Consider the following 217,238-nt stretch of genomic DNA (forward strand, 5'->3'; position numbering starts at 1 on the left):
TTTTCAAAAATTGTACAATACATTGTACAAAATTTATTGGTATAAAACAAGGAAACGTTCTCCTCACAGGGTGACCTAGAGGGCCGAGCTTTCCGTGCGACGAGGCGTAAGAATATTTGTTAAGCTAATATAATGTTTTGGATTGTTACAGTTCGCCCACGAATCTGTGACTTTGGGGAGAGAAATCTAATAAGGCGCTCTGATAGTGACACCAGCGCCGCCTTCTCCTTGCAAGCCTCCAATAAGCACACCCGATATCAGCTACACCGAAACTGTCATAACAGCTTGCAAAACAGCAATTAACAAGCTCTAAAATCGCTGGTAGCAACGCAGAGCTCAGCCCGCCTATTTAGCATGGACGTTTTTATTCTTGGTATCCTCTTAACAGATATGACATATACCCCCACAGGAAAGTCGGCCATGGAGTGTTGTGCAGAGAGATTTTTTTTTAGACGCATATTAACATTTGTGTGTCTCTCTCTCTCTCGCCTGAGTCTCTCATGAGGCGTCTCCATAGCCTGAGTTGCTTTGGGACGTTAAACCCCACAAACCAAACCAAACCAAACCAAACATTTGTGCACAGCCGACGCAGCCTTTCGAACGTCGTCGTCCTCTGTTCGCGCCTGCGAAACACACGAGAGTGGAGCGCAAATCCGGTAGGCGCGGAAGGCTGCTGTGAGAGACGCCAGTGGCACCGCGTCGTTCCATCGCTCAATTTCGTATCGAGGGGCTTATGGCTCCAGCGAGGGAAGACGAAGGGAAAGGGAGAAAGGTAGCAAAGGGTGGGCCATGATTTGGGACAGAGTCAACGTCGCCGTCCTTTGTTTTTGAAACATAGTGGCGCGCTTGGAACGCGACGCTCGTGTTTGTCGATCAGAGCTGCGGCACTGGGTACGCAATTGATTGCGGATGGGCCATGGGGGGCTCACAGCCCATCGAACCATTCCGTTCTAGGGACTAGAAGATGCGGGCAATAACAGACTGTGGATCTTCAGTGACTCGGTTGCAGCACCTCTGCGCGACATGGACAAGAATTGCAGCCTCTAAAGGCCGACTATACGTAGAGTTATGTCGGTGTTCAGTCCGCGCTCAGACGAATTAGACGATGATGGCAGTCTCGTAGGAGTAAAACTTAAAATGAAAAACTTAATAGCACATTTTTTTGTCTCAACGAATTCCGGGAATTGAGCGTACCCTTTTCGAAATTTCGCTGAACATTTACGATGTTGATTGGGCCTCACCTGAAACCTTCAGGTGTGTTTGAATATAGTGTTGTTGCGGCTCTAATCACGCTGAAAGAGGGAACTTAGATTTTATTGTAAAACAACCGACAGCTGCTTGAATTGCTGTAATCCCAGTGGTTATCGGCTCTCTTTAACGTTATGTAGCTCCCAGCTATCATTGCAAAAAATAAAAAATCATGCAAATGTTTTGGAAACTCCAAAAGTCGACGTATCTACACTTTCATGGTAGAAAAATATCTTCTTGCCACGTGCTTACGGAGGGACAAAGAAGTTCAGTTAGGTGAAGTAGAAACCTATACCGCGGTAATGCTTACTGTGTATGTATCCCTGAAATTGTGGAGCAAATTAAACCAAGAAATGAATGAGAAAGAAGGTAAATGAAAAATTAATGTATGCAGCCTTGCTGAAAACCCACAGACCAGCGATATCCTTTCCAGCCGCCTATTGTTGCGAGCATGTATACAGCATCTCCAACCCCGAGTAACAATGCCGTGTGCTGCGTTGCTTCTTTTTAGCGTAGTGAATTCAACAGATAGTTTTTATAGCACAATAAAAAACGAAAGAAGGCATGAAGAAAGACTAACCAGCCAAGAAGGCGCGCACAGGAAAAAAACAGAGACGCAGAAGAAAGAGGCCTCTTTCTTTCTGTGTGTCTGTTTTTTCCTGTGCGCGTCTTCTTGGCTGGTTAGTCCTTCCTCATTGCAATGTAACAACTATCCGAACAACGTATTTTACTGGTTTAGGCCTAGATGTATTGCAAGCAATGCCTGCGGGATATTTCTTCGCATTTATTTCTTTTTTCTTTTATGACAGCCTACGTTGCTTTATGAAAAATGCTTCGGATATTCTCTTTTTCGCACACTTTGCTTGCTGGATCCCAATGGAATGCGACAGCGGAAGCTTTGCGCGCGCAAGAGAAGTTCACAAGCAAACCCGACGTCAGTAATGCGCGCATTTCCGTTTCAATCGCTCAGATGCTTTTTGATATTCTCTGCTTTAAGCATACATGAAATTGTTTATTTTTCCTCACGTCATACTTCGAGTGCATTTCATTCCAAGTGCCGATTACTCTAACACGGTTATGTGCACATGTTTACACGCGGTGTTCAAAGGAGCAAAAACTATGGGCCCCACCGATTCGTTTGAACGAGCATTGAAGGTCCCTCGCAATTTGCGTGTGGTCATCGCATAAATATTTGAGCTCTGAATTTCGGATTGCCCAAAAAAGCGGGAGCGAACGCGAAATATTTTTGCATTCAAATGCAGTGGGTTGGGCTGAAACTCGGTCACGATAACGGACTTCTTTGTCGGTAGCTTCCCGCTCTGACGTATCTTTTTTTTTTTCTTTTCAGAAAAAGCCGGAAGCGTCATCATGAGAAAAGCGGAGCCAATTGAGAGGGGCTTGTCGAGAAGACTATAAACAAAAAACAATGGAAGGCAGTAAAAAAACTGCAATTTTCCATTCACTCTGAGGGTACTGCCGCATCTTGAGTCAGACTGCCCTTCAAAGGCAATTTTTAGTGCACCTGAGTATACGCAAGATAACAAAATGATCAAGACCTTTACGTAGCGTCAGGCTGGCTTATCATGTATATTCAATATGCATCGTTATTAATGTTTAGCGTTGTCAATAAACAGGAGAAAATTAGTGGTTTCCTTTTTCTTCATGGATGACACGCAAAAGTCGCTGCGTGTTTAAATATCCCATTCTTGAGCAAAGTTCTTGTAAACATCGATTGCAGTGTGACGTCGTAGTTTTTTGTTTCTCTCTCTCTCTTTTTTTTTTTTTTTTTTTTTTTGCCTATGGTCTTATAGCTTTGAAGCGAGATCTGTACAGATAACGTGTTACAAAGTCACGGTACTAAGGAGCTTGTGTAAACAAACTATGAAGTCCTCGGTGTGTTTGCTGATCGAGAGGGTCACGAAGTCACAAACATGAGGCCTCACGCGGGAATTTCATGCACCCTACAGCGTACTCACTGGGCCTGACATCACACGCGGAATGGAAATGATTGAAACCTGGCATGTAATGTGAATTAAGCTAAAACTAAGTCAGGTGGTTAACGATTCATCTACAAACGAAAATGTGTCCCTTATTAATGTGACCTTATTGGTAGGATTCGAAGCCATTGACTTAGGGCTGCAAGACGAACATGTTGCCGATTAGGCGATGCAAGGTTACGCTCGTGGAACTTGAGGACAAGTGGAAATTTGTATGCACGTCATCAGGTCTTTCACACAAACTAGTATTTTAAGGCTGTATAATAATGCGCATGTGCGTAATTAATAAGAAAGAACCGTAGGCGACTGTCACACTGGCACGCTTTAGGCGGAGACCAACTATCTCTCTTATTTTTAGTACGGCAAGTTACTCGAGCGCCATCCTGCCATCTCTGTGCTTCAGAGAAGGCAACGGCAACAAAAACTGCTTTCTAGAACTCGCTGTCTGCTTCTATACTGTTCTAGTGTTGTTTTAGAACACTATACTAGTTCTGAACGCAGTGGCTATTATTTGAGACGGCACGTGAATTGTTACAGATACCGCTGGATGTAGGCTGTTCCCGGTTCCTCCATAGTCTTTGATTTCTGACTCCTAATTGCGCGTCCGCGCTTTATTTCACGTTCGTATTCTCTTTGCTTTTTTTTCCTTATAGCGCGGCTACTAGGCGCCCGCTTTTGGCTTGTGGGTTACCACCGTAACTGTCGGCGTAGCTGGTTTACAGTTATCGGGGAGCCCAGAGGCCACCTTACTACGTTTGGCCCTGGCTAATTTGGGGTGCATGTTTCTCCTCGGCATCCTGCCGTCCATAATAGTCATCCGGGACACAGATGTCTCAATATTATGGTTAATTCCAGCGTTTGGGAACCTGAGGAACCCCTTAACACTAGATGCGTGCCCTGAATTCAAAAGAGAAGCTTAAATGTCCCCCCTCGCCCCATCCCCAGTAAACTTTGTATTGCACGTTCATGAAAATATCAGGTATTGCAACACAGGAAAAGAAACAAAACCTGAACAAGCGGACTCGAACTACCGCTTTTAGTGCACAGAAACGCAGCTCTGATTCACTACGTCACAGAACCATCCAGAAGCAGCGCGTTTAATGCACTCTCATTCGTTTTCACAAAATTCCCTGATTGGCTGCTCGGTGACTGCTCTCAACCGAAATCACTGTATACAGCGGGAGTGCAGGATTGTACCGTTGATGCACGCTTCCGCTAACTACGCCGCTAACTGCGCCGCTAACTACGAAGACATCAGGATTTCTGTCATGTAAAGGCCAGCGCTGAGATTTCGCAACGCGAAGTATAATGCTGCTTGTGCGGCCAGGACCACGTCGCTGCATTTTCCACTAATGCAAAAGCATCTGCTGCACCAAGGCTGCTTGGAAGTGCTAATGAGAGAGCAAAATGATAAAGCGCCATCGGTTACAACGACGTCGGCTATAGCGACATTCAATTACGGTAAGCTGTCTACATCATCTCTGTGCTTAAACCTGCGCTTTGAACTGTTTCTGTCTGAAGAAAAAAAAAAGTCAGCCTTTCCACTACGGGATTCGAGGGAGGAGGGCAGGGCGAAGGAGGAACTGCTCGTTAACTTGGGCGTTCGCAAACAAGCCAGTATATTAAAGAGAAAGGCCTCTCACAAATCTTTCACTCACACCACCTTTTTAACTGGCAAACATACTCGACCCACACTCCTAGCGCCACGAGCATCTTATTCAGAGGTGCCCTCGCTCGTCCGTTAGTACTTGAGGCGCCGAAATTTCTAAAAAAGCTAAGCTCCGTAAGCGCATCGCTGACTTCTCCAGCTCGTGCCTGAGCTGCGATCGTATTTCTCTCTCTCTTTCTCTCTCTCTACCTCCCTTTCTCTCTCTGCATTCCTACGACAGCGGAATGCCCTTCGAAGAATTAGTGCCCTCTAGAACAAGCTGCTTCGTATTATCGAGATTGCTTTGGGTTCTTGTGGCTTTCTCTTTTCTTTATTAATTTTGAGAGACTCTTTCGGCACGGCGCATTTATCCCGCAGTTTGCCTTATTTCTAAACGCAAGTAGAGAGGAACGACATCAAAGTCATGAAAGCGCCGCGAAAGGCTTCTTTTTTTTTTTTTTCGGAGCATGTAGAGGCTTCGCCTCCTCGAGGGGAAACGTCGGAAAATGCATGGAGAGTTCCGGCTTAATGGCTGCTTTTTTAGTTAACTCGTGTCTAGTTTTCTTAATCATTTAAAAGCTATACCACATTCAAGAGAATGATTATCAGTTATTCAAAATCTCCTACAGCCGAGACCGAACAACTTTGTGCACGCCTAGAAAAGTAGTGCATATAGTTTGAGTGCCTCATTAATAACGCCTGTCCTCCCAAAGAAATGAATTATGCGACACTGTTCCACCTTTTCCTTACTTTCTGTATGCCTCACTGGTATGCTTCTGGTTCGGCAGGGTCCTAATAATCCCCGTGTAATTAATTTATATTGTTACACATTCGCTGAAGCGCCGCCCTTGCTTATCTGGTTCTACCGCGCACGGTAATGTTTTTACTTATAATGAGATTACACTGTCTGAAAAACTGTTCTAAAATAAAGCTTTATAATTGTTTCATTCTCAGCATTTCCACCAAAGGAAAACGCAGTTAGCGGTTCTGAGCCCTGAATATTTATTTTAGGTGGGCACGTTTCTTATAAATTTAGGTGCAATTATTTAACTTAACATAATTTAACTTCACACTTATCAACGTCACGTCTATACCAAAAACATAATCTACTTCAAGCTAACCGAGTCTACATATACCGCTGGCTGCAACATATCTATAGCAATAGGCTGTTCTCCGTCTCTCCTAACTAACTTCCTAGTAAGTGCCCTCTCAGGCAACACAGAAATATCGTCCCAAAAACAAGAACAATTTACGGTAAACAGAAGCTGAATTACCAAATTCAAGCAGTTCTCAATGACCCATCCCTATGTCCCATGCTCCATCTCTCTAAAAGTTGATTTAAAAGAGACTTAAAAAAGCAGTTGATACTCCCTGACCTGAAATAATTGTTATTGTTGTGTTTTGTCTTCAGCAAATGTAAATTTGTATCACGTCGTCTTACTCATCGACTTTTTGCAGTAGGTCTTTGTTTTTGTCATGTGTTGTTGTTTCATTTTGAGTCTATACTATGCTCTTGCGTGCAATTTCTTTGCAGTTTTTATTCGAGTATATTTAATTATCACGTTTGCTGTAATTCTTTGCTAAAATGTTTTTTCGTTTTGCGCGCTGCTGTGCACTGTATAGAGAACTGTGACCACTGTGACCTCGTCAGGCATAACCGCCTTCTGTCACAGTTCCCTCTTTCATTCTGGAAAGAGAAATAAATAAGTAAAAGGGAAATGCGGCTGCTTCACTTCATGAGTAGAACTATTTCTGTGGTATGCATTGGTGTGGTACATTTGCCTTGGCAAAATCTAGTTGGTTCAGCTGGTACACCTCTTTTTCCAAAAATGGAAATTTACAGGACAGCTGTTTCCGCGAACCTGGCTGCGCATAACATCATACTTGGATTGTTTCCTGTGCATTTTTTGCTGCTGGGTTTCCGAGTTTCCTGGAGTCTCCTATACATCACATGCCGTGTGAAGTTCTGTTAACCGCTAAATGAGGCCTCAGCCAATCTCCACCACGTCTTCCGCATATACGTCATTCCACATTTAAAAAGAATCTTGCAAACCGCTCCCTCGCAGCCCCTGACAAACCGTTCCTTATTCCGTATGCCGCAGCCTTCCTTGGTCTCACTCCTTCCTTTGACTTTCCTGCATAGTTTTAATAACGTATTCGGTTCAGATAGCGTTACACTAATATAAAGTCAGCTGGAAATCTTCTAAAATCAGTGTGATATCCCATGAATGTAGAGCAGGACAAAAACGGTCTCCTTTCCTCACCCTTAAGCTCTCTTGCCTGAGACCGCATGCTCTTTAAAATGCTTTCAGCTCGTGGACACCAGGAGATCTGCAGGGACTTCGGGTCAGGAGGGAGATTGCGTCAATTTTAACAGAAACGTGCTAGACAAAGACGGTCAAAATCAACTAAGAAAGTACAGCAAAGCGCATGACTTCGTATTTCTTACCTGCCTTTTCAGTTTTAGCGCATTGATTTTTCAGAGGCGTTTTCTACGTTTAGTCCAAATCACTCATTAAGGGCAATTTTTCATTTTTGACTCCTGCACCAAACAAAAGTTGCCACCTCCTTATAGTCGCACTCCTGGTTAGAGGACAGAGAATATTTTGAACAATTTGCATTTTTTCAGAAAAAAAAAGGCGCAAACTGTATACCCGAACTATCCTGACTTATTAATTAGCTTGGCCTCATGGTCACCATCTTGTTCTCGTGTTTGGTCTCGTACTAGAAAAAACACGCAGAATAGAGTGCATTCTCCAATTTGCTGCACCCATATTTTAAGACTAGCTGTCCGGGTATCTTGAAGACAGAATGGAAGAAAACAATTCAAGTATATGTATGGACCAAGCACACGTGGTGTTTGATATTTCGTACGAGAAATCGAAGAAAAAAACGACTAGATTTTTTGCGTCGTATTTTTTGCCCACTCTGCACGAGCGTTTAGCCGCGTGTGATCCTTTCTTAGCAACACTATCTCCGCGAGACATTTGCGCACCTACATTTTTCATTTGGGGCAAACGCAGTGTACCGCACAGAGCTTGTGCGCGGCAGTGTCTGGCAATTTCGATTGCCCGTTCAGGCAAAGCTAAATTTATTCAGTGAGATGCTCAAGACGTCTAACTCCATAAAGAACGCATTAAGCAGCCTCGAGTGGCTATAGACTCTCTGATCCATATAGATTAACTTAGGCTTGTTAATCCTCGTCCTTCACCAACACCGCTTCGAAAGTTCGATTTCTAATTTCAACTCCCTGGCTGAACATCCGACTAAGACGCTGTTATTTATTTCTCGCCACGTGCCTGATCGCTCTACGGTTATCCGAGGATTTCCTGTTGTTCCCCGCATTAAAGGGACACTGATGGGATTAGAAGGAGGAATAAACTTGTATTTTCCAACCGAAATGGCGCGCGGTTCCTCCGCCCCTCGGCTCAAGGCCTGGGACACATTTAATACAAAGCTGCGCCTCGAATGCTGGCCGAGATGCGTTGTTCTTCGGCGGCCTCCTGGGTCAGTTGGATCGCTTCCTGCTGATCCTCAAGGTCCGAGCTGCGCAGCAGGATCCCCCAGGTTCCGAGGGAACGATTTATTCGTTTTTCTTAGTTTTATATTTCCCGCCATTATAAATATAGACACTGATGGTAAGCATCAAAGTGGGAAAGGCAAATAAACCTTTCATTGAGAACCTTTCCAGCTTTTTTACTGGGTGCAAAATTGGCTGCGTCACTGAGCAAATCTCAAGTATACGTCCCGAAACCCTTCCACCTTAAAGGCGCCCGCGATAAATGAACAGCGGTGACGTCACATCAGTGACGTCGCTGCCGCCAAGCCAATCACAGGAGTGATTTCTAAACAAGAACAAAGCGTATAGAAACAGAAACTATTATGCTTTGATTACGCAAATGACGGCATTTGCCGCCACGCCGCTCAGCCGCTGCCTGTCGCCTCGCTATGGTTCAGACTCCGCCGAAAGGCAGATGCTCGTCAGTGCATCGGGTGCGTCTACGTCTCAATGACACGAGCGCGAGGTAAAAAGAGTCTTTCCTGGGTGCGAAATAAACTTTGCGAAAGTATCGAGTTCTGCTGCAGACTGCAAAATGACGCTTGGCGTCGCCTTCGGTGCGTTGTGTACTGTGGGATAGTATACTCAGACGCTTCGAGAGGCGCTGCAAAAGCATCCAAGCAGCAGTCGTTCTCAGCTTGATTCATATAAGACGGCATCTGAGTGAAAAACTGGCTGCGCCTTGCGTATCAAAGGGCGAACTGTGCTGTCGGTTATTGCGTGTTGGTTCACTAGCTATATGCGCAGTAAGAGCAACCGCAGACAACCTTTCTGAGCGACTTCAATGTCCACTTTACAATTTCTAAGTTGGTGAATTGCTGCTACCTGTGGTTTGTAAGAGGCAAGGAATCGGTGTGCCTTCCACCAAACTGCAATAAGCACCGTTGGGCCGTAGTTCTTAGCGAATTCGCGCGCAATCTTGTCAAACACGCATCAGCTATTCTGAATAAATGGATTTCTTGCTGAAAACTCTGCCTTGAGTGCCAGCGGCCAAGCACTGGATGATGGTGGCCTGGGCTGCAAATGCTTTTTTAAAAAGCCAAACAATAGGGGATCACAGACGCATATGGTACTTGCAAGAATATTTTCACCATGTCTGAAACCATATTTCATTTTCCAGCGAGAAGAAAGGGGGACATCACGGGCGCATGATACGTTTCGGACTTCGAGGGCGTACAGTGTCATCTACTCTCAAGGGCGAACGTGAGAGAAGGTGATCGCTTTTTTTCCAAGCGACTAAGCTTCCCGTTGAAGTAAACTAACAGAGGCAGATGTGGTCCTAGAACTGACGCTTCTTATCATCCACCTGTTCCTTTCAATGTGCGGCTAGGTCGGACGCAGCTCCGAAGAGAGCGGTCATTTGCTCATGTGTTCGCCCTAAGAATTGACGACCCCATAAATGTTAGCGCGTCTAGACGCGAGTACCTACGAAAAAAAAATATTAATGAGCCCTTTACATTTTCATTATGTCTGCGGCCTGCAGAAAGTATAGAAGTTTGGACGGCTGGAGTGACAGCGAAACCACTTTACCGGCAGCCTAGCAAGCGCAGCAAAGTGTCACTTAAAGCTTGCAGTTCTGAGCTTGCCGAGTGCACCGGCCGCACGCAGAAGGATTCAGCATTCGTGACTTCGTCTGCCCTTTCTTCTCCGTCGTCTGCTTAGAGCCGTATTATTGCGCAAGCATATCGGTTCTTTTGCGTGGCATCATCCGAGCGTAATGCCACAAGCTGTGGACACCTCTGCCCACATTCTGCTGTCAATCATTATAAAAAAAATTGTGTCGACGCCAGGACTTCAACCACTATCATTGCGTGTTCCAGCCGAGCATACAAACCACTACCCTGCGCCGACCTCATGCGAACGTGCCCATAATTCTCTGTCTAGCGCAAGGGCGCTTTAGGGAGTTGAGGGGAAAGAGAAAATACATGACTGAATCTGATGATAAATGTAAATGAACTGCATAAGTAGAAGATAATAAAATAAAAATAAAAACACGGAAATAAAACGACACAACTAGACCTAGACTATAAATAACAAATAAAAACTACACAACGTGTAACTACAAAAATCTAGCAAAAAAGAAACAGAAAGTAAGAAATAAATCGTGAACACTGATAAAAGCACGGCGAACAGGGCTAGATGGAATGTGATCATTTTGGGAAAAACCAGCGCAAAAAACAACGACAACCTAGTGTTGTGTTTGTGCGTTATTTTCAGTTGTCCTTGTTCATGTCGCTTGTTCTCTCTAAAATGAACACTGATTAAAAGTAAAATCAGTAAGGTAAATGTAAAGTTGCACACGTCGGGACAGCAACGAAATGTTCAACGCATTTAACGGAATGCCTTCGCAATCCCGCACGTAAGGAGTCTTAAGTGCATCCCTGTAATTTTAGAAAATAACTGTTCCCATTCTTGACTACGCTGTCGCATTTTGATGGTAGCTGCCCACTGAGAGAATGAAATAGCTATCTTTGAGAGCTATCACTTTTACGTTACTCATGATAGATGCGGGAATCCATGAGTGATGTCGCCATAGGTAGTTTTCTTGTATGTAATTTTTGCGGTCATAAGATCGGTATTTTCGGTGAAAATTACATATTATCAGTCACGTGACTCTAATCTATCACTTTAACATGACTTCCCATTTTCCTTTAGTGTCCATGTAAGCTTCAATGGTTAAAGCTGGAATTATGGAATGCAGATGCAGTCCTACGCGTTCCAGAAATCTATCTGGCTTTCGGCTTCTTTGTTGACTCGTCCCTCATAATCCTAAGGGATTCAAATGCTTCGCAACGACCATCAACGTGCCTCCGCGACAGTATCGAAGCGAGTTGAATAGAAAGCACGATTACCCTACGTGAGCATGAAAAGCTCCATCTTGCACTCCCACCAAGACACTGAGCACTTGGTCGCCAGTGAAATTCGTTTTGATTCTCTGACGTATCTCTTGGTTGTCATTTTTGCGTGTGTTGCTGAAGTCCACCAAATCAACGCGTTTCTTTGCCTTTTCACCACATTCTTTCTCTCCTTTTATGTATACGCCGTGGCGCTTTCCGGTCCACCGCCCTCTCTGGTTGCGGTGTCATTCTAAATTAAACTTCCACACGGAGCCAAGAGTTTGAAAACCCGTCCGTCCCACTTGCTGCTTGCCTATTTTGACGTTTACCTTTGCGCCTTTTTTTTTCTTGTCTAATGTTCTTCACAAGTATGTTGTCGGAGTCATCTCGCCTGCGACCTTTTGTTGTCGATTTCTCAACTCTGGATATCCCAAACCACCACCGCAGCACCCACACACATACACACACACTCTTGCGGATCTTCACAGCAGGCGTTGAACTGGTAGCCTCTGCGTTCAATCCTGCGTTACACAAAAAGCAGAGAAAAATGCTTGAGTTGAAAATGATCCGATCAGTTTCTTATTATTTTCACAGTTTCAGTGGCTGTCTTGGACAGTGTTCTCTGCTGTAGTGGCAAATTACTGTCCGCTCTAGTGACTACAAAACTAGCATCAGCCATCATCTCCTTCTGACCCCCTAAAAACCAAAGTTAAAAGGCACCCCAATTGAAGTGGTATAGTAATTTTGATTGTTATGTCCTAGTCATGCCCACTGGGTGATAAAAAATCTCGCTTACGTCCAACTTGTTCTGAGAAAGGTGTGGCTATTCATGCTGTATCGCAGCAACTTCCTAACTTTACCTTCCCACCGTACTCATTTCACCTCGTGCTACTAAGGGACGTAGGCAACACCAACTTCAAATTATTGTGCATTGTGGGAATTATGAACACAGTCTGCTATATACGTAAATGATGACATTCCGTGTGCCTAGTGAGTGGACATCCTCACAGTCTCCGCTCGCTATACTCTTACGAGGCGTATGCTGATGCACCTTAGGCCTATACTTCCAACTTTATGGCTCCCTGATTGAGTTGTTTGCTACTCGGAAGGCCAGCTTCGTTAAAGAAGTAAGAAAGAACTAGATGACCGGAATGAGGAGCATAAAACAGCACTGCCTCAAATAAAAGAAAAATCATTCGAAGCTTTGAAAAACTTTTTTTTAGTGTACCTTGCAAAGGCGTAAGAAGCAGACCGATTTTCTTGAACAAGCTGGGAAACGTTTTTAGGTTCTTTTTTGTTGTTGTTTTTTTTTTTACTTTCCTTTTCTCCCGGTCGAACAGCTACTCGTCGCCTTCGTAGGCAGGCCAGGAGAAAAATTGCTCCGAGCGGAGATAAATGTTCACCGCGAAACATTTTCCGGAGCGCTAAGACTAAATAAAAAAAAAGAAAACAAAAAAGGAAGTGCCATGTTAAGAGGTAGAGCGGCTGGTAGGACGTCTCGCCAAGAGAGTGGAGGGGCGTGGTCAACGATGTCGTACGCTGCGGCGGCGACGGCGGAGGTTAACACAGACAGATGCCGGAGCGTGGTAAGGGAGCTCACCCAACGAGAGGACCCTCAGGCGGTTGCGTTGGTAGCAGCGATGGTCTTCGCGAAGAAATTTGGAGAAGTTAGAGAGCTAGGTGTGCAGCGAAGGACAGGTCACTCAACCTCTAATTTGGGAATGGGATGCGAATGGGGTAAATTAAAAACTCATGCAGGAACATAGTATTCAGGGAAAACGGGAACGAGGGGGTTGGGGGTAGAGGGGGGGGGGAGGGGGGAGGGGGGGGGGAGTGCTGAAGGGAAGCGGGAGATCGGAAAGGAACTCGAAGTTTTCCCATTCAGCATTATTGAACGAATTTTGCAATGATATCACTATAGGCGCTCAGTTTGCGATAAGGGGAATGTACGCGTGTAGTGCTATGTGCAGAATGTCAAACTTGCACACTGCTGGAGTTCCTTGGTTGCAGCTTGGTTTCGTTTGCACATTACAAAAGATTTTTTTATTTATCTTCCTTTCCTTTTTGTTTAGGTACTGGGTCCACTTATGCTCCCCTGTCGCGCGCTTGATACGTACTCGTTTTCTTGTTTTATACGGGAAGCGTCATCCAGGCTGATTGCATTTGCAGTAAGCATGGTAAACGAATAACGAGGGCCACTAGTAAGTCGTTTGGCGTATCTTGCAGCCCATTTATTGCTTCATTCCGCTGCAGTATTGTCCACGTTCCGCCAAGCAGGCCTAGTGGGCATCCCTGCGCACGTGCGTGTGCTTGAGTGTGTGCGTGACCTGTGCACACGCGCGGTGGTTTAGAGCAGTAGCTCTAATACTACCAATTCTGAAGTTCAAGTGACTGCAAAATTTGACCTCTAAAATACAGTCACTAGTCATTTGAGGCATGGCAGGATCAATTGTGTCTCCCCGTGTGCGTAGCCATGTGCACAAAATATAGGTTGGGTTGGGTTGGGTTTTTTGGCACACAGGCAACTATGGCCATCATGCACCAAACACTAGGTTGCTGAGCTTCTTTATGAGTGAAAATGAAAAGTTTAGAAAATTACAGCTGATTTAGAATCCCCAACTCTTTAAGAAAATTAAAAACAGATGAAATTTCAACAAGCGGGTTGTCTCCTAATAGTAAACAGGGGTGGGATGGGATGCGTTCATTATAGAATGGAGTAAAATATTTTTTCCTGAACTGTTCAAGTTTTGTGCACGAGATCAAAATGTGGTTCACGGTAAACTCACCTCCACATTCTTCGCATAATGGTTTTTGCTCTTTTCTCAGTAAGCAATTGTGTGTCAAGTGTGTATGTCCAATTCGAATACGGCACAAAATCACCTCACTGAAGCGTTTGTTCTGTGTACATGATTTTCATTCTCGTACTATGGGTTTTGCTGTGTGTAGTTTATTTTGCTCTTCGTTATTCCATTTTTTCTGCCACTTATCTATCAGGCTTCTTTTTATTAACTTAATAGAATCCTTGTAGGGAATTGGTATTTTCTTTATTTCCTTAGTTCGAGCTTCTGCAGCACATGAGTCGGCTACTTCGTTACCATCTATCCCGACATGGCTAGGAACCCAGCAAAAGATTATGGTTTGGCCTTGCGTTGTGATTTTTTCTATGCCGTGAATGATGTTCCCTACTATAGGCTCAACTGCATTTTTAGAATGTAATGCCGTAAGCACACTTAAAGAATCGGTATAGATTGTACTATTTTCACAGTTCTGTTGCATAATTTTATTTACAGCTACATAGACAGCGTAACATTCTGCAATAAATATTGAGGCACTGTTAGGTAGCCTTACAACTTTTTCTCTGTTGCCTTGCACAACAGCACATCCAACATAATTTGCTGTTTTTGATCCATCTGTAAAAAATTCGGTGAGGTTCATATACTTCTCTCGTAGTGCTAGGTATTCTTGTAATGTGTTCGTGTGCTGTTTGATTTTTTCGGAAGGCTGTCAGTGTGAGGTCACATGTAGAGGGAAGGCTGTACCAGGGCGGAAATGGATACTGTCTCTGGGCTACAGTTGGAAGTGCATCCAGTATTCCCAAATCTTGGCATATTTCTTCGAAGCGGAGTAGTAAAGGCCTGATAGAATGGGGTTTATTTATTAACAGTGTTCTGGAGGAGCACTTTGTAACAAAGGGGAAACAGAGATGTTTTGATAAAGATCTTATCCTGAGTATGTATTCACATGTAAGCATGCTCCTCCTGTCGGCAAGGGATGGTTCACTTGTTTCTACATAGATGCTTTTAATGGGGAATGTTCTGTATGCACCACTAGAAAGACGTAAGCCGAGGTTATGTATTGGGTCTAATCGCTTTAGATATGATGACCTCGCAGAGCCATACACAATACAACCGTAATCTAAACTGGAGCGTACAACAGAGCGGTAAATGTGTAAAAGGCATGTTCGATCGGATCCCCAGTGCTTCTTTGAGAGAACTTTGAGTATGTTGAGGGACTTAGAAGCTTTCTTTTTCAGGTTAGTTATGTGTGCGCTTGGAAGAGGCTCCGCAAACCCCGCTGCGCTCCTTCTGGGGCAAAATAGTTTCGAACACTTCAGCCTGCAAAGGTGGTTCGAGTTACCGTGTTTCACGGGGTTCAAAACTGAAAACGAGTCGTGTCCTGCACACGCGAAAACTCAGAAAAGCCTTGTTTCAAGTGCGAAACGCTTTAAGCCAGCTAGTCGAAAGACGTAAAGGTTCACTGTCACTGATGAAGTTCACTTCTCAGAAATCACTGCAGTCCCATGGCAAGTCCGGATTTCCGGCTTGTCTGAATTTGGCCTTGAACAGTTTTATGTTATGTTGTAGAGTCAGAGAAAACGTTGTAAGGCTACCTAACAGTGCCTCAATATTTACTGCAGAATGTTACGCTGTCTATGTAGCTGTAAATAAAATTATGCAACAGAACTGTGAAAAGAGTATAATCTATACCGATTCTTTAAGTGTGCTTACGGCATTACATTCTAAAAATGCAGTTGAACCAAACCAAACCAAACCATAAAAATATAGGTGGCCAACCTATATCGACAATGGAGAACACCATGGTGGCATCCATGGTGACGAACACATATTACAAGAATACCTAGCACTACGAGAGAAGTATATGAACTTCAGCGAATTTTTTACAGATGGATCAAAAACAACTGCATTTGGATGTTGGATGTGCTGTTGTGCAAGGCAACAGAGAAAAAGCTGTAAGGCTACCTAACAGTGCCTCAATATTTAGTGCAGAACGTTAAGCTGTCTATGTAGCTGTAAATAAAATTATGCAACAGAACTGTGAAAAAGAGTATAATCTATACCTATTCTTTAAGTGTGCTTACGGCATTACATTCTAAAAATGCAGTTGAACCAAACCAAACCAAACCATAAAAATATAGGTGGCCAACCTATATCAACTATGGAGAACACCATGGTGGCATCCGAGTTCGACCTGGCCCACTGCCATATTTAGCCAGCGTCACACCAAAATTTGCCTTCGGCCGATTTGGACCAAAACCGATGTCCAGACTAAATCGATAATGGCGGAATCGATGGTTACTTCATAATATAGCCTCGGTCAACCCTAAATTTCACCCGGCCCACTCTTGAAATTTGACTTCAATCGATTGGGGCGAAAATCGATGTCGAGTTTAATTCGGTAATGCGAACACGATAGTCAGCTCCAAATTGGGCTTGTATTACGGCCAAATACACTCGAGCCGTCCCCAAAATTTGAATTTTGCAATGATATCCCTATAGGCGCTCAGTTTGCGATAAGGGGAATGTACGGGTGTAGTGCTATGTGCAGAATGTCAAACTTGCACACAGCTAGAGTTTATTGAAGATTTTTGGGCTTGGGCTGCGTTGAGGGTTAAAGTAGATACCAGGTTGGGGGCGAATGTTTTAATTTGTTTGCTAATTAATTGCAATAAATGTATTTGTCTTGGGAGAATGTTGCTTTCGCAACATGCCCCTAAGTCTTCCTTCCAATGGTAGGGCCTACCAAAAAGTTTAGATAGCTGGCTTCACATAGTAAAACAGAAGCAGTGAACGTGTATCACGTAAATCCCACCACCCTCAACTTTCTCGACAAGATAAGTTGGAAAACGGCGCGGTTCACCGCAGGACATTGTAGGCCCAAACACTCGGCGTTCAGACGTGAAGGTGAGCAGTGAGGCTATGCTACCGCAACCGCAGCGTCCCCTGCGGCGTTCGGGATCGTAAAGGGAAGCGCTGCGTTACGATCTTAGTTACGATTTGGGTGCCTCGATTCGCGCACTCCACTCCGAAGGCGCATGCATTGCTTAGGGAGCGCGCATCGAGGCACGCAAGTTACTATTGGTGATTTTTGGGCCCCGCTAGGTACCGCGCAGTTAGCCAACTTTCCGCCCGGAACTTGGCGTCAGTGCTGGAGCCACTTGAGTGCCATATGGACTGCGCGGCGGTATCGTTCTTAGTTTCGCCTATCCCACAGCTTCCGCGCTTTAAGGCTGCTTTGCAAGCGCAGTGACTGGGCACGTAGGACACAGACCTGGCAACCCTCAGCGCGGACACAGATAAGCAAAACTGGTAGAGATATCACCGCGCGCTGTTTGGGCCTCAAGTGGCGCAGACCGGCTGACTGCCGCTCTAGGTGTGACATTTGTGCGCCTTGTTACGCACGCTAAAATTTTTCTAGCAAATATTTTTCTCTAGTCTATACTATCTAGAAGACCACTTGCAAATCTGCGCTTATAACATGCCCCGAGAAATTAAATTTTAAAAATGATTTACCCATTCAAGTAAGCGAACTATTTAAGACATTCTTCATCTTTGCTTGAATCCATCGGGACAGCCAACACAGCCCCGGCTCTAAAATAAACCTGGAGGAAGTTTCATTTTAATAAATATTTACGGCCGTCTCAAAAACGCCCGGTATAGTGTAAATTGCATTATATTACATGCCAGTGCTTTGCCGCTTATATGGAGGGCGGCTATGTGGACACTGTTCATTTTAGCTTTCGCACTAATCAAGGGTGCCCTTGCAGACACTCGATCACCAGTGTCCTCTTAATAGACACTGCGTCCAGCTCTTGGGTAATGCGTGTCGTTTCTCGCCTCCAAGTTACCAAAGCCGGCAGTTGATGACAGCTGTCACAGTCATCCTTCAGTGTCTCGCCTACCTGACATGAACGCATGATTATCTTCCACGTAACATGCAAAAACAGAACCTTTTCAACCTTGATACGCGCTTCTTTCAAACCGCTTCCTTTCGGTATAAATAAAAGTGAACAAAAATAATGCGTGGTTACTTATTGGGTTGCTTAGAATCGCAGTTAAGTATTTCCAAGTACACATCTAACAAGCGAAGTGAAAATGTTTTGCAGATATCGTTCATCGTTTTTACAATTCCCTCGATGCACTGAAACAACGATGACTCCATCAATCGACCGGTTTGACTTCGCAGCCGCGCAAACGCTCGCATCGATACATCCGACATTGATAGCTTTGGGGGTCACTGAGCCCTGATTGTAAGTATTCCGCCGAAAGTCCAGTTCGGTGTCGACTGAGTTATCAACAAAGTCCCCTGCTTCGAACAAAAAATGCTTGTCCCGCGGCCGCCGTTTAGAGGCCAGCCAACTGTACGCAGTGAACCCGTCGCACGTCCTTTTAACGGTGACAAATCTTCTCTGAAACTTCACTGACCGCAGCGAAAAGCAGTGACTGCGACTCAAAGGCATTAATGTAGACATCAGTCTGTTGATCATGCCCGTCTTCCTCTAAGAGGCAAAAAACACGCCCTAAAGTCATTGCAAGAATGTGTATGGAGACGCGAGATTGCGCCTCAAAGACGTTAAATTAATTTTTGACTTCTTTATTTCGTTGCCGGTCAAGAAAAGCGTTTTTTTTTTATCTTCAATTTTATTTTGATATAGAATGCATGTATCCAGGATTCTTAACCCTTCTTTCGTAGGAGAATAGCATCGATAGACTCATTACGAAACGAATATCGTCACAAGTACCGCGACGAAAGCGACAGTAACGCGTGGCGATACCAAGAAACCTCCGTAACCTCCGCTATGCAGAGGCCCGCATGCGAAGCGCCAAGTAATTAGTTTTGACTAACAGCTTCGCGTTCGCTAATGGCTTTTTGTTGAACCTGGCATCGTTTATTACCTCTTACGTTTAGTTTCCATTGCTCCATGTTTAGTTCTTACTAGAAATGAGCTGTTTGTGTAGGTGCAAGTAGCAGCAAAATGAAGGTTCAAAATTCAGAGAAAAGCACCACTTTTTTCTCTGCAGAACTTACAACATTGTTCCGACGCTCATTCGTAGGGAGCAAAGACTGCCCAGAAAGACACTAGCTCTCACTTATGATTATGATGAACCGATGGACGTATAGAAGTCAGCCTCTCCCCTCTCCTTTAACTTTATCGTGCATTATCGATATAAATTGATGAAAAAAAAAAACTTTTTGTACAACCCAGAACGTCGACGTTTCACATATAACACATTTCTATATTTACTGGCGTAAACAGCGAGGTGATTCACGTTGTGATGCACACACAGCGCCATTATTCCTGAGCTCCATTCAGTTCTTATAATATAACAATCTATTATTCACGTGCTCATGGGGACGGTCTAACAAATTCCGATGGCAGGCACAAATTAGTTTTCAAAGGTTTTCTTCTGCTCTCAACGAGTATATTAAAACTACCGTAAAAAAAGAATATAGGCTGCGTTTTTGAAAAAAGAATTGTGAGCAAACTGTTGCAAGATACCTTATATGGACATATTGATATAAACGGCCGAAACTTCCGACACGTAGCGCAGTTTCGCTTCTAGTTTGCCCTGTGCTCACGAGTAATTATGAATTTTCATCTAAAACTAGCAGTGTGCATTTTGAAATAGTTGGGATGCAGCTGTACAAAATTACAAGAACATATTAAGAAAAGTAATCTAAATACTCGACGTGTATCATAAATATGCTTCATAAGTGTCTCCTGCCCTCACAGCAGAGAAGTCAAACTACCATAGACAACCCATGGGGCGAGTTTTTGAAAACTGATAGAAAAAATATATATAAGCCGGCCAAGGAAATATGTGCCACTACACTGATTGTTATCGTATTGTTAGACATTGTGTCCAAATTATGGTTTAAATCTAGCGCCCAGAATATGTCCAAATATACTGTGTAGGGCTCGTGGCGCGCCGCGCATTCGAAGGCCGCGCCACTTCCCAATGCTCCCTGCGCGCTTGCCTGTTTCCCTCTCCCCGCTCGCGCGGGGATAACCGGTCCCGCGCGAGGGGGCTATAAAAGAAGGCACGCGCCGCCGTCTCGTTCTCTCTTGGTCTCTGGCTCCTTGGTCCCTGGCTCTTCGTTCCGGCGCTCTCAACGACCCGCAGCCACCCGGACGACGACACCGACTTCGACGATCACCGATCCCTGTGAGATTAAAGATGTTTATCATACGGCCCACTGTGTGTTTGTCGTGCGCATCCCTCGGGCAGAGGAATCGCCCACAACTGGCGCCCAACGTGGGGCTGAATTAGCACCCATGTGGACGATTTTTCTGCCAACGTGGCAGCGCACGGCAACACGACGGGCCGGTCCTTTGTATGTTAGGCGCGACGCCATTTTGAGTTTAGGGCTATCGTGTGTGCAGATGACACGGAGTGTAGTATAGTAGTGTTTGTACAGTGTTTTATTTTGTTTTGGGTTATGTGTGTGTTTGTTAGTGTCGGGCGGTTTGTGTTTTAATTTTTTTTTGTGCATATGTTAGTTTTATGAAGTGTTTAGCCTTTGTGACTAGCCTCTTGATGCGGGCTAGGGGGTAGTCGTGCGCGTTTAGGCTCCCGACCGGCCTTAGTTGTTGTGTGCAATGCCTCCGAGAAAAGACGTGCCAGATAGGGCCGCCGCTTCGGACGCCAGTGCGTCCGGAAGTGAGGTAAAGGACGCGGTAGAGTCTGCGCAGGTTACCGATGCGGCCGCCCTGATGAGGCAGATGAACGAGGTGTTGTCGGTGTTCACCCTTCAGCTCGGTTCGGTGGCTAGTGCCAACCAAGCCACAGCTGCGGCGGCAGTCTCGCGTCCGCGGATAAATGTAGAGGTTCCCTCCTTTTCCGGTTACACGGACGTAAAGTCAGTCCACGAGTTCCTGCAAGAACTCGAGGATTATCAGACGGCACTGGGTTCCCCAGACGACGTGGTGCTAGCGCAGGTAATCCCCGTGGCACTTGTTGAGAGCGCGGCGCGGTGGAGACGCTGCCAGCCGGCCTTCCAGTCGATGGCAGACTTCACAGATCGCTTCCGCGCCGAGTTCTTGCCGCCCGATTACGAACGCCGGATGCTTGAGGAGCTAGCGTTGCGCACACAGCACCCAGAGGAGAGCCTCCTCGAGTATCTACGCGCAATGCAGGAGCTCTACAAGAGGGCAGATCCCACGGCAACCGATCTTGAACAGGTCGCGCGCGTGATGAGGCAATGCCATCCGCGCTTCAAGCCGTATTTGCGGGGACGTGGTTTTGCAAACCTCGAGGCCCTAGCACAGGAAGCGAAGGTAGTACAGGCGGATTTACTCGCTGAATTGCGCTACCAGCCACCCCCCAGGCCAACCGAATCGCTAGAGCCGCGATGCGCCTGGGCCGGAGGCCAAGACTCCGCGCCGCGCGCCAGGGGCGCAGACGTAATGACGGTTGGGCAGGAAAGGCCAGCGGAAGGCTCCGATATTCCTCGCGCTCTTGACCCGTACGCGTTCGAGCAGCGGCGTCGAGCTGGGCTCGCCAGCGACGTCCGCATAGGCGCGGAGAGAGGGGAAATACGTCCCCAACCGCTTCGTGGAACGCGGCATCCCCCGACCGCGCGGCAGGTGAACGATCGGCTTTGCTGGAATTGCAACCAGCCGGGCCACGTGGCACGAGAGTGTCAAGCAAGGCGTACGCAGGGAAACGCGGACCGCCGGCGGCCATAATTGGTAACACCAGCCTGTCGCCGTCGGCGGGAGAATTTCGTGGTAACCACGGCGGAAAATGGGAAATGTACTCCCACGCCGCGTCACCGGGCGACCGCCCCGGGGGCGCAGAGGCTTTTGTCCCCCTTGCCTGTAGAGCGCAAGGAATGTTGTCGCGCTCGAGCCCTTTTATGCTAGTGCGGTTAGTTGGTCAAAGCTACTCGGCACTCGTTGACACGGGCTCAACTCTGTCATTGGTCGGTGATGATGTTTTCGAGGCTTGCCGTAGATGTAACATCCGTGTCAGGCCAACAGAAACCCCTTTGAGCTTAGCAGCAGGGACAACAAAAGCAGAAGGAGCCGTGCGTCTGGTCCTGCGTTTTGACGGCAGGAAGCGGAGGCATCGCTTCGTCTAACTGCCCGGCTTAGCCATACCAGTTATTCTGGGAAGAGATTTTCTTTCGAGCGAAGGCATTGTGCTTGACATGGGGGAAAGTGGGTTGGACCGTTCGAAGTTACGGCACGGACTACGCCACTCACCTACCAGCTGCGGTTGTTGGCGAGCGGTGAAACCGCTGGTCCGGTGCACGTCGCAGACTTGAAAGCTTACCACCTTCGCAAGGACGATAACTGCGAAGCGGGGGAAGCTCAAAGCGATGCAGCAATCTCCCCCAAAGTAAGGCGTACAGGTAGCAACCCGGTTCGCAACCGACGCTATAACCTAAGGCCAAGGTAGTGCACTACTTTGTCTAACGTCTTTGCTTCTTTCAGAATGCATTCCGATAAGATTTTGCAGCAGCCAGATGAACCACCGTCGCTGGGGCGGGAAACCGCCCCCAGCGCATGGTTCCAGGAGGGGCCACATAAACAGGGGGTACCCCTCTAGTTTGTAGTGGTTTGTGGCCCATCATTGTGACCAGCGCGGCCATGCTGGCCGTCTTCAACGAATCTGGATTGGAGCCCGCTGCACAGGCCTGGAGTACGGGCCTCAGGAAGCCAGGTGTGCCCGGGGCGGAAACGCCTGCTGCAATGTGCGTCTAGCACGGCGCCACGTGGAAAGGGGTCAACGATGTAGAGCAGCAGCTCAGGGCCGCTGCCAGGCGTATCCGGGGCCAAGCCCAGCTGCGCTGTGACCCCGAGGATGTGGCCGCTGCCGGAGAGGGACCAGCCGGAACAGTCCCGCCATGCCTGCTGCTTCTCCCGTCCCACGGACCAGCTGAGATGGCATCCCGCCAGAGCCAGGCGACAAGCCTTCATATTTTACGCTGACCCGGGCTCGGACATGGACATGGCCCGGCTGTTGGTGGAGCCCGGGTCGGACGCTGAGGGGGGGGGGGGGGGGAGATGTAGGGCTCGTGGCGCGCCGCGCATTCGAAGGCCGCGCCACTTCCCAATGCTTCCTGCGCGCTTGCCTGTTTCCCTCTCCCCGCTCGCGCGGGGATAACCGGTCCCGCGCGAGGGGGCTATAAAAGAAGGCCCGCGCCGCCGTCTCGCTCTCTCTTGGTCTCTGGCTCCTTGGTCCCTGGCTCTTCGTTCCGGCGCTCTCAACGACCCGCAGCCACCCGGACGACGACACCGACTTCGACGATCACCGATCCCTGTGAGATTAAAGATGTTTATCATACGGCCCACTGTGTGTTTGTCGTGCGCATCCCTCGGGCAGAGGAATCGCCCACAACTGTTATCATAATCCATTTAAATAATGGCAATGAAGACAGCAGCAATTCACATCTGATCCAAGATTGGAAAAACACACCTGCTCAGATCGGTATTCATCCAGGTTTCAGGCAACTGAGCCCCTTTATTTTTTATAACGCTACTGAAAGCGCCACCATGAGCAGTTTCCGGTAAACAAAGGCGCGGGATCGAATCCCGGCCTCGGCGGCCGCTTTTCGCTGGAGGCGGAAAGCAAGGCGCCCGTGTGCTGTGCGATGTCAGTGCACGTTAAAGAACCCCAGGTGGTCGAAATTTTCGGAGTCCTCCACTACGGCGTCTATCATAGCCTGAGTCGCTTTGGGACGTTAAACCCCACAAACCAACCAACCAACCAACCAAAGGGCCCGTTGAAGTATTGTATTACCTTAAAAACATTTCGACGACTATTATTTGATTTGTGATTGCTTCCATTATCCACGTTACCTCCTCTCACGAAACTACTGAGACTTGCGAACTACCAGTATTATTTGTGCAAATTAAAAGGGACAAGCAGTTGAGGTGCAAACTTCTATCCAACATCAAGCAAACTAAGGAAGAAAACAAATTCACAGAAATTGACTGTGGCCCCTGAGGTGAAACTACAGGAGAGGAGGAGAGCAGCGCAGTGCCACCTGTCCAGCGACATGTGCTGGCGGAACGCAATATAGTAGGACAATGCCTTTCTATTGCCGCCGAGCGTGGACGCCCAGTCGATTTCAAAAGCCGTCTCCTCCTGCCCACCTTCATTTCAACCCTTTTTAGTTGTGTTTGCAATTGTGTTTGCCTTGAGTTGGTAACAGGCAGAAAGGGCATACCTTAAGCGGAGCCGCCTATCACATTTAGAGGTGCACTTACGTCTCTTTAGGTGTAATAATGCGAAAGAATTTCGAGTTCTGTCACGACGCCTGATGGAGTCGCCCGACCTCGCTAGCGGAACACAGCCGCAATCAGCCAGAAAGCTTATGACATATTTACATAGGTTAATATAAGGAGCGACACGAGTGGAACGTCATGCAGACAATAATGTTCAATGCACAGCGCGAAAGTGTGTTGCTGTTTTACACGAGGCGTGATTGCCTGCAGCTATAATATAATACTCACGTGCTTGGGCCAAGGAAGCTGCTCTATATGGATGGTAGTCCGATACTTGGCGGTGACAGGACTTTTTTGTTTTTGTTTTTTGTTTGTTTTGAAGCGTCAGTTCTTGCGAACACTCTCTGATGACAGGCTCTCTCCACGGCCCGTGAGCCAAGAAGTGATTTGGAATTAATAAATGGACGTCATGACAGGGTTCACAATAGGTTCGTGCAGATGATGCGCGCATGGCACCGCATTTCCACCCTAAAAAGAACGTATACCCGGCCAGTATATATTGTGTGAGCGGGCACAACTGCAGTGCAAGGTCAAGCTGGAGAAGTTGTGAACGTAGTATGTGTCATTGCCCATCGGTCTTACTTAATGGGGGAGAACGGTCTGGGCTCCTTGATGGTTTAATAGCTCCTTCTTGAAGATCTCGTCGCTAATACGAGCAGGCTTAATTAGCGCCTGTGCGTGTCGTGCTCGTTTCCTTCAGAGACAGCTGTATATTGCAACCTCTAAGGTTTAAGCAGACGGTTAGTCGTATTCATAGTTATGTCACAACGGAGCAATGGAGAGTAGGTACCTTTGTGTTAATACCTATGTAAATCCCCCGCACTGGATCTGTTAAACTGTCATATCTTTTTGGTTTTCTTTTCTTGTTTTTTTTTTTTTTTGTTTTTTTTTTTTGTTTTTTTGCCTGGAAGCTCTTTTCCGCTTATATAGTTGAATAGCTAGAGGAGTGCAGTCGTTTATAGTGCTCATAAATCTTTTCTAAAACCAAAATGACCATTACCGTTATTCTCTATATATTTCTGACGCATCCATCCCCTCTCTCCCTCCTTCATTCTCCTCTTTTCGGCGTTTAAAGGCAACTCTCGTGCGGGCAGCCTGAGATATCTCCGTGGCTAAATGAGATCCACTCCTACGCTCGGGGACCAATCCATTTCCAACTGCACGATGTCCCCGCGGGGAGAAGCGACGACAGCCAGTGGTCCAAGCGCGCTAACTGCCCCTGTAAGCGGCTAACGGTGTCCGCAATACTGCGCATACCAATATAGTGGATACGCTATCAAACTGCCCTTATTATTTATTTCACTGTATTATTGCTGGCCTTCAATTTTTTGTCCGTTATTCCACTCCCACTCATCACAAGTGCGCTACACTTCACCCGCAATATTAGTATATTTGGAATTAGCCTTAAAAATGAATAAAATGCTTTATTGGATTTCATGGAGCCGTATGAGTACGAACGACCGAGTAAATGAGAGAAGTCCAGTAGACTAAAAAACACGAACGGACAGGTACATTTCTGAAGCTATGTTCCTTTATTTTTGTATAATTGCCCTATCTTCGATTTTTCTTCGTATGCATCATGCCAGTGATCCATAGAAGAGAGAACAGGTATTTTCGTGGGGAGAAGATTGATTCTGTGAATATTCCCTCCTTTATTTTTTTTTTTTTTTCAAGATATTACAGACCTCTTGCGGTCGAAATCACAGTGGACAAAAACAATAGACAACTATTAGTTTGAATAACAACACATTTCACTATGATAAGATAAAATTTCGCCATAAAGAACTACAAATCCGTCATCATCATCATCATCATCATCATCAGCCTGACTATACCCACTGCAGGGCGAAGGCCTCTCCCATATTCCTCCAATTAACCCGGTTCTGTGCTAGCTGCACGCACTTGACCCCTGCAAACTTCTTAACCTCACCCGCCCAACTAACTTTCTGCGGCCCCCTGCTACGCTTTCCTTCCCTTAGAATCCAATTTATTACCCTAAGCGACCATCGGTTATCCTCTCTTCGCACTACATGTCCTGCCGATGCCCATTTCTTCTTCTTAATTTCCATTAGAATGTCAGTAACTTGAGTTATTTCTCTGACCCACTCTGCACGCTTCCTATCTCTTAATGTTACCCCTACCATTTTTCATTCCATAGCCCTCTGAGTTGTCCTCAACTTAAGTAGAACCCCCTCGGTTAGCCTTCACGTTTCATCCCCATAGGTGAATACAGGTAAGATGCAACTGTTGTATACTTTCCTCTTGAGCGATATCGGTAAGCTGCTAGTCAAAATCTGCGAGTGCTTACCAAATTATTATTATTACCAAATTGTTATTTCCTTTTCATGGTCCGGATCTGCGGTTACCACCTGTCCTAAGTAGACATATTCGCCTACTACTTCCAGTGCTTCGCTACCTAACGTAAACTGCTGCTCCTTCCCGATGCTGTTGAACATTACCTTAGTCTTCTGCATATTCATTTTTAAGCCTACCTTTCTACTTTTCCTGTCTAGGCCATCAATAATTATTTGAAGTTCATCCCCAGAGTTACTTAGCAAGGCAATGTCATCAACAAATCGCAGATTACTGAGGTATTCTCCATCTACCCTTATCCCTAACTACTCCCATTCCAAGTCTCTAGATACTTCTAAGCAAGCAGTGAATAGTATTGGGGAGATGGTGTCTCCTTGCCTAACACCTTTCTTTATGGAAATTTTGTTAATTTCTTTATGCGTAACTATGGTTGCTGTGCAACCACTATAAATATCTTCCAGCATTTTCACGTACGGCTCGTCTACCCTCTGATTTCGCAATGCCTGCATCACCGCCGAGGTTTCAACTGAGGCAAATGCTTTTTCGTAATCAATGAATGCTAAGTATAAGGGCTGATTATACTCAAAGCATTTTTTATCACCTGGTTGATGGTATGGATATGATCGATATTAGAGTATCGTTTCCAAAACCTGCTTGATCATTTGCTTGATTGCAGTCTAAGGTTGTCCTGATTCTATTAGCGATTACCTTAGTAAATACCTTGTACGTAACAGACAGTAAGCTGATTGGTCTGTGATTTTTAAGGTCCTTAGAGTCCCCTTTCTTATGAATGAGAATAATGTTTGCATTCCTCCATGGTTCTCGTACCGTCGATGATACCAGGCACTGCGTATACAGGGTGGCCAGTTTTATACAGGGTGGCCAGTATACAGGGTGGCGTATACAGGGTGGCCAGTTTTTCTAGCACGATAACCCCCCCCCCCCCCCCCCCCCCCGTCCTTTAACAAATCTGTAGTAATCTGACCCTCTCCAGCTGATTTCCCCCTTTTCATAGTTTCTAATGCTTTCTTGACCTCGTCCTTTGTCACTGGTGGAACGTCTGACTGGTTTTCCCTGCCGCCAATCTCATTATGGTCCTGACTACTTTGGCTACTGTAGAGATCTGTGTAGACCTCCCCGGCTACTTTGACTATCTTGTCCATATTCGTTATGACATTGCCCGCCTTGTCCCTTATCGCATACATCTGGTTTTTGCTTATGCCCAATTTCTTCTTCACCGCTTTAGGCTTCCCCCGTTCTTTACAGCATGCTCAGTTTTCTCCATGCTATAGTTCCTTATATCGACCACTTTGCGCTTATTGATCAGCTTTGATATCTCGGCCAAATCTATCTGGTCTGTTCGATTGGAAGCTTTCATACTCTGGCGTTTCCTAATCAAATCTTTCGTCTCCTTAGACAGCTTACCGGTATCCTCTCTAACTATCCTGCCGCCTACATCTACAGCGCACTCAATAATGATATCTCTGAAATTATTGTTCATTGTTCTAGGGTTGTGTCGCCATCCTCGGTTAGAGCTGATTATCTATTCTGTAGCGAGATCCTGAACTCTTGTGTCCTCCCCCTCACCACTAATTCGTTGATCGATTTCTTTCTTACTAATCTGTTGCGTTCCTTCTTCAGATTTAGGCTAATTCGGGACCCCACCATCCTGTGGTCACTGCATCGCACTTTCCCGATTACCTCTACATCTTGCATAATGGCGGGTGTTGAACACAGTATGAAGTCAATTTCATTTTTAGTCTCCCCGTTAGGAATTTTCCATGTCCATTTCCGGTTCTTCCGTTTGCTGAAGGAAGTATTCATGATTCTTAAGTTATTGCGCTCTGCAAACTCAACTAGTAACTCCCCCCCTGCTATTCCTAAAGCCAATGCCATTGTCATCTACTGCCTGGTCTCCTGCCTGTTTTTTCCTTACCTTGGCCCATTAGTCGCCCATTAGTATACAGTATACTGCGTCTTTACTTTTCGCATTGCCGATTCTGCATCTTCGTAGAAGCTTTCAACTACCTGGTCATCATAACTACATGTGGGAGCATAGGCCTGCACAACCTTCAGTTTATACCGCTTAATAAGCCTAATTACGATGCCTGCCACCCTCTCATTAATACTACAGAATTCATCTATATTGCCCGCTATATACACAGTAACACAGTATATAACACAGTATATGCCATCCTTCAGTGCAGTATATGCCTCATTCGGCCTCCTGACCTCACTAAGCCCTATGACATCCCATTTCATACCCTCTAGTTCGTCTAACAGCACTGCTAAACTAGCTTCACTAGCTAGGGTTCTAGCGTTAAACGTTGCCAGAGTCAGTTTCCAATGGCGACCTGTCCAGCGGAGCCAGAAATTCTTAGAACCCTCTGCTGCGTCACAGGTCTGACCGCCGCCGTGGTCAGTTGTTCCACAGCCGCTGGTGACTGAGGGCGGGTGTTTTATGGAGCTAATCATGAGAGGTTGCGGCCAATTACTGCACCAGGGTGGCCAACTCCTGTTCTGGTGGGAGAGTGCGCTGCCGGAGGTGTTCACCGGCAACGCACCCAACCCCAAACCTGTTTATGCAATTCCATCGACACGTGGATATTTTTTTTTTATCCAGTGGAGAATTGCGCGGCACCGGCATTTGAACCCCGGTCCTCTTGCATGCGAGGCGGATGTTCTACCGCTACGCCACCATTGCACAAATCCGTAGAGTATCACAAAACTAAGGGAGAAGAGGGGGACTATAGGGCACGTTTACTTCAGCCTATGCACTTCGCTCTAGTAGAGATCATTGTTTGAAGAGGCAATTTTCAACGGCGGTATTTAACAGTATAGAAAGATCGCTTTTGTAATATAACAAAGACAACATAGCAGTATGCACTGTGCTTCTGGCTGCGAAGAGAAGGAATTTTTGGCCACGTTTGTGTCACCCGAGTGTGTATAATTGCTCCTGCAGTCGACATCACTGTATAAAGAGGCCTTTTTCAAAAGTGCTGTTTATTCGCGCGATGCTACAAGTGGCAGCTAATGTGACGAAAGTAATATGAAAATGTCCAGAATATACTAATAGCCACGTTTAAAATGCGAAAAGTCAATACACTGGTAATGTCGAGTGAAATAAAACACTGCATAATGAACAAATTTTAGATCATGTTTCACTTGAACCAAAGGGTGAGGACGGTTATTATTCCATGCTGTTACCGGCCTGGAGAACCTGCGACGCGCTTAAAGATCCAAAATGTGCTCGCATTTTCTTGTCACGGGACATCACGTCGCGGATCAACATAAAGCTAGATGCTTTCTCACTTCATCTAACATCTTTTTTTATTAAGAGTCGATTTTTCTGACGGGCTGAGATACACACATGAGACGAAGTCAGAAGAACGGACACTAACGAGAAGCTGCCTCGTCTGTAGCGTTTTCTCTAGTTACAGCATATTTCCAAACGCTCAATTTTGGGAGAAGAGCGGTCGACAAATTAGGCGAGCTGTAGGTCTTCCGCGTTCGCCGTGGGACGTAGTGGTCAAAGGAAACGAAGCCTAACACGAAATGTAGAAGCGTATAGGTATACTAAAGCATTTCCTCTTAATCTTCTCTAGCCTAACCTTACCCATTGGTCAGTTGCGTCAGCCACGCCGTCTCGCCTGAATCGATCGACGTCTGCTCTGGCAGATGGCGACACCAAAGGAAAAAGAGCAGTAGGACGGGAAGGCGATCCCGCACGCACACTGCTAAGCTGCTACCGACATCATGCGATACTAGCAAGAGGGAAGCGAAAAGGGAAATTGGGTGTGAGAAACTTGCCGCTTCCCAACGAGATAAGGCGGAATGAGGGATCGCGGGGCACTTTGATGAGGGAAGAAAAATAACGAACGCTGTTGGTCCTGCAGGTACTTCGGCAGTGTCTTCGGACAGCCGTCCAGCTGCCGACCCATTTTACCCCTCTTTTTTCTGGGAGAAACGTGAGGGGGTAGTACTGACGGGAACACCGCCAAGCCGCGAGGACCACCTTGGCGCCGTTAAAAGCCTTGAATAATTTGGCACACTTTGCGACAGATCGCTATGCATTCGGCTAGCAGAACAAACTGAAAGTAACAAAACGCGGAACCGCCTTTCTATCCGCGGTCATTGCTTCGCTCCTTTTTTTTTTTTTTTCTCTAGATGTGTTTTTGTTTGCTAGGCATTAAAGGCCTACTGTCCACCCTCCGGTCGAGAATATTTTCTTCCCCGGTGACTGTGAGACTTCGCCGCCAGAACGCAAGGCCGCAAAATGTTTTTGAGAAGAGTAACTAATAACGCAGTTACAGTCACCGCAATCACCCGATTCTGTCGTGCTTCTCTCCTTCCGTTCCCTCGCAAAGGTTTTTCACTCTCCTGCCCGAGGTCGTCTAGCCTCCAAAAGACAAATTCCCCTACCTCCGACGCGTTTGGCGGGAGGTGGGGCGTGGCACTCCGCATGCGCGAAGAAAAAAAAAAAACGGGCGAGGGAGCGCGCGGCGCTGGATTCAGTCTGGCCGTGGCGAGGGAAAAGCGCGCAGCGAGCGGTAGACACCCATACTTCACCCTCAGACAGCGAGACGGACCAATGGACGTCGTTCTCGACAAATACGTCATAGCTGCGGCTCGACGGGCTAGTGCAGGGAACGGGAAAGCTGGCTTCCCGAAGGAGAGCATGAGAGAGCTTTGATTTTTATTTTCGTTGCTTTGCGGCGCGCGTGTCACAGTAGCATTTGTTTTCTTTCTTTTTTTCAGAATCAGAATTTATTCAATGCAATGACGAATACAAAGATTCGGTAAATACAGGAGGAGGTCCCAAAGCCAATGGCTGCACAGGGGACATCCTACTATATCCGGTACCTATCTCCGATACAGACTATCTACGGTACCTGATCGAAACACTGGGCTCATTCGCTTAAAAGGTCCTTCCATGGACAGTGGCCCTTCAGAATGCTTTCGGCATACAGTAACGCTTGTTTGTCCTTTTAGACCCTTTTCTTTACGCTTGGAAATTGTCAGCGTCTTCTCAAGGTGCGACAGCGCCCGTTATTGAATTGACATCCCCATCGGTGTGTGCGCGAAGCATACCGATACGACCTAAGAAACGCATTAGTGCATTAGGGCAAGGCCTTATTATTGCGCTAGTTCAGCTGAACAGCTCCTTTTACAATCTATATTTGAGATCATACGCAGAGGCACTAGCCCTTCAGTGGACGTAGCCGGGCTGATGGTGGGTCAGTGATGATTGAGACGAAGACGTTGAAGCAACGTTTATTCACCTCACCCACCTCGCCTCCCAAACAAGATCGCTAGGAGGAGGAATATGAGGGAGAAAGGCAGGGAGGTTAACCAGTAAAAGCAACCGGTTTGCTACCCTGCACTGGGGGAAGGGGATGAGTGGATATAAAAGTTGTGAGAGTGGGATAGTTGGCGTGTCTGTTATGTGACTGTATTAAGATCGCTAGCCTACCCGTTAAACTCACGGGGTGAATACGAGGGAGCATAAACGCTTTAAAATCAAGACAGCTTGGCAAACATCTGCACTAACGTAAAATTTCTTATGTTTTCAGACATCGCGTAAATGTCCTTCCAACAGGTGGTGCGGTAATATGGCATCTAACTGCAGAACTGACTGCTTATAGAAATAATATGAATATTGGGGGAGCCTAATGAAGTAATAAATTGTGTATTTACTTCTGGGGAGGGGAAGCGGTCAGTAATCGAAGAGATCGTACTTCTCGAGGTCGGAGGCTTCATTCTCCGAGGCTGAAGACAGGTGCTTCGTTTCTTCATTGTGGCACTGGCGCTGATTAACCACCAAAATTAAAAGCAGAGAAAGCAGACAACGAACAGGATTGGTCGAAAGTTACCAGGCCACAAGGGCTACTTTTATGACTTACAATCGGATACTTGGGGCAACGTACAACAAAACAAACAACGTCCTCGCAAGCGAAATCGGTACTCCTTCTGTCTCCGGCACATATCTTTAGGTACGTGGGCGCCTGAGCACCATGCAGCTTTGCGCTAAAGCAGACTTTGTGGCCTATACGTTTTCCCTACTCTGTACGTGCATTTTGTTTTTAGGCAGTGAACTGTGGTTAAGTATTTTAACGCATTAAAAAGAAGAATATATGCACACGCGTTAAACAGTAAGGGCATTTTTTTTTTAGTGCACGCAGCACTGACACATGCGATTGCACCCCTTAGTAGGCGACATTTTAAACTCAATTTTTTGTATGAGCAATTTTTTTTTTTTGAAGATGTTAAGATTGCATGTCATCTGTAAAGACATCCACTGGCCTTACCTTCGGAGTCTATTGTTGTTTGGTATATTTTATGAAATGCCTACCGCAAACGTTTCCTACGGTAGATTATACTACTATGTACAGGGGCAGAAAAAAATTATAGAACATTTTGTTACGAATTGCAATATTGCACCATTCTCATAAATGTGCGCACAGCAGTATCTCACACTATTCCCTAATTTCCTCAGATCATTTTTATTTTCACTTACATGTATAGGCAAGGAACGTTCTCGGTGTAAAAGCCATCGGCCGTGCGTGGGTCGCACCCCATATATACTGTGGTCGATTGATTGCGCTGATAATTCTGTAACCAGGTGCGCATGCAGTTGTCCTTCACGAAAATGCACCCTTTGGGTTTTGAGGGTAAGGTGGAATGACTGCTTTAGAGTCATATTTGAAGGAACACCTCCGAGATTCAAATTTTCCCTCTCCATACTTATTAATTTAGGATTTCCTTAACCTTGCGTCTCATTCACTGGGTGATATCATAAACGCTGGTGGATCCTGGCAAGGTCCCCACATCAATGCCGGCTTCGCGTACACGAAGTGCGGTCTTGCCTTAAAACATTACTCTTATCTAAACCACTTGGCTACGAAAGCTGTCATGAGATCAACTAGAAGCAACCTAACAATTTGCCTCTGTTCTACTCTCTCCAATAGCTAGAAAGAGGTTGCATGTGTTTGTCATTCTAGCGGCCTTCCTTAATATTACTTGTGAAAACTTTTTTTCGTCAATAATGTTTTTTTACTAATGCTCATATATATGAAATTTTCGCCAACCTGCGATCATTCTGTTGCACGTGACTAGTGACCACGAGTCCTTAGTCGCTTCCTCTGTTACGTGCATTATGATGACCTTCTTAAATGGCAAAAACTCCATTTACAAGTTCGCACGCTACAGTAAGGGGTGTGATATTGTGAGCCCAATATAGTCACAATTTCCTACAATCCCATAAAACACGGAAACACAACTATTTCTATAGGTTCGCATTTGTACATATCTGTCAAGTGCTATAGTTCTTGTGTAACATCTTTAAGCGCCTGTCTGTCCTCATGATTGAAGTCACAGCTCAAGCTTTCTGCTATCGCTTGCTACTGACTGCTTCGAATGTCAAATGAAAACTTCTACAGACTACACCATGATTGAAAAAAAAATGGCTGCGAAAATGTGAGTGGGACCAGTCCGTTATTCCTGTCTTACCAGGTGTCATCGAGACTGAAAACTCCGTAGCCAATCCCCGCACAGCCAGCCAGGCGGAGTCAAGGCGTCGAGACATGGAGAAGGTCCTTAAGTGCGCTGTCGCCATCCTGTGCAGCCCCGCTGTGAGCAGCATCCGAGGAGGTCGAGACCCGCAACTGCCACGTCTACAGCCAGGCCACCAAGTGACGAACCAAGCTGTTTTAGTGTGGTGCCCACGGACCTCTTCAGCCCACTGCGAGAGGTCGTGAATAAAATGTCTCTCTGGTGGATAACCTGTCCTCTTGCAATCCTCGTGTTGGGAAATTTGCAGGAGTGGAAAGGTCAGAGGCGACTTCCGCATTAAAGGAACGTCACAGATAAGTAGAACCAACAAAAAAAACAAGAAACAAAAAAGAAAGGACTTCTTTTTTTTTTTTAAATGTGTTTTCGGGTACTTCTACCAAAAGGCAAATTGCGATTAACCAGAGCCAAGCAAGCGCATAAATCATTGCAGCTGTATAACAGTTTCGCATGCATTATACAAGTATACACAGTCATTGTCAAACGTTAAGAGCGATAAGGGTTTGGTTCTGAGCCACACTATTAAGCTAGTCAAGCATTCACAGTGTTCCAAATATCCTGAAGGTAGGAAGATGTTTTTCTCGTACCCTATCCAACCAGAAGGGCTTCTACGAGTGCTGGCTTCCAGATGGCGGCGAGACTGACAACACCGAAGCGATTCCCGCACTGCCAGCCGGCTGGTGCCGAGACGTTAAGACATAAGCCACTACGACTTAGAAGCAAATCCCCCAGGTTTTGAACATTTGAGACTGTACCAGGATGGATAAAGGTGAGTGCGAAACTGAAATTTCAGAAACTAAGTGGATGAGCAAAGTTTATTTAGACCATTGCAATTCAAATTAGAAACTGAAAGGGATCAGAGAGGTCTCGTCCTAACCATAGTTTCTGTTTACTGAACTCGACGAATAGCAACGGAGCCATCGTGTCCAATCCCACCAATCATACGAGGCGGTAGCGAAAGAAACATAATTACAAAAGGAAGCTTCGCATTGCGTGTTCTATATATTCTAGGATTTTTTTTGCTGTGGCTCATTTATTTCTCAAGAATGCGGTCAAGTAGCGTGAAAGCTCATTTTAGTGAAGAAGGAGATTGCTTGTGTTGGTCTTCAGCTCAATGGTCAAGATTAGGGAGTAGTTCCTAATGCTGGCGAAAGTGCATTCGGATATCAGTACTAGCGGAAAGTTTGCTTAAACATTCCACATTCGCACTGGCAGGTTCATCGTCAGATTGCAACGCTGACGGCAGGCGAAAAGAGCCGAGATCCAATTCTATCAACCTAACGTAATGTTATTCAGCCAGTTATAACTGAGTGGTCAGAAAGGGACATACACCTGATTTCTTGCCATGCAGAATTAAAACTCATCGCCCCCCTTTTTACAGTCGAGGGGGGTAAGCTTTGTTGTCTTGACTACGCATTCCGCTTTTTTTTTTTCTGATGGCTTCATAAGAGGACCTGTATTTCTCTGCCAAATGAGACGTAGCAGTGCCATTCCAGGTGCTTGGCAATTGCAGCATTCATTTACTAGTGAGGTGACACCTATGGCTTGAGAGGAAGATGCACTTTCAGAGTAGAATGATTGTGCCGACTCCTGAAATGGCCAGAAGCCTTCAAGATTGTAATTCTAAACAGAACTTCGATATAAAATTGAATAGAACGCTTCGGCAACGTAAAAGCACGAAAATGTTGATTATCAAAAACAATTACCTTGATATTGCTAAATAAGCTTAGGCCAGAAGATGCTGGAGATGTCGCCACACTTCCAAAGCCATTTTTACCTGCATGCTTTAAAGGAACATTCAGGTCAAAATGAAGTGGGCCTAATTCGATAGACTAGGCTTGCGCTTGCTCAAGCCTAGTCTAAGGTTTGCGCATGCTAAGGCTTGGGCATACTCTGCCGCATAAACCGCGATGATCACCTGGGAGAAATTATTTCTCGTGAAAAAGTTCTAGAAAAATTACAGTTGCCACCTTTCAGACGAAGGATTTTAAAAATCCAAAGATCCGAATAAGAACGTTTTTTTTTTTTTTTCAAATACATTTACTGTAGAAATTCACCATTCCAATGCCAATTGGCTTGACAGATGCATTTGCATTTCGCGCAGCTGGATACTCGTCGAGCTTTGAATCACATAAAATGGCTTGAGTACTTTCCATGTGCTTTCCAGTGCGGAATATTCCTTTACGGTTCATATTTATGTTTTCCAGCAAGCGTTTAGGATGTTCTTAGTTCGAGAGAGCAAGTCAGAAGGAAAGCTTGAAACAGTATTTTTTTTTTTCGTACACGTAGATGCTTAGCAGTTCTACAAGGAACATGGATGACCAGAGCAGCATGTAAGAGACCAGAAGCAGACAATAAACCGCAGAAAACAAAACGCAGTGACCGAGTTTTTAGACGAAGTTGTCATTCGTGATTCCTTTAGTTTGCGGGTGTAATAATTGTGCACCTTCCATGACGACTGGAAGTGGATAAAAATTATGGCGGACATTTAAGCGCCGATTTTAGGGGTATGGCGTGGCAGCGTTATTACGCAGCTTTAGAAGAGGGTCGAAGCGGACAGGGGGACGCTGACCACACCTAGTCACGTCATTCGCCTTTCATTGTCGCATCCAGCGGATGGGTATTGGTGCCTGCTATTCCCCTATTCTTAAAACCGATAGAGACTTCCCAATGACTAATGGCACCTCTCTACGGTTCCTCCTGCTGGTCGTCGTTTGCGTACATTAGTTTCTGCTCACTTAATTGCCAATTAGCGCATTTTAATTACCATAGAATTTTAAACTGTCAAATTCTAAAGCTATCGGTTGTTAACTACCACCAAACGTATTATATAATGCCCCGCTTTAACCCAGCCGTACCAACATGCCCGCGTGGCCTAGAATAAACCTATAGCTGTCCGACACAGGAACCAAGGGCCCTGGATTCTATTCACACCTTGTGTGAACTCCTACCTAATTTGGCATGTCATCTATTCTCATAACGTCACATAGTCATCTGGCCATTCGGTTCTCGGCTATGCCACCTGCCAATTATCACTTGCCAGAGGCATGAAAGCAACTGTTTGGCCCACGATAAAAACGCCACCGCGCTTTTCGGTGAACGCGAGCCTTAACTTTGTTGCTTTAAAATATATTGGTCAAACCTAGCAGCCCGCTTGCTCTAGGAGTGATACAATTGATTTAAAGCATACCTAAAAGGAAGAAAAAGGAAAGTTAGCAATTTGAAGAGGATAATTACAATAAACATAGAAATGTTTGAAGCTCTAAAATCAATTCATAATATTGGAGCAGTGGATATCTAAATATTGTTAAAAAACATTTTTGGTGCAAGAACGTTTGAGATTCGTAGTGCGGAGTGTCAGTACTTATATTTAAGGCTCGTTTTGACGACCACTCTCCCTGTCTATTATGTACGATTTCTTAAGCCTAAATTGCAGTATTTAGATTAATTAATTTCATTGGGATCTTTTCCTCCCGGGAAGAGTTTGGAAATCAGGCGAAATTTTCTTTCCGCAATTCTTTTTACTATTTTCTTTCATCCTTGCTCATGGGCGGAATCAATAAATGCCAAACTACTGGAAATGTCCTTGAATTGCTCGTTGCTTGCTTCTGTTTTTTGTTTTTACTTTTCTGCCCTCGAAGACATATTTGAAGTGTCAACAGCACATGTGAAAGGTAGGCCGCCATCACTCTCTAAGACATCTTGTTTAAAAAAAAAAAGTTTAGCAATCGGCTTCCAAGCTTTGTTCAATAAGAGATCACGGCTTCATAAAAGCAAACAAAAACGGCGTGCTAATAACGCAAAAAAGGATATTTTGTTAGTGTCTTTTACCGCTCAGTCGAGTGTAACTCGTAAATGGAAAAACATTTGTGATAGCACTAACTTAAAGGCCAGAGTTCTTCTTCGGGAGGCACTGGACCAAGACTGATCTCTATTGTAAGCAAGATGCCATGGCCCCGCTGTCATTCGTCTAGGCATGGGCTTGGCCACCTGGGGAAGGAGGGGGGGGGGGGGGGGGGGGGGGGGGATAAATAGACTTAGCTAGGTCCATGTACAAATTTTATGGAGCTCTGAACCTAGTCAAGTGCATATACGCACCTTTTGTTCGGGGTTCTTTAGTTTCTGTATAACGAATCTAAGAATAAATTTCAAACTTCAAACTTCAAACATAGAAGCCGAAAATTTAAATGCATTTTGCTAGTTTTGCAGAATGCCTATAATATCGTCCTTCATGCAGTGCAACCATATTTTTTTTTTTTTTAAAGGAGTGTGAAAGTATGAAAGGTCATTTAAAAGGCGGAGCATTTTAAAAGCGCCACGAAAAATATTGGGCCACGAATTAGGAGCGCGACGTGGCGCATATAAATCCCCATACGAAAAACTTGCCGAAAGATTTTTCCTGTTTCGAAGAGCACCATTTCAAAGACGCCGACTTTTAAAGGTTTACGACTGTTCTATAAAACAGTGTGACCAAGTACGCTGGGTAATTGGAAAGGCAATTTATTTTAAAACTCAATAGATGCGCGTTGTGAAGCCATAGATGCCCCTAAACGATGCACTATTCGATGAGTGCTTCTCGAAATCACGCAAGCTTCACGTGTAGTTCTACGTTATGCCTGGCGAGCACACATTCCCTCTCAAATATAGTCGTTCAAACAATATCAATGTACAGTCTGAGGAGAGTCAGGACAGAAGAATAAAAGATAATGAATCGCTCCTGTATTTGAACGACCGGTAGCGTTCTGTTTCACGGTTCTGTTTCGTTCGCTTGACGCGGTGTTTAAGGACTGACTTTTATAAGCATGACAAATCTGTGTAGATTTTGCCGAATGTATTAGAAATTTACCAGAGGCAGCGTGTCGGTCTACACGAGAGGCTTTCATCATCCGGAGACGCACCCAACGAATACTTAACGGGGTTTCATTATTGGGGAGATATAAAAGCAAAGTTACAGCATGCAGTTTCTGTGTTTAAGTTAACGTTAACATTTACCGTGTTACTGGATAGTGAAACTTTCCGATTAGCACTGAAAAAACTAGCAGACGTTTATCATATTGTTTCTTTCGTAAAGGTTGCAGTAAGGCGAAAAGAAGTGAAAATTATAGTCGATCCTCCAGAATTCATTGTAAGCATAAATACGCCCACATTCAAACTATTCCTCTTGTGCTGCGTGTGCGCATTATAAATTCTTACCTCTGTGTATAAAGGCGTCCGTGTTAGTTAATAGCCGATTTAGCAGCTTCTCAAATCATCGCGAAAAGCTAGCCATCTTGCATACCCTGCTGCTGGCAGTACCTTGACCGGTAGACCCATTTAATGTGTAGAATGAAGCAAGATTGCGAACAAAGTGCTCAATGTGCAACGAACGCTGTAAACAACGCAGTTATTAATTTTTTTTTTTTTTTCCTGCTGCAAAGTCACTTTTGGAAGCAGTGGCGCCATTTGATGGCAGTAGCTCAAATCGCACTGTCCATGGCTGGAAAAACTTTTTTTTCATGCCCTACAGCTTAATTGTGTAGTGACCAAAATTATGCAAATAAAACACAGTGTTATGTCGACAAGGGCCTGGAGATCTGTAGTCGTACCTGTGAGACTATTCACGGCGTGCAGTTCGAGCTTCAGAACGCGAAACTCGCGGATTATCTCGGAAAAATAGGCCAGTGGTAACTAATATATACTTGAAGGTACGAGTGAATGTATAGGAAATAAAAGCTAATGCCACCGGTTAGTCATTTAGAGTTTCTTGTTTCTATCTTTTTTCACTTTTTCTCTTCCTTTCTTTTTTCCCTTTGTCAATGCTTTAATATTGCATTTTTAAGTATCTCCATTCTCTATGTAATGCTCTCGGCCCTGAGGGTAAAATAAATAAACTCAGATGTCGCACTTAATAATGGAGCGGCGATACTTTGTTTTGTCAGAAGCTGCTAAGAAGCCTGCCATAATGTTGGTCCACTAACTGTCCGCAACATAAAAGAGACGTCCCAAGTGCGTGCTCCCTGGTAATGGTCGCGCATTTGCAGTAGTCAGCCTAGCCCGGTAAACGGTAACGTGAACACGGTAGCGATGTGCTATACAGTATCCCTCTGACGATTGCTCTTGAAATGATATCGCATACTGCGTCACATTCTTCTTCAAAGCACTCGCCAACTTTTAACGATCGGTTGGCGTCATTCACGCTCTTTTGGAACGACCAAAATAGTTCATTCAGTGATGCTTAAATGTGTTTACATGTGTTGCGCCCCCGAACTGTAGCCCCGTACGTTACAAATGCATTACAAATACTCCGCCTTTGAGATCCTTTCGTAATGCTTCCGCAATTCAATTTCACGGATTGACTGACTACGGTAATGACACTCACATCATACAAAAAGCATTGATAAAATTTGTAACTGGTGTTCTAGGTAGGCAATAAAATTGAACTTCACAAAATGTACAATATTACGAGATTTGCGCGTTTCCACCTATGCCACTATTTGGCGACATGGCATCAGAACAGGGGACATCATACTGCTTTCTACGTGTTTATATAGCCAGTGATTTAACACAGTCTCTTCATGTCACTTTCGTAATTGACAACGCCGACCTTGGTTACCTTCGTCATAACTTCGCCTCTGCTTCAAACTAATTGAAACTTCTTTATATGTCGTTACTTCGCAGGTTATTTTAAGGCATTTCTTTACTCGTAACAAGCGAACAATGCATTCAATCTAATTATAGCCACATCCGTGTCAGCATGCCAGATTGAACATCCTCCCTGAATGGGACCTATGCAAGACGCTATAGTGCTAAGCTCTCAGTCAATTGCTGCGTCCTGAAACAACATCACACACAACGAGAACATTCCAGCCTTTCACCATCATCGAAACGCGGCCGCAGTAGCTGGGATTCGCCTCACCTTGGGCACAACATCCAAAACTATAGCTACATTTCGCCGCTTTGGATTGTGCTGATGGAGGAGAAAATTAAGCATTCAGAGCAATTAAAAATTTTCACAACGATGGCTTCTGGTCGGATGTAAGGTTGTTTACTTCTATGAAATCCCAAGCTTTCATTTTGAGGTGGTATATTTTGGTAACCGCTTCTTTTCCGAGTCATACAAATGTCGTCAGTCTCTGGTGTTATTTATTAAACCCAGGAAGACAGTGCTGACGCAGGCAATGTTCAGTAGAATGAGGTAAGTGGTGCTGAATTTTTCAGCATAGTTACTTAGCGAAGTGATAGATTTATTTGCAGAGCAAGAGACAAGGTATGATAATAATTCATGTCATCAATATTCATGTATCAATATCAGCAATAATCTCCTCTAAAAGGCAAGAAAAAAAAGCAAGCAAGAGTTTTTGTGCCCTTTGATGTCAAGCAGTTTAGTGGGCAGGAAAGAAGAGAATGCTTCAGTTTCATTTTAGACAGAAATTATTACAATAATTTCAGTTTTACTGTCAAGAACTTTCGATACTTTCAGAAAGCCATTTGTTCCACTGAATTTATTTGATTATCCTTAAGCTGTACAAGGACGTCGATTTGTCAGCACGTTTAACAATTTCGGTTCGGTATCAGGCAAGCAATCGAAAAACTGCGAACTTCCCGCCTGCAAAACTATTAGTGCTTCTCTGCATAAAGGGTATTGCAGCGGCAAAGTACGCTTTACAGGAAGCACTGCCAAGGAGGCGACGCGAGCCGTCCGCGATCCGGTCCGCTCACGTGGGGCCGGTGACAGCCATTTTGTAGTGGGTAAAAAGCGGGCAAAACAGCATCTTCTTACCGCAGTAGATGCATCCTTCGAAGACTTTTTCCAGCAGTTCCCTTCGTATTAGTTAAAACCGCAAAGAAAACAAATATTCAGCAATAGCTTATTTAGCTCGTAGTAGTAGTAGTAGTAGTAGTAGTAGTAGTAGTAGTAGTTACTGCTACTGCTACTACTACTACTACTACTACTACTACTACTACTACTACTACTACTACTACTACTACTACTACTTCTACTACTACTAGCTACTAACCACTACTACTGCTACTAACTACTACTACTACTACTACTACTACTACCACTACCACTACCACTACCACTACCACTACTACTACCACTACTGCTACTACTACTATACTACTACTACTACTACTGCTACTGCTACTACTACTACTGCTACTACTACTACTACTACTACTGCTACTGCTACTGCTTCTACTAATACTACTACTACTACTACTACTACTGTGTGCTGCGTCGATACGTACTGGGAGAGAGAGAAAGTGCGACGTAATTTGCTCTCCTGGCAAAGAAAACCAAGGCCAAAAAAAAACCCCTGAACGGAAATCTATCCAGCTTTAATATATGACGTTCTGTTTTCAATAACATCGCTCAAAAGCTTTCCTCGAGATATCATTGCAGCCTTGTTGCAAAGCGCCCAGTGCAAAGGATAAGACCAGCCTCTAGCAATGAAAACATCGCAACCCTTTGTTGTTGAAACCTTTTCAGCTGCCCGATCTTGACGTAGTAAGCTAAAGAAAACAATTCAGGGCTTCCTCGATACCTAACCTTTCTCTACAGTCTTAGACCTGATATCACTGCCTCTGAAAGCCCTCGTTTCGGTACTGTTATTGCGAAATAGAAGAAATACAGTTTCGAGTTAGTTTAAAATCCCAAACATTTGTCTCTGGGCACACTGTTCGCTTTATCAAAACTAAAAAAAAAAATAGGAATTCAACTTTCTCTGGTCTCATGACACACCGTTTCGCAAAGTTCTTCGTGTAACGTTTGGATAAGCTGGCTTGTTACAACAACCGCAGAACCAATTCGCGTTGTGCGGCCTGACCTGCTATGGCGCCCGGATTTCAGACATCTGAGCCTATTAAAAGTTGCGAGGGCAACCTGTGAGACAGGTTTAAGAAAGCACTTTCCAATTTCGTTTTGTTTTTACATCAAAAGCTGACAGTGCGCTATTTTTGAAATCGCACTGTGTACAAGAAAAGGAAGCAGAATTGAGAGTCCCAATTTGTGCGCGTTCGAGGGGCGAACTGGACAACCATAAATTCAGTTATTACAACACCTAGCAGTTAATGAGTTATAGAAATAGCCATAAAAATAGGTCAGAATGAAGGAACAATAATAAGTAGAAATCTTCACCGTAATCTTCTTGATATTTTCTTTTTCAAATTATCAACAGTGTTCATAGTACGCACACTACATACGCCAAAACAAAACAAAACGTTTTTTTTTATAGCATAAAGTTCAACGCAAACGACGGCTTTTACAATATTTCGGGCGCGCCAGGATGTAAGGGACGAAAGCATCACGACTATCCTTTAATCATTACAATTTAAGCAGAGGCGGTATTCAACAAGCAGCCTTTTTGTTTTTTCAATTTTTGCTGTCGTAGATGTGGCTGTGGGTTCGAATCAACGGCATTGATGTCAACGCCGTGGTGCGATGTTTTGCCAAAAGACCGACCTGCAGCATTTGCATAAGCAGCAAAATACACAAATAAAACTTTCTTGCTCTTCTACTTGTCATCATATTTCATTTTGTTTTTCAAAACACACTTTCCTGCAGACTTGAACTCAATCAAGCGCTATTTAATGCTTTTAATATCCCGAAAACGCACGCTATAGCCGTGGCGTCTGTGATCAGTCCAATTATTTTTGTTCTTGAAGACATTGGTGCTAGGAGGTTTTGGCAAAATTTATTTGCATTTCCCATTCCAGCGCCACCAACATAAAGCGTCTGACCACCCATAGAAATTACTAACGCGTAAACTCCACTGCAGTGACTATTTTTTTGACAGCAGTGTCAATGTAGCAGCTGCTGCGAAGATCAAATTTGGTACCCAGCGTCTGATTCTGGCCGCTCACGAAACAACATAAAGGGCCTTCCACACGGACGGTATTCCTCTAGCTCGGTAGGACGCTACTCCACGTTCCTTCTCTGGACCCAAAGGTCCAGGCTTGATGGAGAATCAAAAGTGCAAACGCTGTGAGTCGTCGTCCTCAAGAAGGCTGATACTCGCTTCTTCAAACAGTGTTCCAGTAGCGGCTCGCAACGCTAGCTAACAATGTAGACCAGAGGAGGAATAGTTCGAGTGCATACCCATTTGTCCGGTCTGAATACACATCCAAAAAAATAGATTAAGGGACATCAACACGTTCAACTTGATTACGGCCCGAAAAACGTCTGCCCAGTTGAACTCCCAATCAATTCCTGTTTCGCACAATTTAAGCTATTGTACGGAAAAGTCTCCCAAAATCTTCGTAGATTATATCGATTTCCGGAAGTTCATTTCGTGCTTCAGCATTGCCATGCATGTTCTTAATAAATTTCGTTGTCATTGATAGCCTTCGATGGAAGCAGGAATGATACTCAAAGGATAATCGGTTGGACTCAAAAAGCACTAGTACATATCGCTATCATATGTTCCATAACTTTGCAACCAACTCAGGAACTAAACACAGATTGATATTGTTCATCAATACACGGTCACCATTCTTAAATATGGGAATAGCAGCAATATGGCGGCAGTCATCCGGCATAGAATGAGTCTGAAGCGATATTTTCAAATTGAGAACGAGGTAGAAATACACCCACTCAATGAATCTTGAGGAGCACTGTCAGTGTGTCGTCACGGCCGTTATAGGCTTCGTCTATAAATCGAGTGGTAAAAGAAGAACGCCCCGTGTTCTAATTGTAGTCTGGGACCGAATTAACTAAATAAACATGCTACTTCCAACGTGAAAGTGAAGTTGGTTGTTTCTAAATATTATCTGATTACATTTTAGCTCTATTCGGCCTACGTTAGTTCACACTGGCTCTCTCCAAGCCCTTAGTGTTTTCCACCGTACAGCCCTTTCTTTATACGTGGCCAAAAATGACACATATGGCATATAAATCCACTCCTCGATAAATTCCTGACCATACGGGGATTAGTGGTGATGAGCTGCCCCTTCAGCTTGCCCGCACAATTCCTAACAGGGCGCCAGTGATACCATATTCATGTCAATCGACGAGGTGCAAGCAGTTTTTTATCCAGAAGACTATCAAGCTAGATTACAAGCACATGCATTCAATTATGTCCAGGAACCTTATTCCACGTCATCCGTCCCTTAAGGTCCGAGAAGCTCGCGTATACCGTATCGTGCAATTCAAATTACTCCTTAACCCAACTAGGCTCTAGCAATGCGGGATTCTACAGCAGTCCGATATTGCTAATTGACATTCATACGACACCTATACGCCCTTCTCTAAACTCATCACACATCCACTTCACTCAACCTCCCCCCCTCTCCCCCCGCCGACTGTCGATATCTCCATTCTTCTATCGGGCCACATAGGTTGCGGACTCCAACGGAAAACTAGCCGTAGTCCAGCTGGCCATCAATATATTAGGTGTCTTAGTACTGCCAACAAAAGGTGTTTTCTTTTTTCTCTTGCTTTATACCTAAAAAAGCAAGCACTTTTGGTGAGGTGCTTTAAAAATGAATGCTTCATCCTAAAAACCTTCCTTTCAAAGTAGCAGAGCGTGATTATTGCACATATATTGACGTTGGAAGTTAAGTTCAATGTAATCAAGCGGTAAACGGTGTCTGTCTTCTACCCATGTGTGACCTTTATTTTTAACCTTTATTGTAGATTTTCTGAAAGTGCCTTTAACGCTATAGAGCTAAGGCCCCTGCCCAGCGGGAAACTCATAGTTAATTCTATCGTTTTTTATGGGCTTTAACGTCCCAAAGAGACTCAGGTTATGAGAGACGCCGTAGTGGAGGGCTCCGGAAATTTAGACCACCTGATTTTCTTGCACTCACATCGCAAAGCACCTGAGAGCCTTACTTTTCACCTCGATCCTAAAGTCTCAGTGGCGTCCCGCTACCTATAGCCCACCACAAACTGCAAAACTTTGACGCCACACGTGGAGTGAGCTGAATTTACGTAGCATGGAGTGGAAATTTACGTAGGGCGAGGGGGACATCGAACTCGGAATCATTAAATCTCGACTCAGACACGCTGCCGCTGTGTCGAGCAGCCATTTTCTGTTTCTTGCAATATGTTTACTGCATCTGTTTATGCACAGTAACAAACTACACATATTCATTACTCGCAAAACAACCCATCAATGACGGCTGGACAGGGACAGCCAAAAATATCCGAACACAAGCGCACAACTGAATGCAAGTAACAGATCTAAAATGATGGCAAGAAAATATACATCAATAACGGAAACCAAACAGGCAGAAAGTCACTTTCATCGCACATATATTTTAGCTGGAGCATCACCTGGTTAGATATTGCGCCGGAGAAAGTCGCAGGCTCAACATTCCGATCCGTCATTTCCCCTTGTCGAAACAATGTCGAAAAGCCATCTCGTACGCTTCATGGTTATATTCAGTTGCCATACGGTAATGATAAATGTGAGAATTCAAAACAGACTTTTCCCGATGTTGTTTGCAGAACATGCCAAAATAAACCCGTTTCTTGTAAGAAAGTAAGATAGTGTTAGGCTGATTCCGGTGCGTCATAAAGACTACATTTTACATACGAGACGAAAATGTTTTGTCATGTGGTTGGCGTTGTCGTTGTGAGCGAAAAATCGCGAGCATGGCGCTGGCAGGTGCTAACTAGCAGCTGACATGGCCGCGCACTGACTTGGCGTATGGTTAGCTGACGTTACGTTTAGCAGGAACTGCCAATTTGTGGCTGTCATTTCATAAGAATATATCAGAATCAGCCTATTATAGCCCTTGCATCCTAAGTCAAACACGTTACTTCTAGGAGACACAGGAACATTGATACGGCTTGGTTAGAGCGGGATTTATATATAATTCTCGTAGCCTTTCGCATAACAGAGTAGCTTAAATGTGAAGATGCGCAAGATTAGAGAAGAAATATTTAACTAAATAGGCGCCATCCCGCAATCATACAGCAGACCACTAAATTTCTGGGGAGTTGACCTAGCGAACCAAATCATAATTGGTATGCTTGGAGGCGCCATCTAGCGAGCGTGCAGCTACACCGCGGATAGTTTATTATTGGAAAGTATTACTGGTGGCGCGACGGAAGTGTAAATCTGGGAGGACCGGAAGCCCCGTGACCGAAAAGGGAAAACCGAAGCGACTGTACACATTGGTCACGCGTAACAGACGTATCTGTGCTAGTCGCAAAAGCCGCGGGTCCTCCGACGTTTACGTCCACGCTCGCTGCGGACGTTACGCATCGTATGCTCAATGCGACAGCAGTCTGAACAGAAACATTATGTTTTTTGCGCTTACGCTTATGACCCTTAAAAACGATGCGTGCGTTGCGCGCGTAGTCTGAACACGGCTTTAAGAGGCCATCGGGGAAGCTGTTTCCTCGCAAGTGCCATTCATATAGCCTCTCCCGCCCGTATGCGTCCTCCTCGTTTTCAAAAGCGAAGCCCAGGTTAAGGCATGACATCAGGCTTGACACAGAAGTATTCTGCGCTGCACCCAACTTCTGCCCCCAAAACAGGTTTGGCCGCCTTGGTGAAGGGTTTTTTTGTGTGCAGAGAAGCTGACTTCCAGAGTTTTGCAAAGGGTCTTCAAAATGCATTGTACATCAGGCTGGTTCTTACATTCTTCTAAATTCCGCCTGTGCTACTTATTTGATGTCTAAAAAGAAAATCGCCCTGCGTCCCCCTATTCCCCCCCCCCCCCCCCTCTCGGCCCTACGGTGTCTCTCTCCCATCTGAATATGGCACAGCCTGGAGGAATAAGGGAAGAAAGAGGCCTTTGCAAAGTACATCACGTTTCCGTTATTGTGACAGCATAACGAAAATACACTTCATCAGACGCTGAAGTAAAATAATTGCTGACAGATCTTGTTCTAAATTAGCATGCGGGATCAAAATCATCGTTTTTTCATCAACTTTCCGTATATCTAGCAGAGTCTAAAGCTTCGTGCTCGAGCAAGAAATGAACGGCTCTCTCTATCTCTCTCTCTCTCTCTTCTTAGCCTGCTCAACCCCCTATGGTTTTATTTTGTCCTAAACTCGCTATTCATTTCAAAAGTAGCGCATTAAAATTGGACGTTCTCTGTTCCTATTTGAGCACTTCGTCCCTTACATGTCCGCTTTATTTTATCCCCCTCTTTTCAAATGTAAATCGCTGCCAAAAGTGAGAAAATTGCTCAGTTTCGTTCAAAGCCCCCTCTCATCTCGCCTCCGCGCCGTTTCGTCTCGTGATGCGAAGGTGGCGGACACTTTACGGAGACAGAAAAGGTCAAGGTCAATTGCTATCATCATTTTCCTTTCTCACGTCCAGGAGCTCTTCAAACACCCTTTATTTTCAATGGCCCCCCGGATATGAGCGCCTTTCTACGTTTCCGCTGGGTTTACAATGTCTGCGAGAGGCATTATTGACCGAGTAATCAGCAAGCACAGTCTGTTTTCCATCCTTCGTTCCTTCCCCTAGCCTCGTCGTCAAGTGGAACCATTACCGACTGGCATGCGTTTCTTCAGCCCGGACGAAGGCGCGAGAATGATGCAGAGGCGAAGGAAACCCTTCAGGACCGGCGTCATTGCTCTCGCTAATGACGGCGCAGATTAGCAGAGCGCCAATGGTTAGCGGTTCTCCTCCCTACCGGCCACGATGACAAAGGGCAGGCGTTCACAAAACTGGGCAAACCGAGCGATGGCGAGCCCAAAGTCGCAAAAAAAATAGACCGTTCTGCGTTTAGAAACGCTGTGTAGTGGTACGTCGGCAAAACACACTGAGGGAAAAGTGAAGGTAAAGCAAGAGAAGGTAAAGGGAAAGAGGAGGGGCAGCTTTTTTGGGGCGGTGTAATGGTCGTGAGATGGGTCATTGGGGCAGCATATTGTAGTTGAGCCTCAAAGTGCCAACTACACTGCTCTCTGTGAGGGAAAGGCTTGGCGATTGGTGAAGAGGGGAAGGAAAAGGACGGAACAGGGGCTTCGGGGGAGCACCTTGCGACAATGTGGCCTGCATATTTCATCCGTCCTTGCTTCCCTGGGTGGGGCACCAAAGAGGGTTTATTTTCATCTTTCTTACTCTCCTTCTCTCCCTCACTTACTCTGATTCCTTTGTGTTTTATTCGGGACAGTCCAAAGACAGCTTACCGAGATCACCCTTTCCTCTCCCCGTAAGCGTTTCGAGCAACCCGTACCTGCCTTCCTGTCCTCTGCGTGCCTTCGGCCGCAGGCTTTTAACCTTGTTTTGTCTTGCCAGCTTGTGTAGAAGGGAAAAGGCAAGGCCGTCTCAAGGACGCAGCACAGGTTTTACAACAGCTCCACCAATGCCCTCCCGCTGCAGTCTTTTTTTTATTATTATTCTTTATGGCATCAAGTGGACAATATTTCGAAACTGCACGGGGTCATTCTTCTCTGTTTTTCTCTCGGCGTGATAAAAGAGCGGAAGGGGTAGGAGAGGGAGCCGGAGTGAGTTTTTAGTTTGCGTTTAGATGTACCGTCATTTATTTGGCTGATGTACCGCTTGCCGCATAAATAGCATCAAAAAATAAATAACCGATTTGAGGAAAAGTATAACATTATCTGCGCATGAAGGTGTATCTCGTCTCCTTCTAAATAGTAGCGCATGTCTCGCAGCCTCATAAGACGAGTTGTTACTTCAGCTAGATGCTTGAGCGGGATGTTGAAGTTCCGAAAGCCTTCACTGTGGAAGTTCTTGTTTGTCCCAACGCGTTTTGTCACATCTTAAGAACCTATTCAACACCCATTTTAGTGCACACAGGAAATATCTTGTCACTGAACCTCGTTTAAACGCCTAGTGGAAAATAAATAACGTCATCGCTTTCCGAGCTCCGGGGATTCGGCATCGTCTGCTTGACTACAATTACCTTCGCAATTCTGGACATATGGCTTCATAAACTGTGTACTCCGCATAACAGGACAACGTTGTGTAACACTGGTCAGAGTATTGGCGGCTCTCTTGTTACCTTCAAGAATCTACGAAAATGCTCGTTTGGCCAGACGTCTCAGTAGCGTAAAGCAACCATTTTAACAATGAAAACAATGTAGGGTATTTGGCGAGATTTGATGCGAAGCCCCCGTGTTGTCATTGACCCTGAGCAGACAAATGGTTTTTGTTTTCAATAATGAACATCTAAGTATTACCTCTAACTTTCATCTAATGCTCAGCCCTCTTTCTTTATCTCTTTTAGCTAAGCTGGGCTGCGGTGTGCTTTCATCGTTTGCACACATATCTCATTAGCCCTTCAGCAGCTCTGAACGTTTTCTCGTGGCGTCAATATTCAGTTACCACTAGCCGTTTAAATTGGGATATTATTTTTCTTTGTTTTCGCTAATTTCATCTGACGACTGTTAGGCCATGCATGCCACCCACGGCGAAAACACAGTCAAGAACTCGGAGCAACAGATAGGAGTTACCAGCTTGTTAGCCATCACTTTAGTAAAGAAACTGTACAAAAACGGCAGACGAAGGAAGCTGGTGAATTGAAATGAATGAAATCAAACAAAAGTGAGGAAGGAATATATACACTGCGCCTTTATAAGTAGATGAATCATATATACGGATAACCTTGCTAGTAGAAAACAACTTATAAGAAAGTTACGTACGAGGAGATTTCCCATCGAAGAAATGATTTTGTGGGGAAGATCAATGAAAACTCTGCTTCTATTGCAAGCTTTCCGACCAAATGTTTTCTCCACGCACATTTTATTCAGCCCTAAAGGCATCTGAAATTCCTCATTTCACGGCACGGATCACATTCGCTATCTATTTATGTATCATAATATGGTGTAAAATTGCGTTATCATTACATAGGCACTTTCCGCCTATTAAGACAGAATCAATCGATCAATAATTTTTAATGCACTTCAATAGACTGGTGCTTTAAATTTTTTTTATCCGTCAGCTATGCCGGCAATTCTTTTCCTGCATGCCGAGATTGCCCCTTTCAGGGCCAAAAATTTAGTTTCCAATGCATAGAATGTCGCTTTAATGCATTGCATACGCAAAAATTAAAACTGTGAGCCTCAAATGAAATAAATATATTCCTTTTATAGTTTGCATGCAACAAGCAGAAGCAACCGCATTAAGAGATTGAGTTGATAAACTATCCTATATTTAAATGATGCTGAAATATAGATCACCATTATTGCTGTGGGTGCCAATAATTGCTTTTATGCCCAGGGGCGCCACATGAAAAGGCTACATATGATTTTTTACATTGCAAAGAGCTCTGCTCTGATTTCTTAAAAATGCTGGAGTTATCTCATCGAGCATTGTTTACCCAGATGAGGAATATATTGAAAAACTAACTAGTGCGGCTCGTGAACATATCCTGGTAACAATTATTGGTTGGATGCGCGCAGCCTGTCTTCTTTTCACAAGTTTCATTCAAGGCACAGATAACGTGACATTCGATTACTGATCGTCATCCCCTTCTTTATGTCAATAAAAAAAAAATCACAAAGATACTTTAGCCCAGCCTTTGCTAAGTACTGCAGAAAAAAAAAATCACTCTGACAATTGCGCCGTAGATACTGCTGCTAGAAACCTAAACAGAATATATTTTGCCTTCAGGCACCACTTCCAAACGAGCGTTTCATGCAGCTGTTGGTGAAGTCGTGAATTTCACTGGCATTTCAATATCGCGGAAAGATTTATGCGATAATAAAAAAAAATGCTCATAAATATTTCTTTATACGGCGACGGTGCTATTCCTGTCAATTTGAAGTAAATTAACTCCGAAGTTGAAGGAAAAATAAAAATGACATAGAGGAAACGATCCTCGAACTTGTTTTCCCTGTTTTAGTTCAGCCCGCCTTCTTTCTAGTATTATTGTTTTGTTCTGTTTTCGTTCTTTGTTTGTTTGCTTTTTTGCATTGAAATGATAACGTTACCTGTCAAAGAAGAGAAGGAGTAATAACATGCTGACGGAAAGTAAGAAAAGATCTATTTGATGGTATGCAAAGCTAAAGTGACTTTAAAATTGAGCAGATGCATACAGACAGCCTCCTTTGCATGTTCAACGTGTCTACACGTGAAGTATGGGCACTCGGCGAGGCGATATTTTTCGTTTATACAAGCGAAAAGGAGCAGTAATGCATGCTGGTAGTGTTACGCGGACTTCGGGTGTTCGGGACGTAATGTGACAAGCATGTCTTCTACCTTCTCGTGCTTTTATTGCTCCTAACTTCAACAAAGCAAAAGTTTCAAACCGATAGTGACATGGTCGGACGGTGAAAACTGGACCATACTCCGTCGCAGAAAATGCACCTGAGTTCTGACCTGAGTTGGGAGCGCTGTTCGTCTGTAATGATAAGATGCACTCAAAATCGTGTTCCCTCAACCCTGGATATACAGCAACATAACCAGAAAGCTAAATATAGTTGTGACATCAATCCTTCTTTCAAAGGGATAGAGAACGAATATTTAGTGAAATCGGTCAACATCATAGTTGCAGCCCGCAGAAATTTTTATGCCAGATATATTTTCATTGCATTTTGCTCTGATTATTTTGATAACTTACGTATATCAATATTTGTTTAGAGTATCTCGGCTAATAATGAACCTAGCGCAGAAATGGCATTTCGATTTAGAACAAACGCTGGACACAGAGTTATATGGCAGCTTTCTATACCCGTAGAAGCATATAAAATATTTGTCGTCGGGGTGCTTAATATCCTAAAATCATAAAACGAAGTCATTTGGTGGAAAATCAGGGCCTTCAATGCAAGGTTAATCTGTCTTTTTTCCGAATGATAAGTTATCAAAATGCCTATAAAGGCAAGACACACTATTGCTAACGGCTGCTGATGCACTGCTTTCTTCGTCCTTTTTTTTAAATACTTTAACTTTAACAGCCATCTATGCTTTCCGTTACTGCTAATGCTATAATTTGCTTTATTATACTTATATACGCCGGGTCTCCCGCATATATTTTCATGTATTGAAAGAAGGGCTGGACGCGCCGATTTTCCTTTTTTTTTTTTTTTCATATCAGGCAGAACATTGGAAACAAATCTATGGCTCTACTTTAATGTACAGAAGTAAACCTAGTGCGTTTTTGTGCCTTAACAGATTTTTTATTATTATTATTATGCACGTGCACTTTAAGTAATCGGGTACCATGCTGAACAGAAAACACCGCTTGTTTAGTTGAACTAGGAGATTCGCTATTGTGACGCTTTCTACTTCCTGTGTCGCTTTATTTTCGTGTGCTCCATTTCAGGCAGAGGAAGGTGTCAGGATACTATAGGCCAACAATGCAAGATTTGTTTTGCGCAGCCCGCTGCAGCTATCCCCAGCCAGCTTCCTACCGCTCCTTCCCAGCGTCTCCGTCTCGGCTACTCTCATTCCAAACTTGCCAGGCGCTCTCGTAACGCCTCCAGGAGCACATCCTCCGCGTTCTGACACGCCAGCAGCACTGTCCTCGGCTTCCCGGCCGCAGGTGCGTTGCCATTCCAGCTCGAGTTCGTTCAGGTGCCTGGACAGGGGCGCACACGCCTAGAACCACGCTGCCCAGGTGTGAAAACGTGCCTCTACTGCTGAGCACCCCCGTCCAGGCCGCCCCCAAGCATGACGTAGCAGCACCGTACGCCCGCGGCCGACTCTTGCCACGCGAGTCACTACATGGCTAAGTTTCTCGAAGCTCGCAGAAAGTGTTCGCAGCTAACAACATATACAATGAAAAAAATTTGCTGGGGCTTAGCTTTAGTTAAGCCCGATAGGTTGCGAAAGCAATAATAGCAAGGCTACGATACAGTTCCGTTGCCGTTCTTCTTCTGTTTCCTGAACGCGTCGTTGCCACCTAGTTGCATTCCTACGTTCTTGACTGCTGGGTGAACGCGTTAACAAAGAGTCTTCACTGTTCAAAGCGCCCATTACATTCCATTCGGAGTCGTCACCAGTTGAGGACGATTCAAGAGAAGCGCGATGCGCTCGTCTAGTGCATCTTAAGCGCGCCATCAAGCGAGACGCTGTTCCTGTTCTTCATCTGTCTCTGCAGCCTGCTGTCGTTTCCTGGCTTCATCGAGACGGCTTGACTTTTCTTTCTGTTTATCAGGATGCATAGCGAGTGCCTCAGCTGAGCAACCGCGAGCATTTATATACCCATCGTTTTCCTCCTCCTCCTCTCAACTGCGAGCTAAAAGGTGACAGCAGCGCTTCCACTCGGTAGCAGCGCGGCTCCAGGCTGCAGCGCGCCGCGCCTAACGACCGCCGCTACCCGACGACTCGACTTGGTAGCCCATCTCTCGCAGCTGGTATGACGTCACCGTGACGTCATAATCTCATCCGCGGCGCGCCGTGCCTACCGACCACCACCACCCGACGACTCGACTTGGTAGCCCATATCTTGCAGCTGGTATGACGTCACAGCCATCTAGAGCCATTAAAGGTCAAACGTGCCTACCGACCGTGCCCGCCTTTATCCGACGTGAATAAATTATAGCGATAGTTAAAATGCATGATTTCCCAAACCATGAGCGCACACATATGCCACGGCTCACACGTAATTTGTACATCCGGGTCTCTTTGCCGCAATGTCTTCGCAAACAAGGAGCAACGATGATGTGAGGCGCTGACCCGAAAATAGACTGGACTAGCGGTAACCCTCGATTGGCGTTCGTTAAAAGCCAACCCCATTATTGCGGAGCACATCGGATACGCTACTCATGCTTCTTTTGACAAACCGGGTCATATATGACGTCGGCTCACGCCACTAAGATATAACAATGACAGCGCCTAACCAGGCGAATCCGACATCGGCTAACCGGACGAATTTTAAGGCCGATAACAGGAAGTTAGGTCATCGTTAAAATGCATATAAAGAAAGGACGAGGAATATAAAGTATGGACTTGCAATGAGCATAAAGGAAAAAGATGCGTAGCTTAGCTAAATGAACGTAGATGCGGCACGTTTCTGGTAAAAGCCGGGACTGTAACGGGGCGCCAGGCCCAGCCGTAAAATAAACGGCTAGAAAACACGTACTTGTGCATTAGGAAAGATATACATGTGCACGTTAAAAGCTCCAGATTTATAACAGCAAGTATAAAGAAGAAATATGGGCATGGTGGAATGTGTCCGCGCTTTTACCCTGAATGGCCTGCAACTATACTTTGATTTTGCTCGCCTATGCATATTTTGAATTTTCTTACTTGAACAATACTTTACTTTGTTTAGTTCCCATCCTCATTACGCGTGGTTTTAAGAACTCTCTCTCCCGCGTTACTCTCCCGGATCATTTGGTTAGAAACTATTTTACAGCGTAAGCTTTACTCTCCGGGGTGCAATTTCGAACTTCGCCCCGCTTAGTTATATGTGTAGGTGTCTGCCGAAAAGTGAAAAAATTAACTTAAACGAAAAATATATATTTTTTTAATATTCGCGGAATAAAAAGGTTGTGTTACAGGCGCAATCGCGTTTACTCTTAAGGCGAGCGTCTCCCTCGTTAAAACCGTCAAATCGTGGACAACCTTGGTAAACCGTGCAAGACCATTTTTAACGGAGCTTTACTCGTATCGCTAGGTTCAAGCCGTGTCTTTACCGCCCCCCCCCCCCTCCCCCCTAATTTTTTTCATCCGGTAGAGGGCGCGCCGTGACATAATCCGCAGCGAAATGGATTGGCGGCGCACGCGTTGTGTTCCTCCTCCATCTCGTTGGCATCTATCAGTGTCAGCAAAAAGTTTGCGCACGTGCCCTTGTGCCCCTGTTTCCCTTTTCCAGCTATTTTGTGCCTGCAATATATCGACAAATCATCCACCATTCGGCGCTTTCAATACTCGGAAAATCATCCCCAGAGCGCTAGCGCTCTATAGCCCGCCCAGAAGCGCATTTCGTAAATTTTCTATTCTAGCGCTTTTACTTTCCTCTTCGACAGTTGTCCATTGACACTTGTAACGACTTTTCTAATAGATAAAAAAGGAGCGCCATTAACCGACTCAGATACCAAAGTGGGGACTCACCAATAGAACACAATATAAATTAATAGTCTCCGAAAACGTCACGACAAAATAAGGCTCTTAATAACATTAGTAGTGCTCAATAGGCGGCCGCAGAAGTCTGTGGTCCTCACACCCACTCGCCAGCCCCAAGCCGATACCGAAACAGATTCCGACACCCTTTGTAAACTAGGCTTTGTGTCAGTGTTTCCCGGTTTCCAGGTTCATTATAATGGAAAGATACAGAGCGTTCAACCATGGCATAGCGCGCAAAATGTCTTGTCGCTAGATCCAGCTGCCTACACCCGAGACCAACTTTTTCGTTTTGCACTTTTCAGCAACACTTCAATCAAATTATTTTGGTTTTAGTTTCGACTGTCTCACAAGTCTTCGTAATGTTTCTGACCTTAAATTTATCTTTCATTTCTTCTTGCAGCTAGTGCACTCTGAGCAACAACCATTTTATGACCGGTTTATAAGCGTTGTTTATAAGCGTTGCCGGAAGGGAAGACAGTACCAAATCATTCAGCAGCAGGCACCTGCACCAGTTCTTCTGTATTGACCTTCTTTTGTCCAGTACAACCTTGTTCAGTTTAATATAGAGTCAGCCTCTTGCGGATGCTGCAAAACAACAGGCATTTAGGCTTCTTCGATAGCAGCTGTAGCTCATCCGCTTGACTGCTTGAAGTTTCCTTAGCGAGCCATTAGCTCCGCCTGCTAGAGATTTTTCTAGTGCGTGCGGGATGCTTCAGGGACTTAAAACGTCAAGGTAGATGTAGCGGGGCTTAATTATTATTTTTTGTTTTAGGCACACCTTAGCTGACACGCCACTGTAAGAAGGCTATTTTGAGATGAAAACCAGCTCTAACGCACATCTATAATAGGCACAAAGTAAGAAATAATAAAAGTAATAAAATTATAATCGGCCATTACCGCTGCACTTATGCGAGCCAGAGGAGGCCAGCCCGTTTACTGTGCGCGTCCCGCGGGCCAGACATGTAACGTCAATTACAGTCGGTTTAATCAAAGACGCCCAAGCACGCGCTGCCAATTGGCGTCGGCGCCGTAAAGGGTACTGCGAACTTTCCTCCTCCATTTCGTTTCCCACCCACACCACCCCCTTTTGCCCCCAATGCTGTGTCACAGGAGGATTCGGTTGGAGAGACCTTTATTAGTCCAGGAGAGAGCATGCGGCATCCCCTTCTATTTGCTCGGCACAGGGATTGGACCGGTAATTTAATGCGCACTCACGTATGCAGCCTGCTCAACATCGACAATGCCCGAGGCACATGTGTACTGCGTACCAGCCTTCTACTGAGCGGCAGACGTTGCGTGATCAGTTCGGCGATATTTTCGAGGGGCCATTTGTGTGGTCCGAAGTATGAAGAGTGGTTTCGCGCGCCTTGGCTTTGGTTTTGTCGGCTTTCCTTAACTCTTCGTTTCTTTTTAACCTCTTGCGCTTTTGTCACCGGCGGCAAGATTATCTGTAGCTTCCAATTGCTCCAAATTATATCAGCTGTGTGTGCACTGTCAAACCCTATTGTTTGAAGCTCGTCTTTTTCTAATTGTTCTTTAAATCTATTATCATGATGTGCTTTCCCTGGTGTTAAGGCTCAGAAATGTTGGGAATAAAAATACAGAGTATAGGCAGGCATTTAGACACATTAGCATTGAAATCTGGGCGCCTAAACACAAAGAGAAAAGACCAATATTCGGTACACATTTTAATTCCTTTATAACAAAGCAGCTGAAGCATTGTTCTCTAAACTTCACTACTTTGATGCTAACACTACTGCTTCAATATCAGAGTCGGTCGCACAAAAAGCTTCCATAGGTTGAGCTCGCAACTTGAACTGCTTGGCCAGCCGTGCCGTGGCGCAATCTATAACGACTTTATGACTGCTTATGTCGTTGCTGTGTAATAGAGCAGGGACAGAGAGAAAGCATGTCGTCTTCGCTCACGACTTACATTCGGAGTATTCTATCACATCCCATCTTTCAGCGGAAATTGCCAATTAGCTCGCGCTGATTGATGTGCTATTGGTCTTTTACACTATCTCGATGCACAAAGTTGAGTACGTCCACTTCACTACCTCTGTGCAGCGTAGCATTTCGTAGCTTTACGATTGATTTCTCGCTCGTTATTTTGTAGTACAGAAATCCCCGGGCAAGTTTGGACCACATTAAATATTGCCTTGAGCGAGGAAAGTACAATTATTTTCTCGGGGAACCTAAGCAAAATGTCCACATATATTTAAGACAGACTAAATGAAAGTCAATTTTCAAATAAGTGATTTATTCGTTTATAGTCACATTATGTCACATTATGGAGAAATTAAAGTTAGGGGACGCTTATACACTTAAGGGCGTGACGCATAAGCGTTAATAGCGCCTGTTTCTTAGCGCCATTTGCAGACCCTCGTTTATGTGCACCAATCTCGCTACTGACGTATTTGCTGTCTTTGAATTTGTACATCTCCTATCTCGCGCATACCTATTAGAATAGAGTCGTATGTTACAGCATTGTATGAACCCAAAATAGATAAAAATGCAGATTTTCGGATTCAGCCTCACATTTATCTTTCAACAGCCCTTGGCTCCCGAGGAGGCGACAAAAAAGCAAACAAACATTTCCAGATGCCGTGTCAGCCACCATTGCACTCTCACTTGGAGCAGTGGCCAAATTTAACAAAAAAGAAAGAAAACGAGATCATATAGTTAAAGTTACACTACATATATAACAAAGGGTACCTGGTGACAAATAAAAGCCCATTATCAGATAACTTACCGGTAAAGAATTAAAAATGCTGAATACGCTTGCTTCATAAGTTAACATGGTTGCAAGGCACTGCGCGTAACTATGTACTATCGGTACCACTAAGATAACAGAAGACATTAAAAGTTTAACTGAGTAGGCCAAAAACAAGGTAGAGGTTTTAAGAAAAAATTCTGTAGAAATTCGGCAACGTGGGGCAGATTTGCACAGAAAGAATGAGTCGTTGCGATTTCTCAGGAAAAAGTAGGGTTTAGTTCAGTTCAGTTCAGTCGTTCAGTCGTGTCCGACTCTTCGTGACCCTATGGACCATATCCCGCCACGCTTTCCGATTTCTCACTATCTTCCTAACACCATATAACTTCATCTGCAGCGCCTCGAGGATGCCATCTAACCATCGCGTTCGCTGCTCCGGTGACCCTGAACGTTTCCCAACATCACATATTTCTCCAGCGACTCCTCTCTTCTCATCAGATGACCAAAGTAGCTGAGGTTTAACTTTAGAATTTGACTCTCCAATGAGCAGTCAGGGTTACCTTGCCGCTAAACACTCGTATAGAAGCACTGTCCTCAATTGTTTCCATAATACCAGAGTATTTAATTAAAAGATCAGCATTTGATAGTTTATAGTTCGTGTACCATAGTTCGTACGCAGCGATTCTTTTCTGCAGGTAATAAGTCGACGGTTACAGCCGTGGTCTCTAAAGAAGACGGTTTCAAAGAACGTGGCCGAGTCCATTTCCATTTCTTTCAATGCTACTAATTTATTTTGTTCATGATATTCGTGATAGTCAATATCTGATGCTTTTCGAAAGTGTGGTAGAGGGTGCTCTATATGGAAGGCTTTCTATAATGGTATGACTCAGTTTTGTAGTAGAAGCGAATCTTCCATATTTGTTCTTGGGGTGATTCCCCGCACAAGAATACAGCGTTGCTCACCAAAATACAGTAGACTCTAATAGTTTTTTTTTTTTTTACCACACCAGTAACCTTAAAATTGCCGTTTTAAACAAGCGGCAGAATCAGCCTGCGAGAAATGTGGGCAGCATGTCGAACTCGGGATCTAATGTTCCCGCAGCACTGCATTCCCATGTCACCCTTCCATCTCAAAGGTGAAGCCCGAATTGTCAGCTATGCCAACTCGGTCAAGTCACATGGTATTGTGACGTCACACTACCCGGCGACTAGTCAGTACACGTCCGTGCCACCTGCTAACTAGCACCTGTCAGAGTCATGCCCGTGATTTCCGCCCACAACGCCGCCAACGCCAACGCCAAATTTTCTGGAAAATGGGCTTATTAACGCTATGGCGTTATGATACAAAACGTTCCTGGTGGCAATAATGACCCCATTTATATTTTCGGTGAGCCGACCTCCATATTTATTTCGATCACATTCTCTCCCTAACCACCCCGCTCATATATTCTTAGGTCCAGTTTCAATGAGTCTGAATTCTTCCAAAATATAGCCGGTAATTGAGGCCAGAAAGGTTCACCTCGCACTGTAGGGTGCATTTTCAATGTGTCTTTTCTCTACCTTGCACCTTTCACATTCAACTTGTTTCTCTCTATTTTAACGCGTAAGCATTAGGTGGATATGTTTTCAAGGTTGTGTCCCCAGAAGTTTGTCGGCAGTATTATGTCCGAACGAAACGAGTGATGAGAAGACAAACGGCTGCGCTAGATAGAGATGACAAACATCTCACTGGGGAAAAACATTTGGTGCATCCAGAGTAATTAGTTAATTAACTAGAGCCAATTAAGTCAATCAGACGTCAAAATAGCCAAAGGGGTAATGTCAACGTCCAATGAGAGTCACGTAGTATCCAACTTCCATGGGATGTTACGTCACTCATAGTGTGACGTCACAAACCAGAAGCCGCTTCTTCTTCCGCGTCTCTTCTTCTTTCTTCCACAAAGAAGGCGTACTCATTCCCCCGATGCGTATGCCGCAGTGATCTCAAACCTTTTCTTTTTTTTTTTCTTTCTTTCTTTTTTTTTATTTTTTATTTTTTTTTTTTTATTTTGCAGTGACACCTTCTTGGGAGCCTTTCGCCGACGTAGGCGGTATCAGTTTTTCACCGCACGCGTAATAGGCCGGAATAAACTAAATCGTTAACTTTTATTGAACGTGGCTGAGAGCCCGAACATAGCCGAGAGTATCACGTGTGGTTACGAATTAGACGTCTACAGCGCATGTTCGTCTCGGAGATGATTCTTGCATAGCATTCATGGGAACGGAAGGAATACAGCGCTTATGCAATTAGTTGTTCTCCTCGCAGAGGACGGAAAGGCTGAGAGTATTTCTATATATTCACGATGTGGAGCTGCATCATTAAACATAATGCAACGCCCCACGTCAGTAGACAATGGGAGTTGTGCCATAGTCATGATTAAAAATAGGCTTTTTCTACCTAATGCTGCGGCCGTATTCATAAACTTCCATTTTCTATCTCAATAATTCGGATACCCTCATGACGGATACATTAGACAAAAGCAGCGAATAGCCAGAAATCACAACACATCGCTCAGCGCCTTCGGTGATCGCCATCGTCATTCGCCACGCGCTCTGTGTATAACCACTAGCGGCGTCATCCGGGTAATGCTGAGACTCAGTCGCTGATGAGCCAATGGCTCGGTTGAGCACGGATACTTCAAAACCGCAGCTTCGTCGCCCAACAGTTACCAATGTCAGGGTACCAAATGGATCCGAAATGGGCAATGAAAAATGGAAGTTGTGGAATACGGAGTACACTGCGTTTTATGAATATTACCAGTCAGGAGGCGCAGGGTCAGCCCTACGTCGCATGTCTTCGCGTCTTGTAACAAGCACCGGCACGAAAGTAAAAGATAAAAGAAAAAAAATGCTGAGTTCTGGCTATTCTTTTTTATTTCGCCTTGGTTTCTGCTAGAGGGGCTGCAGCGTGTCTTTCCATCGTGTGGAGCAGCTGGTGTGGGCATCCGCTCTTTCCAGCATGTTTTTTTCTGTTACTTATTTCTCTTTATTTCCTAAGGCTGGAACATAGCCTGAAATCCCGGTTGAATAGCGCCAAGGCGACAGGCCGCTCATGTCCGACTGGAAGCGATGATGGAAAACCCAGATACTTTACCGTATGACTAAGTGTGTAGTAAAGACGCACCTCGTCCTGTCATTCGTAGTTCTCTCAATGCAAGCGTTCAGAAAGTAAAGATGGCTGCTGTGATAAGTTGACGTGTCGCTGAAATTTTCAACTTTCTGCCGTGAAATGACGCAAAATCAATCATCCGCGTACCAATAGAAAGAATTTTTGTAGTAGTTCGAATGAAAGAAGCGCTCGATTCTCAGTTGTCGCTAGTCAGTGTCCATCCCATGAAGAGAAGCTTTCTTTTTTTCTTCTTCTTTAAACTCTTTTATTTCCAACTTGAGGACCCCATCTTCATCTGCGACCTGTTTTCGCTCTCCAATGCAGAATGGCAGCCCGGAACACTTACTGCACGATGACCTTATTCCGCATGTCTATTGGAGTGAATGGTTCGGGAACAAGTCTTCATGCCACATTCCTAGCAAAATCAGTGTAGGAACAGGTAAGTATCAGGGCGCTGATGTGTGCTGCTGAAAACTAGTTACTAATCAGGATAATAAAGGCTTGGTGAATAATGATCGTGAAATAGTGAGCGCTGGTACAGCAGGCAGGCCATTCCTGTCAACATGTTTTTCAAGCGAGGAACCAATGCGAAACAGGCAGGAGTGTGTGTGCTTAGAGCATTAACGGCTTTCGTGGGGCAGTTTCGATGACAGACATATAATGCGACGACATTATATTCACCAGGTATGAGTCATAAGATTGGTGAAAAAGACGAAGCCAGGAGATTTTGTGTGAAATTGTGACGTCATGAGATATTAACCGTAGATCGGATGGTCCTCACCCTTGAAAAGCAAGAACTTTTGATGGAAAAGAACCAAACTATGTGTTTTCTGTACTACATACCCGAAAAAAATATATGTAATTAGGATGCGAGAAATTTGGATTGTCGAAGTTATATACAGAGCGCTTGTCGGTAAAGTGGTCTAGTGACCTGTCCAAAGTGCTAAAAACGATAAATCTTGAAAAATCGGTGTTTCGTGCGCCGTCCATCAGGCGGGATCTGTTAGGCTGGTTTCTCTGTATAAACCCGCCTGACGTTTCTATTAAACGGCTCGGTGGGGTTAGGGTGCGTTCCGTCTCGGGTAGCGCTGTGCAGTATCTGAAAACAAAGACAAAAAAGCACTGAATAAGGATTAGCGAGTGCTCAAATTCTCGCCATCCATTACTTTCGTAAGGACTGCCTGGACAGCGCCAATCAGGTTAAAGGTTTCTGCTGGGAACCGTTAATCTTGCTCGGGATTTTCAGCAATAATAATAGAATCAAGTCATAAATCACCAGACCTCTCACTGTCTATGTTTATTCAGTGAAACGAGATTATCCGCCTTGCTGCGACATAGTTACTTATGACGGATTATCTCAAACTATTTGGCATGCAAGACGGCATCTCCTGAGTTCGCTTGTTGCGCTTCAAGTTTCCGGCTATGTTTCATAAAGGTTTTAATAAAAAGGTCCTTTTCGAGGCAATGCGATATGTCCAAAAAAGTCGATATAAAGCATCAATTGCTCACACATTTCCAAAAAGCGCGAACTGTGAACTTAAAAGGGCGCACTAAGAATAACTAATTGACGTGCGTATTCAAATACCATTCTGTCTATCTGAAAGCAAATAAAATATAATACAAACAAGCATACTGTGCGTCTTGAAGCCTCCTGGATTGTTAAATGACTTTATATATTTAATTATTAAATTATGCCCGATGCCGACGCTTGTGTTACAAATTAACACGCCCTTTGCAGAATGTTCTTTTTCTAGAACCTCTCACGCCTGAAAGAAAAGGTTATTCAGGTAGCTTCAAAGCTCTAAATTGCATTACAGACTAAATTAAGTAGTCGCAACGAAGACAGGCGAAGAAAGCGCCCATTCAAAACTCGATGCCCACTGAAGGCCTCATTAAGAGACGTACACTTGCCCGGGGTGCCCGCAAATCGTGGTCGGTCGAGAATCGGATTAGGTACAAGTGACACTTTGGCGGCTACGTTCGAAAGCTTCCTTCGCAAGCAACGCATGCAGGCGGCCATGCCACTTCCATTTTGCACGCTCTCTCATAGCATCAACCCTTTCTCTGTGCCGCTCACTACAGCCTTCATGACTGCTCTATTTCATTTAGCGGTTGGACACTTTCTTCTTGGTACAGCGATTCTACGCTGTTATGATAGTGGCAGACTTTAAACATTAAAAAGTTCTCTGTAAAAAGAAAAATTCGCCAGTACTGCAAAAAAAAAAAAAATGAACTCTGCATTACACATTCGTTTGGCACATAAACATTTCAACTTCAGTTCATTTATTTACTTATACAGGAGGACGTACAGATGTTTTAAGCCACCAGGGAGACCTCCTGTTCAGAATTTGCAAACAAAATTTAGCAAGAGGCTGAAAACAACACAGAATGCTAACTGAATGCAACAGTACATATTAATAAGCGCTCTAAATACAGAGCAATTGAACATACCATCACATAACATAACGTTTGTTTAAAACGAGCGATTGAATGGATATGAATTCAATATATGCGTGCAATGAACGGAAACAGAGAAACTTAGAATAGGAAAACAGGAGCAAAACAGAGAAAATACAGGGGGGAAAACAAGGAAAGGGCTTGCCGTATGACATCACTTTTTGCTAGTACAATCAGTAACTGTTTTAATTTATTCTTCAATGCAACACATGTTTGGCGTGACTTTAGTTTCATTGATTTACTCGCTGCTGAAACTTTGAAGTATGAATTTAATCATAAATGTTATTTCATTTGGTTTCAACTCAGGTAGAAGGATGTTTTTTTCATCACAATCCTTGTTTTACTAGGAGTAACTAAAGAAGTATAGCACTTATGGTATGCCGCTTTCATATTGTTCAGCTTTAGAAGTTTGTTGTCAATTGTTGCTTTCATCACCGAGGAAAAAACAAAGATATATAACACGCCCGCTGGCTCGATCGTCACACGTCTAACAATAGGCGCCTTACCAATTTCAAATTTAGATCATTCAAGGTGTCTACGGTTATAATGAAGGCATTTTTTTTTTCTCGTGATGTGAATAGGCGATTGCGAAACAATTTTAAATCCTTACGTGAAATTGCTTGCCATGCTTTCTCTGGAAGCTACAAACTGGGGCTAACATAATTAAAAAAGCACTAATCTCTTTGTTCTATTTGAAATAGTGTCTTTCGTATTAACCACAAAAAAAAATTATTTTGTACGAAAAAAAAGTGCCTAAGCGTTCAATACATGCCTGGCAGCCACCAGATTGTATTCGGTACCGCGAGTTATCAGTTATGTTATCGTGTTATCAGGCAATACCGTGCTCCGTTCACTGTTGTCCGTATTTGCTCATTGGAGTCCTTGAATCTCGTCAAACTTTTCAAACCCATTTCGACATTTGCTTAAAAGGATTCCATTTGCTTTCGGCGAAGAATAAATACCGTACACCGTGTGAAAAATGTTCGCAAGAACTTGGTCATGTTCGAAAAGGTAAAATATGTCATTCTCGCTCGACTATATTGTCCTATATAAAGGTCCGAATCGCTTTTTGTTTTACGAAACATTACAAAGTAAACAAATTAACATTACATATACGTTTTGCTACCAGAACTTACCTCAGCCCTTCAGCAACCTTCATGAAAATGCTTAGATTCCTTCCCGAAGCACAGCTTAGATCTAACCTCTCGTAGTCAGTTGCCAGTCGACAATAGTATATTCGGACGAATAAAACATGTATCAAAGCTAACAACGATTCAGTAGATTTATAGTTTTCTGAAGATGCATATCAATTCTTCTTTTGCCTTATTGCTGTCAGCGCTAGCGTCAAAATATTGTTCTTAAATATTGGCCAACCTTCTTGTGTAAAGCTTCTGATCCAAGTTAAAATAAAAAAAAAAGTTCTAGGGGCACCATGGGTCACTAAACTGCGATGAGGCGAAAGCCTTTATTGCGCGGGGGTCCGAAGCCCTCCACTACGGCACCGCTTTGTATCTGTTTTCACTCCCACCTTCGCGATGACGCGATAGCGTAAGCTACCAGCCAACATATAAAGCCTCGCTTTAACCGAGCCATATGAACGCGCCTACGGGGCCTAGGGATAACGTGAATGCAAGGGTCTTGACAGGCTGATTGTGATATCAAGCTGCCATATGAAAAGAAAGGCTCGAGTTGGCAGCTTCTGCCAAACCTTATATGGGACGACGATGAAGATGAAATTAGGCCGTCGCCCTGTCTCTACCGATCGGCAATGTTTGTTCTTTTTTTAGCTGTGTTCACATCCCCGTCAATAATGTCAGCTGTTAACGCTACCTAAAGATCGCAGGAACTCCAGAAAGCCTCAAGACGGCCCCTCCAACGCACCCATTACAATGCCAACGTTCAGTTCGTGAGACGCGCAGGCCTATCTGTGCTTGGCCAATGGACATGTACTATAACTATGACATGGAAAGATCGCATGCAGAATTGTCACCGCCTCTCAATGCGGCGACTTTAGTAGCGATTAAATACCTGGTGAAGAAGGTGCCGAGTTGCATAGAAGACATCCCTGAGGTGGGAGGTTATGTCAGGACGAACGTTGTCAGGAAGCCCTATGTCCTGTTAGTACTCGGCCATGTCAGCTGTCAGCTACCGCCTCCCACGTAACGAAAGCGTTACGGACGGACGGGCGGACGGATGGACGGACGGATGGATGGAAGGACACGATCCGCGAGGATGAGCCATTAAAGGCTGTCGCCTTAATATTCCGAAGTGCACTATACAAGCACCAATTATCGAAATACTCGTTTTGAAGAACCCTTGGACATAAGAAACTCCCGTATAGAACGAAACTTAGGTACAGCTCTTCTAAATGGTAAGACAGTGAGCCATTGTTGGGAAAAGAATGACACTTCCGGGCACACAACCCAATACGTAGGTGCTCGCTGTTGGAATTAGACTGCATCACGGCAGATGAAAGCTGCGTATACCTGTAAACGCTCGAAGGGACAACGAGAGGAGGCTGTCTGTGAGTGTGACTGGGCCGCCGACTGCCGCGCTGGACAACGGAGAAGCGCCGCTGTCGCCACCTTGCCTCACTTAGCTCAAACGGCCAAAGACAACGACGCACGCGCTTGAGGAATCGCGCCATATTTTCACTGGCATAATCGAGAGCTTCCGGACGTGCAAGCTGGGTTTCGCAAGGGCAGAGGAACTAGAGACCAAATTGCCAACCTTCGCTGGATCATGGAAAAAGCAAGAGAGTTCCAGAAACCCATTTACTTCTGCTTTATTGATTATGCGAAAGCGTTTGACTGCGTAGATCACAGCAGATTGTGGCAAGCTCTCCGAGAGATGGGAGTTCCAATTCACCTCATCTGTCTCCTCAGGAACCTGTATGAAGGGCAAGAGGCCACAGTCAGAACTGGGCATGGTCTTACTGATTGGTTTCCGATTGAGAAAGGGGTGAGGCAAGGCTGCATACTATCGCCCTGCCTATTTAACCTATATGCAGAGTGCATCATGAGGAAGGCCGGTCTGGACGAGTCTTCAGCTGGAGTGAAGATTGCTGGAAAACGTATCAACAACCTTAGATATGCGGATGATACCACTTTAATGGCAGAAAGTGAAGTGGAACTCAAGAGACTTCTGATGCGCGTACAAGAAGAGAGTGAGAAGTTTGGGCTTAAACTGAACATTAAAAAGACGAAGATCATGGCGTCTTGCCCTATCAAGTCCTGGAGCATCAATGGACAAGAAGTGGAAGCTGTGACAGATTTTCTGTTCTTGGGCGCCAAGATTACCTCGGAAGGAGATTGCAGCCATGAAATTAGGAGACGCCTGCTTCTGGGAAAGAGAGCAATGGTTAGCCTTGACCGCCTAGTAAAGAGCAGAGACATTAGTCTGCCAACCAAGATCCGTATAACCCGTGCTATGGTCTTTCCAGTTGTGATGTATGGATGCGAGAGTTGGACTGTGAAAAAGGCTGACCGCCGAAGAATTGACGCGTTTGAATTGTGGTGCTGGCGAAGACTCTTAAGAGTTCCTTGGACTGCCAGAAGATCAAATCAGTCGATATTGTCGACCATAAACCCTGACTGCTCATTGGAGGGTCAAATTCTAAAGTTAAAGCTCAGCTACCTTGGTCATCTGATGAGAAGAGAGGAGTCGCTGGAGAAAGATTTGATGTTGGGAAAGGTTGAGGGTCGCCGGAGAAGGGGTAGGCAGCGAACGCGATGGTTAGATGGCATTCTCGAGGCATTGCAGATGAAGCTATGTGATGTTAAGAAGATAGTGAGAGACCGGAAAGCGTGGCGTGACATGGTCCATAGGGTCACGAAGAGTCGGACACGACTGAACGCCTGAACTGAACTGAATCCATGTCATGCCGTTAGCATAACCTCAGTAATTTTAGAGCGAAAATCTGATATAGCGTTCTTCCACCGAGTCGACAACAGTGGACCATGGCTCCACGGAACGATGCTGAAGACAAATTACATCTCTAAGCTAGATTCGAGCAGCCAACGGCGGAAACAAAGCAGTGCTAAAACAACTGTCTGGCGATGAAGGAGAGGAGGGGAAGAAGCATCAAAACTTGAAAACAGTAAAGACAGATCGTGGTTAGTTATTGCGCGCTCGAGCTACCGAGAAGACACTAACGCTGCATGCGCCGTGAGGCGGTCGAAACCGAAACTATGCGGAGTTTCCCTCTCCTACACGGACGCGGAAGTTCGGGCGGCTGCGACAAGGCCCAGACATGCGCGTAGCCAAGTGCGAACGTCACTGTACCGAGCATCGGCGGCCCCTTTACGCTTATTTAATCGTGTCAAGCCACACGCTTATCCGTCGCAGATTACGGTTTTAGACCAGTTACTAACAATGCTGATCGGGAATTCCTCTTGGACAGACTTATCCACCTTCATTGAAAGCATGCATGATGCTATTGCCGCTGATTTATAATCCTTAGTGGCACTAAATGCTAACTTATATTCTTCAATTCTCATTGCCAGGCACATTTATTTACGCATACGACTACTGATCATTTCAATTTGTGCAGCCATATATTTACCTACGAGTAATTGCATCATAGCGGGAGCATGAAAGAACCCTAGTCTCGTTTGGTTTGGTTTTGTGGGGTTTAACGTCCCAAAGCGACTCAGGCTATGAGAGACGCCGTAGTGGAGGGCTCCGGAAATTTCGACCACCTGGGGTTCTTTAACGTGCACTGGCATCGCACAGCACACGGTTTTTGAATAAAATCAGATCTGCTTTAACTTGCAACACCCTTAAAAATGCAGTTGATTGGTTATAAATCATTGATCAGATCGAAATTCGAGTTGGCATCAGCTATTTGTAATTCTTGTCAAGCATACATCATCAATTAATTCGACACCGCAATACAGAGCCACCCGTTTCATGCCATATTCTATCGTCGACTACCGTGGCCGTATGAATAGCCAGGCACGAAAAGGCCACTGGCCGCTGCCGCTCAAGACGTTCATGAAGATAGGCGGCCTTCAATTGACGGCGGTGCTCATTCTCCTCCATGCGACGAGCATTTCTGCACTTTCGGCTGCGTTCTGCCCGTTCCTCAGTCGCTGATCAACGGACTTCTGAACTGCTGTCTGCGCGGGTTGGCATCTGCCATGGCAGTGCCGGCGCTCCATGGCAGCGATGGTGATGACGTCACTATTGGCACGTAATACAGTCACTATCTCCGTGCAATATAGTCACTCTCGTGATTTGTTACTCGGCTATGTCAAGTGGCCTTGTGATGACACACAACCCGCCGAACAATCAGTGCCCGCCATTCTTGCCTGTCGACTAACACTTTCCAGAAACACATTTGGAATTTTTCGCTTGCAAAGCCAAAGGCAGGTTTTCTTGTGAACGGGGTACTTAATGCTATCTCGTTCAAATGTCATTTCTTGTGTGTTGTATAGCGTGATGGCGAGCTATCAACTAGCGCCATATGTTCCAACTAACGACGCCATGTCCACAACAAAGTCATCCTGTGTTGTTAGGCGTGCTAACCAGCCTTACGGGCGAAGACGAATGACGTTCATTGAGGATGACAGCTCTGAAATCGATTTTCGTTACTAAAACCTTTACCAGGCTCATGCTGAAGCAGTGCCTTGTGGGATGCCGTCAAAAATGGAGCACTTAAGGAAGCTAAGTGAAGTGAAGCAAATATATGATCTTATGCGAAAACTCCAGTAACAGCACGTTACCTATTTTTTTAGGCAGGCATTATATATTACTACAGAATTTTTTTTCTTCGGGAGCAACGCTGCTGTTCCAACCGTTTCCCTGTTACTGCGTTAGCTCGCTAAAAACCACGCCAGTATAGTGTTGGGCCAATTGTGTCATTCTTGATGTTCTTGCGGAGCGCTCTATTTCTGCGGCCTGTCGGCGTTACTCGGCGGTAGCACGAAAATTGGATTCCAAAGAAAGAATAAAAAAAAAAGCGCGAAGGCTACTCGCTTCCGAACCACATACCCGAAGCATAATCGCAGCTTCTTGAATAGAACCCAGGGAATGCATTCAAGCATCCCCCTTTTCTTTTCCTTTTTTCTTTTTTCTTTTACTTGATTTTCGTGTTGTTCACTGCAGCAGCGTGCGGTCGGTATGGAGGCCAGCGGGCCTCGCCGTCGTCTCGAAACACCGCGCGCCACTTAGAGAACACTCTCGCGAGTAGCAGCGGCGACTAGGACCGGCGTACGGAGCTAGTCAGCCGTGCGTTATTTGTGAATCGAGCCTTCGTGTCTGACCCCGTTCTTCTCAAATGTTGCGACAACGGGAGCAATTGTGGTTGAGGGGAGAAAGGGGTGGTAGATACCGTATTAACGAATACATAACCACCCCTGCTCTAACAAACCCTGATTGATTGATTTATAGAAAGGGAAAGGCGCGGTAACTGTCTCACTTGTTTTCTGTGGTCACCTCAACCGCGCCGTAAGGAAAAGAAGAAAGGTGGGAGTGAAAGTGGAAAGAGAGAAAGAGGAGCCGTAGTGGAGGGCTGCGGAGTAATTTTGACCACCTGGGGAAACCCTGAACATTTTAACGAAAATTAAAACAAGAAGGAAAGAAAGTATTGATAGGAGCGGAAAGTAATACAGCGGAACTGGACGTACACGTCTTCATGAAAGTCCAAAGGTGCATTTAAAATGCTAGGAAAGATTTGTGATCACAGCAAGAAACTGTATCATAGCATTTCACGACCCTTCAGCGTTTATTGGCGCCTTGATGGTTTCATTTTCCGGCTGAAACGAAAATCGTTTGGATTCAGGACTTTTGACGAATACTGTACATTCGTTCAAAGTGCTAGTCACAAATGCACTTTCTGAATACTGTGTGGTTCAGAAATAAGTTCGAACGAAAACCGACGACTCGGTGTTTTGTGAAAGTGCCAGGACCGCTTACCGTCACCACACAAAGGGTGGCATAAGCTCACCGTTTCTCCGTTCGCTTGAAACCTACTTCATATAGCGTTCACGGGCGACAACGCTAGTTTATGTTAATCGACAATTTTTATGGTGATATTTCGAACCTTTTATTCTAGAACGAGAGCATCGGCACTAATCAAATGCATCGATGCCTAAAACCGAGGACATACGGCACAACATTCTCCCTTTCCCCCGTTATTGGTGCAGTGGCGGCTGTTCTTGGCTGATTTCCGTTCCATTTGCCCTCAGTCAGCCGTCTGTCTGCGGGGAGACAGTGAGCTCGCGACACTGCTATTCGCGGGCGCGCTGCTGCGTTCTTCCTAATTGGGCGTCCCGCAGTTCCCGGTAACGTCTTTCTCTCTTTCTCTCTCTCTCTCTCTTTCTCTCTCTCTCTCTCTCTCTGTACTTATTTTTTTATCTGAGCTCGTCTGGACAATAACGAAACCAAGAAACGGCGGAGAGGGGAATCTGTTCCGCTCGTGTGTCCATGCGGGACCTCCGGCGTGATGGGCGCATCAGAAACTGAGTGGGTTGCACCGGCCGCCGAAAACAAGACGCCGCTCGCTGCAAGAAGGAGAAGTAATGGCGCACCGCTGGCGGTCAGTAGTTGAAAGAAGTTTGCCTCAGGATGGTAACCGGCTCAGCCTTGCGATATTAGAGCAGCCGGCGTTCTTTCTTTCTTTCTTTCTTTCTTTCTTTCTTTCTTTCTTTCTTTCTTTCTTTCTTTCTTTCTTTCTTTCTTTCTTTCTTTCTTTCTTTCTGTTTGTCTGCCTATCTGTCTGTCTGCCATCCTTCCTATCTCTCTTCCTCTCTCTCTGTCTTTCTTTTCTTTTTTGCGTTTCCTGTTTATGTTAGTTCATTTAGGTTCCAGTTTGTGTCTGTTTTTTTAGGTGGTTCATGTGAAAGCTGTTCCCTCCCGTATCCCATGTATCTCATAATGAACAGTTCATTTTCCTTACATTTTTTTACGCTGACTTTTCGCGACGTCCTGTGCCTGCTGTCGCTATCGCAGCATTGTTCGTTCAAAAATTGCCTAACACATGGTACAACATTATGGAAGATGCCACTTTAGAGGCAGTCAACAATCAGCGTAGCTTACTGGGAAACAAGTTTTTTTTTTTTCTTTTTTCGCGAGACGCACAAGTAACCTTTCTCTAGCGCGTTCTCCTAGACACATAAGCAATAGATGCTCAGTAAAGCCCTCAATGAGTATCGTGGCTTCTAAAGTATTAAAAGCGCATTAACCTTGCAAATGCTGTCACCGCATGTTTTTAGAAGTTTGGCGCCTGCATAGTGATTATTTTGACCTTCGCTCGCGAAAAAGGTGTTCGATTTCGTATAATTCTCACCCAGAGGCTTAAGGGCTTGAAAATATTTGTCGTCGCAGCTGTCCGTGACTCACTTGTTGAGGGCAGCGCACTGCAGCCGGATATGACAAGGCGATGTGAACGCTCTCGTTACGGGCATGCTTCGCTTGATCGTTCCAACACGCGCTCGACATCGCGGGGCTGCGTTTGAGCAACTCTGCTCTGCTTTCATGCGCGCGCTCGGAACGATATACAGCGGCAGAGTTAACGGGTGTGTCGGAACCTTGACATGTCGCCGTGACTGCACCGCCAGCTTGTATCAGCTTACCCGGGGCACCGACTAGAGCGCGTCACTTTCGGTGCGGCTTCCTCGAATCCGTGCACCAATAGCAAGCCACGTGCCGGTGAAGGAGCCGCGTGAATCGCTTCGCGGCTCTTCGTTCTTGTATTCATGCGCTCGCTAGTGTTGCGCCGTTTTCTTTTTTTTTTTTCCTTGTATTGGCTTCTGTTTTAATATGCGCATCAGAAGAACCTCCGTCAGCTTATTGGTGTCTTCACTCCACTGATGCCAAGTGGTGTAACGCACGCCGTCATGAGTGCTCTCAATCATGTGTTGGTTGGCGACAATAATGGGGGCTTGAAATTGAAAATGTCGCAACGCAGTGCGGCTTTCGGTGGATTTTGCGGCACTATTTTGATTTTCCTCTCATCGCGTATAAAAGAAAAATATCGATAGATGAGCTCACCGAGCTCGTTTTCCGAGTTACTCCTATTACCATCTCCATATCTTTTCTTGTGGTTCTTTTTTTTTTTAGTTTTAACTGTCTGTGAAGGCGGGAGCGACGAAGGGAAGGAATCAAGTGGTTTCGTAGTAGGCGTGATATACTTTATGCATTTGTTTCATAAATAAAAATTCGAATACTGACGAGCCGTAGCATTCTTCACGTTATATTGTAACAAGTATATTTTTTATGTGTATACGTGTGACAGAGTCAACGAATATAAAATGTGGGTCACCGTGCGTATGTGCTTGTGCACGTGCATGGGCTGGAGATGGAAATTTACTTGTTTATTGCGGATTAACCTTCGGTGAGACTGAAATTTTTATTATGTACTGTTTGTTTCATACTGTCACAGACAAATGTGGCAAGAAGCAGAACAACCCAGCTGGTCGTTTTAGTGAGGCAAAGATTGAGGGAGAAGACGACGACGCTCAGCCACGAGCCAAGACATGGTTCGGCTACCTGGTGGCGCCGGAAGAGGGCAGCAGTGTTGCACATCCTATGTTTTCATTGTATATAGTTCGCATCGCTTCTTGGATCAAGACAGGTGCATAAAGTGGTTTTTCTACGTAATTCTCATTTGCTGACGATCAGGAAATCAAAGCAGATTAAGTAACGAACAAGAAAACTTCTTAGCTTCAAAATAACAAACATTCCAGCACATTCCGTCAATTCACACTACCAGTACCTACTCAACCTTGATGTCAGTTAAACAGAGCATGTCCTCCAGAAATCATCAGAAACTTATACCCCCCACCCCCCCTTCCGTACACACGCAAAAAGAAAAAGGTTTGATTGCTATAGCTTTCAAAAGGAAACTGGAAACACTGCTCCGCATGCTGATTTTCGCCAAAGTAGGGGCAATAAGCAAAATATAACGAGCTTTATTGTAGGCGAACTCATTTACTATAGGGCTAGGCGAAGCGAACCGCTTGCAGGTCCAGACTCGTCCAGCTAGAGCCCGCGTCTCGTGCCGGTGAGCTGGCGCCAGGTCAACTTCTTGTTTACCAAACATGTATTATCGTAAAATAAATACCTGCAATGCGACCGTTTTTGTTAGTCTGAAAACTAAACGCACAATAGGAAAAAATCTCGTACTTACAAGGCGAGCCATGCAGACTTTCTATGCAGACAATGCGGTGAACTTTCACTCTCTCTTCTTTTTCTCCCGTCATTTTCCTCTTCATGTATACGCTGTCAAACTAATGGACATTGACTGTCCAATTTATTCGAATTGCTTTACCTTGCCCTCTTCTCTCCAACGGAAAAGTGTCACTGGAAGAAGCTTGAGCAAATAATATGGAGCATTCATTAATGGTTAATCACAGCCAAGAAAGGGTCAAAGTGTTTTCAGGGTAGATACAACCACAGAGAACTAAGCCCAAGAACCCTACAAAGCCCGATCCATGCTTCGATTACTTGAATTTATTACAGCAATGGCTGCAACAGATGTTTTCTTCAATTTGGCATTTGTCGATTGCACCAGATGTCAGAGGGGCAGAAAGAGAGAAAGTAAGTTGTGTTTTATTTCGATTATGTTTCTTTTTTATTATTTAAGAAAAAGTGCCAAACATAGACGATAGACCGACAAGAGCAGACGATGCCTTGTGGCAAACTTTTCGAAAAAAAGAAAAAAAAAGAAACACACATAGTCATACTAACAAATTCTACTTTGCTCCTTGTTACGCAGAGCAAATAGCAGCAGCTAAGCTATAAAACCCGCAGAGTCAGTGCCCTCATGTAACACGCCAAAAGAGAAGGATGTGGCGAAGCGACATTTTTCCGCTTACCTATGCATCGAACCAAAGGTACGCCAAGCACTATTTGGCCGACAAAGGTAAGAAGTATCAATAACATGTGAACCACTCTGGCTCTCTTTTGTGATCTGCGAGGCTGTTAGCATTTCTCTTGTTAAGTGGCTGTCCGCAGACAAGAACGGTGGTCTTATCTTCTGGAAGTCTAGCTCGCACTTATGTGTCCTAGAAATATCCATTATCTGACCTGAAATCGATTTTCAATATCGTATAACGCTCACGCAATCTTTCATTTAAATATCTGCCTGGCTGGGCAACATATGCAGCATCAGTTGCTAGCGGAAAGGAATACAATACCAAATATATCACTGAGTGGTGAGGGTATCTGCCCCGCATTCGGGAGGTGTTGGCTTCGGCATACTTCGTCGCCAGAAATCCACTTGTTTCTAATATAAATGAACGGTTGCTAAGGCCCAGTACGTGATAATGACGTGCTATTCTCTAATGACGTGATATTCTTGGTAAAAGGCTTTTGGCTCGCCTCCCCAAAGGATAAATGATCATCAAGCGATCGAATGATCAAAATTCACCTTGTGCTGTAAAGTTCGCTTAGTATATATGTTTCGGCACAATAAAAAAAAAATCAATACAGGTTAACCCGCATGTAAAGCATTTTGATTTGCGACGTATCAATTATACTTCGAAGCCGGAAGGAACCTGTCTGTAGAGCTTAACACTGAAACGTCAAGAAATAAATAGCATGTACAGAACTAGGAAACATCTACAAAGGTTGTCAGAAGTTCAAAGCCACAGGTTCTGCTTCTGGTCGGCATATTATGGCACTTGACATTCTATTAAAGCTATGAGTAATCTGAGAGGTTAGAATAATGCTTCTACTACCCTCTACAGATATTGTGAGATTCGGAGGCACCGTAGCTGCCTAACTATACTCCTCAGAAGCAGCCCTTGTGGCCCTAGGAACTTTTGACTACCACTTTACTTATTGCGTACAAGCAATGCACGCACGCATGCACACGCACGCACACTGTGGGAATGAGCCACAGCCTATGGTTTCTGGCGAAACAGCATCCCAAAAGCCAAGAAATTTCACACATAAAACATCAGCCAACATCCCGGAATGGTCGGCACGATGTCCAATCTAAAACCTTCATCACTGCATGCTCTTCCTTCTCTTTATAAAGCATGTTTGTAACCTCCTGGGTAGAACCTAGTGGCCGCCAGAGTATTAATAAGATCGAAAAAGAAGAATTAGTTACCTGAAATATACGAAATCAACGAATAAAAGAAAGAAAGAAAGAAAGAAAGAAAGAAAGAAAGAAAGAAAGAAAGAAAGAAAGAAAGAAAGAAAGAAAGAAAGAAAGAAAGAAAGAAAGAAAGAAAGAAAGAAAGAAAGAAAGAAAGAAAGAAAGAAAGAAAGAAAGAAAGAAAGAGAAAACAAATACGACGCCAGATAATGAGCCAGAACGTGCACATAGTTCCAACTGAGGTACACTATTTGACTTTGTTCATCATTTTACTGATGCTAAATCGCTGTCTGTAATATAATTGTATTTGTCGGACGACAGTCGCGCGTTTGGGTTGCAAGTTCTGATACTTGAGTACAATTAGTCGGTGGCTGCCAGCGCCAGCATCCGTTTGGTCACGTGGAGAAAGACGTGGAGAGAAAGCGTCACGTTCTTCCAACTGTCTTCGGCACACGTCATCTTATTGACAAATTACGTCTTGCCTGGAATTTCTTACTTCGTCTTATTTTACATGGCCCACTTTGTTTTGTTGGACTACTTGTCCGTAGTTAACTGTCTATTCCGCGCGCGTAAGTCTGCCCTCTCCTTGTATTCCACGCTTCACTTCACTGCTCCCCTTTCGACACAAGATCGATCCTCCAGTTCTATTCTGTTTCCACATGACCCAGCCTTTCTTGCCGCTCCAGATTGCAGCCCAAGAGCAACAGCGTTGCTGCTGCTGCTAAATTTACCGGATGCCGCGGAGACAGGCGCGCTCGCGCGCGCGTGCGGCCGCCGGCAGCCGGCGTCAGCGCCAAGCGCGTCGCGCGACGGCGTCATGGCTTCCCAGCGCGTCGTCATGGCAACGATTTCGGAGGCGCGCCGCGGAGCGTCACATGATGGGTCACGTGGCTGCAGCCCCACCACTGCAGAGCCGAGGCGGCCGCCATTAGCCGTTCGGCCGCCGACTTGACATCGTCGCGGCTCCCTCCGGCGACTCGCTGCTGCTGCCATGGGCGGCGGCGGTTACCTCCTGCTGGTCTTGAACCCGCCCTGGACGCCTGAGCACAAGGAGGCCATTTTGCAGCGCGTCGCTAAAGGTGAGCCCGTTTCTCCGTTCGTGCGTGCACGTAATGTTTACTGCGGCCGGTGATGTCGATTTCTGAGCGGCCGGCGCAAGTTCTCACCGCCGGCCTCCTCCTCATCTCGGTCCTGCTCGCGCGCGCTCCGGGAGAGGCGGTGGCACTAGCAGACAGCAATCGAATCATGTCGTCTGCTTCGCGATTAACCAGGCGCTAAACCCGATTCGCATGCGCCGTTTGTTCTGCGGTTTCCCTGTGGCGAGCGGCTTAAACGACCGGAAGACGTTGCCCAGCTTTTAGTATCCTTGCTAGCCGAGTGTCTCTTTTTTTTTTTTATTCCGCGCTGCACTGAAATCCTCACGAATTTTTTTGCCCCTCGAAACAGTTACTTCAAAGAAAAACGCATTGATTCAATCCATCTGGCTTTGCATATTAAAACTGCCCTCAAATTTGCCTGCTGCAATGCAAACTTTTGCTGTTTTGCTTATTGCGAAGCCGTTTCTGGCTTTAAGGGTGTCTGTGAGCGAAACGCGTCTTGGCAAAACGGGTTCTTGTCAATTAGCAGCGAGTCGCAAAAGCATATTATTCTGTTCTCCTTCTGCCTCATTTTTTTTTTTTTTTTTCTGTACCGTTGATTGGGCCGAAAATACGGAAAAAGGTGCAGAATTAACCATGTGGCTCGAGCTAGTATGCCGCTCCCTGATGCCGTTTTGATTTTATTTATATTTTCCTGCGTACCGCTTTTCGCTGGCTCGGGGATTTTCTCTGTATGCAAGGTGTCACATGCAGCTGCACTCGAGCAGTTATCCCTTTCCGATATGACCTAGGTGCCCTCCGAAGTATCGACGGGTGGAGCTGGCAATAACGAAATGCCGAAGGAAGAGGAGTTCCCAGGTTGCTCACAGCATTTCATCGATACCGGGCGTTCTCGGGGCGACCCGACCCGTCGTCGTTTCCGCTATTGACGTTAACCAGGCCTAACCCGGGAAGCCAGCCTATGCGTCACGGTCGTATTTTGGAACCGCGTTGGCCATTGTAATCACTAGGGTGTGGACGGTCATCGTGTGCGTGGACGTCGAAAGTCGCTTGGAAAACATAAGTTCCGACCGTAATTTGCTCTTTGTTTAAAACGCTCTCTTCGTCGCAGACGTGAAGAATCTTTGCGAAACCGCTGATGCAGTTGTTTCTTTCTTCCGGGTATTATTTTCGTACCGACTTGCACCAAGCCGATTCTGTGCATTGATACCTTGGGGATAACATTGGTAGTCTGACCGAGTTTTAGTTTGATATTACAGTTCTTGCGTTATGTCTCGTGCAGGTTTACGCCATACACTCCATCAAGCTTTCAGATGATTTTTTTTATTGGTAAAACTTCTTCTCTACTGCACTAATAATCACCAAGGTTCAAAGACAACGCGTTCTTTCTTTCTTCTCTTTTTTTTCGGAGGGAGGGGGGGGGGGGGGGAGGATGGCTGAGTTGAATCTAACCCAAAAACAATGGCGTTATTCTGTAGCGCGGTCCTACCCCTGACATCTCTGCACCTGAATACATCGAGTCAAGCCTTGCTCATCCGTTTTACCGATACCCAGCTAGCACAGTAGCGAGCCGGTCTGTGCCACCGTTATACCCGTTTCTGCTCGGAAATATAGATGTATACAATAGGATAGATACCAGTGTGCAAAAGGTTATGTTGCGTGCGAGCAGGCTCGGCCAGCTAGTCAATACGAAACTGACGAACGCACCTGCTCCTCCCCATCGTCCCCAGCGCGGCACACCTTGATCCGGCGCAAGCAAGCAGGGCTGATGCTGTCGGATGCTGGCCACTCCCTCCTAGTTTACTTTTTTTTATTTATTTCGCTCGTCCCATTCACTTGCCGGCGACGGAGAGGAAAGCACTCTTTCCCGCAGGACAGCGTAGTGGTGCGGTGAAGCGCTCTCTGCGGGATCACCGTGCCGTGACTGGGAGCACTTCTTTCACCGCCGGCACTCCCAACCGCTTGAAGCCGCTCAGCCGCCCTCTCTCTTTTGGGCGCGCCCTCTCTCTCTATCCCCTCACCTTCCTCGTCGCTGTGTGTGCCGCTCATTTTGTGTATTTGTTACATTTTCGGCTTGTTCACTGGCTTTATGACAGATGTTATTGTTCTCCCTTTATTTTTCGTTTCTTGGTTCGTGGACTGCGCGGAACTTTTTTTTTTTCTTTTTTTCCTCTTGCTTCATTTTCCCTCTCTCCCTGTCACCGTTATACGCTGCCAGTGCTACGATGCGTGCACGCTCTATTGCTTCCGCTACGCACCTAATGCCCCTTCCTGCGAGCATGTGACGCATTGTTTTGCTTTCTTTGGACTCTTATTGTCTCTTGCTTCTGTTGTGGGCTGTAATTTGCTTTCTTTTCGTTGCTTATAATAGAGCGTTAAAACAGGAGGTAAGCACATGGCTTGATCAGGACGCGACGTCGCGGTTGTCGCCGGTGAATGATGCACCCTGGACGTGCGACAAACATATTTAAAAAAAAAGTATATATATATCGAACACACCTTTACCTCCGGTGTGCGCCAGGGACGTATGAAGTCGGATAGTGTCGGTGAAAGTGCAGTGGTTTCTGCGGTTTCGAAACTGACGGCTTCATTGTTGTATATTTCACCTTGATGCAGACAGACACGGTTAAATGGCGCACATTGTCCACTGCTTCAGTTATATATTAAGTTATTTAGCAGGGTTACTATAAGAAATATATTTTCCCTTTTCAGTTATATTAACAGCTAGAATACGACTAGGAAACGTGAACAGCACTGTGAACGGCCGGAGGCGGCGATGACCGGGGAAACCAATCAAAACAAAATTTATAACACGCAACCAGCAATGCAGCATGGAAGCTGTAATAACGCTATATGGAAAAGTATTGCTGGGAAACAGGTTTCTAGTTCAAGGATGTTCGGATCATAAAGGTCAACAAAGCAGCGGGGCGTAGACCACAGGCAGTCGAGATTTGTACACGTATAGAGATCAGTGTTAACAGCTTGTCATCGCTCCAGGGATGCATGCCGGGAATGACGTCACGCTTCTGCTTCTGCTTTAAAGCGTTTGCGTTATTGGCCCATTTCTCCGGAAAATCCGACGTCAGCTTTCTCGGCGTTTTGAGCGAGAATTTGCGATCATGCCTCTTTTAGGTGGTAGTTAGCTGGTGACGCGACAGTGCAGTGATATTGGTCGTCTAATTGTGTGACGTCAATAGACCACCTGACATGGCTGAGTTGACAAGCCATGCAAACGCGGGCTTCATATCCATGTCGATGGTCTTTCACATAATATGGCTGCATTAAGGTTGTATGTTTAAGGTTGTATGCTAATGAGTATGTGTCGTTTGATAAGATACATAATAAAATATTAGTAATTAGGCAAGTATCAAATGCGCGTGCGCCAAGGAGAACCCGCAAAGAGTGGCCCGCAAACGGGAGCCGTTAACTCTTTAGCATCGCACGCTTTTAAGAGCGGAGCTTAAGTTTCACACAGATTTTTTTACTTGATTGCTTCCTCGTCGCAAATAAGGAAACTCTGATGCCCCCAAGGCGCCTCCAGGCACTTCCTGTTGTTAAGAAATCGCAGCTGCTATGATCAACACTTCTGAATGATAAGAATAATTTGGTAGATTTTTCTTTTCTGCATCTCACATTAAGTAGCTTTCTTGGGACAACGCAGCACTTGGGCTAATTTTTTATATATTTTCTGTTTCTTTTTAGATTTATTACGCATCCTTTCGAGGATTGTGTCGTTTATGCGTATTGCTTGGGCAATGCCAGTAGGAGCCCTGCCTCGAGGTCTTAAGTGTGGAACATCCACCTGTCTTTCCCGTCTCACTGAGATATAATTTACCCTTTCTGGGCCAAAGTTCAAATTTCGTGCAAATTATTCTTGTTAACAAAACGTTTGAGACATTTTATAGCTATACCTACGGGTGATTCACGTGTACCACTCTTATACGGGCAGCGAGAATGCATAAATCATGCACCCGTCTTACTGACGCCCCTACAGCAGATAAAAAGAGACAAAAGAGAAAAAGGTTCGAGAGCGTTGACACTTTAAAGCATGCGAATAACGCCAGAAGGCAATAAGGAGGTCACACAGGATTCTATTTGTCCCGCGCCCGTATACAGTGTTCTCGGTGTTATCGATCGGCGTTTTATATTTCTCCTCTTCAATGCAATTCAATGGTAGCACTCTCTTGCGTCGCGGCATAAGGTCCCACTGATGGAACACAAACTGTGCCGGTGGCGCGTTCATTTACCCTGGCGTATAGCTTTTTGTTTTGTGCATTTGTGTGTTAGTCGCTTAAATATGCTTCGCCGACCCCTTTTCTAGTATAATAAGCAAGCTTGACAGATAAAAACATGCATTCTTTTGTTCAGGCACACATATTTATAACCATGCCTTTCTGTCCTCCTTCCTTTCTTTGTCTCTGCCTGGCTCCGCTCCTTTCTACATTCTTCGTTATCCCTTTCTTGTTCCTCATTGTTTGTTTATTGTCTGTGTTTGCTTTCGTTTTATTATTATTTCGTTGTTTTCTTCCCTCCTGTGTTACTTCCTTTCCTTTCTGTGGACAGGAAAACGTTGAAGACAGCAACTGGCTCGCGCTCGAATTAGGCGCATGGCAGCCTCATTTGCTTGTCCACCTTTAAACCCAACACAAAACGACAACTTTAGTAAAGTGTCTTATGACTGCCTGAATGTCGGGCACTGCGAAATGGGGATTGAAGTACACCTAAAACGGTACAGTTGAAAGGAAGTAATAAGGAACGCTGTCAAATGAGAAACGCACACGAAAGATATAAAGATGTTTCAGAGATCCTTCAGAGGAGCGCTCCTCCAATAAATGACATTCACGACACGGTTTCTGCGCGGTCGATGGCAGAAATTCGCGACGGAAAAAGCAAACTAACAACCTAGAAGAAAAATCTAAGACTCTTTTATTGAACGGCTCGTGCTCTACTGGTTTTAAAAAGGGTTCGCTTTCTAGCCGCCCGTGCCAACAACACCGACGCGGAAGAAGCTCTCTCGACGATTTCGCGGACACGCCGAAACTATGCTGCAGTAAGCTTTAGCCCCCCTTCCCCCCTCCCCCTCTACACCCTTTCCTCTCCAACTCTTTCTTTTGATTTCTTCTCCCGAATATTATTTCGAAATTTGTCTGGTGTCTGTCGTTGCTGCCGAGACAGAAAAAGAAAGTTCTGGCTCGCGTCAGAGACGTGAGGGGAGGGGGTGCAGTGCCTGCGTTGAGTAACGAGACCAGCGTGGGGGCTTCGTTTTTCGCCGCCAAGATTCCTTGGGCCGTGACTCGCCGAGTGTCGCGCCGCAATCCTTCCCCTCTCTCTCCTCTCTTCCTTCTTGCTCTGTGGATGCCTAACTAATCCTCCGAACTTCTTGCTCCGCTGTCTGCAAAGGAACTTTCGTGTCTTCCTCCTTTCCTCTAGCCTCCCCCACCCAACACGTGTGACATAAGCGCATCTGGCAATCGCTGCAGAACACGGTGATTCCGTATGTCTCGAGTACATAGCATCGCTAGGCAACTAACTGCAGGCTTTCTCTTTTCGGGAAATCACTAGGCTGCTGCATATCGATTTTTATCGCGAAAATAAAGCGCAAAGGAGAACTAGGAGGAGTTCTGCGGTTTTCTGTTTGTTTCCTTCGAGCATTAGGCTCTGACGTGAGCGCGATACTTTCGTTTTCTTTTTTTATTTTTTCCTCATCGTTTCTTTGCGAAAGTTTGGTACCTAACACGTTCCTCGCGACTATGATGTTATGCACTTCATCGGGACAGTGTCCACCTAGAGCTCCGGGAACCCAAGAAAGTAACAACTTATCTCGTCTCGCCTAGCTAGAAGAATCCACCGGGTGTAGTGTCAACTATATGAACGACAAAATCATTATCATTACTCCGGCTGAAAATGGCTGAGGGAGGCATGCATATCGCATTGGTAGCCACAATGTGTCTCCAATTGGCTGACGGTTGTAATTATTAGCTTGATGCATTATGTAAGGGCGCTATGTCGACGTACGTCATTGAAGAAAAATTACAACGCACTCTTCATCTCCTGGTGCAATGAAAATAAGCATGGAATACTCAATCTCAGGCCGGGGAGAAACACGTGGCCCGCAACTAACATAAAATATTTGCCCTCATATTTGTGTGTGTGTGTGTGTGTGTGTGTGTGTGTGTGTGTGTGTGTGTGTGTGTGTGTGTGTGTGTGTGTGTGTGTGTGTGTGTGTGTGTGTGTGTGTGTGTGTGTGTGTGTGTGTGTGTGTGTGTGTGTGTGTGTGTGTGTGTGTGTGTGTGTGTGTGTGTGTGTGTGTGTGTGTGTGTGTGTGTGTGTGTGTGTGTGTGTGTGTGTGTGTGTGTGTGTGTGTGTGTGTGTGTGTGTGTGTGTGTGTGTGTGTGTGTGTGTGTGTGTGAAGGGGGGGGGGGGCACTTAAATTGCCGACATGCTCGCAAGCTGACACAACTGAGCAACCTCACGTGCTTCTCGGAATCCACACCGACTAGCCAGTGCAGCGCCCTCCCGTCGTAGCTATACATAACTATCCAAAAGCCGTGATGGCACTTCTGGCAAGCTGCCCGCTTTTAAGTATGTATACGTTTGTTCGTTTCTTATCCGCATCTTAACGTATACAGTACGCGCCGGTTACTGACCCAAGCTTCACGTCTCACTCCCATCCTTTTTTATACTTTCTTTGTTCCGTTTCCCTGAAGCTCGTTTAGCCGCCCACGCTGCTTCATTTCTTCCATTTCCTTTCGTTGTTTTCTTTTTGTGGGATTTTTTTTTTTTTTTACTCGTCTATCATCCCCACCATCGCAGGCCGCCCCCGTCACTCCGTCCGACCATGGCGCCTGTCTGGGCCCCAGCGCCGCCGTCCTCGTCGAAGGAAAAGGGAAAGGGCGAATGTAGTGGTTCGTGCGCAGCCTAGCTACCAATCGATACGTCTGCCATCTGCCAAAAGCGTCAGTTCGCACACACGAACAAACGTGCGCACGCACACACAACATCTCGTGCATACAGTCGCTCCGGAGTCGCAGTGCTTTTCCCTTTTGCCTTTCAGTGAATCCGCGACGGAGCTTTGAGAAAGAGAGAGAGAGAATAAGGATGGGGAGGGAAAGGAGATGCCCACGTACACTCCGGTTAATTAATGCCGCTTATGTGCGGCGGCTCCGCCGACGACCGCGCCTACATTCCCGCTCACCGATAGAGAGTGATGACATGGGGCAAGCCGGCTAGGTGACTGTCTGGGGACCCCTGAATTCGGAAGGAGTTGGTTCATCCATTTATCGCCACTAACATGGCCCGACTGTACACTCCTCCGCTGTGCCGTCTGCGCTTCTTTCTTTTTTTTTTTCTTTTTTTCAAATGTGACGTGAAAAATTTTGTTGGGCTTCTTAGCTTCGCTATAGCGACTTGATGCAGCGTGCTTCGTACTTCGTTAGAGGCAATCCGCAGTGACGGCCCGTCGGACGGTACCTGCCGCTTTGAAACTGTTCACATGTCGGATGTGTCGCAAAGGTAATGAGTTTAGGCTTAGCTCAATGAGATTAAGTACCGCGATCGCGGCTTGCCCGGTTAAAGGGTGAGAGCGATAAAACAAATAAATGAAGGAAAATGAAGGTTTATAGGTGTTGTTCAGTTCGTGTGGCTCGAGACACCTCTTCGCTTTTAGTTTGCTAGAATATTCGCGTTAAGTGTTTGTTAAAGAAACGCAGGTGTATGAAATTATGCCGGAGTCATCCGTTACAGTGCATTCGTCTCTATTCCTTTTTTATTTCCTGCTTCCTTACTCCCTTCATTGCGTGGTTTAGATGTCCAGCGAGAGTGAGGTGGTTAGCGAGCCTTTCCTTTTCTCGAAGCAAATTCAGCGTTCAAATTTTACAGCTCTCAGTGGTTGTGCATTGGTTAAGATGCCCGACCACTATGCTGGAGTACCCGGGTTCGACCCCGACCGCCGGCTGCTGCGTTTCGATGGAGGCGAAACGGAGAGGCGTCCGTCTACTGTGCGATGTCATTGTCGATGTGGCTGTAGAAAGAAGGAAAAGAAAATGCACGGGCCTGCTACTGGCTCTGTAGCTGAGCCACCTCCGCTGCCTCGTGCAGATAGAAGAGAAAATAGAGAAGAAAAAGAAGAAGGAGAGAAAGACGCGCGCCGCAACAGCCGTCGCCCACCACCGAAGCGGTGGCGGGTACAATGACGGCCTACAACAGATAAAAATTCGGTGGCAGGCTTTTATTTATTATAGCCCCCGCCGCAAGTGACGATGACCCACCTGTCCCAGCCTCATCAGGACCAGGATCAGCCACCCTCCGTCCCCACTGTGCGATGTCAGCGCACGTTAGAGATCCCCAGGTGGTCTAAATTACTCTGTAGCCCTTCACATACGACACCTCTTTCACTCCGCTTTCACTCCCAGCTTCCTCCTTTCCCTAAAGGCGCAGCTCAGGTATCCACGGAACAAGTCTGACAGATACTGTGCCTTGTCTAACCATCAGCCAGATGACCTGAAGTTATGCCTGGCAGACAAGATGTGAACTGATCCGCAAACACAACCATAAATGAGAGAAAACACAAAAGTATCGGAAGCTTCTGGTGCTATTGCATTGCCAACACACAATTTAATTAGGTGCCGCTGTGGATTTTGATTACAATCCATTTAGCCACGACCAAAAGCTCCTTGTGGGATATTTTAGAACTGCAACGTCATCTGAACAGCAAAGTTTTTCCCATGTATGCCTGCCCACTGGGCATACATGGGCATACAGCGTTTTGGGTGGCTGGGAGCGTTCAATGTCGACATACATAGAAATCATGTGGGCAAGTGTTCTATGGAGTCCGTTCATTTGCGGATGATATGCAGTAGTCGTATGATTGAAGAGAGCCTGTATTATTTCGGCCATAAAGCCTGTAGCGCGGTCCGTAACAATAAGCGATTGTGCACCGTGTCGCGGTACTATCGTCTTGAGAAAACAACTGGCCTTCCTTTCTCTTGAGCCAGTTATCACTAGTATTATAAAAAAGTTTCAGCTTTCACTTGGAGATACGCTTATATTGACATTCAAGCTGTCTTGTTAGTTCCCGATCTGCTCATTCCGGCTTGTTCTCGCAGCGAACTACAGTAACCATGCTTGTTTTCTTTTTGCTTGCTTTATCTCATCTTTGTTTGCTGACACTGGCAGTACATAAGTATGCTTTAAAGGAAATCGGTTGATGTACTTGAATTCTCGAGTCTCAGGATGGCGCTTACGAAACCTCCTTTCTGAAAAAGGTTTGCGCATTTTTTCCCCGCGCCCCTTAATCTGTTCACGCGCCGGCGCTGACACGTTAATCCCAGACGCCGGCAGACGCAATTTCCTCCCCTGTTCCAGCGGTGCGTAGAGCGAGCAAAAGACATAGAAATAAAGAAAATGAGAGCGCCGGCGCAAAATACGTAGGTCCTACTCGACGTCCCTTCATCCCCTCTCACTATACCTGCCGGCCTAACAGCTGGAATATGCAAGGTGCAAGAACAATATATATATATATATATATATATATATATATATATATATATATATATATATATATATATATATATATATATAGAGAGAGAGAGAGAGAGAGAGAGAGAGAGAGAGAGAGCGCGAGAGATGCCACTGCTGCAAGCTATAGCACGCTTAAAAGCCTGCACAGATGCACGGGGGCGTGCGTAGGGGTCTGCCACCAACAGCGACTCAATGAAGCGCGAGCTACTTAGGTGCGGTGTCAGCCGGACTCCCGGGGTCACCCTTTCCCCTCCACCCCATCTTTGCGGGGGCGTATAATATAGCGCAGGTTATAGTAGTCGTAATGGTGGTCTCAGCGGGGCGGGTTATATGGGATGGGTGTGTGTGCGTTGCCATCCGAGTACACCTTGTCTTCTTCGCGGTGCAACCCCCGCTGCGGTTACGCTCGACGTCTTGCCACGCTCTGCAGCTGTGCTTACCAGTCGGACGCGGGGGCTTTCTCTTTTTCTGCCGGCACGCAGCAGCTGTGGCCTTATATGCTGTGCACGGCGACCACCGGAGATGCGTTCGTTGTTGCCCATCTTGCTGCTGTTGTGTGCTAGTTATCGATGTGTTGCCTCTATTCAGCGGGGCGTCAAGCTGTACTGAACGCCTGGGTAGCTCTTGCGGGGAGGAGCACCAGGCGCGATGTCTTTGTGTTTTTCTACCTTTTGTCAGTTCCGTCTTGCTATATATGCTACAGACGCCCTGAATTCGCCATTGCCATTGAACACCATTTGTATGCGGTCGAAGAATTTCGGTACGCACGTTTGGTGGCGAATTCCAAGCGCAGTTGTCTTCTTGCTCCCTATTTTTCTTTCTTCTCTGCACCCTATACAGCAATAAAAATTAAACAGCACTGCAGAATCTGCATTGTAGTAATGCGAAAGCGCGGATGTCGCTGTTAGTTGCTTCTGGTTGCTTCTAGTCGCTTATATTACTTCTTGTTTGCCCATTTTAATCTTTGGTACTTTCAAATTGCGCGCCAATTCGTTATGCCCTTTTTCGGCTCGACTTGCGTAACGTCACATTCCTGACGTCACCCTAATTGAACGCCTTAATATAACAACTTTAGTCTTTGGTACTTTCAAATTGCGCGCCAATCCCTTCCTATGCCCTTTTCTGGCTCTACTTCCGGTTGCGTGGCGTCAAATCCTTGACGTCACCTTAAGTGGGTGATTTAATTAACTATTTTAGTATTTGATACATTCAAATGTGGCGCCAAGCCATTGGCTAATGAGACCATTTTCGTCGTATTTATATTTTTGCCTCTAATTGATTACCTAATTAAGTTATGAGCCTAATTAATTTTCGGACACAACATTACGTCACCCTCTATCGACTGACACCACTCATTAACTACTACCACCTCTCAATTACTCAACTGCTGCGAACATGATTTTGCTGACGCGGTCTGCGGACGCGTTTGTGGACGCGGTTATAGTGCTCTAGAAAATCTCTGAACATAGCGAAGTAATGTTTTCGCATTAAAAATATTCCTCAAAAGTGTTTTACGGTCTACGTATGTCGAAATCGTTGAGCACGAAGGATGTGTATTTTAACGCCGCGAACTGCTCTGCAGTGGATTTTGGTAGTTGGCGCGTTTTGTACCGCTTGGAAAGCACACATCTCAACGGGCTCAAGTTGAAGCCAAAAGTTTTCGACGGGGCAAACATATTTAGTTAAACATTTCCAAGACAGTTAGGCGCTGCACATTATTTGCACAAGCTTGCATTCCTTCCTTCCCTCTATTTAATTATGCCTTGCGCAGCTGCTCAAGTACGCAGTACTCCGGGTAGAAACGCATTTCTCAGGGACTAGTGAGCGTTACTCCCTTGTGACCTGGCTCCTGCATTTATTTTCCAACGCAGGTGGAAGCCAAGGCACCTCTTCCATTCTGTGCCATTTTTTGCTTGTGACGTCCTGAAGACGCTAGAATGTTTTTGGGACATTTCACTGTGTAAGCCTGATCATTTCGTAAGATAATTAACAAATAAATACCGATGGCAGAACGTTTTAACCGTTTCCCCTGTTGTTACTGTTATTCCAGTTTCAGGAAAATTCCACAATACAATTAGATTTCTAATAAAAGAGTAATTACTCATTAGCGTCCACACAAGCGCAGCTAAAGGGCTATTGATTGATTAATTGAAAACTTTATTGAGTACATGGGAATTCTCGGAGTTGTGGGTGGTCGCCTATTCCGGCAACCCAGTGGCCTGCGCCGCAGCGTGGACCCTGCGAACCAGTCCTCGTTGTTGGTCGGGGTCCTCGCTGTGCAGAATGGCCTCACACTGCTCCAAATTGGGATTAGGAAGTTTATCGATAAAGGGGTTTAATTGGAATGCCCACACCATGTGAAAAGCCGTAGCTGTTTCTCCACAATGCGGGCACTCTGGTGTGGAAAGTGAGGGATACCATTGGTGGAGTTTAAATGGCGTAATGAGAGTGTCCGTTTGTAGCCGGCGGAGGGTGTGTTCTTACGCCTTGTCTAGAGTTTTGTGAGGTATGGGGTATGTCTGTCTGGCCTATCTGTAGGCTTGCAGGTTTTCAGCAAAGGTGATTATGGGCTGTGTAATGTGCTCTTTTTCCTCGTCGGCTAAGGGGGAATCCCGGTGTAAGAGAGCTCGGGCGTGCCGGTGGGAGGCGTCATTCCCTCCCGTGTGTTCCATGTGTCCCGGAAACCATATGATTGAGGCCTAATTAGCGTAGTGTTTTGTTAATAGTGTCAGACATGATTGATGGATTAGTCCGCTGGTAATATTCCTGCACGAAATGTGGGAGTCTGTGAGTACAATAGCGTTTGGGTTGGTAGCTACGCTAGTGCAATGGCTGCCTCCTCTGCGTGAAGGCTTTCGGCTCTGGCGTTTATTTGCTCCGCGGTAAATGTTGGATGCATGTTTTTGGGTATTTGATGGACATAGGTGTTGTTGCGGATGGATAGAGGAAGTTTCGTCCTTTGGTCCAATGTGTAGGAAGGGTACTTTGAGGTGCATATTGTTCAGAAAGGTTTGCCCTGTTCGAGTGATGGCAAGGCGGTTGAGCTGTGACAGTCTTTGCGCCTCCCAGATTTCTTGGTGTGTGTTGTGGATGCCAAGAGACATGAGGCGAGATGTTGATGTGGTCTTCGGCAGACCCAGTGCCATTTTATAGGTCGCCCGTATTAGCTCAAACGGAAAGTTATACAGATTTCTCAGAAACTTCGTAGTTAACGAAAAATTTGTCCTGTTCCAGTGTTCGGACTCTTGACTGCCACCTGTCCGGGGCAGTCGCTCTACCAAATGAGCTAACCAGGATGAACATCATGCGGTGTGTAAAGCAAATTCAAAACAATTATTTCTTAGGAAACACCACATTCGGTGATTTGGCTGTCTTGCAATGCTTCCAATTGAAGTGTATGACGCAATAAATGCAAAAAGGCTTACAAAACGTACCATTTCAATCAAACCTTCTTGGGCATTGTGCACACGTGAGCGCTGTGTATCTCATCAACGGCTGCAACGGTTCAAATGAGCAGTTCAAGAAAACGCAGTTCAAAAACACGATAAATTCACCCTATAATTAAGCCACCAATAAAATAAATGCTATCAGAAGCTGCAAGAATGCCAGCATTGTAGTTCGGATTACGCTTCGAACGGTACGATCGATTTCCGCTTGGATGCAATCCTACATGTTAAAGAGGACTCGAAGTGTTCCGCCCATATTCGTTCGAGCAATTCTGTCGGTCCAGCATACTTCCATTTTGCAATTCCTCCCGACCAGCTCGGCAGCGTGCCTTTCCTTCGTATCTTGCGACATTCCATTCAAAGTCGCGAATTTCAAAGAGATCGGTCGCGCTGAGGCGCGAATTCAACTGTGTAACTGCTCCTCCTTCCTAAATGTGCCGTTCCGTTAAGGCCTCTTTATTCTTCGCTCGGTATAGCTGCATACATCTGCGCGAAGGATCGTTGCTTAGACATCCGTTGCGCAGCAACGCTGACCCCGCCGACATTTCGACATAGCGAGGTTTGACGGCCAAGCAGGGATAACAAGACTATGTGTGCAACCTTCCTGAGCGGCTTAAGCTCCGGTTGTTACAGGCAGATTTTTTAAGACGGGAAAACACGATTACAGATAAACGCGAGGAGTTCGCTTTTGTATTCAGGCTTATGATTACGAAAGCTCAGTCCGTTCTCAGTTTTATTCGCCTTTTTGCGCGTCCCTGATCCTTGCACTTCAAAGGTGCGTCCACAGTAACTATTTATAAACAACGGGCCCGAAACAAAGGTCTGAGGTAGTACATTTTAAGAAAAATAGAAGTTTAAGCTAACTCTTAAGCCATATTTGCTGCGCTGGTATGAATGGTGCGTTATTAACGTTTTTAGTGGTCAGTTGAGCTAGAGTTGAGCCTCGCCTTCCCGTCTGACAGTCATCCGAATGAGCTCACTTCATAGAGTGACAGCTCTGGAAAAACTGTGCTTCCTTGTTGTTGTTATTGTTATTTTTTTTTGTTTTTTTTTTTTTTCATGTGGCCAGCACACATTTTTAGTAGGCTCCGAATAAATCGAAAAGCTACATACCTTTCACTCTAGGCGCGGGGCTGCGGTATACGACTTTCATCTATTCACTCGCTTGATTTCCACTCAAACCTTGATGGCAGCAGTAGAATAAATGGAGCGGCTGCCCTAATTCAAGCTTGCAAGGGAGGATATGCGCCGTAACTACGCCTTTCCCGTCTGAAGAAACCGTGACACCGGTAGATTCCGTGCAGATGCGTAATGCACTCGTCAGATCAGAGGCGCCCAACACTGATTCTGTGTAACGGCACCTCTATATACGTTGGGCGGGTCCGACTGTGTCCCCGGGTCGAGCTCCCAGCGAACCGGCTAGAGGGGTTAGTCTGTGAAAAAACCTTTACGGCGTCTGGGGCACGGGCCTTCTTTCCCCTCGGAACTTTTTCCCTTGCGAGCGGAACGTCGTAACGGAAACGTCCGCGGCGCACGAACGGGCCGAATTCGACGTCACGACTTGCGTTAGCTCCGTCCGCTCTGTCACCTCGGCTGCTTTGTTCGCGTCGTGAGAAGGCGCGGGGGCCTCTCAGATCAAAGGGGTTCTGGGAGGGGGTTAGGTAGGGAGGTATAACGGAGTTGGCCTCTATGACCTCCCGGCCGCGTGTTGCTGGCAACGGGCGCCGCGGCCGCTGCTGTACGAGTTTTTTCGCGCTCTCCGCGTATGCGTGTGACGTCGTGCCGACGTGCACGTCTGTCGTTGATGGTATTGTTGTTGTTTGCACGCCGTAATGCGCGCCGCGTGACACCTTTTCTGCCTGCTGCTGCGCGCACTGCGGCGGGCATTCATCTTTTCTCCGCCAAGGTCGACACACATCTCGACACTCTCGCGCCTGTTGCTGAGACAGCGCGTGCGCGGTTATTGGCGACGGCGGAAAAGAAGTCGTGTGTGCAGGCTTGTAATCCCGTGTCTATTAGAGGCGTTACGGTTTTCTCTTCGGTTCGAGACGGCCAGGAGTTTTGATGTTGTTTTTCTCTCTCTCTTTTGCTTGTTTATCCTTTTCGTTTCCATTTTTCTTACTGCACTGACTAGGTCTGGAGACCATAGCCTGCAATGTTTTCTCCCGTTTGTTATTTCTTCACACCGTTGGAGTTACGGTCGTTTAGCCCTTTGCCGTGGTTTATGCGGACGAAAATGCAAAGGCAAGGTGGGCTTGTTCTGGGGCTAAAACGCGAAGCAGCAGTCTAAACAAGTTTGGTCGCAGTTACCGTACTGGTTCGAGAAATTCCACTATTGATTCACGTTCGCAGTGATTGGAGGCAAACAGCTAGGTCGCATGCGTTTCTAGTTTTGTTATAGGTATTACGTGGGGTGATATATCTTGTACACACAATTCTGTTTTCGCACTTCAACTGTAATGCCTGGATTGCTAGACTCAATGGCGTTTTTGAAACCGTTTTTGTGGTTCTGGCTCCGGCTCCTTTCTTTTCTTTAAAAATCACTTTAAAATAGAAACTGAGGCCACGTTTTCCCAACATTCTTCATAATCTGCTGAACTACTTCCGCTGCAGGACCATGGCCTCTCCCCCACTGCCTCCAAGTAATCCTTTTTCCCAGCATCTGAGGCAAGCGAAACTGAGCGAAATTCCAAATCTTTTTCCATATACATGTGGAAAACTCCCTTACCCCTCCTTCGCTGACTCACGCTTAAAATTCACTGCGTAACCCTAAGTGACCACCTCTAAGCTTCCCTTTCCATTATATGATCGGCCCATGCCGATTTCTGCCTCACAATTTCAGCTAAGGCATTAATCGAAATTGTTCACGGACCAACTCTGCTCTCCTTCATCACTCACGTCATTGTCCGATATACCAGCGTGCCCTTCCAATGAGGAGTAACCAATTACATGAAAAAGAAGCGTATTAGCCCGTCGATAAAACGTAGTTCAATGCGTATAGCGAAATAGAGTACACATTGTTTGAAAACCATGAACGCTGCCGGGTATCTCTGGGGGTCACGTGCTCTAGGAGGCGATTATTAAGCTCTGGAGAGTGAGAGTCAGGGTTGCTCTCACCCTAGAGGCGTATGAATTGGTGGCGATGCAACGTGAGGCGCACTGGACGGCTCATATCTAATAATGATGACGATGATGATGATGGTGGTGGTGGTGGTGGTAGTGGTGGTGGTGGCGGTGGCACCTGAAAAGGAAACATTTCACAGTGCATCATCCTCACGTCGAAAACGGCCAGAGGCTGCAGACACATGCGCCAGCGTTGGAGTTTTCTGGCATACACGTTTTGTTCAACTAAAGTGGTTGTCTCCAATTCATCTGATCATTTAAGAACGCACCGTAACCAACTGGCGCAACAGCAAGTTCTCTGATTCACCAACATCGAAATAAAAAAGGAACAACAAAGCAGCCAAACTCAATTGCGAGATCACGCACACCGAACATTCAATTAGTGCAATTCGTTTTCGTTTTCTACTTCGACCGTTTTTAGGACGAAGCTTGGATGATCTCCGGTATTCTTCAGGATTGGATAGGGGGGTTGCACTGCGGCTTCACGGGTGAGTTGCATCGGGCTGTCGCTGCGAGGACAGAGAGTACTTTACTGCGCTGCCTCGATGTACACGTAAGTAATTATGCAGCACTGAGCAATAGTCTACTTCGCCCTAATTACTGCGTGCACCAGCGGTCTCAGGATTCTCCGAGGAACGCACTTCCCCAATCATGGCGTCAAGCTAACGAATAAAAGAAGCGTAAACGTCATTTACTTTGCTCGCAGGTAGCATAAGTAAGCTTCGCTAAGCCATTTACGCGTGCTGACGTATCTCGGTCAATGAAGAAGAATACGAATCAGGTCTAGTCGCTGCTTTGTGTTAGAAACGAGGAATGGAGAACAGCATTGGACTTCCCAGTCTGTGGAAGAGCAATTACTAGAGCCTAGTATATCCTCGCGTACTCTTCGGGGAGCGCACGTTCAGGCTTCTTTTCGGATCCAGAACCTCGAGGGGCCTACGGAAATGACGCCAGGTCGCCTTTACCTTGCTGCACTATTTTATTTCTACCGAGGGTTTCGGCCTCCACTCTGCTCGGTTTCCCGGTCTCATTAAAAACGAGCAGCGTCACTGACGCTGTAGAGTGGACCAGAGGAGAATGAGGTTTTAGAAGTCCTTTATTTAACAAGGATTTTCTCGTCCCTTTAGTTTTTCGTGGGCTATATCTAATTTCATCAGCGGTACATGACGATGGTTGTAAAATGAGTATTAAAGTTAATCACAGTAGTAGCTCTTCGACAGGTCTCTAAGGTGTTTCCGTAAGAGACAAATAGATAAGGGCACTGTCCGAGTGAGCCACTTATGTTGATAACAGACGCTTTTTCATGTCAGTTGTGAATATATCGGTTTACGACTTGGCTATTGCTTATGGCCATTTTGCAGAGATGTTTGAGTAGATGGCATGAGATTCCCCTTTTAAACGGGATGGTGGCGGTCACCACCAGGTTCAACATTTATTTCTTTAATTTTAAGCTCTCTTCCTTTTCTAAACTTCAACAGAGATTGTATTATGAAATATACCTTCCTTCAAGTACAAGTTCCGATTTCTTACAAGCTATGCTGGCTTTGACATCTACAGTTGTCGGTATAAGTTTTCTAAGAACTCAAAAACTAAGAGGAAAGTAGCAGTGGGAAGGAGCTTTAGGTCTGGTTTGGTTTGGTTTGGTTTGAGGGGTTTAACGTCCCTAAGCGACTCAGGCTATGAGAGACTCCGTAGTGGAGGACTCCGGAAATTTCGACCACCTGGGGTATTTTAACGTGCACTGACATCGCACAGCACACGGGCACCTTGCTTTTCGCCTCCATCGAAAAGCGGCCGCCGAAGCCGGGATTCGATCCCGCGTCCTTGGGAACAGTAGTCGAGCGCCGTAACCACTGCGCCTCCCCGGCGGGGGGAGCTTTAGGTGTAGTTACTGTATTACTAGCTAGGAGAAATATTGGAATAGTAATTAATTGGATTTATTATGTTATCTAAATATTATAGTAAAAATGATAGCAAGCTATAATAATTTCAAATATAATTAAAGGTTCTCAAGCTCTGTGTCTATAGCTTATTCCCTGATTTTAAACCGCGAATTTTTCAACCATATTACTGAGCCCGACCCGGCCGGGTCGGCGTGCGGCGCACTGTCCACCACCGCATCTCTGAACTCTAGCGCATTAGGGATGCTGATTTTGCTGGCATCGACGTTGACATGAATACTTGGACATTAAAAAAATATTTTCGATTGTCTCTTTGAACCTACCACACGCTCAATATAAATCCCGCCCTTCCAAACAATATCTCACTGTCTTTTTAAGTATAATAAACCGTTGCTTTCTTTTTTCGCCTTTTGTGTACCTTCATAGTCGGCTTCTGTCTCATTGTTTATCAATATTTCTTATCCCCTGTGCTCTGGCCGTTTTTAGTGAACCTCTTTATGCCCGTAACAGCATCCAACTCACTTACTTCATTTTCTAGTTTTCTTATTCTACAACGAGTCAGCGCTGCTTCTCTACAAATGCCTAAATACATTAATTAGGTGACGTCCACCGGTTTCCGTTAGTCTTCCGCAGCCATTCTTGGTGAGCGCTTTTGATCTGCATTTCTTGGGCTCAAGAGATCTCGTGTCCCTTTCCAGTGCTTGAAATCTGGCTTCGCAGAAACCACCTAATCTACCTCCGTTCTCTGGTGTGTTTCTAATTCTGCTTGTACGCGTGTGCAAAAGGAAGGCCTGGCACCATACTTCCTTTCCAGATACCTCTAAGCGCTTCGCACATGTTGTGGTCAACAAGAAATTGGCGCATCCATCACGACTTTTTTGGGGGGAAAAAACAAAATCATATAGTTCCAACAGGCTCCTTACTCTCCTGATATGGCCCCCTGCGACTTCTGGCTATGTCTCAAAATCAAGAGGTCATTGAAAGGAGCGCGATATCAGACAAGAGAGGACATTATGGCTGCAACAACAGCTGAGCTAAACTCCATTCCGAAAGAGGCCTTCTCGGAATGCTTCCAACATGGCGGTACCACTGGGAAAAGTGCGTGGAGTCTCAAGGTGACTACTTTGGGAGTGGTTGGGTTTCCAACGCTCCAGTTATGCCAGTTTTTTTTTTTTTTTTCCTCGCCCAAAAGTCGGATACTTGCCTAACAGACCTCGTATGTCCCCTCAGTCCCCTTGTAATTGCATTGTCATTTATTTCGCCCCATGCACACTGTCTATTCTATATATAATCTTCAGTTCCTGAACCTGTTTCACTCACTCCGTTCGTAAGCACTAATGTCGTTATTTATACCACGTCGAAATACGTAAGTTGTGCAATGTTTATATTAGTGCCCGCACGTGTAGCGATCGATACCCAACCAACTCTCCAAGTGTTTGTCCAATCCAACGTTCGGATTTCGATGCACGGGAGCAGTAAAAAGTTTCGCAAAGGACATGGTGAAAACATCTGGAGCTAACGTTACTGAGGCCAGTGAACCTGTTTCACTCACTCCGTTCGTAATCACTAATGCTGTTATTTATACCACGTCGAAATGCGTAAGTTGTGCAATGTTTATATTAGTGCTCGTACGTGTAGCGATCGATACCCAACCAATAACTCTCCAAGTGTTTGTCCAATCCAACGTTCGGATTTCGATGCACGAGACCCGTAAAGAGTTTCGCAAAGGACATGGTGAAAACATCTGGAGCTAACGTTACTGAGGCCAGGCTAATAGAGACCAAAATCATGGAAGCAGCGTTCGCTTCCCGGGCTGACATGATAAATAAATGTATTTTGATTTGTTGACGCAAGGTGTGGGGCTTTGTGCACGCACGCAAAGGACATGCTTACAAAGCGAAACGGCGAGGTTCCTTGCGAATCCCGTACGTGGGATGCCTCGCCGTGCACTTCTGTTCCGAGGCATTGCCAGAATTTCATTGCAGCAACTCGCAGGCTGCAGAATCGAATTTTCGAGTTCGCAAAAGCATCGAAAGCGGTTTAAAGGGATCGGTTCTAGCTCAACGGAACTTAGTCGTATGTTGCGGAAACATCTCCTGAGGCCGCACTACAGCGACAGTGCTGAGAAAGCTCTGTTACGTCAAAGTTTCTATGAAAGCATGTTGAAAGTAAAAAACAAGAAAAGAAAAGAAACGAAAGCATTCATTTTGTGTCGTTTTTCTTTATTTTATTTTTCTGCGCCCAATGTGCGATAGTGGATATAGTTTCGCTAGTTGTGTTAATATTACTGATCTACCTTATTCAGGAGCCTGTTTTATTTTGCTGACAGAAACGTCCTTACTCAGCTGGTGCAAATGCAATGTATTTTATCAGACTGCTGACGGTGCATATTCAGAACGAACATTGCACGTTTTCTTCTCCGCCTAGCGATGCTAAGCGAGCGCTGTTGAAACGCTTTATTCTGTCTTTCCAAATAGGTTTGGTTGGGCCAGTAACCTCACTGTATAACCAGAATTTTACCACTGTTATTCATCAATTCTGAGTCTTTTCTAATCGCAATGCTTTAAACTGCCGCAGACATAACCCCAACAGCAATGAAAGCTGGCTCCATCGACAGATATTGCATGGGCTTTTCTTTTTCTCTCTGTTTTCTTTTTTTTTTTTTACATCTGCATTGAAGTTCCGCATTGAAGCCAGTACATTGTTGCCCCTTTTTTGCACACTGTTGTTATGTTTGTTTCATTCAAGAGAGCAAATAAAAGCTTTCACTCTTCCAAGTCCCGCGTTGACGACTGCCAGAGTTAATTCGAACTCTTATACTTTCTACTTACTCACCCTAGTTCGATGGGATCGATCTTTATTTACGGGCTTTTATTCATTTCTAAACGGGAATCACGAATTTACTGCTACTTTTCATGCTCCGGCGCAAATTATTTACGTTCTAAAATGCATTTTTTTTTTTTTTTTTTTTGCAGAAATAGTTTCAATTTGTTGAAACATACATGAGGTTATCTCGCCTTTTACGAGAGGCGAACTGGTGGGCTCTCAAAACAGACTGAGGTATTTAATTTTTTTCTGATCCCGTTAAAATTAAAAAAAAAAGAAAAGCTGCGACGCCGCACACAACTGCCTTATAGTTTTCAAACACTTAAGAAGGGAAGATTATACTGACCAAACTGCAAATTTAGGGGCCGAAGCCTGGAGGCGAAGGAAAAGGTTTGGAGCTGTATACCTATAAGATAGCATGGACCAGCGGCCTTTTACAAAGAGAAAATACAGACGTAAGTTTGGAAGACAGAAAAGAAACAGCTTAGACTACAGACCGGAATAAAGCTTACTGCAACATCGTAGCGGAAATTAACAGGAGGAATAAACACTCCGAAAAAATAAGAGACGATTCAAAGGCGAGGATGCATATGAGGAGGTAACAAAGAGTCCATTAGGATCTGAAAATCTACTCGGTTATATTAGGCGACTCAGTGCGAAAGAGGTTTTGTCTCGCGACTGACGCAACCTGTCTGGTAACAACAATGATGAATATTTCAATCCATCGTGCTAAGCGAGTGAGAGAGCTCATTAGGGAACCTAAGGCTTTTCTTTCAACGCAACTCAATAAGCTAGGTTAGGTTAGGTTAAAAGGCTGCAGCAGTCGCAGTCCACTCAGTAAAGAAGCCGACTGCAAGTCCAAGATGCGCCTGTTTCAAGACGACCACAGGACCACAAAGGGGACACTCCAAGAGCGGCCTTTATTTGACCCACCCGGATGCAATGCCATTGACACCGTTATTTCGGTTGGATAACAGCGTAGAAGTTTTCTGCTATGACGCCGTACTTCGTAAGCGCCGTTCATGCTTATGGTTGTAAAAGGCCATTTGGATATCGCTGTAAATCTTGTCCGTTTAAAGGAGTATAGACACGTACAGGTTGGAGGTCTCAGCCGGACTCGCGCCGTTTCTCTAACGCACCGCTGTTTTGTTCTCACTTAAGGAGCTATTTAGTAACGTCGCGAGAATGCACGCACGACGTTACACAGCGCGTACTTTATTCTTCCGCAGCTAGTTTTCCCATTAGCGTCAAGGAGACTATTCCGGGCACGTTATTGTGCTTGGGAAATCCTCTTTCCCAACTAGGCGCTCGCTCACGGTCACCGGTGGACGCGACCTCTATTGTTCCTGTCGTGGTACTTCCCGGAGACGTTTCCAACTTTATTTCTTCCTTGCTTGCTTCTTCGCCTTGAAGCTGTAGCGCGTTCCCATAACTTCTCCTGCACTCGCCATTACAGTGTGAGGTTTCTTTTAGTACTTTTTTTTTTTTCGCAACTCGTCCTTCGGCTGCTTTAAACAGCGCTTAACGCGCCGCAAGTCTGGAGTGTTGCGGAGGTGAAGCTAGTTTAACAAAGAGGTCCAGGGCGTACGAGAAACCAAATGAATGAAGTAGAAAAAAAAAAACAATAAAAAACCAGGAACAAAGAACAGGCCCGGAGAGGAGGAAACAAACGGTCGTACAAGCCAGTAGCGCACAAGGTCATTTTCGCGGAGCAGTCAGACGTGAGACCGTTTTGCTCCCCCCTCCTCTTTACCCTCACCTCGCCGCCGTTATTTTTTTTTTTTTTTTTCCCTGTTTCTTCTTCTTTACAAGCATTCGTGAAACAACCCTAGCGTTCTCGAACGTGATGGAGAGACAGTTCTTATTGCGGGAGCAAGGCCGGTTCTCTGTCCAGGCGAGTGAGATGCTCGCCAGCTCACGTCGAAGGAACGCAGACCTCTTTCCCGCAGCCGTCCTTCCAGCCAGGAAGCGTTCCGGGCCCTAATGCGTCTCGACGTTCGCTCGGATGAGGGAAAGAGAGAGGTAATGGGGGTGCGTAACGGGTTGAACGAGACAAGCTGGAGAGGAGAAGGAAAGGGGAAAGAGGTGTGCGCGTCGATTGGGAGACCTGAAAACAAGCAGTACATCTTTTTTTATGATCGCCCTGCAACTATCTCAGCGCGCGGTAAAAGTAGCGGAGGGTAGAAGGGTGTTTGATAGAGACACATTCAGCGGGCTGGGGCGATCACCGCTTCGTTTGGTTCTTTTTTTTTTTTTTTTTTTTTTACATCAACGAGGATGGGCGGGAAGTCGTTGAAATAAGGTCGAAAGATATTGTCCCCACTTATGGGTTGAAGGAAATAGTTTTAGCGTATCGACAGAATGAATTTTTTCGGTTATGTTTGCTCGCGATGACGGTGAGCCCGTTAGCGCAGTAAATCATTAAGAGACTCGCATGCAGAGATTATGAAGGGACAAAAGGCGAAATAACTTCCACTTATAAACGAACATCTCAATTACGCCGAGAGTGAAATAATGCAAAAGTACAGGGAGTCAGGTAAAAATTTCAGGCGCATGGCCAGTCAGATGGGCTTCCTTTTCCCGCTCAACTGCTTCGTTTATTTTTCTTCAATGCTATTTTTTTTTTTCGTGCGGAAGGAGCTACCGTGTTTAGTCATAGAGCTGAAAGATTCACTATTTCCATTAACTTTTCTTTTAGCTGAGTAAAGCAAAATTTCGGACGAACCATCGCCTTTAAACAACTTTCAGTTACACAGTATCATGCATTCCGCACTTCTGCGTTTTTTTTGTTTCGTTTTACGTCAGTCGATCGTTATTGTTGTAGTAGGCAGTAGCCACTTGCAGTGGCTAGTCTTGGATAGCCTGGGGAGCGCTGCTATTGCGCTCGTGAAAGCTAGTGGCAGCTAGGGCGTGGCTCGTGTTGCGTAGTTAGGCTTATGCCGGGCTCGAATAAAGATTGTGTTTGTTAGCAGCTCTCGGGCTTTGTCGGCTACGCCATCGGTGCGGTTGGCAGCTCAAAAGTTGTGTTTTTTCTGCTCACTTTTCCCTGTTAATATATACGTTACTTTCAATCTTCAGAAACATGCTTCAATGCCTTTTTGAGTAGTGCGCAGTGTTATCCTCTTTCGGCAAAAATCGTTAGAGATGAGGACATGCTGCGCTTCAGTTGACGGTACGCGCTTAAAACGGGAATGGGTAGCTCTCGTAGTCTAAACAAAATTTGTGACGTCGCACTTGCAAAGAGCCTATAAGAAGTGTGCGACCAAAAAGAAAATAAAACTTTGGGGCAATTCTTCGTGACATTGCAGTCAAAGCTATAGAGCCGACACGCACCAGCTGTCTGCGCAGCAGAATATATTCCCTCCAGAAAGTTCGCGGACCGTGCTCTGGAGTATTATTCCATTGAGTAATAGTTCACGTTATTGTTACTTTAAGATTATACTACAATACTAACCAGTACAGCGTTAGTATACAGCATTTTAACCTTAGTAATACGCCGCGCGCATGCCGAAAGTTGCGCTGCCTGTCGGAAACCCCGCGAAACTTACGCAAGACTCCCACATTCAGAGTTACGAAGACTGGGCAGCCCCCAATACCAACGCCAAGCGCAAGCATAGTGCCCTGCTAGATTTCATGTCGGAGTCTGGCGCCCTCAACCTCACCTAACCCACCCCCTTCCCCTCTAGGCCTCAGGTCATCCTTATAAATAAAGGTTTTTGAATGCATGTACCGTCCCTCCGCCGCCGGTTTCTGTACGCTTTCCCAGTGCTCTTGTTTTTGGTAACGAGCATCGTGTGAACTATTGATTAGTGGCGAAATTGTATTATCAGAGGCCTTCACGGGTGTGAAGCAACATACTTCTGCGTAGTCAACAGTTCGAAAACTAGCCATTCATTGTACAAAACAAAAACCGTAACTGAAGTCAGATATGCCTGATCTATATTTGGCATAGTAGCACTGTGAGGAAAGCTTCACCTTCATAGCCTTGGCTGCATAGCCACAGAAAACTGTTCCTGACTTAATAGCGACATTGGTCGGCATTTTGCCGTGCGTGTAGCGCAGTGCAATGCTGTAGTCGTATCTAACCGACTAATTGGCGCCTGCTCCGCGGCTTGCATTGCTGAAGCAGCGCGCTGTACGACAAAATGGCGCCTGTGACGTCACGTGATCACGTCCTGTACTATATACACTGCCCTTTAGCTCGGTCGCTTGCCACTTTCTCTCACTGCGCGCATCGTTTCTGTACGCATCGCATGAACAGACGCTAAAATGACGAAAGAGAAAACTGACCCAGAAAACAGAGGGAATGGCATTGCATCGACCGCTCGACTCCCTGGTCCTCTTTGGCCCCACCGTGCATCATCCTGTATATCGCTGCCATTTTCACAGGCTTCCTTATTCTTTTTTTCTTTTTTTTTTTTGCGCTAAGGCAATGTTGCTGAATCTTTGGAATCGCGGCTAGACGTACTACATACACGTCAGGAACTGCAATACCTTCCCCGCTCTTTATTCCATCGATTGAGTGCCTCCGTTGCTTCGCTCATCTTCGATCACCTACAGCCTCGTTCGACCGTCTCCCGTAGCTTTCTTTGATCGTAGTCTTTTATAGTGTACGTGTCGGTCTGTTAGTCTATACACCCGCACAGCTGCGGGGGCCCTGATTCTGCTTCGCGCTCGACTCTCTGGGCTAGGAACGGGGTCAACTCCGTGACGGCATCGGCGGCGAGAAAGGAGAGAGAGGGGGGTGAACCGTTCAGAGAAAAGCAGCTCGAACCGCGAACAATGCGCGGGAACTGTCGTCTTTTTCGTGCCGTTGTCGCCGCGTTACTCCTGTTTACGCCGCGTCGGCATTTCACTCTCCCCGTCCTGCTGTCGTCGTATAATTTTAGTACCGCCCCGATGAACCTCCCCAGATACATCGGGGCAGTGCTGTTCGATGATGTGCGATACACCAGACTATACGAAAATGGGGCTCTCCAAGCACAATGCTGGTGCCGCGTTTCTACGACGCAGTTCGCGGCCGTAATAACGGTTCGACTTTTGAGGGTCCATGGCACTTTCAGAGTGGCGCGTCGTTTCCATGGGCGTATTTGTGTCCCGTCTTCTTTTTCTTTGAGACGATCGTGCATAAACATGGCCATTTCGTTTTCCTTCTTTTACGCTTACCGCGAGAGACCTATTGCTGGGGAAGTAACGGCGTTCTGGCGCTGCCCTGTGCAGCATTAAATGAAAGCGTTTCCAAAACGCTCTTTTTATATTCTATGTGTTGGTGCAGCTTTTTCGCGATACGCCACTCCAATCTGTCTGCTGCCCGTTGGCTCGGTGCAAGCCCTGACTAGGCTCTTACTAGTTTCGTAAGTGCTCGTATTTTGAAAGATGTCAACAAGGAGCACTGCCTGAGAAAGTTGTAATGCTTGGAAGTAACGGAGCAAGAAGTGTTTTAATATCACAACGCGACGATAACAAGAACAGAATATCCCGCGCCGAATGTATGCGTCGTCAACATGTTTTGGTCCTGATTCTTCAGATTACGAATTGACCAAAAACAGAAGCGTTATGGGTACGCCGCAATCAATGTACGACTTCGTATTGACGACACGACCACTCTTTTAGTGGTCTTTCCCTATTCGTTCATTTTTGTTCTTCTACTTTACTGCGCCGTCCCTCAGCAAAGTAACGATGTACTATGTCCTCATCAAAATTAAAGGAAGCAGGCGCAAGTCATTCATATCAGCAGCAGTGCCCGCAAGAAAACTTTTTAGCCAAAGTAATAGCGAGCTGAGCGTACACTCTGCATGTACATACATTCACAAATGCTTTTTTGCCAGGCTCGAAACGCTCACTCGCAACAGATGCAAACCACTCTCAGGAACAGACCTACAACATATTTAATAGAGATACCCCTGTTTTAACGAGGTATAGCACACAATTTAGCATATACCACACGACGAGACGTCCGCTATAACACACTAGATGCGATCTAACACCGTAAAACAACACGTCCTCTTCGTATATAGTAGTAAGGGCAGCCCGCTTCGAGCAGTGTAAAAGAGGTCGACTGTATACTGCACGCACCTCTGAAGAATGGGAACACAATTGAGAACTTGCTCCTTCAACCGCGCCCCATTCCTCCTAATTTCTACACATCTACCGAGAGCTATTCCTTCACTTGCAATAAAGGCTTTCATTCATTCAATCATTGCTTCTTGTGCAGGGCTACGACCATGTATCCTTTGTTTTAGACTACGCCAGGCAAATGGGAAGGAAGGACGCGCAGGGCGCGCGTGCCGGAACGGGCGAAAGCACTAGGCAGGCGTGTAGGTGGCACGACTACCCGATTTCCCGATCGAGGCGCGCTTTCCCGCCGCGACCTTGGGCCTTTCATCTTTTTTTATAACAGCTGGATACCCCGCTTGACGGCGACCATCAATATCCCGGCAGCGAAGCAGAGAGGGTCTTCACCGGCGCGCGTGCTCTCATGCAAAACGGCCATGGCGCATTCGCCTTATATACGTTCCCTCCATCGGCGGCAAGTTCTTCCCCATTTTCTCCCTGTTTGACCTGCGCCGCTTTCCTTTTTTTCGTTCCTTTTGTTTCTTTCATCCCTTGTCGCACGTCCTTTCCATTCCACTCGCGTACTCCACGGAGAAAAATATCGTCGCCAGTCATCCGTCTCCAGAGACCTCACACAGCCTTCCGGTTGTCTGGAATACAGCCTTTTTATTGCAACTTTTTCTTTGTAACCTGTCTTTATTCAGAAGGCGGTTTCTCGTAGCAGATTCGAAATGTTTGATAACGCGTAAGCATTACCACTTTCGGGAGAATAGGTGCTTCACTAACGTTTTCCCATTTTCTTCCCCCTTTCGGTCAGAAGATTCTTGTTCGATTTTGGTGTCTGGTAAGGCTATAGGTTGCAAGGACGAAAATAAAGTAAAGGTAAAGGAACGGGATAGTGGTCACCTGTCAAGCGAAGAACCATCACCAAGGGTGTTATCTACCCGCATTTCGTCCCGTCCGGGAGCCTCCCTACAGTTATTTTCTTCTCGTTCTCCTTTTTTCGGTTTTCGATCCCACTTTTCCTTTAGTGTTACGAAAACTGCCGGTTCTGCCCATGTATGGCCCTCACTGCTTTTTCCTGGGGTCGGTGAATCCTCACTTATATCTTAGCTTACACCGCAAAGCACGACCCTCACTAGGGAAAGGGGATGGGTCGGCTGTATGCTCGCATCGACGGGAGAGGGTCGGGAAACAGCTTCCGTTTCTGGAACAGCGCCAAGTTCCTAACCCCTGACGCCCTCCCTATAGCATCCCTCTGCCGCGCTCGGGCTCGTCCTTGCGAAACTGCCTTCCCTTTCCACGGTCTCTGCATTCCCAGCCTTGCGTGTTCTGTCTTCCCTTTCGTTCCCCATTTCTGTGGGGGATTTTGGCTCTGACGTCACAGCGCTTCAGCAGCGGTGGCGCTGTAAGCGCGCTTGTTTCGAAATACTTGTGTGTGGACGGATCGTTTCTTTTCTCTGTTTGTATCTGCCACGCCCGTGCATGCTGCGAGGAGAGTCCCGAGTATATACAGGCCTTTTGTTTGTAAACGGAAACTCGACTTGTGTTTGCTTGCGTGCCCGCGTACGTGTTCGGATTTGGACGTGCTCATTGCGCTGGGTGCATTGGGTTCCATTAAAGTCGGCGGCGCGTTGCAGTGACTCCGGAACGAAAGGAGCCACGCTTTTCCATTTTCGCATTGGGATGGCGTAGCTGTTTTCCCTTCTACTCTGTCGTATTTTCCCTATTTTTTCCCTATTTATTTCGGCGCTTTGTTCGTGGCCGTGGAGTGCCGGCGAGAGTGTATTGCGAATTGGACGATGCAGATTCCACTGTGCCTCTTCTGCGCTGGAACGTATTCGACGCGGCGCTTCTGTTATCAGATGCTAGGCTCAGAAACGGGGCGCGCGCCGCCTTCAAAAGCACGTCGTGTATATGCTCCTCGGCGGGTGCTGCGAGAGAAATTTGCGCCACGACGAAACCAGGTTCGGAGCCTACAGAACACACGCATGCGAATAGAACCGCGAAAAACGATATTGCTCCCCAGAACTATTCGGTCTCTGTCTCTGTGTGTTTTTATTTACTCATTTCCGTGCCCTGTTTTCATCTTGGTGTCCTGCAGTAGTTGGGAAACTTCACGCGCCTGGGGTAGATCATATGACTTCTTTTCGAGAAAGAGGGCGGGGGGGGGGGGGGGGGGGGGGGGTGCTGTTTATCTGTCCGTGTTCTCTCACGGCGTCCGAACCATTTTAGGTGCAAGGTGACCTTGATTCAGTTCGACGGAATGTATGCAGGTGATTCGGCTGTTTCTGTGTTCTAAACTACCATTCCTTTTTTTTTCATTTCGCGTAGTAACCATCCAATGTCAGTCTCAGAGGCTATTTAGCCTCAGATGTCCTTGCGCCAACTAAACATTATTCACCATCCTATTGCCGCTGAACGTGGCGTTCATTCTCCTGGCTGACTACTCTATGTAACTGGTTTGTTCTGTCGCTCATGGGGCGCAGTTTTAGGGCTCTGACACTTTGATTATCACTTTGCCACGAGCAGGGAAAGAAGAGGGAGGTAAATGTTGAAGGAAAAAGAGAAGGAAGGGGGGGGGGGGGAGGGAGGGTCCCTAGTGCACTGAAGAAGGCTTCTTGGCAGATGAACAGAAAATACAATTCAAAAGTTGTAGCAGTAATAGCAGTATCCGATAAGAGAGAGAAAAAAAAAAGAATTATGCACCCCTATTTCTGTAGGCGCTTTCTTGAATGCCATGTTTTTTTCAATAACGTGCGGTGCTATCATTAGGCTTTGAGAATAATGCATTTGAACAACCTCTTTCCCACTATGTAACACTGCTTGAAGCTTAACCAATGTAAAGCTTTCACAACACCTTTTTTCTTATTTTTTGTATATACCGTCACGCGAGAGACACTCCTGGGAAATGGACGCAGTCAGACGTTGACTCGACGCTGTCGTTCCACCTCTTCTTAATCTGGCGCGAAAATGTACAAATTTAAATTAGGCGCTGTACACAAGCCTTCTATAGTCAGCCCCAGACTGGCGACTGAGCAAACTCTGTAAGGACGCGGAAGCTGCTGGAATGGGGATCTCACTGTACTCGACCGTAAGCAGAGCTTGAAATAGAAAGAACAGTTCCTTTTGACGGAAGTGACGCTGTCGTCATCGTAAAGGCTGATTCTGAGAGAAAAGTGCGTGAGGTGCTCTTCACGTTAGTAGCTACAAAGTGGATTGATGGGATACCATCATTAAGACGGTTTCGGCTACGCTATTTGCTCCGGGAAAAGGAAAAAAACTATGCGTGAAAATGCGCAATCAGTGCAGCATTTGATTACGATAAAGTTGAGTGTGCACAATAATTTCTTGGCAGAGGAAAAAAAAAAAAAAAGCGCCGAAAAAGGAAAAAATAGAACAAAGTAAAAGAACTTGGTCGGAGCCCCTGCCACTGTTCTTGTAACAGCTTTCGATCTCTATATATAGTACATAAACTGAGTGTGGCAGTCCATCCCGGAGCCATTGTTACATAAACACTTTAGCGGCACGGATTACTTCCGCTACTGGACATCGCTGCTCCGTTGGAGCACGGGGAATAAAAAAAAAATAAAAGGTTTTCGCTCATTACGCGTTCGGGAGCATGCAGATTAAGGAAGATGGCGCCGAGCTGCCAAATACGGCGAATCGGCGCTTGGCTGCAGCTTCACTTCCCTCACATCGTGTACATCGAAACACTGTTTCAACGCTCAAAAGTCGCGCACGTGTAGACTGTATAGTGCCCGAGGCAAGAGCGCTTCGTGCGCTGTATGCGCGTCGCGTGTCCGGCCAGACGTATCGATCGATAGAAGGGCGCCGGCGGCCTGTACGGCGGTGGCCGCCCCGACGCTTTATTAGGGCCGAGAGTAAAGGAGGCAAAAACTAGACAAAGTTGGCGAAACGAAGAAACTGAATGAACATTTAGGGTCATCGTGAGAAGTATACGCGGCGAGGCTGGGGGAAGGGCTTTTGTCCTGGTTATTGGAACAATGTTGTGAAACACGACACCGCGACCGCGGATGCCAGCGAACAAAATGGCTGTCTTCGCAAACACAGAAGACTTCGAAGGAAAGAGGGAGAGAGGGGAGAGGCAGCGAAAGGCGACCGTCTAATTGGTTCTGGAAACAACATCCTTGAGATAAAGTAGCGAAAGAAGCGCCAGACGAAATTTGTCGCGTCGTCGCGTAGTCACTAGGATGTATCGCTCGGGTTTAATGGGAAATACTGCCTGGAAAACGACTTGGCGTGACCCGTACCCGGGCGAATGAACGTGGAGCGTCTTACAGCGACGAAAGGATGAATGTATCGAGTCAGCACGATATAAACTAAACTGGATAGTCGTCGTATGATATGGGATAAACTGGTGAAGAAAATGAAAGTAATCTAGTGGCTCAAATGACATTGAACCTAAACGGTCATCCCTACGCCGCCAACTCGGCCTTTGGCCACGGAGTCAATAGCAGTAATGAGAAGTGACGTTCCGCGCTCACTTCAGCAAAGACGGCTCGAAAACTCCGCTGTTTATTTTTGGGGACGTTAATGGAGGGCGTAGCTATAAGTGACCGATTTTGCATTTTCTGTCAGGCATAAAAACGTTGAAACTCGCGGGTATACGAGCGGTTTTCGAAATCTCAGCCCGTATTCTTCGTAAGAAGCCCTTAAGGTTGTTGACCAAGGAGAAAGTATATAGGAATCCGCGACATCGAATATCCGACCCGAAGGCTGTAAAACTAAATGTGACTGCAAAGTTGGAGCGAACGCTTTAAAATCCGCGGCTCAACCATGTTAAAATATTTTGTGAAACTGTCGGTTCCTGCGCTGAAAGGGTTCAGTGAACTAGAGGAGAAATTCATATCTGAATATTCCGGCATCTTCGGCAAGATAGAAAAACGTCGTCGTTCAGTGCCTTCGAGTCCTTACGTTTCTTTTTTTTTTTTTTTTTTTTTTTCCTGTGCCGTATGCTCGAAGCGGTTTGAAACGGTTCGTGCTATTACAAAAGCCCACGACGCCTACAAATGGCGCTCAACTCAAGTTCGACATTTGCATATGGTTCGTCTTCTTCCAGCGGACAGCACTTTGTATTCTTTTTTAACTTATATGAACAAGCAAGAACTTTACGAGCAGGCTGACTGTTCAGCGCAATATCCACGCATCACCTAGCTGGGACGCTCAGATGATCATCGTCGGTCGCTGGACTCATTCGGAGCGCTCTTTCATCGAAACAATGGGGCTCCTTATGGACGCGCTTGAGAGAATTGTATAAACAAACTCCGCGGCTTCATCGTCGCTTTCATGACAAATATAACACCTTTACAAACGGCCGACGTTCTGTTGAGCTCGTCAAACTCGTCGCCGCGGCGATTGCCTCCCTTTCACTATCCTCCTCACCGTCCTTCCCTCTCCATACACTACTCTCTTGTCTCTCACTCCTTCCTTCCCATCTTTAACAACGCGTCCACAAAGCTCGTCAGAAACCTATTGTCCCGTGCAAGCGCCTTCGGTGACAAAAGGCGCGGGTATAGGCGACCACACATTGGGAGGGACGCAGCCAGTAGAACATCCATTTGCACATAGCGCTGTCTCAGAGCGCTCATTTCTCACTCTGAACCAACCACATATGAACGCATAGTGCCGGCACTGTTCTCTCTTCTGATTGTGCAAGCTGGCTATGCCGTGTAAATGTCGAGCTGCCACATAGAGAGCATCCGATACCTTAATTGTTCCCGGGCTGAGAATTGAGTGGTTTATGACGAGTTAGCATTCGCCAACCTAATTATAGTCACAGTGTCCATACCTCACGAGGTCGACCTAAAGCTCGAAAAAGCATTTTACCTTGGGTGTGAGGAGTCTTTAATCTGATTCTGGCGTTAGGTTTAAGTGATGTCGGTGAGGTCAGTGATGATGTTGTCTCCAAGCATTCAGTAGAATAACACCTACTTTAGTTTCATGTAACTCGGCTGTGAACTAGCGTGCCCTGAAGTTCTGAGATCTAGATTAAGAGAAAGTTTCCTATTATCAAGCATCATCGAACTGGTGTGCCGAAATTTCTCCTCGCGGACTAACAGATATCGATACTGGAGGGCGTGGTGGGGACTTCTCGGACTGGCGCCCAAATATAGGCTGCCGATCGAGCTGGCTAGGGTAGCTCGCGACACAGAGCGAAGAAATCCGCGCACTGTAATCGATGGAACATGCTCGCTATGCACAATGCCCTCCTTTGATGTTCCCACAGCCGTTTCCCAGGGAAACGCAAATGTGGACGGCACGCTACAGCTATAGGGTTCATTGCGCCCGGAGAAAGCTATGACAGCGCTGAAGCTCTCCGTGATTTAATTATTGTGCTGCGTTAGCAGTATAGCTGTCAGGCAGGTAAAATGGCGCTGTTTGTGTCTCGCAAGACACTACCTACCTCCATCCACCACACCTCCTGCACAATTCCTTTGTCCACTCGATGCACAAGCAGCAAACTAAACGAAGAGGCGACGACGAAATAAGATTCGAAGACACAGGGGGACGGCGAAATACAAAATCAATGATGCTAATAGTCGGTCAATTTTGTCAGGTGTCACATGACGCTTAAGGAAAGGAGGTTCAAGCCACTTCCAGTCTCACAGTCAAAAAGTAAATTTCTTAACACATGCTTTCCTTACTGGTTGTGCGTGTAACAATAACGATATTGTGACCAATGAATGCTAAATCGAAAATTTTGGCAGGGAAAAGAGAGTCAAGACTGTATGGCGAGTTACAGAACATCATATCAGGGTTTGAATCCCTTAGTTTATACAGTCGCAGAATTTTTTCAGTCTCTTGTATTATCGCGCATTTTGCCTTCGCAATCGCTTTCAAACTAAACCGACAGGAAGCAGCGTGTTACCTCGCTACCACCACTGAACAAGGAAGTATTTCCTACTATTGACAACAAAAGTGAGCAACCTAAGCTTTGTTTCGGGGGAATCTTAGCCATCGACTGCCAACATTTAAGATCGCTACAACGTTTCCAACCCGCCGTGGTGGCACAGTGGTTACGGCGCTCGACTACTGCGCCCAGGGATGCGGGATCAAATCCCAGCCGCGGCGACCGCTTTTCAATGGAGGCGAAAAGCAAGGCGCCCGTGTACTGTGCGATATCAGTGCACCCCAAGTTATTGAAATTTCCAAAGCCCTCCGTTACGGCGTCTCTCATAGCCTTTGATGCTTTGGGACGTTAAACCCCATAAGAAAACCAACCACGTTTCCAACCGGTGTGGACTTTTTATTTATTTTATTTATTTTATTTATTTATTTATTTATTTATTTATTTATTTATTTATTTATTTATTTATTTATTTATTTATTTATTTATTTATTTATTTATTTGCTTCTCGACGCGCGTTGCTTTATAATCCGCCGTGGGAACAACACTATTAAAGCCCCTCAAACTTCGTCTTCAGGCGCTATAACATGAGCTCATTAATGCTGCCGTAGTTTCTCCTGTTTTCACATTCGGAGTGCTCCTGTTACAGAAGGTCAGAGCCCTCGAGAGCAATGCTCACCTAAGATTCTCGATCTTCTGTTTTTTTCCTCCAGGCGCGCACTGCCTGGAAGTGATGGATGATCGCCTCCTCCTCTCTCATCCCCATGCTCTCTGACGCTGGCGTTTCCAAGACGTGTGAACCTTTTTGCGTCAGCGTGTGCAGCTAGACAGGGTTAAGCACTCGCCTCGCGGCTTGGACTCGCGCTACGGACGGCCTCTGCGAGCTCCACGGCTCGACGGCGGCATTGGGAGCAGCAGCCTTCACAGCCTTCCGTCCGTTGTTCCCTCCTCTCTCTCTCTCTTCGTCCCCAGAGCACGCGCGAGCGCTCCGCGACAGTCGGGCGCCTCGTCCTCGGCTCGTCTACAGCCGCCGCTTGCTGACGCTTGCGCGCATCGCGTAGTTACGTCATCACACGCCGGCTACTGCTGTCTGCTCTTGATGCCTCGGCGGCGCGCCGTAGCTGTCTCTGTCGCGCACATCGAGCGGCGGCACAACGCGCCATTGGCTTCGGCCCGTTGAGCACGCTCGATGTATTCCAGGCGCGACGAGTGATCGGCGGCCTCTGATCTTCGGGAATGCTCACTGCTGCCTGCACTTCTCATGTATGCTCCGCACGCCTTGTCAAACGGCTTATTACGTCCGGCGCCCTAAAGACTGCAAACGAGCATAGGACCATAATTGTCATCCTGCCAGCATAATTCGCGACATTCAACCAAAGCATTTCAAGCATTTATTGAGGCCCCATAGAAGGACTGTAGCAGGCCGACCCATCATGTAATACCTAAAGAGGGGCGTTTAAGGTATGAATAAATAAACAATTAATACGGATGCCCTGCGTGACTGATATGGGCCGTGATTTTCCCACGCTTCAGAAAGCTGCCCTGATTCCAACAAGTTGCGCAAGATGTCAGCAAACCAAACCGGAACAAAGTGGCTTGTTGGGCGAGTTAGTTGGACAATATTTTAACGCAGCGCTAGAAACACGGACAGATAGCAATCACGCAATGTGTGAAAATTTGTGTTTGTCTTTCTATCTGTCCGTGCTTCTAGCGCTGTGTTAACACAAACAGGAGTGTTCTGGTCAAGTCCTGTAGACAGGATGTTGATTCCTGCACAAGTTACTTCGCGCATACGTGTGGTGAGACACCCCTTGGCCAGTACCAATATCTTATCTCGCTTTCAGAGGCGGCAGCGGTCGACTAAGTTGTTGCTCTGCATGTTTGGGTGTTATACTAATGTTGATGCTTTTCTATTTAGAGAAGCGCGCGTTTTTCGTTCGCTTGAACTTGATATATTCCCTTTAATCAAGACGTAAGCATGAAAACTGCTGATTTTTTTGGAAGCGAGAAGACGAAATAAGTACAACTCAAAGTCAAAGAGAGACTGAGTTTCAAGCTTCACCCTTTGAGGATGCAATGCATCTGCCTACGCAAACAGACAACGCCGGCGTTCTGACGATAGCTTCCGAATTGGATGAATTTCAAATGCGTGTGGTGCCTCGCGTGCTGTAAGTTGTTACGGTTTTACCATAACGCTTACCCTTACCCAATAGTTAGGCTATAACCATGTTGCAATCAGCACGTTGCCTTTTCCGCGTCCTTTATGTCTTTCTCTCGATCCCTTGTTAACAATCGCTTGTGTCGGAAAAACCGGCGGTAGCGGCAGCATAATAATGCAACAGGGACTTCCGCAAACGGCCGCGCCGCCATGCCTCATCTAGGCATCTCGAAAGAGCCCTAGAATGGAAGAATAAATTGCGAGCTCGGCGCTTTCTTTGTATACGGCTTCTGCGTTTCTTTACTTCCTTTCTCTCCGCTGTAGAAGACGACGAATGGTCTCGTGCAGGCCACATGTTTCACCGTTTGTCGAGGAGACCTTCTGCGGACCGCCACATAACAACATGCTCACCATGCATAAGGCCCCTATAGTTGGGGCGCTCTTGTACGGAACCTTATTGTTCAGTGTCCTTGGGATGCTGGTTCGTTTGTCAGTGCAACGTTTGCGGTGCGCCCGTATGGTTGTCTGACGGAAGCGGTGTATTCCCAAAGTAAACGGTGTGTCATTTAAAGCAGCCGTTGATGAGAGAGAGAACGGCGTTCGCTCTCCGAGGAGGAAGTCACGGCCCGTTAGTCTCGACATATAGCCTAATGAATTCTCCGGGGCGTGAGTATGCGTCCGCAGAGAAGCGATCAGTGCCGGTTCGAAGCAAGGATCACGCATTCGTGAAGTAGGTCGCAATAGCATCCTGTTTCTGATGTCAGCAGCTCACGCGGTCCTGCTGTGATCTTAGTTGGCGCTTGTTTGGTGGATCTCTTGGTCTAGCTCGAACCTGTGCGCCAATAAAGATTAAGTTGGCTGTGCCCGTCAGCGTGCCGCAATCAGATCGGCTATCCTGGAAAACACGTTTAGTTGTAAACTACTGATAGGGCTTAAATTGCTGTTATTCTGCTGGCACTTAATCAAAAATATATAGCTGCATATTAATCGCATGAGTTTTGGCACGAATCCGCGGTGTAGCACAGTTACAGAGCCACGCGCATGGAGACCCACTGTGATAGTCAACTGCTTCTGCACTGTCAAGTATACTGCATCGCACTTAGTCCCCTCCTCGTTGTCGTAGAATGAACAAAAGCGCTGAAATGCTTTCGCAAAAGCTACCTGAATGTCATATACGAAAGCGGAGAATGATGGGAAGCGAATAACTGAGCCACAGGCCTTAGCACCAAGGCCTAAATCTTTGGTAGTGTCGTGAACGCATCTGTCGAAGATACGTATAACAGCATGATAAGACCTAATCGTTGCTTCGAGGATGAATTGTCAAAGGGATGGGGCAATATTAACTATGTCACCCGTGTCATTCGACGCTGTATGCATTGAACCTGGAGTCTGAGTAGCGCTATTAGTTTTCCGCTGCTTATTAACTTTGCTCTGCATTACCGAGAAAATGCTGAGGATATTTTCCTAACACCAAGGTACCTGGGAATTATCAAAGCGATGAATCCTTTTAGTCCCAGTATATTGTTAACGGGAGAAATCAGTATTGAATCACTGTGTGCTAAAGTTACATACTGCGTGCCATTGGAAGCAAAGCAGTCTTCTGGTTTATTTTCGGGTAATCGCTATTGTGAGTGTTCAGCCGACAATATCCACACGCGGCCGGCATCTTCTTTAGAGATATGGCCACGAACTGCACGTCGTTATCAGTTTCCATTCACTACATTTTCCCTCACAGTGGTGGCGATTGGACAAGAATGCAAAGCTTAGGTGCGTACGTATGTGTATAGACACAGGGAACAGGAATAATAATGAACACATATTTGTCACGAGTGCCATTAACTACCATGCGGAACCAATATTACGAGGAGTGGCAGAGCTGCAAGAACGTGAGAGTATATAAGCCAGGCAATCATTAAATCACTTGTTCAGCGCTTGGTGTAGTTTGGGAACAAATACTTAATAAACCCGGCGTCGTTTTATTCCAACCGGACAATCCTACGGAAGCGCATCGAAATAAAAATAAATAATAACCTGGCAGCATTTTCTTAGCGTCCTCGGGGACGGTTGTATGAGACGATGATGAAATATGGAGAACGGCCCTTCATGAGATATCAAAGGGATGATTTAAAGTTCATGCACAAAACTTTATAATATTGTCACGTCTCGACAGAACGCCAAGGAGGGTCGAAATATAAGACGGTTTGATTATTGGCCTAGAACGAGTCTTGCGATCAAGCTTCCTCCTTCTTCTTTCAGCTCGCGCTTGTGTTGCCATAGTCGTCATCTTTTGCGTCGTCTTCTATGCGGCATTTGCCCCCCTCCAAATGCCGCATAGAAGACGACGCAAAAGATGACGACTATGGCAACACAAGCGCGAGCTGAAAGAAGAAGGAGGAAGCTTGATCGCAAGACTCGTTCTAGGCCAATAATCAAACCGTCTTATATTTCGACCCTCCTTGGCGTTCTGAAGAGTCACCGGCGTAAGGTTGGTATGTGCCATGGCTTGGGGGACCTGACGAACTTGGGCGTTTGAAGAAGAGTCGTTCGGCAGATGGCTGTACTCCGGGGCTAGGCCTAGAAGGCGGCGGCTAGTGCGATGGACAGGAGTGTCGATGTCTGGGATCCGCTGTGGACTGCCGGAAGGAGTCTTATGCATACCCAGCACCTCCACCAGTGTCACGTCTCGACAGAACGCCAAGGAGGGTCGAAATATAAGACGGTTTGATTATTGGCCTAGAACGAGTCTTGCGATCAAGCTTCCTCCTTCTTCTTTCAGCTCGCGCTTGTGTTGCCATAGTCGTCATCTTTTGCGTCGTCTTCTATGCGGCAATATTTACAGCGCCCGCAGCAAGACTGCACAGCCATAATTGGACCTGGATACCTCGGCCTAGTCGAAGGTGACACGTTAATCCATAGCTCAGAACACTCGACTGGACCCTCTGTATCGGTTTTAATGCCTCGGGGCACAAACCACATTTGATTCATAGCCAATTGCAGCAAATACCAACCTTACTTGCTGTCTACCGCACCCCTTCAACGTTATTGAATGTTAACATGCTCTCCCAACGCATACACACAAGCTAAAAAAAGCAACAAATCAGTTAAAACATGCAAACGACAATGACACAATCAACCACATTTGGCTTGCCAAATTCCGGGTCCTGCCCCACAACCTTAACCTGTACGCGGGCCCCTTTCTTGCAGGGAGAGGTAAAAAGAACGAACCACAAGAATGCAACGTTTCATTTAGCCATGTGTCGACTACGCGTCGACATCGCACCTGTTCACTTCAACGCCACGGTTGTCAGTGCCTAATTAATTGGTGGTGTCGTTTCGACGCATCCTTCCCGTACTTCTTGGCGCCATGCATTGATGTAAGTGTCCGTTGTCTTGACATGCCGGTTCTACCAAACTATGCCACTTCAGTGACCTCCTTGTTATCGAAAGACACGCCACAGAACCCGCTCCGGTAGGGGCATGGCTCTCCTTTCTCATACGCGGCCCGAGCCTGGTCGTCTCAACCTCGAGTCACCAGTGGCTAGACCCTGCTACGCCAGTCACTTCAACTGCTTTCATCTGTGCCGTTCACCTTGCTCCGCGCGAATACCTAAGTGCCGACAGGCGCCTTAAAAACTATGTACACACACAAGGACCCACTGCTGCCAGAGGCTGACACTTGGCATTGTCGACCTCGTTACCGTGTTCCTAAACCGACCTCTACACTGGCTTTCGTGGCAGTCTTCGGCGACGTTGTAGCCATGGGTGCATGACGAGAACTAATAATGTGCACGCGCACAGCTACGCTTACGATGTATTCCACGTATCAAAAACATACCTAATGGTTTTTCTCCCTGTTTTATTTAATCTTACATTATGGTCAAACTTATATTGATTTATTTTGCACTCTGGGTAGGTACACACGGAGTAATGAAAACAGTAATCCAACGGTGGCATTGAAGTCAGCCAGGCTTTGCACAAGCGCGGAAAAATTGTCGTTGAAAACATCGTCAGAGGCGAAGTGCTTTCATTCCGCCCGCCATTCTTCATGCCTGCCGTTTTGCGTTATTAGCTGAGCCGCCTAATAAATGGCTCTAGCTAGCAGCACACATTCTGACGTGGTAGCACGCACACAGCTGCCGTGTTTTGGTGCTGTCAACCAATCAAATGGGTATCTCGCGCAAACACCGCGGTATGTATATTAGTGTATGCGAAGGCGCCGAAGCTGACATTTTGTATCGATCAATCATCAGTGCTGACCCCCCCTTAATCTCCTCCTCCGCACGTAGCGTGTTTGTGGATCATTTCGCTGCACCTTACTCACGAACCTACAACTCGAAAGCGCGGCACGTTGACAGGCGGGCCAGAGTGCGAGTTGACGCGACGACCTCGCAGTGAGGCGGACGCACGCGACATCGTGTCTGCCGTGTGCGCGCAGGTATCACATGCATGTCCTGCCATCAGGTGCCGCGGCTCCGCGGTAAACGAAAATCAAGGTCGTAATCTCTCTCTCTCCCATCTCCTGTCTCTCCCCGTTCCCTCGCTCCAGCTGTTGTCTTGGGACACCACTGCTCCGTCTACATATACCTCCGCTCGGTTTAGTTGCATATAGGTCTGGCACGCGCGCCTGCGGTGGTTGACTGTAATCCCTTCGGAGTGGCGACATACGGGAAGTCAATCGGAGCTAACGAGCCTGAACTGAGTCATGCGGTCGGCATGCCTACGCGGTACACGCGGCAGAGCGTCGCGCCCAAGGCAACCGTGTACAGTTCATCTGCGCCAGAATACCTCGGCGTGCGCCGAGTACTAATTAATACTGCAGCTGTTCGGTGCTTCTCCTGATCACGTCCATGTGGAGCGGTTGCTGTTTGAGCCGATGAGGTTGCCTCATTTACTGCGGCGGTGTTACCGCGCTGGTTTTGGTCGGTTGTCACGAAACGAGCAGCACTTACGCTGTAGTGAATCAATATTCCGAAGGGAAAAAGATACGTGTGCCTGTTGGCTATTGTATTCGTTGTTGGAAAAATAGGCACTCCTTAGCGATCCAGATTGGCGAACCTACTATATGAGAGACCAGGAACTGAAGTCCATTAGCACTGTAGCTAGTGCCAGGAAGCGACTGTATCCTAGTCGTGATTGTACTTTTATCCGTAGCTTTTCGTTTTATTAATCGCGAGGTGATACTTCTTAAACTACTCGCACTGAGTGGTTAAAGATTGGTGCAAGAAACACGCACAGTTAACATTCGAAACTGTTATTGAGAGAGAGAGAGATGTGGAGGAGGGAAACCAGGGGTGTTAAGCAAAAAATATGTTCCGGTTCACTACTCTGCAATCAGTTACCGAAGTCCTGAAGCGCGAATGCTCTATATACTACCCGTGTTAGTTTTATTTACTATCATTGATATATGCTTATTTCCCTGCTATCTGTCTGCCTGTTTCTGTCTGCCTCTTGACTTTTTTTTTTTTTTTGTCCACAAATCTTTCTGTAGATTTTTATGTAACGCAACCGAACAGGACACAAAGCGGCTAGAGTGCAGAACTGCACCCGTGGGGGTGGTCGCTTAAGGAAAGAAAAAAAAATAAGGGGGAGGGGGGGGGGGAGAGGGAGAGAGAATGGAATTGGCTTACCATCTTAATGTGCCAACAAAAATATCGACCTGCCACTGTTTCGTACGCACAGTTTCAGAGAAAAACATACTGGATGAAAGTCGAATATAAATCTAGTTATATCACAGCATATACGGGTCACGCAGCCTAGTTTCGATAAAACGCTAGAAAAAAAAAATAATGAACGCCCCCATTCATGGAGGAGCATGCGGGCATATGCTGCGAGAAGGAAGGAAAGGTAAAACAATAAATGTCTTTTGTATGCTTTCCTTTTTCCTGTCGAGCTCGCAGCTCTTTCTGCGCCGCGGGCCGGCTGCTGCAAGCAATACGTATCCGCCTGCAATCGCCCGTCCTCGCACTCGAAAACATAGTGACTATTACCCGCTGTTGCAATAATCAGACGTGTTTGTGAGCTTGTTCAACTGTAGCTGTCTCTCTCTATCTCTCTACTACTCTTCTTTTTTCTCTCTCCCTTTGTATCTCTCCCTTTCTGGTGAAACTCAAGATTACAATACTGCGTTCGCGGAGGATTGTGGTTGTTCGAGCGAATTTAGGCGGATTATGTGCGCGGATTAGTTGAAAAGAAAATGATGCGTTCGCGAACGAACTTGGAGAAAACAAAAAATAGGAAGCGAAAATAAAGTCTGAAGAAAAAAAAACACCGGTAGGAATAGAGAAGAGAGGTTTCCAATTTCCGATTGGGGCAGGGAGTGGAGCATCCGGTTAGAACCAAGTTTTTGCCACCGGAACGCTCGCTAACGACTACCCGTGTTCCATTAGATTAAAACGGGAAAGAAGAAATGTCAGAAACGAAGAACCTCCGCCTGTGACGAGGAGAAAAAAAAAATGGGTCATTTGTGAGCGAGCGTTTGTTCTGATTTTATTCAAATTGTTCTTCCCGCCTTGCTTACTTTGTTTCTGGATCGTTTGTAACGTTGTCACGGTGTTATTTTTTTTTTATTTTCCAAAACTTCGGTTCCCCCGACTTGTTCGTAGCTCGGTGTGTCTGTACCAGCACTCTTCATGCACAATGCAGACAAAGACAGCGCGCGCGCGCGCCTCGTACTTCGCACCAATCGCTCCGGCGTTATTCCTTCAATTTGCTGTCATTTGCATATCGCCTCGTTTGGACTCTCACAGTTTTTTTTTTATTCATTCTTTTTCTAGGCATATATACGTTTCGCTACTTACGGTTCCTCGAGGTATTTCTTCAACTTTTTTTTTCTCTCAATAGCTGACTCTTACCGCCCCAGTTCTCGCTCGTTTTTTCTGCCCCTCCATTTTGCAACGAGCACACAGGCGGCCAGTCCGCATTGATTATTCGCGTTATGAAAGCAGGCGGGATACGTATGCTACCGGGCTTTCTTTCTTCTTAACCATACGCGTTCTTTCTCAGCATTTGGAATGCGTACTTTGTTTTAACATATATGAACGCGTTCCGCACTCACGTCCGCTCGACTGTCTTGTGTGTCCATCCCCTCCATCTCCCCTGCCCCATCCGCTTCTACCGCTTGCTCCTGAGTCCAATGTCTTCGGGTCCAGATAATTAGATTTGTTGCTCATTGCTAGCGTGTCTTGCAAAGGTCATTTATTTAATCTCCTTCTCCCGCTGTCATATAGGTTCCAATCTGAAGGTGGATTATCGTTTGTTGTTTTTTCATCGAACTGTCGCGGGCTGGTGGTTATATTAAGCGGAAATCCAATCTCATCTGCGTATTTTCTTTGTGAAACAGGGAAATCAGACACGACGAAAGTAAAAGCAGAAGCCATTTCTTTTGTTGCGGAACGTGGCGCGTAAAAAATAGGTCATCGTGAAAGGCACCCAGCTCTACTGTGCTGACAACAATGTAACTCGGTAAAGGCAGCCGGCAGCGAGTCTTTTGTTTAGTTCGGAGCCTCGCCGCCCTGATAACGGTGAGAAGCGTTCGTTTTTCTTGTCCACTAGGAAATCATTTTCCGGTATTTTTTTTTCTTCATTCTAATTCATTCCAATTCTGGCGCTTTGTGGCTTCTTTTTCTGCAACTTTACTTTGGCATTTTTTTTTTTTATTCTGTCTAGGAACTAGCGGCCATTCGGTGTAAGCAACCTAGCTCAATAGAGGACGTTCATAGTGTCTGATACAGTGACGCGCCGATAACCAAGGTCTATTAAGAGGCATCGGGTTATCGATGACGCCGAAGATTATGGCTGGTGGCTACTTAATTTGGCCCGAAAGCTTTTAATGATTGTTGGGCTAAAGTAAAATCAGCACGGTGGGGCGTTCAAAATGATGATATATGCGTGTTTTGTATACGATTTATTCGCCTTTCAATTTTTCTAGTTTCATTTTTTTCATTCGTGCTTATCATTTTGTGAGATCGCATTCAATGTATACAAACGGTAACACAACGAAAACACTAATAATAAAAGCAGTGACTTCGGTTTGCCTAAAGTAGTAAGGACAAAATCTCTGTTCAAGTTCGGGTATCAGCTTAAACCTGAAGTGTCGCTTCATAACATAAGGCCGTCAACAAAAGCCGTCTTCCCCCTTCTCCTCTTCCGGCATTGCAACATTCATTTACCGGCGCACAGATTAATTTGTAATGATGACGTCATGTAGCGTCACAGTGGAATACAGAAAGTGGGGTGCATTCGATTTGTTGCGTGAGCCGGCTCCAATCGATTTATTCGATGTTATCGACAAACATTTCTTAAAAAGGTCTTCCACAATTCCTCATTCCTCACTATCCTCTCCGCTTACCTTAATGTCTTTCTTTCCGTCCGTTTATCTTTTTCTTCTGGGCAATCTAATATCTCAAGGAACACCTGGTTATTGTAAGTGAGTAATTACCCATTACCATGCACCCAAGAAAGTGTCAGTCCACCATTGCACCAACACCGAGTTATCGCTCAAAGACCGAATTTCTCCTCAGGCGATGTTTTTGCCGCCACCCGGCAAAATCACCATGTAGCTAACGCAGACGGCAGCGACAGGCAAAGGCCGGGCCGGGCGCATGTTTTCGCTGATTGGGTGCTACTCCTGCATTGAGCAAGTTCATTTAAAGCGCACTCTTTCTCATTCCTGCTCGACTCGCTTGCTTTTTATGTTCGCTCTCACCAATCATTATCATCTCAATAACGAGAAATTTGCATTCTGTGAAGCGCTATGCTAACTCTAGTAGAGCCCTATAGCAGCCTCTCCGCGTCTGTAGCGCTAACTACCAACTTAACTCGGGCGTAATTACTTCGACTCCAGCTTTGTTTGCATAGCCATCGCGAATCAAGCTCCGCACGCTAGTTCCATGCATCAAACGAAAGCAACGATCTGCTACTGCTCGAGGCCGACGGGGAGAAACTCTCCGCCGTAACTATATTATGACCTGTCTAACGCAATCAGCTTGAAGCCAGTTCTGCATGACAGAGAAGCCAGCAACGATGGATTTTGAAACAGCGTTCTCTGCGTCGGCGGCGCGTTTCTTCATCATCGGTGCGCGCGCGCCTAAGAACTTCGCGAAGTACGTTCTTTTTTCTTACGCGTGGGTGGCCGGCATGCGCTTTCGAGTAGAGACAAAAAAAATATCAGGAATCGTGTAATGGGAACGCCAAGCCCTCATATCCGTAACGACTCAGTCCGAGAAGTAGTAGTAGCGCAAAAAAGAAGGGAGCGGCCGGCCGTTGTCCAGCCGTCCAGCGGTCATTTTCTCCGAGTGCGGAAAATTGCGTCTCATTCCGAGCCATGCGAAGCTAGATTTCCGCTGCCTGCCGCTGCTCGTTGACATAAGCACTGTGAGATAGAATGGACGGACCATGCGTTATAATAAGAGAAAAGATAAAAGAAAACTAAAAAGACGAGAACCGTTGACGAAGATTGTTTTCTACTTTGCTGCTCCCCTCTCTGTATTTTTTTTTTTCTTCAAGTTGTCTCGACAACTATCTAGTTAGAAATGCGCGAAGTAGTATATGTGCGTGCAGGAGCGTGTGATAACTTTAAATCAAACTATGCAAAGAACTACGTTGAACGCGTGAAGAAATACGCAGCAGAAATAACAGGACTCGTTCATGGTTTCGGTCTCAACTTCGCCAGCCCCTTGAAGTTAACGGTATTTCTGCTAAAACCTGAGCCTGCTCTAACAAGAAGGTATAACCGCATTAAAAGCGCCTTCAGCTCCGTTTTCCTTCCATGAGGATGACAGTTAGTGCCTGTGTATTATTTTCCCAAGGTTACCCCGGAAGGAGACTGCAGCCATGAAATTAGGAGACGCCTGCTTCTGGGAAAGAGAGTCATGGCTGGCCTTGACCGCCTAGTAAAGAGCAGAGACATTAGTCTGCCAACCAAGATCCGTATAACTCGTGCTATGGTCTTTCCAGCTGTGATGTATGGATGCGAGAGTTGGACTGTGAAAAAGGCTAAGCGCCGAAGAATTGACGCGTTTGAATTGTGGTGCTGGCGGAGACCCTTGAGAGTTCCTTGGACTGCCAGAAGATCAAATCAGTCGATATTGTCGACCATAAACCCTGACTGCTCATTGGAGGGTCAAATTCTAAAGTTAAAGCTCAGCTACTTTGGTCATCTGATGAGAAGAGAGGAGTCGCTGGAGAAAGATTTGATGTTGGGAAAGGTTGACGGTCGCCGGAGAAGGGGTAGGCAGCGAACGCGATGGTTAGATGGCATCCTCGAGGCGCTGCAGATGAAGTTATGTGATGTTAGGAAGATAGTGAGAGACCGGAAAGCGTGGCGTGACATGGTCCATAGGGTCACGAAGAGTCGGACACGACTGAACGACTGAACTGAACTGAACTGATTATTTTCCGTGATGTTCGATGTTCTGCTCGCGAATGAATACCTCCTAAGCCGACACAAATGCAACGATTCATTTTGTTCTATCCTCATTCATTCTGGTCATTGGCATCATATTCAGTAAACTGGGCGGCGTCGCCTTTAGAGGAATGCTTTCTGCTGAGCCGACGACGAAAGGGCGATTAGGAAGGGAATGATGATGATGTCCTCAGTCGATGTGCTAGAATTGGAGCACGATTGTTTTATCAAGCCGGGTCAGAATGGTTGTGGATGTCACTGTTGATGTGCCCTGCGTAATAGTTGTTTTATCGAAGGAAGTATACATCTTTAGACGGCGGGGCAAGTTTTTCCTACATCTGATCGCGATACCAAGATATGAAAGTTCAGAGAACAGCGAAGTCAAGCAGAGTAGAATTTGTTTACCACAGAGTCAGAAAAAAATCAAATGTGGGCATTCCTATGCGCCTCGTACATTTCACTCAAAAGAACTTGTCACGGTCATCTCAACGCATTCATGTTCGCAAAATGCGCAACTAACGAGAACTGTTGACCTCTTCGTGTCTGCTTTCCTCTGTTTACTTTCATCAGCATGCATGATTTTGCATGAAAATGAGGGCGTCGCTATAGGGACGAAAATTATCGTCGTTTCCTCGTTAAGCTCTCGTTTCTCTCCGTACCAGTTTAAGTTTAGTCGTTGACTGCGATTAAAATATTGATGCTACGAAGGCGTGAATAGCGAACAGCTTGCATTTACATCGTGTGCAGCGTATACTCTCGGGATAAGACGTGCGTGCAAACAGCGGCCTTGCAAGATTCATAACGCGTTCCCGACCACCGCTAAGACCGCAGGCTCCTAGCACAGAGCGTAAAGCGAGGCTCGCTGGTAGAGCATTAATTAGAGGTGATTTAGTGTCTGCGTAGCCGCGCTGGGCGAGAAAGGGCACGACTCTATTCATGTACAAAAGCATTAGGGTATAGAGCTGTTTTCTGCGCTTAATCTGAGAAAAAGAAAATTGTCTAAAATTCTGCTTCGTGATAATCGCCGAAACGAGCGCGGCTGTTGCCTGCATGCCTTGTGCTGGTGTGCTTGTAATGCTATGTGCGAAACTGGGTCATCATTCACGTGAATGGGCAGGGTTGGCAGCGGGGATTACAAATTGACTTCCTTGATTGATCGCCGATAATTTAGGCGTTTATATATATATATATATATATATATATATATATATATATATATATATATATATATATATATATATATATATATATATATATATATATATATATATATATATATAATATCAGTGTTTTAAGCTTTAGACAATGTAGCGATGCTTCCGACGCTCAACAGGAAGAACATTAGACAATGGACTGCCAGCAGAATGTCTGAACAATAGAGGACTGATTGATTTGATTCGCGGATCAATATACCAATGTTTTGTTTTGTCAGAAACAACACCCAGGACGAATATCATCTGCGTGTTTTTCTTTTGTTTCCTTCGTAACCAGTTGGTGCCAACTTGGCCTTCCATCTCGCTTTTTTTCTCTCTCGTATTAAGCCAGTCTACCAGTCTATAAAAAGCGCCTGTGTATTTAAGACATCGACGTGCTCGACGAAACAGTGGAGATGTCTACTTTGGTATACCTACAATGTGCAGGTACAAACAATGCACCCACTTAGACATCAAGAGCGTTACCGCGCTAGTCAGACTGACCATTCATTAACTGCATCGTTTTCTTTTTCGGCCACCCACAGTTACACAGAACTGGAACACCGTGACGTACACCCGTGGACAAAAGTGGTATACTCCACGCGCTGCGAAAAAACTGCCCGCCAGATGTTTCCGACAGAGTCAGTTATTTCTGAGATATTAATAACGTACCCTCCTTGATATACTTTCCATCTAGTCCAAGCAATTTTGTGTGGCCCATATTTTTATACTGAAAAAATGCAATCGTTGTGATTCGCGTGGAGTATACCACTTTTGTCCGCGACTGTACATACTTGTTAGAGACATATTTAGTGGCTTGAAGCAAAGTGCCCGGTCATGCAATCTAAACGCATTAGAGCGACTCTATGCCACGTGCAGCGTGTTCACTTAAAAATATGTCAGTTATCAATTGTACAAAAAAACAAACAAAGGCAAACTGAGAAGAAACGAGAAAAAATGGGTAACGGAAACGTGGGAGGCACGCGATACGTGCGCTATTAAATTCTGGTAATTAACATCTTATTTTTAACACTATACGCAGATGGGGGTTTATGATCACCTTAATATAATCTGCTTGCTGCTTGATTTCAGCCGTTTTTCCGGCCAAGATTTGTTCCATCTCTGTTCTGGTTCTCTCTCTTGATAGTGAACTGACTTCATACTCATTCACTTTCATGAGGGGCCTCCAATTTCTTGGTACTTCGTCCAAAACACGACGTGCCACCACGTGTAAAGAACCTGAGCTTTTTCTCGGTAAGGACGAGAAGGACGTTTTTTTCTTGTTTAAAATAGTTCTCTCTCTTTCTCTCTCTCCTTCTGTTCATTTCGGTTTCTTCGCGTGCTCCGAAACACGGGTGCTCTTTAATCTTGAGCACTGGGTAATTTATTTCCGGCCGATCGCAGTTTTCACCAAGCGCGTGAATTAAATCATCACACTCACGAATTACACCAGTTTTCTTTTTATGTTTCGGACACTAAGGAATAAGAGAAGCTGAGAATACATAAAAAGCTAGCAGTTCCGAACTGGCACATAGCTGCTCCGCTTGTCACTGTTTTGTTCCTACCCTCTCCACGTTTTCGATTCCATCTTACAAAGCTACCACTTCGCTCTATGGGCGTTTTGGCTGCGCCCGCTTTCTTTTTCTTTCCTCTTCTCTCTCTCGCGCTTTCTCTCTGCCTCCACCCCTTTAGGTCAGAGGTTGGCGGGAAGGTTCTGTTTGGAAAGTATTGATTGCTCGCCACCTAGATAGCAACGTGACGCACGTGGGCGACATTCTTTTATTTCTTTTTCCCTACTCTGCTTTGCCCTATGGTTTATTTTATTACCGGTTATTATTTTTCGCTTCGCCTGTCGACGCCTAGTGTACGTCGAGTTCTAGACTCAACGCCAGGTCTTCGCTTCTTTCGCGTTATTTTATTTTTATTTTCTTGTCCTTCCTACAATTTTGGTTCCACATCCGTCGAATCGATGTCGCCGAGTATAGCGTTCCATCGCTGAAATCGTTTCGAGACGACAGTTAGAGGAACCGGACACGCATTAGACGAACGGTACGCTATACTACACCGGAACCGACGTATAGCGGCACGGGGGTGTGAGTTCCATTTCCGTGTCCGCATAACTGGGTCGGAGAGTTGAACGACGGGCATTTGTGGATCGAGTTGTCGCCGGTCTACTTCGCAATTGAAACCGAGGGCCCTCGATTTTGTTTTTTTCCTCGACTTTGGTAGTATTTGATGTATCAAGTTTTTTTCTGGCGATCGCAGCGTGGAGACAATTTCTTGAAAAAAGCTTCCCAGTGGTGCTTTATTCTTATGCTTTGTGTTTCCCGTTGTATGAGGGAGGTTTCGATAGGGCTCTTTGCTTTGTACCAGAGATGGGGCTAGGCTAGTATTTAAATTGTCGATGCCTTTAAGACACGAAATCGCCATATTTTACCCTCTCTGTTTACATTTATATATTAAATACACAACAGCGCATAAGACCGGACGAACGAGGAAAAAACGCTGTTGCTTCCAAAGTTATAAGTCCGTACCGACTAGCCTAGCTGACCAATCTTCTATAGCGCATTTATAATTTTCATGGAATTTCTAAAAGCAGTGTGTGGCGTAGCTCTTATATGAAAGTTGTAACTGTTACAAAAACCTTTGTTAGTTGTAACAGATCTGGCTGTGTGCATACATGGAGGGATAAAATAAAGTGGCGCGCGCTTTGACGTTTGAGAGCTCTTCACGCATTTCTAGAAATGATATGGTGGTTTATAGCCTTCGTACCCGGACGCCCCGACAGTAGGTGATATCTTGTTCGTAAATTATTTCCTTATTTTTGCGAGGTATACAAGGCGAGAAAAGAATTTCATCGACGGAACGAGCCCCCTAATTTTATAACTGTGTCTATGCACTGTTCTCTTCTTGAATAACTGAAAGTCCGTTCTACATTTCGTAGTAGAAGGACGTTTCCTGGATCTGCTTCCACCGGAAATGTTATAGTTTTTGTTTTTTTTAACTCACCTTACGCTAAACTTATTAGCACCCTGATGTCACTGTGTTGTGTCCTGTGCATCGCTCTTTCAGCGAAAAAATCATCACAGTCTTTATAACTTCAAGCGTATTTCAGTGCTAGCAGATGTAATAAATATGGCTGGGAGCGAAAAACAAAAAGCATTTATTTATTTATTTATTTATTTATTTATTTATTTATTTATTTATTTATTTATTTATTTATTTATTTATTTATTTATTTATTTATTTATTTATTTATTTATTTATTTATTTATTTATTTATTTATACATGTACGTACCTACAGCGCCCGTTGAGGGCATTTTTGAAGGGGGGATACAGTATAAAAAGCATGCATCGTCATGCAGATGACAACTTGCAAAAAAAAATACCGATAAAAAGGATAACAATTACAACACATTCCATTACTGAGCAAACTCATAACAAACGAATCATGAAATCAAGAAAGACGCAAAAAATGACATCTTGAATAATAAACAATCGTATACAAGAACAAAAATAATTGCCTACTTCTGCATTGAGGCATATGATTTCCCTAACCATTTCGTACCTTCATTTATAGCTGGTTAAAAAGGGGAAAAAAAATAACATAGTGGTAATAGCTAGTGTTTAGAGACATGGGTCATTTATTATTTGACTTTTCCTCCTTCGTTAATCAGGAGGAGTTCAGCGGATAGACAAGCACAAAGGGGGCGCAAGGAACGGCAGCGTGACTCAGAGGCAGTATTACGCTTTCATGGGGGAAGGGAGAAGGGAATACGAAGCGGAAAGTTGATGAAGAGCTGGAAGAAGAAAGTTTACGGCAAACCAGCATAGCAGAACGTACGAAATCCCTTTTCTTTTCTTTTTTCGCACGTAATAAATGTAGTTATTTCGTAGTCTCCTATAATCACCACATTCGTAGACGGCCCACTACCTATGAGCTCTGCGGCGACGTGCGGTCGCCGTCATACTTGACCCACTTCCCGTAACGATCCCTCGCAACGGCCATTCCATCGACATGGGCCATATCACGGCCAGGGGCTCGTCGGGGCCGTATTACCATCTCTGTAGCGCTGCCGCTGCGACGCGTACTGGCGGGTTCCTCTTGCTTACGTTTTAGTGTGCCCATCCGTGCTCGTCCCAGTGTAGAGGCGACACACCGATGCGTCGCGACAGCTTTGCGTGTGCGCCTCTCCGCGTACGGGCAAAGAGGCGGCCAGTCTACCGCTCATCCACACGCGCGCCCTCTCTCGCCCGTTTCGGCCGACACTTCTTCGGCCTATACAGCAGTGCGTGTGTAGCGTATCTGGGTCCTCGGACCGGGGGTCCCAGCCCTGCGCTCTCTTTGGGAGCGTGGTTTCGCCTTGGTGAGCATGAAGGCAGTGCCGTGTTTCCATCCGTCACGCTTGGGCGGCTGCCCGGTGTAGTAGTTGACGCTATCCTTCTTTTTTATCCTTCTGTCGATGCTGGTTTCGCGTACTGCTCTTAGGTGAGCTGGAACGCGGAAGAGAGCTGGCCGGCGTCTGGACGTGCATCAGGGAAACATTGCGACTTGTCAGCCCGATGTGTAAGGGTCACCGCTGAGGCAGCAGAGAAAGGAAAGGGTGTACTGAGATGAGAGTCTCCTGCAGATATATGTCTTCTTTATTAGTAGTAGCCAACGATTCGAGTATTTATTTGGCGAAAACCATCTGATCAGGAGTTATAAGTGCAAAAAGTCAAATAGAAAAGTTACACTGGCTGTCCAAGACAATGCGAAGAACATTAGAGATTATAATGAAGATGTGCGAGTCCCGGAAATAAAAATCAAAAACAACATAAGAAACTAAGTTGAAGGAATCCGTGCGAGTTTCGAAGCGTCGGTCATTGTCTTCAAGTAAGGGACTACAAATATCGCGTGTGTGTGTGTGTGTGTGTGTGTGTGTGTGTGTGTGTGTGTGTGTGTGTGTGTGTGTGTGTGTGTGTGTGTGTGTGTGTGTGTGTGTGTGTGTGTGTGTGTGTGTGTGTGTGTGTGTGTGTGTGTGTGTGTGTGTGTGTGTGTGTGTGTGTGTGTGTGTGTGTGTGTGTGTGTGTGTGTGTGTGTGTGTGTGTGTGTGTGTGTGTGTGTGTGTGTGTGTGTGTGTGTGTGTGTGTGTGTGTGTGTGTGTGTGTGTGTGTGTGTGTGTGTGTGTGTGTGTGTGTGTGTGTGTGTGTGTGTGTGTGTGTGTGTGTGTGTGTGTGTGTGTGTGTGTGTGTGTGTGTGTGTGTGTGTGTGTGTGTGTGTGTGTGTGTGTGTGTGTGTGTGTGTGTGTGTGTGTGTGTGTGTGTGTGTGTGTGTGTGTTTAGGCGGGCGTTGGAATCATCACATTCTTTGTTCCAGTTTCCAACCAATAGTCGAACCGGATATAACGAACCTGGATGTACAGAGTAACCGCTTATATCCAACTGTCGTGCGATCGGCTTGAAATCTCGTGCGAAAAATATGGCACTATTAAATTTTATTGCACAGCATGCCGCAACCCTGCAAGTAGTGTTTCTCCTAATGACGCCCACTGTTCACCCTTCTCCACAGAGGAGTCCAGGCCGGTTGTGCGACCAGCTACATAGCGCACCTGCTAACAAAGTCAATGCCGCAAAACCAAGTGACCAGTGTCGTGACGCTGGGACTAAGTTGACCCGGCCTTCACTTGGTAGCGTGCAGAGACTCGGGGTTGATGAAGGATTGAATCTTCGAAGTTGGTAAAATATATACACGCAGATTTAATGGCACTTTGAGAAAACTTATTTACATGATTATTTACATGAAAAAGAAGGGTGCATTAACAAAATGGCAAGCGTGAAGAGTTCATAGCGAGAAGCGTCTGGATGAGCCGTTTACCCAGGGCTCAGAGCGTCATTTCGTGCTCTGCAATGTCCTTAGAACCCCCTATGTCCAGCCCCTCTCTGAAGATGCTGACCAACCAGTTCCAGGGCACGCCCCTCAGATATTGACATCCAATCGAACACATCACTGCACTGATGGTCTGATGCACTGACTGGTCCGGCATTGTTTCGTTGGGCGTGGTCACTTGTTGGCGGGAAGAGCTTGGGAACGGCGAGGAGGTACATTTCTATTCTTCAGCAAAGATCCGGTAGGCTGGTTCCGGTAAGTGGATTTCCTTCTCAGAAACCCAAGTGCACGTGCGCGCCACATACTGCTCCCAGCATTGTCCCTTTCTAGCAATTGCAAATCTTTCCTGCATTCCCGGGAAATCCTCTAATGGCCGTAATGACCTTGCTCCTTTCTTGTCCTGTACGTCAGCGGACGTGTCACTCTGTCGTCTCCTTTGGACAGTAGGCATTCCTCACTGGACAATAGCGCTTCTCGACGAGAAGGGTGAACAATTGAACGAAAGCACTTCCAGCTATTTCCCGCAGAGGGACATTTCTTGGTATTTTTCTAGACGTACCCTTGACAGGGCCAATTTGCATTTGCAGGGTCTCAACATAGCAAAACAGGCTTACAAAAAAGGATTCATGGAAACAGGCTCACTTAGAGCCATTGTACCAACAGCACATATCCACAGCACTTATCCATGCCCACAGGCGAACAATAGAGCGCGCAAGTGCGGATGATGCACGGCCATAACACCAGGTAAACAAGGAGTGTGCTTTGGCCTCCTGTACTCATTCTCCACTCAACATTGGTGCCATTCTGTGAAGCCAACCTGTATAACTGACTATTGTCCAGCTGTGGCGCTCCCTTCAGCTACCGATGGCGTTTCTGGAATCAGCTGTATCTTGGCATTAATGATAGATCATCCTTTTTACTGTGTACTGGTAACAGGATTAGGTGCCTCATGATATACAGTGCTCAGTTAAAAAAAAAACAGTACCAGCTCCAGCTTTGGTGCGAAGCTGGAACGCCTATCGAACAACTGCCAGCACGCCTAAAGGCTGGCACGTCGGCGCAAGAAGCGAGTCAATATCGTTGGTGCAATGTATTCTTCGTTCTGGGTTACAGTTTTGTTTGCCTATCGCCATCTTTAAAATATCAAAAATTTTAGCGATCTCGTTCAGGTTTGGTAAATTCTACTGTATCACAATAACGGCACCGCTTCCACACAGCACTCTAGAGAACTAAAACCAGCGACTCAATTATGCAAAGTCTGCACTTGTATAACCGTTTGGATAACCACACATTCGGCATTGCAGGGAGGGAATCTTATTCGTACGCAGTAAATAAGAATGGTTGCGTGGTGGGTCCTCTAGCTGCTTAATCGCTTGGGAGATACTTTTTCTTGCCACAATTGCTCTTTACGATTCACAGCTCACGTTTTTGCATTCCTCAAAGCTCGACTGACGCAACACGCCCCATGCACGATGTATTACATGATTTGCTTTAGCATGGTACTTTTGTAAGAATTTGTAACTCGATCAGTGCTGCACCGCAGACATGACGCGCTGATAGGCGAGTTGCATGAGGAGGGTTCATCTCGTTACAATAAGAGTCGGGAGTCAGCACATATCCGTTCCTTTCGGAGCCGTGGGCTGCCTGCATAATTCACGAAGCGAAGGAGGCATCTCTTGCTCCAGCAGCCTCCGCTACATTTGCAACACCAGCCATCCTAATACCGCCGATAATCAGCTTACCGTGCGAGCGAATCCCGCAGGTTCACGTTATCGAGATACCGTTGCATCACGATCGCTTCGGCCCATTGTGTACCTCACCGCTGTCAGGACATGTATTTCAGTATCCTAGAGTCTACGAAAGACTATGTATGTATGTATGTATGTATGTATGTATGTATGTATGTATGTATGTATGTATGTATGTATGTATGTATGTATGTATGTATGTATGTATGTATGTATGTATGTATGTATGTATGTATGTATGTATGTATGTATGTATGTATGTATGTATGTATGTATGTATGTATGTATGTATGTATGTATGTATGTATGTATGTATGTATGTATGTATGTATGTATGTATGTATGTATGTATGTATGTATGTATGTATGTATGTATGTATGTATGTATGTATGTATGTATGTATGTATGTATGTATGTATGTATGTCTTATCGCTGAATCGATCGCGTCACTCCCAAACGCACAAGGATTATTTTCGCCAAATAAGAAAATAAAGGCGTGTTGCGACGGAAATTAAATCGCACACAACGTATTCCCTTTTTTTCTAGAAGGGCGAGATCTGGTTGCGCTGTAGATACGTTACCTGTGATGCAGGAAGACTTGGAGTGCAGGCTCTTTTGCGCCATTGTTTCTAGGACTCATGAGATATACTAACCTGCGTTGTGACATACGTATGCTCATGGGTGAAAACATAATCGAAATGTCATACTTTAGAGATTCTCGCCGCTGGTGCTCATTTTGGAAACCGGGAGAGAAAAACAGAGGGGCATCGGGAGGGGGGGGGGGGGACCAGTCCGTCTAATTCTAGCTTCTCAAGTTCCACAAAATTAGGTCGATAGAACAAAAGGGAACAACCAGTGCCTTTAGTACGCCTACATGAAGCTTCATGATTTTAAACACCGCCTAACATAGCTAAGCACTCCGGCAAGACGCAACGTATTCCCAAAATCTTGTTAAGAGGTACAGTGGAGTCCTGAGAAAACATATGCTAACATATTAAATTGCATACACCCACACGTATCACTCCAAGCTGCGACAGGGTATTCCAAGGTCGGTGTGAGGGACACATGAGGAAGCCCTCCTCCGCTTTCAATATCAAAAGTTCCCGGCTGTTAGGAAACGCCGCTGAATAAGCAATCACATAGGGCGGTCAGCGCGGCGCCGCTGCTTGAGACGCTGCGCCTCCTCGCGGCCACTTTTTATGCGTCCAAGGGGAATTTGTCTCCTCGTTCGCGCTCCGTCTTCCTCCGTGAAGGGAGGCGTCGCTCAGTGCGGCGTCTCCAAAGGGAAAGAAAGGGAGGGGGCGGAAGGTGCGTCCTCTTCCCGCCCGCGACGCTAACCGCATTGCAATCGCCGCCGCGGCGCGGGGGAGGGGGGTGCCTACGCCGCCTGAATTATTTACCACCACGCCGCCGGGCGGCGGATTTGGAGCGGTGCACACCGCTGCATTGCTTGGGCAAAAAGGGAAAAAAGGAGAGAAACAGGAGGACGCACGAATGGAGAGGGGATACCGCCGCTTCGGTGGAAAAGGAATTGCCACTGTCGAGAAGGGAAGATGTCCGGAGGAAAATGGGCTTGGATTGCGGCGGGACGCGCGAAGGAAAGTGATGTAGTTCCCGTTTCTCTGTGAAGCTCTGCACGCCGTTTCTGCTTCTTACAGCGCAGATCCTGCCGCTGCTGTTACCGGTCTTACTGCTTTTTCCCATATGGGGATTTCTCCTTGTTCCATTGCGCACGGAATGCTTCGAGCTGTTGTTGTGCGTGTTAGAGAAAGATAGAGAGAGCGAGAGGTAAAGATAGGTGATAGGGAGTTAGGGGGAAGGTTGCGTGCTTGTGTGGGAAAGTCTAGGTCCTACGAGCCGGGCAGAACCTGAGCCTGAACGGACCCCGTATATGCTCATGGCGTATAGACGCCGTCGAGTTCGTAATCCGCCGGAATGTCTCCGGGATTCCAGAAGCTTCCTTCTTTTTTCTTCGGTGTATTGCCTTAAGCTTCCTCTTACTGGTTTTTCTGTTTCCATTTGCCTTCTGGGTTTTCCCAACCCATTCCTTTTTTTTTTTTTTTACCCCCAATCTGTTCCGATAAGTCGTAGTATCTATAGCGTAGTCCGATAAGTCGTAGTACCCTTTTCGTGCTTGCGAAAAATCGCCGCACTGTGTTGGTAATATGTGTTTATATGAAGCCTCACGCCAGAGATCGCACATGTAGTGCACAGACACATTGAAACACACTGACTGATATGTCTGCAAAACCGTCTCTGAATCATGGTGCATATTTTTTTTTTTCTTCCCAAGCGTCATACTTCATCGCTGCATCTGCTTTTTTTTTCTCCTTTCGGATCCACTTTCTCTCTTATTTCAGTAGCTCTAGATCTTGACCCTTGCAAACACTCGTTCAGTACGGTGCAATATCATTTGATAAGATTTTATATTCTTTGTTGTGTCCCGTACGTCGTTATACGTGGATATGCGCCTTTTAACTTTGCCTCCAATTTATATTCTTCCTTCAGTCGCGCCGTCAAGTCACATCGTTACTCCCATTTCACTGGCCCCGTACACTTCCGTTTCGCCCCCAGCGCTTTCTGCAAAGCAAACAGCGCGAAAATAAGGCGAGGCGAAAAAAACAGTGCACAGGCTGGACATCATGACTAACTATCCGAGTGTGCTTCGGCTCGCACATTCAGTGCTCTCTTTGAGCGCTCCGCGTTTTTGGAGTGCCCTTGAGCTGTTTGCCTTTCCTCGAAAATGCAGAGGAAACGGGCTCGAATTACCATCGCGTGCCATTGCCGGAAGTATTCTTTTTTTTTTTTCTTTGTTTCTCTCCCTCGTGTAAGAGCCTCTGGGTTGTTCATCATGCACTTCTTTCTTTGCCCTCTTTGTCTGGCTTTCTCTCCTCGTGGTCTCTTTGTTGCTCGTGCAGTTATGAAAGGTGCTCCAAGTGCGCTGCCAACCTCTTTTCTGGGCGCTTTCCAACATAGCGACACAGATTGATGAAGCTAACCTTGGTGTAACTGTGAGTGCTATCCTCTTGAACGCAATAAAATGCTGGAAATTGAAACAAATGCACAAATCTTTGGTAACAATGTCTCTTTGGAAAGACTTGCTATTGTCTTAACATCTACCCGTACGGTTACATCGTAAAGGTGTTCCTCACCTCTAACTCCTCACGAGGGGCTTAACTAGCGTTGATAATTTTCCGAAATGCGATTTATTACACCATGTGATTTCTTTCCATTTTTCATTTTACAATTCTGTTGTGCGGGAATGCTTTCTTATATTGCTGTGTATTAATAAATCCTGCGCATAGACGTCCAATACAACGCGATAGACATCTGAATGTGGAAGTGTGGGGGGAGGGGGGGGGGGGGGTGTTACCCGTACTACAATACGGCTGAATCGATAAGACTGTTTTCATCAGCGTTTTCTTTCCCTTCCTGTCCCGCATCCACTAAATGCAATCGACTTTTTTTTTTTTTTTCTTTAAGGGAGCATGAACAAGGAAAGGCTCGAGGGCTGAAAAAAAAAAAAAAGAAACAGGCGAAGAGCCCTTAATGACTTACAAATATTTACGTCCCTCAACAGCCAGCACTGCGAACTTTGTTTCACTTTTCATTTTGACGCTGTTTTTGTCTTTTCTTTTGCTTAGGTTTTTCTTCATAGCCAACGACGCTGTAATATAGCGAAACTCGTTAGCGGAGTCGAGCGAGAACGTTCGCACCGAAATTTGAATACACCCTAATGCTGGGCGAAGGAAAATGGGCCACGTTGCGGAAGAAGAGCGTCTCGCCTTTTTTCGCTATAGAAGGAGCTCACGCGTTAAAGACATCCGTGAGGTGATTTATTATTTCTCAGGAGCCGCTGCAAAGCGCGCCCAGTGCGACGTCTCTAATAGGCTTCGCGATTCCAGAAATCGCAATTGGATGCCAATAGTTTCTTTTCCTTTTTGTTCGTACTTTCTCTCTCGTTTTGTTTTTCAATGGCGGTATAAGGTGCACACGATGAAGCCGCGGTTTTATCACTCCATTTAAGTCTTTCTTTCTTACTCTTCGTGGACTCCTCTTTTGAGCCCTACGCGTTGTTCAATTTCCTGCTCGTTTGTGCTGGCGAAGGAGATGCACTCCCAGCTTTCGCAAGCACTAAATGGATCTACCTCCCAAAGGGAAGAGTTCTTTCTTCATTTTCTTCGCTGTATCTTTTTTCTATCATTTCTTTTATTTTTCAGCTTTACCTATCTTTTGTCAGCCATGGACATCCTTCTCGGGTTCTAGGTTGCCTGAAATGAATGCAGAGCCATCCCGTCTATTACATCTCGTAGGCGCCAACTAGGCCCAGTACGCTTTCTTTGACACGGTGGGCAGCTGTTGTGGCAGTTTCTGCCGCCGAATTGTTTATTATTTGGTCCGAGGTGTTTAGGGAGTGTGCCTAGTTACGTTTTCACCTTTACTACGTTAACCCTTGCTTTCGTCGCGAAAAACTTGGTCTGTGGTTGCAAACCCCACCATTTTCAGCCTTGATGTGCATTTAGAGTGGCCCCGTTGCTCTTTTTCGTTGGTCCATCTTATTTTGCGGCCTTATCAGCTCGGATCATTCCACGGTGTGACATTCAGCTCTAATTAATTTGCTTCTTGGTCTCCTTTGTTTGACTCTGGCTGACTCGACTTCTTTAACTTCCCTAAGTGCCCCAAATTAAATTTCCATTCGCACCACACCCTCCTCACTATTTCTGACCGATATTGATGTGAATACTGAACAAACTCATTCGTCCTTTTATAGCTTAAGTGTGACTATTTTCAATGTTTACAGATTTCCATTTTAAAACCTCGCGAAATATGCCGTTACGGTTTGCGCAAATTAATCGTATAAAGAGACGGATATTATGCAAGTAATCGAGTGTAATAATTAGACGATTTATTAAGTGAAAGTTACTAATCAATGCTTTCTTATCTTAGGAGCAGGCCCGGCAGGGTTATATTGTTAGCGGTAAGGCCATCATTGTCAGGGGGGGGGGGGGGGGGCAATTTTTAATTCCTCTTTAATCGGCAGTGTTGTTTAAAATATTAACTTCAAATTACGCACATGAAAAGTTTAGTTGCTTTAACAGCTTTGCATATATTTAATATGCTGTCGCTTGCATTTCTCATGTGTCAAATGCAGACGCAATTTGTATATTTAATGACGTAGAATAAATTAACCTGATTTCTGTGAAGATCAGGTTTTAGATCTCAGCTTTAAAATGCGTATTTTTTTTTATGTTCTGTATTCCGAGGAACGTTTGCGATTAAGAGAATATAAAAATTGGACTAATATTCAGCCTTGAAGGTCTGCGAGTTCGCATACCCACTTACCCCTTAAAGTCAAGGAAAGAAAGTTAGTTAGTTAATTTTAAATAATTAATCATATAATCATCGAGCTGTAGCACTTAAACGGTGTCCACCTCGCCGTACAACTCACCTGCTACGTCGAACTTACGTAGCTCCTTCAATTTTTAAAATAAAAATCTGTAAACATTAAAAAACAAGCCTCCCTGCATTCACCCAGCGACACCGTGCCCAGCATTCTAATTGATCTACCGGTATGCACACCGATCGCTCGTATATTGGGTTCCTGTTATCAAAAATCAAACTCACAAATATATCTATACGATGAGGTAAATATGCTTTTTTTTTTTATTCTCCAATGTTTGCTACCGAACTTTCTTATTTGGGCCTTTGCGGTTCTGTTCATGCAGTGATGTGCCGCGGCGATTGCTGTTACAGCAGCTTGGACAGTCTTTGCACTAGCTTTGCACTTTGCAGCCCATCACCGTCAACAGAGTGACGGTGATGGTGAAGGCCACAACAGAGTTACGTACCACTAATCACCACTACACACCGCAACACGCCATAACAAAGAGTGCGCTACACAACGTTAAAAAAATAACAGGCTAGTGCGGGGGCACCGCAAGGCACGGCCTAAGAAAACAAAGCGAACGCTTTCACCTGACACTCGCTTTCACCTGACAGCGTACACAGAGGCGGCCTTGTCCGTAAGCCTGCGTAAGCCTGCCTACAATACACGCTGATAGAGTATACGCGCACATTGTTTGTGCCAGTGCATTTATGCGGTAGCAGGAAATGTACATTGAACGAACTATCACTCGGCGTTCAATGAAGCGTGATGTCTTTGTTCTGGCGTTACGAGCCTTGCGCTGTCACTGCAGTTACACACCGCCAACTCGCAAAAACAGAAGCCGCTTGTTTATTTAACTTAGCACCACCGATGTGAACAGATCAAATGCGCGTCACTGAGAAGGACAGAAAAGCAGCTAGAAACAGCAGAGATAAGTCCTCGCTCTACGTTTTAAACCTTGCCTTCCTTACTACGCACTTTAACGGAAGCAAGACACTCTGACTCCCGAAGTTAAGACCCGCACTCTGAAACGTACTAACACGAGAGAAGTATGCCATCTCTCGCTCTTCTCTCTCACACTCCTAATTGGATTGTCCTTCCATAAGACGAGACCATATTACGTAAAGGTCCGGGTAGCGGCGCGCCTGGCGGTTCTTATACATGTCTTTACGCGAGCAAGCCATTATTTCAGGTACGATCAAGATGTTCTAGTAAAGCCATGCTTAAGGTTGACTGCACTTTTCTTCAAAGCTTAATTTTAGGCTCAAGATAGAATAAAGTACGCACATAACGGGGTAAACACTAATTAGGCAAAAGGTTTGGCGCCGTGTGGCGCGAACACCATGTTCTCACCTAAGTTTTTCTCCAAGCATTGGCCAAACCTCCTGACCCGACAGTCAGTCAGTGAACGAATTATTCATTCATTCATTCAATCAATCAATCAATCAATCAATCAATCAATCAATCAATCAATCAATCAATCAATCCTACCTAAATCAGGTGGGAGAAAGAGTTTCGATGACTTTCACAAGCTTCTGCGCTCTATGCGAAAATGAAAGCATAATATCAGCGACGAAACGAAAAAAAAATGAAATGTGTCACGGCTAGCGAAATGGGATAGATCGCATTTCTCAGGCAATCTCAGATCCTGAATGGCAGCTTACCAGTATCCTACTAGAGGAAAGTATATAATAACAGCTGCTATGGAACAGAAACGTGGGGGCTAACAAAAAGTGTTAGGTTTAAAGCTAAGAGACAGGAAGCGAGCAGAGTTAGTCAGAGAGAAACCACGAGTTAATGACATTCCGGTCGAAATCGGGAAGAAAAACACGTGCATGGGCAGGCAATGTAATGCGACGAGTGGATAAGCGATGGTCGCTAAGGGCAACAAACTGGATTCCACGGGAAGGCGGCAAACGTGGGTGCAGTTGGCACAGAACTGGGTTAATTGGGCGGATGCGGGTGTAGTCAGGCTGATAATGACCCTGAATTAAGTGGTTGCATCAAGCGTGTTGCATGTCGCATTGAATGTCGTCAACAGTTCCAAAGATCGCACTCGATGCATCACCGTAGGCTCTTCAATTTTCCTTGACATAAGCAACGAGTCGTTACAAAACGATTCGCTGTGTTCTACGGCGTTGGCGCTTGCATTAGACCAACGCAAACAGAGTTCTTCATACATTGAGTCACATTTCAGGGTGTTTTGTGTGGCAAATTATTTGTTTTCTTTGCCCTAATTGACAATGCAAAACGTTTTTTTTTTTTTTTTTGTTGTTGTTGTTGTTTTTTTGGAAGCTGACCCACATAATGGGCTAACTGACAAGCTAGCCCGTTCGGCTAATGCCTATTTCTTCTACTTCGTGCTGTCTTCTTTTGTCGACAGCTCAGATCGGATCCTATAACTTGGAATCAAACCTTACCGTACGTAGTGCGTAAGACAGTATAGAGTAATGTTCTGCTGGGACAAGTACAGTTATTCTGTATAAGGTAGCAGCCATGTTTAGTATTAAGGAGAGTTCGAGGAAATACTCACTGTTTACCTGCGATTTCACACGTATTCCTTTAGATTAAGCCTGCATATGTTAACTATACCTTAATCATTGCTTAAATTTAACACCGCATTGAAAAATAAATTAATAATTTTATGTTGCTTAAGTTTTAAAGTGTTACCGAAAGTTTGATTTAAACTGCGGACTATTCTGTCCCGCCGTTGTGACCAACCTGTCAGAAATCATTTCATCAATTACGAGACGACCTCGACTCGCCCGATTTATTTCTACTCAATGAAATTGCCTTTGTCAGTGAATATAAAGAGAGCCGACTCTTTTCCGTGGGAAGCCAACGAACGTATGAATCACTCCACTATCGCAGGCCGCTGCCAGATTATCGACACGGCGCGGTGATCCATCTAGGCGAAAACGAAAGGGATGAGAGGTTCTGGCCCGGAGGCAAGCTCCTCACTTCTTCTTCCCTCTCCGTGTTTTTGATGTATGCTTTCCGCTAGTTATAGTAATGACAATACAGCGTCCCTTTTCGTAGCGTACTCGCTGCGTTGCTTTTGCTCTCCATGTACGTCGAACCAATAAAACAGAACAAACGTTTTGACGTCCCGGTCATCAATAAGAGCGTCTTGTTCTTTCTAATGTGTGTTCGTGCTTGTGCGAAGGTCTTTCCATCTTTGAGCCGTCGTCAGTCGGTCACGATGGAATTTATTCTTTTCTGGGACGCCGTTGGAGCACTTGTGGTCCTGCTTTCCTCTCTTTGCTTTCGGTGGATGCTTTTCGGCGCGTAGCGATACCACGATGGATGGCGTCTGATGATCGGTTGCGATGCCCCGTACATATAGTACCGGGGATCCCGGTGTATGGATGCTCTCCCTAATTGAAAAGGCCCATCGATGTTCAAGCTCTGACCTCTATACACGTATATACCAAAACGCAGAGCATCCGAGCCGGTCGTTCGAAGGTCTCTTGTCCTCCCGCGAGGGGGACATTTGTCGCTGGAGGAGAACGTGACCGGTGCGAAAAGTGGCCGCCTGCTGTTTCCCTCAAATCATTGGAGACGATGTATATTGTAGGAAGTCGAGTAGAAATTGGGATATCATGGCAGCGTACCGGGCGAGAAACAGGGTAAAGACCTTGGTGTACGCTAGTCGCCACGCTGTGATAAGCGCGTACAGTGTAAGTTTCTACATTTATTCGGCTGTTGTCCTGCTGTGAATTTTTGACGCCTGAATCGACTTCTGAAATTCCAATTCTTGAAAGAAAAATTACAAAACTGCGCTTGAGCCTGCTTAAGACCGGAAAGGGTGAAAGCCACTGTAAGGACTATTTTCACCTACTGCATCATCATTGTCATCCCTGCTATTAACATCATCATCATCACTATCGTTGCTACAATCATTATCAATTAAATACGCAGTCAATGTCACCGCTACTACCATCATTATCGTTATCACTGACTGAAGCGCCATTATTATCGCATTATTACCATTGTCACTAACTGCACCATCATCGACATCGCTACTACTATTCTCATTCTAGACGAGGACAATTGCGATCGGTTTCTCACGAGCCCGGCGTGGAGTTGTGGTTTGCGCAATCGACTGGGTATCGGAGGGTAGTGATTTGATTCCTGGTGGAGACAGATTTTTTTCTTAATTGTCACTTTGTGCGGACATTTCCTGCGAATATTCCCTGCGAAATTACTCAGCCCATGATCCAAGAGAGATTTTTGCCTTAAGATATTTCCTTTCCATGTACCAGTACAAACACAAGTTCGCCTTGCATTTGGGCATGGACAACTTCGGGCCCCAGTTCGATCAGTGCTTGTTCGATGGTAGAGGGGGGACGGGACAGGGAGACGAACTACTCGACAATCACAGAACAAGGTAAGGTAAGGCTGAGATGAAGCCTCAGCTCGCTAGCCCATCTTTAGACGAAACGACTTGCCTCCGTCTGGGATGTCCAAAGTTAGTGGTAGTTCATTCAAAGTAGTCTTTACTGCAAGAGTACCCTCGCAGGGTTATCGTCAAACAAAATAACGTATCTGCACGCTGCGGTTAAATCTCCGTGGAGAATGCATACATTGCCGGAATTTGAAAGCGTACTTTCAGGTTCACAATCAGCTGAGTTTGTGGTGGAATACTGCACAGGGCTGACTCAGTGCGGAGGAAGCGAGGCGGATAAGGTTTATTCCCATCCGGTTTACGTGCACGCAGCTGTTCCAAATTCCAGAGCGTCGGGGCTGGCCGGGAGACTAGCCACCGCACTCTCCCCATGCTTATTTTCAAGTTCGAAAGTGGAAAGTACAGGAATGCGTCCTAGGCTCAAACAGAAAAACAACCATGAAACGAGTGCGCTAACAATAACAAAAAAAAAAAAAAAACGGTATACGATGTATGGGCCCTAAAAGCGAACACAGGAAGAGGAGATTTCTCCTTTCCGGTCTCACTGCTTTTCTGCGCCAGGAGCCAGTTGTGCAAGGTCTTGAGGCAGCTCTGTTTTTCGTCCTGTTTCGTGGGCCGTTCCTGCGCTAGGGTTTTTCTCCTTCGCTGTCGCTCCTCATGAGCAATCGTCGTTGAACAGAAACACCAGAGAACAAGTTGAAGGAATGGTATAAAAAAAGAATGCTCCCTCTTAAGTTTCTGTTCATGTCACTTCTTTCACCCCTTGCTCTTCCCTATTTACCTACTCACCTATAAGACCTATTGTTTTGTCACGCAGTATATGTCTCGTTATGTTCTCAGTTTTTTTTTCTTCTGCATTAATTACAACAAGGATTGGTTGCGCATCTGATAACGCAAGAAAATTAAGAAGAGCGAGCGTCTCTGTGAAACGAGTGCGCAATAACGAAATAAAGGACAGTGAAGGACGCTTACCATTCACGCTCTAGCTGGCATGGTAGAAAATGATGAAAAGGGAAGGCAATGAGAGAAAGAGATAGATAGAAACGGAAGGAAAGCATATTGGGCATGCAGGGTAGGAAGATGATAAGCGAGTCTGAAACTTCATCCCGGGCGCAAGTTGGGGAGGCGAGAGCTCCGGAAAAAGGCGGTCCACGCGTTGTCGAGGTGACGACGCGAGCACACATGAAAACGTACAAACACGCACGCACAGAGAGAAACACAAGCATGTAAACAAATACGCGCTTACAACACACACACACACACGCACACACGCACACACAGACGCGCGCGCGCGCGCGCTCGTACTGGTCTTCACGTAGGCCACCGCAGGGGAAGCATGGAGACGAATAGTGTAGGGGAAGAATGGAAAACATTTTCGGCATTGTTTAGAAATGATTCAGAGCCGCGCGCTAGAGCGAAGGTCTAGTTGCGAGCAAAAAAAGTGCGTGTGTCGGAAAGGGGGGCGGCATTAACGTTGCGCGCTAGAGAGCTGCTGCTGCTAGGTCTCCTTGTTGTGTTTATTGCTTTTCTTTTTCTGGCTTCGTTCCCGATGGCAGAACTCTGGTTGCGCTCGAGGAGGAACAGTAGTTAAGCCCCTGCTACTTCCTTGACGCAAGGTCCCCTATCCCCACCATCGCCGCGTTCGTGAGAGTCAGTGTGCGGCTTCGGTGGCGTCGGTGTCGCCGCGCGGGACGACGACGGATGGACTGCGAGCGAAGCGGGAACCGAAAGCGCGGAAGCGGAAAGGTGTTGGCGGCAGCTTGAGTGTGCGTGGTAGTAGAGGTAAAAAAAAATGGAAGCCATTCTTTGCCCCAGCGAGCTCACTGGATTCATTCACCGTGTGTGTCCGACCTTCTGAAGCGAGCCTTCTTTTCTTATTCCATTTTTATTTATGTTTTAGCAAAGGCGAACTGGAATGCAGTCAGCCGCATTGCACTGGGTTCGACCACAATACCAGGGAGGGGGGGGGGGGGGGGGGAAGAACTTGGCGCGAAGTCTTTTCATGGAGAAGATGAAAAGAAGAGTGTTTGGGGTTAGAACTCAGCTCCGTTAGGTGGTGGTCTTTGTAGGCTGCCGTTACGTACCGTTATGAAATGAATGAAAACTGGCCTCGTGGAAACCAAGTGTTAAAAAACTCAGAATGCTTTGCACATGGGCCAGACATCGGTACAAAGATTTAGTGGGGACGAATGCAAGGTTTTAGACGCCTTTCCAGGGCACTACAAATTTGTACAATAAAAAAAAGAAAGAAAGAAGAAAGCAGCAGCAGGGAACTGTGTGCTTCAATAGTGCATGATGAGCAAAATAGACCGCCTGAAATCACGAACCACGAATATTGAACCACAAGGATCATTAATCGCATGTGTCGATGCCAAAATAACGCGGGATCTTTAAGAAAATGAAGATCTCATGCATAAGGCTTCGTATACTAAGGTGAAATAATCACAAAAATATAGAAGACTGCTTCAGCAACCGTTTCAACAGCCGTTTCGCAAACGTTTCGTCTTGAAAGGCATGCATCGTCACGTGATCTCGTTAATATATGCACGCTCATGCCAAATATGGTATAAGATGAAGACCTCTGACAACCGATAGTATGTGTTACTGCTTGCATAGACAAAAGCAACGCTATTTTCGAAAGATCCCGCTGTACAGGACAGACTTCAATCAATCAATCAATCAATCAATCAATCTTTATTTCAGTTCGTACATGCAAACTGGGGATGGTGAGAAAAAAGCAGTGAATTATGCACTGCTCCGACAAGAATTCTGAACGTAACCGAGAGGCTGACTCTGCTGCCAGATTGGGGTGCGTGCTTTTTCTCGCTTCGGAGTTCCTGTTTGCCTTCCCCCAGCCTGTTTTCGCGGCGCCGGCAAGCGTCGCGACTTGCGCATTCGGTTCGCTTGCTGGCATCCGCCGGCGGCGCTTGCATTCCAATGCAGGCGGACAGCGAACGTAGGCGTGCTCACGCACAAGCTCGCAGGAAGGGTGTGAAAAGAGTGAGCTGGTAGTGGAGAACTGAAAGAAAGAATTGAATAGAATTAAATAACGAAATAGAAACAGGGGAAGTTGGCAAGAAGGAAAAAAAACGAAGAAAGGAAAATATATTGAAGGCAAGGATAACAAGAAAGAAAGAAAGAAAGAAAGAAAGAAAGAAAGAAAGAAAGAAAGAAAGAAAGAAAGAAAGAAAGAAAGAAAGAAAGAAAGAAAGAAAGAAAGAAAGAAAGAAAGAAAGAAAGAAAGAAAGAAAGAAAGAAAGAAAGAAAGAAAGAAAGAAAGAGGATTAACAAGGATATATAAAAAATATATAGGAGGAATGAAGAGAGCGCAGAAAAGGGAGGGAGGAAGGAAGGAAGAAACAAGGAAAGAAAAAGTTTAAAAGGGAAAAGGAAGGGGAGGAAAAATTATAGAAACGACAAATGAAGGAAGATAGAAGGCAAGGAGAAAGGAAGCAAGAGAGGAGAAAGGATGGAATGAAATAAATAAAGCCAACTAAAGCTATCTTGACATTTATTTGCTGGTCTGTGCGCATATATGACGGGCAAAGGAAAAGAGGCGGGCGAGGGTGTATGGTTGATGGAGTCTGCTTTGTCTCGGAAGACTCCATTGCTACTTTTTTTTTTTTTTTTTGCCTGCTTGAACAGTTCGGCTGAAGCCAAATTGGCTGGCCGGGCAGTACCGCATGCGACAGGAAAAAAAAAAAAAAAAAGACGCACGCATACACAAACTGTAGTCGCCGGCTGACTCCACTTTGTCTGGGCACAAAAAGGCAACAAAACCCTTTCAGAATCATTTGATAAAACCGAGAGTGTTGGGCTCCGTAGGAACGCTGGTTATGTCAGTATGGAACATTTGCACCAAAATGGAGCTCGCCTCGAAAGCGAAAACGACGCCCTGACCGATTTTCGCGTCGATAGAGGACAGCCCAAAGTTGAACAAAGCAGCGAAGGCATTCTTCTCTGCGATGCTCATCACCATAACCCAGCCGGGCTGCTGTTAACCCTTTTTTCTTTTTCCTCTCAGCTCGTTTTCAGGGGAAAATGTGGCTCGCGTTCAAACGCGGCCTCACATGGCCTAGACGCCAGCGGCGTGGACAACTATACCTCTGCCGCTTCCCTTCGAGGCAAGAAAACGGTGCTGACAGCGACATCTGTCGCCCGCGTGCCTCGAAGGGATGCTGCTACCCTTTTTCTCCTTCTTACTTCACGTCCGCTGTGCTAGCTGCGCTCCAGCCAGGCGGTGCTTGCGCGCCTTGGCCTGTGGCGTTTGGAAGCGGCAGTCCCAGGCCCCCTTTTGTGATCGGCACCGCGCTGCGGTACTTGCGAAGACATTTTCTCGTTCACTCTCCAGGACGCAGCCACGCATTCAGCAGCCTGCCCTGTGGCGTAACCAGCAGCTCTGAATGACGGACACTGGACGCAATGTAGATGGCTGGCCGCGCATGCGTGGCATTGTATGCGATCCAGAACGTCGCCATTATACGTGAATGCTTGAGATGGCTAAGAAAATGGCTGGCAGAGTTGGGATAATCGTCGTGCCAAACAGTACCCCCCCCCCTTTTTTCGATTGTGACGTCACACTGCACTGAAAATACAAGGCCACCTTATCGAATATCAGCTAGGAACTTAGGCGTGGCCAGCCTGCTTGAAGTGTCCGCGAAGACCGCTCCTCTATGCGCGCGGAAGAGAGGAATATAAATATTTGCCCTTCCGAGAGGAAGACTTTGCGGCGCAGGTTAACCCCCCCCCCCCCCCCCCCCCCCTTTTTCATTACAAATTATACAGGCAGCCTTCCTTGATCACCACTCGTACGGGGATGCGCGGGATTTTAAGAGCGCTCCGTAAGCAGCACGCAACCCTATTATGCGGACGTTTCTGGCAGAATTTCGCTTCCTAATAGTTAACGCAGTTTGTTTCGTTTTTTCTCTCTCCTGCGCATAAGTTTCTTTCAGTACACATTTATTGACTTTCAGCTCTCGCTTTCTGTTCAGACATGGGCGCTGTGCATAAGCCTGCCCTCGTTCGGCATTATCAACCTACTGAAGCTGCCGTATGTGCTGGTCGCGATTTCCAAAACAAAAAAAAAAAAACTATGAAGCGAAGCCTTTCCTCTTCACCGGAGCTTTGTTCCCGCTTTGTCCCCCGGCATCTGAGAAACGAACTATGAAATGGGGAAAAGTGAAACACTAAACAAAAATAAATTTATGAGTGAAAAATTTCCTGGGAAATTTATGTTCTGTCTCTTCGAACATGTTTGGTTTAATGCAATATCTTGTGCTCCTTTTATTTTCTTTCGTTTCCTGCCTTGCAGGTAAAGAATAAAGGCGCTTGAAAAGACTACGACCGGAACGAAGCGCGAAGAAAGAAAGAGGCAATCGGAAAGGGCTGGCTACTGGAGGACCGCGCTATACGCTTAAAATGAGGTTATTTGTCACGTCCTTGCGGACTAGCAATTTCTCAGGCTTTCCTCCTTAATCTCTTCTTATATATCGCTATATTTCATTTTAGTCCCCCCCCCCCCCCCCTTCCATCGCCACCACCCTCTTTTGTGTGTGTACGTCAAGAATATTTCTTAAAGTAAAACTCGGAAACGGGAAACATTCCCTGCCCATTCGTTGTTGTGGCGTCTGTTTCGGCCGACTATCTGCTGCACACTTCAGCACCGCAGTGGAATAGTAAAGGCGGTGGAAATAAAGAAGGATACCTAACGAAAGTGTAGAAAACCGAGCAAAGGATCTTGATTGTCATGTTTCTAGATTGTTAGTTTTTTTTATTCTCTTTTCACTTTTTTATAATCAGAGGCTGCCTCTTTTTTTTTTTTTTTTACACAAATGCTTCAGATAGCACATTGCACTAAGCATTTTTCTAGCTGGGATTCAAATAAACTGAAAGGGAAAATATATGCACCAAGAAATCGATGGGTAGCTTACAAAAAGAAAAAAAAAAAGCAAACACTAATGTTTTTTCGTCGCCTGATATGTTACCAACTTTACGCCACCCTGCTTCTCGGCCTTTCTTATTTTGTCTTTTTTTTTAATATTCTTACAGCAGAAAAATTGCGACGCTGAGGGCGCGAAATAGAAGTGAGAAAATACATCGTGTTCCCGTTCTCTTCAGATGTGACAAGTACTCTACAATCCTTCACTCCCCCTCCCCTTTCTTCCTCTTCTACCTCCCAAACTTACCCTTGTTTCCTGAAAAAAAAAAAAAAATGTGGGGATTGGAGGGGGGCAGGGGCTCCCGTTTCAGCTTCTTTTCGTCACAACCATGTGTATAGTTTCTTTTTTCCTTTTTCGCTCCATCAGCGGTGATCCATCACGTCTCACTCGGCCGGCCGCACGCACGCGTTCGAAGTTTCCCAAACGAGCTCGCCTCACACCCTCCCTCCCACACACACACGAACACATGCACAAAAATAAGTAAACAAGAAAAATAAAACTAGTACATTGCCTACTTAGCAGCGAAAACGGCGAGAGGCTGCCGTAGTCGAGATCATATTCCGTTCCATTCTGCCCGGACAGGGAGAAGGCTTGCTCCGGCCCCGCAGTGCTGTGTAGCTTCCCCTAATGACGAACGGGTCGAGTGGTGTCAGCAAGCTGCTCCAACAGCGTCTGCAGAGGAGAAATAAAAATGAAAAGGGAAGTAAAAGAAACAACTATCGACACAACTATGTTTTAGGGAGGAAATTGTTTTCTTCCCTTCGGAGAGACCTGCAGAGACAGAGTGAAATGGAGATGATTACGCAACATGATCGCGAGGTAAAAGACACTTTTCTCGATAATATGCTCCGGCATGAGATCTCCGATAACCGCTTCATCTCAGTGGCGGTCACTATATATCCGAGACGTGAGCGAAGTCGCACACACGGCTGAACAAACAGATCTGATATTTTGGTTACATTTTATAAGGATATGTCGCAAGTATGTCGACACCAGCTGTACGCATAGAAGTCGCAAAGAGCCGCACAGATATACTTTTCTTTTTGTGCGTGTATGCAGTTTCTGGATGATTCGCTTTTGGATGGAATTTTAGTGTGTCACTTCGTCGCCTCGTTTTCCCAGGACTTTGAGTCTTGTCTCGCTGTGGGTAACAAGAACCAGAGGTCAGCGTAATCTGTCCTTCCGTTCCAGGCCATCCTTAGTGGCGACTTCAGACGCCGCCTTGTTTTCTATTGACTACGCTGCTTTATTTGCTTTTCTTCGCTCCATGTCGATCCTAAGGAGTCGTATGTAACGGGGTTGTTTATGTGGCTCGGATGGCGCGTACTGCACCTTGCTTCTCACCGCACATCCTGCGCTTCCACGCGAACGCATTTTATGCGCTGCCCGTAGCAGGGAATAAGAGAAGAGGAAAGAAAATGAGGATACGCATATAAACAAGAAACCGTTTGCGACTGCCGGAAATCAGCGGGCGAACAGAGTAGTCGTGCAAAAAATAAAAAAGCTTTGAAGTAGAAGGGGGCAACACTGTGTTTCAGATTGCACAAGTTCAGTCGCTTAGCCAGAAAAGAGTAGGCAGTAGTTGAAGGTCTGGCTACTGGCTACGTATTCATGGGCCATGACGTCTGTTGACTGCATTCTACCGGGAAACTTCCGGTACGTAGTATTGAACAACTGTCGTTGATCCCGCTCACTATTTTCTCTTTCCGTTTTCATATTACTTCAATTCCGTTTAAGAAATTTCTTAAGGTCGCCTGCTTCGCCATTTGCTTCCTGGGCAAACGGGATAAACTTAGCAAACGCCGGGAATGGATACAGTGCTGCCCTCCTTACTGCTGATGGGGTACGTATATCTCTACAGGAGTCAAGCAGCGATATAACATTGCTCTGGCGTGTTCTCGGTCTACGCTGACTGGATTAGGAAGGCCCCGAGGGTGTATGTTTCTTTCGCATCGCTGTCTTAAACTACCCACACCGCTCACGCATCTAGTCTACGGCTCACCACTGCCAGTCGACCTCCTCGCTGCCTTATGAAGCACTGATACAGCGATCCCTGCTTTCTACGCGGACTCACGTATACGTGGGATGATGGCGGCCGATTGGGACCCACTTCCCGCGACGAATGGCTTCATTTGTAGGCAGTGCGGGGAAGTCGAGGGGAGAAAGGAGGGGGCGGGGGGGGGGGGGGGAGGGGGGGGGGGGCGCACTGGTCTGTTCTTCCATCAAGCTGAATGGCGACGGTGTGGAAATTTGACGCTAACCACTGACAGGTACGGTCAGAGGACGCGCGTGCGCTGCCCCGTAACGGCCACTTAACTGTGCCCCTCGCAGGTGCGTCCGAGCGTCGTGGTGCAGCGAGGCCGATGATGCGTGCGGCGCTCTAGAGGTTTTGTCTGCCTTTGAGCAGGGCCCCTCAGGCGTCGCGTCTGACGACATGAGTCCCATATCTCACTTCCCCGTTTCGTAAACGCGCTGTTATTAAAGAGCCGCCATTTCTCTTCCCGTGTTTCTGACAATGTTGTTATCTGCCGCTGTTACTGCCGTGAGACCGTCGTCAAACAGCGAGGCCACTTTGTCAGCGGAATAACGTGCCATGGAAACCAATGGAGGTATGAGGCTGTCAAGTCGCGGCGCTTACATTTACTGGCTATTTCATATGTGTGCAGGATATAAGAACATATTTAGGCCTTTGGAGACAATAAAAATAAAAGTACTTTCATTGTCGTTTAATTTGGGGAGGTTTTCTGATTTATCTGTTTCAACTGGCGCTTTGTAAGCGTTATTCAGACAGAGTTGCGGCGATGCGCTCGCTTACCTGGGATAGGCTTAATGCGAAACTAGTGACGCGAATACGAAACGAAAAAGCATAACGCCTGCAGGCGGCGCTTGGTGCGATAGTCTCACAACTGAGCTAGTGGAGACGTTCGTCCACTGATATGCTATGAGGGGGCCCATACAAAAGTAGTCTATACGCAGTAATAGAAAACCTTGCGCGATATCGTTGCACGTTAAAGACCCCCGGGTGGTCGATATTTCCGGAGCCCTCCACTACGGCGTCTCTCATAGCCTGAATCACTTTGGGACATTAAACATCACAAACCAAACCAAACTTTTATGCTCAGTTATGTTATCTATGATATTTTATGGTGGGCCTAAGATATCATTGGAACATCGATAAGCAGCTATTGAAAATATATATCATGCGGGCTATAGGTCGCAAGCCGTGCAAACTTTCCTTACCTGCATGCCTATACAAAACTACGTTCACCAAGCTACAGATAGCACCCTTATTGAATGCTTCGAAAGCTATAAACTTTGGGTATTACGAACTATTTTAGCTTACTATAGAAAGAGGCAAGGTTCCCGAAAAAATTTTTCCTTCTAGGATAATTTACTAAAGAGAGGTCAGAGTGTCAATTTTATAACGCAGCCGAGCGATAGGTCCATGGTCCTCTTCACTTGGCCTCGCACCGTCAGTGAAGCGCTTGCTCCCTATATTTCGCCTGTCGTGTTGGGAGGCAATCTAGATCGATGTTTTACCGAAGTCGTGGCCTTGTGCAAGAGCATCCGCCTCGCATTCGGGAGGTACCAGGTTCAATCCCTTGTGTCGCAGGGTGCCCGCCGGTTTACAATGGGTACAAGATTTCCCTTGATCTGACGCTCGGCTCTTCTGGGGTAAAATGCTTGGAAAAGGGGTCAAAAAGCATGAAAGCATGCAAGCTCCTTTCATAGCATTCGCTCCCCGGTTACCGACAAGCGCTATCGAGCGTGAACTAGAACTCGCCGCGAGACAAGAGCGACCCAGTAAATACGTCTGTGATAACAAGTTCTTGGTGGTATGCTACATTTGCATGCTTACGCGATCGACAAACAACTGTTTGTCTGAAATCGGCAGCCCTAGTACTCACAACGCAGCAGCATCCACGGCGGTGAGCTTATCCGGCAGTAGGTGCGTTCCTCGCCGCTAGGGGCGCCCCTATCGACGCCAGAGTAGGGTGCCTCGATACCAGCGCCGCCGTTCACCCTACGCCGGAGTGACGTTCTCCCGCTTGCTTATACTAGTTGATACCTCTGCAGTATTTTGGGCCACCTATTATTTCACTGTTAACAATAGAGCGTAAGCCTACATATTTACCACAAAATACGCACCATATGGTACGTACGAAATGTTGCTCTCATTCAGGAATCAGAACGCATGCATTGTGCTTGGAGGGCCGTAAGTTTCACACCTTGTGTTCGAGATTCTGCTGTTTACCACAAACAGCACAATAACCTCAATGTTGTCACCCCGTGGGTAACTTATAACAGCCCCTACCTTACGCTTTGTAAAGTCCGACGACACGTGACATTTTGAGCAGTCTTCAACGATAAACAACTTCAATACGTCATGAAGCCGTCAGTAATCCCGATTGCTTCGTGGCAGCATGAAGGGTATCCCTTACAGTTAAATAAAAGCTAAATCATGGAGTATGTACGACGGGGGCTAATCTGCCACGAGTAAGTATATGGTCTGTTAATGTCTTCTGTAACTGTAAAGTATGCACACGCGACATTGTTGAAGCGGACGGGCATGTTCACTTTTCCATTAAACTAATTCTTTTCTCGCGGCCTCGCTTGGCTTGCTCGCCTAATGGCCAGGAATTTAGACCGCGACATGGGTCTCCGGTGCGGAGATTAAAAAATAACTGGAACAGTTTGTGTTGCGGATCTCGAGGTGGGTTCTCTAAATGCTCGCGGCCATTACGGCTGTTTATGGCACGCGCATATGCGGCTTCGCTGATGATCAAAGCAGCTCCTATTCTCCTCCTCCCTCTCTCTCCCATCCAACCCATTACCCTCTCTGGCATCGATCGAGGCGCACAATCGCCGTCTCCCTGGGACGCCACTCCTCTAAGAATGGGGCAGCTTTATCTCGGAACGAGGCGAGTTATCTCCTCGCAAGCTCATGCCCGCAGTACAGCTGTCCGCACAGATATATTGACGTGTGTCGGTGCGTAAATATGCATGTCTGTATATCTATATAGTAGTGGGCTAAACAGTTATCGCAGCCATTTGCAGTGGCGAGAGTCTCTTCGATGCTTCGCCAGGCATTTTTTTTTTTTTTCGCTTTGGGTTCCCTTAGCTAAGTTGTTGTGGACCGCTCAGATGTGGAGCTGAGATACTTGCGGCGATCAATATATTATCGATCCGCAACTAGTTCTAAATCATCAAGCGCACTCCTGCGTGTTCCTGGCTCCTGTAAGTGCTTCACAGAGCGGCAGCTCCCGCCGAGGCTGATAGCATTCTTATTTTAAGTACAGCTTCGATAGTTCCAAGTTTCGGCTACTGTAATTAATAAGCCAATTTTCATCGTCCCTGTTCCTTAAACACCTTCAGTTCATCTGCGCTTAGAATGAAATTAGACGTATTGCCAGCGATATTTTACCTAGTTGAACTCAATTCCTTGCTTTCATATTTTGTAGTATATACTATATATAAAGAAAATTATCGTAATGAAATAGTTACCGAAACATTCACCATATTGCATCTTTCCTTCGTTCTGTTTAAACGTTTTCTGCATATCTTTATGCACGCATGTATATTCATGAACAGGTGTGTCGTGCACATCTGTGGCTGCTCGTGCTGTACAGGAAGTTCGGCATTCGTACTTCCTAACAGCGGTTTAGAATCACCCTTGCGTGTGCTGACCGTCGGGCCCAAGGGCCCACAGTCAAAGGCGTGCCACCCAAAGGGCTCTCTGATGGGCTTCTCAACATTCCAGAGCAGTAATTGGGTCGGGGTACGCCGTTCTGGGTAAATAAATTAAGGCGTTATTACCGCCGCCTAATTAATCTCGCCCTTTTGTCTGAACATGCGCCTTTGTAAACGCGAGAGCGCAATTATGGGTCATTTGTCATCCGCTGGCGTCGACCCCCTTGAACGCATTGTATTTTGAGCTCGCAGTGTGCACGTCATTTCGGCAGTGTCGTGTTTCTCTGCTTCTGTTTGAAACTTTTGCATCTGTGTCTGAACACCAGAAACGAATAAAACGAAAACATGTGGCCTGTTTCTAGGATTTCACAGAAACGCCAGTGTCTGGCTGGGCAAAGTAAAAAAAAAAAAAAAGAAACAAATTGCATCGTAGTAGTGACTCGAAGTTCGTGCTATCTGACTACTCTTTTTTTTTTTTTTTCGTTCTATTCTTACTGTCTTTCCGAGCTCTGTTTTGACGCGTCAGAAAGTGCCGCTTGACGATCGTCTCCCTCTGCTTTTACGTGGCGAAATCGATTATTTTTGCACGGAGCTAACTCTCAAAATAAAGCTCCAACCTGCCTGTCGTAAAACAGGAATGTCTGAAAGTAGCAAGCGTTGTTCATATTTTCAGCATAAGCAAAACTTTCCATACTTAAGAATTTCGCCCCCGAACATCATAAGACCGGCTACAAGCGGTAATGGATCCAACCCGCTAAGTTTATATATGTAGCACTTTCGCCATACAATAGAACGTACGCAGGGTTAATAAGTTAAAGTGAAAATGTTGGCCAGTAGGCGATACCCTGCACTTGCATATCGCACAAAAGATGTTGGGCCGAGGACGCGTGCGCAAATACTCGCATAATCGTCATCTCTTCAATGGCGTCAAAGTAACCGTGTTATCTCTCCATGATAAACACCGGAACTACCACAACAACCTGCAGAAAAGACATCGAAAACGCCGGCGGCAAGGCGAGGCTCACCACGACTGTCTTCGGCAGGGCTTAGGTGCGGCAGCCCTTCGAGCGGCGTCTTTTTCTGCTAAACACGAACGTTCGGCAGTGCAGCGCAAATCCAGGAGGCGCGAGACGATGGTAAAGATTGCTGCGAGCGACTAGTAAGCCTGACGGCGTCGGTGGGAGCGCGTCGCTTCATCGCTCAGTGTCGAGAAGCTTGTGTCACACCCGCGGGAGGAAGGAGCGACAGAGGGGACGAGAAGAAAGAGTAGGCTGTGATTAGGGATGGCATCGGCACGGCCGCCACCGCCAAGCTTCCTGTTGACGGAACGCAGCACGCCTGGAACACGTCACTCGTGTTTGTCGATCAGAGCCATTGCTCCGGGCTCGATTGATTGCAGGAGGTCTCTGCGAGACACTACTCAAAGCCAGACATCAACCCCTTCCCTTCCCCTCTAATCCCACCTTCGTGGATGAGGAAGTGTGGGTTATATCAAACCCAGAGTGTCTGTATGTTGCAGCGCCTCTGGGCGGCAGGGGCGAGAGACGATGTCATTGAAGGTCGTTCGTACATTTCCAACAGGAGCAGAGGACCATTCCATTTATTTATTTATTTATTTATTTATTTATTTATTTATTTGTTTATTTATTTATTTATTTATTTATTTATTTATTTATTTATTTATTTATTTATTTATTTATTTATCTTTACCCTCAGGGCCGTACAGGTATTTCAGAGGCATTTGGAAGGAAAGGAGCCAACGGTAATTAGGTGGTGCAGGTGATGGTGGCAGTGTGGTATTCACATACAGACACACACACAAAAAAAAGATAGATAATTAGCGCACATAAGTGTAGTTTTCGAAAGGCTTCTCGGAATAAAATTCTTCCTCGTGAAAATGTGCCTGTGCATTTTCACGACTCCCGCTCATCGTTTAAGATACCGTTTGCGCCGATCGTTAACCTGGTTGTGGTTTGTGAGGTTTAACGTCCCAAAGCGACTCAGGCTATGAGAAACGCCATAGTGCAGAGGATTCCGAAAACTTCTACCACCTGGGGTTCTTTAACGTGCACTCCAGCCGTGCTTGATAAGTAGGGCACATTTCTAGAAGCGTTGGAATAGAGCAAGCGTTAACCGTATCGCGGAACAGGGAATGCTAGAAGGCAATCTATGTGGCTGTACTTGCGCTGAGGAATCCTCCAGCAGTAGTTCTAATTCAGTGCAGGTAAGGAAGCCTCGTCCTCGCCGTAATTTTCAGACCCTTTCGGTTTCAGGGACGCATGGGAGATCCACCACACGACGAGAGAATTGTGTCGCCAGAAGACATCCGTGGAAGGTTGCGCATACCGTCCAAGGCAGGGTGGGTGCGTCCAACCTGCTCTCTGATTACGCCCAGGGTCACGCGTTGAATGGTAGCTCATCTTATTCCCACTCACACTGGAAAGGCACTCCTTGCAATTCGAATTACGTAAAAAGTATAGCGCGCGGCAATCGGTACGCGTATTGGTTTCAGATCCGCGTCTTTTTCAGCTTCACACCGGTCGTGGTGCTGAACTACCGACTAACCAGCTAGTTTTCAGTCTGTTGAGCTTCGTTCGACAGCCTTGGACGGTGCAAATAGCTTAGCGTCGTTTGTACTTGTTGCATCACGTAGAATAAAATAAGCTCTGCTGATTCAAAAAGCGCTTGGTAAGAAGCCTCGGATGTTTCACACGAGGCGCGTTCGTGCCCTTTGTGCTGGCTTATCGTGCGTTCTTTTCTTCTTTTTCTTTTTAGTCAGGGTAGGTACTATGAGAAAAAATATCTCGCTGGTTTTCTCCCTTTGTACGCATTTCTTATCGAATCAGACTGGAGTTGCACAACAGAAGCATCACGAAATACTCAGATAAACAAAACGGAAAACAAACAACAGAAAACGTTGCTTGTGGAAACCCCGCTCACGGCGTAGCACATTCCCTTCGCAATTCATACGCAGGATGAATCGGCGCAGCAAAAAAAAGAAAAAGAAAGGCGCATGAGCGAAGCCTCGCAATACGGAGGACAATAACAAGCTCAATTTCGCCAATGCGTGCATTTGTGGTTCCATCGATCAGGCTGGCTTGCTGAAAATTCGCTGCTTAAAGCTCACGCGTCCTCTTTTTTATATATATTTATCTTATTTCATTCCGCAAAGCATTATTTTTTCATGGTCCACTTAGCGTAACGCGGTTACGTATAGACACCCGGTGACCAAAGAAGCAAGAACAACTACCATCTCTTCTTGCTTCTCTTAAACCAGCGCTGTGCGTCTCTTGCGATTCGCGTATGGTCGTCGCATAAACATTTCAGCTCGAGATCTTGAATGCGCAGAACCATGGGAGGGTCAAAGCGAACATTTTTTTTTATTATTATTTCTTTTTCCCGAAATGCATTCCGCGAGTCGAGTCGAATATTCCGCCACGAAAAAGAGGCTTTGGCCATAAGCTCCAGCCTTTTTTCCCGGAAAAGCCGGGACCGCGATCGTAGGAAAAGCAGGGCCATTTGAAGCAGGCTTGCGTGGTTGCTAAAAAACGTAAAAAAAAAAAGAAAAAAAAAGACGACGCAAGGCACTGAAGAACAGTGCGATTGCCGAGCACTTTGAGGGTATTGCGGCTGTTCAAGTCCGGCGTCTCTTAAAAGCAATTTTTCTTCAGTCCGCCAGCTATTCAAGGTACTAAAAAGAAATAATAGATCAAGTAAAAAAGGAACAACTTCATGTAACGGTACTGGTTTATCACATATGTTCATGGCGCCGCATCTTTACATTTTTACTTCTCTGAATGCATAAAAAGTAATGAAGTAATGTGTGAGTATTCTCTTCTTAAGGAATGCCATTGAAAAGCCGCTTCCTCGCCGAAGTAGCTTGGACCAAGCACATGCGACGTGACAAGACGTCAAGTTGACTTTAAACGCCCCTCTTTTCAATCGAGTACTTGAAGGCATTGAATACATTGTGATGTTGTTGCTTTCGGTCGTTCGTATGCCTTTTTACTCCACTGAGGCACGTTGCATTACGTCGTGTAGGTCACGAGTTGGAATTGTTAACGGAAATTATTGCCCTTTTCAAAACGGTAGCAACGTTTCTTTCAATGGCTTATTGGTCGCAGCGGAGAAGGGGGTACGATGGCCTTGTCTACGCATAGCTCTATGCTCCATAGCAGGGTTCAGCTTTCCGGCGTTCGTTTGGCAAGAGCGAGCGTTGCAAAGGAACCTCGCGTGCTTGCACACAGCGCTGGTTTCTTGACAAACCGTTCACCAATTCCTCTCTGCGCAGATAAATAGCTGCGCTTTGGAAATAGTTAAGTTTGGGCGAACGCGCGAATTGCAGTGTCCAGAAACGTAATTTATTAAAATATTATCAAAATAGTATTATCAATAAAATAAATTTATTAAAAGAAATACGCCAGATGCAGGGAAAAAAATTGCTTTCTATAGTGTTCGAAAGATGTCCGGCTTGAAAGCGGAGCGGTAGGCGGTCGACTCTAGGTTTGGAAATATCTTAAAATCGCCGACACCGACTGCGAAAGTTTTGTAAATAAAATTAATAATGATATCGTAAGGCCAAATGAAAAAGCGATCGTCCATTTGTCATGTTGAATCGGAAAAGAAAAACAGGTGTCGAGGGTTACCAGTCAATGCCTCATGAGTTAATCTGCCCACGCCCACATTTTTCCGTGCCTGTAAATTTTGTTGTTGATTTATGCATATACTATACGTATATAACCGTGTTTACAGCTGGTAACCGAAAGCCACGAAGGTTGCCTTTTTGCGCCCACTTAAAGAAATTTAACCCCCTCGGTGTCCTCGGTATACACGACTAGCGGGTACATACAGTGCCGTCCACATTTAAGGTGAACAAGCGAGCACGTCGCCGTTCACTTCTGAGCTTCACCAACTGCGCTTCGAAGCAGATCGGCAGCCCACGCCAAGCACCACCTCCAGCTTCATCTGCACATGCGCTACTTTGCAGCGGACTTGCAGGATTGTGAAGCTCAGAAGAGAACGGCCACGTGCTCGCGCGTTCACCTTAAATGTGGACGACACTGTACGTACTCGCTAGTCGTGTGTGCTAAATGACGTTCAAACGTTCAACAACAGCGCCGCGTATTACCATAGGCTCATCTAGTCTAAGAAAATCATCTCGTTAGAAATGTAGGTCAGTTGCCCGATAAGAACTGCGTTTTCAGGCTCTGGCAAACGCACTACGTATACAACGTGGAGACATCCCATCCACACTCCCTGTCCGGATCGATGACGCAGAGAAATTCATATCGTGGCGCTTAGCATCTCGCGTGTCTGATTACCCCTGCGAACGTGTAACCACGCACGTGTATTTTTACAGACTAACTCTGGTGACCATGTCTCAACAAGTCAAAGAACCGTTTAAGCAATGCCGCTGTTCAGTGCGCCGATAATTCTTCGCAGCATCGCCACGAGGTGGTGTCGACATCGCGAGAATCACCAATAGGATGTCAGCAGATGAGCGGCTGGAGTCGAGGAAGAAGGGAAGAAGAAATAGAGAAGGAGCTAATCCTATTTAACTTTCTTGCGCGTAACTAAGCCAGGTTTCTAAGAAGACAGTCATCTTTCAACTTTTTTTTAACCCACCCCAACTTTTTAAACTCCAAATGTACACGAGGCGCACTTCTGGAGTATTGAGTGTCTTTATCACTTTTCTATGCAGAGGTGCCCTCGACCGCATGCTCTTTTGAGGCAGAAATCTTTAATCAGGCAAAACTATGAAGTTCGCTAAGTTTCTCGAAATTGTGCATGGACCGCGCTCCTATTGTTCTCTCTTTCTCCGCTTTCTTTTGATATCGCGCGACGTTCTAAAGCAGTTGCGCCCTCTCGAACAAGCTGCTCCGTTTTATCAAGATCTCCCAAGTTTCTTCTGGTTTTCTCTTTTCTGCGCCGGTCGTTTGCTCGTTTTCTTTTTAAGCATAGGCTTATACGGTGCTTAAGAAGCTTGGCCGGCGCTAGCCCCGTTTTTTCCCCGGAGTTTGCTTTATTTCGAAACGCGAGCGTAAAGGGACGACGTCAAAATCATGAGGGCGCCCCGAAGAGCGGGTGTTTTGGAGCGTGAAAGCCTCCTCTCCTTAAAGAAAAGCATCGATAAGCGATTGGGGTGGTCGCCACTTCTCTGGCTGCTTTTCTGTTTATTATAGGCCTTTTCTTACTCAACCATACCACATCACAAGGAACGGTGATCGTTTCTTTGAGAACTCGTAAGACCGAAACCGAACGACTTCGTGGGCGCCTCGAAAAACGCTGCGCGGTTTAAGCGCCTCGAATTTGCTCCATGCGCTGTCTTCCTCCGCAAATGATCTCTTCCACGGATTTTCTCACATTTCTTTTTTTTTTTTTTTTTTTTTTTAATCTCCCACCGTCATGTTTCTGAATTGTGCCGGTCACGAATAGCCGCATAATTAGCATCGAGTATTCTAGTATGACGCTATAACACGAGATTCAATTTCTCTTGCTTCTTTATTATTTTACCAAACCAAGTGATGCCTCCCCCCCCCCCCCCCATTTGAATGAGATTGTGCTACTCATTAGCACCCACCTGAGGACAACCGATGGCTCCAACTGCAGGCTAAAATTTATGGTGGATTTTATTTTAACCCTATTTAATATATACTCCACTTTGAACGTAGCAATATTTCGTTCGCTACGTTATCATGACCGGTAAAAGCGCCACGTGACTCAGTTTCATGCATAGCCTAATATCTTACATGCATACTTTGTTTATTTATTTTGTGTAACTGCTTTGGGTGTACAATTAAAACCTTTCCATTTATTTATCCTTTTTAAGTACTCCTGCCTTCGCAACATGGATAGCTGGGCGAGTTGTTGTTAGATTGTATTAGTAAAGCAGCGCCAAGGACGAATACACGACTAATGAAGAGGACAGGACAACTTTTGTCCTTTTTTAAGCTGTCCATTTGTCTTTCATGCATTGTTTTATCTTTCGTTGAGCAGGCCCAAGTTACTCTCTCTAACTGGAACTCTATTAGCGTAAGTGAGCACCACCTCTCGCTGTTCTGAGAAAACAAAAATAAAAAAAATGTTGTCTTCTTGTGTTTGATAGCCTGGCCCACCAGGCCTTACAGCTCTTTCCGTTTCTCCAACGAAAAGTATACTGCATGCTTCGCATTATCGTAATATGTTTATTAGTTAGCCCTCACGATCGCTTTCTCGGTGTTTTTTTTTTTTTTTCGTATCATGAGTAATAATACAAATAGAGTATGCCTTCGCCTCTCCGGGCCGCATGCATAATTTAAGACTAGCTGGCTGTTCGAGTAACTGAGCATGAAAGTGAACGCATTAAAGTTCCATGTATTTACAGAGCATTGCCAGACGCGAGCGGCGGCTGCGGCGACGTACTGTACAGAGTGAAATCGTCTCTCTCTTTCTGTCTTTGTATTTTGTATTAGAGGGTAAAGAGTAGTTTCCTCGTATTTTTGCAAGCTTCACCCCCCTCCCTTCCTCGGCACTCGGTTCGTTTCCAACAACACTGGGCTGAAATCTCTCTCCCATTTGATGCAGTGCACTGCTGTGCCTGGCATCTACGATCCCGTGCGATTTGCGCGTTAAATTTATTCATCAAGGTTCTTAGAGGGCCCCAGTGCGTAAAACTTTGCATTAAGCGGCAGCAGGTGGTGGTGCACGCGCGGTTGGGATTCGCGGGGATTAACGCCACCGTGTCCACTCGTCTCTAATACCGCCTCGTTAATCCGAACTCGGTTTCAAGTCCGCAACTCCGGTTCCGACTAAGAGGTTAATTATTTCCCGCCACGTGCTTGGCCGCTTTTCGTTTCGCCGAGGAGACTTAATTTCCGGTCGTCTGGCGCATTGAAGGAGGGCAGACCGCTGATTATGGAACTCTAACGACGTCCTTTTGTGCTCGGAAATCGCCTGCGAGGCCTGTTTGATTTACAGCGCCTCTCAACAACTTAGGGCTCCTTGTGCTCAGTTTCTTCGCAAAGCAGGATTTCGGGCACGACCAGGCTCCTCAGCAGACTCCATTTTTCAGCCACCCCACATCACTCACCGCCCGCGCCTCGGGGTTGCGCAAGCGGCGATGGATGAGCCACGAGTTACAAGAGAACGTTCGCAGCTTCAACAGTCCCGAAAAACGATGAAGGAAAGAAAGAGAAAAGTAGACACGTCTTCGTTGCATATTTTTTTTTTCCTTGCATCTCTTTCTTTTATTCATTCTCGCTTTTTTTCCTTTTAGAAGAATGTGTTGTAAGTTAAGCCACCTTTTCAGTACACTGCCAGCTGAGCGCCGAACGTCCCACTTCCCTGCCAACAGCGTCATCGCCATGCCACCAAGCGCACAGCCAAACTCAACGCAAACTCGAAAAGGTCAGGTCTAAGACATGGAGTCAAGCAGTCTCCAAGACGGTGTCGAAGCGAGTTCATTCGGAAGAACGATCGTTCCACGTCTCCTCGAACAGCTACGCGGCGCCCCACGGGACATAGCGCACTTCATCACCGGTGAATGCCTACTATGTTTTGTTTTGTTTTTCCTTCCTTCTTCGGCGCTATTAATCGCACTGGGATTCCCGAAACTTTCGCGCCTCGATTTGCTTCGATTCTCTGACGCATTTATCCGTCCCTTCTCTTTTTCGCGTGTGCGACTGAAGCTTCCCGAGTCACTTTGCTTGATTCTCTTTTCCTTGCTTTCTGTTCCCCATAGTGTATACGTCGTGCTTTAGTTGGCAACGCCCCGCGCCGTCGCCCACTCTGTCCCGGTGTTCTTCTAAATTGATTTCCGCGCGGAGCCGAGAATGAACTGTCGGTGTCGCCCTGTGCATTCCCCTTGCCTTTTGCTTCCTTTGCAGCGGTCACGTTTGCTTTTTCTCTGTCTAATGATCCACAGCAAGGTCGTCCGGGTGGTCACGCCTGTAACCCTTTGTTGCCAATCTACCTGCGGACATCCCTGCCTCCCCTGACTCGCCCACGCACACACTCGAGGCCTTTCGCGCCGCGTTAAGTCCATGACCTTTGCGTTGCGCCATGCGTGGAAAGGAACACAGCTTTGGAGAACACCTAGATATTTTCTGTGATTTTGTATATTGTTCTGTTCTTCCGGCCATTGTCGCGGATTAGTACTCGCTCATGGGACTGAGGAACTACTCTCGGTAGTCGTCTAGTGCTAGATGCCTAACATCACAAGTAAAAAAAAACATTAATTCCAAGTGCAGAGATTTAGTCGTCAAGAGTTGTCTCTAGTGTCAACCGTGCGCTAACGCGAGAACGAGAAGACCAAACTCGTTAGCGCAGTTATTGAGTTTAAGCGTCGAAAATCATCCTAGCCGCGTGGCTATTTATATACTAGTAGCTAAGACATTCATGTCCCGGTCAGCAAATGACGTCGCTGAAGATTAAACTCACAATCTCTTCGCATTTCACTGACCCAGTTTTTCAAGACTCAACTTTAGCACAGTTTTGTCGTAATTATAACCTCAAAAAGTGCTAAAATAAGACGTTTAGAAGGCGTACGACAATGTAACGGAATCAAATAAGAACTGCTTCGATTCGTGTATACAGTACTTGGCTTCGTGCCGACGACCTTTACGCGTCGTATGCAATCCCCTACACATACTGCAATACAAATTGGGGTACCTTCTGCACTTTGTTTAAGAGCCTCTTTGACGAAACGCAAAGCCAAGCATATGATTAATCCGCCACGGTGTCAAGTGCAGTCGCCCTTGCACCCGCTATTTTTTTTTTTCTTTTCTGTGGGCTAAGCCGCCTTTCTGGAGGAACTAAGCGGCTTATCATACCACGTGACCTCCTCCCAACGGCTATGGGTCGCCTTGTGTTTGCAGTGTGACCTCTACCTGGTATGCAAACAGCTCTCCTTGCAATACAATTGAGTTAATCAGTATGTCATGCCGTCCGCAGCTTTTTGTGGCACGTACTGGTACTTTGGCACAACTAATTTGGTCAAATTATCGCCACGTGCTCGCATCAGCGTTTCCTATGAGCTTCTGCTATACGCAACAGCGCGCGACAAAACACAAGCGGTTCCTGAAGAGCTTCTTGCGCATAACCATCGTCATCATTTTGAATGTCAGGACACCATGTCCCCCTCTTGATATTCAGCTAACCTTGTCTTACGAACTGCACCCGTCCTATACCCGACAATCTTCAAAGCAATGCGTCCCCCTCCCCCCTGACGTCGCCCACTGCAATGCCGGTTCTGATGGAAGGTGACCACAAGCACTCTAGACTACTTAATTCATGACTACTTTCACTCACTACAACGTAATACGCGTACCAAAAGCCATATTTAGGTATTTGGTCAGTGCCAGCATATTTCTTTACTCATACATTGGGGCGTTCCCACGCGTAGTATACGTATACACCGAGCCTATACTTACTGTTCAGCATACCCGACCTGTTCCTTTTTTGACAAGTAAGAAAAACAAAGGACGAGATAGGGCGATGGTTGAAAATGTCCAGGACTACGTAAATAAGTCATTCTTAACAGCACACTGCTTGAAGAACCAGTGCGGTCACGGCGATATTGGCAAATTATTGATCTAGCAGCTAATCGAATGACTTGGAATGGCTGCACTGTATATGCATGCTTATTACTGAGCCGCATGCATTCTTTTCCCGCAACGCAGGAATGGCAGTATACAGTGATCGCTGTCGTGTTGTCCGTTATACCAATCACGGCAGTACGCCCTCATTTCAGCAAGGCGAAATTAAATTGGTTTCACCCCAAAGCGGAGAGCGTAGATCATTATTTGCGGACTCAGAAACGAATTGTTCTTGCAAGAAAAGACAGAATGTAATGTTTTGTCCCGCCACCTTGGACTGGGACATCCAAGTTGAGGTTAAAGATGAAGACCTCCGCTGAGATCAGTTTTCAGTCCTGCACGGTTAGCCCTCGCTCAAGTCTCGTGTTTCCGGACTCAGAAACGTAACCCCCCCCCCCCCCCCCCCGCCCCCCCCCCCTGTTTACAACTCCCAGATTGAGTTGGTCGCTTGCTCGGCGCACAAACTTCGGGGACATTAAGCGGAGAAGAAACCAACAAAACAAAGAGAGAAGCGTTAGGCTGAACCACAAGAAACAACGGCGTAAATATTTTAGGCCTTTCGCGTCCCGTCCAACGGCACAAGAAACAAACAAAGTTCATTTGAGGAAACCTCGCCATGATTAATTTTTTGTACTTTTTTTCTCTTTGGTTCCTTGCCTTCCCTTCGGACAGCTAGTCGTCTTCTCGGGTAGGCAGGACAAGGAAAAAAGTGTACCCCGAGCTGGAGCAACGACAAATGGCCGCCGCGACGCGTGTTGGGGAGCGCCAAGGGAAAAATGGGAAACTGGGATGGGGAAGGGAAGAGTGCTGGGAGAAAGTCTCCCCGTGAAAGTGGAGGGGCGTGGACGACAGTGTCGTGTGCGACGGCACCGGCGGCGGCGAAGGTTAATGCAGACAGATGCTCGAGTCTGGCGAGGGAAAGCAGTCGCCGTGAGCAGCCACCGTACCGAGCCGTAGGCGTAGGCGGCGGTGGCTGTGATGGTGTACGCGACGAAACTGGGAGGAGTTGTGGAGGCGGCGTGCGGTGAAAGACAGGTCATTCGCTCTCCCTGGTAGCGAAAAAAAGAGGACGCTGGAGGGTAAATTAACGACCCAGCAACATAGAGGTATGGAGAAAAAGGAAAAAGGGGACAACATCAAAAGGAAAAGGGGAGCATAGTAGAGTCTCGGTTGAGCTCCCGCTCCCTATATATGTTGTTTGGAAACAGCAATGATAGTAGGCTTACAGCTTGCGATAAGATTGTAAGATCAAAGCGCAGCATGCTACTTGTCAAGCTGGAACTTTATCAGAGTCATTTGGTCCATACCTGCCCTGCTCTTAATATACTTTCAAGACGTTCCCGCGACAGAGCATTAAAACAAGAAAGTAAACGCATGCAGGCTTGCGTGCCTTCGGAAAGGGCTGTTGTCTTTACTGGGCGCTGAATTATTATTTGTTCTTGCTCCGTTCTTGGCACTAGTTTCTGCGTTTTGATTCAGTTTTCTTTCTCTTGGCTTTATGAATGTTTCATGTGCAGGCTAAAGAAAAAACAACGAGGGAGATATGCACAGCGTTAGCTATTTCCTGGCTTCATATTGGCCTTTTTTTTATCCTGAAATTACCCTAAAATGTGATTTGTTATTGCGTTCCTACCCGCCTAAACAGACGAACATTCTATTATCCAAACGCTACATGCGTGTCGTCGCGTGCTGGACTCCATCGAAATTGGCAAAAGCCAAATACACACTGAACGCTTCTTTACTCAGTTTATGTTCGTGGATTTTGCGGCTCTGTCTGGCTTTGTTCATGTTCGTCCTGCAGGAAATGGCCCACTTGTTTTGGAAGGAAACTAGATCTAAAAATTCTAAGCCTACTCAATTCAAACCAGTCACGTCGTCATCGAAAAGGAACACCGTCAACGCCATTTAGAAGCCCATTGCCATTGAGCCTATGTTCAGGGATCCAAATAAAAAAACACCTCCTTGAAACATCGTGGTTCGTTGCGAGAACCGCCGTATAGGTAGCGACATTTGCGTGCTGTTCTTTTTTGCTTCATTTCTAGTGAAGCTCGGCTTATTCGATACAAGGACACGGTTATCTCTCGATGCAGGCCGACTTCAGTTTCTCCCCTCTCTCTTTCTCCTTCCTTCGCGGTAAGTGTCATCGACCACTGAATTGTACTCCTTGCGAGTTAGATTAGGTTAGGTTAGGTTAGGTTAGTTTGGTTTAGTTCCGGTTAGGTTAGGTTAGGTTAGATTAGGTTAGGTTAGGTAAGGTAAGGTAATACGTGATCTAGTAAATATATAAGAAGGTGGCACACATTAGATGGCATCGCTTCACGACAGGCGGTTTCCACGTTGCCTAAGCGTGACCGCCTACATTCCACTTTTTTTGCTGGAATGTGAACGTGGGAGTTCTCTTGACGTTTACGGCGATGGCGCTGTTTATGGAGAAGAAAAACAACGGTCGCCATAGAAATAGCAAATATATATATATATATATATATATATATATATATATATATATATATATATATATATATATATATATATATATATATATATATATATATATATATATATATATATATATATATATATATATATTTTTTTTCCCTTGAGTGTGCGAAAAAAAATATGCTGTGATATGCCTAGAGTGCACGAAGCTTCACGGTGTATAGTGAAGGCCACTTCCAAAGGTAAGACACGATATTCCTACAAACTACCCAGGGACCCGCGTTTAACGAACTGCGCGGTGGGCGCCTCTATAAAAGGGGGCCGACACTCCTTATACGGTCCGCTTCTCGGCGGCGCCTTTTAATGCCTGTAATTTGCGCACGGGGCTTGTAAACACGAGCCAGGCCCGCCAGCAGAGAGAGTCTAGCTAAGCGCGGGGCCCGCCTTGGTAAGGAGCTGAGGTGTAGCGGCACTATACGGCCGAATGAGCTCGAGTCGCTTCCGCTAACGCTGCATACCGGTGCAGGAGAATCCCTGACCTGCGCTCTTCGTTGCCGCGTCTATGCGTTCAACTTTTTTTTTCTGTTTGCGTTAGTGTGTCTACCCTTTTACACCGGGGCCGTCTCGGTAGTGCGGCCCGAAGCAATAGCTTCGCTCTGGTTTACATGGTCCGAGTGCAGTTAAGCACATGCCAGTGCCTACGCTTGAATGCTTGTAGCGTTAAGGGTGAACTTTTGGCCTTCGTCGAAGAGGTCTTCGTTATTCGAAGGTCGAGTTGCAAGGCTGATTATCGTTCGCATTGGGTGTCGCCCCGCATTTCGCATCTTCTGTACGCCACGCAACTAAATTTAATCACAAATCGTTAGTGACTTTGTATTATGTTACGCTATACTGTGTTTGCCTTTGGCGCCTGCCAGAATTTATCAAGCGGGTTTCAAACTTTTTAGAGCGTGTACATATGCATACTCCTTCTAGAGACCGAGTTTCTGCTATTTAAATAAAAGTAATAAATCAACTCTAACTGTAAATAATTCTTTAGTCAGTGAAGTAACATGCGTTTCGTCGTTCGGTGATTCCACTTCCGCTCACATCGCAATTTACGGCAAAAAAGTCACGTGAAAACGGAATACCCTGGTTTGTATTGTTCCTAAAACTTCCGACATTGCATTTTTAAACGCCACAGTATTAAAGGTTTCCTTCGGCGGAAAACCTACATTGTCAACGTCAACGAAAATACAGATTGGTCGAGTGGGTCGTGACGTCATCAGACATGCAGCAGGAGCATCAGCATAAATTATCGTTATGAGGTCGCTACAAGATTTGAACGTCATAATAAAGTGCATGTAAGCAAAGTAAACTAGCCATCTCTTAAAATGAAACGGGGTTGTTTTGTGATGGAGTCGAACCTTTGACCAGTGGCTTGCATGCTACGTGTGTAAAAAACTCAGCTAAAGGTTAAGCATTGGGTAAAAAAGAAGCCACGAATTGAAATCCTTTTCTATGCCATATCGTAACATGGTAAAAAGGAATCATTCTGTTTCGTATCAGCACCTTCATCGCCGTGTTCGGCCGCGACGGTGTGTAACTACTGTGTTCCTGATGTCAATTTCTCCCTGGCACTTTTTTTAACAGAGAAAGAAAAAGATGGAGGCAGCACATCGCTGGGAATGTGTGCCATATGCTTCCTTTACCGAACGGAAAGGTGCTTCCTTGCATGATAGGTCCCATAAAGCACACCTAATCTGCATTCTTCCCCACCTATGGGCGCTCAGTCTCCCAAATTGAGAGGTAAGGGACGATCGCTGTTCCCCTCTGCGCAACATAGCCATCAATCTTTCATGCCTCGACTTCGGCCATTTGCCGTCTTTTTCTTGTATTGAGCAGAGCGTAGAGGTATATTCATTCGGGCAAGAGTTTTCTGTCGGAACCGAGTTGGCGGAGCGAGCTCTTTCACATCGCCGCCCCAGCGGCTAGAAGGATGTCGCAATCAATGGAAGCTCCCTAGGACTAACGAGCCTCCGGGGTCAACTTGGAAGCGGCTATCCAGCGGGAGTGAAGAAACGTGTCCGAGGAAGCGGGTGAATGAACGTAGCGAGAAACGGGGGGAGGGCGGGTAGGTGGCGCCGCTGAAAGGTGCATGACGCCCTACTATGCCCACAAAAAAATAGATAGAGAGAAGGAAAAGAAGAGCACATTAGAAAGTAAAAGGAGGAGAAAATAAGCGACCACTCAGGATTCACACGGAAAGAGTCACAAGAGCCAGCGAACGCGGACCGCAATCGGACATCAAAGGCTACTAGAAGAAAAGAAGCCGGGTAGCTGTTATTCTCCACTCGCCGCAGATTGGACCAGAACAGCGGGCCTTTCTCCGAATCGCTAGGAGCGTTCAAGCATGGGCGCTCGGGCAAGCTCGTGTCTCCCTGCTCACGACCAGACACGTGCTTGTGCTTCAGTCTTGACCGCGAGGACTTTCTCGCTTTCAAAGGACGTTTATATAACATGCTTGCATTTCCATTCGCCCATGCGTTTATATACCGGCTAAATGCGCGAACGAAGTAGTGCTTTCGAATTGATTAAGCGCTGAAACTGATCCCCTTTTACCAGCGCGCCGAAGTGAAACACGCGTTCGACAGCCATATGCGCGCTACTGTGCTCCCTTTTCCAGGTTAAAGAGCACAGTATCACTTGCAGGAAGCAGGATTCGATTCCATCTTCTTCCGCATTAGCCATGGCAACGCAGTGATGGTGGACATACACGCGTCTAGCATTCGATCCGAAAGGGTACGACTTTCTGTCCTGTATATCACGAAGCATTGAACTGCTCAAGGGCACAAACCGCTTTGCAGGTGTCAAAATTAAGGAAGGCCGCCATTCGCTGGGCTCGAATGTGGCGTGCCCGAGAAGGTCGTGTGTGGTTATTTTGAACTCAACGTGCAACGTGCAGTTTCGTGATCATGGCACGAGAGTACTTTCACACCCTCTTAAAAAAAAAAAAAAAAAAAAGAAAGAAAGAAAGAAAGAAAGAAAGAAAGAAAGAAAGAAAGAAAGAAAGATGAAACTTAAGAAAAGAAACCTGGGAAGAGACGCCGATTGACTCCATTTTCTTTACATAACTTGCCTGCGAAGAACCACGAGCAGTTCATCAATCGATTGGTGCGACTTACCATCCTCCAGTCCATTGCCGCGATGAATTCCCTATTGACAGGTCCGCGAGCCACTGCGCCTGGCATGTAAGTATTTCACCAAGAGGCCAACTCGTTCTCGTCAGAGCCGTAAACATAAGTCCGCAGCTTTGTATAATAAACGTTTTTCATTCTCGACCTCAGTAAGGAAACCAAGCATCTGTACGCAATGAACCTGGCGCACTCTTTTTCAACAGCGAAAAATCGTCCCCGAAACTCAATGCCACAGCGAAACGAAGGGACGGTTACGCAAGTACAGTGGTGTAGATGTCAGTCTGTTGACCCCGAGACATTCAAAAATAGAAAAAAATGTTAAACCGGCGACGGGAAAATTGAGCTGGAGGGCATGAGATCGAGGTTTTGCAATCAATTTTCGTAACTTCACTTTTTTCTGTTTCTTTTTTTTTTCTTTTTTTTTTTCGTTTACCGCTGAAGACGAATGTTTCTTCGCTAAATTTTTATTTTGAAAGTGAATGCACATTTCCAGCTTTCTCTGTCTATCTGTTGTAAGTGTGGTGTAAGAGTTGATAGGGCCGCTACAGAACGAATCTGACTCCACGCGTCCTTAAGGAAACGACAGTACAGTGTGTTTCTACATAGAGGGACTACTACACCGCAACCTTCGGAGGCCCGCCAGTCATCGGAGGCCCTCCAGAAAATCACGAAATAATTAGTTTCAGTCGGCAGATTCACGCTGCCTAACCATTTTCAGTCAAAATTTGTCACCATTTGTAGCTGTTCAATGAAATTGTTTACTTTGAATGCTTTGGCGTTTTGTGTTTCCTCTACTCTGGAAACGAGCTGCATGTATCAGGTGTACTACACACTCCAGCAAAACGGGTGGGTCGCAGAGTACTAGTTTCAAAACCCAAGATACATCTTGCTTTTGAGAGGAAAATAGTTCATCTAATATTCCGAGGATGACTCATCCAGAGAAATTGGCCCAAAGGAAACAAATCCTCTCTTTTCTTGCGAAGTAATCGTTTCTTCCGTGGGAGCGAAGCGTTCCCCTTCATACTCCGTTTTCACTTAAGCGATATCGGCATCAATTGAAGCGCGAACAATACGTAGTACGGGCATTTCACATTTCTGCGTTCGCTTACGCGAAAAGGTGGGTTATTAATTCCTTGATGTGCAGAACAATTCACGCAGTGAGGATAGTCATAACATTCGTATTGGTACGCGTTTTCAATTTCTTACAGTCGTACACATCTTTCCAATAAGTGATCAATGGGCATCGCCATATTTTTTGTTCGCTGGACTGCTTTTTCCACTTGGCGCTAGCACGGTAGCAGCCGTAGGGGAACCGGTTTTCAGCAGTCAAGACAAGAGGAGCGCACAATAGGGCGACGCCCAGTGCCCACTTATTGGGACGGTATCTATGTACACCTTAGCTCAATAGATGAGCTCCTTATTCTCCGTGGCTTGCTTCGCATGCGACGCGCGCAAACGCTTGTACGCCGAAAGGCCACAAAACGCCATCTCTCCCTTTGTTTTCAACCTTTAAACCTGTATTGAAGGGCTTTGGCACTACTTTAAAAAACATTTCAGCGCAGATATTTTTCTTTTGAATTATCCACTACATTTTCCACGCCGCATCGAAGTAGGGAACATTTGAAAGTTGCAGACGCTAGTATTTTCATATAGGATGACCTGTTCGCAGTGCAAAATTCTATCCAACAACAAACTCAACGAGCAACCGAGCGAAGCAAGCAATAGAGTATGCAAAAAAATTGATCGTGGCATCTAGAGTGAGGGGAGGGGAAAGAAAGCAGCATCACTGTGCTGTCTAGCACTCTGGCGTGAAGATGCTTCTTTGCTGCTGCTGAAGCCGAGAGCTGGTCGGATTAAAAAGCCGTTTTCTCCGGTTTGCCGTCGCGTCAGCACCTCGGGGGGCTTTATCGATAGGTTGCTTTTACTTACTGCGAGGCCACGGTGTGCGAGGCATAGGGAAGGAACGCTTCAAGCGGGGCTGGGATGGGCTTACTACGCCTGAGTGGAACCCGCGGAACGAAGTGGACCGTGCTTGGTTTTTCTTGGGAAGGGGGGGCTCCCTGGCGCCTAATTTTCACACTAAGAAAGATATATGCCCGGCCGGTTTTCCGCTCACCAGACGAAGAGCTGCACTACATCGCGGTGTAAGGCTGGGGCGCAGGCCTCGGGCACTCTGGGCGCATAGCGCGGTGAAACCGTTGTGCAAGGCTTACTGAGGCGCATAAGAGAACAATGTAGCCAAATTCATTGCCCGTTGACCTCACTCAATATGTATTAGCTCATGATTTTTTTTTATGACTTAGTTCGCACTTGTATGTTTTCATATGCTTTTGCATATTCATAGATACAAGGAGTGCATATGATAAGGGACGAGTTGATAGGTATGGTACGATTTTATTTATTTATTTACTTATTTATTTTCAATATACTGCACCCCGAGGGCCAAGCAGAGTGGACAATATATAACAACAGCCAAGGAGATAATAGCAAGCACCACACAACCGAAACAAATGATTATCCTTAGAAAGAAACTTAGAAAGAAAAGAAAGAATGGAATTTTAAAACAAGAACTGCACTAATACAGATAATAGTGATGGTATAGAGTATGTGTAGAAAGGAAGAACGCAGGTTACAGCTGAAGTTTAGAAAACAACGCCCTCCTTATCATCAGCAAAGATCTGCATGCGGATTACGTACTGTCAAACACGCCACCAAATAATTTTGCCGGACCAAGAATTTTCACCTTTTTACTGAATGAGTCCATCGGAGCCGATCGCTTAAGCACGTGTCCGAGCCATATCTCAGCACTTTCGCGTCTTCAAGAATCTCACAGGCCTTTCGGTCTTTGATATGACCGATTAGCTGCCTTCTTTAACAGCAGTGTGTAAAACTTTTTCTCTCTTTCCTATCGTAATATTAGCAGTGTTCTGGTAAATACTTCCCAGCAATCGCTTCCAGTGACCTCACAAGGATTGTTGGTAATTATAGGCAGGAGGTGTCATTTCATTTAACCTAATTTGTCATTCTGCCCTCGTCGTGCCTACATTCCCCCTTTGTTCTGCCCGCACGCGCAGTTTCCTTATAAAGTTTTAATGTCCTGAGTAATAAACGTTCACTGGATTTTCTCTGTCTTGAACAGACCTCCATGCCATGATAGTAATCCATACAGTAAATTGTGTTACCCGCTTGGGTAACACCGCCACTGATGTTTAGGTATCCGTTTAAAGATTCGCGCCACGCTGTCGCCTATCAAACGTCTCTGTTGTGGTCCTGCCTCGGCATGGCCTCGTTTGAAGCGAAACATAACTCAAAGCTTCTGCGATGCAAGAGTTCCCTCTTGTTTCTCTTATCGCAAAAAGTTCACTTCAAAGGCACACGGTGAGCCAGGCGAGCTCACCGAGTATTTGGCCACAAAGTCAACCCCTTTGTGGTTTGTTTAGGTTTAGAACTAGCGCGCTTTTGGAGAAGCAAATAAGCTGCCTACCGAAAACTTGCCTTCTATCAAAGAGACTTTTAATTCTTCCAGCCACAATTCTTCCAGCCAAAGACACTTCAGCGCTGCCGGGTTCATTATCCAGGAGCTCCGCAAATGTCTCAGTTCAATGCATAACTTGCTTTTGCCCAATGCGTTATTTATACGTAGGAAGAATTCTGGTGTATATTCACCAAACTTGTCATTTCAAAAGTGAGAACTCAAGATTTCAAGGTCGTGGATTAAGTTATATGGAAAATATTTGCCTCTATATTGTCGCTTCAACTGCAATTACAGCATGACGTTCCGGGCTGGACCCGGGCTTTAAATCTGAGCGCCGGGCCGGGCCGGGCTCAGGCACTTTCAGAGTGGGGCCAGGTCGGGCTCGGGTCTTTAGCGTCGGTACCGGGCTGGGCTCAGGTTCAAAATTTCGGCCTGTGCACACCTCTAGTTCCTGTACACGTTCATTTATAATATGCTGGGACGTCAAATTAAAAACAAAAACAAGAACACATTTGGCGGGGGGGGGGGGGGGGGGGGGGCACACCGCGCTTTTCGTAACACGGTCAATATTTTCGCCTCCCCCCCCCCCTTTCCATCCCCTTTAGATACTTTAAGGTGGCGCTCGGATAGGCAGCCGGGGGGCGCCTGCGCGCCGAAATGAGATCCACACCTGCGGTCGGTGTACCACCGCGGTACCTAATTCCAGGCCCGCGGGGATACGATGGCCGAGCGGTCTGAGTCCGCCGTCCTGCCCTGTAAACGGCTTACGTCCCCATCTCGATAACACCTGCGGCTACAGTCGATACACCATCAAACCGCCCTTATTATTTCTCCTTTTAAAGGTGTATATCGCTTTATTCTCTCTTTTTTTATTGCCTGTCCTGTTCTCCTGCAACCCACTACAATGCTCGCCAGAAAAGTTGATATTCTTTGGAAGCATTTGAAAAATAGGCCAGAGAAATGTTTAGTGGATTTAGCTGGTCCAGAGGAGAGAAAACTTAAAAAGAAAACGCAAGGGAGCAGCAGTGAGCTTTAAAAAATGAGAGTAAGTATATTTCGCCAGGCTGTGTTCTTTGCCTTGGTGTGGTTGCATTGTTTGCTAGTCTTTTTTATTTTTGCTTCAAAAGCAAAGAGAAATTTTGGGTATCTTTCCCTCATCCGATCGTGTGTGTATTTATACCATAGTGGGGATCAGCGTGTGCGGAAAGTGTTCATTCGGAACTTCCTATTTTTTAACATAATGCTGCGAGTCATGGCTATAATGTCACTCAAAAATAAGAACAGTGTCAGGAGAGAAAAAGAATTCTTGACACGCGAAAAATTGGTTCACTGGTAATGTCAAAGCAATTTTAGTCCTTTTTTCTTCTTTCGGGACATTTATTGCTGTGAATGAACGCGTCAAGTAGGAAATTATTCCATTCTGTTGTTATTCCGGTGACTGTTCATATATACTTAAGAAACGTGCCACTGCACGCAGTTGCATCTGCGTCCCATATTAACTCGTAGATCGTTAAGCCTGTTTGACATGCAAACTAATACGCTATCGATTTCTGCCGCGGCGACGCAAAAAAAAAAAAAAAAAACTGTTTCCAGCTGTTTTCAGAGCGATGCAGTTCCGATACATTGGAAATGTTTTGTCTGTCGCTGCCCCTCGCCGCTGAGTTATTTCAATCGCTTGCTTATGAATAAACCTTTAGGCAAAATCTCGTGCTCTCCTATACTCTAATAGTACTCGCGCACTATCAGTGGCCGATTTTTCTAGTAGCACACAGGCGAAAGTGCAAAAACACAAATCATGTATCACTTTTTGGGTTTTTTTTTCTACTCAAAACAAACTATCTGCCCCCCCCCCCCCTCCCCCGCCCCCTTTATTTTTAAAGTAAGGTCAGCAAATCAGCCGTGCTGTGTGTATTCCATGCCGGTGACAAGTTGTGGCAAAGCGATTAAGGAAAGCCTGAAAGGTAATACGTGAAGGTGTGGACAGATTCTCACTCTGCCCCCTTTGCTCCTACTAGGCCTAACCTTAGCCATGAGAAAGTTGCGTCGGTAGCGCCGTCTCGCCGGCATCGATCGAGGTTGTAGGCGCTCCCAGACGGCGGCGCCAGAGAAAGAAGAGAAAAAGAGGAGGGTGATCCCGCACGCCCACTTCCGAGCTGCCACCTACGCCATGCGATCGTGCCTTGGCGGGAGGAGGGAGAGGGGGTAAGGAAATTGGGTGTAAGGGCAGGGAGGTGTACCGAGGGGGGACGGCACGTAGGGGATAAAAGGAAAGAACGTTCCCGGAGATCGCGTGGGGCACTGTGATGAGGGCAGGGGACCGGGAAATGCTGTTGCTTCTGCTTCTGCAGTTGTTGCGGCAGACAGGCAGAGCGGTCTATCTGACCCCTTCTCCCCAGATCCTTCGCTTTTGTCTGCGAGACACGCGAGGGGATATGTCGGGAGAGTAATATTGCGGAGAGCCCCGCCGGGCCGCGGGGGCCAGCGTGGCGCCGTTAAATCATTTGAATAATTTGCCACGCCGCCCCAGAGAGCGCTGAGCCGGTAGGGAGGTCTGCATGGTTCATACTGACAAGAGTAATAAAATGCGGAACTGCCACTTTCTGCGCTGTCATTGTTTCTTTTTTATTAATATTAGCCCTTCCGCTATACCTTTAACAGGGATATTGGGGATGATCCTGCTTCGCCCGCTCATAAAATTATTCTCGTCCGTCCATTCCACTTTCTTTTTTTTTCTTTTAGTGCGGGAACTTGTCATCACGCACTACCCAACTTGGAGATAGCAACGACGGCTTTATTGAAATGCTCGTGGGTGCGAGCGCACTACGTAAAAAGGGAAGGCTCCAGTAGAGCGGTACTTTAACTGGGCAGTATTTGTTTGTTGGAAGAGTGATAATTTGTGACTGATGGGAGACTGGCTTGTACTCGAGCGTGAACAATGCGGGGTCAATTCTATATAAAGTGTGGCGATGGCAATCTCAATGAAACACCCAACACCTGAGCCGTTGGTGCGGGAATTATTTCGACTCATGCTAATTGTAATAAAATCACGAGGCACACACCTGCATTTCACAAGAACGTGCGTGGCCAACTTGAAAATTTTGTAAATCGTGCAGACGCCTCAACTACGTCGACGTTCATCGAAGCAATATAAATGGCTGTTGAAAAGACGACAAGGGCAATTACATCAATTTTAATGTAATTTTAATAATAAATAATTGGTTCACAGGAAGGGAAAGGCACAGTGGACACCTGAACCGCGCCGCAAGGGAAGGGATGAAGGTGGGAGCGAAAGTGGAAAGAGAGAAAGGGGATAATGTATGCGTTTTTATGCCTCTTTTTGGGTATTGTTCATGCTTATCTGGCAGCACAAGGTGCAGCTGTTTCTGTGCAAATTGAATTTAATAATTTTCTCTGCTCTCAATTCTAACCCGTATTCTGAAACCAGAAACGAGCTCAACAATCACCATTTAGCATATGTCGTTGTAGTCTGGCTTCTTGGATCCGCGCGTAAAACACTGTCTGTATACGCATGCGCGGTTAACATGTGTGTAAATCCTTGTGCAAATTTGTGTAAATCCTTGAAGCTCCATTTTAGAACTGGCGTCTCTTTCAGTACAGCTACGTAATATATTAATTAAATGAACTTCCACTTGTCGTCACGGTCTCTTTAAGCTGACCCTGCACTGCACATTGATTTATGTTATATAACGTCGCTGCACTATGCCTAATGAAATTAATTCTATCTACAGCTTACTGAACGACTCAGTTGTGTGCTCTTTGCGTTTCATGGTGAAGTACCGCACAATTAATGCAGCCGCAGCTATTGTGCACATATCATTTACGTATAACTACCTGATGTTCGTTCACTAATACCAGAGTTGAAATTATAGGGCAGTTTGACTAGCTGCCGCGGTTAGTTCATCTAATAATGCATAAAAAAATATTTTGCTAATTATGTAGAGCACCCAACTGTCGTGCGTAGTATGGCTTTTGGTTATGCTATAGTCGGCAATGATATAATTCCTTTTGGTCAAGTCTCGGCGCTGCCCCATCATGCTACGGGTTCAAGTCGGGGTGCACCTTTCTAAAAACTGTAAACGCTCAAAGCATGTGTGCTTGACGAGAATAAACGTTAGCCCCGTGTATTCACAATCGGAGCTGAGTCTTTCTTTCCAGCTTACTGTTTGCTACTCGCTGTCTACATTTCCCCGAGTTCCTAATTATGTCCCTCTTTTATTTTATTTTTTTTAACTGACGGCTTCATAAAGCATGGTATGCGCCTTGGCGCGACTTTCAAGCGGTGCGCGGTGCACCCGACCAGGCATCCTGCACCACTTTACAAGACAAAGAGAAAGGAAAAAGAAGTTAACCATTCTGCACTGTTCGAAGGAAAAGGGTGGCACAAAGGAGAAAGAGGAAATTGAGAGGTCGGTTAAAGTCAAAGGATGTAGATGACGTACATTAAACATGTGTTAGTCCAAAGTTCAGAGGAATCCCCCGAAGTGGAGTCGAATTTGCAATAAGGGAGTGATTAATTAATCGCACCCACGTAAGCGCAGCCGTACGTTCACAAAGGAAATCTAAGCAGTTTAAAACAAGTTTCTAGCTGTACGGCAGAGCTTAGGTGGATGTCAATGAGTACTCATTCCTTTATTACATTAAAAATGTGCGCCATCGTCAAGGGGGCACGCAAAGTGTGTGTCAAACTGTCAAAGTTGGCTACGAGGTGTCATAGTACTTGACGCAAGGCAACTTGTTCTCTATCTTTTTTCTTTGTCCTTTTTTTTGCGCATAGAGCTTGGTAAATCAGCAGCCCCATCTTCCGTTTACTCTACTTGCCATCGATTGGCTTGATTATCGTAACCGCATCGCTGGAGGCAGAGGAGGACGTCATTATTACGTTCGCAGCTGGCGTCGTGCTATATCGACGCTGCCAGTTCGCCGTCCGATAATAGCATTCGCGAGAGCACGTACTCTGCTGTACTCGGCACCATGTGCAGCACAAGTCGTCAGCCTGCTGGCAATGGACTCTGGCTTGCCATTTAGGTGCAGCGAACGTCAGTGCGCACACCAAACGGTCTTGGAATTATTTGTTCGTGCAGCATTGAATACCCCGAAAGGGAACGTCATTAAGTTCGACGAACTCAGAAGCGCAAAAAATGGAGCAGTGTTGCTGCCGGTCTTCTCTGAGGCAAAATGTAGCAGATTTCTGGTTGAAATTATGGCACCGACGATGCGACGATGGCAGTAAGACATAGAGACTGAACAACATCATAGTGGCTAAAGGAACAAGTGCTAGCTAACGATCATCATCATCATCATCGTCATCATCATCATCAGCCTGACTATACCCACTGCAGGGCGAAGGCCTCTCCCATATTTCTCCAATTAACCCGGTTCTGTGCTAGCTGCATCCAATTGACCCCTGCGAACTTCTTAACCTCATCTGCCCACCTAACTTTCTGCCGCCCGCTGCTACGCTTTCCTTCTCTTGGAATCCAGTTTGTTACCCTAAGCGACCATCGGTTATCCTCTCTTCGCACTACATGTCCTGCCCATGCCCATTTCTTCTTCTTAATTTCCACTAGAATGTCAGTAACTTGAGTTATTTCTCTGACCCACTCAGCACGCTTCTTATCTGTTAATGTTACCCTTACCATTTTTCGTTCCATAGCCCTCTGAATTGTCCTCAACTCGGAGGGCTAACGATATCCTAGCCGAAATAACAAGAGGAAAATGAACATGGACGTGCGCGGAGTATGGTTCCTAGAGAAGCGGATGTAATTCCACAAGGTAATTAAATGGGACAAATCGCGAAGTTTTGAGGTGCAGATTGATTGCATACTCGCAGCTGAAGGGCAGTATTGTAATCACACTAAGATGCATTCTTCCTGTAGTGCATATGCGTGAGATGATGATGATGATGATGATGATGATGATGATGATGATGATGATGATGATGATGATGATGATGATGATGATGATGATGATGATGATGGTAAGATGTAGTGCCCTACTGTGATTCACGGGGGTTGTGCGCGTGTGGGCACTGCCGGTACCGCACTGCGCCCAACTGCCAAGGCCTGGTCGTGCTGCGGAGCACATCCGAGCTGTCTGGCTGTAGTTCGCTGGGGTCATTGGCGAGGGCGACGCGCTAATCGCTGTCGGCGGCGCGAATGTTGCGGTCGCGCCCTCTCCCGCAATACTCTGGCGTTGCGCCAGTCGCCGCCCCTCAAATCGTGCTCACTCTAGCGCATGCGCTGTATGAATGCAGGGGAAATTGCAGCAAGAAGCTCACAGTGCCCTCCGCTTTTTTTTTTTTTTTCGGCTTTGTGCTTCAACTGGAAAGCTTTGTCGTGCATTGTTCGGCTCCACTAGCAGCGGCTACTGTGAAAGTGCAGCCTACTGGTCTGCATTAATCAGGGCGCCCTTAATCACCGTGTTACCACACCTTTATTCCACCGTGTGCAGCCTCTGTTCTAATCCGCCCTCTCTGGGTCTTTCTCGTTTCGACAATGAGTGGGCTGAGATCTCTTGTTTAAGCTCGTGGCCACTCGTGATTACCGTGGGATTATGGGGGAAGGCGGAGGGGGGGGGGGGGGGGGGGGGGCAATTTAGGCCTGCTTCTTGCACAACACATGTGATTTGCATAGAAAGCCCTGTATTACACAGAATGCCTTGAAAACACAGAATATGTTTCTTCAAAGCGTTTTTCTTTGCTTACTACATCGCTACGCTTGATTACGTGAGGAGCAGTTTGTTTCCGAGAATGACCGAAAAGAAAAAAAAAAAAAGCACTCAGAATAATGTACACACGGTGCGTTATGTCTATGACGGGGAAGGTAACTTCATTTGTTTTCTGTCCTTTAATTCGCAGGACTGCTATCATGGGACGTCAAGGCCACCGGCACGGATCTGGCTTCGGCCGAAAAGGCCTGCCTCTCCGTCAAGGTCAGCGCAGGACCACACAACGGTGAGTGGCATATGCTTCTTTGTTCACGAGTAGTTTCTTGAGCTGGATGCAAATCAACCTATCCGAGAATAGAACGATCGAACTTCTGCCCGCTTTGGTGCTAGATAATTTACGGTATCTTGCATAGCAAATAGAACAGGAGACCACGAGCACAGGATGCACAGCCTTTAATGGTCTGTTGCAAAATTGTCCCCAGAGTTTAGTAGAGCAAAACCTACGGTGCACGAAATTTTGCGATGTGTTCAGCAGAAGCAGTATGCATACAAAAATGATGCAAAATTACCCCCAAATTTTTCAATTTATTCAATAATAACATCCCGCATTTCACAATATAGAGAATTTTAAGTACCATCGAACAGCATTACCGTTGTGCTTTCACAAAAATATGTGCTCCTTCCGCTGGTGGTTTGGACTTTTCAGAACATCAATTCGATTCCGTTGTCGTCACCTGTTAACTAAATGGAGATGGGCGAGTTACAATGGTCGCAGTTTTCTCCGTTTTAGTTTTTAGTTTTTTACCTTTCGCTTCCGTCATAAAGCCTGACCATTTGCCTCCTGATCACGATGGCGACGATACTTTGGAAGATCTGGAAAGCTCTGAGGCAGTCACTAACGTCTCTATCGGTATAATCAAGGGGTATAATTTCTTTTTTCTTAATAATAGGTATGTCCACATCGCCTGGGCAGCATCAGTGTAGGGGAGGGGGGAGGTATAAATACAGGGAGTCATACAATGAAATGCATCAGTAAACCCAACAACATGTAAGCATTGAAAAACAGCAACAAAGAAAAAACAACCTGACAAAGTGACGAGTTACCTTCTTTTTTTTTTTTTTTTTACAGATAACAAAACACGGAGTGAATTTCTGAAATATAGCGAAACAAAAAACTTGACACAGTAGCACAAATTCAGAAATCAATAAAATAACAGTCAGTGAACAAAATTCCCAATTGAATCATACTAGCCGCAGCCATCACTTCAATAGGAAGTTCGTTTCAATCGTAATCGTGTTAGGAACAAATTAGTACGGCACTGATAAGCTCTAATTTTATTACCTTCTTAAACAGTGTTTTATCTATATCAGAGTTATTTTCATATACACTGTGAAGAAATTTGAGTTTTAGGATTTTCCTGACGAAACACTCGCATACGTACGTGTTCAAGAAACATTAATGGGAATACTATATTGGGACAGAGTCAGTGATTATTCGTCTATTATTATCGACTAGCAGCGAACCTGTTTTAAAGTCAAAGCTTTACTAGCCTCATTACGCGAAAACCCGGTCGCCGGTGTGAGGTCTCGGTGGTACCCCAAAACGACCTCAAGTGTCCGCAGAAACAAGTGCGACAGAAACCGAGCCTTTCCCTTCTTGTGAACCAGTAGTTGAGGCGAAAGCCTCTCTATACTCACAGTGAAAATCTCGCCGACGCGAAATCTGTTCGCGCGATGCATCAGCGATATTCCGCGAGTGACAGATACTGCGCCTTCCCTTTGCTCACAGTGAAAATCTCGATTTGTCCGCGCCTTCCCTTTCCTGAAAACCAATTATAGAACTCCGGTGAACTTCGTTGCGTTCAAAGGAACACTAGCTGTGTTCGACAGGGGGCGCACGATTGCTCTTGTAGCTTTCGTAAGAAATTATCATTCGTTTATTAATTTATCAAGTTTGACGCAGAGGTACATTATGCTCTTGCTCCGTCTCACGCTGTCTCTATAGCTGTGGAAGCGATGAAATTATTAAATGAGACAAGCGCCTCGAGGTAAACGAGAGGCTGCGGTGAGCGATTCCGAGATCCCATACAAAAGCTACGGAACTTTACCCTGTGTAGACACCCGTACACCTTCTAAGTTGCCCGCTAGTGACGGGTGGATGAAGCTGGACACGAGTGCTGCCTGCCTGCTGTGGTCGCATTCATCTACGAATCAGGTACCGAAATGTAGCCTTCATGGGATCGTCGTCAATATAGGCCAAATCCTGAGCTCCCATCTCAGTCGCACAAGCTGCAAGAACGTCTTCGTATCCTCGTAGCATTTGGCATAGGAATTGGCTGAACGCGTTTTGATATTCACCTGATCAGGGATTCATAAGTAATAAATGTCAAAAAAACCAACAGGCAAGCTGATGTGAGTGAGATCTTTCAAATGTGCTTTTATATTCAAAAAAGTTCGAGGTGAAGAACCGTAGGTTTTGTTGAATCCAGACTCTTCCACTGTTTCTTTTCTCATACGTATTTTCAGCACGTAATTGATTTTGTACGCGAAAATTCGTTGATATTAATTCTATAAATGCCCCAGGAGCCGCGCTAGCAGCACGTTATCTTCGTTGAACTGAGCGAACTGAAACGTTCTTTTTTGTTCGAATGTGATATGAAGAAAACAATTAGCTGTGGTTTAACTTGTGGTTGAAACTGTAGTTACGTGAATGCAATATGCATGGCTACGCTTAGGTAAACACATGGCTTTTGTGCATAGTAGTTTACGGTTTCAGCTTTATTAATGCCACAGGGAAACCACTCCACGTATAAGCACCCCTTGCATCTCGTCGTTGATCATTCTCATTCGGGTGTAGGAGACTTCTAGTGGTATGACATCGTTTCTACATCGAACTCCGGGGCACACCGCCGTCACAACGCTTCTATCCTACCAACTCGCTGTTGTCGTTCGCCTCTACCTTCTTCTTTCCCTTATTATTTTTCTTCTTATTTTCCTTCTGCTTCGTCTTCCACGGTGCCAGAGTGCCACTCCGACGGCTTGAAAACTTGCCGCAGTGTAGCTTTCGCTACAAAAAATTCAGGGGAGCCCTTAAGTCACCTTGGGTGCACCAGGGCAAAATCATTTTGGCCGCCCTGCTGCGATCTTGGAACGCCCCTGATTCCTCGAGAAGAGAGAGAGAGAGAGAGAGAAAGAAGGAGCCTTTCTTTCAAGGGAGTCTCTTGTTCATCACTATCGTATCTATTGCGCCGGAGTACCATTACTATAGTGCTCTAGAATATTGGGCAGTGTGACGACCGGCGCCGGAGAGAGGGCCGCTTTTGCGATGACAAGAACCGACTCCCGCAAGAGGGCGCGACGTGCAACAGGGGTGCCACGTTCGCCGCTCGGCGCGTAGCGGCTGCGGGATAGCGGGGGTACATAGGAGGGGTGCGGTGCTCTTTGGAGCGATTTTCAGATGCTACGCAATTAGTGTGATATAATAAAGAGGCTACTTATTCCAGGTGCTTAAACTGATCCCTGCCCTTCTTTTACGTCTATCTGGAGACATCGTGCATGCTTGGGTAGTCCTTCGGAGCAGCGCGCGATGTTTCAATCGCTATCTGAAACTCTCAACATTTCTTCCTGCGGACAAATACAAATCGTCCAGATGAGCAGTTTGTAATTAATGTTTGCAACGAAGCGTGGTGTTTTGCATTCTTCCAGTAAGGGAATAAAGGCTACTGCCCAGGAGCGCTATTAGCACGCGGTGAAAAACAGTGTACATGCGAATCAAAGCTTGTGCTTCGTAAGGCCTTTTTAGGAACAATTATTTTTTACAAACCTTATTTACGAACACCTGCTTCCATTTTGCAGCTTGCGCTTATTAATACATAAAAACGTTTATCTTAAATCGTCAGTAATCTGATATATCTCTTAAATCGGTGTTCTTTATGTGCCCTAATCCCCGCTTATAGAAATTACAAATACAGTGTGCGAGCAAAACACATTTATTCACTACCGTACTAATTTAAAGCACTGTGGTATTTACCGGCAAAAAAATAAAAAAAATAAACAAGGTATACGCGACTCAAGCATTCATTCTTTGTTCGTGATTAACATAACCAAAGCAATAAAGTCTTGTACTACTACTAACCAAAGGGTGAACCAGCTATTTAGATGAAAAAAAAAAAGAAAAAGTCAAGTAAAGCTAGGGCATTACTTCAAATAAAATGTGACATATTAAACCTGTCACATACCTAATACGTTCATAGTAGGCACTTGAGTGCGGACGCTTTACTGGCATCAAATGGTACAGAGCAAACAAACAAAAATAAAAGCACTGATAATTGCGCGTCGAATTGGCAGGTATAATGCAGTTCTTGGCGCGCACTGAGAGAAAGCGGAAAAATGCTAAAAAGATGAGCACCTAATACGCAAGCAATTAATATAATGCCAAAATATGCCAAAATCAAATGCGGACATAATGCGTTTTTATTCTTTGAGTGTGTGGTATGAGGGGGGGGGGGGGGGGGGGGGGAATATGAGTAATCGACTGGATATACTTGCAACTACTGCTTACCGGGCTATATATAATCGGGCCGCGGGTGCTCTTTGCAGTACTAACCAGACTATAATTGTTAACAAGGTTGATATTACACGTGAAATACTTCCAAGGGAATTTAATTATTTTCCTTTTGGGAACTATTGTCGTGATTCGCTTACTTCGCAAAGAGCGAAGCCGCAAAAACACATTAAATTTCATTGCTTCATGTGGGAGCTTTTCTGGTGCTCCAAGTAGGTAAACTTTTTGAACCTTCACATTTTACAGGAAGTTTGCAAAATCTGAAGTGCAAAGCAGTCGAAAAGGACCGTGCATCCGAGCCAAATTTTTGAGTAAATTGCGACCTAGCTTCGAACCTATGGCGCTATTTTTGTTCGTGGTGAGAAACCGTGCCGGCCTCACAACCCCTCTTTCGCAGAAGGATGATCTAGCGAAAGCGAATTAAGCATACCCTATAGCCTCTGCGTCCTCTATTTTCCATCGTTATTTCTTTTTCAAAGCTATTCATTTTTTTTATGCACATAAAATAGGACTACAGCGATCTTCTGGAGGCAATGACTTGCATATTACCGGTGGCTTGAGCTCCCTAGAATGGAAACATTTTCTGGAACAATTAGGTCATTGTTAAACTATAACGCATTGAGATTAAATGTCTTAAGTATAGCGCACATCTCTGGGTATCTATAAAGCTACCCGTTGCAACAATGTTTCAGCTTATGGAGAGAAAAGAAAATAGTGTGTTCTTACATTAGTGTACAGTTAAGTTATAAAAAAATATTACAGCACTGCAGAATCTACATTGGAGTAATGCGAAAGCATGGATGCTGCTGTGGGTTGCTTCTGGTTGCTTCTAGTTCACAAATTGTCTCTTAAATTTCGATGCTTCTATCTTTATACGCGTTCGATTGCAGCCTGTTTGTGCGCTTTCCTCTTCCAGGGCCTTCATTTGGTTCTTATGCTCCGTTGTTTCCTCTTTTTTTTATTGTTTTAATATATCTCCATTTTTCTTAGTCTTTAGCTGCCTGCTTTCTTTGTCATGCGTTTGCCGTGCCGCACGAAAATTCTTGACCTTTCGCGGTCGCTCTTTTCACGGCGCTGCGTGCCTTCCACCAACCCCTTTCTCCCTCCCTGGTATCCGTGTTGTATGTTTCACTTCTTCATACATCCTGCCTCCACACCGCCCTCGTTTCAAAACTACATTTTGGACATGAATTAGGTGCTTTATGAATGCTAAAGCAAGCTGTACGGCGAGTGAAGCGTGCTGTGCGAGTCGTACGCCGGCCCTCTCCAAGCTGTTTTCTTGGGAGCCAACTCCTGTCACGTTACTTCCCCGAGGTGTTGCCGACGGCCAAAATGGAAAATAAATTAGGTGATTGCTAACAGCACTGAGCACCGTTAACCAGCACATTTGTAAAATCTTGTCGCGAACACCTCGAGACGACGCACAAGCAAACAAGAACGTACAGTTCGCGCGGTATCCGCCCCGCCGCACAGCGCGCATACGCGGGCGCTCGGACGGCTGACACACCAGTTGCTGGTGGCGCCCTCTGCGCTGCGGCGCCTCCGTCATCGCAAAAGCGGCCCCTCGCTCCCATGCATTTCGCGGCGCGGTCGACACACTGCCCAATCTTCTAGAGCACTATACCATTACCTCGGAAGGAGACTGCAGCCATGAAATTAGGAGACGCCTGCTTCTGGGAAAGAGAGCAATGGTTAGCCTTGACCGCCTAGTAAAGAGCAGAGACATTAGTCTGCCAACCAAGATCCGTATAACTCGTGCTATGGTCTTTCCAGTTGTGATGTATGGATGCGAGAGTTGGACTGTGAAAAAGGCTGACCGCCGAAGAATTGACGCGTTTGAATTGTGGTGCTGGCGAAGACTCTTGAGAGTTCCTTGGACTGCCAGAAGATCAAATCAGTCGATATTGTCGACCATAAACCCTGACTGCTCATTGGAGGGTCAAATTTTAAAGTTAAAGCTCAGCTACTTTGGTCATCTGATGAGAAGAGAGGAGTCGCTGGAGAAAGATTTGATGTTGGGAAAGGTTGAGGGTCGCCGGAGAAGGGGTAGGCAGCGAACGCGTTGGTTAGATGGCATCCTCGAGGCACTGCAGATGAAGTTATGTGATGTTAGGAAGATAGTGAGAGACCGGAAAGCGTGGCGTGACATGGTCCATAGGGTCACGAAGAGTCGGACACGACTGAACGACTAAACTGAACTGAACCCAGGTTCGAGCCCGACCGCCGGCGGCTCAATATATAACGATAGTGATGAGAAAGAGAGGGAGAGCGATAAAGAGGGAAGAAGAGCATCTCTTTAGAAAGAGATGATGAGAGGATATCATTGTTTTTCTCATCCGTTTTCTGTTTCCATTCACTTCCCTCCCCCTCCTGCCTTCTCTCCCCTACTGTGCCGAGTACCCCGGTTCGAACCCGACCTCCGGCGGTTGCGTTTCGATGGAGGCGAAACGGAGAGGCGTCCGTGTGCTGTGCGATGTTAGCGCATTTTAAAGATCCCCAAGTGGTCGAAATTAAATCTACAATAGGGACACCCTATCGGTATGGTGGCTAGAAGGGGAGGTGTCAGCATCGGTACGCCGGAGAGGGAGCGAGAATTCATCCCATTGCGGCGGCGCTGCCGTCGGCTCCGAGACGCCCGCCGCACGCACGCGCGCGCGTAGCAGCCGTAGCAGTTGCTTTCCGTTGCAGCTATTTCACGATACCGTACAAAGTACAACAAAGGCTAGTTGGCACACTTTCTCACGGCTCGCTGCAAAGCATGTATTGGCACTGAAAACTATGTTTGAACTTGCTTCCCTGCATATTAGCTGCGTGCGCCGCTGGCACCCCGAAGCGCTGGAAGATGGTGAATCAAATGAAATGACTTGCCGTGAGCTTGTCACCAAAACAACGTCCGTGCAGTTTTTGCTTTGACGCCGCAGTGTTCTCCATGACGTCTCAATTCAGGTAGAAGCATCAGCAACCATACCTGAATGCTTTGTTTTGATGACTTGCACATCAAAAAGCTAGGTTTATATCGTACAAGCTTTAATAAGACATTTTTTTATTTGACGCACTCTTACAACTGAACATCAAAAACACCATCAAAAGAAAATGAACAGAAAATATGCATCAATGTAGGGTAGAACTGCAAGTTATACAAAAACTGTGCTCAAGGAAATAAATAAGGCAAGTAAAAAGAAGTTAATATGCAATGCTAAATGGGCATACACACATGGCATTGAGGTTTGATTGGCAAACACAGATGCATTCATAAACGAATTTACGAAACACAGCCTGGGACCTTGGGACCTTTGTAACAATGTGAAGAAGACATTACAAAAAAATTCACAACTGACGACACAATGTGGGTAGTGTACAATACCATGAAAAAAAAAACTTGTTGGCTGTGTTAACATTATGAATTTAAGTAGTACGTCTCAACTTCAAGAACTTCATCTTTTCTCTCTTTTTTTTTTTTTTTTTGATTGGATGCATTTTCTCCAGCAACAAGAAAATGCATCTTTGTCAGTGTGAAGAAGCGAATGATTTCATTTGTCACTTCCACTTTGTGCTGCTCACAGCCGACCATATTTAATCTCTTCACAGACAGGCAAGAGATGAGGTCCATGATGCTATCCGTTTTCAACTTATTGAAACTGAACCAATAGGTAAGAGAGCCAAGAGAGACGCCTTCTTTCCTTGTTTGCGGGCCGAAACATAGCCCGCTTTGCATCCAGGTGCAAAACAGTGTCTTTGATGTTTAGACATCACTGTGGCATGGCCAAGTCGGTACGTAGCGATCCCAAATTTAAGAAAACACACCACAGACATTGCGAAAACACGTGCCAGTACCTGTCTGTAGGGAACGAAACGTGCGGCGACTGCGGTCGGCGGGTGCTCTCGATGGATCTCGGTAGCGACGTGCGCGCCGCCCCGCGGCGGCATGAAACACCAGCACGCCTCCGAACACGGCGCGCCCGCGACGATGCTCACACCTCCCCTTCTAGCCACCATACTATCGGTTAGAGGAATAGCGGGACGCGAGTGCGCATGCTCAGACGGATTACCACTTCCCTCGCCCATTTATCTCAGCATTCCACGCGTGCGCATTGTCGTCACGCTGTTACCTCATCCGCATAACCGGTTGAGCTCCCTTATTCTAGAACTCCATATTACTCCGTAGCCCTCCACTGCGGATCCTCTTTCTCTCTTTTTACTTTCACTTCCACCTCCCTTTCCTGATGGCGCGATTCAGGTGTACAAAGAAAAAAATTGGTGGTGGCTTAGCTTGGTTAAGCCTGGATATCAGAAGCGAAAAGCTTCGGCGATGCCATAGCTTGTAGTTCCTTGGTGTAGTTGTGGCTTACCTTGTTGCTCACGGTTGCATTCCATGGCTTATCATCACGGTGAAACATTGATTACAGACGTAGATCACTAAGATTAAACTTTATTCCGATTCTACATCATCATCACCGTTACACTTCTGTATAGACATAAACGCAGCCCGGTGAAAGCGCGCGGCACCTGCTATAGGTCAACCAGCGGAGTCGCGCCGGCGGTTGCGGCGGCTCCGACCACCTGCTCCTCTCCTGTGACGTCACGTGGTTTGCGCATGCGCAGCTGTGGCTTTTATTGCGAAAGGAATACTACGCCAGGTCTAACCACTCATCGCTGAGTGCTGTGTCCGTGTCCGTGTCCATGACCGTGTTCCCCTGGCAGGAGCTGCCAACTTGGATCTCTCGTTTCACATGGGATGGTTATGTCAGACTCAGCCTACCAGGACGCTCCTTGCATTCATGTTACCCCTATAGACCACTAAGACACGTCCATACGGCTTGTTTAATGCAGAGCTTTATATGGTTTGGTTTGGTTTGTGGGGTTTAACGTCCCAAAGCGACTGAGGCTATGAGAGACGCCGTAGTGGAGGACTCCGGAAATTTCGACCACCTGGGGATCTTTAACGTGCGCTGACATCGCACAGCACACGGACGCCTCTTCGTTTCGCCTCCATCGAAACGCAGCCGCCGAGGTCGGGTTCGAACCCGGGTATTCCGGACAGTAGTCGGGCGTCTTACCACTGCACCACCCCGGCAGAGCTTTATATGTGTTTCTGGTTCATTAGCCTAGTGAAGCTTTTCTTCAAAAGCATGACAGATGCTACGCGTTTCCTTTCCTGTAAATCAATTTATTCATTTAAATTGTAATCTATCACTAACTATAACTGTTGGTAACTATATACCAGAACCTCACCAATATTCTGCGGACACATTACGCGCACAGTATCTGCGCATACCACCCATGAGCTTTTAAAGGCTTTCGCCGTAAAAGAAAAAAAAAAAAGAGACGTGCGTTAGACATATGCGCAGCAATGCGTCCTCCGGCCTCTATATCCATACAGCGACATGCAGCAAGCACGCAGCGAGCAGGAAATCCGCGCCAGCGCCTTCCCTGTTCACACTTCTTTTGCGAGCTAATGTCGGTGTAGGGAAGCTCACACATAACAATGGGGCCAGGGGCGCGCAGAGGTGCACGGCGCAAAGCTGAGGCAACCACAAAGCCATGCTACTCTTTCGCAGTCAACGATACATATCTTCTGTGATGTATATGCGCTGTCATCGGGCAGCTTCCTGATAAGGTGTCGGCCTCGCCTAATGTCGCAAACTGGGTCACGGTACAGCTGTCAGCGCGCTTGCTTGTGCTTTTAGCCGCTTTGGTTGACGCTGACAAGACCCAGTTTCAGTCGCATATTGCAGCAGTGTCCCTGCGTCCCCGGGGTGCGCGCGGGTGTGTTTTCCAGTACTGTGCACAAAGTAGCACTGAGTTTACCAACCAGAAGTGTACGTGGCAAAGATATGACTGGCGATGCTTCTTGGACATGAACGTTCCATGTATGTGCCTCAAACCTCCGGCATTTGCATGACTGATCACTTAGAAGAACTGCCTCCCGCAATAAATCGTTATCTTCCCCCGGATATAAAACGCGAGCAACCATTGGTTGTACGCACATGTGCGGCTGCGTTTCGACCAACTCCACAGTTTATCACTCTTCTAGGGGATCCGCGTCCGCAGCGTTGTGCGTGCGATACATTGAGTTCTAATCATGGGTACAAGACCCAAACAAGCGTAGGCTGTTCAGTTGCTCGGCTGAATTGCGCACTGTAGAATGCCTGAGTTGGCCAAGAATGAGAGCCGCTTATATGACTTCGAAGCAAGGTCGTCGCACGCCTTGTTTTTTCCACTTAGATATGCAAGTTCTGGAAGGAGAAGATAAGGCGTGTTATGTTTATAGGAGTACCTTGAAATGAATTCGGGGAATAGAATTAGGCCCCGCCGGGGTGGTGCAGTGGTAAGACGCCCGACTACTGTGCCGGAGTTCCCGGGTTCGAACCCGACCACGGCGGCAGCGTTTCGATGGAGGTGACACGAAGTGGCGTCCGTGTGCTGTGCGATGTCAGCGCACGTTAAAGATTCCCAGGTTGTCAAAAATCACTCCGTAGCTCTCCACTACGGCTCCCCTTTCTCTCATTCCACTTTCACTCCCACCTTCATCCCTTCCCTTACGGCGCGGTTCAGGTGTCCACAGAGCAAGTGTGACAGATACTGCGCCTTTCCCTTCTTGTGAACCAATTATTATTATTATTATTATTAATAGAATTAGTATAGTTTGCACAGCTCTCCAAGTAACTCATGAGGCATCGCTTGAATGTGGCTGAAGCACAAATCAAGATCGCAGCAATAAGGGGGGCAATAATATATATATATACTAAAGAACTTCACATTTCTGCCCCCAGATTGCGAAAAACTGATATGAATCGCTCTTTGCAGTGCTTTCAAGGAAAACAGTATGATCGAAATGGGCCAGCTTCTCGAACGCTATTGTAACACCTGTTCGATATTTTACGCTATTTTACAGAACACATCTACCCCCTTACAAATAAAATCATTCGTCTCTTAAAGAGCAATTCGGACCTCGGGTTGTCCTCTATCTCCGCAGTATCGACAAGGGTGTTTATATCTTCGTTTTTTCGGACCAGCATGTTGGCTTTGCCCTTTACTTGTGGTGAAAGGGCGGTGATAAAAATTTAACGCGTCATAAAAGCAATCATTGTATCTGAATATTCTAGAAAAGGCTACAAAACGTAGAAAAATGATTTTAATATACTGAAAACACATCTAGCAACACACACGCAAATCTCCGATTGAAAACTAATGTACAGAATCTACCGGGCGATTATTTTAGCAAAGTTTCCATATGTGTATTAAGAACTAGAAGAGATAACTTGGAGCGGTCTGTTTAGGCAGGTTGTACAGCAATGTATACATTGCCTATAATATTGAGTTCATTGATTCCGCAATCATTTATTCAAAATTGTCTAATCAGCTTTCGGAATTTTGATATTGAGGGGCGGTATTATATTTCTAAGATGATCTTCACATCAATTGAGAATCTTCTTTTAAAATTTCCTGAATCGGCAACGTACCTAAAAATATCGTTAAAAATGCACATCTGTAAGCTTGTTGATTTGGCTCTCGCACACTTCGTTTCGAAAAAGACGTTGGTCGCAACTTTTTTAATTTATAAATACAGACGCCGTTTATGCATTTCATTATGCAGAACGCGCATTATGCATTACGCGCACCATGCGCTTCGCTTTCACGGAAACACGGTCGTCATGAGCGAAAAAAAAAAAATCCTGTTCGCCGGCATACTAGGCATAGTGCCCTAACTCTGGAGCTACCGCGTCGAAGCACTTGAGCAAGCACTCTATAGGGAATGCTAATAAATATGGAGGGGAATTACTCGTATGCTTTATTGTATTGATTGAAACGAAGAAGCTGTACGAAATATCAACCGGCTAATCGGAGTTGACATTGGAGTCTCGAGAAGCATAATCGTGAGGCTCTCAAGGAGCAAGGCACAGCCGCTCCTAACCTTCCAATCCACGCTTATGACGTGGCGTACTGCCTCTCGTATCACACGTCTGGAAGCCTTTTCAGTGCAAATTTAAAGCGAGATACTCAGAGAAAATGCGCCGCTTACCACCCATTACTCGCGTGCATAAATTCCTCTCTTTCTGGCTTCATTTACCTTCGTCATCAAAAGTGTTACACAAAGTAGTGGTGGCAAAGTATAGTACAGACTCATAGAAAGTTTGGAACTCAAAAGAAATGCAAAGAGAAATGTGAAAATAATCGAAAATAGGATACAAAGAGGCTAACACGCTAATAATAAAAACCATAATCAAATACGAGTCGGATGTCCTTGCGAATATGCGGTATACTATGGAGTAGGAGAAAAAACAGAGACGCTAGCGGAATCGCTGTAAAAAAGCTCCATGTCTTATGAAGCTGCGGCAATACGTGGAAACACCGTCTTTTCATACGCATAATGAAATTAACGTTATTTATGCCTAAGATGACCGCAATAAAAAACTGATAGTCGCGCGTCTTGGTAGCTGGGAGATGTTGGTTGGTTTGTGGGGTTTAACGTCCCAAAGCGACTCAGGCTATGAGAGACGCCGTAGTGGAGGACTCCGGAAATTTCGACCACCTGGGGTTCTTTAACGTGCACTGACATCGCACAGCACACGGGCGCCTTGCTTTTCGCCTCCATCGAAAAGCGGCCGCCGAGGCCGGGATTCGATCCCGCGTCTTTGGGAACAGTAGTCGAGCGCCGTAACCACTGCGCCACCCCGGCGGGTAGCTGAGAGATGTACCAGCAGTTAGTGTTCGGTTGCTGGTCACGTGACACTACAAACTAAAAACATTGGCTTTTCAAATTGTCTTCAACTCCGTAGGGCCTAAACGGTGTGACATCGCTGCTTGAATGCGAATAAATATAAATTTCGGGCTTCTTTCGATCGCTTCGGTCGAGTCGTCAATGCTGCTTGCTTCTCCGCTCACATTTTTTTGTTCGTGAAGTTTTGACGTCATAAAGTATGACCTGTGTAGAAAATGAATAATAATTTCGCCTTCCTCTTTTGTGCAGAGCTGCTGATTCAGCACTCGACGGAGAGCCTGGCCTTGGAGGTTCTGCTGAACCCGGAGGTATCCACGCTGCGCCAATGCTTCAAGAACATGATGGTCTCCGGCACCACGCACAAGCACGTCATTCACGCTGGCTACGCCTTCTCCGGCACTGGCGACTGGATTCTCCAGGACGGTGTCTTCAGCTCCCGCGACGTCGAGGCGCTACTACATGACACAGAAGTTGAGGAAGTGCTACGTCGCCAGAAGTTTCACACGCTACACGTGCACTGCTCTCCCGAAGGAAGCTGGTCCTCGCAACCTCCCACAGGCGTCAGCCTCAACCCTCCCGACATCGCGGACAGCCTAGCCGGCTCGGCGCACCTGCTCGGCTGCCTGGATGCCGTACTGACGAGCCCTCCCCTAACGAGCCTGCTGCCGTCCTCCAGCGTGGTGGGCAACATCCGTTTCCGAAGGCCGACCATGTACGTGTTTCCTGGCGGCCAGGGCGATTGCGCCCTGTTCGGTGTCACTGGCTTCACCCTGCTTGTGGACGGTGGATTCGCACGGAAGCCGTGTTTCTGGGAGTTTGTCCGGCACTTGGATAGGCTGGACTCCTTGCTTGTGACTCGCTTCAACCAGTTCAACTCCTGCGGGCTCACGGCGCTCGCCCAGCGGAAGGCACTCGAGCGCGTCTACCCGCAGGTCGGTCACGTCTTCTGCAACGCCGTCCGTTCGCCGTCTGACGAGGAGCTCCAAAAGGACCGAGACCAACTGCTCGTCAGTGTCGTGGCTCAAGGACTCGAGTTCCTCCAGGGAGTGCGGGAGATGGGGCTCTCACCGCAGGCCTGCCAGAGGGACGCCCATCCGCTCACGCTGTTCCACAAGGTGGGGCAGGGCACGCTGGAAATGTTCGTTTTGAGCCCTGGCCGTGTCACGGAGGAAGACACATCCGTGTGCGTGCTTCTTGTGTGGCGGCCCGCCAAGGCTTCTGAACCCGTCACTCGCATTCTGCTGCCGGGCAGCGCGCCTCAGAGTGTCATATTTGATGGGCTCAGCAAGCTGAGTCATCTAGCCGTGCTTAGGAGCCGCACTGTGACCGCAGAAGAGCGCTTGGGACTGAAGAGGTCGAAAGTTCAGGACAAGCCGCTGCGGGCGACGTCGGTGCCTCCGAGACCAAGAGTCGCTAAGAGGGCAGCAGCGAAAGGAGAGTCCCCTTCACCGTCACCAACACCTCCACTTCCTGAAAAGACAAAACCGAAAGTACACACTAACAGGTCCGTCGAATCTTTGCCTAAAAAGCAGGATGAAGTTAAAAGGCCTCCAGCAAAACCTACAAAAAGGGAGCCGAAGAAACCAACTGCTGATAAAACTGAGGCCAAAGAAGAAAAGGTTGCCAAGATTACAGCCAAAGTTTCTGCGAAAGTAGCAGAAACGGCAGCCGACAAAGAAAAACTAGTTGAGAAACTGGGAGAAAATGAAGTAGATAACGTCGAAGAGAAAGACATTAGCAAAATCATCAGTGATAAAGCACTAAAAAAGCTTCCAGTCGAAATCGAAAAAATAGATGCTAAAGCACAAGAAGAAATCGTCGCTAAAGTCGAAGAAAAAGTCAGTGTGAAGCGTGAGCTGAAGAAGGCCACGCCAACGAGACCACCGGCCAAGAGCAAAGGGGCGAAGGATGTCACCAACAAGATGGCCGTGGAAGGCAAAACCGCCGCGCGTAAGGCGCCTGAGCCTGCGAAGGCGAAATCACGTCCAGTCGTTGCTCCTCCGACAAGACCTATGGTTCGAGATTCCAGATCCAAATCCCCATCCAGTTCAGCGTCTAGTTCGCCCAAGCGTGCTCCTCCTAAAGCTGCGAGTGAAAGACCAGTCAGGTCAGTAAGGGGAGGTGTCCGGACAGCGAAGCCTACCCCTACGGAACCGGCGAAAGTCACTGAAGGAGAGAAACTCGTAGTCACGGAGAAGCCCACGGCTCAAGTAAAGCCTGACAAGAGAATTGAGATTGTAACACAGTCTGGCGACGAAAGCTCCGGGTCCAAAGAAGCCGTAGAAGAGAAAGCAGCAACTGAAGCCACTAAGGAAGAAAAGCCTTTTATTGAGCCTTCTAGTAGCGATGAAAGTAAAAAAGATGTTGAAAAGCAAAAGCCCGCTGCAATAGTCGACGAAGTTCCGATCAAAGCAGTGATTCTCGGAACAGCGTATGCTGCTGCGCCCGATGAGGAAGGTCAAAAGCCGCCGACGCGGCCATTTGAAAAGGAGATCGCTGACGCTGAAATGTGGCCCACTGCTGGCGATGCCAAGGAGATGGCGGAACCACCGGGGCACGCAATGTCTCCAGAACCGACTATATCTGCGTCGTCGGAGGGAGTACCGTCACTCGTCGACGAGGTTATTGACCTCTCACTGCAAGCCGATTCATCCGCCGCACGACCGACCACGGAGCAGCCCGACCTCAGTCAGGTCTGTGCCCTCTCCAGCGGACAGCGAACTCCGGACTCTCTGGACACGCCACGTGAAGTCGGAGATGGCACTGCGCCTTCCTCTAGAGACGAGATTCTTGATGCCATGGAAAAGCACCACTTAGTCTCCAGGGAACAAGTTCTCGAAATCAAGAGGAGGGACTCCGTCGACTCGATTGAGGGCGAAATTGCAGCGGAAGAGGAGGAAGTCCCCCATGAAGCTGAGGAAGCCGAGCAAAAAGAAACTGAGAAATTGCCTCAACCTAGCGTGACAGATAAAACCATTGGCGAAGTAATGCCAGAGACACAACAGTTTCCCACTGAGGCAGCACCGTCCGACACAGCGCCGAAACCGGCCGAAACCACGGAAGCTGACCTTCTAGAAGAGCCGAAACCAGACGTTCCCGTTTGCGCGGATTCTATTGAGCCAAGCGTAGCGCATCCATTACATGCTTTGGCGACGACATTGGATAAGACAAAATCGAGTGGGCTGGATGAACAGATCCCTCAGCCTCCCGTTCCTTCAGAGGCCAAAAAGTCGGAGCCAGCTGCAGCAACTGTCCCAGAAGGTGCTGAAGAAATTGAGGCTAGGCAAATTGAAGAGAAAGAAAAAATTCCGCCTTTAGTCGAGGCCCCTGCGGTGGGCGAAATAAAGCTGGACGATATTCAAGAAAAGTCGCCCACAGAACATGCTGTTTTGCCGAGTCTGCACAAGCCCGAGGAAGAGGCGGGTACAGCTCCTGAAATCCAAGGGAAAGTACTAACTAAAGACCTCAAAGAGTCACCACAGGCAGAACTGCAGTTGCCCGTCGATGACAAACACATATCCGTAGAAATTCAGGAGAGAGAAGTTGAAATGATACCTCCAGCAGAACATGGCGTCTCTCCCAAATTAGAAGCGCCAGACGGGCTTTTGAGCGCCAGGATAGAGGAAGCGGGCATAGCCACTGCCGATTCTGAACCACTGAAGGCAGAAACACAGCTACAGAAACCGGAAGAACCAACCAGTGCTGTCGACGAACGTCAGGCGGATGAAATAGAGCCAGCCGAGCTCAAACCACCTGCTCAAGAATCTCTGTCACCGCGACAGCCCGAACTAGCTGTTCCATTCACGCCAGAGATACCAACCGCGAAGACTGTTGACAGTGAGGAGGTGCCGAAAGAAACCGCGCAGTTAGAAAAGCTGGAACCACATGATCTTGAACTTTCGCCGACGGCACGTGAGCGTGAACCGAGTAAAGCAGAACCAGATGAGGTCAAAGCAGTCGAGGAAGAACCTTCTCTTCAAGCGCAGAAAGGAGCTGAAGTTTCATTGAGCACTGAAATAGAAGTGGAAAAGGCCCCTCTTGTTGCTGAGAGTGTCGATAAAGCAGCTGCGGAACCTGAAGATCTTAAAGAGAAGGAGCCGCCTGTAGAGAAGCCTGGCAAGCACCTCGAGGAAGAGAAGGAAGCGCCTGTGGTTTTGGCCGAGCGCACAGAGCCTGACCTAGCTGTTCCATTCACACCAGAGATACCAAGTACGAAGACTGTTGACAGTGAGGAGGTGCTGAAAGAAACCCCGCAGTTAGAAAAGCTGGAACCACATGATCTTGAACTTTCGCCGACGGCACGTGAGCGTGAACCGAGTAAAGCAGAACCAGATGAGGTCAAAGCAGTCGAGGAAGAACCTTCTCTTCAAGCGCAGAAAGGAGCTGAAGTTTCATTGAGCGCTGAGATGGAAGCGGAAAAGGCCCCTCTTGTTGATGAGAGTGTCGATAAAGCAGCTGCGGAGCCTGAAGATCTTAAAGAGAAGGAGCCGCCTGTAGAGGAGCCTGGCAAGCACCTCGAGGAAGAGAAGGAAGCGCCTGTGGTTTTGGCCGAGCGCACAGAGCCTGAACTAGCTGTTCCATTCACACCAGAGATACCAAGTGCGAAGTCTGTTGACAGTGAGGAGGTGCTGAAAGAAACCCCGCAGTTAGAAAAGCTGGAACCACATGATCTTGAACTTTCGCCGACGGCACGTGAGCATGAACCGAGTAAAGCAGAACCAGATGAGGTCAAAGCAGTCGAGGAAGGACCTTCTCTTCAAGCGCAGAAAGGAGCTGAAGTTTCATTGAGCGCTGAGATAGAAGTGGTGGAAAAGGCTCCTCTTGTTGATGAGAGTGTCGCTAAAGCATCTGCAGAACCTGAGGATCTTAAAGAGAAGGAGCCGCCTGTAGAGAAGCCTGGCAAGCACCTCGAGGAAGAGAAGGAAGCGCCTGTGGTTTTGGCCGAGCGCACAGAGCCTGAAACTCCTGCGAGTCCTGTAAAACCTGATGAAAAATTAATTGTAAAGCCTGACGATTCTCAAGAGCAAAAGCTACGTTCGGAAGAGGTAGAAGGCCATGGACCTGTTGTACCACTTGTTACTGACTTATCTAAACCGGTAGAAATCAAGCCCAGTGAAATTCCAGCTGAAACAAGAGCTGAGCCTGCCAGTTTGCCAATGCACGAAGCGCCTGAGGCTGCTGAAAAAGCAGACACAAAGCCTGAAGATCTGGACTTGAAAAAGCTAGAAGACCAAGGCACTGATAGCGTATTACCTGCGGTCACCGACTACGCTCCAAGTGAAACAGAACGAAAAGAACCAGAAACATCGAAGGCAGAACCTACGGCTTTGGTTGAACGCGAAGAAGCCGCGCCTGAGCTTAGTCCTGTATCAGAGGCAGTTGCCAACTTGCCTTCTGAGCCAGACTATCCCAAAAAGCAGGAACCAGAATCCGAAATGGATTCCCTCACCAGTGATCTTCCTCGGCTACCAGCGGACGAACACAAAGCAAGCGAGCCCAAGCCAATTGAGGAAACAGAAGCAAGAACTGAGTCTGCTGTTGCCAGTGATCAGGAAGAGCTGGAGCTAGCCAAGAGTCCTGTGACAGCTTCTGTCACAGATGCGACTGCTGAGCCCTCAGATGTCAAAATGCAAGAACCGCAGATTAAAGGCCCAGACGACCGTGATCATGATCTGCCGGCATCTGATGTCGACGAGCATGAACCGAGGGTACTGACCCCGGCTGACGTTCAAAAACCTGCTGCGGCCAAGCCTATTTTGCTTGAGCAAAAACAGCTAGAGGCTGCTGTTCCTGCTACAGAGGACGTTAAAAAACAGGATGTCGGGCCTGATGATGCAAAAGACAGTGAAGAGCGATTAAAGGAACCAGAAGACGATCACCTTCATGTCCCGGCGCATGAAAGCTACGAACGCAAAGCGGAGGAATTGATGCCAGGTGACCGTGAAATGACCGCTGAACCTACCCTTCCTACAAGGCACTCAGAGCCAGAGCAACACCTGAGTCATGTTCCAAGAACTGATGATAAAGCACCTGTCAAACTAGACGATGCCAAAGAGAAGCCCTGTATGGAGAAAGCGGATGATTACGGTCATGACGTCCCGTCACCTTCTGTTGACGAGCAAAAAGTAGAAAAAATAGAGCCCGCTGAAAAAGAGTCCGTTGTTGAACCTGAACACAAAGAACCTGAAGCTGCTGTGAGTGCCACAACAGAACCTGAAGGGGAAACAGTCGGTATGCCTCAAGAGTTTAAGGAGAAAGAACAGCACAGTGAAAAGCCAGAAGACTATGATGCTGATTTCCTGCCCCCTGCTGTTGTCGAGCCTGAACTAAGTGAAGTGAAACCGATAGAATCTGACGTAGCGAAGGGAAAACAAGAACTTTTACCTAAGCATGAGCCAAAGCCTGCTATCAGTCCCATGGCAGAGGTTGCTGACGAAATGGCCCCAGAGAAAGACGTTATTAGACCAGAAATGCAGCATGATAAGGAGGACCATGTCCTTGAAGAACTATCTGTTGACGAACATAAAGCGGAGAAATTACTGCCGACTAAAACTCCGCCAGATGAAGAACTCGGTGCTGCACCTGAGTTTAAAGAGGTCAAGCCTACTCTCAGCCCGCTGTCTGATGATGCTGGCAAACCTGATGACAAACCCGGGGATCTTAAAGAGAAGGAGCCGCAATTCGAGAAACCTCAAGACTATGTCGCTGTACTTGAACCACATGCTGCCATCGAACATAAACCAAGTGAAGAAGAAACGACGGACGTTCAAGACTTGGGGAAAGAACCCACAGCTTTTCCTGAGCATGAAGAGTTGAAGCCTGCTATCAGTCCCATTTCAAAGGTTTCTGAAAAGATCGCCCCAGGAAAAGAAGACGTCACAAAAAAGGAGCCTGACTTAGAAAAGAAAGAAGGCTACAGCGGCGATCTCCCAGAGGTTTCTGCCGTCGAGTATAAGCCGGAGAAATTACTCCCCTCTGAGAGCGAACCTAAGGCAGAACCTTCTCCTGCGCCTGAGCTAGGAGAGCCCGAGACGGCTATCAGTCCAATTCCTGAGGTTATGGGCGAGACAGCTGGCAAAACTGAAGACCTTGAAGAGAGAGAACCCCACAAGGCGAAGGCGGAGGAGCGTGCCGTTGATCTAGAATCGCCCGTGACTGATGAACATAAGCTGAGTGAGATAACAACAGAACCTGAAAAAACGACAGAAGAGCCAGTTTCTCTTCCTGAGTATGAAGAACCCAAGTCTCTTGTGAGTTCAGCGAGAGATGCTGTCGACAAAGCGGCTCCCGAAAAGAAGGATGTCACAAAAGAACCTCACGTAGAAAAGAAGGACGATGACGGTCGTGAACTCCCGTTACCCTATTTAGACGAGCACGAGCAGGAAAAAATAAAGCTGGCTGATATTAAGCATCATGATGAACCTGGAGACCTGAAAGCGAAAGAGAAACATTATGAGAAGCGTGAAGACTTCGCCACTGATCTCGAATCCCCTCTCATTGGCGAACCAAAACCCAGTGAAATTAAAGCGAGAGAACCTGAAGAAATGTTGCCAAAATCGCCTTCTCTGGGTCACAAAGATCCCGGGTCCGTTGAAAGTCCAATAGCAGACATTTCTGACAAGACAGTTCCTGAAGAAAAAGAAATCGCAGAAGAGCCATGCTTGGAGAAGAAAGACCACGGCCTTGAGTTGTCAGAACCTGCGATCGACAAGCATATTCCAGAGAAGTTATTACCGACGAAAATTGAGCCTGAAGTAGAGCCTGCTGGTACCCATGAGCTCGAAGAGCACAGGGCTACTGTGAGCACTGTGACCGATGCTTCAAGAGAAACAGCTCCCGAGCCTGAAGATCTTAAAGAGGGTGAGCTGCACTGGAAGGAGCCTGAGGAGCGCGGAGTTGGGCCAGAGCCATCAGCTGTCGCGGAACTTAAGTCGGTTGAAGTGATAACAGAACCCGAAAAGATGGCAACCGAACCAGCTCCTTTAACTGCGTACGAGAAGCCCAAACCTGTTGTGAGTTCAGCAGAAGAGGCTGCTGACAAAGTGGTTCCCGAGGAAAAAGATACGCAAGAAGAGCCTTACATGGAAAAGAAGGAAGATGATGGTCTTGGTCTGTCCTCGCCTACTGTCGATGACCACGGGCCGACAAAAGTTCAACTGCCTGAAGCTGAGCCTAAAGCAGAACCCTCTTTAGTACCCGGCCATGAAGATCTCGAGGCTGTTGCAAGTCCTATGGCCGAAGCTGCGAGAAAAGCAGCCGCTGAGTCTGAAGGTCTGAAGAAAGAGCCGCAAGAGAAGCGTGAAGACGCCATCACTGATCTGGAATCATTCTCTGTTGGTGAACAAGATCTGAGTGAAATGAACGCGGCTGAACGTGACAAAGTAAAGGTAGAATTAGCGTTTTCCACAGAGCATGAAGAGCCCAAACCCGACTTGAGTCCAATAACAGATGTTTCAGGCAAGATAGCGCCCGAAACGAAAGATGTCAAACAAGAAGAGCCGCATTTGGAGGTGGGGGAGGACCACAGTCTTTCACTCGTAAAGCCTAGTATCGACAAGCTAATGCCAGAAAAATCATTGCCAGCTGAAATTGAGCCTGAAGGAGAACGTACTGGAGCGGGGGAGCTCGAAGAGCGCGAGGCCGCAGTGAGCGCCGTCACTGAAGCTCAAGTAAAAGGAACTGCTGAACCTGAAGATCTTAAAGAGGAGGAACCGCACTGGGACTGGGAAGAGCCTGAAGCACCAGCAGCATTGTCTAAATATGAAGCAGCCGAGTCTCCTGCCAGTCCCGTGCCAAAGTATAGTGGAAGCGAAGATCTAACAAAAGAAGAATTGGGTTTAGCAGAGAAGGAACACCGGGACATTCCGTCACCTCCTGGGAGTGAGCATGTCGCCGCTGATACAGAGCAGTCTGAACCTGAGCCTAAAGCAGAATCTGCTGCTGAACCTGTCCTCAAAGACACCAAGACTGTGGTCAGTGCTGTGCCTGAACCTCCGGGGGAGAAAGGCGTCCAATCTGAAGACCTTCATAAGAAGGAACCACATTTGGGGAGGCCTGAAGATAGCGACATTGATTCTGTGTCACCTGCCAGGTCAGAGTATAATGAAAGTGAAATGATAGAGCGAGAGCCTGAAAAAGTGAAGACTGAGTCAGCTGCTTTGCCTGAGCATGAAGATGTCAAGCCTTACTTAAGTCCAACGGCAGATATTGCTGACAAAGCGGCCCCAAAAACGGATCTCCCAGAACAGGAACAACATTTCAAAAAGAAAGAAGTCGATGGTCATGATGTGCTGCCCCCTGCTGCCGACGACCATAAGAAGGGTGAAGTAAAGTCGACTGAAATTGAAAAAGCGATAGAACCTGGTAGTCTTCCTGCGCAAGAAAAGCCTCGGGCTGCTATGGGTTCTCCGTTGGAAGCTGGAGAAGTAGCACCTGTTGAGTCTGAACAACTAAAGGAGCAAGGGCTTTATATGGAGAAGCCAAAGGACGATTCCGTTTTTGAGCCTAAGGGTGGCAAGGAGGAGCCGCACTTTGGTGAACCTGATGAGCATGACCGTGATGTTCTATCACCGGCTGCCGCTGAGCCTGAAACGGATAAAATTAAAAGTACAGAGCCTAAGTACTTGGAAGCAGTATCTACAGCATCCCCACCGCGCGAAAAATCCGATGCTACTGTAAGTCCTTTGCGAGAGGTCCCCGCCAAAACATCTCCCGAACCTGAACATCTGAAAAGCGAAGAACCGCACTTGCAAGAGGCGACATTACAAGACCGTAGCCTCGTATCTCCTGGCACTGACATCCGCAAGCGGGATGAATTAAATTTGACTGAAATCGAGAAGCCTGAAGGAGAACATGCTGTTCTTGAACACGAAAAGCTCGAGGCTACCGCCGTTATTCCAACTGAGGTGACTGAAAAGACGGGCGCAGAGCCTGAAGATCTCAAAACGCAGAGGCCGGAACTCGTAAAGGCAGAAGAGCACGGCCAATCACCTGCTGTCGATAGCCATAAATATGATGACCTCAAGGCGGCTGAACTGGAAGAAACGACGGAGAAAGCATCTCCTTCTCCGGAGCCTAAAAAGCCTGAAACTACTTTAAGTACATTGCACGAAGTTGCTGACAAAACAGCTGCTGAGCTTGAAGAGCTTAAAAAGGTAGAATGGCATTCGGAACAGCCAGATCACGGCCGTGATATTCTGTCATCTGGTGCTGACGAGAAGCTAGCTGACGAAAAGTCGACTGAACCTGAGGCAAAATTTTCTGTTTCTCCGGACCACAAAGGGTTTGAGGACGCCGAGAGCCTACTGCTATCGGTCACCGACAAAGTGGCTCCCCAATCTGCTGATCTTCAAAGCCAGGTGCCAAAAAGGAAAGATACGGAAGTTCTTGTTCATGATCTCCTGACACCTGGTGTCGATGACCATAAGCCGGTTGAGTTAAAACTGGTTAAGTCTGATGATTCCATAACAGACTCTAGTGTACTTCCCGAGCACAAAAAGCCTCAGGCAGCGGTGAGCCCCACGCCAGAGGTGGATGAAGAGACGCCCTCTCTGCATGAAGATCTGACAAAACACGAGCTATACCCAAAGGAGCGTGATGACCGCCTCCATGATCTCCCATTGTCTGGCCTTGAGCACAAAGCGGGTGAATTGAAGTCGGTAGAGATTGTGGAAGGGGGTGAAAAGGTTGCTCTTCCTGCCGATCAGGCACAAGTCGAGTCACCTCAGAGTTTCGAGCCTAAAGTAGATGAAAAACTGGCTTCAAAGTCCGAGGAGACCAAAGAACAAGAACCACATTTAAAAGAACCAGAAGATCAAGATCGTAGTCTCCCGTCACCTGCTGCAGATGAACATAAGCAGGCTCAGGTAAAGTCTACTGAAGCAGAACCTACAGTTTTGGCCAAACAGGAAGAGCATGAAGTTCCTGTGAGTCCAGTAGTAAAAGGTACTGATAGCACAGTTTCAGAACCTGAAGATATTCAAAAACAGGAACCCGAAGCCCATGACATTGAGCCAGTTGTCAGTTCTCTACCAGAGGTTGCCCAGAAATCGGTTCCTGGTCTGGAAGGTTCAAAACAGCAGCCACTTTCCGAGAACGAAGACCAAGCTGTTGTCCCTGAGTATGAAGTGTCTGAGGCAGCCGTGAGTCCCGCGTCGGAGCTTGCCAAGGAGGCCGCCGCACATCCTGGAGACCTGCAGAAAGAGGAACCGCACTTAGAGAAACCAGGAGACTATGACCATGATCTCTCATTGCCTGATGTTGGCGAGCACAAAACGGGCGAGTTCAAGCCAGATGAACTTGGTGCTTTGAAGATGGAACAGACTGTTGTGACTGAAAAGGCACCCGAGCCAGCGGCACCTCTAAGTGTTGTGCCAAAAGTTGCTGAAGGGCCAATTACACAATATGAGGATGATAAGCAGCACGAACCACACGTGGTGAAGCCAGATTATGCCCCTGCAATTCCATCTACGACTTTCGAAGAACACGAGCCTGCCGAACTCAAGCCGGCTGGCCACGAAGAACTGCGGGTGGAGCCTGATCAACTTCCCGAGCACGTGCAGACTGAGGTAGCTACCAAACTAGCCTCAAAAGACAGCGATATAGCCGCCACTGAGCATGACAAAAGTAAAAAGCAGGAACCACGGTTAGGCAAGCCTGACGATCAAGACCTCGGCGTGGAATCAGCTTCTGCTGAAAAGCATAAACCAGATGAATTGATTCGAGATGTCGCTGAGGAAGCGGGTGCTGAACCCGCAGAGTTACACGACCATAAGGATTCCAGCGATGGTGTGAGTGCAATACCACAGGCCACAGAAAAACCAGATGCCTTCCATGAACTCCCACCGCCTGCTGTCAGCGAGCTCAAACCGATCGAAGTTAAGTCGGCTGAGCTTGAAAAACCTGCGGCGCAACCTAGTGAACTGCACAAGAAGGAACATCTCGATGTTGCTCCAAGTCCCATGCCAGACGTGTCCGAGGAACCCAGCCTCGAGTCTGCAGACTTAGGAGAGGAAAAGCAGCACTTAGAAAAGGCCGAACATCCAAAAAGTATTGTTGATGACCATAAACTAGACAAGATGAAGCCAGATGAGATTGAGCAACCGACAGTCGGACTTGTTTCTGAGCACAAAAGCCCTGACACTGCCGTATTTCCCGCATCCGAGGATGCCAAGAAAGAAACGGTCACACCTGAAGGCATCAAAACGCCTGAATCGTACTTGGAAACACTGATAGATCAAGGCGACGAAAGCCCGTTGCGTACCGTCGAAGAGCAAAAGCCGGAAGGAACCGGTCCCATTGACACTCACAGACTGGAAGCAGAACCTGTTTCTTTCCTCCCAGAAAAAACGGGAATTACTTCGAGCCCTTTGTCGGAGGTCGCCGACAAGACACCGGTTACACCTGATTATGACAGAGGACAAGAACTACACTTAGAGGAACATGACCACGTAAGGAGTCTTGCATCACCTGCGGCCCACGAACACAAACCGGAAGAACTGAAACCGCTTGAGAGAAAGGAATTGGAAACTAGTCCTATCTCATCAGAACACCAAGAACGCGAGACAGCTGAAGTTCCTACACAGGTCACCCAAGCGAAATCACCTGCACCTGATCATCTTAAAACGCAGGAACCTGACTTCGAAAAGCCGGAAGACCATGTTTATGGCGAGCGTAAACCAGAAGAATTCGAGATAGCGGAGGTTCAAGAATCAGAAGCAGCACCTGCTATTTTGCGTAGCCATAAAGAGCCCGAAGATGCTGCGCCAGCGACTGACGTTGTAGGGGAAACGCCAGTTGGTCTTGAGGAATTAAAAGACGGAGAACCGCACATGAAGAAAACCGGAGACCTCAGACCTGATATTCCATCACCTGGATTTGAAGACCAGATAAGCGAATTCAAGGCAACAGGGCCTGACGAAACGAAAAAAGAACCTGTTTCCGCAGAGCACAAAGGAGCCGAGGCTGCTCTTCATTCAGTACCAAAACCTAGTGAAGAAACTGCTGCTTTGACTGAAGACGTTAAAGACCAAGAACGGCACCTTGAGAAGCCGGAAGAACCTGCCCATGGCATAACATTGACTGCTGATCAACGTATGCCGGATCATCTGGTGCTTGCTAAGACTGAAGAACAAATGCCCGAACTAGGTGTTTACCCTGGGCACAAGGAGCCCGAAAGTGCCTTGTGTGCCACGCCCAAAGACACGGACAAAGAGGCTGCCATTACTGAAGATCTTAAAGAGCAGAAGCCGCACTTGCTGGAGCAAAAAGACCATGCATCTGAACTTCCGTCATCTCTTGACGCAGGTAAGCCAAGTGATTTAAAGCCGGCCTTGCTTGAAGAACAAGGGATAGAGCCTAAAGTAGCATGTGACCTCAAAGAGCCTGAATTGTCTGCAAGTAGCACCTCCGAGATTGCTGAGAAATCATCGGCCTCGCCTGAAGATCTCAAAAAACACGAATCACAGTGGGAGGAGCCAAGAGATAGGTCTCACGTTCTTGAGAAGCCAGAACCCCGTGAATTCCCGCCGGCTGATCTCGAAGAACAGAGCACAGCACCTGCTACGCTGCCTGACTATAAGGATGACCAAGTACATGGGAGTGCTGTCCCTGTCGTCGTAGACAAATCGTCGGATTCGCAAGACCTTAAAATGTCCGAGCCATCCTTGGAGAAGACAGAAGGGCGTGACCATTCGCCCGTCGTTCACATACATGAAGACAAAATGAAGGCGTCTAAGCCTGATGAGCCAACGAAAACTGCTGCCGTTTTTCCCGATGACGAAACACATGAAGCTGCTTTGGTGGTTGTGTCTGAAGTTGCCGAAAAAAGCGTAGCGGCACCTGAATCTGCTAAGTCGCAACCAGCATACAAGGCAGAGCCCGAAGATCCTTGTCGTAGTGTCTCTTCACCTGACGTTGACAAACAAAAACCGGAAAAATCAGAGACGACTGAATTTCGAAAACCATACGCGGATTCTGTTTTATTCGAAGAAAAGGAATCAACTGAGGCTTCGAGTAAGGTGCCAGAGGTTGCCGACAGCAAAGCGCCCGCAGGTGACGACGCTGAGCGGCAACCGCAATCGCTGGAGCCTGAACACAGCGGCCGTGACTCTCCGTCTGCTGTCGATGTACGTGAAGCTACTGAACCGAAACTGGCTGAGCTCAAAGGAGCTCGTGTGGAACCTGCTGTTTTGACAGAGAGCAAAAAGCCAGAGGCAGCAGAGGTCGAGGTACCAGATGCTGTCGACAAAATGGTGTCTGTGCCTGACGAAGCCAAAGAGCAGCAGCTGCGCTCGGAGAAGGCGGAAGATCATGCGTTAGACCTCCCTTCTGCTCCTGATGTGCATAAACTGGATGAGCTTAAGCGGGATGAGTTTGAACCGGCAACCTTGCCAGATCGCCACGAATCCGAAGCGCTTCTTCCTCACGACGTCAAGCCGGACACTGACACTGATCGCGAACCTGGTGCAGAACCTTCGAGAGAGCTACCTGAACGTAGTTCGTTTGAAGCGGAAGGAATAGTTACATCTCCTATTGAAGAAATGATTGAGGAGACAGCAGGTAGTGTCAGAGACGGTCACGAAGCCCATAAATCTATTACTGAAGTTCAAGAAATAGAATACTACGAACCCCAAGTTGAAGAATCTGATCTCCAAGGAATAGTCACCTCCCCGCTACACTCCGTTACTGAAGATGCTCAGCGTTTGATTGCTGATTCAGAGGACGAAGAACAATGCGAAGGAATATGCATTACTGAGCTTCCGAACGGACAGGAAAAGGAGCATATCTACAAAACAGGACAAGAACTTGCGCCCGACGTATTGAAAGATAGCGACGAAACTCACCTTCGGGATACTACCGGAAAACCGCCTAGCGGACCCGATGAATCTCCTGAAACATCGTTGAAACCAGATGTGTCCAGCTATGTGCCCGAGGATTACGACACAGTTGCAGCAACTACTTTGATCCCGGAGGTTGACGGCACGATCGCTGAAGACCTAATTGCTGCTAAAGAAAAAGCTCAGCACCTTCGAGATATTGCGACGGATGGCGCACCATCTGTTGCTTCCCCAGTAAGCCTAACCGAAAGTACCTTGGGAATCAGCACGAAGAACGGCACGTCTCAAATTTGGGAGGAACTACCTGATGTATCCGAACAAAAGAAAGATTTCTGCGGGACTGAAAAGCTTTCTGTAGTCACCGACGACAGTTCTGACCCATCTAAACAGATGGCACAGCAGATTTTTCAAGCCCCTAGCGGAGAAACCCTACTCTTGGAGGAGCAGCAGTGCTCAGCTGAGCCAGCCATCGATCAAGGGATACAGCTTCCTTCTGACGTTAGGGAACGCATTGGCAGCTCTGAGGACATTCTTGGTGCACGTAAAGCAGAGCCTGGCGAGGCGACTACACTTCCACATGATGAAGTTTGTTTTGGGGAGAAGCAAGAAGTTATGAAAGTTCTTGAAGCATTGCCGAAATCATCGGAGAAGAAGGATCTGCCATCGTCCGAAGTGCGTGAAGAAGCAGAATCGCTGATGCAGCAGTCTGCGGATAGTTTGCCCGAGACAAAGCCAGACATCTCCGACAAGGAACCATTTTCTTCAACATGTCCACCTACGACAATGTCAACAGGTCCCCAAGTCGCAGAGCTGGTTTCTCATGAAGCCTTGAAAGGTGAAGAGGCCGAACCCATGCTTTCACCGACAGACCTCGAATGTACTAAACAAGATGCGCCCAGCTCAGCAGCTACTGTTCCTGTAGAACCGCCGCGAACCGACCGTGAAAAAATGTCTGCCGCTGAAGACGCCAAACTTAGCGGTGATATCGAGCCGTCATTTCCATTTTCGGAAACTAAAAGCCATCCTACTGCTGACAGGACACCCGATACGACGCGGACAGATCAAGCAACGCCTCTGCGCGTCCACGGTGAGCTCAGCATATTAGATAATGAACCAGGAGAGACGCCGGCTGGTAGAAGTGGTGATGTTTGTGAACCAAGTGAAGTGCCTCATAAAGAAATGCCGCAAGAGAAGAGCGCCACAGCGGAGCAAGCTGAGCCGCCACAGCCCACTGACAGCGCGCGAATTGTAGGAGAACCACTGTACTCGAGGGCAAAGCCTTATGATACCAAGCCTCAAATCGCTTCCAGGGCAGACCGTGATACACCCAAACGGGACGATGTGCTACATGACACCCATGGCGAGAATATAACTCAAAAAGACACTACGCCATTGGACGTTTCTCAAGAACATCGAAAGGAAACTGAACTGCAACCAGGCACGGTGAAGGAAGCTGCTCAGACTAGTGTAGTAAAGGGAAAAATTGGCGTTGAAGGCTTTTTTCCCCTTCAAAGCGATATACAAGCTCAACAAGTGCCAGACGATGCGTGCCTTACATCAACTGATGCTTCGACGCCCAAAGATAGTGGAGAAAGCACAGTTCCAACACCCAAAACAAAAGGAGATGAAGGCAGAGCGCCCAGTAGTGCTGAAGATTTGGAAAGGGACTTCTGTAAGGAAGAGGGCACTCTTCCGAACATTTTGACACAAGCTATGCCTACCATTACCGTTGAAAGGGAGGTAATCAAGCAGGACATGCGGCTACCGCTGGAAACCGCTGCTCCAGGTGGTGGCGTTTACAGCAAAGCGAGAGAACTTTTAGGTGAATGTGTGAGCGGTGATGATGCTACAAGCCCTGGAGGTGCAATGTCAACAGAAAGCCCAAAGAGCTCTGTGAGTGATGAATCCGTTCCTAGTGTTGTACCAAAGGACGAGGTCAAGGAAGTCTCTGCTAAAGAAAAAGAACATGACGACAAGACATGTGACGACGACCTTGTTTCGTGCAGTGGGGTCACGACGGGATATGACTTTAGATCACCTTCTGAGGTTCTCAAGAGGGACTTCCTTCAAGAAACTTCGAACACAATCGGTAAGGAAGTAGACAAAAGCATGGTAATGTTGTCGCCGTCACAAGACGAGGAAGGCAGACGTCTTCTGGAAATAGTAAAAAGCCAACTCATCTGTGAGGACTTTTCAGACCTTGAAGTGACCACCGGAAAAGAGGACCTTCCTAGGACAAAAGATATACCACCAGCTGATTCTACAAAAGATATGATTGACGGGCGCATCGCAGACAGCCGTATTGCAGAAACCAAGCTGCATTCAGAATTAATCGAAAAGGATGATGAAGTGCTTTCGCGCATTATCGACCAAATTACGGAAGAAAAATCGTATGATGTGACTTCAGCTGCGCCACAAAAACTGCACGTTTTAGAAGGCGCTACGGAAAAACCATTTAGCCTAGCTCGAGACGACATTGTTGAACCTAGCACCCATTATGATATTCCTGTAAACTACCAGGACCAACGCAAGCTCTCAAGCCATGAGCAGTTACTCTCAGAAGGTAAATGTGAGCTATCACGCAGGTGTGGTGAGGCTGATAACTAATAAAAATATTCTTCCATTTCAGGAGCCCCTCAAGATGAAGAGAGTGCTTGCACCTCAAGACCGTCAGGATTCGAAAAGGCACGCGGTGATCTTCGGGACGAAGCCCGCCTGGACAGACCAGCTGAAGTCTTCCAAGATGCACAAGAGAGTCTAGTGCATGGAGGTAAACCAGTTGATCAGGTCTCTTCGAAAACTGCTGAAGCTAAAAGCTCAGAGCAAGGAATACAACATTCCCAAGCACCCATCGTTACCGAAAGCTTCAAGGCAGTCGAAGAAGGTGGACAGCGCAGCCCGCTGGACATAGACGCCACTTCTTCGTCTCCTGTCGCGTTGACAGAAAGCGCAGAACTATCGGAGATGACACTGGTCAGCGGCAAAGACAAGCAATCCGGTAGCATTTGTGAAGATCTTTCTTGTGACCCTGAAATAGCATTGACAAAAGGCGTTATCTTCGATGCACGTCTTTCTTCTGGATCAGAAGGAACAAAAGCACGTGGCGAAGCACGAAGCGTTGAAGGCGCAAGTGATTTACCAACACTCACGCACCAAAGACAGGACCATTATCAACCAGAGACGCCATGGGCTGATCACGCGACCTCCCGTCGTGACTCTCAGGAAGTTTCATCGCTAGAAATCCAAGATCAGCCCATGAAAGATCCTAGGGCAACGTGCCCGACAGCCCTGGACACACCGGAGCTGGCCCACATGCAACAAAGGTTGTCTGTTGAGTACGAGAGCTCCATAACTTCTGTGTCTGAGATTGAGTTCATGGTCGATGCTAAAACATCTGGGGCGCCACCTTCCGACAGCTCTTCGCGCGACGACGCTAAAGCGGCCGATGTTTCCAAAGACGAAACAGACGCTTCCCGCGCGTCCAGTCCAGAGAGCCCGCCGCAGTCTCCAGTTAAAAGGCTTGCAGCAGAGCATCCGCGCGCTTCCAAGCGAAGTCGCACGGCGTCAGAGTCTAAACACCCTATATCGACGCAAGGCTCCTCAGAAGCTGACATATCGAGTGAAGATGAAGATAGTACAAGAAAGGGTCTCTTTCAGCATCATACACTTGCCTCAGCTGACGGTGTAGACTCTCAGAAAGAAAGAGTGGCAACTCAGAAGTCTCCGCAGCTCCAGCAACTAGAGGGAATGCAACTTCTAGGGGATACCAGCTCTGATCCCTCGAAAGCATCATTACCTCAAGCATTAAGGCCCTCGCTTGAGGCCGAACCGACTTCATCTAGCGATGATACATCTGGCGCAACGTCCGGTACCACGTCTAAAGATAGCGAAATAATGCGAGAGTATAGTAAACATCTGGAATCTTCCCCTGGTTCTAGGTTCAGCCTCGACTCAACGTGCAGTGTAACCTCTGAAGAGCGAAGCTACACTGAGCTTGAGAAACCTTACCAAAGAGGGTACAGCCAGGAGAGCTTTTCGAGTACGACAAGAGAATACCCTCAAGATTCATCTAGGTCTGGAAGTTTGTACAGTGATTCTACACTGGAACCCTTAAGCGCCGTGGATCAGTTCGAAGCTGGAAGACCAGAAGGGCGTTCAGACAACGCCGAACTGAGCGCAGAGGTCGATAATTTAGCTTCACATCAAACAACCGCGCATGACGAGATTTGTGCACGCGAGACCGAGTTTGATGCTTCAGCTACAATTACCGGACAAACAAAAAGCACTGGGCCTGTGTCTGATACAAGTCCCACTACAGAAGGTCGACAACCTACCGCTAAGATCCCGCATAGTCACGGCATAGCTTCTGGTCTCTTTGCTGCCCTAAAAACAGAACTTTGTGTCATTGATTCACCTTCCATGGACACTGTCTTAGACCAGACAGGAAAGGACGCGCAACCTATTCCTGATCAAACCACAGGCATTACCTCAGCAAAGGTGGCGGAAGCCTACGAGGAGCCCAGTGCTCACAGAAAACAACCTGGACGTGAGCAAGAAGCGCTACCTGGTCATGGACACATTGATAGCGAGAGAGACACTGAACCTGTGCCGGAGGATTTATCTGAACCGACCGAACAAAAGAAAGATAAAGAATCCGGGAAAGCTCATCCGGTCCCTCCTTTAACGCCGGAGCAAACAAAGCCTGCTACTGGGAGTGAAACTGCTTTTAGTGGTGACATCGATCCACTTTTCGCACGCAAAATATCTGGCGAGATCACCCCATCGAAGACTATCAGGTTTCAGCTACCAGAGGAAACTATGAAGGAACCGCCGACTGACCAAAGCGCCAAAGAACCCATCCCATCCCATGTTTCGTTAGACGGGGAAGGTCAATCGAAGGAACTATTTGAAAGAGCCGTTCGCTTAGAGCAGCTTAACGAAGCCGAGTTTCTTGAATCCATGGCGACGGACGAAGAGGATGATTTGTCGCGCGCATCTTTAAAGCCGTCAACCTCTTCAACTACAAGCTCCTCGCGTCACGAAGACAGCCACAAACCCGCAGAGCGCGACGACGATGTTACTGATGATGATGTCACTTTAGCGTCCGCACTTTCTTCCGGACTTCCAACAGAGCTGGTATGCATAGCACAGTCATCTGCTGATATATCCAAAGACATTTCGCGGATCGCAAAGTGTGCAGACTCTCTAGAACTCGTAACGTCCCCTCCGCGCTCTCCGCAGGATGTTGGAACACACGACGAACCAGCGGCGGTAGCCGCTGGGCTGGCCTCTGGCCTTCCTGTTGAGCTCGTGTGCATGGTAGAGTCTAAAGAGTTGTGCTCAGAGATAAAACGTGCAGAGGAACAAGCGCTTCATCACGTTATAGAGAAGAAAGCAGACTATGTAGAGGATGATAATGGTGTCGCAATGCAGACATACATAGAGCGTCGACTAAGTGAGAGCGACTATTGTACAGACAAGCAGGCACTCGCTAGCCCCACATACAAAGAAGAGCCAATGTCGAAAGCTGCTGAGGCAACTTCCGAGCAAAAGCCAGGTAAAGAATTCGATGATCTTCATCTTAATGGCACTTCTCACTCGCCGCCAAGCGTCGGTCTTGTAGCTGGACTTGCGGCCGGGCTTGCCACCGAGTTAGTTTGCATGCCCCAATCGGCAGAGGAGCTTTGCATAGAGGCTGCTGAATCAAGTAGGTCGGCGAGGGGTTCTCAAGGCGATGTCATACCACCCGAGATGACCTCTTCCATATACGAGACCCTCAGTGAACATCTTGACGAGACGCTTTCCTCCAGTACCGACGGGGTTAGATATAGTGGACTAGGTGGCCCTGAATCGACTGGGCAGCCCCGCATGGGACAGATACCTGTTCAGCGCGAGGTAATCACGACTGTGACATCTCGAAGAGTTGTTTACAAAAATGATGGTCCTCCCGATACATGGACTACATCGACTCTTTCGGATGCGCCTCAACATGACGCCGAAGACGATTCTAAGCGTACTACTGTAACATATGTTTACAGAACCTACACTTCTGGCGAAGGTGACGACAAAGAAGGTCCAGTACTTTCTTCCGACAACGTGCCCTCTCGCTTCGACGAAGAAGGCCTTCCGTTCGATATGCTGCTCTCCAACGTAGCCCTGCATGCTCGAGAGGAGGGAGGTACACTTGAGGGAGATCAGGGGACAGGATCTACTACAAGAAGGTACGTCTATACTGTTTCATCGGACCAAGGAACTCCAGAAATGTTTATTCGCCAATCTGATGACTCAGACTCAGCATCGCACCCGGATTCATCTATCCACAGTGTTGCCATGGACGAAGTAGCTCGCATTACCGATATGGCCGCTGCCGCTGTATCGCAGTCGCCAAACGGTTGGACGGTTGTCCATCGCTCGGCCGACTCGTCCTCGCAGCGTCCTTTGGAGTTGACGCGCCCAACGGAACTCTTGGATAGAAGGAACGGACACGTCACACACGTGACGGAGACTCGGCAGATCGTCTACCATCCAAGCTCCAGTGGCGATTTACGGTTTCCGCTGGGGCGGTCTGCCGATGAGACGTGTCTTCCGCCGGAAGGTAGCGACCCGAAGACAATCTTGGAGTTCATGGCAGCTCAGACGAAGCAGGCGGCTAAAGAGATGCTGGAGGAGCAGCCGCTGTACGAGGAAGATGAGGAAGCCGCCTTGGAGCAGAGTTCGCTGAGCGACGCCAGCCCTTTGGTGGAGGAGCCTGTATTCGCCAAGACCCTGCAACCGGACTACCCTGAACTCGTGGAATTGTCGGCTGGAAACACGCCGTCGGAACCGCCGAGCCCGCACTCCGCTATACACGACGCCCGAGCCAGGCATAACGGAGAGCCCGGCGTCACTTCCGTCCAGCGTATGGTGGTCGTCGAGGAAACGGAGCCCCCGTCCACTCCGGGCAGAAGCCAGGCGCGCAGAGTGGTCAGCTACGTCGAAGAGCCCACGACCGTGGTGCGCGAGGAGTGGGTGCTGGAAGGCGGTCATGGTGAAGCGCCGCAAGTCATATCGCAGTCGTCCATGTTCCACCATGAGATCCTCACCGTAGAAGGGTCGACGTCCACCACCCCGTCGCACATGTCCGGCGGTGACCCCGTCCGCTTCACGCATCACTTCGAGCGCGACATCGGTGCGGCCAACGACGCACTCCAGCAGAGCTCTTTGAAGACATCAGCAGTGGTTCACGAACAACAGGAATGGTCCCGTAGCGCCGCAGATAGCACAGGTCCAACGACAGCAGCAGCTGCAACGTCTTCGCGTCCAGATGCCGTCAGAGAGCTTCAAGCTGTAGTCGAGGGGCAGTCTAACGGCCGGCGGGATGGTGAGACCGCGCCTTTCGACATCCGGGACTGGGGTAAACCGCTGGGTCTTCCTGTTCCGCCCGACCCGTCGTCCAAGTCATCCTCGAAGACCGGCAGAAAGACGGCACCTCGCAACTCCACCGACGTCGTCTACGTCGACCTGACTTACGTCCCTCACCACGGCGACCCGGGCTACTGTGATGCAGAGTTCTTCAGCCGCGTACGGGCCCGCTACTATGTGCTGAGCGGCACCAACCCCAGCCAGCAGGTTCTGGACGCCCTGCTGGAGGCCAAGCGCGGCTGGGGCGAACCGGACGCCCCGGTCACCGTCATTCCAACCTACGAGACCGACGCGCTCTGCTACTGGATCGCGCACAATCAGAAGGCCCTCGAGGAGCACCACATCGACGTGGCTCCCTCGGCTTCGCGCTGCACCATCAACCTCCAGGACCACGAATCATCCTGCGCCGCCTACCGACTGGAGTTTTAAGGAGCAGCCGTCTTTTACACACGTGCATCCAAAGTATTCGCGGTCGTCCCGGTTCCGCTGAACGGTGGCAGGCCCCGGCACTGCTACTGTGTGGCTGTAGGAGAATGTCCAATCACGCTGTGTCTGTGAGCACCTTTGTGTTTTCAGTCGCCAGTGCAGTGCCCTGATGGCGGTTTTCAGTCGTCGAACAGGAGCGCGAAAGGTGCCCCTCCCTTTCCGAAGCACAAGTGTTCCGAAGCACAAGGTCTTGGAATGTGTGCTGGTGTGACTCTGGTGGAAGTGCTCCTTGAACCGAGACTGCCTCTGTCTCGGGTGGGGGAAGATTTATACTTCTGCTCAGCAACTGGAAATCGTCATTAGCGAATTTTACTTGGTTTCGCATTGCTTATTTATATATATGGTCTCGTTATAAATGTTTTGTTTCGAAGATATATTCTATTGCGACAGCCGCAAACGCACGGTATATAGACTATGCTTCGGCGTTGTCATGCCACTTAAGCGTGCGGTAGCTGCGGGATTTGTCGCTATTCCCAATTTGTTGGATGAACTTATCTTTAAGGGGATAGGTTGTCCCCTACTTCCTTTCCTTTTTTTGTCTATTGGTAGATTTCTGCACAATTTTATTACGTAAGCTCGGGAGTTCACTTAGAGGAGTAAGAGGTCTTACAACTCTGACATCCTGTACTACCAACATCTAATCCTATAGGACTAAATAGATATTTACTGACTTAGACCCGTCTATAGCAATTTTTCCGGAACTGTTTATGTGGCATACAACTTTGGAAGCCGCCTTTGGGCAGTCTTGCTGT

At 46.5% G+C, this 217,238-nt stretch overlaps 1 protein-coding gene across 1 annotated transcript; it reads left to right on the forward strand.

Annotated features, from left to right (window-relative positions):
• Window positions 1-77,440: 77,440 nt before the first annotated feature.
• Window positions 77,441-216,726, forward strand: LOC146196751 (uncharacterized). The gene is made up of 4 exons (XM_084598497.1): window positions 77,441-77,574; window positions 180,667-180,762; window positions 194,012-211,162; window positions 211,229-216,726. The coding sequence occupies exons 1-4, from the start codon at window positions 77,487-77,489 to the stop codon at window positions 216,427-216,429; spliced, it is 22,536 nt and encodes a 7,511-aa protein (XP_084454623.1). The 5' UTR covers window positions 77,441-77,486; the 3' UTR covers window positions 216,430-216,726.
• Window positions 216,727-217,238: the final 512 nt, after the last annotated feature.

The sequence above is a fragment of the Amblyomma maculatum genome, chromosome 3 (assembly GCF_055883805.1).
Source record: "Amblyomma maculatum isolate TAMU_Amacu chromosome 3, ASM5588380v1, whole genome shotgun sequence".
NCBI classification, from domain to species: domain Eukaryota; kingdom Metazoa; phylum Arthropoda; class Arachnida; order Ixodida; family Ixodidae; genus Amblyomma; species Amblyomma maculatum.

Bases quoted from the DNA above. Each gene is read 5' to 3' on its own strand.
- LOC146196751 (XM_084598497.1), top strand. From the start codon at position 77,487: ATGGGCGGCGGCGGTTACCTCCTGCTGGTCTTGAACCCGCCCTGGACG. The intron at 180,763-194,011 runs GTGAGTGGCATA...TCTTTTGTGCAG, and splicing joins CAGCGCAGGACCACACAACG to AGCTGCTGATTCAGCACTCG. The intron at 211,163-211,228 runs GTAAATGTGAGC...CTTCCATTTCAG, and splicing joins TGAGCAGTTACTCTCAGAAG to GAGCCCCTCAAGATGAAGAG.